Source organism: Heteronotia binoei, chromosome 5 (genome assembly GCF_032191835.1).
Source record: "Heteronotia binoei isolate CCM8104 ecotype False Entrance Well chromosome 5, APGP_CSIRO_Hbin_v1, whole genome shotgun sequence".
Taxonomy (NCBI): domain Eukaryota; kingdom Metazoa; phylum Chordata; class Lepidosauria; order Squamata; family Gekkonidae; genus Heteronotia; species Heteronotia binoei.
In genome coordinates, this window is record NC_083227.1 from 101,505,073 (window position 1) to 101,709,726 (window position 204,654).

Here is a 204,654-nt window from a genome sequence, read left to right on the forward strand (position 1 = left end):
CTGGTAGCCTGATTCCCAACTCAACACTACCACTACCCCAGCTCAGGTATAGAACCTCCATCTTTGTTCAATTAAGTTTCAACTGACTCTGCTGCAACCACCCAGCCATGGCCTTCAGTCCCTTGGTCAGATTCTCCATGACAGAGTCTGGACAGCCGTCCATCAACAGACAGAGCTAAGTGTCATCCACATATTGGTGAAAACCCAGCCCAAACCCCTGGACTAGGTGGGCGAGGGGGCACATGTTAAACAACACTGGCGAAAGGATCACCTCCTGTGGCACTCCACATTCAAGTGTGGGGTGATCCTATCACCAAGAGCCACCTTCTGTCCCTGGCCATGGAGGAAAACCATTGTAGGGCAGTCTCCTGAACTCCTATGTCAGCATTAATTGGATTTGTCTGTGTCATTTATAAAGTTCATATCTCTGGTACCTGGCATTGCATTTTATGACAGATGTGGCCCAGACCAACAAAGTAACTTTTGTTAGATCTGACCCTCATAATGACCAAGCTTGACACCTCTGGTTTAGTGCCTTAAATCAGGTATGTCCAACAGGTAGATTGTGATCTACCAGTAGATCGTGGAGGGGTCAGAGGTAGATCACCAGCCCCACTTGGTCTCATGGTTTGCTAGACAGGTGTTTGGGTTTTTTTGATAATTGTTTGGTGTGGTGGTATTTTATTATTGGTGCCAGTATGATGAATTCTTATTTTTACTTTTAGAACTACATGTGTGGTTTTGGCATCATCCAGAGGTCTTCAGTTCCTGTTGATCTTTAATACTTTGGGACAGTGACAGTTTTGGACCAGATTCAGCCAGTGTTAACTTAGCACCCCAGTATAACGAAGATGAGTGTTCCAAAGAAGAGCAAAACTTACCACTTTCATGATGAATGGGAAATGGACTACTTCTTCATCATGGTGAAGGACAAGTGTTGTTGTCTACTTTGTAACTTCGCTGTATCCTTGCCCAAAAAGGGTAATCTACACAATCTCTGCATAGCAATAAGTTTGATGCTGATTTTCCACCCAAAAGCGAAATTCGTAAACTGAAGCTCAAAGAACTTAAATCTAAATTGGCTGCACAGCAACAGTTGATGGCAAAGCCAAGGTCACATTCGGTCAATGCAACCATGGCATCCTTCAAGGTCAGCAACCTGATCACAAAGAAATGCAAACCTTTCAATGAAGGAGAATTTGTAAAAGATTATTTTCTTGAAGCAGCAGACAATCTTTTTGAAGGATTTAAGAATAAGAAAGAGATCATAGCTGCTGTTCAAGATGTACAATTGTCAAGAAACACCATCGTGCGGTGAACAGAAAAGATGCGTGGAGACACAACTGAACAATTGTTGGAGAATGTTTCAGTTTGTGTTGCTTTCTCACTCCAACTGGATGAATCTACAGACATAAGAGACATAGCCCAGTTACTAGTCTTTATCTGGATTTATTTATTTATTTATTTTTATTTTATTTATCTAAGATTTATATCCCGCCCTTCCCACTAGGTGGCTCAGGGCGGCTTACAACATATAAAGCTAACATGGAATCTAAAATTAAACATTAAAATTAACATTTCATAATTTACAGTTAAAAATCTAAACAATTGTTATATACATACACATTAAACTCAGACGGCGGTCCTACAGCTACACTCATCGGTTACAAGTTCAGTATTTGATGTTCAGTCTTCGATATTCAGTACTCAGTGCTGATTAGTTGTGGGCCAGCCGGAAGAGGGATGTCTTACAGGCCCTGCGGAATTGAGTAAGATCCCGCAGGGCCCTTACCTCTTCCGGCAGCTGGTTCCACCAAGATGGAGCCATTACGGAGAAGGCCCGGTCTCTTGTAACTTTCAAGCGGGCTTCCTTTGGCCTGGGGACAACCAGGAGGTTTTGGGTTCCTGATCTTAGTGCTCGCTGGGGAACGTATGGTTTTTGAAGACTTCAATGTTAAAGAAGAACTACTTGGAATGATTTCTTTAAAAGGGAGAACTACCAGTCAGGAAATATTCAGTTCTTTTCATTCTTTTGTGACAAAGTGTAATCTTCCATTGCATAAACTTGTTCCCATCACTACTGATGGAGCAAGAACAATGACAGGTAAGGTTAATGGTTTCATAGGTCTCTGTAGACAGCATGACGACTTTCCAGAATTCCTTTCTTACCATTGCATCATTCACCAGCAAGTTTTGGCAAGCAAGAGACTCAGTACAAAGACTGCCATGGACATCACTTTCAAAACTGTAAATTCAGTTCATAGAAGATCACTTCAGAGACAGCTTTTCAATCTTACTCTTGATGAAGGGGCAGTGGAAATCATTTTGCACATAGATATAAGGTGGCTAAGTAGGCACAAATTTCTGCAAAGATTTCGTGATTTGCTGAATGAAATAAGAAGGTTTTTGAAGGAGAGGGGAGATGACAAAGCAGAGTTGGAAGATGAGGAGTGGTTATGTGATCTGGCATTTCTTGCTGACTTTACAGGCGAACTAAGTGATATGAACTACAAGGTAAAAACAAATGCATTGGCAAGATGATGAGTTCAGTTTCATCCTACAAGAGCAAATTTGAGCTCATGATGACTGACCTTGCGAACAACACTTTTGATCATTTTCCTAATACGCAGGATCATCTGGGACAATATCCAAATTTTGTTTTTCAGAATGAGAAGTATGTGACAGAAATCTGCTCTGTTATCCAGGAATTCGAAAAAAGATTCTGTGACTTCCAAAGAATTGGAAAAGTTGTGGAGTACTTGTCATATCCATTCGAAGCAGATATGGACATTAAAGAAACTGCAGCTACTATCAGTAAAAATTACTCATTGAACAAGGCATCTCTTGAAAACGAAATAGTAACCCTTAAAAATGGCATTTTTCTCAAGACCCATGCTGAGCAAGAATCGTTTTGGAAGCTAATGCCTAGATACAAATTTCCCAACTTGAGAAGATGCAGTGAAGCTGTACACTCCTGTTTCAGTTCAACTTATTTGTGTGAATCTGCATTTTCCCATCTGAAAATGACAAAGAATACACAGCGTTCCAACATGACAGATGAACATCTCCAGGATTCCCTGAGACTGGCCCTCACGCAATATTCACCCAACTTCAAAAAGCTGGTGGATGAAATGCAGGCTCAGACATCTCACTAATTAGCAAAAGCGAAGTTTTAAAGATTGTGCAAGATCAGCCTGGATCAATACATGACCTACATTTAACACAAATTACTCAATAAAAGTTAAAGAAAGATATTAAGGCAGTTAAAGAAAGTTATAACAATAAAAATTTAAGAAAAACTGTTCGCCGTTCTTTCTGGATCTTCGTCTCTCTGTTTTGCTTATTTTGCTTATCAGTAAATGACAGTTGCATTGTAAATGGCAGGGGCGGGGGCGGTGGAACCCAACTCTGGTGGGTTAAAATCTAATTCGAAACTAATTTGAAACTTAATTTTCATGGTGGTAGATCACCAGCACTTTTGTCTGGAAAAAATAGATCACGACCTGTTCGAAGTTGGACATGCCTGCCTTAAATGACAAAAACAGCACTTGGAAATGGGCCTGATGGAAATTAGCATAACACTGGGAACATCTAGTCCCTATGATGAGTTCCAAGTAGAAATTTGCAAGATGCTTCTGAATCCGATGTATTTTTGTGAGATTTAATCTGGATATTATCAAGGTGTGAATTACCGTGGCTAGATCAGCTCTTTCCAGAGGTAAAACACTCCTAACTTGGACACCTCTGCAACCTATCTTTTGAACAGCTTGGCTGAGTCCAGAAATACCCTCAGACTGAGAAACCATTCCTTTAGGGAGAGTGCAACCTTTCCCACAACAAGTTTAAACCTAATCTTAGAGTGGCTTTACTTCCGACCAACACTTCTGTCTTGGTAGATTAAGTTTCCATTTATTATCCCACATCCAGCGCTTTGCTTCAAGACTGCCAACTCCCTGGAATCAGGCTCAAAGGAGAAATTGAGTTGTCTGCATGTTGATGACACTGTACAAGTCTCTGGACAGCCTCTTTGGTGGTTTCATGTAGATAGTGGTGTTGAATATGCAGCAAAAGGAATGCTTGTTGTTTATGAAGATATACACATGGGCTGTCTACACAGATGTGGTTTGCAAAACTGCATTTAAGAGACAGAAGTCATTCTCTGCACTTGCAACTGATTTGAGAACATAATCTATTACAGGTTCATATCATGACTTATTAAGAACTGTAGTTAATTATCTATTCACTTAGGCTGTTAAATCAATATTCAGGCCAGCTTCATGAATGTCATTGAATGTCTCTTGGAAGGAGGTTTACAAGCTCATTGAAGCTGATGTTGCCTTATCAAGATTGGTGCAAACAGGAAAATGGCAAAGCCATGATAAAATCTGACTCGTGAAAAAAACATAAGAAAACATGCCAAGTATGGAGAGCTGGTTTGTTTAAACAATGAAATGTACAAGCTAGTCAAGTTCAATTTAACTGAGGACAGTAAAGTTTATTTATTTGCATGTGAAGACTTAGCAGATATATAATGCAAGTTAGTTACAGGGGGTAGTCACATTGGTCTGCAGTGGAACAATTAGATTCTAGTCCAGTGGCACCTTAGAGATCAGCAAGACTTTCAGGGAATAAGCTTTTGAGAGTCAAAGCTCCCTATAGTGCAGGGACAGGCAAACTTGCTTAATGTAAAAGCTGCATAGAATAAACATCAAATGTTTGAGAGCTGCAAGCTATGAATGTCAGATGCTGACAGCCACAAGAGGGAGGGAGGAAAATAGATGGGGAGGGAGAGGTAGAAAGAAAGCAACTTTAACTTTAAATGTATTCTCCAAACCACCAGCTAACTTGGCTTGGAGAAATTATTTAAAGAGACAAATGCCTTCTCCAAACCGACTAACATGGTGGCAGGGACTTCGAGAGACACACAATAAGTGTGAAAGAACCATATGTGGCTCCTGAGTCACAGTTTGGACACCTCTGCTGTAGTGCAAGGCAGTTATTCTGTGGGGGGTTTTGCATGGTTTCCCCTATTATAGAATTTTTATTTCAATTTGTAAACATTTTGTTGTGCAGAATTCTAGTCTCAAATACTTTATGCAAGTCTCTGCTTCTCAGTTGTTTGCTCACAGATATGACTATTCACTATAAGTGATGCACTCTTTTTGTCTTGATTGGGCTGAGTCTATTTTATCTCCACTAACTCTCTTGCAGAGTGACCAAGGTTCACTCTGCAGGAACATTCATGGCATAAGAAATGAAGTTACTGCTGAAGTAAGACTGCTGTGCTACTCCAGACAGTTAAAAGGATTTTATTCTCTGTCTTCCTTATATATGTTCCTTTTGTGAAGTGCCTTACTATGGCTTTGTAACATTAGAGAATTTCATTCTTTGTTTGAAGGTGCCTAGTCATCCTAATTCCTTAACAATCTCTCTCTCTCCCTCTAAAATGTGATGGAAAGACTACATTCATCTCCCGAATGTTCTAGTACTCCTTAAGAATCTACAAGAAAGTTGTTACAAATGTGTCCTAAAAAACTGGAAAATGGCAGCCCTGTAAGGAAAATTCCTCATTTTATTTCTGCCATACATATATTAAAATAAAGATTATGTTTATTACTTGGTAGAATGATGTCACTTGGAACTGGCATTAAATTAATATTGTTATGAAAGAAATCAACCCAGAGCTCAAAAATCTGTTAAGAACAACTAATTAGAACCTTGTTGCTTCAGTGTAAATGAAACAAAGAGTGTCTTCATTTCAACATGTCAAATGGTTCATCTGAAAGCCCTGGAGGGTCAGTAAGAATGCTGAGGTGACTGTTGGAGGGTCAGAATAATATCAGCTGCTGAAGACAATGATTGTGCTGGGCCAGTTGCTCCTCCCTCTGAATTGCTTATTCTGCAGCACAGGCACTGCCTGTACTCTGCTGCTCATACACTGTACGTGCAGCGACGACTTAACAGCATCCTTATATCTCCAGTGCACACAGTAACCATTTTGAACCACTCCACATGCTCATTAAATAAGTAGCAACACAGCAGCCACGTCTGCATGCATGACCGCTGCTGCAGCTCTTGGGGCAGGGAGGGGAACGTGTCCTCTTCTTTCCTCTCTGTATTTCCAAAGTCCAAATTCAAGAGAAGGGAGAAAAAACCTAATCTGTTGTAACCACAGCCAAATCTCTTGTTGCATTTCAGTATTCTGGCCTAGGAGTAAATAAATAGGCTATTAAAGTAAGATTCTTGCAGCTTGATGCTATCTATGCCGCATTACACTACGCATGGCTTTGTTATATAATGCTGCTGCTCATAGCAATAAACCAGCAAGCTATCAGAATGCTTAAACAACTTCAGTGACAGAGAAATAGGTGCCAGTGGAGGAAACCATCATTGGTAATTGAGCTTTTTGGCAAAAGTTTCACGAGGTTATGCAATGAGATTATAATTAAGAGCTGCTTATCTTTGTTTCTCATTACCAAAAGTGTTCTTTTGATGCAACATTGGTCGGGGCCAAGATGAAATCCACTGGCTGGGCCAGGATCATGGACAGCTGCACCCAAATCCAGATGGGGAGTGCGTGTTTCCAAGCTGTGGTGTCCTAAGATCAGTTACTGGGCAGCAGTAGTCTGATTCTTCTCTTGATCAGGCAAAAGCAGATTAGTATTTGCCTAGCATTTATACTAAGCTTGCTTAATCCAGGGATAGCCTTATTTATTTATTTAGAAAATTTATGTGCTGTATCTCCAGAGACTTGCTCAAGACAGCTCACAAAGTAAAGTGGGGGGGGGGGGGGGATAAAAACAGCATACAATCATTGAACGTAACAAAACATGAAAAATCCAGCCAAAAGCATGAAAACAGCACAAAACATTTAGCAGTCTAAAATGATCCTCATAAAACAGTTCTCAGGCCGGAAGCAGACTGTAAAAATCATTTTAAAATAGCAACAATTTTAAGATATTAATCCCTTAATTAAAAGCCTGGGGAAAGATACATGCTTTAGCTCGCTGCCTTAAAGACAACAGCACTAAGTGAGCCTCAAGTGGGTGAGGATTCCACAGGCAAGCTGCCACTGCTGGAAAAGCCCTGTCTCTAGTCACCATCCACCTCACCTCTGCAGGTTAGGGCACAGAGGGCAGGAATGGTGAAGAGGATCAAAACTGGTGGCCTGAACTTCATACTGTCTGTTCATTTGCCAGACTTGATACAGCTCCTCCTGTATCTGAAGACTATTTGGAGGTCTTAGCACATCATTCATGGTAGCCTGTCTGCATGAGTCGCCACTTCAGGCTACCAGGTTCCTAATTTAGTACCTACAGCCCCTGAGAGTGCGATATAAGTAACTTTTTTCAAATGTGAGACTCCGATACTACAATTCTAAGCAGAGTTACTCCAATCTAAGAATACTGAAATCAGTGGGATTAGACTGGAGTGCCTCTGTGGAGGACTATACTGTATATAGCATGACAACACCAGAAAGTGAAGAACAGATTTTTCTGAACTTTCTCTGCTTTTGGGTGCTCTTGAGTATTCTGATTCTGTCAGAAGACATCTGCTGACTTCACAGCTGAAGAGAAGCAGATCTTTCCTCAATATAATATTGCAAGTGTTTAACTATCGCTAGATTTCCCAGAGGGCTATCCCTGCCAGCATGTGGTTGCTTGCAGAAAGCTGTCAAAAAGCCAAATTTTTGTTTCCCAAAGTAGCATGTATTACCTGCGGTCAAATGGAATCACATACTTTCATACAGCGAAGGGGATTGATGCATGGCACACTGCTGAAAGGAAGCTTTCAGGAGAGAGGTGGAGATGCTCCAATCAGAGAACAAGCTTGGATGGAGAAATGCATGCTTTGCTGCTTCCATAAATGTCCTTTTGTTTCACTGTTCTTAAGCTGAAACAGTCAGTTCCAGCTAAGAGATGTTCCAGAGTTCTGCCTCCACTCTACATTCTCCCTGCCACACACTCCATTTTACCACCTTGACGAAAAAGTCAGCATTGCTGTTGGTGTATTGGAACGTTCACTTTTTTTAAGTGCTCCAAAGTGGGTTTCAACTGGGAATACTTGTTTAGATTAACTGGACATGTTTCATTTATTTTGATGGTTGGTTGTGCTTTTTTTTTTTGCCAAAGTGGAAAGGAAACAAGAATTTATATGTGGGACAATAGATGCATGCACAGACAGGAAGACGGTGGTGGGCTGGCTTGTGGAGAGACACGGGGTGTTTCAGGGGGTAAAAACATCCTGTTCTCTGGCTGCTGAAAAGCTCCACCCTTCCTTTCTGTGCTTTCTGAGCTTTTTCACATACTTCAATATTGAATAAGACAATAATCTCCCCTTCACTAACAAATAAAGTCAAGTTGCTCCTTTTCATAGTGAATGCTGATATTCTTAAAATATAAAAATGTCTGAATTACTCTTAGAAAGCTTTTAACCTGAGGAGGCTGGCTCACAGTTCTCAACTGAACTTCTCCAAGCTGAAGCCATCTTTCTAATTTCAAACTTTAACAAATAATTTTTATAAAGGAGAAAAAAAATCCTAATAATTTTAGGTGCCAATAATAGTTTTCCACTTTTATGTGTACTTTTCTGTTGTTTGACACTTATTGGAAAGTTTTGGGAAGTAGTGAGTATGGGTTTCCTTTGCAAGAGGAAATATAGGAGCAGGCTATTTTGGCAGAACTATTTGGGAAATGGAAGGCAAACTGAAATTGTGGGCCAGTCTTCATAATAACTTCATAATGTTAGAAATATACAGGTAGAGCAGGCATTGAGAGAATGCAGAAGCAAGTGCATGAAATCCTAAACCAACTCTCCAGCCAAACGGCGCGGGGGGGGGGGGGTTGGTGGAGGAGAGAACTACTATCTTTTCTGCTCTCCTTGCACATACTGAGACTGTCCAGACCAAATGCTGCCCCCAAAGTGGCTATGGATTGCATTCCCAGTACTTGGAATCATCCTCTGCCTTGTAGTAGCCATTTTTTACTGACTGCTGACAAATATTGGTTCACTAGCCATGCATATTTGTACAAGACCAACATACATGTAGGGAAAGTGGGAGCAGAATGCTTACTCTGCCACTGCTCATGAACCTGTCCCCAATAGCCCAGGTGTCTCCTCTGCAAATTTGCCCAAATGAATGGTCTACTTAGAATGTTCTCAAACTTTCCATAGGGGTGGAGTTTGCAAGCATACAGGTTGTATATGTGTTCATGCTACACCCACATATGTCAAACAAATAAATGCACACAAAAAGAGATACACATTCGTGGGTGTGGGGTCAGTGTTCTTACTCATGCTTTACCAGGACACAGAAGCCCTGTTCACGAGTTACAGTGAGCATACACACACCTGACATGTATGTGCATACATCTGTTTTTAAGAAAGAGCCCTTGTATGTTCATTTTACAAATGGAACCAGGGAGCAATACCGGATAAATATGAGAATTAGTCAGTGCACATATAAAGAAAAATCAAGTGAACACTGTACAAATATTGAATGTGAATTAACTGCTGTGAACAGGGCTATACCGATATTGTACATTGCAGCCCTCTTCCAACCACCTTAGATTTGATTACCACCAGCCCCTGCCCTGACACTGCTTCAGTGGAGATAATGAAGGTGGCAGCTTCACTCAGGTTGTAACAGACAATCAACTGTAGGTTGACTGCCCTCCAGCTGATTGCCAGCCACTGTCCTGAAGCCACCTGACTTGCCACAATCTTGCCCACGCCACGTCCCTAATATCTCTAAGACTGCCCCAATAAAGTGACACTTTCATTGCATGGGGAGTTGGGATTTGGAATGTGCATACACTTCAGTTTGCCATGACTAATTTGTTCCATTGGTTTCAGCAGGACTTATTTCCATCATACTGGGAAATATATTAAAAATTTAAAGTGGCTTGTACGTCATTCACTGTAGTAACTTCCCTAGCTTAGCTGTCAAGATACAGGGAGCAAATAAATAGGAAGAAAAGGTCACTTAGTAGCCTCAGAACCTGTTGTTATTTTGAGATAAACCAGCTGGCAAGACATGCATACCAGGTAGCATTAGATGATTTAAGCAATATCTACCCGAAATGAAGAAAAGATGTAGATTTTCAATCAGATACTATGACATGAGAGGGAAACTGCATATTAAAAAGCCTTACCAAGGATTTCAGAATAGAGTGTATTGAATAAATACATTTAAATGACACATTAGATTTTTTTCACAGTAACTTACTAAACACAGGCTTCTAAGTATGCCACACAATAGTATGTGCATGACTAGCTTTATACTATTATTATGCAATCTAAGGAATTTGTTGATTTGTCAGTGAGATGTTATCAGCATTACAGAAGGATTCTTAGCAGAGGAACTATACATGCATAGACATTTTATCAATTCAATGACCCCCCCGCCCCCGCCTGCCAGTCCTCAGAGCAGAAGTCCCACTGACTTCCATCACTGCATCACTGGCACTAAGGATATAGTTCTTATTGCTCACTTATATAATGAGGTGGCAGACACCTGAGGTGATAGAATGAACTGTATCACATCTGGCTACAGGCAAAGGGTCATGGAGAATCACACAGCGCAATGCTTGCCTAGATTAAGAACTTCCTGCAAAATGAAAAGCAGCACAGCAAGCTACAATGTGAGTACAGAATCTTTCTCTCTGCAGAGCTGGTATTCCATTTGAATGCATTTGCTTTTTTGTCATAGGAATTTTTTGTCATTGTTCAAAACCGGAATTAACTACCTGCAGTCTTCTGGTACAATTTGTTCTACTACTTCATTTCCCGGCACATGTGGCCCCCTGAACTAGCTGCAGATATGTATAACCTGGACGTTGTATAGCCTGATTTCGTCAGATCTCAGAAGCTAAGCAGGGTCAGCCTTGGCCAGTATTTGGATGGGAGACTAAAGGGAGGGACGGTGGCTCAGTGGTAGAGCATCTGCTTGGGAAGCAGAAGGTCCCAGGTTCAATCCCTGGCATCTCCAAAAAAGGGTCCAGGCAAATAGGTGTGAAAAACCTCAGCTCGAGACCCTGGAGAGCCGCTGCCAGTCTGAGAAGACAATACTGACTTTGATGGACCAAGTGTCTGATTCAGTATAAGGCAGCTTCATATGTTCATAAGTCATTATGCAGAGGCAGGCAATGGCAAGCCACTTCTGAAGGTTGAAAACACCATGAGGTCGCCATAAGTCAACTGCAATTTGACAGCATTTTCCACCACAAATGTATGACCAGTGCCTAGCAGGTATGGCATAGCCTTCTTGCTCTAAATCCTCCTCGCCACACCATATAGAAGAAAACCTGCATCAGCTGACTGTTGCTAACTGGAGTGGGAATCTTAAATCACACTCTCCATTGTGCTAGTGCTATGATTCTACTCTTTAAACTAGGATTTCGATTCCATCTATTTCCATAGTAGCTTTGAGCTTTTGTCACATTATCTCACTCTTCCTCCCAGATGTTATATATGGTTCTTCCCCTCTCAATTTGATGACAGCTACCTTGTGAAGCAATGAGGCTAGGAGTGGTCAGTTAGCTTAAGATCATCCAGTTAGCTGCATGATTCAATGGGGATGTGACGTTGCATCTCCTCAGACCCTCTAAGCCAGGGGTGACCAAACCACAGCTCGGGAGCCACATGTGGCTCTTTCACACATATTGTGTGGCTCTCAGAGGCTGAGGAGGAACTTAGTGTAGGCTTACTCTCAAGTAACTGTGCATAGTATTGGGACCTCAGTCAGCATCTGAGCACTGTCCCATAGGTAGGTGATTATTTCTGCCATGTATGAAGCAGGGAAGGAGGGGGAAATAGGCAGGCTTGCAAACTCTTCTCCACTACAGAGGTCACTCAGAAACCTGGAGTGGGGAAAGAGAGCACAAGAGCCTTGGGAGAAAAGCAAGCATGTAGGGGACACACACGCAGGATTTCCATCCTTCCCTGGGCAGATGGAGTGACCCAAATGTAGCTACTGCCAAGAAGGGCAACAAGACTGAAAGCAGTGGGTGAGGGATGGAATGAGAGAGAAAGTGCCAATGGTAGCCCTTGGCTCAGCAATTGACAATGGTGCTGGGATGGGGGTGGGAGGGTGATAGCTGCCCTCACCCAGGCCCATAGCTACGAGGGAGCCTGTGGGGGCACAGCCCCCTGACTGCTAGGCAGGGCCACCTGATTTGGGACCCCTAACCAGCCTCCAGTGCCTCAGCTGCATCCTTCTCCATTCTATCCTCGTCATACACCATTGCTTCTGCCTGCTTAGGGGCCGGAAGAAATCTCTGACCCCTCAGCAAGCAGAAACAACGGGGCACTTTTGGAGCCTAGAACTGAAACTTAAGCTCCCTGCTGCTTCTGCTTGCTTAGGGGCTGGAAGAAATCTCTGATCCCTCAGCAAGCAGAAGCAAGGGGGCACTTTCAGCCCCCAGGACTGAAAGTTAAGCTCCCTGTTGCTTCTGCTTGATATGGGGCTGGACCAAATCTCTGACCCCTCAGCAAGCAGAAACAACGGAGCACTTTCAGTGCCCAGGACTGAAAGTTAAGCTCCCTGTTGCTTCTGCTTGCCTAGGGTCTGGAAAAAATCTCTGACCCCCCAGCAAGCAGAAACAACGGGGCACTTTCAGCGCCCAGGACTGAAAGTTAAGCTCCATGTTGGGCTGACATTGGGCTAGAGGGCTCCTGCAAGAAGAGGCCATTCTGGCCCTCAAGTGGGGCGGCGGGGGTAGGGGGCGGATGGCTCCATTGCAGACAGGGCAGGGTAGGGTAGGCTGGTGCACACAAGTGGAGGTTCTGGCTGCAGTCCGGGGCTGGGGATTAGTGGAGAGGTGATGTTCGCCTGCAGGGGTTTTCTGGCCTGGTCTCACTGGCCACCCAAGCGAGGGTGAGAGCTGTGCTTGGGCAGCCTCTGCTTGCCCTCCGACAGGAAGAAATCCAAATTGGAGGTCTTGTAGTCCCAGAAGTCAGTTGCGACTTAGTGGTGACTTCCACCCCCCCCCCCCGCCCCTTGTCCCGCTAGGCTTGCCTAGCTGGATCATGCTACTGGTAAGGGCAGGAGACGGTGCAGCACATATCTAAACCTCTGAGTGGCTCCCCACCAGAGCTGCTGGAAGAGGGGTGGAAAGGGATCACCTTGGGGCAGCTGTGGGGATGGGGAAGGCTGTATGGCAGCGAGCTGGCAGCTTTCCTCCTCAGCAGTGGTAGGAGAGAAGGTCATGGAGGTTGGGGCCACTATGTGCCCCCTGAAAAAAATCAGGGGCCCCCGATTCTTCAAATCCTGGCTACAGGGCGCCCCTCACCCCTCCTCTGCACCAGATTGGCTAAAGGCAGGCCCTGCAGCCTAGCTGAGTGAGCTGAGGCACTGATAGAAGAGGCTTGCCTCCCTTCACTGGCTGGCCAGCCAGTGCAGGCCTGGTAGACAGGGTCTGTCGCTGGCCAAGCACCATTGTTCCCTGACAGGTTTGTGGTCCTGCTGAGTGCAGGGGAACTGCTGTTTCCCTCTCCTGCATCGGGCTTTTGAAGTAAGCGGGTTAGCTAGCTAGTTTCCTGCAACATTCCATGAGACTGCATAAGTAGCAGTAATCATAATGTACCTTGGTTTGCCTGATAACACTTTGCACCTTCTCTCAGGTGCCCCTCCATCCCCATTAGGCTGTCCCACTGGAAGGAGATATGGAATTAAAGAGGATTGCACAGGGTTCCCCCTTAGTTTCATAACTCTTGTAGGAGCTGTATTTACTAATTGTGGTGTCAAGACAAAGAAAGATGCATAATGATGCAAATGGTGGTGAGGGATTTATATGGTACATGTGTATTTCTTTTTGCCACTGGTGCCAAAAACCAATTCACTAACCTTTTCCTATGCTGGTCTTATGGTAACTGTTATTCCTAGCTTTTGTTTTTACAAATGTCTGCTTGGTCATGTTGTAAAGTACATACATATGTATTTAATTGTTCTCTGCAAAGAATGTATTAAGAGGGGAGTTTTTAGCATTTCTTTTCTTTTTTATTATTATAGTCTTTTTATTTTTTCCAAAAACCAAATACACAAAAGAAATACAAACAAAAAACCCAAAACCAAACAACGTAACAATATAAATTAGGATGTAGAATGCAGCTCCCATACATAACTATTCAATAATACACACACCCGTATATCTTTTTCACAATTATTTTTAACCCCTCTTCACTCAACATACTACCTTACTAACCTTTTAACCAGCTTCATTCTCTAAAGAAATCCACATATGATTATTTACATTTGCATATCCAGTCATAGGGCAGTGACCCATTCCGTAGTTTATATTAATTCTATTCTGTTCACAGTATATTTGGCAGAAAATCTATCACTCTCTCTTTCTTTCTCTCCCCCCTTCCTCCTTTTTCTTTGTCTTTCTTTCTTTTTTGGAGGATTCAGATCATTTGTATAAGCTAAAATTAATTTTGACCTTCTCTTCCTCACCAGCCATGGAATTTCTCTTAAGACCTTAATCTTTTGTTCAGTAATTTTTAATGACTGATCTGTTAAGATTTTCCAACGTGCCTCCTTACCTATTTTTCTGTTAGAGGTACTATAAACTTCCCTCTGAGAAGAATACTTTCTATTGTGGGCTGAATTACCCTTATATGAATCCTCTATTTCTTCCTCTATATCCAAGGACTCCATTTCCATTACTACTGCCAATGCATCACTTGATATTTGTGATAAATCTTCTTGTTTTTATTCTAGAACCTCTTGAGGTCCCAATTTATAAATTACCTGTTCCATCTCAGGACTAACTAACCTTTCTTCTTCTATCTCTTGAGTTATCTTATCCACCTCCAATATTTGATTAGCAACCTACATTTTAATAAAGAGGTTTTAGAGACTGAGGGTGTTTTTACACTGGCAGTTTGCGATGCCCTATCTCCACATTGTAAACTCACCTTTTACATTACATAATATTCTCATAATTGTTTCGCATCATTGCTTCCCGAGGCATTTACATTTGTTTAAGTGAGATGGGTTGCGACGACGCCACAAAAGCGTTTTTCCCAAGACTACTTTTGGTCTGCTCTTTTCTCTATGGGCGTTTCAAACTTGTATTGTAAAAGTTTTCCTGCATTTTAAAAGATTCCTCCAAAAGCCACCACAAGGTGCAGTAATTTGCATAATTGACAGCACTTGAAATTTTTACATATCATTGCTTGCCTCATCTAGTGATTTAAATTTGTATTGTTTTTGCAGTGCTGACATGATTTCCAAGCAATCATATACACTTAACTAAGCACTGGTAATCTGGCTGCCCTCTGATCAGAGACCCCCCCCCCCAATTGAAACGTTTGAATGTAAGAGGAAAATAATTAAAGCAGAACAGTGGCAGGCAATTTGAAGACTCTAAAACTCTGGATCAAACTGAATGTAAAAACACCCTGAGTTAAGCTCAGAATTTCTTCCTTAGTTCCTATTATTTGTTCCTGTAGGCCGTCCATTTTGATTTCAACCCACCCATCTGTTCTGCTAGATTTACCTGCATCTGATTCAGTACTGTTCTAAAATAGCTTTGCATATTGTTTTGTAGTTCTTCAATCGTGTCTGAGATATTGTGGGCCCCATTGATTTTGGGGCACCTAAAGAGGCTGCTGACTTGACTGACATACTCATTATTTTAAATAATGATGGGACCTTTCACACCATTACCTTTCACACCTTTCTTTCTGTTCTTTCCTTTTGATCACACACTCTTCCTTTCACACAACCTATACACACATTGCACACACATGCACAGTCACACCCAATCACTTCAATCTCTCCAGCAAAGTCCTTTGCATTTTCTTCCCTTCTTGTCTTCCTCCCCCCTTTTATCTTCTTGTCTTCTCTTCTTCTTGTCTTCCTGTCTTCTAAACCCTTCTTCCCTTCCACTCCACCACTCTATGTCTCCTCTACACACAAAGGCACGTAGTCTCTGTTATTGTGTTCTGTACTTTTAAGGCTCTGTTGGTCTCTCTCGCTAGTTCTCGGCATTGTGCTTTACACACTGTTCAAAACAGCACAACAACAAGCAACAGCCACTTGCTGCTTGCCACAGCCGTCTTCCCGCTAAACTCCTGGTTAGCTTACATTCCTCAAAGTCTATATGCGCGGTTCCTTCTTCTCCGACTGCTGGCTCTTCAATTCACCTGTCTTCATTTAGAAGCTTTCATTACGGATCACTCCGCCTCTTGCTCTTTAATCACACCTCATTCTTTGCCTCCCTTTCTGCCACTCCTTGTCCTTTCTCTCGCCACTCGCCACCTCTTTACTTCAAATACTCTTTATTGGTTTGCCCCATTCTTGGCATCATATTTCTCTACTTCTTAGGGCTTTTCTTGACTTTTGTGCTACCGTTCTTTGTTAGTTCACCTTTCACGGTAACGCGGCTAACTCACTGTAATGGTGTCTGCCTCATCTCGGGCATCAGTGATTAGAAGTCATAGACAACTCAGCAAGTACACACCTCAGTGAAGTTTCTGCACTTCATTTAACTCCCCTTGCTTCAGAAGCCCCCATGACAGGGGTTGCTTTGGGTCTCGAAAACCCCCAAAAACATGCGGTTTGCCCCCCCCTCGTCTCTGCAGGAGCTCTGCAAAGCACATCAGCCCTCTGTCGCATCGAAACCGGAACCAATAATGTATTAAGAGTTTTGACAAGAATGTGTAACTTCTGTTCATGTCTTGCGGCTCTCAAACATCTATGTGGCTCTTATGTTAAGCAAGTTTGGCCATCCCTGCTGTAAGCCATACAACTACCTTGGATATGAGGAACCATTATATCTCATTTTGCATAACATTTTGCATACCAAACTGCAGTGGTGCAAAATGCAGTGGCATGTGTCCTCACTGGGACACCTCAAAGAGGACCTATACAACCAGTGCTCTGTCGGCTGCATTAGCTTCCAGTTGAATACTGAATCAAGTTCAAGGTAATGGTGTTAACCTTTAAAGTTGTACACAGTCTGGGACCCATGCATCTGCAGGACCATCTCACCCAATATGTTCCTCGAAGAGCCTTACGTTCTATAGACAAACATCAGCTGGTGGTTCCCGGCCCAAAGCTTAGCTTAAACCAGAGTCAGAGCATTTTTAGCTCTGGCTCCAGCCTGGTGGAACACTCTCCCAAGTGAGATCAGAGTCCTGTTTTGCAGGGCCTGCAAAATGAAGATGTTTTGCCAGGCCTATGGTTGAGGTGGCAGATACCTAAGAACATCAGCCTCCCCTGCTCCACCTAATATCATTTACTCACTGGTTGTGGCTGGCCCACTTGATCAGGTTTGGGATCCTATTGAGCACCCATACAGATAGTTAATTCAGGGATTTATGAATTATATTGATCAACACCTTGTTATAGCATGTTTTAATTACTTTGTGCTATGTTTTAATGGTTTTAATTATTGCATAATAATTTTTATAATAATTGTTATAGTCCATCCAGAGTCCTGTTGTGCAGAGGAGGGCAGACTAGAAATCCAATTATAAATAAATAAACTGCAAAGCACACTTTTTAAATGATCTTTTACCCAGCAAGGCAACATAGGGCAGCCCCTCATAAGCCAGCCAGCTCCCCTCTCCTACCCTGGCAATTCCTCACTTATACACTGCTTTTGTGCTGAACATGCTGCGTGCCCATCAGAACTCCTGGTTCAACTGCCTGCTCTTGCCCCAGACCCCTGAAAGTAGCTCAGTCCTTGCTTGTGCAGGAAAGAGACAAGCAGCAGCAGCATGGGCCTTGGAGGCTGTTGCTTTAGATTGTAAAAGGCCCTCCAATATGCTGGGCACTTCATGATACATCCCAGTAGGTAGTCGTGTTGGTCTGAAGCAATAAAACAAAGCAGTAGACAAGTTCACCTTTAAGACCAACTAAGTTTTATTCAGAATGTAAGCTTTTGTATGCTCTTAAGCAGACTTCATCAGACAAATGGGAATGGAAGCAGCAATTCGTAATATAAATGGGCAGTGTGGAATCATGGGAATGTTTTTAGCAGATTAAAAGAATTACAAATAGGGCTCTGTGTTTGTAACACTAACAGACACAGATCCCTATTTGTGATTATTTTAATCTGCTAAAAACATTCCCATGATTCCATACTGCCCACTTATATTACGAATTCTTGCTTCCATTCCCATTTGTCTGATGAGGTCTGCTTAAGAGCATACGAAAGCTTACATTCTGAATAAAACTTAGTTGGTCTTAAAGGTGCACTTGTCTACTGCTTTGACTTAATGATACAATTAGTGCAGAGGCAACATAGGATAGGAAGGGTGACCATTCACTGGTTTCTTAGGAAAGCCTGCTTCACACTTGCCTTGTTTGTATAGGATCCAGAACTACACCAGTGTGTGAAATGTAGCAACTCTGCTGCTTTATGCAACTCACACCAGCACATATCCACACCTATGTTAAATCAGCAGCCCAAGAGTCTACAGTGGTGCAGGGAAGAATGACAGAATGGGCTTCTCCCATGTGGTTCAGGGTTTCTTCTTACGGTATCCCAGCAGCACCACAAGAAACACTTTCATCAGCCCAATAGCCCCAACAGCACTACTGGAACTTTCTCAAAGAGAGACCTGCAGATACTTAAACAGAATTGAGGACTGCTCAAAATGCTTATGTCAGTCCACAGCCTAAAATGGTGGCTGCACACTGCAAAGGAATAAGCACATTATCTCCAAGAATTATCTCCACATTAATGAGAAAGAAAGACCAAAGCTTCTCTAGATGTTGTTATCTAACGTACTTAAGGCCTGCAGAGTAAAGAGTAAATTAGACACTTTTTAGTCACTTAAAATAATTAGCTCCACTAATCAGTTTCTGCTAAATATGTTCTTCACAGTCTTGGAAGAACATTTAGCACATTTCCACAAAAGTCCGTGTGTTCATTTTTACTGAAGAGATTGCAACTTGTTATCATTAATGAAGAAAAAGAGAATAAAAATGCCAGATGAGCATATGTAGTTAAAAAAAATAGGGGGAAAGTTTGCTGAGAGGAAATATATACAATATCAAGGAAATGCAAATCTCTTTAAATTGACATAAATATAAATTCAATCTTAATCTGTGGTCATAAATAAATGTTTAGCCCAATATTAGCTATATCATAGTTAGACGCAATGTTCATTGTGTTCACATGAGTTCTTAAAATTGTAAGCTTAACTGAAAGAAAATCTCATTGAAATCAGCTTGAAGAAAATGAATTTAAAAATGACATACCAATGAAAAACTAGCAACACATCACTTTGAAATAATAACACTTGTTCACAATGTCCTACATAATTACGATTTGCAAGTCCACCCCCGTTATCAACTTTTCAGCTACAATTATGCAAAATACTTTTTTCCCAATTACAATATTTTGAATCAAAGATGATGAGACGAGATCTTTACAGTGTTACACCTCTAACACTTAAATTCCATATTTTTAAATTAATAGATTTTCATTTGTGAATTATCTGTTTTTGTCTTTTTTTTAAAAAATGTCTTCTCAGAAATGCCTTTTCTTAAGCAAGATCTGAAGAATCGGTTTAAGGGATAGCATGCACACTGTAGCCCAATTCCATGCATGTTTACTCGGATGTAAATTGCACTTAGTTTGTTGAGCTCCGTCCAAGGGAAGTGGGTGCACAGCGCTGCAACCTTAGAAACTTACGTCAACATTCCAAGATGCTTCATGTACTACAAAGCACATGAAAAGACCACCCTCTAGTGGTCTGACAAGGCATTTCTCTTTCTGAAGTTGCTTATCGGTCTTTTTTTATTTCCAGGCAAAGAATTTCACTGAATGCAGACTGCAGCTCGCTTTGGGCTTCTTTTTGCGCTAAGAAGGCAGCCGACTCGGAAGGAGATTATTCCTAAATTAATGTAAGGCAGAACCTTGTTCCTTCTTCAGTAGGAATTCCTTATCTTTGGTTTGTGCAAGAATAGGAGGTGCCCCAAGCGGAAACCCTGCCTATTATTATTTTTCCATCAAAAGGATTTTATACACAGTTTCAAATCAGCAATAAAATCGATAGAATCCTCTGGCTAAATCTTGGGGTCATGACTGTCGGGAGACCTGCGGGTTTCTTCCGCAGGGTTTCTAAAGTCATCTCCAGCCCAACAAAGTCCTCCGTTACATTTGCCAAGCGCTCAGTTGGTCAGAATTTACAGCGTCACCCGAGGAAATCATCGGGCCGTTCGACCTAATCCCCGCCTGCTTGGAAGGGCGCAGCTGCTCGGATCCGATCCACACAGCGACCATTTGTGTTGAATTTAGCTGTCGCCTTCGCTTTCCACACGCGTCCTTCCTGTCTGGAGATCTCGCAGTGTTTGGTCTATACACATTTCTTGGCGCATCCCTTTGGTTCCGTCCGAGACCGACGGCGGCGGTTTGTCGAGTTCCATATCACTTTTCTGCACGCTGACCGCTTCATTTCCGTCCGCTATCAACTGGTGTCTGCAATGCAAGGAATAACCCGAGCAGCGTTCCAGAGACATTTAGATCCTGGCACACATCAAGAAACAGGACCTTGCCGTGGATGGAACGGGTTAAACACAACAACCAAACCGAGTGTAGTAGATGTGCGCAAAGAGGTCTACAGTAAACAGCTCTAGAGCCTATTCGGAAACCCGGCGTGGTGGTGCATGGCGATGCCTTGCTCGGGAAAGCAGCGATCGCCGTGCAGAGAGGGTTTTGGAAATGATCTCGCTTGCCCCACCCCAAATCGAGGTTATTTTCTTGCAAAGATCCAGTTGGCTCCTGGCTAAATTCAGCGATGCGCGCTGCCTGCCTGCCTCCCTCTCCCCCCCCCCCCGCCCGCTCCTGTCGCCTTTAAGCTGCGTGGAACTCACTGGCTTTTATTACTCTTCTCTGATTGCACAGGCGCGTGGTCATGAGGTTCTCAGTGTTGCACAATCCCTTTCCTTTCTTTCCCCATCTATTTTTTTAAAATAAATTAATTTAAGCTTGGAGTGTTTTTATTTAGGCCGCCTTGGAAATGCTTAACAGCTGCAGCCGCCTCTTTTGCCGCCATCCCCTCCCGTCTGAATGCACTTGGGCCGCGTTTCCGTCCTACATCTTTTGCACGAGGGGGAGGAGGGGAAGAGAAGAACGAGGGCCGGCGAGGGAGGGTGGAGTGGGCTGCGGGATCCCGTCCAGATCGCAGGGAAGCTGCATCAGCAAAGTGGAGGGAGGGTCTGGAGTTTTCTGTCGGGTGACCCACGACGCACTCCGCTCCGGGAGGGAGGGGGGGTGCGGTGAAGAGAGGAAGTCGGAGTTCTTTTAGAAAATCAAGTTGGAGGTGCGGGGGGGAGGGGGCATGGCTCGAACTCGAAGCCTCTTCAGCCGAGATCTCTATTGCACTTTAGGCGGCCTCGTCCTGGCCTTAGCCTGTTATTCTTGCAAGTAAACAGGCTCAAGTTGTTAGTGGCTTTCCAAGGATGGCAAGGCCAGCGCGTTGGATGGCGAGCCGAACGCGTGCCTGCCTCTCCCCAAGCGGCCTCGCTCCCGATTCATTCCAACACATTGAGGGCGGTGTGCTTCCCTCCCCCCCTCCCGGGTTCCTTCCCTTCCCCTCCCCGCCGCCGCATATCCTCATCGCCCGCCACGGTGGAGTCGAGCGGCAGAGCACCCTCCCCAATTGCGCGCGTAAGAAGAACTTGAGGCAGGTGCGCGCCCCGCGGTAACTCCTCGGGGAAAGGGTGGCGCTGCGACGGGCGGGGGCGCGCGCCGCCTCCCCGCGCCGGAGGGGCAAGTTTGATTGTTGCCGCGGTCCTGCGGGAGCTGAGCGCGAGGCCAGCGCCAGGTGCCCGTCCCCAGCCGGCGCCAGGGCTCAGCGTGTCCGAGCGCGAGGGAGTGTGTGCGAGCGCCCAAAAAGCCAGGAGCGAGGGGAGGGGACGGGGAAGAGCGACGGCGGGCGCATGCGCTCGGGCCGACCGTGCCATATTGGAATGAGGCGGTGAGCGGAGCGCCGGCGAGCCTTGCCCGAGCCCCGGCAGCGGCGCAGGGCTGGAAAAACTCCCCGCAGGTAAGGCGGGCACGAGATGGGTGCCCCTCTAGGTAGGGTGACGCCCAGGGCAGCTGCTGGGCGCGTTTTGCCGCCTGCCCGTCCGCCGGAGAGGGTTTTTTTCGGCTCCTGAAGTTTGATGCGGGAGACGGCGAGGGAGGGCGGCAGCAGTGGAAGCAGCAGCAGCAGCCAGCCAGGCAGGCGGAGCGCGGCGCTAGGGGAGGGGGCGAGAGCGAGCGGCGAGCGCTTCGTTCAGATGTACAAGCGGGAGTCGCCGCGGCTGCAGCAGCAGCAATGCCAACTCCGCGCGCAGTTGGCGCTCCTCGCGCAAGTCCCCGCGGGCTAAGAAAGGCGCGCGCCACAGTGGGGCAGCTGGCGGGCCGAGAGGGGACGCTGCCGGGTTGTCTTTGCGGTGTCGCCGCACCTACGCTGGGCTGCGGTTATGAAAAGTTTCCGAGCGTGGGGTGCAGAGGCCGCTCTCCCCTCCCCCCCTCGTTGTACGTCTGCGAAAGACTGAGCCCCCCCTCCCCCCTTATTCGCTTTGGTTTCCAGAAGTGAGCGGCCAGCACTTTCTCTTTCTGACTTAGGAGTGGGCAGGTCAGAAGAAAAAGTCATTTCAAGGTTCCCCTGGAAAGTTCTCGTGAACTTCTGTGGCCATGTGTTTGGGGCTTTCTGAATGTGGCGGAGGCTTGGCAAATCCCCCCCCCCCAAAAAAAACAACAACAACAACAACAACAAAACCCTGCTTCATTTCAAAAGAAGAGGCCTCCTGCCAACTCGGCTGTTCTCCTGCCCCGGAGAAATGGCGGGGGGGGGGAGTAATCTTTAAACCTACGCTGCCGGGACTCCATCGCGCGCGCACCCTGGCATTCTAATGTGCGACTCAGTTTTGCCATCGGTCTGGACTGGTAATGCTGGCCCCCAGCCTATTGGAAGGGCGTCTCATAGGAGCTTGACACATAAATGCCCCCCCCCCTCTTTTTTCTGGTGGTGAGGGCTAAGGCCCGCATCTGCTGCCCACTGTTGTTCTTTTTTTATAGTGTTACAGTTAACTGAAACCCAGCCCTTTTTCACCCATCTTACAAATGCTGCTGTTGCCTTTTCCAGTGTAGAGCTTTTGCTTTCATTTAAAAAACAACAACTCTGCACTTGTATGCTTTGCTGTATTGTAGCAGTGGTCACCTTGACTTTTCTTTCTCCCCATTCTGTGGAAGAATCTCAGGGCTTTTTTTTTTTGCTTTGGGAGTTCATCTGCTCTTGGAGGAGAGGATATACCTGAAACTGTAAATACTGAACTTGGGATACTACAGTTTGTTGCAGGATAAGCTATACTTGAGTTCAGATGGGGGGGGCATAAGGTTATGGCAGCAGAAGTTCTTGTAAAGAGAAAATAGAAATCCTTGTTTTTATCAGGCAGTTAGTGATCAATGCATATAAAAACAGAAAAGAAGATTTTTTGCATGAGGTTTGGGAAGTCCTCCATTTAGATGTGATTCTGTGCATTGTATTAATGGCTGCTGTAAACAAGTAAAGCTATGCCTGTGAATGAATGGGAGGAAGAGTCTAGAACTGAGATGTATTTGGTTCAAGGAGTAAGTGTCAGGCAGTTAATCAGTTCTTTAAAAGCAGTGCTGTTACTAGGTCTCTCCTAGTCTGTGTAATAGGCCAGAGCGATGTCTGTTTAATGGTCCCATGTGGGTTTTAGTGGAAATTATTTTATCTGCTTTGGAGAAATTTGTTGTCATCGTAAAAGGTGTTTCAAAGTCTGCAGTACTCAAGGCTGATAACTTTGTCTCTACCTTATCCACTTGGTTAACACACCTGATGAAAATATCATTTGACATAGTAGTCTATGGGGTTCTTTGTGCAGTCAGTTCTTTCACAAGACAGGCTGCCACCATCAGCAGGAGGGTTTACCACAGCAGACATTTTGGTAATATACAGTATGTAAGATGTAAAAGTCAGACGTGTGTATCAAAATTGATATGTCCTGTCCAACAGATTATCAAAATAAAGCTCTTATGCAACAGGTTGAAGTTATTTGATGATTATCTGGTGGACAGGCTTGTGTGAGAGAAGTGTAAGCCTTGTGACTGTACAGAAAACCTCAATTCTAAGTATATTTTCTGAAAAGGAACATTTATTTCAGTAGGTCATCTCTGCACCTGGCCATTGGCTGTGCTCTAGTTACTTCTATTGGGCAGTAGTCGCATCAAAACACTTTCCCCCCTCTATCAGAAGCATGTGTGGTGAGCAGTGTTCCCTATGCTGCAGTCTTGTGAGCAAAAATTATACTGGTGAGCTACTGGTATTAAAGTTGTGAGCTACTGCATAAATTATTGTGCTCTGAGATCATCCTTCCTGAGCTAAGACAAAAAATGTGTGAACTGAAGGCTAAAAATCTGTAAGCTATCTCGCGCTAACTCAGTTTAGAGGAAACACTCATGGTGAGTTGTTTTCTAAAAGCTGAGTAAAGTTGGAGTGCAGTGGCTTTTAAAAGTGGATAAAAACTCAGAAAATTTACTCCAATATTTCGTGTGTCAGAGCTCCCTTAATCAGGTGCATAAGAGTATAATTATCGGGTCAATTTATATGCACAGCAAAAATGACAGTGAGGAAACTGTTACGAAAAGAGACCAGTTCAAAATATGATGCAAACCACAGAGTAATCAGTTCTCTCAGCATGGGTGTGAGACACTTCCAATTGTTTGATAGGCCAAGTGTAAAACTAGTGCAGGATGAAATGAGATAAGAAGGTACAGTAGGAAGTTATAGAATTCTAGCTGGAGTAAATGCCCTCTGAAAGGCGTGACATCTAAAAGATGCAAGATATTAACATCCATAGTGAGTCAGGACTACAAGTCCCTATTAAGCAGGAAGGGAGGTAAATTCTAATTCAGTTTTTTTTTTTGCATTGGATCCACCCTTTAAAGTTTCTTTATAAGTGACCTGTAGCTTTCTGGCCAGCAGTGGTATGCCCTGGGAGATTAAAATGTTTCCCACAGGTGTCCCGATTATTGTCAGATTCAATTTTGTTAGTCTTTAAGATACCACTGTACTCATGTTTTATTTTAGCATGGCTGTTTATCTGGAGCAGAGATTCCCAAACTTATTTGGCTTAACGCCCCCTTTTCAGAAAAAAAATTACTCAGCGCCCCTCTGGAAGTCTATCTTCAAGAAGTGGACTAAAAGATGCAGTGACATATTTGCACACAGGGTAAACAAAGATGGTGTAAAGAAGAAACTTTGAAGCTTGAAATTCTAAAATTATTTTATAAAATCAACCATAGTAATATTTGCATTCACAGTTATTTGACAGGAGAAGAACTAGATGTGCCCAGCTAAATTGGTTGTTTTGTACCAATGATTGGTTGCACAGTTCTAGCACTTTGACAGCCAGTCAGGGATATAAGTGGATTAATAAAATATCAAAACTCAAGAAGAGGAACAGAAGATCAGTGCTGGCGGTAGGGGTTCCACCACCCTAGGCATGCCCCCCCCCCCGTGCTCCAAAGGGAGGGATATTCTTCGCACACTGGTGATGACATCATCGCACCAGCCAGCAGGCAAGCCAAGATCCCTGGGCGGTGCACACAAGTGCTGCTGCACCGCCAGTTTTCTTCACAGGGCAAATGTCTGTGCTTGTCAGAGGCTTCAAAGGAAGCCTCCAAAGAGTGCCCCATTTTACTGCTGCCCGCTGCATTTGGGTTGAAAGCTGCTGGGTGGGCTGCACCTTCCCATTGCACTCATCAGCTCTGACGTGCAATGGGAAGGCACTGCCTCCCAGCCGCTTTCAACTTGAAAGCAGCAGGCATCTGTAAAATGGGGCTCTCTTTGGGGGCTTCCTTGGAAGCCTCCAACCAGCACAGGCAACATTTGCCCTGAGAAGAAAAGCAGGTGCAGCAGCGCCACCCGGGGCTCTCGGCTGGCCTGTTGGCTGGCAAGATTGTGCCACATGGGAAGTGGTTGCCTACCCTGCCCACTCCCATGCACTGCCCCTGCAGAAAACACTCTGGTGTCTGGGGCATTGCAGTTGGCTAAAATCAACAGAAGCAACCACCTGGTAACCAGAGGACTGTAAGAAGCTTGATGCTCTGCAGAAAACTTTGTGAGGAGAAAGCTGCAGGTTGGAACTCTTCAGAGAAGTTTGTGCAATTGCCTCAGTTCTTCCACTGTCCTGACTTGAACTGTATTGCTGAGAGAGACTGCAAGCAACCTTGAGAAGCTGCTAGCTGTAGCAAGTATTGGCTAGGATAGGTAGTAAGGTTTTTTGTTTCTGTGTTTTCTTGTTTGTCTGTACTCTACTTTTTTTATTCTGACTTGTAAATAAACTGCATTCTTCTTGTATTTTAAGTGGAAGGAGTTCTGGTCCTCATTACTAGTCTAATTGGGTGAATTTGCACTAAGTAGCAGACAAAAAGGAACTCTTATTTTTGTTAATGGGAATTTTTCTCTAAATTAGAAATTCTGGATACCTCCCAGAAATGTGATGTTTTGACACCTACCACCCTCTCCTCTCCTCTCCTCTCCTCTCCTCTTCTTCCTTTATGCTTCCACCGCCCCCTTATTTTTATTCACCGCCCCCCAATTGCACCCAAGGCTACTACCACCCCCCTGGATCGTTCCAGCGCCCCCCAGGGGGCAATATCGCCCACTTTGGGAAACACTGATCTGGAGTTAAGGAACAGACTGGTCCAGTTTGTTGCAACTATTCTGGTATGAAGTTTGCTGATCTGGTTGCCTTTGTAGGGCTGTATCATATGTTCCATGAATGTATACCCCCATTCCCTGGAGTGGTTGAGACATATTTCATTGCATATATACACACTGTATATGAACATGGAATCCAAAACCAGTCTTAGATGCATAGTACGCATACATAAAGTGGTACCCTTGAGACCCTGGAGAGCCGCTGCCAGTCTGAGAAGACAATACTGACTTTGATGGACCAAGGGTCTGATTCAGTATAAGGCAGCTTCATATGTTCATATGTACAGAACAAAGTTTGAGTCCAGTGTCACCTTTTAAGACCAACGAAATTTAATTCTGGCTTTAAGCTTTTGTGTGCGTGCATATTTTGTCAGAACACTTCGTCTGATGAACTGCAAGCATACAAAAGAGTTGGGAGTGAGCAGTGAAGTGGCCAAATTTGCGGATGACACTAAATTGTTCAGGGTGGTGAGAACCAGAGAGGATTGTGAGGAACTCCAAAGGGATCTGTTGAGGCTGGGTGAGTGGGCGTCAACGTGGCAGATGCGGTTCAATGTGGCCAAGTGCAAAGTAATGCACATTGGGGCCAAGAATCCCAGCTACAAATACAAGTTGATGGGGTGTGAACTGGCAGAGACTGACCAAGAGAGAGATCTTGGGGTCGTGGTAGATAACTCACTGAAAATGTCAAGACAGTGTGCGTTTGCAATAAAAAAGGCCAATGCCATGCTGGGAATTATTAGGAAGGGAATTGAAAACAAATCAGCCAGTATCATAATGCCCCTGTATAAATCGATGGTGCGGTCTCATTTGGAGTACTGTGTGCAGTTCTGGTCGCCGCACCTCAAAAAGGATATTATAGCATTGGAGAAAGTTCAGAAAAGGGCAACTAGAATGATTAAAGGGCTGGAACACCTTCCCTATGAAGAAAGGTTGAAACGCTTAGGGCTCTTTAGCTTGGAGAAACGTCGACTGAGGGGTGACATGATAGAGGTTTACAAGATAATGCATGGGATGGAGAAAGTAGAGAAAGAAGTACTTTTCTCCCTTTCTCACAATACGAGAACTCGTGGGCATTCGATGAAATTGCTGAGCAGACAGGTTAAAACGGATAAAAGGAAGTACTTCTTCACCCAAAGGGTGATTAACATGTGGAATTCACTGCCACAGGAGGTGGTGGCGGCCACAAGCATGGCCACCTTCAAGAGGGGGTTAGATAAAAATATGGAGCAGAGGTCCATCAGTGGCTATTAGCCACAGTGTGTATGTGTGTGTGTGTGTGTGTGTGTATATATATATATATATATATTTGGCCGCTGTGTGATACAGAATGTTGGACTGGATGGGCCATTGGCCTGATCTAACATGGCTTCTCTTATGTTCTTAAAAGCTTATGCCCAGAAATAAACTTTGTTGGCCTTAAAGGTGCCACTGGACTCAAACTTTGCACTCTTGCTTCAGACCAACGCGGCTGTCCGCATGAATCCATAGATTGATATAGACACCTTTAACTGCTTTGGATATACTCATGCACCTTCACTCTAAAAAGGTTACATAGAAGTTGTCCATTCGTTGAGAGAACCTTTCACTCCATACTGTGCTTAGGCTAGGGATATAATAAGAGGAAAGTTTAGACTGTTTCTTTTGGCAGGGCTGAGTCATTAATTATAGTCTGTATTTGCAGGGGCTAAAAGAGAGGCTATAATCAAGCTGAGATTCCAACAACTTTGTTTTCTTGTACTCCTGCATTATAGTTAAAGCCCATTAAAGTAAAGTGTAGCTCCTTGGCAATATGAGCCTTAGGCCTCTTCCTACATGACTGAAAGTACCATAAGACCAGACTTAGAATCAATTCAAACATAAAGAAATAGCTGTGGTACAGCCCTTCCTCAATTGTACCACTTTAGACTACAGTGGAGGAATCAAATGCTTTCCATTTTTATTAAACGCAAACACTCCTCCAGGCTCTCTGCATATGGTAAGTTTCATGCTGGGAGAAGGCTTTTAAATTTGGCCTCTGTGTTTTTTAATTTGTCAGGGGCACTTTCCTCTTGGCAATGCAATAAACTGGGAAAGGTATCATACATTGTTTCCTGGAGATTTGGATTTGCATTGAGTAGGATGTCATATGAAAGTATAGGTGCATGACTGAATTTAGAATTGATTTCTGCTTGCAGGACTGCCTTGACGTGAATGGCCGAGGCATATCTTGGAAGCTATGCAAGATCGGCTCTGGTTAGTACTTGGATAGGAGACCACCAAGAAAGTCCACAGTCACTACACAGAGTTGAGCAATGGCAACCCACCTGTTTGCCTCTTGTTTTGAAAACTCCACGGCGGGTCTTCGTTAGTTGGCTGTGACTTGGTGATACTTTACATACACACATATATCTTCTCTGCATGACTCTTTGAGATTGCCTGAGATGTGGTGACTCCTCACCTCCAGAAAGGGCTGTTCCATATGCCACTTTTAAACCATTACTTGCTACAGTTTAGCTATGTAGTACTAGTGCCTTGAACACAGACATAATGAGCAGTCTTTTTTTAATGACTCTGAATTTTAGCGTTTTGTTTGCAGGACAACATTTTAAAATATGTAGTGCTCAAACAGTTTAATCAATACATCTCTGTTGTATTCCTCATTGTTACTCTTGTGTTCATGTTATATCTTATGATAGTTGTTGGAACTGAAGCTGAAGATAAGGTCTTTATCTTTGCTTCTCAGCATTTCTGAGAACAACAGAACAATGATTTTGCAGTGATGAACAAAACAGCTTCTGTTCTGTTGGAAGGCTGCATTCAGATGTCATACCAAGCTGCAGTAGAAGTATTACCAGGCATGAACCCCGTTTGTTATGCTCACACGAGCTCCTAACACCCCCATTGCCTGGAGCTTGACAGACCACTTTTCAGCTTGATCAAGCTCCAAATCCTGATGCTCAATTGCAGGTGCCTCTGAAAAATACAGTTTGTTTTCTCCACACAAGCTTTGTTTCAATCCTGCTCTGTGGAGTGTAAACAAACTGAGACACCTGCATTCAGACATCATGGTGAATTGGAGTTTGGTTAAGCCAGGAAGTGTTTAATCAAGCCCCACCATGCTAGAAGAGAAGGAAGGTGAGGGAGAGCCAGAGGTGGGTGTGAGCACAGTCCCAAACTATGTTGATGCCCAATTGGAGTTTAATTGTAACTTGTTCCAGGGTATGAATGCAGACAAAGTGAAATTAGTGATGAGTAAAGTCCTTCCCATTCAGTTTGGCATTCATTTTCAGGGAGAATGCATGGGGAAATTTTTTTTTCTGGGCTTTCTTTTTCAAAGCAAAAATTATACTTTTTCAAAGCAAGTTATATTATACCAGCTTTTCCACTTAATCTCGTATGATTCCCTTCTTCACCACAGACCCAGTCCCACCTTGCTTTTGTCAGTATTATTTACCGGTACTTACTTTCTTTAAATCATACCTTTCTCCCCCATGGGGACCAAAAGTGGCTTATATAATTATCCTCTCCTTTGTTTTATCCTCACAACAACCCTATGAGGTAGGTCAGGCACAGAGTGTGCGATTGGCCCATGGTCACCCAAGAAGCTTCCATGTGGGGAATTCGAATTCTCAGATCCTAGTCCACCATTTTAACCACTACACCTCAAAAGCAGCCCCTCTTCCTTCTTTCATGGTGAAAGTCTCATAGGATGTAAAACATCCTGTTATTTTTATACTTGGACATTATTTACTTTTAAAACTTGATTTATTTTTAAATTTTTCCCTTGTATTCTAGAATATTCTGTACTCCAATGCTATTGTACTCTAATGGCAAAATTTAAAGGGGGGGGACTTCCACAGCTCTATTTATGTAGAATACACTTTAGTTTTTAAGAACGCATCAGAAATTCACTCTTTCCTGGAAAAAATAAACTTTCTCCCTGTGCATATGTAAGGATTTTCCCACTCTTGTACAACAGTACAGCAGCATTCCACTGTAAAGATTTTTTTTTTTAAGTTTAAAAGATCCCCTACTTCCTGTGAAGGGGACTGCAGAATCTGTGCATGAGCACCTACAAAGCATTTTTATCTGCCCAAGCCAGGAATACCATTTGGGCAAATTTTGCTCCGTTCACGACACAATCTGGATAAATTCATACTTTGAGTCAGGTAATAACAAACTTGGGTATTATTGTGAACTGAAGTGGAGAGGGCAGTTCCAAACTTAATCTTGGTAGATCTTTTCCACCTATAAATCAGTGGTCCCCAACCTTTTTGGCACCAGGGACTGGTTTTGTGGAAGACAATTTTTCCATGGACCAGGGGGCAATGGTTTTGGATGATACAATTGTGCACTTTATTTCTGTTAGTTTGGTGTGGTTAAGTGTGCGGACTCTTATCTGGGAGAACCGGGTTTGATTCTCCACTTCTCCACTTGCAGCTGCTGTAATGGCGTTGGGTCAGCCATACCTCTTGCAGAGTTGTCCTTGAAAGGGCAACTTCTGGGGAGAGCTCTATCAGCCCCCACCCCCACCTCACAGGATGTCTGTTGTGGGGGAAGAAGGTAAAGGAGATTGTGAGCCAGTCTGAGTCAGAATTCGGAGTGGAGGGTTGGATATAAATCCAATGTCGTCTTATTATTACTACATTGTAATATATAATGAAATAATTATACAACTCACAACCCGGTTGCTAACAGACCATGGACTGGTACTGGTCCATGCCCTGGGGGTTGGGGACCCTGAGTTAAAAGGTATAAAATAACTGAGTTTATTCACACCGATAAAGTGAACACTGTTGGAGAGCCAGCATGATATAGTGGTTAAGTGGTGGCCTCTAATTTGGAGAACAGGGTTTGATTCCTCACTCCTTCCCATGAAGCCTGCTGGGTGACCCTGGGCCAGGCATAGTTATCTCAGAAGTCTTGCAACCTCATCTACCTTACAAAATGCCTGTTGTGGGGAGAGGAAGGGAAGGTGGTTGTAAGCTGCTTTGAGACTCCTTGGGGTAGAGAAAATCAGGGTAAAAAAGCCAGGTATTATTATTTTGTGACAAAACTACTCTAGGAATTGAAGGGCTTTGAAGCTGAGACACTGGATTTCTCCATGGGGTGGGGAGAGCCTGCTTAAAATGCTAAGGTTAGTGAACAGGGCCATCCAACTTAGTAATTGATATCACACTTTCTTTCCTTTCACAGTTCATTTGGATCCTAATGCTCTTTGATTCCATACTGAACAATTGTCTACATAGCTCTGGTGCGTGGGAAAGATAACTAAAGAGTAAGGGAAGCATGGGCTTAGCTGTCACTTGCAAAACGTTTTGATGCTTGTGTGTGTTGTATTTTCATAGCTCCTTGCGTTTAGTATTCTCAAAGCTTTGTACATAGCTAATTTTCATAACTCTTGCTTCCCTCACAGGTATAGCTGTGTTTTGGAGAATGCTATAGCAATTCCACGGCAGATCTGGGAATACGATTTTCTTTAACCTTAGTTCTTCAGTACTGTACCAGACTTTTGTTGTAGGCTGCAAGGGAGGCACACTGTGTTGATTTCATTGACAAATACCTTATGCGGTGATCCACTGTCATGGATAGTTAGTATTACCTTGTAAGAGGAATAAGAATCTCTAGCTCATGGGAACATTATTTTCATAGGCTGTGTTCACAAAGGGAAGATTATATAAATTCAAGAAACCATTTTCAGTGCATGCGCCTGAATGCTAGGATGCTGTTGTGTATTTTGACCTTCCTAAAGACTGGTCTTGATAGATCAGATGTTTTTGTAACTGTTCTATCTTCTGGTCAGCCTGTATATTTGTATTGTCTTTCTGATTCTTGGGTATTGCCAGCACAGCCTCCATTTATGAGTAGTTCCTTGGAAAGATGTTAAAACTACTTCATATGTTTCCTTGTCAAATGAAAAAAGGGTTGTATTGTGAAAGTCTGCAAGGTCCTTGGATTGTGTTTACTACAGCATGTACCAACTCCCTTAGGCCCTGAAGGTAATTATACTAGCACAAAGTCCCCTGTCTGAATCTGACTGTTTCTTTGCTGGAGCCCTTCTTTTTTTTTTCCACCTGCCTCTAAGGTGTTTTGTGCATGTAGTGGGAAGTCTCTCTTGCACAAGGGCAGGCAAAAAGGTTTTCAGAGCAGGTGTTGGTTGTACATAACACTGTTGGTGCTGACGTGTTGAATACCATGTAGCTTCAGAGCTTACTCAGTTGCAAGTAGCATAGCACTAGCTGAAGGGTTTCCTTTACCAAGAGATGAGAGCAAATAGAAGATTGTAATATCTCTCAATTTAGTTCTAGCAAAAACTTTGATAAATACAGCAGCCAAATTAACAGAGTAGTTCATACTGCCTGTTTAGGCCTATGGAATCTGAGGGCTGCTGTAATTTACGTATGTATTCCCCTCTCCCTGCAAGTGATACAAGAAATTAGGAAATGAGGTTTTGCTATTTCTTTCAGATACATTTTGGTTTCTGGACTCTTTACTTCAGGTCTTGACAAAGATAAGTGCTTAGGACATGCAGTAGTTTTTCAATTTTGTCTATTCTACAGTTCTGACTCGCAATATATGAGTGTGCTGATTGGTCTTTATAGATTATAAATTGTAGGAGAAGTTCACTGTTGTCTTTTGTGAAATCAAATTATGTGAGCAATTAAGGATTATTATTTTTTTAGCAGCAGACCCAGTACTAAAAGCATGGATTGTGTTCAAATATTGTGCAGATGAAGAATGCATATAATGTTAAGGCAGTATAAGAGCTGAATGTTTGCAGCTGAGTTAAGAACCACTAAGGTCCACTGGATGTGATATATTGGCCAATATTTTAAAAAGATACAGATTTGAATCCCTGTGTGATACAGACATTCTAGGCAACTTTGGGCAGCTCACCATCTTTCATTTTCAATTTTTTAGATGCAGGTTTTTCATATGTATGTTAGAAGAATGAAAAAGATCTGCAGTACGATCCTGTACCATGTTATTCCAGTCTAAGACCACTGATTTATCTGGGTATGGGCTGGAGTAACTCTGCATTATGAGTCTGAAAATCTAAACGTGCTCATGGGGAAGGAATACTATTGAAGGATTTTATTAAGAAGCCTATTTTAGGGAAGGAAGGCTGCAATCCTAAATTCGTGAAGTTGAAAATAAACTTTAATTAAATTAAATTAGGGCATTCATACATCGAATATATAAATTGAAATGTATAAATTTTCATATTCAAAGGTACACCATGCATGCACAAGTGTTATAAGATAGCATTGGGGTTCTTTTTCTTCCATCAACAGAACTGCTCAGTGTAATTGGCAGCTGGGAATGCAAACAACTCCTATAGTGAGATTGACAGGTTAAGATTACATTGATTAGACTGTTAAAACATAATCCTGCATACACTTGCATTTCAGTAGGTCCAGGGTTATTCACTTAAATCTACCACATGCTGCTCCTGCTCAGCCTCCATTTATTCTAGCAGAACTTGTTCATGGGTTCTCTATACTGAAACAAATGGAGGCTGAACAGCAGTGGCATCCAGTGGGTTGATTCCTTAATTAGTAATGGTCAGCACTAGACTAAGCTTGGCAGTTTATTGTGGTGGAATGGATCATTGCTATTCCTTTGCACTCTAGGTCACCCTTGACAACGGTTAGCTGGTACTGAAGATTAATAGTTGGTGCTTGTTCACTTAATCTGTTTTCATTCATTTGCTGTTAATCTTTAGGACACTCCTTTTCCTTTATGGAGCTGAATAAACCATTTTTCATTAGCAAAATCAGTTTCAAGGAATTACCCATAATAGCAAATAGCTGAAACTGATGGTATCTCAAAATGATGTGGCTATTAAAAATGCTTTGATACTCTTTTTGTGTTTGGGTGATAAAAGATAGAGGAGATGAATTCTTGATGTTCTAATGAAACACTGTACAATGCTGAACAAGCCTTAACTAGTATCTTGGAGAACTGGAGGCGCAGGTGCTCAGATTCTCTCAGGATTGATCTTTTAGCATCCTTTTCCAGCATCACAGACCAAAGTAATACAGCATCTATAGTGTTCTCTTAGGGAATTCTCTAGAAAGAGATAAGTTTTTCAGCAATCAGAATTACTCAGAATTATCTAACTTTATTATTAAATAATGTATGTCCTGTCTCTCTGAAACCAGGAATCCACTGTAGCATATGAGGTTGCCTGACGTATGTAGCTGCAGCAAAATGAATTCTGGGCCCTGGTTCAGATGTAAACTGTGGTTTGCTGTTGTGTGAAGGAGCTTAAGATACCCGTTGGCTTCTGTACATGGCCAGCTGATAGAAACATGAAGGGACCATGAGTCATATAGTCCATCTCCCTACACAATGCAGGAGATTGACAACTACCTTCCACTCCCCCCCATTCCCGCAATGTCCCCTTGCTTTGTGCCCAGAGGAAGGCAAAAAACCCCTCCAAGATTCCTGACCAATCTGGCCTGGAGGGAAATTCCTTCTTGACCCAAAAATGGCAATTGGCTTTACTTTGGTCATGTAAGAAAGGGCCACAAGAGCCAAGCACTGGCTCATCCTTTCCTTTTTGTTGTCTGACTCTTTGCAGCCCCACGGACCAAGCCACACCAGACCTTCCTGTATTCTACCATCCTCCGAAATCTGCTCGAATTCATGTTAGTTATATCAGTAACGCTGTCCAGCCATCTCATCTCAGGGTCTTCTCCAGTGAGTGCTCCCTTCTCATGTGGTGGCCAAAGTATTTGAACTTCAGCTTCAGCATCTGACCTTCCAGGGAACACTCAGGGTTGATGTCCCTTAGGACTGACTGATTTGATCTTCTTGCAGTCCAAGGGACTCTCAAGAGACTTCTCCAGCACCACAATTCGAAAGCATTCTTCTGCGCTCGGCCTCCTCTAATGATCTGCCTAAATTCACAGAATCAGATCTTTTTTTACAATACTACTGCCAAGACAAGTCTTCCCCATCCTATAACTATGTGTTTGATTATTCTACCTAGATGCAGAACTGTACATTTATCTCTGAAATTAATTTTGTTAGCTTCTGCCCAGTTTTTCAGTCTGTCAGGATCATATTGTCTTCTGTTTGTATTAGCTACCCCCTCCCAATTTAGTGTCATCTGCAGATTTAATGAGCATCCCCTCTGTTCCTTCATCCAAGTCATGTATAAAGATGTTGAACAACACTGGACCCAGGGCATATCCCTGAGGCACTTTGCTTGTCACTCCTGTCCAAGAGGACGAGGAGCCAATTAACAAGCACTTGTTGGGTATTATCTGTCAACCAGTTACAAATCCATGCTAAACAGTAACAGTATCCAACCACATTTTATCATAGTTTGATGATACTGACTGGTTCACATTTCTCCTGCAGGCTGGTTTTCCTAGTCAGGATTAAACCGTTGTTCAGAATTCCAGTTTACAGGGAAAGTGCAAGTTTGTGAACTGTGGCTTGCTGTGAAAATAGTAATAACTCAATAGCTGTGCAAGCATTTGAGGGGAGAGCACATGAGCCCAAATATCACTGTTTGCTTATATACTGCAGGTTGCTGTTCCTCATTGACTGTCCACATTCAGTATCTTCTGTGTATCAGGGGGAAAAATCTTTTATGCTATTGGGATAGATCCCCCCCTCCCCAATTTGAACACATCAGTTGGTCTGTTTGTGTTGAAATCTCTCAGAAGATTGAGCAGCCTCAATGCACCAATCATCTCAACAGTTCAGCTGGGACATAAAATGGTAGGGTTTGGTGCCTTCAGAAGGTAATAATAAACCCCCCACAACAATGATGTGTTTCTGACACACCTGCTAATTGGAGTAACTGCATCAGAGCAAAACATCCAGTAGATGTATCATCCTCTCTGTGGGGCAGTTAGTTATTCATGGTTGACAGTTCTGCCCTTGTCTTAAATACTTATATTTGAGCTTGTGTCGAATCTCTATATCTGTGTAATCTCAGTGCAAGGAGTTTGTTGTATAAGTGTGAATATGACAAGGGCTTCGTTGGCGTTCTTATGGAATATGATGATTGCTGGAGTGAGGTGTTCTTTGTGTGTTCGCACATGAATGTATTGTGTAAACACCTCCTGGGGAGGTCAACACTACTTATCTTTGTAGTCTAATATGCAAACTTTTAGTGCTACAGTAATAGAAATGCAAGTGTAAAGTAAAACACACACACACACACGAGAGTTTTCCAAGTTTAACTGAGTTGAGGAACAAATCTTTGATAGAAAAATAGTTATAATCTGGCTCTTTTATCCCCCGTGGAAATAATTTGGATCCATTACTTCTATTGGAGGCCTTTCTTACAGTAAAGGAATGACTCTGCAGTTTATGGTACTTAAACCTGAATTGTTGGTATAAGATGTTTAATATATTTGCAGAAAAACACTTTGCCTGATACCATATAATTTATAAAATAAGTATTTATAACATGAGTGACAACTTAAACATGCTTAGTTTGCTCAGCTTTAGAGATTACTATCTAGCAACATTATATAAGTCTCAGTAGAAAAATCATCGTAATCAGCAGAGCATTCCCTTAGAGTTAACTAGATTTGGCAATCAAGAACCACCAGAAAGGTTACAGATAATTGCCTAGAAAATAATGAAGCTAAGTAGTAGTGAATAAATAACTCCTTGCCTGCCATTTACTGTTCAGTTGGGTAGGGGCCACTTGTTCCTATTCCTGTCACATAATTAGTAATTGCACTGAAGAGGGAGAGCTGGGTAAAGATTTTGGACTCCTACTCGAAGTCCTCTTTAGTAGCACAGGTAGTGTATGCATACATGTGCCATGTTGGGTAGGGGGAGTGCATGGTTTTACTGATCATGAGTGTGTGAGGTGTGTGCTAGCTATGATTGTGCTCTTTATAATTTGCCCTTAAATACAGCTACCTAGAAAGTTAACCTTTGGCCATGTAGCCCATGCCCTTTCCAGTATAAAATGATGTCTCTTTTGGGCCTGAGAGCAATTGCGAAATTGATGGCATTCTTCTTGCACATATGCAGTAACACTAAGCAAAATCAGGTTTGAAGTCTGATTTCAGGATACAAAGAAACACTCCCAGTTCTATACCCTGAAACTCTGGTTGGTCTATAAAGTACTACTGGACTTGAATCTAAGTGTTCTACTGCTAATAGTTATGGATTTAGGATTGTTTTTCTAACAGTAGCTTGAAACTGAAGAGAACTTTCAAAACAGGTTATGATTTATCTTGAGGTGAATTATTTAAAGAAAATAAGCATTTTCTGAACTGGTGCATGCTTTGTGGGTCAGCTTAAGTAGGCTTTTGGATCTCCCTTCTAATTTATTAGAAGTTCCCGGAAAAAGAGTTGGCAGTTATTAGGCAGAACAGTCCTTTTCCATGGAATGGAAAATGTCCAGATGCTTACATACATATAACAATAATAAAAAGAATGACACTCCAGATTATCAGCCAGCTGACTGTTACTTGACCAAAGTAAAATATTCCATGAATCCAAGAATGCCACTGCATTGTAATCATTTAGTAGCATTATCTTTTAAAACAGGCTTTGATGATTGCTGATATTTTGTTTTATGTTTGTTCTGTGTAATTTTAATTTTTGTGTGTGTGTGTGACTGTAGGGTAACTGTGGTGTTCCAAAGAAAAAGGCAACAAGTACAATTATTCGGTGAATTGTTCACATTTATAGAAATTTTAAAGTAGCTAAAAGTTACAAACTGAATGAATTTTTAGGTTTTTAAGAAGTTAATTGCATTGATTCATGCTGATTACAAAAAATGAAGCTAGCTAATGTTTATTGCTGAGATCAAATGAATTCATTATTCTTTTTTTTTTTTTACTATTGAGGAGATGCTGCTGATAAGTTCCCTGATTGGTAGCTCTGCAAGGGGTCATCCACCAGAGCCAGGTGAGATACTCCACCTCCAAAGGGCTCCTTCTCTGCCATTGTTAAGCCTGGGGAGGGGGTTTGTTCCTGTCTGATGGCTGCCACAACAGGAGGCCAGTCAGTTGCATGATGAACAAGAATATCAGGGCTAGCCCATTTCTCCAGATGTTTAAATCCTGCCTGCCTCACAGCTGAGTGGCAGGGTGGGGAAGGGGGAGTGGATAGCACTGGACTGTTTTCCAGCTTTGTGTCAATCTGCAGGCAGCAGAGGGAGGCGCAATCATTGCCTTGAAAACCCTGCTTGCTTTACACCTCTTCAACAGGGATGGAAGAATGTGAGCCAGTGGTCCTGGGCAGCTCCTTCCCCCAATAGGAAGTGGAACAGAGGCTGGGCCAGGGCATTCAGGCCCTATGGGAATGCCCTGGAATTTGGCTTCCCCATATTAGCAGGCAGCTGCTTATGTGCAATCTTTAAAAGCTAGGGTGGGGAGGCCAATGAGGAGAAGCTGGTAACTCCCACCTTATGTGAGAGTCCGCAAAGTGGGTCAGGAGGACTTCAAAGGACACTAACCACCTACCTCAGTTTCCAGGCCTGGCTGCAGTACAGCAAGCAGCACAGTGGTAGAAGGGAACATGCCCCTTTCTGACATTAACCAATTTTTTTGGTGTGTGTGCACGTACACACATGGCTGGAAATCATGGCTAGCTTCTGGCGACCCCTAGTGGGGCTTGGATGTTTCAGAGAGGTGGCTTGCTTGCCTGCCTCTGTGTCCTGGCCCAGGTATTCCTTGGAGGTCTCCCATCAAAGTACTTGTCAGGGTTGGTCCTGCTGAGCTTCCAAGATCTGATGAGGTTAGGCTTGCCTAGGATATCCAGATCAGGGCATTAATAATAATAATAATAATAATAATAATAATAATAATAATAATAATAATAATAACTTATTTATATCCCGCCCTCCCCGCCTAGGCAGGCTCAGGGCGGCTAACAACAAGTTTGATAAAATTATACAATATATAATAAGTTTAAAAACAGCATTTAAATTATACAATAATTTAAAACAACAATATACAATAATTTAAAACAACAATATTAACCAAATATTTTTTACCAAATGTACAGCCCTAAATATAATATAGTATATGACCTTGTTTGTTAAACATAGAGGGTAATTTGCTTTTCCCCACATTTCACTCATGCTCTCATTCCTTCTCTTCCCCCTACAACTACTGTCATTCTTTTCTGGCCGCCCCACTCATCTGCCTGAGCACATTGCCTTCCAGAGTTCATGGTGGGGGGCTCTTTGCCTGCTTGCTCCCCAGCCTCCTCTCCATTACTATCTATAGCTCTCGCTTTCCTTACCCCACACTGTTGTTTGGCTATTGCTGCAGCTGCTGTGCACTCCCCCATCCTACCTGCACTGTTGCTGCCATGCCCCCTCCCTGGGCCTCTCCTGCCCTCTGCCTCTCTGTCCCTGGGGGCTGCTGTACTGCAGCTGCCTCATCTTTGTGGGGCAGTCTTTTCTGAGTCTGTACTTCTTCCCAGTGACTTCCTCTGTCACCAGCCTCCTTTCACGTGGTTGGTGGCTGTGTTTTGACACCCTGAAGTTCTTTCCAGTTCAGCCATCTTTTCTTCCATCTGGGCTGTCAAAAGTGCCCTGCAGGGCCACTTGGATGGACACAGCGACAGTGGGATGGCGGTAGCAGCAGTAATATTGGTTCTTGCCCCCACCCACAGCACCACTGCTGAAGAAACAGCAACAGCAAGCCTGTAGGCATTAGCAGCAACAATTCCTTTTTCTCCCCTTACCCTCAGTGGTGTTGCTTGAGTTATGTGAATGGCATTTCTGCACAAGTGCAGACAAAAGTTATCTGTTTTTAGCTTCTGTAGCACCCCACTTCTCTCTCTCTCCCCCTCCCCTCCCCCCAGTTTCAGATTTTTCTGCAAGCCTTGGGGGTCTGCCAAGTTTTCAGGAAACTTCTTTCAGTGGATTTCCACATTGAGGCCCACTTCATTATTAGAATGTAAAATATGAATTAAAAATTCAGTGGGAAATCACCTTTTTAAAAAAGAAGAAAAATTACCCTGCCTCTTACTGGAAGAAGCACACTTTATAGGACTCAGATTTTTCTTGAGTCCAAACTTGGGGTGTTTTGGATATATGCAACTGCATGAACACCACGTTTTTCAGCTCCCCCCTTTGCTCTACTGTCCCTTGTACTTAGGCCCATAGCCAGGAAATATTCAGCGGTGCGGGGCACTGGGGAAAGTGGTTGGGCACAAAATGATGTCATTAAAAATTGAAATAAAATAGCGGAGAAACAGCAGCCCTGCATCTGATCTGTGTTAGTTGCTGCTCATGGAAAAGGAAGGAGAAGAGGCCCCCGCTGGGCTAGCCCCAGGGCTGGGCGCATCTCTGTATGGTAGCCAGCCCAGCAGGGCAGGCTCAGGCATGTGGCAGCAGTGTCACTCCACCCCGTCCCCTCCTGTCCTGTCACTTGTAGGGACCCAAGGCTGTCTGCCGAAGGGCTTAGCGGGCTTCCCCTCAGGGCTGTCTTGATGGGGGTGTGTGACTGCCCAGTGCTTGGTCATTTCCTGCTTGCTCCCACAATAGTTATTTGCTAAGCCTCAGCAGCCTGGACTGGTCAGCCTATTCCCATCCCCTGCTCACTCACCCCTGTGGGGCAGGCAGGCTTGGCGCACGCGTAGCAAAACAGATGCTCAGAGCACTCCCGCTGCCCAACCCTGCTCCAGCTCCCTCTGGCCATATGAGCAGTCGCATCAGAGGTCAGAGCCTGGCCCTGCTTACCCATCCACTTGGAGCAACCCCTGGGGCTGGAGCAACCATGCGCCATGGCTCAAACAACAGCCGGCCCCAGGGAGCCTGGGCTGGATGGGAAGTTGTGGGGCATTGGCAGGAAGTTCGGGGGGCTGAGACCCCAGGGGCCCCACTGTAGCTATGGGTCTGCTTGTGTTCCTTGATCCCTCTGGAGAAGATCTGACAGAATAGCAGTATATAAGGCAGGAGGGGGAAATTAGTAAATCTTTCATAGGTGGGTGTTTTTCTCTGAATCCCACCTGATTTTGTTTAAATATTTGTCTCTTGCCTTTCCTTGTGGATCATGGTTGCATAAAATCCTAAATACAACATAAAATCCTAAATAACTCTCTTCCTTCTAATAGATACCTGCGTATTGTATCCAATTTAAGCCCTGGCAAATTGAATAACATCCTACACTTTTCTAGAGATGGTGTCCTCTTCATCTCCTCAGGGAGCCCATTCCACAGAATGGGAACTACAGCAGAAAAGGTATAGAATCAGTCTCAGCACAAGTACAGTGCACATGTCAGTTATATATGATTCAGACATACAATGAAATTAACAAGTTGAAGCTTTGCATTTTCACTCTTCTGCCCTTGCCCTTCTTGATTGTCTGATTAATTGTAGCCCAGATTTTCTGTGACATCTGAAACAGGTAAACCAGAATCAGAACCCACTTCAAACCATGGGTTCTACCTCAGAGGCGCAGGACATCTTGGGTCTGGGTGTTTCCCACCATCCAATCAAGGAGGCAGGAATTTTCTAAGCTTTTCCTCTTCCTGTGGATTGAGAACACCCCCTGCTCAGTTCCTTTCCTGCCTCAACAGGGAGAGCAGCTTTTTGGGATAGGTCCCTATCCTTCAGCTTATTTCTTGCTCTATTTAGAGATACAAAACCTCATCTTCCTATTCTCTATTTTCTGTTCTATTCCTCTTATTTCCTCATCTAACTAACAAAAAAAACCCCTGCCTTTTTTCTTTTATCCTCCTCTTCTCTTCTGGAACCTTTTGCTCCCCCCCCCCCTTTTTTCCCTTGAGGGGGATTTTTGTCATGGCGGCTTTAGAGCCTTTGGGAATAGTCGTGGTGAGAAGAGGACATCATGACGAGTCGTATAAGGGACAACTTCCTCTAAGACGGTCCGGCGCCCAGTCCAGGGCTGTGGAAGAAGGACCTTCTGGGGCCGGCATGACCACCTGGCTTGCTGCGCACCCCCGCAGCGTGTCCTCTAAGGACAATTTGCACAGGTGCGGGAGAAAGCAGCGCTGGTCCTCTCCAGCTGCAGACGACTTACCCCGCCCCCATTCCTTGCCCTGGAACGGTGGCGATCTTGGAGGCCCGATTTTGGCGGGAATCAGCAGCAGCCAGTGGCGTAACTTCCCAGGCCCACCTAACAACACGGCTGCCAACCTCCAGTCAGGAGACAAAGATCGTCTGACAAAATTTTTCCAGTCCCTGAGTTCTTTGAGAGACAGTTAAAGATGGAATGGGCGAAGCCAAACTCCAACAGGCAGTTCCCCAATTTTGTCAAAAAACTATACACTTTGCCATCATTTGCTAATGAAATGTTGCAGGTCGCCCTGATAGATGGTCCAGTGGCAGCTCTGCAGTCGCGGGGCTTATTGGCAGAGGATGGCCACGGAACAGTATGTAACAACTGGGACAAGAAGATAGACCTTGCCCTGAAAAGAAACCATGAGGCCACAGCCATGGCAATAAAGGCTTCAGCCATCAACTCCATAATGGCCAGAGCAGCCATAGTGTGGATCAGACGCCTCACTCAGTTGCTACTGGAAGCCAGCAAGAAAGTACTTGAAAGAACCAACAGACTCCTCAGAGCATCTGAATTCTCTGCAGATGCATCTCTGGACACCCTAACCTTTTGCTCCAGGGCAACGGCGGCATCGACAATGGCCAGGAGGGGCATCTGGCTTCGAGCCTGGTCAGCAGACCTACATTCTAAGAACAGTGGCATCCTATCCATTCCAGGGTGAAAAGCTCTTTGGAGATGTGCTGGAAAAAATCCTGGTAGAAACCAGGGATAAGAAGAAAGCCATGCTTAAAAACATCTGTTGTTCGGACAGGCGGAGCTTTGGACCCCAATCCTTTCGTTCTTCATCATCATCCAGACCTAGGCAAGACTCAAGGAAGTCATCCTGGGGACAATCAAGGCAGTCCTTTCGTAAGTCCTTTGCCAATTCCAGAAGCAACAATCGGACAGGACAGACAAGGATAGAGACGCAAAATCTACCAAGGCATGACTGGGACGCCCTTCCAGTAGGGGCCCGCCTACTGCAGTTTTGTTTAATATGGGTGGACTCCAAAGTTAATTCCTGGACTTTAGAAATTATTTCAAAAGGCTATGCCATAGAATTCAAAGTGCCTTCAAGATATACATCAGACAATGGAATGCCTCCAGCAGCACAGCTTCCTGCTCAATCTGAAGAAGAGCCACATACAACCAACTCAGCGGTTAGAACACCTGGGCATGATGATAGACACCTGAGCAAATGCCCTCTATCTCCCAGAGGAAAAGGTTCGGAAGACCAAAAACTTGGTACAGTCAGCCAAACAGATTCATCTCCACTGCTGACTTTGGGAAAGTTGATGGGGGTTCTCATCTCCAATCTCAACGCTGTCCAAAGGGGACACTTTCACACCAGACCGCTTCAACACCTGTTACGCCCCTTTCAATAGCAGATAATGGAAAAGCACAATCACATGATTCCAGTGCCATTAGTGGTCTGAGAAAGTCTGCAATGGTGGACCATCGACTCCAGTCTCCACCAGGGGAAGATATATTACTTAGAGAAGGAACTGCAACTCTTCTCCGATGCGAGCCTACACGGTTGGGGGGCGACCCTCCTCAAGAGACCAACACAAGGTCTGTCATCTCCAAGAGAAAGCAAACTCCCAATAGACATTCTGGAACTGAGGGCAGTCAGACTAGCCCTCATGCACTTCAAGGAACAACTACTACATCAACATGTCCTTGTCCGTACTGACAATGTGGCGGCAAAGGCATAACTCAACCATCAAGGAGGGTCCAAGTCACAGGCCCTTCACAAGGAAGCAGTGCTCCTCTTCCACTGGGTGGAGCAGCATCTGAGCTCGATCAGAGCAGAGCACATCAAGGGCTCCAGCAACATCAAGGCGGATTGGCTTAGTTGGGAACACATCCAACTGGGGGAGTGGTCCCTGAACAGAAAGCTATTCCTTCAAGCAGTGGAACACTTCATTCCACCCGTGGTGGACCTGTTTGCATCTCCCCAGAATCACCAGTTGCCACAGTTCTTCACCAGATACTTCCATCAACGGGCAGAAGGCACAGGTGCTCTCACATCCAAGTGGCCTCCAGGTCTACTCTACGCCTTTCCTCCAATCCCCCTGATTGCCAGGACCCTCAGGATAATCAGGCAGCAGAAGGCAGAGGTTCTAATAGTAGCACCCTGGTGGCCACGTTGTCTGTGGTTTTCCTCACTACATTGCATGGCAGTAGAAGATCCGCTTCATCTACCAGTATGGCCAGACACTCTGCTACAAGGCCCAATCTGACATCCTCTTCCAGAATGGTTGCAGCTGACTGTGTTGGAAGTTGAGCGGCGTGCACTCCTGACCCAAGGTTACTCGCCTGCAGTGACTGACACTATATTAGCCTCTACCATCAGAATACACAACACATCGTGGAAGGCCTTCCACAGGTGGTGTAGAAGAAAAGGGGTCGATCAGTTACATCCTTGTCTACAATCAGTACTCCAGTTCCTACAGGATGGACTAGAATCAGGCTTGAAGCCAGCTACACTGTGAAGACAAGTAGCAGCCTTGGCCTCCATGATTCAGGAAATTGAAGGGGTGAGTCCTGCTATGCACCCCCATGTTCGCAGTTGCCTTCAGGGGGCCATGCTACATTCCCCACCACAGGTGCATAGATTTCCTACATGGCGACTTCATCCAGTGTTAACAGCATTGACCAAGTCTTCCTTCGAACCTCTTGAGGTGGTTTCTCTGAAGTGGCTTTGCATGAAAGTGATTTTCCTAGTCGCTGTGACTTCAGCTAGAAGAATCTCTGAATTGTGAGTACTATCTCTGAATTGTGAGCACTATCAGTGAAACGCGAAGACAAGGTGGTGCTGCATACGGACCCCACCTTCCAACCAAAGGTCTCCTTAAGATTCCACCAGTCACAGGAGATATCTCTCCCTTCTTTCTGTCCAAACCTGAGTCATCCCAGGGAGCGCACCTGGCACACACTAGATGTCCATCAGGCACTAAAATTTTACATTTCCTAGACAGAGTCCCTTTTGTAAAACAGATGCCATGTTCATCAACATTGCACCTCCAAATTTAGGCTTATGCATGTCCAAATCAGCTATAAGCTATGTCATCAGATTCTGCATTGCAGAGGCGTACAGGGCGCAGAACTTAACAGTTCCCCAGGGGATCACTGCACACTCAGTTCACAGTGCTGCTACCAACGTGGCATTTAATAAGTGCTACAGTGGAAGAAGTCTGCAAGGCGATCACCTGGTCCTCTGTCTTCACATTTGTCTGCCATTACAAAGTTTAACCTGTATGCCTCAGCAGATGCTGCCTTCGGGAGGAAAGTACTACAACATGTAGTCTCTGATTAGGGTGATTCTACCCTGTATGTCTCTACTGCTCTGGAAGAACCCAAGAAGTCCTCCACTTCTGAGGGAGAATGACCCTTGGCACTTACCATGAGGGGTCCTTCTCCTCTGAGGAAAGGAGGACATCTTGCCCTCCCTCTATCGCCCTATCCTGCTTGCTTCTGAGTCTTTCCTTCTCTGCTCTGTGTACCTTCTAATTCCTACCTATGCCTCATAGAGCTTAGACCAATGGTAGTATTATAGCCTTTTTCGCTAGTTAGGCTTTTTGTTATAGTTATCGTTCAGTGTTTTTTCTTTCCAGTAGTTACAGTTGTTGTTTTCAGAGCTACTTTATACTGCTTCTCGGAGTCACCCGAACTGAGCAGGGGGTGTTTCCAATCCACAGGAAGAGGAAGAGCTTAGAAAATTCCTGCCTCCCTGATTGGATGGTGGTAAATACCCAGACCCAAGATGTCCTCCTTTCCTTTGAGGAGAAGGACCCCTCACGGTAAGTGCCAAGGGTCGTTCTGAATTGGAGGGGGATTTATATGTGACTGTGAACTTGGAAGAAATGGAGGAAGAAATCTCTGCCCCCCAACAGGAACATGCCAGCTGAGAATACATTCCCAGCAGTGAAACTGAGGTTTGCTATGGTGTCTGGTGAGCATATGAGCTATGCTAGCACATAGTTTCTGGAGTGCAGTACTTCACTGTTCATAAAAAGGTGCCCTGGTCTTGGTACAACATGCATGATGCTAACTAACTTTGCAGTTCCCACACCATATTTGATTTCTGCACATTTTTGAATACCCCACCTTGTCTTGTGCTGTTCAGCTACATCTACATTACTTTGATGTACCAGCCACGCTTCTGACCAATGGTGTAGGTGTAATTACAGGGCCGCATAGCTGTACTGGTGAAAGGTCATGCCAGTTGATATTGTGCTGGCACAAGGTGTTATGGATATGATTCTGGCCTAATCCATGTTCCTTGATGGAGATCTAGTTCATGTTTGTACCTGGTGTTCCCTGAAAATACTGCTGAACTCTTATATGTCATAATTATTCATTGATTTCCACTATTAAATCATAAAGTTAGAGATTAAACTGTGAGAAATATAAAGCAACAGAATCTGTTATTGGAAGAGAACTTGTAAGGTAATTATATAAATGTGTGAGGACTAATGTTTTCTTTTTTGCGCTTAAGGCAGGTATTGCATTTATATTTGGTACCAGATTGGGGTTGTGTAGGGGGGAGTCTGTGGGAGAATGAGAGTTGGGTCTGGTGAAGGAAAATGGTCTTCCACAGAATGACAAATGGGCTAAAAATGTGCACATGAAGGGATAACTAAGATTACACCTGCTGGCTCCCCCTTTGAACTGTATATATTTGTAGCAACTTTTGCACAGAGGCCTAAATGTCTCATTTCAGGCCATGTAAAAATGGAGGATATATAGACTGTGATTCCTAGAACGCTACCACAAGACAGTCTGACTTCAGTGAGTCTGCAGGAGAAAAAAAAATGCAGAGTTGCAGTTCATCCACTCTCTGTGCATATGGAAATTTATTTTAATAGGGCTCTAGGGAGGAGTCAAGTGGGATGCTGCAAGGCTCTGTCTTGGGCCTGATAGATCAGAAAGCCAGGCTGAAACTCATAAAATGAAATTCAGCAGAGACAAATGCAAAGGTCTGCATTAGGCAAAAAGAAAACACAGGTATAGGATGCAGGATACTGGCTTAACAGTAGAGAAAAGGATCTCATGATTGAAGTTAATCATAAGCTGAGCAAGCAAGTTTCTCAGTAGAAGGAGCCCTGCTTAAGTTAGAGGAGGGCTTCTTAGGCTGGAGGAAGGCTTCCAGCTTATCCGAAAAGTGGCTGGATCCATCGCAATGACCACGTCATGAGAAGTAGTAGTTTCATTCTATTCTGCACTGGTCCAGCTTCATCAGCTGTGTTATGTCCACTTCTAGCTCAACATGAAGAATGATGGACATAAACTGGGAAAGGTTCAGTGGAGAGCAGCCCTGATGGGCTGCATTTTTTAAAGGCTTAGAAGCTGGCACTTTATTTCCAGATTTCCTGTGCTGTGCAGGGTTGAACTAAATGTCCCAAATGACTTTACCCAACTCTTTGCCTCTATCATGTCATGAAACACCGTCCCCAACCCAATCTCACCCTTTTGGTTTGGCATGAGAAGGAAGAGGGTAAAGTTTTTTTTAAAAAAATATGATTCTTTATGTTAGTTTTGATGCAGCTATATTATCTTTGTAGGTATGTATCGTAATCCACCCCTGACTCTTTGAGAGCTCTTTTAAAAATCTGAGATAATTTGGAACATTCTTCAATAATATGTTATACGTTATTTTTACAGGGAAAGCTAAGGTATATCACTTTCATAAAAAGGTAAAAGAGACCTAGTTTTAGACTACAGATCCAGGCATCATAAATCCCATTACATTAAATTTATATATTTTGGCAAACATTTACTGGTGCTTTTGCAGTATGCAAGTGGCCCCATAGCGCAGAGTGGTAAAGCAGCAGTACTGTGGTCTGAACTCTCTGCTCACGACCTGAGTTCGATTCCGGCGGAAGCTGGATTCAGGTAGCTGGCCCAAGGTTGACTCAGCCTTCCATTACTGTGTCCCACAGTAAATGCTGCCAAAAGGTTTGCAGTAGCTGTTGGTATGGATATGATTTGTTATTGTTAGATTCTCTTGTCCTTCACTTCCAACAGTCATTACCTTAAATTTGGTGTGTACAAATTATTCATTCAGCCATTACCTTAAATTTGGTATGTTCAGGCAAAGGAATATTACTTCAGTGACATGCACTGTACTTGTGTGGAAATTCGAAAGCTGAGTGAACTGAAACAAGTGTTTTATTGTTCACTTGAGATCAGAAGTCTTCTGTGGTTGTGCTTGGATATTAGAGGGCACTTATCATATTTAGAAAGCTGGTTTCTATAAAAAGTTGTAGTCATACTCATCCAGGTTTGTTAAGTCGGTTACCATGAAGGCAGTGATTCAATGGACTGGGAAATTTAATCATACAGAATGAGTAAGTTGGGTAGGATTAGGTTATTACAGATATCACCAGTTGCTCCATATTAGACTATGCTGCTGGTACTGCCCATATTTTTGGAAATAGACTTCTGATCATTCTCCAAAATGTTGCCCTGTGAGGTATTATACTTAAAAGTAATTATACTTGAAAATAACAGGGTCCAAGTCTCCTGATAGCTGCTTCATCTCAAAAAATGAATGTCCAAATTTGAATCCAAGGGATCTAAGAGTATCATTAGCATCCATGCAGTATGTTCAAATCCTTGGCACAAGTGTTACAACCTAATCTGTGTTTATTGCTTCTGTCTGAGCTGCAGCTGTGAGGGAAAATACTGCTCAGTTCCTTTTTTTCTTTTTTGGGCAAAACTGCTGCAGGCAGAAAAATCAAATGTTTTATCACAGAGTAGAATAGAACTTGTTCTTAGTCACTCCAGAGTTGTCTTTTTATTCCCAGGTCAAAAGTTTTGTTTTTGTGTTAAATGTGTGGTACTGTTTTTTGTAATGCCTTGCCCTAGGCATGTAGACCACTGCTTCAAGTAGAATCACTTGAAGACCTACTTGTTTAGCTTTCTTTTGCCTTGTGTTCCACCTTACTTTTCATGTGCTGGACTCCTAAACTAGGAAGCCCAGTCTTTTTTTCTTTGCTGTGCAGAACTTAATTGATAAGATACTTCATTAATGTAATACTTGTATTTTGTTTTTCCAGTTGTAGAGAATGGTAGTTGGCCCCCAAAGAGCTTTGGCACAGCTGCTGTTTACCCAAGCTGACCTTTTATGTCGGGCTTTTCCTGATCCCAAGTTGATCTAAAAACAAGGATGGCCAATAGGGAGTTTGTAAGTCAGGAATGACTTTTATCTGAATCTCAAACAATTTGGAAAAGTGAATGTATCATTAATGTATTGCCTTTTACTGAAAATTGAAAGTCACATTTTGTAAGGCCTAGGAAAGGAATCATTATGAAGCTACAAGCTGAATTAAATATGCCCGATTATACTTATCTGGGTAGCAGATTTTGAGGAGGTGGTTTATTATTTAAATATTATTGTTTAAATAATAAATATTGATGTAATTTAGAAGGAATGGAAAGCTAGTATTTTGTAGCATAAAGTAGTGGCCATTAGCAAGCCAGTGCATTTGCCTGTTGATATTAACTTCCTTGCCCTGTAGAAAGTTTGTGCGGAATGTAGAAGGGTGGGATGAGTTCCCAGTTTACATATGACAACCTAGATTACACTAAAACGCATCATAGTATGTACTCTCTTACAGAAAATGGACCCCAGTGTTTTTTTAAGCAATATACTTGCCCGGTGAAAAGACAAATAGGATGTATGGAAATAATTTTGTGGAGTTAATAGCATTTGAAATAAGGGATTTCTGTTTGGTCCTGAAAAAGCTGAACTTTGGAAAATGATGGGAGGTGTTCTTGAAATGCTCCAGAAGTCTTGCTTATTCTACATAGCAGAAGTCAAGATACCAAAACAATTTACCAAAGTAAGGAAAATCTTTGCACAGCATACATCTGAGTTTTAATGCTGAAACTAAGTATTGAGAAGTGAGCAAAGTCACAGGTATTATAGAAAGCTGCAGTAGGGGTAGGACTTCCATTGAAAGCTAGTAGATACCACTGAGTCATCAACTGTCCGTGCTGTTATACAACTAGAGAAAAGGGATGGGTAACTGAGAGTTGTACTTTGGGTAAAGAAAGAGTCTGCTGGAGGGAGGGAATTCAACATTAGAACAAAATTTTAGTATGGCTACAAAAGGAGAGTATGCCATGATCATATAAGCAAATAGATCTAGCATTCATAAATGCTGAAGTTCCTCAAAACGATTGTCCTGAGGGTTTTCCGTGCTATACTGTACACCACCTCCACCAATCAATTCCCCACCAGTTGCTGTGTGGGTGCATTTTGACCCATGGCTCCCTCCAACTTCTCCTGTGTCCCCCTGATCTCTAAAAAACAAGACCAGGAAGACATGGGATATTGGAGGGAGCCATGGTTCAAAATGCGGCTGCACAGCAATTGATGGGGAATTGATTGGTTGATCTGGGGAAAGCAGAATCCTGGGGTTGGAGCAACTGGTATTGTGGAACCAGTATAGGTTGGATACTATGGAACATTTCTACATGTTCACCAGTCCTTATGCAAGCAGGAGTGCTAAAAATTACCCCTGGTTTCTCTTTGTGCTAAGTGAAAATTATTGTGTCTCTACTAAATTTGGGGGGGGGGGGGTATTTGTGAATTTCCTGCATTGTGCAGGGGGTTGGACTAAGGTTTGGTTACTATAACATGCCACCCTTGAAAACAATTTGGAAATTACTGTTTGGAGTTTTGGGGAGTGGAGGTAAGCATCACACAGCACTAATTGTGTAACCAAAAGTTATGTCATGCATCATTGTAACGCTCTAGTAACAGTTTTACTACAGAGATTTTGGGGATTCTTAGAGCATTGCAGCAACACATAATGATGTAATATCAGTATGACTGCAATGTTCCCCCTCCATTTTTTCCACTAGGCAACAGTGGGTAGCCAGTGATGGTGAGATAGTGGGAGACCTGGTCCCATTTCTATCAGTGGGACCATGTTTGTTCTATTCTGAGGTTTCTTCAATGGCTGCCAGTCTGTTTCCACATCCAATTCAAGGTGTTGGTCATTTTTAAAGCCCTTCGTGACCTGGCACTCAAGAGTCTTGAAAGATTACCTTTCCCTTCCATTTTCTCACACAGTAGTTTCATTCTTCCCAGCATGGTCTACCATCAGTGCTTCCACTCCCTATCTAGGTTACACTCAACAATACTTTGGGCTCAAGCCTTTTCAGTGACTGCCTTATGTGTCTGACATGACTTTTTGGAAAGTGCTTCAAGAAAGCTTTTGGGCATCCTGAGCTGGGGTGAATTCCTCTGCTGGTGGAGGCATAAAGTGTTTTAGACAGTTCTTTCTCATGTTTATATATCTCTGTTGTTTTAATGTTTTATCAAATTGTTTTCATGCTGTTTTTACCCGCCTTGTGTTCCAAGATGTTCAGGAGAAAGTCAGGCATATAAATATTTTAAATAAATAAATATCTTTTCTGTGTGTGCAAGATATCACACAAGATATTTCTTCAGATAGAATTACAGAAGCAAATTAAGTAAAATCATGGAAGCCATCTGTTGTACATTTCATTGCTTGATACACACCTTGTTATTTTGTCAGGCTTACATTGAAGTGCTGTATCTTGGTGCTGCCCCTGCTCTATTTACTTGCATAAGTGGAACCATGCTAAGTAAATTTTTGTTTCTGCTCATGTATTACTAGATCCAACCTATTATTCTTCACCAGACTGACATTAGAAAACATAAGGGACAAAATGGGGGTTAAACTGGAAGTCTAAACATCCACATCTTTGAGATCAGATGGATAGTGTGGTGTAGTGGTTAAATGCATGGACTCTAATCTGGGAGAACTAGGTTTGAGTCCCCACTCCTTAATCTGCATCTGCTGGTATGACCTAGGGTCAGTTGTAACTCTGAGTTGTTCCTCTCAAGAGCAGCTCTCAGACAGCTCTCTCAGCCCCACCTACCTCACAGGGTATCTGTTTTGGGGGAGGGGAAGGAGATTGTAAGCTGCTTTGAGACTCCAAGTGAAGGGAGGGGTATAGATCTAACTTCCTCCTCCTCCTTCCTCTTCCTCCTCCCTGCCCATATCTTAACGAATGACTCATGCTTCCACTATTCCTCCCACTGCCTTACCTTCCTACTGAGGGTACTGGATTGATACTACTAACAACCATCTCTCTAGTACTCCTCAGGCAATTCCCAAGGAGAGTTCAACAAATTTTAAAAGCTGGTAAGAAATCTTAAAATGTAGAGCAAACTTTAAAAGCTATGCACAGGTGCAGCTGTAGAGTGCCATATTTCACAAATCCAGTGTTTCATAGATCCATATTTCACAGATCTTCTTCGTGGTCTCTGTGCTTCACACTCATGGGATAGTGCGCCTGCGCCGATCCCCGCATCGGTATCTGAAAAGCCCGGGATTTTTCCGTGCTCGGCGCCAATGGGCATGCGCAGGCGTCCCAATGCGCATGCTCACCGGCGCCAGCACGGGGATCCCGCCAGTTCCTTTCTGACCGCTGCGCTGAGAGGTTTACCTTTCTGTTTCCCCGGTCGGTGAGAATTCTTGGCCTTGCCTTTTTTTCTCGCTTTAGCCCGTTTATTGTTACTAGTTAGTTAGTTAGTAGTTTGATAGTTTAGTTAGTGTTAGTGTTTTAAAAAAAAGCGTTTTTTTGTTTGTCTGGCGGACTGCCCCTTGGGGTATTTCGCCCTCGCTTTCCCCCGTTTTTCTCAGACCGCTCTGAGTAATTTTACGTGCGGCTTCTTTCTATGGAAAGTCGCTGGGGGTTTTTCAAGCGCTGCCGTGCTTGTGGGAAGAAGATCGCCCCTCCAGACGGCCATTCCCTGTGCCTGCTGTGCCTGGGAGAAGTGCACCGAGTAGAGACTTGCCCGCACTGTCTCCGCTTCTCGAAGCAGACGAGAAAAAATCGTGCGGCTCGGTTATCGGCGGCGTTAACCGAATCGGCGCTCCGACCTCATCGACCGATGGAGTCATCGGTACCGAAATCGACCGACACCCCGGCACAGGAGCTTGCATCGGCCGATGCTGCTTTGACACTGACTTTGACCGAACTGCCGGAAGAGCGTGGCTCCACAAAACGTTCCCGCGAGGGCTCGGTGGATACACCCGCTAAGAAGCGCCGAGAGGACTCGGGGACCTGAGCTCCTAAGAAGGCGAAATCAAAGGAGAAGCGGAAGCGACCCCGCACTCCTTCCCCGTTGGTCAGTGCATCGACTTCGGCGGCCCCTAAGCTGCCTAAGAAGATCATGGCCTCTCCACGCCGAAGCCCTGCGATTCAGCAACGCCTATTGGCGTCGGAGCAGGAGCCGGAGATCGACCTGACTCAACGCTCATCATCTTCCGGGTCCCATCGACGGTCGGCCAGCGAATCGACCTCGGAGGTGGAGGCGTCGGCACCGATAGTCCCACCAGTCCAGTTCAGGCCCCGGGACAGGCGTGAGCCGGAACACTTCTATGCACCTCAATGCTTCCCGATACCACATGGGAGCAACGCAGGTGGCAACCTCCCTACTCCCGATACGAATCCTGTCGTTGGTACCCTGAGGACTACCAGGACTGGGAGCGAGCATCGCAATTCTCCTCCATGTCGAGGGTATCGCACCGATCCCGGAAGGCGTCGGCGTCGGTCCCCCCGGATCGACAGTTAGTCCCGGTCGAAACGGTACGAAGATCACCGGTCCAGCTTCCACCGCGAGAGTCGACCCCGATTCTCTCGGGGCACTCCGCCCATCAAGACTCCTCGTCATCGGAGTCGGACAATGAAGCCCAGGACTTAGAACCTTCACTGGTCTCCCAGACGGCTGAGGATCTTCCGATTTCGCCTTCGGAAGATTTGAAGTCTTATGGGGACCTAGTGAAATGCGTTGCTGCCACCCTCAGACTGCCTGTGACCCAGCCAGAACCCGTAGTGGACGACAACGTGTTCGATATCATGCAGAAGAACACGTCCACTGCGGTCGCCCTGCCGGTCACCAAGGTGCTCCTTCAAGTTATCAAGGAACCTTGGAGTAAGCCTTCCTCGACTCCTGTATCATCCAAACGGCTGGACCATATGTACAGGGTCCAGGAGACGGGGGCTGAATTTTTATTCACCCACCCACGGCCTAACTCGGTGGTAGTCTCTTCTTCCTCAAAGGCTAGGAAGGTCCACTCCTCTCCGCCTGACAAAGAAGGGAGGAAGATTGACGGAATGGGCCGCAAGGTCTATTCAGCGGGGGCGCTCGGCATCAAGGTATCTAACTATGCCGCCTGCATGGCTAGGTACCAATATGCCGTGTTGGAACAACTTTCCCCGTTTCTCTCTTCTCTAAGTGAAGATAAGAGGGCTGCTGCAACCAAGCTGCAGAAAGAAGGTCTCGCTGTGGCCAGACAACAACTGACTGCGGCGAAACATATGGTGGAGGCTTCAGCTAAGCAAATCAGCACTGCAGTCTGCATTCGGCGACACTCCTGGCTCAGGTCTACGGCACTCCACCAAGATACAAAAACCTTCATTGAAGATCTGCCTTTTGAGGGTGACGGGCTCTTCAGCACCACAACTGACACGGCGCTGCAAGAGTTCGACAAGAGTGTCAAGACTTCTAAAAACTTGGGCGTCCAATCTACCCCCAAGGCTTCCAGATCCAAGCAGTGGCCTAAGCCCTGGACCAAGAAGCCCAGCAAAGGTTCTCCCCCGAGCAATGGCGTCCTCGACCTGCACAGCCGGAACGACCCTCTTACTCTGGTAACGGCAGGAACCGTTACGGGGCCCAATCCTCCAACAAGTCTAAGGGGACTCGTCCCCAGAAGCAGGGGGTTTGACTTCCCGCAAGCATGCGTCATCGCCCCCACTGTTGGCTCATCCATCCGCCTACGCCCTTTCCTGCCTGCCTGGGAGTTGATCTCCACAGACAGGTGGGCTCTGTCCATCGTAAAAGAGTTTGTTCAGACCCCGAATCAGTCCGTGGTAGTTACCACTCCCCCTTCCCCACCTCTGCTGGCGGAGGTGACCAACCTCCTACAGAAACAAGCCATAGAGGTAGTTCCACCAGAGGCCAGGACAGGAGGCTTCTACTCCCGTTACTTCCTGGTCCCCAAACGGGACGGGGGCCTGAGGCCTATCATGGACCTCCGGAGTCTGAACAAATTTATTCTGTACCAGAAGTTCAGAATGGCTACACTGCAAACAATCCTGCCTCTCATCAATCAGGGAGACTGGATGGCGACCCTGGACCTCAAGGATGCCTACTTTCATGTCAGCATTCACCCTGCGTTCAGACGTTTCCTAAGGTTTGCAGTGGGTGCTTGGCACTTCCAGTTCAGGGCCCTGCCTTTTGGACTGTCTACTGCTCCTCGGGTGTTCACGAAGCTGATGAGTGTGGTGGCTGCCCACCTTCGTCTTCAGGGAGTCGTTGTCTTCCCATACATCGACGACTGGCTTCTTGTGGCAAGGTCGAGGGAGAGCTTAACAGCACATATTGCCATCACTCTGCATCTTCTCGACACCTTGGGATTGCAGGTCAACCTGGAGAAATCCCATCTTACTTCATCAAAGACAGTTCAATTCATAGGGGCTCTGTTGGACACAGATCAACACCGAGCATTCCTTCCTTCGCAGAGAGCAAAGGACATCATCAGTCTGGTACAGCTACTTCAAAGGCGGCAGTGGGGCACGGCCCAGCAGCTCCAGCGGATGCTGGGGCTGATGGCTGCGACGACAAGCGTGCTACGTTTCGCAAGATTACGAATGAGGGGACTACAGCTATGGTTCTTGCGCCATTTTCGCCCTCTCATAGACTCACCTCGAAAGAGGTTCACCATCCCACCTGGGACTCTCCAGTCACTGCAATGGTGGGGATCAGAGAGCAACATCTGCCAAGGGGCTCCCTTCCATCTTCCAACCCCCAATGTGACTATCGCTACCGATGCTTCCCTGTGGGGGTGGGGAGCGCACCTGGAGGATCTATGTGTGGGAGGTCAATGGCCACCGAAACTGAGTCGGTGCCACATAAACTACCTAGAACTGCTGGCGGTTCACTTTGCCCTTCGCTCTTTCCGTCCACTGTTAGCGGGGAGGACTGTGGCACTGCTTACGGACAATACCACGGCCCTGTGCTATATAAACAGACAGGGAGGGACAGTGTCTCGCAGGTTGTGCTCGCTGGCGATGGATCTCTGGACGGAGTGCCTCCAAGGGGACATTTTTGTGAAGGCAACACATCTGCCGGGGGTCCTCAACATACGGGCAGACTCTCTCAGCAGGGGTGCTGCTTCCCCACACGAATGGGAACTGCAATGGCGATTCCTAGAGCCGGTGTTCCAGCTCTGGGGGTACCCACAGCTAGATGTCTTTGCCACGGCGGAGAACAAGAAGTGCCCCTTGTTCTGTGCCAGGGGAGGTGTAGATCCAGCCTCGTTGGGAGACGGACTCCTACTTCCGTGGGGGGGTTGGTTCCTTTATATGTTCCCACCCCTACCTCTGCTGACGAGGGTAGTCCACAAGCTAGTGCAGGAGAGGCCGCGTTGCATCCTGGTGACTCCTTGGTGGCCCCGTCAGAGCTGGTTCTCGATCCTGCTCCATCAGTCGAAGGGGGTCTTCTACCACTTCCCGGCAGACCTGTTGTCGGCCCAGGGTGGGCACGTACTCCACCACAACGTGCCTCACCTGAAATTGACAGCGTGGTTCATCGACCACTAGGTTTTTCCACTAGGGTCCAGCAAGTCCTCCAAAGCAGCAGGAAACCTTCCACTCGTGCCTCTTACGAGAGGAAGTGGAAGAAATTTAGTAACTTTGTGGCTGCCTCTCCTAGGCCGCCTGCCTCTGTTGGGCTTTCGGCAATTTTTGAGTTTCTTTTAGCCTTGGTGGATGAGGGGCTGGTATTCTCCTCCATCAAGGTTTATTTGGCAGCTATCTCTGCTTTCCATGGTTCAGTAGAGGGTTACTCTGTTTTCGCTCACCCTCATTCCAAGAGGTTCATGAAGGGTCTGTTTCGCCTTCACCCTCCTTCTAGATCCCCCCCACAGTTGTGGGACTTGACTCTGGTTCTGGACAAGTTGACTCGTCGTCCTTTTGAACCTATGGCAACATGTTCCTTACAACTTTTGTCTTGGAAGACTGCATTTTTGGTTGCCATTACCTCAGCACGTCGTGCGGGGGAGCTCACGGCGATGCGCTGTGACTACCCCTACCTTGTCTTTAGGGAATCAGGGGTCTCCCTGGCTCCGGACATCACTTTTCTCCCCAAGGTGGTTTCTCAGTTCCACCTTAACTTAGAAGTTTCGTTACCCACGTTTTACCCTAGCCCTTCCTCGGATGAGGAACGCACGTTGCATGCGTTAGATGTTAAGCGTGCCCTCCTGTTTTATTTAAATCGTTCACGGGGTTTCCGTAAGGACAATCAACTTTTTGTCTCCTACTCTGCCCCTAAGTTAGGTTCCAAGATTTCGTCTCAGAGACTTTCCAAGTGGCTTACTGAGAAGATTAAACTTTATTTGTTGGCAAAGAAGCCTTTACCTGGACCTATTCGTGGACACTCCACAAGGGCAATGGCCACGTCGGTGGCATTCCTGAAGGGTGTGTCCCTTTCCGATGTCTGCAAGGCGGCTACCTGGTCTTCTCCGCATGCCTTCATGAAGCACTACGCGCTGGATGTGCATGCTCAGCAGAGGACTCGGTTGGGAACTGCGGTGCTGCAAGCTGTTTCTTCAGGTTGACCGTCTTCCCGCCTCCAGGTATGCTTTGCTTGCTAGTCTCCCATGAGTGTGAAGCACAGAGACCACGAAGAAGATAGACAGGTTGCTTACCTGTAACTGTAGATCTTCGAGTGGTCATCTGTGCATTCACACTACCCGCCCTCCTTCCCCACTGCTGACGGTCTCCCTCCAGTAAGGGGCTTCCAGCGTTCAGGAAGGAACTGGCAGGATCCCCGCGCTGACGCCGGTGAGCATGCGCATTGGGACGCCTGCGCATGCCCATTGGCGCCGAGCGCGGAAAAATCCCGGGCTTTTCAGATACCGATGCGGGGATCGGCGCAGGCGCACTATCCCATGAGTGTGAATGCACAGATGACCACTCGAAGATCTACAGTTACAGGTAAGCAACCTGTCTTTCTCAGCGTAAATTGAGAAATTTACTGAGTTGTATGTAATCCAGTTTGGAAAATGTATTCAGTATATGTACCTTCCTCTTCCAAATGTTGTATTTGGTTCTTTGTTCTTCTGCGTATACCATTTTTACTATAGCAGCATAGGTCATTTGACTAGTTTAAAAAGATTAACAGTAAAATCCTAAAGAGACTTACTCCAGTCTAAGCCCATTAAAATGTATAGGCTTAGACTGGTGTAACTCTCTTTAGGATTGTGCTGTAAGTCAATTACCAGTCTAATGTTTATCACTTTTTAAAGAGAGATTTATGTCATTAGAACTAGGTTTCATTTTTTTTAATTGGGAAATTAAAACAAAACACAACAGCAGCTATTAAGAAACAAGCCAGTTCTTCCTGTTTGGGGATAATTGCAGTTATAGCAGGTAGCACAGCAGGCATTAGTTTTTTCCAAGGTGGGGTTGCTTCTGAAACTCAGGGCTTCCACTAGGGCCCACTGCTGCTGCCTCCCCCCCTCCCCGCCTTCAGGCCCTTCTCCCCTGCTGCAAGATCTCCCACCACCAATACTTCTGGCTGCAGCACTGTGGGTGGTGACAGGAAGGATGACTTACAGGTGAGTGAGCTGGCAGGGAAGGATGTGCAGGCAGGCAGTTGGGGAGGGCTGGATGGGTAGGAAGAAGGGGCTTTCCAGTGTTTTGCACTGAGTGTCACATGTATGACTATCTGTCCACAGGACAGAAGTCTTGGGTGTGTGCTCAATGCAAGGAGCTCCTGGTACTCAAGGAACGAGTTCGAACCCTTGAGGCTGAGGTGACTGACCTGGAGAAGCAGAGACAGTCTGTTAGGCACTCGGAGAAGACTCTTGGGGACGTAGTAGATGAGCCCCACTCTGAACGTGGCAGCCCCATTGCTGCCAGGGAACATGAGGGCCGAGAGGGAACAGGGCACCGTGCTGAGGATAAGGGGAATGCACCCTCAGTTTGTTAGGCACTGGGATGCTTTCTGGAACAAGCAGGAGCTGTACAAAAGAGACAGTCTCCACTTGTCCCCAGATGGAACCAATCTGCTGGCGCTTAAAATCAAAAAGGTGGCAGAGCAGTTTTAAACTAAATCTTGGGGGAAAGCCGACAGGAGATGAAATGTCTCTGGTTTGGGAGGACTCATCTCAAAGAGATGAAGGGTTAGCTGTTACTTTTTTACTGGGTAATGGATCAGAGTTGTCCACTGAGATGGTGACAAACAGTATGGAGTGTCTGCCAAAGTCGCAAGGCAGCAGGAGGAAGGTGGAGGGCCTAACTTGCCTGGGAAATTATAGATGTTTTTATACAAATGCTAGAAGTGTTCGAAGTAAAATTGGTGAGTTGGAATGTTTAGTGTTGAGGAAAAACACAGACATTGTGGGAATTACAGAAACTTGGTGGAATGAGGAGAATCAGTGGGACACGGTGATTCCTGGATATGTTATATCGGAAGGATAGGGAGGGAAGGGTTGGAGGTGGGGTGGCTCTGTATGTCAGAGAGGGTATACAGTCCAGTAAGACTGAGGTCAAAAAATTAGATTCCCTTCTAGAAATGCTTTGGGTCAAAACAGAGGGCCCAAAAGGAAATTTAACTATGGGAGCTTGTTATCACCCACCAAATCAAAAGATAGAGGATGATTATAATATGATGGAAGGATTAAAGATAGCGACTAAACGTAAAAACTGTGTCGTAATAGGTGATTTTAACTACCCGCAGATTGATTGGGTCAATATGTGTTCAGGTCGAGAGAAAGAGATTGAGTTTCTAGATGCTCTCAATGACTGTGCTACGGAGCAGATGGTCACAGAACCTACCAGGGGTGGGGTGATCCTGGATTTGGTCCTAAGTAATGCCCAAGACTTGGTGAGAGATGTAAAAATGATCGCACAGCTTGGGAGCAGTGACCATAACGTTATTGATTTCACCATTTGTATAAAAAGGGAGTTGCCCCAAAAGACCAGCACAACCACATTTAACTTTAAAAGGGGTAAATTCTCTGAGATGAGGAGGCATGTGAAGAGGAAACTGAAAGGAAAGGTAAATACAGTTAAAACCCTTGGGGAAGCTTGGAGGCTATTTAAAACTACAATCCTAGAAGCTCAGATAAAATATATACCAGGAGTTAGGAAAGGCACAAACAGGTATAAGAAAAGGCCTGCATGGTTAACAAACAAAGTAATGGAAGCTGTAAAAGGTAAGAAGGACTCCTTTAAGCTGTGGAAAGCTGGTCCAAGTGAGATTAATAAAAGGGGACACAGACTGTGGCAAATCAAATGCAAGACTGTGATCAGGCAGGCAAAAAGGGACTATGAGGAGCATATTGCAAAAAACATAAAGACCAACCATAAAATTTTCTTCAAATATATTAGAAGCAGGAAACCAGCCAGGGAGGCAGTTGGGCCCTTGGATGGCCAAGGGGTAAAAGGATTACTGAAGGAAGATAGGGAAATGGCTGAGAAGCTGAATGCATTTTTTGCCTCCATCTTCACTGTGGAAGATGAGAAGTGTTTGCCTGCTCCAGAACCACTAATTTTGGAAGGGGTGTTGAAAGACCTGAGTCAAATTGAGGTGACAGGAGAGGAGGTCCTACAACTGATTGATGAATTAAAAACTAATAAGTCACCAGGTCCGGATGGCATACATCCAAGAGGTCTGAAAGAACTCAAAGTTGAACTTGTGGATCTCCTGACAAAAATATGTAATCTTTCATTGAAATCTGTCTCCATTCCTGAGGACTGGAAGGTTGCAAATTCAATGAAATTGCTGAGCAGTCAGGTTAAAAGGGATAAAAGGAAGTACTTCTTCTCCCAAAGGGTGATTAACTTGTGGAATTCACTGCCACAGGAGGTGGTGGCGGCTACAAGCATAGCCAGCTTTAAGAGAGATTTGGATAAAAATATGGAGCAGAGGTCCATCAGTGGCTATTAGTCACAGTATGTGTGTGTGTGTGTGTACGTATATTTGGCTACTTTGTGACACAGAGTGTTGGACTGGATGGGCCATTGGCCTGATCGAACATGGCTTCTCTTATGCTCTATGTTCAAATGATACCCCCATCTTTAAAAAGGGTTCCAGAGGAGATCCGGGAAATTACAAGCCAGTCAGTCTGACTTCAGTATCGGGAAAGTTGGTAGAAATCATTATCAAGGACAGAATGAGTGGGCACATTGATGATTGAGTTATTGAGGAATACTCAGCATGGGTTCTGTAAGGGAAGATCTTGCCTCACTAACTTGTTACAGTTCTTTGAGGGGGTCAACAAACATGTGGACAAAGGGGACCCAGTAGATGTTTACCTTGACTTCCAGAAAGCTTTTGATAAAGTTCCTAATCAAAGGCTCCTTAGTAAGCTCGAGAGTCAAGGAGTAAAAGGACAGGTCCTCTTGTGGATCAAAAACTGGCTAATTAATACGAAGCAGAGAGTGAGTATAAATGGGCAGTCTTCACAGTGGAGGACGGTAAGCAGTGTGGTGCCGCAGGGTACTGGGTCCCATGCTCTTTAACTTGTTCATTAATGATCTGGAGTTTAGAGTAGGCAGAGAGTTAATTAATAGGAAGCAGAGAGTGAGTATAAATGGGCAGTCTTCGCAGTGGAGGACGGTAAGCAGTGGAGTGCCGCAGGGCTCGGTACTGGGTCCCATGCTCTTTAACTTGTTCATAAATGATTTGGAGTTGGGAGTAAGAAGTGGCCAAGTTTGCAGATGACCCTAAATTGTTCAGGGTGTTGAGAACCAGAGAGGATTGTGAGGTGCTCCAAAGGGATCTGTTGAGGCTGGGTGAGTGGGTGTCAACATGGCAGATGAGGTTCAATGTGGCCAAGTGCAAAGTAATGCACATTGGGGCCAAGAATCCCAGCTACAAATACAAGTTGATGGGTTGTGAACTGGCAGAGACTGACCAAGAGAGAGATCTTGGGGTCGTGGTAGATAACTTACTGAAAATGTCAAGACAGTGTGCGATTGCAATAAAAAAGGCCAACGCCATGCTGGGAACTAGTAGGAAGGGAATTAAAAACAAATTATCCAGTATCATAATGCCCTTGTATAAATCGATGGTGCGGTCTCATTTGGAATACTGTGTACAATTCTGGTCACTGCACCTCAAAAAGGATAGTATAGCATTGGAAAAAGTGCAGAAAAGGGCAACTAGAATGATTAAAGATTTGGAACACTTTCCCTATGAAGAAAGGTTAAAACGCTTGGGGCTCTTTAACTTAGAGAAACGTTGACTGCGGGGTGACATGATAGAGGTTTACAAGATTAAGCATGGTATGGAGAAAGTAGAGAAAGAAGTACTTTTCTCCCTTTCTCACAATACAAGAACTCATGGGCATTCAATGAAATTGCTGAGCAGTCAGGTTAGAACGGATAAAAGGAAGTACTTCTTCACCCAAAGGGTGATTAACATGTGGAATTCACTGCCACAGGAGGTGGTGGCGGCTACAAGCATAGCCAGCTTTAAAAGGGGATTGGATAAAAATATGGAGCAGAGGTCCATCAGTGACTATTAGCCACAGTATATGTGTGTGTGTGTACACACACACACACATATTGGCCACTGTGTGACACAGAGTGTTGGACTGGATGTGCCATTGGCCTGATCCAACATGGCTTCTCTTATGTTCTTATGAGCAGGGGGTGTGGTGCCAGGCAGCAAACAGAGACTGAGCCTTCTGCCCAGGGTTCCCATATACTTTCTGCTTGGGGCCTCCCAAAACCTGGAACTGGTCCTGGCAGATAGCCATTGGGCAAAGCTTCGCTTCTAACTAGTATAGGCAATGGGGATATCAACCTCCACTACTGTTCTTGCTATTAAATAACACTGTCTTGAAATAAGTACAGAAAATAAGCTACCTGCTAACTGTTTTTCTATCAGATTATTTGACAATATTTGTTTTTAGTCAAATAATATACAGTTGACAATATTGGATAATTAGCTGCCTAACATGCCAACCATAATTCTTCTGTCAGTAGTTTTAAACTTTTATGCCCCCAACAGATGAATTCCCTCTATATAATGTGGACATTGTATATTGTCACATGGAAATGGTTGTCCTTTAATGTAAACAGAATTTGGATAATAGTGGGAAAGTGTATAGTTTTTTTCTTTCATGAGAAATGACACAGTTATAGTATTTCCTGGCATGTTTTAAAAATCATTATTGTGAATATACTCTGGAGCATCAAAATCAGAAAACTTGAGTAGTTTTTACAGAGTGCTGCTGTCTCTCCTGGAGTTACTGCTACTGAATTTACTCAAATAGAACATGACTGAATTTAAGATGACCCCCTTAATATATATATATATATATATATATATATATATATATATATATATATATATATATATATATATATATATATATATATATATATATTTAGTCAAGTAGCAGGCATCCTGTGGTAACTCAATAGGCTTTTCAAGGCAAGAAATGTTCAGAGGAGGTTGACTTGCCTGGCAAACCTGGACTTCCTTGGTGGTCTCTCATCCAAGTACTAACCAGGGCTGACCCTGCTTAGCTTCGAGGATCTGACAAAATCAGGCTAGCCTGGACTATCCAGGTCAGAACGGGGGGGAAAATACACACAAAAATATTATTGGTCAAACCTAGTTCTCCCAGATTAGAGTCCATGCATTGGTCATAACTGTAACTTGCCCTGATCTAGATAGCCCAAGGCTAGCCTGACCTCATCAGATCTCAGAGGCTAAGAGGGGCAGCTCTGGATCTTCTTCGTGGTCTCTGTGCATCACACTGATGGGATTAAGCACCAGCATCGATCTCGATCTGTGAACTCAAAAGCTGCAGATTTCCGCGATCACGTCTCAGTGCGCATGCCCAGAAGCCCCACTGCGCAAGCCCACTGAGGCAGGAGCGAACATCCTGCCAGTTCTCTTCTGACTACCGCTCAGATCAGTTGATCATTTCTTCACTCCGGTCGGTGAACTTATTTCTACTATTTTGGCTATAACTTTCTGGATTTCTACTAGATCGCTCTAATTTATTGTCTATTATTATTCTTCGTTTCCGGGATTGTCTCCACTTTCTGTGGGAATGCGGGAGGAAAGAACTTTCCCACCCTTTTCCCTCCTCCCCTCCTCTCTTCCCCCCCAGACCATTTGCATGGAAAGACACTGGAGATTTTTCAAACGGTGTACCAAGTGCGGGAGTAAAATCGCTCCACCGGACGGCCACACACTGTGCCTACTGTGCCTTGGAGAACTTCACAGAACTGACTCGTGCACGCACTGTGCTAAATTCTCCAAGCAAAGCAAGAAAAACAGAGCGGCCCTGATGGAACAGACACTGTCCCCACGAAGAATGTCTTTGTTGACATCGACAGACCAGCCCGACCAACCGACCCCGACCACCGGATCAGCGGCCTCGAAGATGGTCGATACCGATCATTCCCTCTCCAACGCCAACCACCCTGGTAGACGAGCGGGCTTGGCTGCTAGGTTGGAGTTCTCTACGCCTGCAGAAAGGCATAAGGAGGATAAGGGGTCTCGGAGAAGAAGAAGAAGAAAATGGAAAAGCTGAAACAGAGCAAACCCGTTTCTCCATCATCTCCGACGTCACCATCAGACACGACAGCACCGATTATTCCTCCATTGAAGCTCTTCGCTTCACCAGGTCATCAGCCAAGCCCTCCGATACTTGCCTCAATGTCCACCCAGCTCGCTATGTCTTTAGACTCTGATCGTGACATCGATCTGACACAGTGCTCCGGGACCGAGGGTAGCCCCTCCAATCCGCTACACACAGTGACTGAAACTCCTCGATGTCCTCCTTCCCGAGGTCGACCGCAGGAATCGCAGAGAAATCGATCTCTACATAGCCGCTCCCCTAGATACAGAGCAAGAGACAACTCGCCATCTTACCGCATGCCACCACAGATCCCATGGGATCAACATCAATGGCAATATTTATACGGGACATACCCGATGCAATTGGCTTTCCCTTGTTCCCTCCACGTCAAATGGACTGGGACCAATATTCGGAAGCCTCCTGTCGATCCCGAACTTCCTACAAATGGCCAAGACAAGGTCCGTCTGTTTCGCTATCTAGACCATCCGACACCAATCCGAATCGACAGTTCAGAGATTCCGCACGTCAAGGCTCTAAGATTACACCCAAGATTACAACACCAGACCCCATATTGGCACCGACGCCACACCTTTCGGAGCATTCTGACTCCCCTGAGGGCTCTCCAAGATCCGAGGAAGGATCGATTCCGGAAGCATCTTCCTCACAGGAAGAACCTTCTCCCCCTCAGAAAATAACAGAGGAACAACCTATTCCCCCTTCAGAGGATCTGAAGTCATATGGAGACCTCATCAAGCGTATGGCACAATCTCTGTCCCTACCTACGGTCCAACCACAACCCATCATTATTGACACCATCTTTGACATAGTTCATGGACCTCTACAGCAGTAGCCTTACCATTAACCACTGTTATGCTTCAGGCTGCCAAATCCTCTTGGGAAAAACCAGCTTCTACCCCCGTCTCATCACGTAGACTGGATCACATGTACCGGATTCAAGAATCCAGTGCAGACTTCCTCTTCTTCCACCCCAAACCCAACTCTGTGGTGGTTTCTTCATCATCTAAAGCGAGGAAGACCCACGCTCCCCCCCCCCCGGTAAAGAAGGAAAGAAACTGGACAATCTAGGAAGGCGTTTCTATTCTGCGGGGTTACTGGGCATCAAAATTGCCAACTGCTCAGCATGCATGGGGCGTTACCAATACGCTCTTTGGGAGCAACTCTCCAACATACTGCCTAGCCTCCTGGAACAAAGCAGGGCTGCAATTAAGAAGATCCAAAAGGAGAGTATGACGTTAGCCAAGCAACAATTGAATTCGTCTAAACATTCTGGTGACATTTGGCCATTAATCTGAGACGACACTCTTGGCTTCGATCTACAGCCCTACAATCTGACACACAGGCCTACGTAGAAGACTCTTCAGATCTTCTTCGTGGTCTCTGTGCATCACACCGATGGGAGAAGGCGCCTGCGCCGATCACGATCGGTAAACTTCAAAGCTGCGGATTTCCGCGCCTCCGTCCCAGCGCGCATGCCCAGACGCCCCACTGCGCATGCCCACCGGGATGGGGAGCGGACATCCCGCCAGTTCTCTTCTGACCGCCGCGCTGATCAGTCGATCCATAGGCTACGGTCGGTGAACTTCGTTCTGATTTTTTCAATAGCTGTAGATATTAGTGTAGTTAGTGTTAGTATAGTGTAGTTAGTTAGAATAGTTAGGATTGTTTTTTTCGGGGGTGTGGGGCGTGTGTTTTTTCCCTCCACCCGCCGGGTGGCCCCCCCCCCCGTTTTTTCTTCCCTTCCCGCCTTTGGCCTCGCATGGAAAGGCGGTGGGGTTTTTTCCGCCGGTGTTCCAAGTGCGGTAGTAAAATCGCACCACCCGACGGACATTCGTTGTGTTTATGGTGTTTAGGGGAGCACCACAAGCCAGACTCTTGCGGACATTGTGCCCGTTTTTCTAAACAGACGAGGAGGAATAGGGCTGCAAGACTGGCTGCAGCGCTGATGGAGCAGGCGCTTACCCCTAAGAAAATGGCGGAGGAGCAGGCCGCCGCGCCCGTCGAACCATCGACATCGAAAACGGTCGACGCCGATCGAGCTCCAACCGACGCCGATTGCCCACCAAAGCGCTCGGGCTCGGCTTCCGCAGAGGATGCCTCTGTGCCTGCCAAACGGCTCAAGGATGACGCTGGAGAGCACACGGAAAAGACTAAGAAGGCTAAGAAGGCCGATAAGGCCAAACATTCTAAGCCTCCACTGCAGATTTCTCCGGAATCGCCCCCGGCACCGACACGGCTCGTCCCTCCGCTGAAGCTCTTCGCGTCGCCGGTGCATCGGCAAAGCCCCCAGATCTCGTCAATGTCTACCCAGCTCGTCATATCGGACTCGGATTCCGAGATCGAATCGGCGCAACCTCTCAAACCCGACAAAAGTCCGACAGGCCGTCTCACACCAGGCCCAAGGACCCCTCGCCCCCGAAGCCCACTGCGGGATCGATGGGACACCGGTCGGGATCGACCCCTCGACATTCGTTCTCCACACCGTGAGGACACTCAAGATCGACCTGTGACTCATGTGCCTTGGGACCAGTGCCAATGGCAGTACCTGTATGGAGCGTACTCCATGCCGCCACCCTTCCCATGGATCCCCCTCAAACAACCAGAGTGGGACCAGCGGTCGGAAACATCGTATCGCTCTCGGACGTCCTACCATACCCCGAAGCGATCGGCATCGGCACCGGTCTCGGTACCGAAATCACCCGAGGTCGAACAACGCCCCAAGCTTGCTCCTGAGCTCGTTACCAAACCGGCGGCACCAGTGTCGCCACCGGTGCGAAACCCTTCGGAGCCTTCGGACTCGGCATCCCCACGGTCCCACCGAGAATCGTCCCCGGAGGAGATGGAAGATTCCTCCCCTGAGGTGCCTTCCCCGCCGGACAAAACTTCGGACGAGCACCCCATTTCCCCATCAGAGGACTTAAAATCTTACGGGGATTTGGTCAGACGAATGGCGCAGTCTTTGTCCCTCACCACGGAACAGCCGCAACCGGTGGTCACAGACAGTGTTTTCGACATTGTCCGGAGGGACACATCAACGGCGGTGGCACTCCCGCTCACAAATGTCATGCTGCAGACAGCGAAGTCCTCCTGGGACAAGCCGGCCTCTGCCCCAGTGTCTTCACGACGTCTGGATCATATGTATAGAATCCAAGAGAGCACAGCAGAGTTCCTTTACACCCATCCGAGGCCTAATTCCGTGGTTGTGTCTTCCTCGTCAAAAGCTAAGAAGACGCACTCCACCCCCCCCCCCCCGATAAGGAGGGTCGGAAGCTGGATGCTATGGGCCGACGGCTTTATTCGACGGGCTCCCTTGGCGTAAAAATAGCCAACTATTTGGCGTGCATGGGCAGGTACCAGTATGCCCTGTGGGACCAGGTCTCTACAATTCTCCATACCCTTCCGGATCAGAGTAGAAGTGCTCTGAAGAAGCTTCAGAAGGAGGGAATGCTATTGGCGAAGCAACAACTAAACGCGGCCAAACATTCTGGGGACACTTGTGCCAAGGCATTGACGGCGGCCATTTCACTGCGGCGCCACTCCTGGTTATGGTCCACTGCGCTCCAGCCAGACACACAGGCTTTTATTGAGGGACCTCCCTTTTGATGGGTCGGGTCTCTTCAGCTCCACCACTGACTCTGTACTCCAAGAGTTGGATAAGAGCATGAAGACATCCAGGAACTTGGGGGTGTCCACCTCTCATCCTCAAAAACGCCAATGGAAACCGTGGCCCAAGAAGCCATATTCCAAGTCACCGGAACAGTCCTGGCGTACGAAGCCGTCCCCCACTTTTCCTCGCCAGCAGTATCAGGCTAAACCCAAGTACTCACCGTCCTCGACCCAGTCGACCAGACAGAAGGGATCTAAACAACAGAAGCAGGGCCTTTGACTGCCTCCCGGCCCCATGCCTATCCACGGCTGTGGATCCTACCCGCCTTTTCCCTTTTTTGTCAGCATGGTCCCGCATTACTTCGGACCTCTGGGTCTTATCAGTTATCCAACACGGGTACGGGATAGAGTTCATTTGTCTTCCCCGGACCCCGCATTTTGTTTATACCCCACCTTCCCCGTCCCTCCAGGAAGAGGTGCAATCTCTCCTCTGCAAACGGGCTATCGAAGTGGTCCCTCTGGGCCAGCGGGGCCGTGGTTTTTACTCCCGTTACTTTACTGTTCCCAAGAAGGACGGGGGGTTACGGCCGATCATGGACCTCCGGGCCCTAAACCTCTTCGTTCGATGCGACAGGTTCCGCATGGTGTCCCTGCAGCACATCATGCCGCTTCTCAGTTGTGGCGACTGGATGGCGACATTGGATCTGAAGGATGCATATTTCCACGTTTCCATCCTTCCGAGTCACCGGCAGTTCCTGCGCTTCGCCATAGGGGAGGACCATTTCCAATATCGGGCCCTACCCTTTGGCCTGTGTACAGCCCCAAGAGTCTTCACCAAGACTATGGTGGTCGTGGCGGCCTACCTGCGGCTGCAGGGGGTAACGGTGTTTCCGTACATCGACGATTGGCTGCTGGTGGCGGACTCCAGGGAGCTCCTCCTGCAGCACATCGACGTCACTGTGACTCTCTTGGCGAACCTGGGCCTGCAGGTCAATTGGGGAAAGTCTCACCTCTGCCCTTCCCAGAAGGTGCAATTCATAGGGGCGATCCTGGACACTACGATCTGCAGAGCTTTTCTCCCTCCGAATCGGGCGGACGCCATTGTGCGAATGGTCCACGCAGTACGTCAGCACCCTACCTTGTCAGCTCGGCAGGTCCAGCGACTGCTGGGACTCATGGCGGCCACTACGTCTGTCATCGCTTTAGCGAGGCTCCGCATGCGCCCGCTACAACTATGGTTCCTGAGAGCCTTCCGGTGCAACGTTGATCCCCTCTCTCAACTACTGCACGTCCCCTCGGAGGTGGTAGCCTCCCTGGACTGCTGGGGACTGAAGTGTTGGCTGAGGGAGGGCGTCCCCTTCCAGAGGCGGGCCCCGACGGTAACGATTACGACGGACGCATCCCTCTGGGGGTGGGGGGCACACACTCAGGGTCTTTGCGTTGGGGCCCCCTGGACGGACCATCATCTTCACCGGCACATCAACTTCTTGGAGTTGCTGGCCATATACCACGCTCTCCAGTCCTTCCAGACGCTGATTCGGGGCAACTCGGTGGCCATTCTAACAGACAATACAACGGCCATGGCATATGTCAACAGACAGGGGGGCACGGTCTCCCGCAGCCTCTGTTTGCTTGCCGCGGCCATCTGGGAGTTCTGCGAGACCATGGGGGTTTTGATTGCCGCGACCCATCTTCCCGGGGAGCTGAATGTGCGGGCGGACTTCCTCAGCCGAGGGGGGGCCTCCCTGCACGAATGGGAGCTCAACTGGGAGTTCTTGAGTCCAGTGTTCCGGCATTGGGGGATTCCCCAATTGGACGTGTTTGCAACGCAAGACAACAAAAAGTGCGAACTGTTTTGCAGCAGGGGGGGAGCGGACCCCGGGTCTCTGGGGGACGGACTCCTGGTTCCATGGAGCCACCTCAGTGTTTATCTTTTCCCCCCGATTCCTCTGATAACCAGGGTGGTGCACAAAATTCTGCGGGACAGACCGGTGGGAATCCTGGTCACCCCTTGGTGGCCGAGGCAGCAGTGGTTCCCGATAGTTCTGCGCCTCGCCAATGGGGAGCTTCATCATTTTCCGCAGGCCCCGGACCTCCTGCTTTCCCATCAGGGCTGGGTCCTGCACCACGATGTGCCGCACTTGAAATTGACGGCGTGGCGCCTCAGCGCTCGCAGTTATCGGACCGGGCGCGCTTCGTCCTGTTGAACTGCAGAAAGTCTTCTACTAGGCAGTCCTATGCCTATAAGTGGGCGAGGTTTGTCCGGTTCGCTGAGGACGCTGGGACTGAGCCTCGCGGGGCAGGCTTGCCTGTCATCTTTGACTTTATCTTGTCCTTGTTGGACGGGGGCCTGACGGTGTCTTCCGTCCGAGTCTACTTGGCGGCTGTTTCCTCGGAGCATTCCCGGGTAGAGGGGTATTCCGTCTTTGCTCATCCGGACACGAAGAAGTTCCTTAAAGGGATTACCCGGCTGTACCCTACCATCAAGGTTCCGGCGCCGGCTTGGGACCTTATTTTGGTGTTAAAAGCCTTAACGGCGAAGCCATTTGAACCGATGGCCACATGCCCCCCTCATCTTTTAGCCTGGAAGACAGCCTTTCTGGTGGTGATCACGTCCGCCAGGAGGGTGGGCGAGCTGGCGGCTCTCCGGTGTGATGACCCTTATTTGCGCTTTACCCCGGAGGGGGTGGTGCTTCGGCCTGATATAACTTTTCTGCCAAAGGTGCTCTCGCCTTTTCATTTGAATGCTGATCTGTGCCTGCCGGTGTTTTTTCCTAACCCAGCGTCGGACTCTGAGCGTCGGTTACACGCTCTGGACGTCAAGCGGGCGCTGTCCTTCTACCTTCATCGCACGAAGGGCTCCCGGAAGGACCCTCGACTATTTGTGTCCTACGCGTCCGCATCGCGAGGACGGAGGATTTCGTCTCAACGGCTGTCGGGATGGATTACTGGGACCATTCGTCTCTGTTACCTCCTCCACAAGACGCCGCTTCCAGGACCAGTCCGGGCCCATTCCACGCGGGCTGTGGCGACCTCGACGGCCTTTATGAGAGGGGTCCCTCTTCCAGACATCTGCAAGGCCGCCACGTGGGCCTCGGCGCATACCTTTGTTTCGCATTATGCGCTGGACCTGAGGAGGCGTCAGGATTCTTCGGTGGGCCGCGCTGTGTTGCAGTCTGTCTCTTCCTGATGGACCGCCGCTCCCTCCTCCAGGTAGGACCTTGGCTTGCTAGTCTCCCATCGGTGTGATGCACAGAGACCACGAAGAAGATAAACAGGTTTCCTACCTGTAACTGATGATCTTCGAGTGGTCATCTGTGCAGTCACACTACCCGCCCTCCTTCCCCTCTGCTGTCGGTCCATCTGTGGGCTAACGCAGCGGTCAGAAGGAACTGGCGGGATGTCCGCTCCCCGTCCCGGTGGGCATGCGCAGTGGGGCGTCTGGGCATGCGCGCTGGGACGGAGGCGCGGAAATCCGCAGCTTTGAAGTTTACCGATCGTGATCGGTGAAGGCGCCTTCTCCCATCGGTGTGACTGCACAGATGACCACTCGAAGATCATCAGTTACAGGTAGGAAACCTGTTTTTCTAACACCGATTCCATTTTACAAGAAATGGATAAAAGTATTTGAACCTCCAAAAACCTCGGAGTTCCCCCTTCATCGTGCTCCCAGAACAAGCGTCCATGGTCTAAACCATGCAACAAGAAACCTTACTCAAAACCGCCTATGGATCAACCGTGGTATCCCAAAGCTGCAACAACTTTCTCCAAGCCACCTTATGGCTCCAAAACCAAATATTCTCCTACATTCTCCCAGTCATCACGCCAGAAGGGCCCTAGACAGCCTAAACAGGGGCTTTGACTGCCTTTTCCTATCCACCCCTTCCTACCCATCTTCTTTGGACCATACCTGCCTTTCTCCCTTTTTCCAGGCATGGTCCAAAATAACTCCAGATCAATGGGTCCTGTCCATAATCCGTCGGGGTTATGTGATCGAATTTCTTCAAAACCCACCCACTCCGACCTTCATCTCCACCACCCTTTCACACACATTACGGGAAGAGGTTCAAGCACTTCTCCTCAAACAAGCCATAAAACAGGTTCCCACAAACCAAATGGGACTCAGTTTCTATTCTTGCTATTTCACTGTCCCAAAATGGGACGGAGGTCTTCGGCCAGTCATGGACCTTCGAGCCCTTAACCTGTTCATCACTTACCACAAATTCAGAATGACCACTCTACCCAACATCCTTCCCCTTCTCAATTGAGGGGATTGGATGGCCACTCTGGATTTACAAGATGCTTACTACCACATCAGCATCCACCCATCCCACAGGAAATACCTACGATTCACCATTGGAACAGCCCATTACCAATACCGAGCCTTACCATTCAGAATCTCTACAGCCCCCAGAGTTTTCACGAAGACGATGGTGGTCATCGCAGCCCATTTGAGACTACAAGATATTACACTATTCCCATACATAGACGATTCGCTTCTTGTTGCGGAGTCCAAAGCTCGCCTCTTGTAACACATTGCCATCACGCTCACTCTTCTACAAGAGCTAGGACTGTGAATCAACCAAAAGAAATCCCATCTCCAACCCTCCCAGAGGGTACAGTTTATAGGAGCCATAATAGACATTCTTTCCTGCAAGGCCTTCCTACCACCAAAGTGCGCAGATGACTTTGTGGCTCTTATACAAGTCTTCCTTCCCAATCCTACAGTTACAGCTCATCAGGTTCAATGTCTCCTGGGCCTCATGGCGACACCACTTCAATTCTTGTTTTTGCCAGACTTCACATGAGGATCCTGCAATTGTGGTTCCTCAGGCACTTCAGATGCAACCTCAACTCCCCATCACGTCGGATGATCATTCCCCCGGAAGTACCATCTTCCCTCTCTTGGTGGCAACAACGTCGTCATCTGCTGGAGGGAGCACCTTTCCACAAGCCGCCCCCATCAGTCACTGTAACTTTCGATGCTTCCCTATGGGGCTGGGGAGCACACATGAATGGCCTTTGTGTGAGGGACAAGTGGCCCGAACACCACGCGCATCACCACATAAACTTTTTTGAACTGTTGGCAATTCACCATGCCATCTATTCTTTTCAGCCATTACTCATGGACAAAACGGTAGCCATTATGACGGACAACACGACCGCTATGTCCTATATAAACAGACAAGGGGGCACAGTCTCGCGCAAACTGTGTTTACTAGCTCTGAACATATGGGAGACTTGCAGAGCAATGGGCTCCACGTTGATGGCAAGGCATCTCCCCAGGGACCAGAATGTCCATGCAGATTTCCTCAGCCGAGGGGGAGCATCCCTCCATGAATGGGAACTCAACTGGGAATTCCTACAGCCCATTTTCCTAGTTTGGGGAACTCCCGAGATAGACGTGTTCGCCACTTGTAGCAACAGGAAATGCAAACTTTTCTGCTGCAGGGGAGGGGGGACCCCCTGTCCATGGGGGACGGTCTTCTTTTTCCATGGCATCGGCATCATGTTTACCTGTTTCCCCCCATCCCCTTGATTACCAAAGTGGTGCAGAAGATATTGAGGGAGCGGCCAAGGGGAATCCTCATCACTCCTTGGTGGCCCAGACAACATTGGCTCTCCCTGGTCCTTCGCCTGTCCAAGGGAATTTTCCGTCAACTTCCTCCGGCCAGGAATCTCCTCCTAGTGCATCACGATGTGCCTCATTTGAAATTGACGGCATGGTGCCTGTAGTGACTCAGTTATCAGACAGGGCTCAATACATCCTCCTGAACAGCAGAAAACCATCTACTCGCAAGTCGTACGCTTATAAATGGTCGCAATCTGTGCAGTTTGCTTCTGCCGTTTCCCTCGACCCACCTGCAGCAGGTTTACCCGCCATATTCGATTTTTTTCTTTCTCTTCTGGACAACGGGTTATCCGTCTCATCTCTACGAGTGTACCTAGCTGCCATCTTGGCCAACCACTCCTAGATCGATGGACATTCTGTCTTCACCCCTCCTGATACAAAGAAATTTCTCAGGGGCCTTACTAAGCTGTATCCTCCTACCGGACAACCTACCCCGGCATGGGACCTCCCTTTGGTTCTCCACACACTCTCCAGGAAGCCTTTCGAGCCCATGGCGACTTGTCCTCTCCAACTTTTGTCGTGGAAGGCGGCCTTCTTGGTGGCAATTACGTCCACAAGAAGAGTGGGTGAGCTTGTAGCGCTAAGTTGTGATGCCCCATATCTGCATTTCACTGATGAAGGGGTCTTGCTTCATCCAGATACCACCTTCCTCCCCAAGGTGATTTCCACCTTTCATTTAAATACTGAAATTTACCTGCCTGAATATTTTCCAAACCCAGCTACTGAGTCTGAAAGGAGACTACATGCCTTGGACGTTAAACGAGCATTATCTTTCTACCTTCATTGGTCAAATCCTTCTCAGAAGGATCCTAGACTTTTTATTTCCTATGCTCCCACATCCTTGGGGCAACGGATCTCGTCCCAAAGACTCTCTAAATGGATAACTGAGACCATAAGACTCTGCTATCTATACAGGCCCATTCTACTCGGGCCATGGCTACATCCACGGCTTTCATGAAGGGTGTTCCGCTCCGGAACGTTTGCAAGGCTGCCACCTGGTCCTCCCCGCATACCTTTGTGAAGCACTATGCGCTGGACTTACATCTGCACCAGTACACGTCGGTGGGCCATGCTGTCCTACAGTCTCTTACCTGCTGATGGACCGTTGCACCCTCCTCTAGGTAGGCTTGAGGCTTGCTAATCTCCCATCAGTGTGATGCACAGAGACCATGAAGAAGATAAACAGGTTGCTTACCTGTAACTGGTGATCTTTGAGTGGTCATCTGTGCAGTCACACTACCCACCCTCCTTCCCCTCTGCTGCCAGTCCATCTTTGGGATCAATTGCAGTGGTCAGAAGGAACTGGCGGGATGTCCGCTGCTGCCTCAGTGGGCATGCGCAGTGGGGCTTCTGGGCATGCGCAGTGAGACGTGATCGCGGAAATCTGCAGTTTTTGAGTTTACCGATCGAGATCAGCACTGGTGCCTAATCCTATCAGTGTGACTGCACAGATGACTACTCAACCATTGGTTGTAAGCTGCCTCAAGTTTGTGGAGAGGTGGTATAAAATATTTAAATTTTACTCAGAGTAGGCATAAAATACCATAGAGTAAGCACTATGAAAGCACAGCCAGGGTGTTGGAAGGAATAGATTTTGGTGAGTTGCCTTCAGTTTATTTTTCATATATATTTGTGTGTGTGCATGCATACCCTGACAGAAGGTTATATTACTGGGAAAAGCTCCCAAAGTAGTGGAGAGAAGGAATTTGAAAGGAGATATTTTCCTAAATGCTACAGGTTGGATCCTGTGACTGTGTTCTTTCAAGGGAGAAAGACTTCTTTTGACCCCTTGGAGTTGTAATGGATAGCTTAATGAAAATGTCAACCCAGCATTCCACAGTGGTGAAAAAGCCAAATTCTGTGCTGGGGATTATTAGGAAGAAGATGAAAATAAGACAGCTAATATTTAAAAGGCCCCTCTGTAGATCTATAGTGTGACTTCATTTGAAATATAGTATGCAGTTCAAATAACTGCATCTCCAAAAGGACATTGTAGATCTGGGAAAAGTACAGAACAGGACAACCAAGATGATTAGTGGGCTGGACCAATGTTCCTGTGGGAAAGAGTGAAGAGTCTGGGACTATTCAATTTAGAACAACAATAGGAAAGAGAAGGTAGAGGTTTATAAAATTATGCAGGCGATATTGGGTGTGTTCACACTACACAAAATTATATGTTATGCAACTGGGTTTTTACTGTGTAAGAATAGCAAAAATCCAGTTGCAAAATGCATTATTTAGTGCAGTGTGAATGCACCAAGAGAAAGTGGAGAAAGTTTTTTTTGTCCCTCTCTCCAAATATTAAAACTCAAAGATGTCCAATGAAGCTAATGGGCATTAGATCAGGACAAAAGGAAATGCATTTTTACACAATGATTGATTGAAATGTGGAATTTGCTGCCAGAGGATGTAGTGATGGCCACAGGCATAGATGGCTTTAAAGTGGGATTAGACAGGTCCATGGAGGATAGGTCTGTCAGTAGCTACCTGCCATGGTAACTAAAGGAAACCTCCACATTAGGAGGCAGAAAATTGCTGAATATCAGTGCCAGGTGGCAACATTAGGGAAGGCTTCAGCCTCTTCTGTGCTTTTTTGTTGGACCTCCAAAGGAACCTGGCCAACAGTCTGGTCCAGCAGGGCTCTTACATTCTTGCTGTGGCAAGTGGTTACCTTTTTTTTACAGATATCTTCTGATCCAGCAAGCAAAATGTGGGGTCACAAAATAGTATCTGTCTTTAAGGTTTATGTAAACTATGCATAGTAATATCAAATTCCATAGTTTCCCCTAGTTTACATTGAATTATACTGCAAACAGGCCTGTCTGTACTAGAATATACAGTATTAATTGGGAGTTAGTCCTGTGAGTAGTCACCTTCCATTTATTCTAATTTCCATTATGTAGATAATCTGTTATTGGTTGGGTGGGTGCCTGCCTCTGTTTTGTCATGGTACCCTAGAAGAAGAAGATGGCAGATTTATACCCCGCCCTTCTCTCTGAATCAGAGTTTCAGAGCGGCTTACAATCTTCTTTATTGCCTTCCCTCACAGACACCCTATGAGGTGGGTGGGGCTGAGAGGGCTCTCACAGCAGCTGCCCTTTCAAGGACAACTCCTGCGATAGCTATGGCTAGCCCAAGGCCATCCCAGCAGCTGCAAGTGGAGGAGTGGGGAATCAAACCCGGTTCTCTCCTCACACTTAACCACTACACCAAACTGGCTCTCGAGACCCTAGACTGTTACCTTCAGTTGATAAATGCTGTCAAATTTGTGATAGGAGAACAATCTTGTTTCCTTCCATTCCTGGTCACTGAGATCCTTCAGAATAGTTAAAAATACATCCATTGTGCTACCTTAATTTCCTAGTTAAAAAAAAAAAAAAGGTAAAGGTAGTCTGTGCAAGCACCAGTCATTTCTGACTCTGGGGTGACGTTGCTTTCACAACATTTTCACAGCAGACTTTTTACGGGATGGGTTGCCATTGCCTTCCCCAGTCATCTACACTTTCCCCCCAGTAAGCTGGGTACTCATTTTACCAACCTTGGAAGGATGAAAGGCTGAGTCAACCTGGAGCTGGCTACCTGAACCCAGTTTTTGCCGGGATCGAACTCAGGTCGTGAGCAGAGCTTAGGACTGCAATACTGCAGCTTTACCACTCTGTGCCACGGGGCTCTTAATTTCCTAGTATGCCTTAATAAATTGTAGAAAAGAAGAAGAGTCCAGCGGCACCTTAAAGACTTGATTTGTTTCATCCCTCCTGCTATCTGTTTGACCAGACTGTTTTATACTGTCTATTTTGTTAAGCACCTGTGAAATTAGTCACTATTGGTAGGCTTGAACAGATTAAGGAACATGGTTATGTGGTTTTACTGTTATTAGATTGTGAATTGTAAATTGTTTTATTGAAAGCTTTTTATGATTGTTGATGTTAATATATATATTTCATGTTACCTGCCCTGAACCTGCTTTGGTGAGATGGATGGGATATAAATCCCAATATTAAATTAACAACATTTGTGATGGGGTATGAGTTTGTGTTCTTTTCTACTTCTACAGACAGACTAACATGGCTGCGCATCTTAATATATTAATCTCTTGACAATGAACTCAGCTTTATGTTCAGATTCCAGTGAATAGAATTGAGATACTGTACAATAGCAGTACTTGAAAAGCTCCTTGATGGCTTTATGTTGTTTTGGTTTGGTTATATTAGGTGCCAGAGGCTAAGTTCATCCTTTCTTTTGGTTTGGTCTTTCTTCTGGACCAAGAGAATACATTTTCAATTTATTATGATAGGAATATGGCACTGATTTTATTATCACATGGTTGCAGTGTTTGTAACCTGACACTTTGTTAGGGATTGTGAATCTTTCACAATTGCTATCTAAGCTCACACTCTGTCAGCATACATGTATTTAAAGTCTTGTTTACATGATAAAGAAAATAAATAATCTTACGGTATTTGAAGCAGTTGGTTCAAGTCAATGAATAACCCGAGTGTACATCACTATAGAATCCTAGGGAAGCAGTCAGTCTTTCTTTATTTTTAAGCATTTATAATCCCCATCCCCCCTCAAGGCTTGTAACGGATAAAAAACTGTATAAATTACCCGAGTTTAAAAGACTGTCAGACCTTGGAACAGGCAACAGAAACTTGATTCGTATAATCCATAGAGATCCCTGCCTCTAAGAATCAGCAGATTACAGAAACCATTAGGAGACTCCTGTTGGCTCTCTTAAACTCTTTCTGGAACCCTTGCAGAGATACAACCAGAGAGAGAGAACCAGTTTGGTGTAGTGGTTAAGTGTGCAGTCTCTTATCTGGGAGAACCAGGTTTGATTCCCCACTCCTCCACTTGCACCTGCTGGAATGGCCTTGGGTCTGCCATAGCTCTGGCAGAGGTTGTCCTTGAAAGGGCAGCTGCTGTGAGAGCCCTCTCCAGCCCCACCCACCTCACAGGGTGTTTGTTGTGGGGGAGGAAGGTAAAGGAGATTGTGAGCCACTCTGAGACTCTTCGGAGTGGAGGGCGGGATATAAACCAATATCTTCTTCTTTTTCTATACAACAGAGATGCATAATTTCTGGTTTCTTCTGGAAAATTGTTCCGCAAGGCTGGATCTGTTACAGATAGAGCCTCACAAGGGGTCAACAATGGAACACAAGATTTTGGGAAACTTTTCAAGGTTTTGGGATAATCAGCGGATGTTGCTGTATTGCATACAGTTGCCGCATGAACCACCTATCTGATTCTGTGTTTTATTTAAAATCTCATTGTATTTCTGTTGAGTTGCCTGTAACCCATTATTTGAATGATGTTTTTTAAAGAAGCTGATATATTACAATATACAGTGTAATAAAGGGTGATGGAATTGCAGGGGAGGAGTACCACCCATGTTGCAGCTGCTGGGTCCAGCAGTGAATGAAGAGTGCCTCTACAGTCCCTCTTGTAGCAAGTTGAGCTGGCATAGGAGCAGTGCGCTTTGGGATGGGAAAATTTGTTGAGCTGGCCCTGGGTTGTAGCTAATAGTGCTGAAAGGTAGTAGGCAACTATTTATTTATTCATTTAGAGCTCTCCAAAGCTGGGCTCTGTTTTTCCCCATCTCCCCCTCCCCCAGTGACTGTTATCTTTTCCCCTGTGTAAAGGACCAAGTTTGTTGTCAGTTGGACTCTGTGTCCCCTCCATTTCCAGACAGGTCCCCCATTTTTCACCACTTGTTTCCTGTGGTGCAGAATAAACTGCTCAGATTTGCAATAAAGCAGTCCCCCACCTAGACTGCCAAAGAACAGGAAGTAAAGCATACAAATTCCGCGATCTTGCATCTGAAGTACTCTAGTTTATTAATTGGTGTGATTGGGAGCAGCTCCAACTTTGTCGTATTGAGCTGCAGCTTTATTTCTTGGCTCTTGCACATCTAAAAGGTTCCAGTTCTAAAGCAGTTCTGTAGCTGTTAGCTTTAGTTTTATAGACCAGAAGACTTCTTTTAGTCACAACTTTAAACAAACCATAGTCTGTCACTCAAATCCACTTAATGCTTCAGCAATACTTCATTTTTCAATTATGTTTTCCCAGACTTAATGCACATACTTTACAAATAGCCATGCATAAAGCCTTGGTTTGTAAAAAAACAAAATAAAAACCATTATCTTTTAAAGTTTCTTGTGCAGTTGATCATGTTAGCATGTGTCACTTTCTGTGTAAACTTGCAGTGGGAAAGATGATTGTTTATTAGCTTTGTTGTTGTTGTTTCTTAAGTAACAGGTTTGGTTTAACTGAAACAGAGACTTCTGGCATTTCTGACAGATCAACTCTGCAGAACATCACCAGAAATATGCAAGTGACTTTTCTTAGTCTGCATGCTGAGAATCACTCATTCGGTGCCTGGGCAAGCAAGTGGATAGTTGACAAGCAACATGTACACACAATGTGCAAGAGATTAGAACTTCATAGGAAAAATATCCTTTTAGTCCTGTTTCCTTGGCAATCTCTCCTGGACTACACACTGAGGAGAATCTGGCAATTTCTATTGCTTTGAGAGCCCTGCTAAGCAGGGAAGGATGAGAAGTTCTTCCTGGGGAATGGGAGTTGGTGAGAGTTCATTTGTTAGCAGGCTCAGGATCATTGCATATTAGATCTGTGCTTTGGTTCCCTTGAAGATCGAATAGGCCACCTTATAGTCTATCAATAAGGATTGCAAAAGGCATTCAGCACTAGAGGGGCTCCATTGTTTACCATTCTGAATTTTTAAATTACTGACTAAAGTAGTATAAAAGGAAGTAAATGTCACTTGTCTGGATTTTGTGGGTCAATTAAAGAGCATTAGGGAAAAGCCAGTGTTTCATACATGCACAGTCTAATTTCTGTCTGGCTAATTCCATAGTAATTGTCTTCATATCATTTTCAAGTTTGCCATCTGTAATATCCAAATGCCTTAAGTTATTGCTACTACTCTCTTAACTTTTGTGGTATATATTACTTATTCATTCACTTTATTTCTTACAGCATATCGCCCTTTTCCTCATGGTTCAAGGCAGCAACTCTTGAAACTGTTTGTGTGAAGGAACAGGATATGCGGAGCACTTCTATAGGTACCATGTTAATCACACAAACAAGCCAAGAAGGGGGTTAGATAAAAATATGGAGCAGTGGTCCATCAGTGGCTATTAGCCACAGTGTGTACATATATGTGTGTGTGTGTGTGTATTTATATATAAATTTTTGGCCACTGTGTGATACAGAGTGTTGGACTGGATGGGCTGTTGGCCTGATCCAACATGGCTTCTCTTATGTTCTTAAGAAGCTTCTTTAACCTGTGGATAGTTACAAAAAATGTTTCAGAGTAAATGCACCATTCCCTAGCTGGGTGGCACAATTTTTGGTAAGACCATTTGGTTGAAGTAGCAAGGAATCCACACACATCTTAAGATGTGCTTTGTAAGATTGTTATATGGTTTACAGAATTTCCCTTGCCGTGTTCTGTGATGAGTTTTGATCTATAGAATTGATTCTGCTTTGGTTTCAACGGGGGGTTTCCTTCTTTTTCCAGGATGATTTTTATATACAGCTGTCGAACACTCTTGCTTGACTACATGTGAATAACCATATTCTGACATTGAATGCTCATTGTTAGTGTGCAACAAGTGCTGTTAACTTCTCTTAGGAAAATAGTAGTGTAGTGTTGGTAGCAATTTCTGTAGTGTCCCTTTTTAAAATCGCTATCATTTCCAAGGACTTGGGGTGGCATAGAAAACAAAACTGCTGACACTTGAACAATATAGAACTTAAAAGCTACAATTGACACCAGTAAACATACAGTTTCTAACTCTCTGCAAAATCCTCCTTGTGCTCCAGGAGGAAAGTAGAGGATCATTTTATCTATACTATTCAATAAAGTAGATATACCTTATATGCATGTTCACCAACACAAAGCACAGATCCTTAGTTACTTGATAGGAATTGTAGGGAGATGGGGAAGGGAAAGATGTGATGGGACAGTTTCTGTCCAAGTTTAGTATGCAAGTAAGTAAGAGCCCCGTAGTGCAGAGTGTTAAAGCTGCAGTACTGCAGTCCTAAGCTCTGCTCATGACCTGAGTTCGATCCCTGGCAGAAGCTGGGTTTTCAGGTAGCTGGCTCCAGGTTGACTCAGCCTTCCAAGCTTCCGAGGTCGGTAAAATGAGTACCCAGCTTGCTGGGGGGAAAGTGTAGATGGCTGGGGAAGGCAATGGCAAACCACCCCATAAAAAGTCTGCCATGAAAACGTTGTGAAAGCAACATCACCCTAGAATCGGAAACGACTGGTGCTTGCACAGGGGACCTTTCCTTTCCAAGCAACACCAAAATGTTTTTATGGAACTGGATAATTGCTGCATTGTTGTCTTCTTGGGAAGTAGCACTTTTAAAATCTCAAACAGAGGTCTCTGTTAGCCAAAATGTTTTTATTTGGAGATTATGGGGGTTGCAACTGGGGCCCTTGTGCTTGCAAATCATGAGCTATCTGCTGGAGCTGGAGACAAGGGGAAATGATCTTTGATTGGTTTATCTGCAATAGGCAGAACATCTTACCAGCCATCCTCAGATTTTATTGCACTCAGTCATATTCTGCCAGTACATATTCTCATTTTGTCTGCATAGTTATTCTCAGCATCACTTTTTAAAAAGCCTATATTGAGAGCATTTGCATAGCCAATAACACAAATTTTACTTTCTTCTTTCTTCCCTTTAGTATTGGCTAGTCATTCTTCTGAAGCATCAGCCATCATTATTCTTCTTCCTTGTCATATTGTTCATGTTATATCATAATTGAAACATTTTTTTCAGGGCTCCTGTATGTTGGAATGCCATACTTTTTGCTTTTCAATTGCATAATGGAATTTGACAGTAAAAGTACAGTGAACCTATTGGAGACTAAACAGGAAAGGTCATGTAGCTCCTTTGTTCATAGGCGTCTATAGAACATGGCTGGACTGAATTTTAAATATAGTTAATTCTTTGATTTCTGTAGCCTACATCACCCTCTACTGGAGGAACTATATTTAACTGAACAAAGTTTGAGTCTAGTGGCACCTTCAAGACCAACAAAATTTTATTCAAGATGTAAGCTTTCACATGCAAGCAGATAATAAATTCAGCTTTTTGGAAAGACTAATGCAGGATTGCCAAACTTGGTGAGTCTTAAAGAGTTTTGAAAATAGGGAGTGGAGACCACTACAGAATAGCTGCCATGTGGGTAGGGGTCAGTCACAAAATTGCTTCAATGGCATGCTGGGTCCTGACAAACAGATTGGAGGTTGCAAGCTAAGAATCCTTCTAGGATGGAAACTGGAGTTTCTAGATTGGTTCTGCCTGCAGACACAAAGGACTCCTCCTGGGCTTTCCAAAGAGCATCCTGTTGCAATGAGATGAAAGAAAGTCAGGGAACAGCTATGTGTTTTAGAGGAGAAGCAAATGGGCACCAGGAAACCCATCAGCAGACACCATGGTGTCTATAGGCAGCACATAGGGAATCACTGACCATTATATATTATTTTTGCAGAATGATTCAGATTCCAGTTTGACTTTATAACTTTGATTCATTTTCAGAAGCACGTCACGGAAAATCTTATGACCATCTGCATATCTGAAACTGAAATGATTTGTGTTGGGTTGCACAGTGAAAGCATCTAGTGGCTGCTGATTTCCTACCCCATCTTAGTGTAGATTTTGGATATGTTTCAGCATGATCCTGATAGTGTTTCAGCAGTGCAGGCTTGATTAGTATGAACATGGTTGCTTCATTTGCATGAAGATGGGTCATTCCCATAGTAATCTTTTGTGCATGTATTTTGCAAAGAGGAGCAAGCAAACAGCAAAGAACAAAAGAAAAATGTAGTTCAAAAAGAATGAGAAATGCATCAGGTTGTAATGATATAAACATATTGCAGAACAAACTGTGGAAAATCTTTGTATTTAGCAGTTACAAGCCATTCTATACTACCTAATATAGAGCATTATCAACAGAACTTTCAAGCATGTTGGTACCCTGTAAAAGAATTTCTTTCTAACTCTGATATCCTTCCAAAATCCATATTATAGAGAGTTATTCATCTGAATATTCTTGATTGTTTAGATATTCCGATTGTACAATGTGTAAGCTTAAATACCATTGAAGTAATTAATATTTTTATTTTTCTGTATTTGTGAATAGAAAATTCAATAAAAAACATGAACATAGCCATTGGTCTATGCTAGCACCCTGCTGCTTCTGTAGCTCTGATTTGGCTAGAAGCAGGAGGAACTAGATCATAAGGAACATATCTGTAAAACCTAGAAGGGTATGGTGTGGAATGACACCAGTATGCAGACTAATAATCTAGTGGTTGTGTGATCCTACACTGTATTTTTTGAAAATCTCTAACATATGATCATATACAGTAGCTAGTGCATAATTGGCTAGCTATATGATTCTAATTGCATGGGTATATGTATGTATATATATATATATATATATATATATATATATATATATATATATATATATATATATATATATATATATATATATATATATATATATATATATATATATATATATATATATGTATATATATTTGTATATATTTGTATATATATATATTTTACTTGTGAACCCATATATATATATATGGGTTCACAAGTAAAATTGCACTATCATTGACTGGATGTCATGCATCTCTACCCTTAGCCGCCTTCTGGGAGGCGGAGGAACAGCTGGTAACATAAAACTGTAATAGTATACTTTATTCTTTTGACTAGTTTCACTACTTAGTTTTTAAAAACATTTGTATGATTGAGTGGAGAAAGAGAAATGCACATTATGTATTTGCTTTCTTTTGTGTTGAAGAGGCATGAAACTGCAAATCAAAATTCTGATGAAGAATGAAGTGTACAGTGAGGGGGGCAATATTCAAAATGCCTAATTTGAATATTGTGATAACTGCTATATCATTGTGTATCTTCCACATATGCTCAGAGTGATACAAGTTTATAGCCTTTTCTAATCAGCTGTTGTTGTTAGGCATCTGTAAATAAAGGGCAAAGCTTTGTCAACCAAATGAAAAGAATGATCTCTCTGGGAAAAATAATTGGCACTTCTGAGAACAGCTTGGAAGATACTAGATATAATAAAAGATCTTTGTGAGTAGTTTTCTGCCTTTTGAAGGATCCCTCAGTAAATACTGCTTTTGTTTTGTTTTAATGGAAAGGAAAGGTCCCCTGTGCAAGCACCAGTCATTTCCAACTCTGGGGTGACATTGCTTTCACAACAATTTCACGGCAGACTTTTTACGTGGTGGTTTGCCATTGCCTTCCCCAGTCATCTACAGTTTCCCCCCAACAAGCTGGGTACTCATTTTACCGACCTTGGAAGGATGGAAGGCTGAGTCAACCTCGAGCCGGCTACCTGAAAACCCAGCTTCTGCCAGGGATCGAACTCAGGTCATGAGCAGAGCTTAGGACTGCAGTACTGCAGCTTTAACACTCTGCACCACGGGGCTCTTTTTTTGTTTTAATGAAGTCACTAAAAAGTGATTTTTTTAAAACTCTTAGTTTGGTGTGATACTGGTTCTAAATATACCCTTATATGGTAAGAATTCATGTTTAAGCATGTTCAGCCTTATACTGCAGAAGATAGGGTTTGCCATATTGAGACAAAGAATAAAAGATTAGATTAGATAGAAGTTTGCTTCCTCTACAAAATAGGGCTTTATGTTTACTTATTTTACAGAAGTACTTAAAAATGGCTCTAATATTGACAAAATTGACAAAATCTTTCTAAATACCTGGATGTCCCCTAGCTGTTCCTAGCTTATTTTCTAAAATTCCATAATCCTGCAGAGTTGAGGGTCTGTTAAAATCACCACATGTCCTAGAATTACAGTCCCTTGTGTATGCTTCTGTGCTCTCTCTCTCGGCTTGACTTCGCGAACGAAGATTTAAGAAGGGTGCAGTAGTCCACGTCTGCTGCAGGCTGCTAGGTAGGCCTAAAAGGAAGTCCCCATCTTGGAGACTTGTTCTTGGCTAAACTTAATATCCTCCATTTGCGTAATTTATTCATGTAAACAAATGTTCCAGTCTTTTCAAGATGAGGAGGCTCAGTGATTTCCAGCAGTGTATATAGATCTCCTGTGTAAAACTATTCTCTTTCTGTATCATTTCAAATGTACTGTCTGCCAATTCAGATTTTTTCCCCCATTACTACGCAGCAGTCATGTACACGTTACCGAGTGTATTCTACGAGTATCTTGAGTTGGTAGGCAGTGACCTTGAGATGGTTGAAAGTTGTGATGAAAAATATATATAACAACTAAGTTAACAATGCAAGATAGAGGGAGCCCTACAGTTTTACAATCAAAACATATTGTCCATGAAATTTCATAAACTGCAGGGAAAATGTATAGGCCACTGTTCAGTAATTGAGTTTCAGAAATTTTGGTGGTACCACTTTGCTGCCAGATACCCCCTGGAGAGCCTTACACTCCATGGATCAACATCTGCTGGTAATCCCTGACCCAAAAGAAGTCCACTTAGCCTCAACCGGGAAAGGGGCATTCTCTGTCCTGGCCCCTACTTGGTGGAACAAGCTCCCATTGGAGATTAGGGCCCTGCAGAGTCTGTTGCAATTCCGCAGGGCCTGTAAGACAGAGCTGTTCCACCAGGCATTCAGCTGAGGCGGTGGACATTTTGTTATTCTGTGGCCTCCCTGCTAGCAGGGACCCTGATGAAATAACTCTGTTGACCCATTTATCTTACACCAGCTGGGGGATGTATGGTAGAAGTGGAGGTAACTGATACCACTAACTGCATAATTGACGTTTGTTTTTAGACTGTTATATTGTATGTTGTTTTATTATATATGATTTTAACCTTGTATTATTGTTGTAACCTGTACAGAGCCCATTTGGGAAAGGGCAGGCTATAAATTGAAAATAATAAATAAATAAAATAATATTAAACTAGAGATGCCAGTCCACAGGTAGGGATCTCCCAATTTTGAGGGGCTCCTTTCTGCCACTGGCCATCAGGGAAGCCCTGCCCCCGGGGCGGCCGCCAGCAGCCACCCCTCACCCTCCCCTCCTGCCAAATTTAAAGGGCCCTCCAACTCATTGGTGAGAGCATGTGGCCTGCTGATCAGCTGGAGGGCCCTTTAAATCTTGCAGAAGAGGGGCAGTCACCAGCCCCACACCTGACTTCCAAGCAGCAAATTCACCACTGGATTTCAGGCGCTCAAGACCCTTGTTTCTTCCAAATAGCATTTAAAGGGTCCAAGAAGCAAGGGGCAGGGTGAGTGTCTGAACTCCAGCAGTGAATTTGCTGCTTGTAGTTCAGGCATCTGGGGTGCTGGTCCCCAGTGTGATGTCACTTCTCCCACTCCAAGAACAGTCCCCAAAGGTCCCTCACTGGAGAGGAGGAAGGACCTATATTAAACTGGGTTCACATTCTTGGGAACAATGCGATTATAATCATACGACAGACCAAATATCTTTCAAATGTTTTGTTCCTTTTCTTCAATGTTGCTTCTGCTTCCATTTGCTGTTTAAATCAACAAGGCCTTTCAAATTTTGAAGGAGCTATCTGTTGCTGACCTTTTACAATGTCAGTCCCCTCACCTACTTTAGATCCTGTTATAATTTACTTGCAAGATATTGACTGCAATCTTCCTACCTTTGCAGTTTTGATTTTTAAATAATTGTGTTTCTGTTGAAATACAGTATTGTATTGACCTGGAACCTATCTTGTATAAAATGTGTGTCTGTTTGATCATAAATACAGCAACCATTGTTCGTTCGCAGTTACCATCTCCATTAAGCCTTGAATGAACATCTCCTCTTTAACACTTCTGTCACAAGAGGTTTGTCTAATGCTTGTTCGCCCTGAATTCATTTTAGCTGTGACTAAAAAAATTGCCCATCTAATGAGTTCTTGGTGATTTTCCCCTCCAAATCACTTTTGTAGTGTTGCAGCATTTCATAGCAACAGGGTACCTGAATGGTACCTTAGTATGAATAAATAGTAGAATAAGATGAGGACATAATTTGGAGAACATTTTCTGTACAGGAACATCAATTCGAAATAAACAGTAAAACTACAGAAATGGGCTATAAATGTGCTCAGTATATCCTCCTCCCTCAACATTGTATTTTATGTGTTCAAAAACCAGGAGTGCTGCAGGTTAGTATTTGAACACCTAAATGTTATTTTCAAAAGAGTATAGCTCTCAACAGAAGTAGCTATAATAATCTGAAATTAGATTTCACTATTTGAAGTATATACAATTTTTCACAGATTTTGTCCTCAGGTGTGATTAAATAAAAATAGATCAGGGTGGGATTTTGAAACTGGTATACTGAACATGCATAAAGCATGAGTCATGGTAGACTTTTCTTCTGAAAGATGAAACTTGTGTGTGTTCACACTACGCTAAATAATGGGTGTTGCAATTGGATTTTTGCTATTCTTACACAGTAAAAATCCAGTTGCGAAACACATTATTTAACATAGTGTGAATGCATCCCTAGTTTCTATACTGGTATGCTAGTCAGTCATATTCCTCCATTTGTACTTACTTTATTTATTTTTATGGTATTTTTCCCAAAAGGACCTACCGTACTTCAGTTAAATGTTCACATTTTTTAAAATGTTCTTTTGAAAAATTGGTGAGATGTAAAGTGAGTTTGTGACATTATAGGTATTTTCTAGTCAGCACACTGCATTCCTGCTATGAATTTAGATCTTGTTTTTCCTGACCTTGATCATTGAGAAAAAATGGTTTATTTGAAAAGAATATAGCATGTATGCTTAGAGTGGCTATACCACTCAAATAGCATTACATCTGTATGCGCCTTGAATTTGGGTTTGTGCTTCTCATCTGTCAGTTGTACCATGTGCTTGGCACTTGGCTGCTAGATGACTTTGGATTTCTTTTGAAATATGGATGGATATGATTTTGAAGGGCTTCATGAACACCATACCTTTAATATGGTCTGGGAAACAGTTCAAGCATATGAAGAAGTAGATTTCAGGAAGTGGGAAGATCAGGGTCACGCAAACCAGAGTGACTTCATTCTTTTCACTGGAGAAAGGTAGGTTAAGGACCTTAAATAAATAAAAGGCATGGCAAGGGGAACTTCCTAAAAGGAAAAGAATGCTACTGTCATCAGTAGTATGCATTTTATCAATTTTGTCTGTTTATTCTCTCCGCCTACCCCCCACAGGATTGAGGAGAGTTTGCAATAATGGAGGTAACCACAGCAAAAAGCATACCGGTTGCTTATCTGAAAAGATTAAAAAGAAAAACAGCTTTCAGCCTTAGTAAAAAAGACAGTTTGAGAACACTTTCGTCACTGGCATCTCCTCCACTGGGCTCCTTGGTGAGTTCCCACTGAGAGATCTGGGTGTCAGGGGCATCCTCAGGCGATGGGAGGAGGGTGATTGGGCACCTGGGCTCTCTTGGTTAGCTGGGCAATGAACAGGGGCATCATTTGTTGAAGTGACACCTAGCTGTGACCCGTTTACCAGCTTTCTTGTGCGGTTGCTTTAAACTTAAAAGGGACTGCACAAGAAAGCCCAAAAAAGATGGGCTACTGGGAGTGTACTGGCCACTCAGCTGGTTTTGTGGCTTTCTGAAAACCCCATGACATGGAGGCAGGCAATGGCAAACCACCTATGAACATCTCTTGCTCTGAAAACCCTGTGGAGTTGCCATAAGTCAGCTGTGACTTTGATGGCAAAAAAAAGTGCTATAATGAGTATGATGGCAATATAAACCATTTAACAGACAGTTCTCCAATATTTTAAAGTTTATTTCCAAATATGTGGCTAGTTCTGACTGTGAGACTTGTTCTGTCCAAATAATATACTTTTTTTGTTTCCTACAGAATTTGTGTGTTCTATTACCAGCCCTTTCCCCCTACCACTTGGGTGTAAAAACTAAGGTGGTATAGGGTATAGCACTCTCTCTCGTAGTGACAATATTTGTACTTTTGCTTATAGGAAATGAAGACGCTTGTAAATATTCCAGTTAGTTCAGTTTTAGATGCTGAGTTACAAATGGTGTGTTTTATGTTGTTGAAGTTTGATAAGAAAATAACCATTTCACATATCCCCTATTTCTGTGTGTGTGTTTTTAAAAAAATACCCCTCCCTTGGCTTTCCAGCAATTTTACAGCTTTATGTAAGGCAAATAGTTTCTGCTAATTATGCTAATATATATTTTCTGCAGCAACTGTGTGCTCAGAAGGAATGTAACACAGAGCTGAATAGTTGTAAATTTGTCAGTTGTGGTGCAATATTTTGTGCTGATATGGAGTGTCTGGGGTTTTTTTAAGTATTTTTTGTTCCTTTTAAGAACTATCCCCTGCACCGGTTTGTCTTTTTACTACTTTTAGGGTTGCAAACTTTTCAGCCACTTTTAGACTTGTGCTTTTGACAGTTTCTTACTGTGCTTGCATTCACAAATGATAATGTTAAAATTTCCATTCTATGAAAAGGTTCTTCTTTTGCACCAAGTTGCTGTTTAAAAGCATACGAGCAGACCAAGCCAGTCTTTTTCTGAATAGGTGACAACCCTATTTATATTATCAAATTTTTATTATAGTGCTTTCAAGAACCTGGGACTTTCATGCAATGTCATTTTCAATATCATTTTAAAGAGGGTGTGAAAAATTGTACCACCATCTGAACAGATAAGTCATCCAAGAAGCTATGTTTTTTAGGATAGTCTATATTGGGTGCATCTTTATTTCCATATTATAAATAAACAAAGTTTAAATTAAAAATCCCAAGGATTTCTTCCCAGATAAAACTCAGTTGATAGCCCAGGCCCATTTACTAGCCCAGGCCCATTTACTAACATTCTTTTCCCAAATAGCAAATGGCTGTTCATACTCTCTCCCCCACTGGACTTCTTATCAACTGTCACAGAACATTTCTGGCTCCTCCTTTCTTGGCAATTCTAACATCACAAGTACATGAGCCAATCAGCATTCTTGAATCTTGCTGACCTGTCACCATTCTGTTGATTAATCTGTGTTATATTGGCCTGAAAGAGGGGCTGGACTGGTATGTGGTATATGAAGAGTCATTTGTCTTTTGATGAGACTTGGAGTTGGTAGGTTTATTCAAGACATCGTTGATAGAGAAGCTTTAAAAGGCAGTTTTTTGTTTTGTTGTTGTTAGTCTTCTATATAAAATATTTGCCACTCTACCCCAGCAGCAACTGTTTTTCATCTTGAGGGGTAAACTAGGAATCTGTGCATCTGTTGGGCCTGGATAGAGGTGTGGTGGGAAGGAGAACCTTAAAATTGACAACTAGCGATGTTTTGGTGTGGTTAGTATAGCATATACAGGTGTAGCAGCTGGATGTATGGAGATAGAGGGACACAAGACCTGCAGTTTTCACAAGAGCTGCTATCCTACCCCATTTCCTTGACAGCTTAATCCTCTATGTTACTCAGAAGTAAGCTTCACTGGGTACAATAGGACTTACTCTCAGGTACATATGAACATATGAAGCTGCCTTATACTGAATCAGACCCTTGGTCCATCAAAGTCAGTATTGTCTTCTCAGACTGGCAGCGGCTCTCCAGGGTCTCAAGCTGAAGTTTTTCACACCTATTTGCCTGGACCCTTTTTTGGAGATGCTGGGGATTGAACCTGGGACCTTCTACTTCCCAAGCAGATTCTCTACCACCGAGCCACCGTCCCTCCCCAAATGTACATAACATTTAACCTTAGGAATAAGCCCCATTGAACTGAGTGGAGCTCACTTCTATACAAAATACATATCTTCTGTAAGCACAAGTAATATTGCAAAAGCAGAAAATCTTCTTTTGAGTCAGTGTCTTGTCTGTTCATATTTAGCATGCATAGTAGTGTTGCCAAAGGGTGTCCCAACTGGTCCCAGGCAGAGCCAGATTGACCTAAAGAACCACACTGACTTATTGAGTGATCTGTTTACTTGGGTCCCAGATAGTTCACAACAATTACAGTACTTTCTCATCCAGCACCACCATAGAAAAGAACCACACTGTGCTTCTGATTCTGTGTTATCTAGCAGAGGAGTTTTTAAACTGAAGTCAGACTTGCTGTAGTTTTCCTACTAAAATTTTAAAAAGTTTCTCCAGATATTTTCGCTGACCCCCTCCCCTTGCAGCTACCTCTTTTTGTGGTTCCTGGGGGTCCTCCATACCCCAGAAACAGCATTTGTTGCAGCTGAGGAGAGGAGAAAGTTGTCCTTCCATGCATGGAAATTTTAGAAGTCAGCTCTTTATGTGGAATGAATTTCTCCAAGAAGAAAAATAAATGCTTCTCATTTGAAGTGCTGCATTTTTACAAGTATATTCTGCAAGTATATTGCAGAAACAGAAAAGGAGGTGTATCATTCTCCTCTTTGCAGTCAGGTGGAGAGAGTGCTTTTAACTCTGTGTAATGATGAGTCCAGACTCATATTCATTACAAAACACAAAATAAACACTTAGGATAAAAATTGTTTGATTTCATTAACACAGTAGGGGGTTCAGAGGGTGTAGCGAATTTACAGGTGGTATTATGGTGGGATCAGTCTTTGCAGCTAGCCAGTACAAAATAATTGGCTAGTAAGCCGATACAGAAAATTTCAGCTTTATACTGGTAAATTATTCTGCCAGCATCTACTAAAATATAAAATTATTCTGGACATTTGTTGGCAAAAAGGCTATGGCTTTAATATGACCAGGCAAATGTCCTGGTGCCAATTTTCAGTGGTTTGCATACATTATATTAGGTTGTTTTAGAGTTGTGATGTTCATAGGTTTAGCTTTGTCTCTCCTCTTGCTCATTATATATGAGGCAATTGAATGAAGTTGTGCACCAGCTTAAAGTAGCTGCAATATCTTCTGTTGTGTGTGCACTCTCCTTTGACACCCTTTCTGTCCCTACTATTAGCATTTAACAGTGATAGAAGATCAGATGTGGATTAGTTGCTGGAAACTCAATCCAGGAAAGATTGAAGTTGTGATCAGTCAGCATAGCTCTCTTTGTGTTTCTTGAGGCACTGTTCTGTCTCCAGATGTCTGCTGCATCTTGTGGCAAAAAAAAAAAAAAAAATCCCCATTAATTTTTTTCCAGTCTCTTTACTTACTCCATTCTCTTGCCTAGGAGTCAACTTCTCTAAATAATTCAGTGAGTCAAAAGAGCTCCCAAATGATAGTCTGACTTTAAAATATCACATCTATAAACAAGTATAGTTCTTTTTACTAGTGTGTTGTATTTAATTTTGTGAAAGCAGTGTTCAGATAAGGACATAGACAGGTGATTCAGTAGAACAAATTCAAATTGTTTGGGGAATAGATACCACAATAAGAATTACTGCCATTTTAAATTGCAGGCTTCTTTCCATACTGTCATCCCATCTCAGTTTAAGTAGCCATTTTTTTCTGGTTAGCAGCTTTTGTGTGTTAACATTTAGTGCACACACACACACATAATAGTGCTGAGATTTACCAGTCTTGTAAATTTTGTATTTTCAAAACCAAAACTAAGTAATGAGTAAACTCCATTTTCCACTGTCCAGGGAACGTTCAAAATATTTTATAACTTTCCAACTTGAAATTATGTTCGCATTCAGCATCTTGTATCGCTGAAAGAAGTACATGAAGTAAAATTATTTAGGATGAAGTATTATGACAGGGATTTTATGTTTATATTGTTGTATTTAGTGCCCTGGATTTTGATGAATACATGAAGTTGTAATTTTTTTGCAAGGGATTAAGTTATTTGCTGTCATAGGGGCTGAATCTATAAGATATACAATATAGTTTACTTTAGCTTTTGTTTTGAGGGGAGAACACATCCCTAATGTTCGGAAACAATTTCTTTCTCACTCAGAGGAGGGGACGATCTTGTAGCTTGGTTGCCACCTGAGTAGATGGAAACTCCTTTGTGAGACCAGTGTTTCTTTGAATTGGATCCAGCAATCCATCAGACAAAGGGAGATTTCCCACGTGTTCCTCTCCTCCACAGCAATCATTTCTGACATTGGGAAAGTTTATTACTGGGGTCATGGGATCCATGTGGACTAATATAATTACACTGTTTAGAAAATTGTAGCAGGGATAGAAAAAGGGACAAGCTCACACTTTCTGCCTCTTTCATCTGTGGAGCTGATAGAAGAAGAGTAAAGTGATTATTTAAGTTAAATAAGTATTTTTGGGCTGTTTTTCTCCCTGGAAGGATCCAAAGCAGCTTACAAAAAAGGTGCAAAATAAACAAACTGCCACCATACAAATCTGCACAAAGATATCTGGGATGGTGCAGGTTTGCCAAGTTGAGGACAGGTCCCAGGCTGCTCTTAGACTCACACCCAAGGGCTTATGTTCATGGCTCCACTCAGCAAGAGTGGGGAAGTCAGCCTAGGTGGGATTCAGCTGCTGCTAGCTTTATGTCAGCAAGACAGCAGGATCTTTCTCACTTTTCACTTTAACTTTCACATGGGCTAGGAGGTCTTGCAACCCCAGGAATAACTTTTTGTGGGATCAGAAAGGACTGTGTGGCAGGAGGGGGATATCCACAATCTTTGTGTCTGAATGACTGGAACCAATCCTTTGACAGTGAAAGTATTAACACCTTTCCAGGAACGATCTAGAACTCACTATGAATTCCTCTAGGCTGAAGCTTCTGCCTGTTATAATTGGTTAATTGGCAATCAAGTTGTTACCCAATAAGAGTTATGCACATTGACATGAATGCTAAATAAATATTTGGTATTTTTAACCTGTCTTGGCATATACAGTCAGTTTTATTGGGATTAATTATCATTCAGTAAACTCTTGTCACAGCATGATATTCTTTCATGAAGAAACCTATAATTCCATTCACTTGTTTGTGATCATAGTAGCACATAAACAGGTGACAAGACGACATTCTTGTTGGCAATGAGGCTTAGAACTAAACTAAAACATCCAACTGATTTTTGGGCACTTGCAAATCCTGTCTAGTTTTCATTAATTACCTATTGAGTAGGGATAGGTTAATTTTTATGATTACTGAAGTATTTACTTCACTTATTTACCCTCTGATCAGCTTAATATACAAATCTTTGGGGCAAGTTTCCTGAAATGTGAATTTAGTTATCACTGAGTAGGTTGACAGTTAGGTAGTTAAATTATTGCAGAGGAAAAGTTCAAGGCAAACTGATATCCTGCTCCTACAGATAAATGTAGTTGAAGTGATGCAAATTGCTGTTTGTATCTAGGATTTCAGACTTGTTTGGACTTCAAGGTATTAGTGTAATATTTTTAGGCTCAAGCATTGCTGCAGCAGATGGGAAACAATTTTGGACTGCCACAGTGCAATCCTAAGCAAACTTAACTCCCTATTGACCTCATTGACTTGGTAGACTTAGAAGGGTGTAACTCTATTTAGGATAGTGCTGCCAGTCATGAGTATCTGCAGGGGGGAAATCCTAATTTTTTTGATATTTTTTTTAAATGTACTGTGATATACATATTTTCAACTAGTCAGCAAGAGTTCTAGAGTAACTGCCTTGCCCCCCTTCTCCCATTATTTCTGTGGATTCCCTGTAAGATAGAAGTTCAGTGGCTTCTTGAAGACTATAACAGAGCTTATTCCAGCAGGAGTTGTTTCATGCCCTGCCAGTCAACAGCATCCAACTTTTTCGATTGTTTACTGTGCATTTGAATGCCTATGCTTAAGTGCTTGAATGACCACTCCTGGAATTATTTTACAGTTGTTCTTGACTCAGCATAGTTACAACCACATGGCCTCCTGTTCCTTTGCTGTACAAGCACTTGTGCATACGCTGCTGCATGACACAGCTGTCAGTGTATTGTACTGCTGTGAAAGCAGCTGTATGTTAAGGCTTGTTAGTTTTTCAGTGTTACTATTGAACACATGAACATTTCTATTCATTGTAAAATGACAGTTTGTCACTCTGAAGTCTGGCAGAGAGAAGCTACCTATTGAGTGGTGTAGTTTGGGTGACATTTCAGAAAAATCTGATTAGAAAATGGCTGAGTTACAGAAGTATTTTTTATTGTTTTACGTTGGAAAGTCACATTTTGGTGCTGATTTGTTTTTTAATTGGCATGTCCAAAATATATCTTCTGCTTCACTTCTTCCCCTTCTCTGTTTAAAATGTCCAAATTTTGCAGGGATCTTGCCTTAACTGTTCTGGTGAAAATCTGTTGTAGCATTGCGTATTTTGTGTGTGAAGTGCTATCAAGTTGCAACTGACTTATAGTGATCCTAGATAGCGAATTTCAAGGCAAGTGATTAAACAGAGTTGGGTTTGCCGCTGCCTTCCTCTACAAAATTGTCCTTGGTGGTCTGCCATCCAAGTACCAACCCATCTTTTCTTCCAAGATTAGGCTATATGATGCCATCCCAGCATTGAGCATTACAGGATTTTAAAATTCCCATTTAAACTGTTTGTTGAAATAAAGGCATATTGTGAGTGCTTAGGAGGTTATGGTTCTCTATAGAATATTTTTTAAAAATGTGTTTCAGTGTGCAAGTAGTTAGCTTTGAAGGGCTTTTTTTACACTAGTTTTATTTTGAGCAAGAGAGATATTCTATTGTACTTCCAATGGAAAAGGCAAAGATTTTAAAAATGAAGCTTTGCCACACTTACGATGTAACGGGCTAATGTCATTCAGTGATTTCCCTTTTGGAAAAAAGCAAGGAAGTTAGAGATGAGTTAAGGTGTTTTACAAATTCATCTTAATTTCCATGTTAGATGAGCTGCACATATTCTATACAGTTTGGCACTGTGATTGCTTACAATTTAGCTCAGATGCAACTACACTTTCCCTTGACTATCCTCCCACCCATACTGACTTTGATGCATCCTTTATGGTCATTATACCTCATTGATTTTGAAATGTAACCAAATTCTGTTGAAAGGTTTTATAAAGCAGTGACTGACCTTGTGTTCTGTTCTGCATTACTAGCTTGCAGAGTTAGACTCCTTCATCCAGTTCTAGGTACTGATTTGCAGTACAGTAGTGTAAAAATTAGCCTGCTATTCATGTGCCCAGTTATTATTTTGCCCTTTCATTTAACAGAGAGGAAAATAAGCTTCGCTCTCTGAGGCAGAGGACCTCTTGATGGGTGTTTCCCACAATCCACTGAGGAGGCAGGAATGACTTTTTTCTCCTTTCTATTTGCTGTGGGAGTCACCTGCCCTTCAGTTCTGTTCCTGCATCACCAGGGAGAGCAGTTCAGAGTAGGCTGTTCTACATCCACTCTAATCTTCATTGTGGTCTCTGTGCAGTCACACACATGGGTTTTCCGTCTGGAACGAACCCGACCTCGGAGAATTTAAAGCTAGCCTAGGCGTTTATTTTGGCGCGCATTCCCTCTCGTCCTGGGGAGCAGACATCCACTGGCATGCCTGGAGCGAGGGAGAGGTGCTCCACCCAGTTTCTTTCTAACGGCTGCTCAGAATAGTCTCACCTCGTTGCGTCTCCTCAACTTTGTCTAGCCTTGTTTTGCCTTCTCTAAAATCCTGCTTCTACGACGTCTTCTTCAACTTTGACTGGTATCGTAAAAAAAAAAACACTTTATCTTCTTCAGCTATCATTCTGTCTCCTCCCCCCCCCCAGGCGTATGGAAGGGAAGGATCCTAAAACGACTTTCAAAAAGTGTACTCAGTGTGGGACCAAAATTCCCTCAACAGATGGACACTCTTTGTGCTTATTTTGTTTGGGGGAGGCCCACAGAACCAATACCTGCACCCATTGTAGCCAATTCGGGAAGCAGGCCAGGAAAAATCGTGTTGCTAGACTGAAGAGCCATCTCTTAGAGTCTTTGCTGCGGCCTGTGATGTCCCATGCTTCTGGGTCCCAAAACTCGCCACCTTCCCTAACTTCCTTTCTACCAATGCTACCCGTTCACCTGGAGGAATAAAGGAGGCTTGAGACAAGCCTGCATCGGTACCACCTACGTCCAAGAGGATTAAATCCTTATATAAGATACATGCACCGGATTCAAAATTTTTATTTAATCACCCTGCACCCAATTCTATGATTGTGCACTCCTCTTCAAAATCAAAGCAAACACATTATCCTGTCCCACCTGAGAAAGAGGGAAAGAAGCTGGACACCTTGGGAAGAAAACTTTACTCCCTCTCGACTGCCACTTCCAAGATCCATAATTATTTGGCTTACTTTTTGGTGTATACCTTTAATCTAACATCTCAACTCAATACGCTGGTTCCGTCTTTACCTGACTCTGCACAGAAGCAAGCATCACAAATTCTACAAGAGCTCTCTCCCAAGTAAGCAAACAACTTGGTCTGCCACACTATTGCTTGTTCTTCTAGAACCATGGCCACCTCCATCGATTTACGCCGGCACGCCTGGCTCCGCTCTTCATCGTTGCAGCCCAACATTAAATTCAAAATTGAAGACTTCCCCTTTGATGGCCAAGGTCTTTTTAATGCGACTACTGACAACATTCTGACTACTGTCGATGACTGCAGGAAGAGAGCTAGGAGATTAGGAGTCAGTCAGCAACAGCCTCAACCCAACAGACAAAGAGGCTGGAAACCATCCTCCCCGTTCACCTAGACAAGCTGACTACTGGAAGCGCAAAGCTCCACCAGCTAAACAACCATTCCATCAGCGATCTCGACCACAGACTACAAAGAAGATGACTCCTACTCCAAAACAGTCTCTTTGACTTTCTCGTACCACCTCCATCTCTACCACACCGTCTCAATACAACAAGACTGCTTCCCTTTTACCCCATGTGGGAATCCATAACATCAGATTCCTGGGTCCTGGCGATCATCCACAGGGGTTACACCATAGAGTTCGATTTGCCCCCGAGACACCATCGCTTCATACGTACCCCTCCTTAACCTACTTCTCCAGGAAGAGATCACTGGCTGGCTGGCCAAGGCAGCCATAGAACCAGTCCGACCGCAATTCCATCGCACAAGGTTCTATTCTCAATACTTCCTGGTTCCAAAGAAAGATGGAGGACAACGTCCAATACTGGACCTCCGCAAACTCAACCACCATATCCGATACAAAAAATTCTGCATGATTACCCTGCAGTCTGTTCTCCCATTGATCCCCAAAGATGCTTGGATGGCGCTCATAGACCTTCAAGACAGCTATTTCCACCTTACCATCAACCATTGCCACAGAAGATTCTTGAGATTTGCTGTCAAGAACCAACATTATCAGTTCCGCGCCTTTCCCTTTGGTCTTTTGACTGCACTAAGGGTCTTCACGAAGTGTATGGCGGTGGTGGCAGCGACGCTTCGCCAACGAAAAATCTCCATATATCCCTACATAGACGACTAGCTCATTGTGGCACAATTCCAAGAGCAACTTCAACAGGACATTTCCACTACTCTAGCCCTTCTGTCCTCACTGGGCTTTAAAGTCAACCTGCTAAAATCCAACCTTGTCCCAACACAAGACATCCAATTCATAGGCGCACGTCTATCAACGGTATCCCACAAGGCCTACCTCCCTGCAGACAGGGTTCACCATATCCAGTCTCTGGCCACTACCATCATATCTCATCCTACCCAGACAGCTCTTATCTTTCAGATCATGCTGGGTCTTATGGCGGCCACAACTTCTGTCCTCTGCTACACAAGACTCCGCATGAGACCTCTGCAATTATGGTTCGTACGGACATTCCATCCGCATCGACAACACCAAAGGACTTTACTAATCGTTCCACATCACATCCTTCCAGCACTGGAATGGTGGACAATAGGACATCACCTTCTGGCGGGGATGCCATTCATAAGAGCACCTCCATCAGCCATTGTCATGACAGATGCCTCAAGGTGGGGTTGGGGAGCGCACTTAGGCACACTAACGGTACAAGGGCAGTGAACAGCTTACGAGAAATCCCTCCATATCAACTGCCTGGAGCTATTAGCGGTCCACAGAGCACTCAAGTCATTCCTACCATCCCTTCACTGTCTACACATCCAGGTCACCTCAGACAATGTGGCAACCGTGTTTTATATCAACCGGCAGGGGGGCACTGCATCTGTCCGCCTATGCAAATGAGCTTTAGCCCTATGGCATTGGAGCATTGCTCACAACATATATCTAACAGCTGTTCATTTGCCGGGAATCCAAAATACTCAAGCATACACTAAGTCGCGACCTAGTGAACGATCACGAATGGACCCTCAAACGATGCTACCTCCAACCAGTTTTCAGGATGTTTGGAGTTCTGGTCATAGATGTTTTTGCTTCCCTGGACAGTGCCCAATACCCACACTTCTATACCCGTGGCCCTCCATCAACTCAGTCTGCGGGAGATGCCTTCCTCCATCAGTGGGTGGGACCGCTACACTATCTGTTTCCACCCATTCCACTGATAACAAGAACACTTCAGAAAATTAAATTGGATCCAACCAACTGTATTCTAGTCACCCCCTGGTGGCCCTGCCAACCATGGTTCACCACACACCTTCTCTCCAACAGTGTATTTCATCACTTTCCTCAAACTCGGGACCTCATTTCGCAACAAGCCGGCAAGGTCCTACATCACGATCCGGGACTTCTGCGACTGACTGCCTGGAGAATCAGTTTCTAGAATTTCCTGCAGAAGTCCAATATGTTCTATTAAATGCCAGAAAACTGTCCACTAGGAAATCTTACTCTCAGAAGTGGAAGCGTTTTGCAGAGTATGCTATTCAATGCAATTTCCTCCCTACATCGTCCTCTATAGCTCAGATCCTGTCATACACCTTGTCTCTTTCTCACTCAGGCCTAGCCTACTCCTCTTTAAAGGTTCACCTGGCCGCTATTTCAGCCCTTCACCCACATATTGAAGGACGCACTGTTTTTTCTCATCCTGATGCAAAAGCCTTCCTAAAGAACATTCTGTATCTGCGACCCCCAATTCGTCAGCTACAACCTACGTGGAGTTTATCTCTTGTTCTGAGCCAACTTATGAAACCCTCTTTTGAGCCCATGGCATCCATTCCACTGCACCTCTTATCGTGGAAGACGGCATTACTAGTGGCACTTACGTCTGATAGAAGAGTTAGCGATGTTTGTGCTTTTTGGACAGCCCCCCCCCCCCTTACACTGTCTTCCACCATGACAGAGTGGTTCTACGTCCTGACCCTACTTTCCTACCGAAAGTTGTCTCACCTTACCATCTGGGAAAGTCGACCACTCTACCCTCCTTTTTTCAAAAACCTACTGACGCGGGCCAACGAACTTTACGCAATCTTGGTTTAAAACAATTTTATTGGTAACATATGGTAATAAATCTATATCTTACATCTTTAAAAAAACTTCTTTTATCTACCCCATATATTACTTTCTACCCACCCCTCCCCCCGTTACTTGACCCCCACCAGTGTTATTTACTTAAAATGCAAATATTTAAAGGTACCCTTAACTATTAAAACAAAAATTTATATTCTTCTTCTTTTTAAAACTTAATCATTATCAAAGATTGTCCAATGTCCTTTTATTTTCCACTCTTTTTCTACATATCTTGTAAACTTTTTCCATTCCGTATTAAACACTTCTAAATCATAGTCTCTTAATATTCTTGTTAATTTGTCCATTTCACTCCATGTCATAATTTTTATAATCCAATCCCATTTCTCTGGTATTTTTTCTTGCTTCCACAACTGCGCATACAATGTCCTAGCGGCTGAGAGCAAGTACCAGATTAAAGTTCTATCTTCTTTTGGAAATTTTTCCATTTGTAGTCCCAACAGAAAAGTCTCTGCAACCCTGTTAAACTCATATCCCAAGATCTTAGAAATCTCTTGCTGAATCATCTGCCAAAACATTTTAGCTCTTTCACAAGTCCACCACATATGGTAGAAAGAACCTTCATGCTTTTTACATTTCCAACATCTGTCTGGCATCTTATTATTCATCTTTGCCATTTTTGTAGGAGTTATATACCATCTATACATCATCTTAAAACAGTTTTCTTTAATACTTTTGACATGTTGAAAGTTTCATAGAGTTCTTCCACAAATATTCCCAAGTTTCCATCTGTATTTCTTTATTTACATTAATTGCCCATTTAATCATTGCGATTTCACTACTTCATCTTCTGTAGACCATTGTAGAAGTAATTTATATATTTTTGAAATTAATTTATCATTGTCTCCAAGCAGAACATTTTCCAATTGTTTGCTCTTTCCTTATTCCTTCAGTTTTAATATCATTCTCCACCAAGCTCTTTATTTGTTGCATTTGAAACCAATCATATTTATGATTCAACTCTTCAGCAGTTTTCTGTTCTATTTTGCCACTTTGTATTTTTAATAATTGATTATATGACAACCACTTTTCTTCGCCTATCTCTGACACTATCCATAACGGTCTTCTCTCATCTCCATATTTCTTGTATTTAATCCATGTATTTAGCAAATTATTTGTTATATAATGGTGAGAGAAAAAACCGTCCATCTTTTTTTTCCATAATACAAATACGTGTGCCAGCCAAATTTATTTCCGTGACCTTCCAACACTAAAAGTTTTTTGTTTAACAACATTATCCATTCTTTCATCCACACTAAACAAACTGCTTCCTGATATAATTTTAAATTCGGCAGTTGAAACCCACCTCTTTCTTTTGCATCTGTCAAAATTTTCATTTTAATCCTTGGTTTCTTCCCAGCCCACACAAATTCTGAGATTTTCCTTCGCCATTTATCAAATTGTTTGCCATCCTTCACAATCAGAATAGTTTGAAACAAATACATTATTCTTGATAAGATATTCATTTTGATTGCAGCTATTCTACCCAACAATGACAAATTAAGCTTATTCCATTTTAACATATCTTCATCCATTTTACGCCAAAACTTTTCATACATATTTTTAAACAGATCAATATTCTTCATTGTTATCTCCACCCCTAGGTATTTTACCTTAGAGGTGACTTCACAACTTGTTAGTCTCTGTAATTCTTGTTGCTTGTTCATCCGCATATTTTTACACAGAATTTTTTATTTTTCTCTATTAATACAAAGTCCTGCCAACTCCCCATACTCTTGTATTTTAGCTAGCAGCAAAGGTGTAACTTGTATGGGGTTTTCATTTATAAACATTATATCATCAGCAAAAGCTGTATATTTGTAAGTAAATCCTTTTATTCTTAATCCTTCTATTTCTTTTTCTTCTTGGATCTGCATCAATAATATTTCAAGAGTCATTATAGACAACAATGGTGAAAGAGGACAGCCTTGTCTAGTACCTTTGCTAATTTTCATATCTTCTGTAAGATCTGTGTTTATACACAACCTTGCACTTTGTTCAGAATATATTGATTTTATCATTCTTATAAAGTTTTCACCCAGCTCCTTTTTTTCCATTACTGCAAACATAAAGTCCCAATTTAAATTATCAAATGATTTCTCTGCATCTGCAAAGAATAATGCTGCTTTTTTTTCTGGATGTCTTTCATAATATTCTACAATATTTACAACAGTTCTAATATTGTCTCTTATTTGTCTTTTGGGAAGAAACCCTGCTTGATCTTCCTTTATAAAGTTTATCATATGTTGTTTAAGCCGTTCTGTCAAGATTCTTGTAAATATTTTTTAGTCACTATTTAATAGAGAAATTGGTCTATAATTTTTTACGTTCGTGACATCTCTATCTTCCTTAGGTATCAACGAAATAACAGCTTCTTTCCATGTGTTATGTACTTTCCCTTTTATTCTTATCGTATTCATCAACTTCTGCAATTTTGGTATTAACTCAAAGTTTTAAAATATTTAGCTGTATATCCATCAGGCCCAGCTGCTTTTCCATTCTTCATTGCGTTAATTGCTGCTTCAATTTCTATTTTTTCAATTGGATCATTCAAAACTTTTCGCATATTTTCAGTTAAGGGCTCTATTTTTATCTTTTGTAAATACTCATCCATCTTCTCTTTCTTTATTTTAACACCTTTAAACAATTTGGCATAATACTTAAAAATTCTCTTTTTATTCCCTCTTGAGTAACCACTTCTCTTCCATCTACCACAATTCTGTTAATAATTCTATTCTCTTTTTCTTCAATTGCCAAGCCAAATACTTTCCCGGTTTATTTGCTCCCTCAAAGGATTTCTGCTGAAGTCTTTTCAAACTCCATTCCACTTCTTTATTTAACAAATGTCTCAATTGAGTTTGTAATATTGTAATTTCCCTTAAAATTTTCTTTTTCCCTGGCCTTTTTCTCAACTCCCCTTCCTTTTTCTTTATTTCATTTTGAATGTCCAACAGCTGTTTTTCTTTTACTCTCTTATATTTATTATTCAAAGTATTCAACATTCCTCTCATTACTGCTTTCTAGGCATCCCAGACCGTCTGAAAGTCAATATCCTCTTTGTCATTCACTTGGAAAAAAGCTTTAGTTTCATTTTCTACATATGTCACTGTTTCTTTATTCTGGCAAATCTTCATTCAATATCCATCTTCTCACCTTTTTGGACAATTTTGTAATCCACATTATTGGGTTATGATCAGCACCAATTTTAGGTAAAATCTTTATTTTCCTTGTTATAAGACCTAAATCTTTAGTTCCCCACAACATGTCAATTCTAGAAAAAGTTTTGTGTCTTGCAGAAAAGAAAGTATAGTCCCGAGCTTCAGGGTTAAATTCCCTCCATATATCTTCCAGATTTTCTTGTTTAACCAGTTACTATTATTTTTTTCCCTCCTGACCTGTCCAATGAGTTCTTAACTGTTCCATTAAAATCTCCCATTATAAAAACTTGGTCATAGGTAAATTCATCAAGCTGTTGTATAATGTCTTTAAAAAAAAACATCCTTTGCACCATTAGGCACATAGAGTCCCAATAACAACGGTTTTTTTCCGTCTAATATTGTCTCTACTGCTGCAAATCTTCCATCTTTATCTATAAATACTAATTTTGGCTCCAATTCTTGTTTAATATAAAAAAAACCACTCCCCTTTTCTTCTGTTCAGCCAGTGAAAAAAATTCCACTCCCAATTGTATGTTCCATAAAAATTATAATTCTTTTGTTCGATATGCACTTCTTGCAAACAAATTATATTACAGTTTTGTTTCTTAATCCAATGAAATGTTGCCCTTTTTTTGTGGAGAATTTAGTCCATTTACATTCCAAGACAATAATTTGTAATCCATCATGGTGCAAATTCTTTATTTTCTTCAAAAAAATCTACGCATATCCTGTGCATTTGTAATTGTGATTCTTTCCCCCTGTAGTTCAAAGCGCAAGCCTTCAGGTATTATCCATCTAAACCTCATTCCATTGTCTCTCAATTTTTCTGTCAACTTTTTATATGTTCTTCTATCATTTATCACTTGCCTTGGCAGCTCCTTCATGATTCTCACTCTACTGCCTCCCACTATCAGTGTCTTTTCAAAGTTTTTACTCATGATCCTTCCCACCATTTCATTTGTCGTATATCTTACGACAACATCTCTTGGTAAGTTATTTTTCTTGGCATAAAGTGAGTTCACTCTATACATATAGTCATACATGTTTTTAGTCTCTTCAGGGTCTTCCTCTAAAAATTGTGCAAATATTTTTATTATATATTCTTTTAAATCACCATCCTCCTTCTCAGGTACTCCTCTCAGACGTATCTGAGTCTCCTTCAATTTGCAGTCATGGATTGTCACTTTTTCTTGCATTTTCAAAAAGGTGGAATCATATACTTTCATTCTGCCTTCTACCTCCTGAACTTTATTAGATGTTTCCTCAGTTTTCTTTCTGAGATCTTCCATATCTTTTTTAATTTCTGCAATAATTTCTTTTTTCGATTCATTTATCATCTCTCTCACCCCTTTCATCATTCTGGCCTCCATTGCCTTTACTTGGTCCTGCATTTTTTCCAATGAAGTAGCCCTTGTACAGGGCTGCTTGTGTTCAGACATTTAAAAAACAAAGAAAATTTGGACCTCTCCAATTTCCAATTTGACTATCAGATTCAAAAGAGTAGGACTTGCCCTTTATAACAAGCCCAATTTCGCCATCCTCGGAGCTCCCAAAGTCAAGATATTTATTTTTAAAGTTTTTAAAGCTTCCAAAATGGCGGTTGCGACTTTTTACTGCTCCTTACAATTTTTTTCCCTTTTAAAAACATCTGAGGTCCACAGAAATAATATGACCAATAGTATTTAACTTCTTACCCTCTTCTCAGTTAACTCCAATAACTTTTAATGTCCCGAATTCTTTAAAAACATTGTTTTTATTTTGACCTCCTAGCAGTGGCCGCCGATGTTTCTCACTGGTAGTAAATTCCTAGAGTAGGTTTTCCTTCTGCTGCTTCCTGCTTTTGTTTCCACGAAGTCTCATTCACACTGGTAAGGAGATCTCACAATACTTGACGTACTTCTTGTCTTGCTTTAATGTGCTGCAGGTCTGTGACGATGGTGCTCTTTTTTCAAAACCGCAAGTAGACTAAACAATAAATTCCTTTCCACTATTTAGCACTTTTTAACACTGTCTTTTATATTTATAAAGTCCAAATTTCACCTCTTCCTCCCCTCTTGTTCCAAACTTTCTAGATTTTCCTTTCCCACCTTTTAAATTTATTCCATTAAGCTGTAAATAGTTCTGGAATGAAAGATAGTAATTTGTACCTTCTCTTCCAATTATCCAAGTTCCCACCAGTCTTGCAAAGCTTTAGATGTTTAGCAATGTCTAAGGAGGTTAGGATCCTGTCGAGCTTATGTCAAATAAATGACTCTGAAAACTTCTGCAGATGATGAAAATGGAACTCTTCCCAGAGACCCCTCAAAGGTGCCCCCCGGGACTCCTTTTAGCCAAGGTAAATCTCCTCAGTTTCCTGTGCATATCGTGGACTAATCTCTGACTGAGAAAAGTAGGCAGTAGGCATTAAATTGCCTTCCACTACCCCGAACAGAAGTTCCAGCCTGCTCCCGTTACGAGAAGCAGCTCAGCTTGACATTTTCCTCCCCCGGAAGTCCGAACTTTACACAATCTTGACGTACGTTGGGCCCTCGCTTACTGTATTGAAAGGACACGTCCTTTCCGTAAGGATCCTAGACTTTTTGTAGCCTACGGAACTCTTAAGCAAGGACACAAAATCTCTATCCAGAGATTTTCAAAGTGGGTTGTGGCTACTATTGCTTTATGCTACCAACTAGCTAAACAGCCCATACCCAAACACTTGCGAGCTCATTCCACTCGAGCTCTTTCCACATCATCGGCCTTCTGTAAGGGCATACCAATGGAAGACATCTGTGCCGCTGCGGTCTGGTCTTCTACATTGATATTCGCCACACACTATGCCTTAGACGTTCGTGCTCAGCGAGACGTATCCTTCGGACAGGCTGTACTTCGTTCTATTTTTGATTGAAACCTACAGTCTCTTCTCCTGTAAGTACAATACTTTTATGCTTATATGCATGCTTAACATATGTTTTTCCGTTTCAGAACCAGCACCCGCCTCCGTGCACTTCAACTTAACAGTCACCCATGTGTGGGACTGCACAGAGACCACGGTGAAGATAAACAGGTTGCTTACCTGTAACTGATGATCTTCGAGTGGTCATCTGTGCAGTCACACACGCCCACCCAGTCTTCACCGCTGCTGGTCTATACTCTACTTTATTATGAAATTTCTCTATACAGCAGCTAGAAGAAACTGGGTGGGTGGAGCGCCCCCCCCTCGCTCCAGGCATGCGCAGTAGATGCCTGCTCTCTAGGACAAGAGGGAATGTGCGCCAAAATAAACCTAGGCTAGCTTTAAATTCTCCGAGGTCAGGTTCATTCCAGATGGAAAACCCATGTGTGTAACTGCACAGATGACCACTTGAAGATCATCAGTTACAAGTAAGCAACCTGGTTTTTTCCCCCTTAAATTCCTATTCTCTTCCTTTATTTCTTAACTTTCTCTAACTGCTCCTGTTCACTTAACCTCCACTCTTTCTAACCCAGTCACTCCCCAATTCTGGGTAAAAGCGAGCAAAGACCAGAGAATGAAGGCCAACCCCCTAGCTGCCATTTTATAACAACAGGCTTACATAGTGCATCTATTTGGCCACTGGAGCCATGGAGCAAAGAAAGGGTAGCAATGACTTCCTCTCTGAAGAGGAATTAGAGACTCCTCTTACAGTGGGAGGAAGTGAAGCCTCTGTGCAGGTGGACAAAAACCCAAGTAGGCTTACCATCTCCTAAAAGTAGTGAAAAGGCATGAAAAACTGCCATCTGCAGAAGGCAACTATAGTAATGGCCTGCCCAAGCCTCCTGACTTCAAGTGGTGGCCATTTTGTGCACACAAACCCTGACTGTGAAGAGCGCTCTGCCTCCATAAGCCACTATGTTGATGTGGGAGCTGCTCGGAATGAAGGGCAGGTGCTATTAAAGCACCCAATGAACTGGCAGCCACCCAGAAAGATGACATGTCAGGGCGACGAAGTAGGAATGTACATGGGTACAAAATATGGCTATTTTAAAAGTAATTTCATTACAGAGATCTCCAAGAAGGAGAGAAATATAAAAATGGTTGGCTCTACCTGGGTACTTGGATATAATGGGAATAATGTATACATTTCAAATGTTCTGATAAAATTGACAGTATAAAAGGATATGCTCACTTGTTTCCACCATACCAGAATGGCATGGACAGAGATGCTTTTCATATGGAATACGGGCATATCTCCTTTCAAGCAGGGCAGATGGAAGGACATGTAGTCAGGCAAGAGTAAAGCTCTGTGATGTTTCAGGAATTCCAACATATAGAAGTATGTAGATGTAGCAAAGTTTTGATTGCGATTCCCCACTGCCAAGATGAGATGGGCTTGAGTTCTATCCAATTGAAGGGAGGTGTCCCAAAGTCTCTGCTTAACTGTTGTTTTAGTTCCATGATAACCAAGATGCAAGAGAGTCATACTAGAGAAATCTAGGTGTTGGCGTTTGTCCATTTCAGAAAGGAGATGCTACTATCAATCACTGAGTCTTTGCAACCAGAAGAGTACCTCACTTCAATAGACCTGACGAGGCTTACCTCTACATTTCAATATTTCAGGGTCACTGGCAATAACTTTGTTTCTATGTGGAAGAGAACCATCTTCAGTTCAGAGCTCTGCCTTTGGTCTATCTACAGGTTTTCTCAAAAGTGCTAATCAATCCATTTGTAAAGTTGAGAGAACAAGGAGTACACATCCACCCTTAGCTGGACAACCTTGAGTCACAAGTCAACGTAAGACACAAAGAAAAACCATTCAGTGTTTACAAGCCCACAGGTTCCTGATAAATCTACACAAAAGCTTCCTAGAACCTACACAGAGATTGGAACACCTAGGTGTGCTCATAAACACTACAACTGACTGTCTTTTTCTCACAGACAAAAACGGTGAAGAAGACAAAAGATATAGCTATTTCAGTAATTCAAAGCAGGTCCTCATTGCTAATGATACAGTGTTGATGGGACTCTTAATTTCAAACATAGATGTGATTCAGTGGGGTAGATTTCATTCTAAACTCCTTCAACAGTTTCTGAGACCCTTCCAAGCTCAGATCTTAAGAAAAGAAGATTTATCAATCCATATTCCACTGAGGCTTTGGTTCCAGCTTCATCTAGTGGACAAGAACCTCCAGAGCAAGAAATATTGGATCCCAGAAGCAAATGTTTACACATGCCAGCCTATCTGGATGGGGGGCAACGCTGGACAGGATACCAGTACAGGTTCAATGGATACTAGCAGTTGACCTGCTAGAGCTTCAAGCCATCTGCCTAGCTCTTCTCCATTTTGGAAACAAAATAGCTCAATCATTTGTTTTGAAAAGGACTGACAACATAGCAGCAAAGACTTACGTCAACAAACAGTGGGGGCTCTAGATCTACAACGCTTCACAAGGAAGCGACGAGGATCCTAATGTGGGCAGACAAGAACCTGCCATCTATCAGAGTAGAGCACATCAAGAGAACTGCGAATATCCCAGTGGACTTGCTCAGATGACAAACAATCCAAGAGGGAGAATGGTTCCTTTGGCACTATACTGATGGATCTCTTTTCATCTTCAACAAACCATTAGATGGAATGATACTTCACAGGTTCCATCACCCTCTGGCTGGGGGAACAGATGCCTTAACATTGAGCTGGCTGAGAGGTCTACTGTATGTATTCCCACCAATCCCAATACTACCAAAACTCATCACGAAGTTCACAGAACAACAGGCAGAGATCATTCTAGTGGCTCCCTTTTGGCTTCAATGTCCATTGTTTTTGGCAGTACTCTATATGTCAACAGATCCCCTGCTAAGACTCCTTGTATCAGCAGACATGCATCCCACTCCAGCATCCCAAACTAGCATGGTTAAATTTGATTGCTTGGAGATAAAGCGGAATAACTGCCTCCACTTAGGAGACAAGTCATAGTATTTCGCCAAGCGCATCAGTCTATCAAGACATCCACACATTTGTCATTTTATCAAGGGAGCATCTCTTAAAGATCCTCCACAGATGTCTAGATTTCCAACCCAGAAAGTACATACAGTACTATCAGTCATCACCAAATCACCATTTGAACCAATTAGAGAGCTCTCACTGATGTGGCTGGGAATGAAAACTCTATTCCTGGTAGCCATCACATCTGCGAGAAGAGTGTCAGAGCTCGGAGCACTTTCCTTCAAACCTGAGTTATGTATCTTTCACGAAGACAAAGTAATATCGAGAGCAGACCCAACTTTCCTGCCAAAGGTGAACTCCATGGTCCATAGATCCCAAGAAATTGACCTTCCATCCTTCTGTCCAAACCCCAGTCACCCAAGGACATGGCATACCTTGGATGTCAGAAGAGCACTAAAGATGTTCATATGTAGGACAGAACACATCAGAAAAAGAGATAAATTGTTCATTTACTTCTCCCTACCAAACATGGGAGACAGAATGTCAAAATCAGCCAGTAGCGTGTCTCTCAAGGCTTGTATCACAGAAGCATACAAGCTTCACAAGCTGGATGTACTGAATGGAATTATGGTTCATTCAGTGAGAAGTGCAGCAACCAGTACAGCCACTGGTAAAACGAACACAGTGAAAGAAGTATGCAAGGCGACAACATGGTCATGCATCTAGACTTTTATATGCTGCTACAAGATTAACTCCTTCAATTCAGCCAAACCTACATTCAGCAGAAGAGTGCTTCAGCATATATTGGACGCAGAAGACAGTGACCCAGCCAGAAAGTGAGGACACTGCTATGGAAGGTCCTACCAAGATGCCTTCTATCTCAGAGGGAGAGCAGACCATTGGATACTTACCGTGAAGGCTGCTTCTCTGAGAAAAGGGGGCATCTTGTCCCTCCCTAGTTATTGCCAACCAACTAATCAGCCAACCAATCAACCAGTTATCTGCAGGATCCTTACCTGCCTTAATGGTTCTACACTTATCTGTTCTTATTTATTTTTTCACTGATGTTAGACAGAGGTCCTTTGCTTGGGTCGCCGTGGTCTGGGAGGGGAAATTCCCCTTCCAGCTCTTGACGGTGTGCCACTGACAATGGCGCACAGGGTCAAGAGCTTGGGGGTACTACTTGAGCCTGCCTTAACTATGGAGGCCCAGGTTGCAGCCACTGCTAAGTCCGCATTTTTTCATCTTAGGTGGGCGAGGCAGTTGGCTCCCTTCCTGGAGCAGGACGATCTGGCAACAGTGATCCATGCAACAGTCACCTTAAGGTTGGATTACTGTCATGCCCTCTACATGGGGCTGCTCCTGTGCTGAACCCGGAAGTTGCAGCTAGTGCAGGACGCCGTCGCTCAGCTGTTATTAGGGCTCCCTAGACGGGAGCACATTCAGCCGGGCCTCTGAGGACTGCACTGACTGCCAATAATATACCGAGTCCGGTACAAGGTGCTGGTTATTACCTTTAAAGCCCTATGTGGCCTAGGACCTGCCTACCTTAGGGACCGTCTCTTCCCATATGTCCTCCAGAGAGTACTGCGATCTGGCTCTCAAAATCTGCTTGTAGTCCCCGGGCCAAAGGAGGCCCACTTGAAGTCAACCAGGGACAGGGCCTTCTCAATCACAGCCCCTTGCTGGTGGAACCAGTTACCGGAAGAGGTCAGGGCCCTGCGGGATATTGGACAGTTCCGCAGGGCCTGTAAGACAGTCCTCTTCCGGTTGGCTTATAACTGACCGGCACCAAAATACTGAAGGAAGTCTATAGATAGCACACTGTTGGATTGATGTATTGTTATTAATGTTTTAATTATGTAAATTGCTATTGTATTTTTGTATTTTAATGCTATTGTATTTTAATTCTGAATTTTATTGTTAGAACTTTTATGCTGTGAGCTGCCCTGAGCCCGCTTTGGTGGGGTAGGGTGGGATATAAATAAAATAAAATAAATAAAATACATTAATATTATATCTAGTTATATAGAGTTTAGAGGAGATTGGCTGCTCTTGGAGTTCCCAGAACTGAAGGGTGGGAGAAAAAACTCATCCCTGCCTCTTTAAGTGGATGGTAGGAATCACCCACCAAGATGTCCTCCTTTCCTCAGAGGAAAAGTACTCTTCACAGTCTCAAAGCAGCTTCCAATCTCCTTCCCTTCCTCTCCCCATAACAGTCACCTTGTGAGGTAGGTGGGGTTGAGAGAGTTTTGAGAGAATTGTTCTGGGGAGCTGAGGTCACCCAGCAGCCTAACCGTGGAGCAGAGGGGAATCAAACCCAGTTCTCCAGATTAGAGGGTACTGCTCCTAACCACTACATCATGCTGGCTCTCAAGGCAATGGCAAACCATCTTTGTTTCTCGTTTGCCTTCAGAGCCCCTTCTTGGGGTCACCTTAAGTCACCTGTGACTTGATGGCACCTACACACATACAGTTGGGTACACTGTGTATTTAAGTGAAGCAACAGCATATGATAGTCATGCTGTGTAAACATGGGTGCTTCTTAGTTAATGGTGCAAAAACAGGCAAGTGAATAGGTACATGATGTGCTGCCCAAATCCTGTGTGTGTTTGTTTAAATGTAGGTCCCAAATCCTGTGTGTGTTTGTTTAAATGTAGGGCTAATTTCCAAGAAATCCAAGAAAGCATGTGTTGGACCATGGTCTTAGCTGGAAGTTTTGGGAAGGGTGAACCATTCAGTGACACTAGTTGATCCTGATGTCTTAAAAGATCTTGCTAAATTAAAATCACAGTGAGCAAACTGTGAAATGTTATGGCCTGCTAGCATTTGGTTCACTCAGCAGCTGTAGCCCAGTTACAGAAGGATGTAATGTATCGTACAACACAATAAAATAAGGTTACTTCTGTACATCAAGGACGTTCCAATTGTTCTTAAATTTTTTATTTAAGCTATAATAATATTTCACAGGTAAAGAATGTCTCAGATATATGGTACTTCTTGCAAAAGCACAGGGTATAATTGTTAATATTCTATATGTGCAATATAAAGCAGGATAATTTAAACTGGTGGGAAGGGGAAGAGAATGATAAAGGAATAATTAACTTTTTAAAAACCCTGCATCACAATAATACTGCTGCAATATTCCCAAATTGTGTTAAAGTAATACATTTTCTTGAAGTGAAATGGGTAGTTAGCCAAATATTTGCCATTGTTTTCTCTTGGACCTTTTTTATGGAAGGTGATCGCAGTCAGCTTTGAACATTTGGGTTGCAAGTAAAAACAAACATGGTTGTATTTTTCTTGACAGTTTTTGTCTGACTATCCTGGAAGCATATAGAAACAAAGACAGTGGAGACCAGATGAGTTCAAAGCAGTGACTGAGGTGGCTCCAGCAACTTTTACAGCTACCAAGGAATATTGCCAGATTGCTGTGGAGATGAATGGAGAACAGCAGCAGGAGACAGGTATTGTAGTTACAGAACGCTGGGTTTCAACAAGTATCTTCTCTGCTGTTAATACATTCTGGACAGAATTTGGCATGAATAAACCACTGCTAAAATTGTAGGTAAAGTAAAATGTACTGCATATGTATGCAGGACTGTGGTGTTCCTCTTCATGTATATTTATTCCACAAGGGTGCTTACATAACATGTAAACTCTATATGCATACAACCTCAAAAAAGACCTCCCCCCCCCCCCGCCCAAAAAAACCCCCTACCATTACATAGCAGTGAATCTGAACACGTTTAGCCCAACCAGTCAGTTGGCTAGATAAATATTGTGAAGGAAAGAATGTCACTTTGTAAATTGTTTGTCACAACTGCCATTAGATTTTAATTATTATTATTTTGGTTTATTTCTGTTTGTGTGTTTGTTTGTTTTTTTAAATTGTAAGATAAGAGCCAAAGACAAGATCTAGTCAGTGAATTATTCACATGTAAACAATATCCAATATTAAGAGTTCTTAACTCGTTGCAATTTTGATATCTTTTTATTCTTATGAGGTTAGTGGTTTTAAAATACTTGACCATCTCTTTGACTGGTCAAGTTGACTAAACCATTTTGACCAATCAGATGGACAGCCATTTTCTGATTGTTTTTGTTGTTCAGTTGCACAGTCAAGTCCGATTCTTTGCAACCCCATGGACAAAGTCACGCCAGGCTCTCCTATCTTAAGAACATAAGAGAAGCCATGTTGGATCAGGCCAACGGCCCATCAAGTCCAACACTCTGTGTCACACAGTGGCCAAAAATTTTATATACACACATACACTGTGGCTAATAGCCACTGATGGACCTGTGCTCCGTATTTTTATCTAAACCCTTCTTGAAGGTGGCTATACTTGTGGCCGCCACCACCTCCTGTGGCAGTGAATTCCACATGTTAATCACCCTTTGGGTGAAGAAGTACTTCCTTTTATCCGTTTTAACCTGGCTGCTCAGCAATTTCATCGAATGCCCACGAATTCTTGTATTGTGAGAAAGGGAGAAAAGTACTTCTTTCTCTACTTTCTCCATCCCATGCATTATCTTGTAAACCTCTATCATGTCACCCCGCAGTCGACGTTTCTCCAAGCTAAAGAGTCCCAAGCGTTTCAACCTTTCTTCATAGGGAAAGTGCTCCAGCCCTTTAATCATTCTAGTTGCCCTTCTCTGGACTTTCTCCAATGCTATAATATCCTTTTTGAGGTGCGGCGACCAGAACTGCACACAGTACTCCAAATGAGACCGCACCATCGATTTATACAGGGGCATTATGATACTGGCTGATTTGTTTTCAATTCCCTTCCTAATAATTCCCAGCATGGCGTTGGCCTTTTTTATTGCAAACGCACACATCCTCTGAAGTCTGCTCAAATTTGTGTTAGTTACATCAGTACATCAGTAATGCTGTCAGTACATCAGTATTGCTGTCCAGCCATCTCATCTTTTGCTGTCCCCTTCTTCTTTTGCCTTCTGTCTTTCCCAGCATCAGGGTCTTCTCCAGTGAGTGCTCACTTCTCATTTGGTGGCCAAAGTATTTGAGCTTCAACTTCAGCATCTGACCTTCCAGGGAACAGTCAGGGTTCATTTCACTTAGATGAACTCATATTCTCATTCTAAGGAGGAAGGCATCTTGGAATGGGTAACTCCCATCTATTGCTCAGGGAGGCAGGATTAAACTTTTTAGCTTCCTGTCTCCTAGGTGGGAGTCTCCCAGGATCAGTTTGCTTTCTACTTCATTAGGGTGTCCACCTTTGGAGCTTAGCTCTTTTTAAAAATTGATTTTCAATCAGATTTCATACCTGAGGGAGAGCTTCCTAATCTCTTGAACCTGGCCTGTCCTGTCTTTCTCTTTGCACCTTCTTTCACACCTCTTCTTGGCTCTGCTGCTTCTTTTGTCTTCGCAATTTTTTCTCTGCTCCCCCTCTCTTTCCTTGGAGTAGCATGGAAGAGAATGGCCCAGTGGCAAGCCTTGAAGACTCTGGGGAGAAGTAATGGAGACCCTCTCCTTCTTTCTGTCTCTTGTGAAGAAAGCTCTGTCACTCAGGGCCGACCCTGCCACTAGGCAAACTAGGGCTCTGGCCTTCTGGGGGAGCCAAATTGGGTGCCCCCAGGGGTGGAATTCTAGCAGGAGCTCCTTTGCATATTAGGCCACCCCTAATGTAGCCAATCCTCTAAGAGCTTACAAAAAAGAGCCTTATAAGCTCTTGGAGGATTAGCTACATCAGGGGTGGCCTAATATGCAAAGGCGCTCCTGCTAGAATTCCACCCCTGGGTGCCCCCATGTGACTCAGTGATGTTATCGGGGGGGGGGGCACTGCAAGTTAGCCTTGCCTAGGGTGCCAGGCAGTCTAGGGCTGGCCCTGCCATCACTGTCTAGCCCAGAACCACTTAAGAAAAGCACCAGAAAAAGGCATAAAAATGGCTCCTCAGGTGAAAATGGCTCTCTCAGCTGCCAGTTCAGCCCTTGGAGGCTGCAATGGTATACCAGCCTCCTTTGTTAGACGCCCCCTGGATCCCTTGGCTGCCAGTTCAACCCCTGAAGGGCTATGATGGCATGCCAGGCTTCTCCATTAGACCCTCCACTGATTCAGAAGGACTCCTTGACCACAACAGTGGGTCTTTAGGGGATAAGGTGCTGTCTCTGCCCCTGTCTGAGGTTGTGAGCAGGTGGGATCTTTGCTTGGCTGAGATTATGGAATCTTTAAAGAGAGCCATGAGGGAGGAGCTGCAAGACATGCAAGAGCTCTGCCCTCCCACCCAGGGATCCAAGCATTCCAACTCACGGTCCCCTTCACCTGCCTACAAGCAAGGCTTTAGGTGTAAGAGGGGCATGCTTCATGTTATTGGGATCCTAGCTCTCAGTGGTCCACCAAAGCAGCCCACAAGTCTCTTCCTCCACTGCCACCCTTGTCAGGGTCCAGGGCAGCCCATCATCACAGTCAGAATCAAAGAGATAGGTGGGAGTTTCTCTCAGAAATTGCTGATCACCCCAAAACTTTATGCCTTGTGTTCTCATGCTATATATAGTATTCTTGCAGGATTCCTTAGTAGATGCTCTGATAGTAGGACAGAAAAGCAGACTATGCACTGCAGTAGTGTTATGAGGCCAGTGCAATGATCATTGGGGCAGCAGCTAACTCCACCTTCATCTCTAGAGTAGCCATTTTGTGGGCCCTAAAGCTGGGTCCAACTCACTCACAGCGACAACCAAAGGGAAATAGAGGGCATTAACCACGTTCTCAAGGTGGTCACCTTCCTGGCAGATATCTACCTCCAGACATTGACCTTTCATCCTGCTCCATGGTGGCTACTAGATGGCCAGGTGCAGTCTATGGCTTCAGATCCATATTGAAAGCCCATAGTAATAGCCTACTCTAGGGTGGAAGCCCGTTTGGCGAATGTCTTTACAAAATCCTGATGGAAACTGGAAATAATAAGAGGGCCATTCCCAAGAGTCTGCAGAGGGACAATAGGAAATCCTTTCGTTCCTGTTACACCTTGATTTGGATTAGACTAGATCAAAGGAGGGCTGAGTGATCAAGTACCTGAAGCCCCTTTTAAGAGGCCCCCATGCCAGTACATCATCCCGCCTTCAGTTCTACAGGTACAATAAACCTGATACTGCAATTATACTTATAGCTAGACAGTCATCTTGCATACGCATAAACATGAAAATGGACAATCATCTATGATCAACTACCATATCTAATTCATACCTTCACTACCATACTATACTACAATAAATTATTTATTACAATTGTCAGTCAGAGCTTACTTGCTTGCATAAGACTTATTTATATATGCTCTTAAGTTTTTGCTTCTGTTTAATTTTATTCTATCTTTTCCTCAGTACTTCACGTCTAACATTTCATTGTTAAAAACATATATTGCCTAAAATGTTAATTTTGCCTTTGCACCCTCTATTCTTTCATTCCATCAGTTCTGGACATTTTCCCGCCCTCCATTTTGTCACAGATGTCACTCTTGCAGCCATTACCATATATTTAAATAATTCACTGTGTATTGTTGTACTTGGTAAAATGTTTAATAATATATTTTTAGTGTCCATCTCAAACTTAAGTTTTAATATCTTTTATGTTTCTTCATGGATCTTTATTCAATATTGTCTTGATTTCTTACACGTCCATCCCGTGTAATAAAACGTTGATGCAGTTTCTTTGGGCATTATGTACCATATAAAAAACATTTTATACCAATTCCCCCTTAATATTTGAAACTGAGTAAATTTGATTTCTTTAGTCATATGTTTGCCCACTAGATCATAGAAATATTGTCTCCAATTTTTTCATCCATATAACCATACAGTAACTTGCTCTGTTTCTGTTTCATATTGCAATAGCATTTTATAAAAATTTTCCTAAGAAATGTTTTAATTCTCCTGTGATTAATTGTTCAAATGCTGTTTTCTCTCTTTAATGGCCTCCCTCCATCTTTTGCTATTTTTTTTTTTAAAAAAAAATTGGATACCATTTGATAATGTATCAGCTACTGGATTCTCTTTCCTTCATTTTGAATTTCTTGCCAGAATTTAATTTTTCTTTGTCTCATCATAAAGTCATAGGTTATATGAAGTGGCTCTGCCTTGCTCCTTGACCTTTTGGGCACACCCGGATGGTTAATAGGGAACAAGGCACTGCAAACTTTGTGCTTGCCCATGGAAAAATGCTGAGGACAGTAAACATAGTTATCTGATCTCTGCTCTCGAGCACATCACATGCCTTGACCAAACCTGTGTCTCAGAATGCATCCTGCAACTTTTCAGACCATGAGTCTCTCTGGTTAGGCAGCATCACTGCTCAGCTGTCCAACCCAAGTCATATGAACATCAAAGGAAAAGACAATGGACATCAACATCTTGGAACTCACAGCTGTCAGGAAAGCAATCACCTTCATCTGGGCAGACATTAAGGACTGGCGTGTACTCATCAGAATGGGTAATTTTTCAGCCAAGGCCCATATCAAGTGGGGAGAAGGGGCTCCAGGTCTGATTCATCCTTTATCTGAGTGGAGAAACTTCTATTGTCCACTCAGCAGAACACATCCAGGAACTCCTGAACATTCAAGCAGACTTGCTGAGCAGACAGATCATTGACAAAAACAAATGGTCCAGCAAATGGAAAATCATCCTACTAATTGCAGCTCAGTTTAGAATTCCAGAAGTAAATCTGTTTGCCTCTGCATCCAGTCATCAAGTACAGATATTTTTCTTCCCCATCTCCCTCAATCAGAATGAGTGGGTGGTCTAATGTTTCCATAACCCAAGGACCTACTGTGTGCCCCTCCACCCCTCCCAGTGATCCCATGCTCTATGGAAGATATGTCAGGAGCAGATGGAGGTAACCTTTCTGGCTCTAGATTGGCCCCAAAGGACTTGGTTTCCATCTTTGTTGGAACTCTCCCCCTGGGAGATTTACTTGAACCCAGACATACTACAGCAGGGGCTGATTTGGCACCCAAATCCAGAGTGGCTGCACCTGACCACATTGCTTTTGAAAGGAATGGGCTCCTGGAACTTTGACTACTCAGAGGTTGCAAAGACCATCATGGCTTCCCAGGAGGGCTTTCACAAGATGCATTAACAATACTACATAGTAAAGAACCTTCTTGAGGTAGTGCCAGTACAAGCATGTCAAACCCCTTGACCCTGGCCCAGGCCATTAGTTGGCCCTTCTTCAGAGGGTGTTCATCCAAAAAAATGTACATCCACAATTGGTTGCCAGGTAGCACCTATTGCCACAATATTACCTTATGTAGCTGGCATCCTTTAACTAGACATCCTCGTATCTTCTGCTTTCTCTATGGGGGTCACACAGATCAATTCTACTGTGGTCCACAGATTGCCTTCATGAAGAGTGTATATAGTTCTTTAGCTCTGACTAATCTTCCTTGTGAGTTCTTAAGGAAGGTTTCCCCTAAAATGACTGAGCTCAAAACCCCTCTTTCCCACTGTAGTGATTTCAGCTAGAAGGGTGTAGAAACTAGGAGCCATGTCAGCCAGAAAAGGCCTTTGGTCTTCCACAAGGACACAGTGGTGCTCAGGCCAGATCCCACCTTTGTCTCTTCCAGAGGGCCTTCAAAATCTATACCCACTGTACAGAATCCATCAGAAAGACGCTCTTTTCATTTCATTAACTGCTCAAATAAGAGAAGATGATGTCCAGATCAGCCATCAGATACACAATTCATCAGTGCATCTCCCATGCCTACAAGGCAAGCAGCATTTTGGTTCCAGCAGGGATCACAGTTCACTCAGTGAGAAGTGCAGCCAGTACTGTAGCCTTCAATCATCAAGCCACAGTGGAGGGAAATATGCAAGGTGGCAACATGGTCTTCAGTCATGATCTTTGTCAAACACTACAGACTTAATTCCTTTTTCTCAGTTACCTGTGGGTGTAAACTGCTGCAGGATATGGTGGAAGATTGCCAGTTCCCACTTGTTAGGGACACACCACTATTGGAAGTCCCATTCCAGGTTGCCCTCCTCCTCAGATTCAGCATCTTCAGTTCAGTATCTAAAAAGGTAAAGGTAGTCCCCTGTGCAAGCACCAGTCATTTCTGACTCTGGGTGATGTCGCATCACAACATTTTCATGACAGACTTTTTTATGGGGTGGTTTGCCATTGCCTTCCTCAGTCATCTACACTTTACTTCCAACAAGCTGGGTACTCATTTTACCAACCTCAGAGAAGGATGGAAAGCTGAGTCAACCTTGATCTGGCTACCTGAACCCAGCTTCTGCCGGGATCAAACTCGGGTCATGAGCAGAACTTGGACTACAGTACTGCAGCTTTACCACCCTGTACCACAGGGCTCTATATCTAAAATGTAACTGCAGGTTATTGCAGCGTCACATTTCCTGGCCTAAAACATGTTGATCCATTTTGAGCATAAATAGTCTTTTATTTCAGATGATAAATATGCTGAAAAAGAATCCACACAACAATGTGTTTAATGTGAATGATGGAATCTACTGTGAAGAGAGACACAAAGCATTAAAATATTTTCATTAATGTTGAATAACTTTTATTTTGTCCACTTCACTTCCTGTGAAAAGGAAGAGTTCATCCTTAAATGGTTAAGCAAGCCATGCTATGCATTCTGCTGTCTAATAACAAGCCCCACCCAGTATTTATTTGTCATGTATTACCTGTAGTAAGGTGCATCTTAGTTTCTTGCTATAGTTTTATCTGATGCTCATCTGGACATATACATATGTGACAGAGCAATATAACAAATGTAGCCACTGGGACTAGAAAACTGTATGAAGAAATTAAATAAGTTAACTTGGTTTTATATTAGTCACATCTCCTAAGAACAGTGAAACATCGTTTTCTAATAATATGTTTCTCCCACATTTTGGTTATTTTGAATGTTCAGTCTTTTTTTCTGGAACAACAAAATCCTGTCATAGAATCTGACCTTCTACTTTTAGTGATTCTTTAATATTTGGGGCACTACATATTTAAGCCTCTCTCAGTCATTTGAGCTTGAAGAAATGTTTTATCTTTAAATGAGAGTTGGGTTTTGTAAGTGTGTACAAGAACCTACTCTGCCCTTATCTTTCTATATGAAGGTATATAGATTGAAATGAAATAGTTGCTGTTGAGAATATTTCTGTTTATCATCTTTTGTCCATTTGGAGGTTATGGTGCTCATAACTATTTATTTTCCCCCTGATTTTTGTCAAAATGTTTGTGTAAGACCTTTTTGATTAGGCAGCATCTGGAAGTTGAGGATAAGGAAGGGTGACTTTTTAAGCATGACATTTTAAATTGTCTTTGTTTAAAAATACATTAATTGCAAAAATTCTACCCCCTCTTCCAGGTTTTGTTTGCTAAGTGACTGTGGATTGGTTATGTTGTAAAGCTAATAAACTGTCTAAAATATCGCCCATCTTCTCATAAAAACACTCCAGGCACTATATAAGTATAGAATTTGAGTGACAGAGAAGAATACAACCCTTCATAAAAACAATAAGTGAATTGAAATTATAACTGGAGCATCTGGAATATGAGGATCTGGGCTAGATAAAACTGCCCAAGGCCTCAACTGTGAAGCCTAGCTGGGAAGTTACTTTATTGAAGTTAAAACCCTCACATGCAGCCTTGGAAAGTAAAAAGCACAATCAGGCACAGTGAGCTATATTTCTATTTATTTAAGGATTGATTTGCTGTGGCATCAGGACCATACTGGTTACAGACATATGCTGCAAGTCAACTGTGAATGGGAAGGATTAGGAGTTCTGAGTACCTGACTCAGAAACGACTCTGCAGCATCTGCCCTCTCTGTCTTCACATTAACATTCCTACTTCTTATGTCCATTTTGTTGTTTTCTCATGCTGTTTGCAGATGAAACTGCTGTCAGTTTTCTGTTTCTTTGTTTTGCTTGTTTTTTCACAGTCTTCTGATCTGTATAACAATGGAGATGCACATTGTGTCTCTTTAAATAGGCTTCCCTGAAGAAATGCCCTTGGGTGCCAAGCATACTGAAGCCGCATTGAGACTTGCAAGATCCACATTTCTGCCAGCTGACCGACAGTATCGGCTCAGGTGGCATAGAGGTGGTTCAGGCATTATGCAGGACTGTGGTTTGGATCCAGCAGATTTATGCAGATGAAAGGTGGAGCATTTTTGCCAGTTTCCTCCCACTCATGCTATTTATTGGGGGGAACCACCCCCTCCCAGAGACAGTATTTTGACAGCATTTGGGGCTGCAATGGGAGGCGGAGACAAGGTAGTCATACTCCCCAGTAGAAAACACTTCGTAAATGATAATATCTGGTGGAGCCAAACCTTTGCTTGACAGTACAAGAATATGTCTGGAGCTTGCATACTCTATTCCGCTTGCATACTGTGATTCATGAAGTTATGTCCCCATTAGCACAAATCATAGCTTGTTGTGAAATGCACACTGGCAAAGTATGGTTTGTGCTTTCTAAGGCAAGATACTAACTACTGCAGATCCTCTAGAGCAGGGATGGCCAACGGTAGCTCTCCAGATGTTTTTTTGCCTACAACTCCCATCAGCCCCAGCCATTGGCCATGCTGGCTGGGGCTGATGGGAGTTGTAGGCAAAAAACATCTGGAGAGCTACCATTGGCCACCCGTGCTCTAGAGACCTAGGTTCGCAGAAATTTCATGGAGGTGATTTTTGTGGCCTTCCCCTGACCTACTTCATTCGTCTGTGCCCTTTCTTCAAGGCTGCTCCTGAGAGTCTGGGATGTGGCACAGGCGACTACAGCTAGGAGGGAATTGGCAGCTTTCACACACATTTCTTGGGATTAGGGACAATTTCTGATAGTATTGTCTCCTGACTGCAGCCATGTGCCTGCAGCCTCCTACACTATTCCTGAGTCTGCCTGATTATCAGGAGTGTTGGGAGTGGGAGGGGGAAGGTAAAGTCAGCAAAACTCCCTTTTGTGAACTTTATCTATTTGCAGCTGTATAGGATCCAACCCATGGATTGTAATTCTGATTTGCTTGGAAAGCCAAGCTGTAGTTTGTCAGTTTGAATGGAATAAAGAACTGTGGGTTGTGCTGAGGCAGAAGTAATTGATAAAACTGCTATGAGGGGAGAAGGGAGTACAAAACCATTGTTGCCAAACCATGACTAAACATGGTGTATAAAATCCAGAGTACTAATCAGCATCTGTAGTGTAAAACTGCTTGTGGTTGGTGGCACTCTTAAAAAATTCCTCCCCCCTCAGCACTACTGCATATTTCTGTGTTGGGAGGGGGGTAATCTCACCAAATCACTGATACAGATTAACTATTTGGTTTCTTAATGTACTGACTCCCTATAGGGTCTCCATGATTATTCTGAAGGAAATGTAGAAAAATTCCTTCACATCCAAGGGATTTAAAAGGACAGAAACAGTGGATCGTCTTAAATTAGATAAATGATACAGTGGTTTTGGTTTATTGTAGATGCAGGATCTGGTGTGGAAGAAGCTGAATTTAATTGGGATGAGTATTTGGAAGATACAGGAGCGGTTGCAGCACCCCACGGTTCATTTAAGCATGTAAGTAAGCATTTGATCATAGTCGTTTGCCTCTGTTTTAACATCTTTTGAGCTGTACGGAGCCATATTGTCAGGAAGCTCTATTGACTTCAAACACTTCAGAACCCTAACTCTGGTAGGAGGGGACACCTCTTGTTCTGAACTTTAGTGTCATCAAAGATGCCAATAGGAGGCAGCATTAGGGGAGAGCATTTATGTCGGCCTTGCAAGAGATCTTTGTGTTCCTACTGATGCTAGAGACAGACCCAGATAACTGTTAGCTTTGAAATATGAAAGAGTGGCCAATTCATTTTTCCCCTTGTCCCAGTATGCTTTGATGCAACCAAAAATCTTTTGCTCTGGTTGTAAACTTAATTAGTTAGAGCTTTTCAGATCACCACTTTTAAGGTTGTCATGTATTTTGTATGGGGCTTTCATCTTGCACTTTATCAGCAGCGTCTTGTTCTGCCCCCCTCCCCCTTTTTGAGTTTAGTATCTAGCCTAAGGGGCTGTGAAGCAAAGCTAGCTTGCGACTTTGTGACTTTCTTAGTCCTAATAAAGGTATTATGTTACTGTTGCTGCTTACATTAGTGGTTAGTATAGCTCCAGGGTTTCCATGGTAATACATTGATTTTAATAATGTAGCAAAGTGTAGTGATGTTGCCAAAATTCATAATTACGAGTCTGGAATATAAATTTTCCTAGCTCATGATGCTTGGATACATCTCAAATTGAAAGTCACTACTTTGAGAAATTCTTCTATAGCTTAGAACGTAGAGTGAGATTCTGAACATATATATATATATATATATTTTTTTTTTCTTTCAGTTTATCTCTTTTTGACCTAGGCACTAGTTTGGCATAGTGAATTTCAGGTTTTGAGTAGTCATACCCAGGAAGCTCCGAAGCTTTCAGAAATAGAAGCTGGGCCATCCCTGAGCTTCTCTGACTGTACTATAGGAATTCCCACCTAGTATTGTGGAAGTTTTTTATTATATATTCTATTTCCTAGCCTTTGTTTTCTGAACAAATTAGTTTATCAAAAATATTCTTCCCACAAGCCTCAGTCTTAAAATGAGGTCGATGGTTATAGCTCTGCTGATATGCACTGTGGTGTGTTCATTGCACACCAAGTAGATGGGCCTTGGTAGAAGAATTACTGGGATTACAGAGGAAGCTGAGATGGAATTAGGATTGGCGGTGGGGAGGGGAGGGACTTCAGAGGGGTAGAATGCCAAAGATTCCATCTTCCAAAGTGGCCATTTTCTCCAGGTGAATTTATCTCTGTCATTTGGAGTTGTAATAGTGAGACATCTCCAGCCACGACCTTGGAGGCTGGCAGTCCTTGATGGAATGGATGTTGGAAACTGGTTGGCATATCTTATTGTATTTGAAATAGTAATATTTGGGCAGTTTATTATACTAACTTTAAAAAAAAAGCTGTATCCAGCACTGAGGTACTGGGACGTATTAGGGCTTTAAAAAATGAAAGTGGGTAAAGTTCTTGTGGAGATGTACTAGTAATTTTCCTCAGCTAAACTGCTGTTTCAAGGATTTAAGCAAATTTTAGTGAATTAGAACATTCTTTTTGTGTGCTCACAAATTATTCAGTATCTATTTCTGCACTTGTCTATTGTATTCTTACAGAAGTAAAGATTCCCTTTTGGATAAATCAGTGCTTTTTGTTGCTTTGTGTAAACTACACTTTGCATGTAATTATCTAGAGGATTTTTATACATATAAATGCTGACACAGATCTGAAATCATATTTCAGGTGCCTGGTTACCTGGGATTTTTTTCAGCTATACCACAGTTTCACAGTGGACACCCTAGCATAGGGAAACATAAATAGGTAAAAAGCTGAGAACAGATTTGTCCTATTGCAGGCTTGCCAGGCTACCATAAGAGGGTGCTGTTTGTTCACAAGAGAAAAATTTTATAAGTCAGCTCAATTACAGTACTGTTCCAGGCTTACTTGCTTATACCATGTAAGATAAGTTCTCTCTCCTGTCTTTCTTTTCTGTAATAGTATTTCATCAGGTCCTTTATTAGTGCTTTTTAAATTAAAGTATACTATTTTTTAGTGAGAGAACGGTGAAGTTTTTGTGACAAGCTTTGTTGATTTTACAATATTGTATTTATCTCTATCAATGATCAGAATTAGAATACTTTGGAGGCCAGTGAGGATTTGCAAAGGGGAAATGATAGATTTGGAAATAGCACCCCCACCCCCTGCACTCTGGGACTAGATAAGTAGTTTCTTGCTATCGTATCAACTTGCTCCATATCTGAAGCACTTCCTGTGCTTCAAGAGATAGGAAGGGTAAAAATGCCCTCCTGTCATGCTTTAGCACTCAGAAGAAGTGCTTTCTATCCAGTCCTACCAATTGAAATTACTCATATCTTCCTCTACCCCAGCAGGCTCTTTTAAGGTATCCCTAATTGATTATAGTATCTGAGAATGGGGAGGAGGGGCCAAAATAATTGGGGGGCAATAGTGGTGTGGCATGCTTTCTACCCAACACTAATATCAGCACCTCCCTTCTATACATTGTAGAGTGCTATAAACAAATCAGAGGCTTTCATACCTTTAGGGACACCTTTGGGGTTATGGGAAGATATGGTTGATTAAGATCAGAGAAAAAAAATTTATTCCAATAAGATTACCGCCGCCGCCCCCCCCCCTCCAATCAAATATATCTTTAATTTCAGTGTCAAAGCCCTTTGGAGTTTATAATATCCTGTATTTGGGGAAAGGGAAACACATACCTCTTGTGACCCTTATTCACAAGTAGAGAATGTTCACATTAGTAATACCCCACCGCCAAACAAACAAATGTGGTGGATGGTTATGTAAATATGATTGGCCTAGTTAATGTCATCTGAAGGTTGGTAATAAATAGTGTGATGACATTCCAAATAATTCTTTTTTTAGCTTTTTGTAGCACGTAATCTTTTTAAATGGTTACAAATCGAATGTTGTAATCTGGTTTAATATGCATGATATTGTGGATTGGTTACAATTTTTTACACACTGGTCTCTTTTATGAGGAAAGGAGCTGTTTTTTCCCTTTTTCTAGACTCCTTTGCTTCCTATAAAATGTCTGAGCAAAATACTTGTGGGCTGTTGCCATGGATGGCTGCTGACTTCACTGGTTTTTTGAGGCATGGCTGTGTAATTGGTGGAGGCAGAAAAAGTGATAAGCAGTGATCTATTATGTTTGCTAGATTGGGGCTGTATTCTGGAGTTCTGTGCTGCAGCTATAGTAATTACATCATACTAGAAATAGGTTTGAAACTGCTGGCTTTTAATGCTCCACATTAATCCCCACTCACTTTTAACTTCTTTTTTACTTTGTCTCGGAAAGTATAGTCTATTACAGATCCTTTCTTCTACTCAATTTTTTTATGGAGTTCGCTTTTGTTTGCCAGTTTATAAGAACTTTCCTTTGCATCCTCATTGCTTATCCTTCTGAGTTGTCATTTAGTGTTTTCTGATAACATTTATTTACCTAAGCGAGTTGCCTGAATTTGCTTAAATCAGCTGTTCTGGAATAAACTATCTGGATTCTGCAGTTACTATTGTTTCCTCACAGTTATATCCAAATTCAAATGTTTTATAGTCTGTTGTGAATTGATTCGATATTGATTGCAGTTGGATCCAGAGGTTCTAAGTCCTAGTTCCTGTTAATCCTTTTAAAAACTAAAGTTGTTTGTTTATTATGTTAGATTTATTATGTTGTTATGTTAGATTTATGCTCAGGGCTCTGAGTGATGTACATCATTATGATTCAAGCCTGGTATTTTAAACTTTATATTGCTGTACTATCAGATGCTCAGATTGTAACCAGAGTTCCGTTTTCTTAGGTGGATACTAGCCTACAAAATGGCTTTGCACCTGGCATGAAATTGGAGGTTGCTGTTAAGCCTGACCCAGATACATACTGGGTAGCCACCATCATTACCACTTGTGGGCAGTTACTGCTTCTACGATATGATGGTTATGGAGAGGACCGCAAAGCTGACTTCTGGTGTGACATCATGACAGCTGACCTGCATTCAATTGGCTGGTGTGAACAGAACAAAAAGGCTCTCAGAGTGCCTGAAGGTAAAAGCCTACCACAGGAATAACAGAAGCCCATGAAACAACTTTTTGGTAAACCTTTTGCCACTTGATTGAATCTGACCATATTAAGGGTTGTGGCAGAATTTTTTATCTTCAGTTCCTCATAAACCTCATTCGTGCTTCCACAAATGCCACTTTGCTGCAATATCTCAGTACCTTTTGTCAATTTCCACCTACCATCCAGCACTGGACTCTAGAAATGTGGATGTTTGTTTTGCTCAAAAATATTAACTGCAGTTTATTGTTGCTAAACAGTGCAAATATTGCTAACCTGTTCAGGGAACAGTTACATGAGCTCTGCTGTTGACCTTCATTAGAAAAAATATAACTTGGTCTTTTTGTTGCATTATTAGAATAAAACTTATTTTTCTTCTTTATTTTAGGCATCAAGGACAAAATTTCTAACCAGGAAGAGTTTCTGCAGCAGTCTCTGAAAGGAGCTTGCAGTGCTCCTGCCAACCTTCTAGAAGGGGTAAATGTTTTACACACACAACTGGCAGCAGTAAAGAAACTTTATTCATATTATTCTTCACTATTTTCATTGTGTAATACAAAAGATATAATAGAGCAGGTATAAGAAATGAAGAAAATCACAACAAATTAAGAAAATGCAACCTTTCTGCAGCACAAAAAGTCCTAGAGACTTTTTAAAAAAAACCTGGAAAGTTAGAGGAGCTAGTAGATTGTGGTGGAGTAACTCATTGCAGTGTTGTTGTGCTATAGCAGTCTAGCAATCACCAATTTAAAAAAAAGCTTTCCAGGGGTATTTGAGGGTGGGATAGCTGTTAGGGGCTGAAGTAAGGAAAATGGAGCCAATGGCAGGACCCACAGAAAGGTTCACTACTCCACCTACTTTGGCTGCAGTCTTTCAAAAAAATATCATATCAAGCCAGATTTGAAAAAGATGGCAACAAAGCAGAGGAAAACCTAGACAGTGGATTATCATGGGATGATGTCACGTGGATGCTCCAATTTGGATGCAAAACTCTGTGTGGAATCTGCTGTTGATGAAGGTGTTTTGGTAGGTTGTGGCAATACACAAATACAGAAGGAAGGGAAATTTCAATCTTGGTGTGATTGAATGAATAGTTAAGTACAAGATGCCACATTTTACAAAGTAGATATAAAGCTCCATGAGAATAGGTCCTCCATAATTGTGACTAAATTATTTTATCCCCTTATAAGGAAAATAGATTAAGATTTTTAATGGCTGCTGTAGCTCACTTGTCTTAGCAATTGACTGGGGAAAAGTCCCTTAAAAAGAAAACATGGAAACAGTTGCAGATTCTTAATGCAATATAAACCATCACTTTGACTGAACTTCTTTCAGCCCATTGAATTGGAAGATGCAGTACTGTGAATCATGAAAAAGGAAATGCTTCCTTGCTGCAAATTTTATGTTGTTATAATTCCCGCTGTTCTGGTTTAGTTGATCTCGTAGTCATAGTAGAGACTTGCAGAGGTGAAAAATGATCAGTAAAATCAGTTTTTCCATCTTGGTCATTAATTTGTCAGTTTTTTTTTTTTTAAAAGTGGTCAGTAAAGTCAGTATTTCTTTGTTTCATGAATGCAATGTGTGTGGGATTTTCCTTTCATTGCTGCATTTTGGGGGAAATATGATGACTTCCCAGTGAGAAGACAAATTTCTTTCAGTTCAACTCAAGGATGCATTTTGATCAATGAAAGGGCCAGCATGTCAGCGAGAACTTTGAATACCCACCCGATGGTTAAGGAAACTTTATATCATGTATATGAAAACAAGATATACCATGTTAATATCATACAAATGGGAAGAGCAGCTCATGTTCATACAAGTAATATTGTGATGAACAGCATGCCATTAAAGAGGAGGAGCAAAAGGAAAAGGCAGGGGAGTTAGAAAGGTTTAAGATAGACAGCAAAAAGGATAGTATACAAGAGAAGGAAGCAAAACCGAAAAGGCCAAGACAAGAACAGAATGAGAAGAGAATAATTGTTTAAACATTGCTAACTGAAAAAGCTGAGACAAGAACAGAGACTGCCTACACATTTGGTTGCATCATTTAGAATGTTTGAAGGAGACTGCTGAGAAAAAGGATATGGTGGAATTCAACATGGTGCCGCTCATGCTAGAAGTAGTGGAGAAAGCAATAGAAGAAGAGAACAAGAGAAAAATTCTTGTGGATGCAGTGCAGAAAACTGTTAAGAAACAAAAGAGTTTGTCAATAATGGCTTTTTGTAGCAAAAAAGTCAAAGATAAAAGCAAAGATAGGTTTTTAATGATTATTTTTGTTCTCGTAGTGATTATTTTATGTACGATTTTAATCTGTTTTGCTATTTTGTTATCTACAGTGTCTTTTTTGCGTTAAATTTTGTACAATAATGAAAATATTGTTTTGTCTTCACAAAAATATTTTTTTCAATAAAAAAGTGTGTGATGGCTGACTATGAGGCTGGTGCAGGCCAGATAATAATTTTTAATGGAATCCTAATTTTACTTTTAAAATGCTAATGTATTGATAGGTTGAAATTAAATTGTTCTATAATTTCTCAGTATTTTGCCACGTTTTCTGGAATGTTGGTCAGTGAAATCAGTAATTTCAACCCTTTGACTAGCTTTCATAGAATTCTGCAAGAACAATGGAAATGAATATTTGTCTTAATGTCACTTGAGTCCTGGTGAATAGACACTGAGTATTTTTCCCCCCTGCAGCTCCATAGAGGGAAGAATCCCTTGGACTTAATTGCCCCTGGTTCAAGACTAGAATGTCAGCACTTGAAGGATTCCCTGGGAGCTTGGATAGTCAGTGTAATAGAAAATATTGGTGGAAGGCTTAAACTGCGTTATGAAGGACTTGAAGATTTGGATCAGTATGACTTGTGGATGTTCTACTTGGATCCCTTTCTCCATCCTGTGGGTTGGTCAACTCAGCAGGGTTACATCCTTGAACCTCCATTAGGTACAAAACAAAATTTTCAGCCAAACTTTAGGACTGCAAGTTTTAAAGAAAAGAGTTTGTTTTACATTTATATACATATTTTATATTTACTTATTTGCATTTACATTTAGTTTTTTAAAAATGGAGCCTAATTTCTGTGCACACTTTTAGGCTTGCTAACAGGACTTGCTAGGAACAAATAATAGATTAACATGCTTCAAAACCTGGGGCATATTGACATCCAAGTGAAGGATTTCAGGGATTAGGTGTTCACTAATGTGCTTTAATGCACATTAACTATCTGGGGCGCAGATATCTTCAGGACTGCCTTTCCCAGTATATTCCTCAAAGAGCATTGTGCTCAGCTGATAAGAACTTGCTTGCAGTTCCAACCTGAGAGATATCCGGCTGTCCTCGACCAGGGCCTGTCCCCAACCTGGTAGAACTCCCTGCCAAGTAATATCCATGCCCTGTGGGACTTGTTACAGTTCTGCAGAGCTTCTAAGGCAGACATGTTCCATCAGGCATTTGGTTGAGGACAGGGATGCCATCCACCCGGCTGGCACTCTCCGCTCTCCCCCCCGCAAGGTGGTGGCAGTTAGAACTTGATTACCATCTGTTTGAATTGTGTTGCTGTTATGAATTTTATTGGAATGCTTATTTATAGTTTTTAAACTTTTGCTTAGCGCTTGTTATTTTAGTTCATTGTACGCCACCCTGAGCCCTATTTAGGGAATGGGCAGTATATAAATTGAATATAATAAATAACACAGAATGCTAAACTATGAGAAAAAATGGTGGGCAGAGAAGTAGTGTTTCTCTGAACAATGAAAAGGGCTAACTGCCTCTATTTTTGGAAGCCTTAAATAGCAATTTTGTGGCATCGGTCCCAAGGACCCCCCGGTCCAGTCAAAAAGTTATGTACTGTGCTGGCATCATGAAGTTTAGGACACCAAATGAAATGCAAGTGAGGCTAACTCATGGTGCCCACTTCATGTCATTGCTGTGAGAATGGAGACAAGTTGGTATTCTTCATCCTTTTCTTTCCCCCTGAATAACTTAGAAGAGAGTGGCACATTCTGAGAACACTTGGAGTTTGTATGTTAAAGGCTGAATCTGCAACTTTACATAGACAGTGCACTAGAGATCCTTCTTTAGGACTCTTTACAGTAATTTTTGTTGTTGCTTCTTCTAACCCTTACCTGATTCCTGCAACTATTACCTTGAATTTAATTCTTAATTTTTCTTGATCTTAAAAATCTGGCAAAATGAAAAATACAGTATGCACGCAGTTTTAAAGTCATCCAAAATGTTACTAGTGAGAATTAACTATGAGGAAATTCACACATTTATGTCTTGGTATGCATAACAATAATGTGTAGCTTTGATAACTGTTTGCAGCCATTGATTTAGCTATGGTCCAAGAGTGGAGTAATTAATTATTTTTCAATAAGTGCTGTGTTTTCCATGTTAACATAACCAGCAAGATAGGTTTGATTATTGAGGGGGCTGTCTTTACTCACAAAGAGTGGCCCCGTGGCGCAGAGTGGTAAAGCAGCAGTACTGTGATCTCCTCACAACCTGAGTTCGATTCCGGCGGAAGATGGATTCAGGTAGCCGGCCCAAGGTTGACTCAGCCTTCCATCCTTCCGAGGTCGGTAAAATGAGTACCCAGCTTGCTGGGGGGAAAGCGTAAAAGACTGGGGAAGGCAATGGCAAACCACCCCGTAAAAAGTTTGCCATGAAAACGTTGTGAAAGCAATGTCACCCCAGAGTCGGAAACGACTGGTGCTTGCACAGGGGACCTTTTCTTTCCTTTTCCTTTACTCACAAACATCCTGTTCTTTCATTAAAGCTTTTAGGCACTTGAAGACTGAGGCAGAATGGCAGGAGATTCTAGCAAAGGTAAAACAGGAAGAAGAAGAATCTTTGGTGCCTACTGATTTATTCAAGGTATGACACCTGATACCTCTCAATAGAGTACTGTAAAATGGATTGTTTGGAGTGAGCTCTTACAACAAATTATACAGTTAAATAAGTACAAAAAAATAATAACAGAGAACAAGTCATGTAGGTCCATTTTAAGTAGTGTTTTAGCCCATTGAATCTCAAAGGCTCTGGGCAGGTATCTATCTGAAATATATATTAAACAAGAAGAAACTTGTGGGAGTGTGGTTTCCATTCACCCACCCTTTGCTTCCTCCTCTCTCCCCCTACTTCTCTCAGTCTCTCATTCTTTTTCCTTCCCACCATCTTTTCTAACTCTTTCTCCCCCATACTTGTCACTTTTTCTCTCTTTCTGCCTCCCCCACCCCGTCACCCTTCCAGACAACCAGCAGCTTCCCCCCACCCACAGCAACAGTGGTTCTCCTGGTTGCTCGCCTGCTTCCTCACCCTACAACCTCCTGCCTGCTTCCCCTCACAACAACAATGGCAGCAGCTGTCACGACTACCTGCTCACCCGCTCAACAACTCCCACACACAGACAGCAATGATGGGAGCTCTCCCAGCTGACTATCAGTTCTGCTTCACATACAGCATCAGTGGCTTGCTGCCTCACAGCTGGCAGCTTTGATCCCTTGTGATGGCAGCCTTCTTGTTTGCCCACCCAGCAGCTTATCCCCCCACAACAGCAGCTCATCTACAACCTGCATGCAGCTTCCCAACTTCAACAGCAATGAAGCCAGCAGCTCCCATCCCTGCAGTTTCACAGTCTTGGTGCAAATAAAGCTCATTGGGTGGGGGGGGGGTGTCTATTTTTAAAAATGTTTCCAGATATTTCTGCAAAGTTGGGGGGAGGAGTCCCCCAAGTTAGCATAACCTTCTGTCTTTTACTTTGCGGCCCCAATCTGTGGATTTAGATAACTGCAGAGGAGACCAAACTTCACTGTTAGATTATATGGTAATTTTAATATCAATGAGGCAGAAAAACATTAATATTGTCACCTACTCGTGCCAAATTTGAGACTACATAATAGTCTTAACAACACTTCAGAAGATTCATTGCCCTTAAGGAGGTATAATAACCACCAAGAATGCTTTTCTTCCATACAATACAATTGTAAGCAGAGTTACACCCTTGTAGATCCATTGAAGTCAGCGTGCTTAGGAGGAGTAGTTTTAGTTAGGATTTTACTGTTAGTGTGCTAACTTGCCTGCGTGTTTTATATTCAGAGAGCACTCTTGGTGAGTCAAATGAGTAGATCTGGGACACAGTAAAGGAGGATGTCCTGCCGCAGTTTATTTAGACTTGATATAATCCAGGGGATGGCAGACTTGATTCTTCTGAAGGTAAACAGAAGCTGCCAGTCACAAAATGGCAGCTGGACAGGTAGAGCCAGTCACAAAATAGTGACTTTTACAAAAATTACAGCACTTCAGAGAAGGTCTGCAGTATTCTGGTAGGAAAGCCTTTCCTCTGCTGTTTTTCCCGAAGCACACCTCCACTACCAGTACCATAAATTGTAATTTGCTGGCAGAAGTAAAATGTGCACTTAGCTATGTTTTCCCTGGAAAAGACAAATAATAGCTTTGCAGAGGGAGATAGTTAACAGCATGCTGTTTCCCCATCTAGAACAAAGGTGCTTGTACAGTTGGGAAAAGGTTCTGGTGCTTGCTTTCCTGGAGGCAGACAAGCATTTCTTCAGGTTTCTGCTGCCTTTAATGTGTACTTCAAGACTGGAAAGCTCTGCCCTGACCTGGATAGTTCAAGCAAGCCTGATCTCAACAAATCTTGGAAGCTAAGCTGGGTTGATTGTGGTTACTGCTTGGATGGGAGACTGTCCTTGAAACACCCAGCCAGGAGGCAGGGGCAGGTTTATTCAGCCACCTCCCCCAAAAAGTCACCAGAGGTCAACATGACTTCTAGGTGCAGACATACACACACACACATAATAAAAATGCAAAAAAAAAAGGGGAAAGCTCTAGATTCTAAAAAAGCATTGTGTTCTGTCCTGTTCTGTTGAGATGAAACAAGAATGTGATGTCTTGTTTAGTAAGAGAGCAAATGCTGTCAGAGATTTGGGGTAAACTGACAGTGTAATCCTAAACAGTTACACACTTAAATCCATTGACATCATTGGGCTTATAAAAGTGTAACTCTGTTTAGAATTACATGTTTAAATCAGGGGTGCCAAACGTACAGCCCACAGGATGGATCCAGCCCCTGCAGGGCTTATATCCTTCCAAGCTTAGCCTTCCTTCCCTCCATTGTTTGAGGGCTCCTCCTTTGGCTGGAAGGGAGGGGGAAGCAAAAAGTGTGAAAGAGCTTCATCCAGAAGATAGAACAAAGTCTGAGTCATGTGACTCCTTTAAGACCAGCAACATTTTATTTCAGGTATATGCTTTCCTATACTTCTTCAGAGGGAGGGAGGGTGTGTAGATGGATTTTTCTGACAAGCACAGCTTACATTGAGATCACCGTGCTCTGTTGTTTTCTTTGAGACTTGATGTCTGTCTGCCTCTCACACTCACACACACGTGTATGTGTGTTAAAAGGAAGGGGCATTTTGGGATAAGGGGAAAGGAGAATTAAAAGGAAATTATTTTGGCTTATTCTGAAAACTTTTTTTTTAGGTTAGATTTCTCTGTGCCTATCTGGGATTTATTTTCTTTAAAAAGGACCCTGATTAGGAATTAGAACACTTATATTGACTTCCATTGTTTAATAATCAAATTCCATTGGATTCCATTGTTTAATAATGGAAGTAGTTGGCTAATTATTTAAAAATATATTTATGGTTCAATACATTCCAGTTCAACACATCTCTCCCCTCCCACCTCACTGGTTGCCTTTCTTCACTCCCCTTTTACTTTTTGAACAGTATCATTATCATCACTAGCACTTGAGTGGATTTTTCCAAGTCTGAAATCAGCACATTGTTTCATTTGGAGAGATCCCCCTCTCCAGTTTAAACAAATTAAGAAGAACAAAAGAAACCTAACGGTACAGCTTGCAAGCTTTATTAATGGAAAGGAGCAAGAGTCCAATAACACTTAACAAAATTTGTGTCTGGCATGAACTTTCATGAGTCTGTTCACTTCTTCAGATGCAGCAGCAACTAGAATGATTACAGGTTTGGAACACTTTCCCTATGAAGAAAGGTTAAAATGCTTGGGGCTCTTTAGCTTGGAGAAACGTCGACTGAGGGGTGACATGATAGAGGTTTACAAGATTATGCATGGGGTGGAGAAGGTAGAGAAAGAAGTACTTTTCTCCCTTTCTCACAATATAAGAACTCATGGGCATTCAATGAAATTGCTGAGCAGTCGGGTTAGAATGGATAAAAGGAGGTACTTCACCAAAGGGTGATTAACATGTGGAATTCACTGCCACAGGAGGTGGTGGCGGCTACAAGCATAGCCAGCTTCAAGAGGGGGTTAGATAAAAATATGGAGCAGAGGTCCATCAATGGCTATTAGCCACTCTGTGCGTGTGTGTGTTTGTGTGTATAAATTTTTGGCCACTGTGTGATACAAAGTGTTGGACTGGATAGGCCATTAGCCTGATCCAACATGGCTTCTCTTATGTTCTTATGGTCCTTATATCTTGGAGAATGGAGTGATTTCAGATGCCAAACAACAATAGCAGATGTAATAAGACAGGAAACCTAGGTCACAATTCAGCTCCAGAGGATGCATTGAGCTTCATTATCAGCTGCAATTTAGCAGTCTCTCTAATCTCACTTTGAAATTCCTTTGTAAGAGAACTGCGACTCTTAGGTCAACAATGTCCTGGAAGGTTAAATGTTCTGCCACTGGTTTTTTAAGTGTTGTGGTTTCTAATGTAATTCTTCACATCCTCCTGTACTGAATCCTCCTGGACTGAACTGAGACCTAGGTTTTCTGTCTCGTTACCGATACTGGTATCTCCATACCTACTCTTCCTCTGTGTATCACACCTATCCAATCAAGGCCGCTATTGTCATTCACCTGCTATTGCCATTCAGCATCTGAAATCTCCTATATAAAGTTTATATCTCTGATACCTCATGTCAAATTTTATGGTACACATGGCCCAGCCCAACAAAGTGACCTTTATCCAGCCCTCCTAACAAACAAGTTTGACTCCTCTGGTTTAAATATTCCCATGTGAACTAGTCAATCTCTTATTGAAATGTGAAATGCCAAGGGGCTGTATTTGTGGTTGTACCAGCAGTCAATGTTCTGAGAGTCCCCTTTTTAAAATTATGAACAACTTTAACTGAAAACAGGGATACATTTAGGTAATTGAGGTTGTCAGCTGGCCTGGAGAGGGAAAAAAGTCCCTTTAATAGAAGCGTAATTGGATGTTATTTACTGGGTGGTGTTATTTATATCCCTGCCATGAAAAGGTTCCACTTGCCCATTTCCACACATTAACTCTTTATTAAAAGGACAATTGACAACCCTCTAGTGAATCTGAGGACTAATTAATATTTTCATGTCATTTTTAGGACAAACCTGTTGTTGGCATTCACTCATTTTCTGTGAATATGAAGTTAGAAGCTGTTGATCCAGAAGCACCTTTTATAATCTCACCTGCTACTGTTACAAAGGTACTAGTAGGGAAGAGTTGTGGTCCATCTGGGAACAGAAAGTGAGGGTAGGGATTTGTGCATGACTGCGGATAACCAAAGGCAAAGTTACAGTAATCAAGATGAGAGATTGCTGGCGCAAGCTTTAAAATTTGCACTGAGGTCATAGGGTCATACTTTTGCAATGATATAAAGAACTGACGTTAACTTGCATGAGACTGAATATAAGAAGCCAAAGAGAGAAAAATCTCTGCTGAAGTTTAGTGTTTGTTCTCCAACTTGTGTGTTGGTGATGTCAGTGCAGAGTATATGAGGGAAAGGAGGGAGGAAACACACTGAGTTTGAGATAGTAATGAGACGTTCAAGGAAAAATATCACAAAGGCAATTGGTGTTGTGGGACTAGATGAAAGGAGAAAGATAAGGGTTAGAGAGTGAGATGAAGTTGGGTATCATTACTGTATGTGCTGAACTGGAAGCCATGGCATTTGATAGTTACCTAGAGATAAAGTGTAGAGAGTAAAAAAGAGGGCCAGACAGGTTTTTGGGGGACCCCAGCAAGCAGAGAGAATCATAGGAAGACCTTCTCCCTGTGGAAATACTGGATAAAGTTAGTGTGGTATTCAACTCATCAAGTTGAGATGGGAGGGGAAGAAAGGATTAGAAGAGGAAGGAAGGAGAGCTGGAGGAGCAGAAAATTATAGTAGAGGATACAATTTTCAGTTTCATCATTGCAGAATGAGGTAGAGTTTTAAGCAAAGAGTAAGAGGAACAAAGCATTCAGGTAGGCTTTAGCGGTCATCAGTGGTAGAAAAGGGGCACTGAGGATTCCTAGAACTGATGCAGATTGAGGGAATAGTGTAGTTTTGCTAAGCCTGGTTATACAGTAGATGAGAAGGAGGAAAGGATGACTTTTCAGTTCTTTTCCCCCTCTTCCAGAGGAGTTCTGTACAAGAGCATGAACAAAGATAACTATGGAGGAAGTGAGTTAGGCCTGGGATGAATGCTGTAGGAAGATGGGACAAATGTTGAGACTTAAAGAAGGGATTATTTGAAGGCAGAAGCTTCAGGGTCTCAGAAACTGTCAAGAAAGAAGAGGGCACCATTCACCATAATTTAAATTATATCCAAACATATCTACATCTTTTTAAAAATAAAACTTTTGTGTAGATGTAATCCTGATAGTGTGTGTGTGAAAACAATGCACACTTTTTATGTCGTTGGCTCAGCAATAAGCCATTGCAGCAGCTGCCAGATCTTCTTCGTGATCTCTGTGCTTCACACTCATGGGATGAAGTGCCAGTGCCAATCCTTGATCGGTAACTCCAAAGTCCAGGATTTTTCGCAGCCCGACCCCGGTAGGCATACATGACAGCCCCAGTGTGCATGCCCACCCAGTGGGCGCAAATATCCCGCCAGTTCCTTCTTTACCGCCACGTCGGATAGACAAGTTCATCATCACTCTGGTCGGTAGTTACTTACCTTTTCCTTCTCCGGGTTTCTCTTTGTTTTTTCCTTTGTTCTTTGTTTCCTGTTATTGAAAAAAAGAGAGAGAGAGACTGTTAGTTCTTTCGGGGTTTTCCCTCCACTACCACCCTTCTCCCACCATCCTTATCTATGGAAAAGTGTTGGGGGTTTTTCAAACGGTGCTTAAGTGCAGGAGCAAAATTCCTCCAGACGGACATTCTCTTTGTTTGCTGTGCCTTGGGGAAGGTCACTGGGTGGAATCCTGTCATTACTGCTCGAAATTTTCTAAGCAGACGAGAAAAAACCGAGCTGCAAGGCTTTCGGCGGCGCTGTTAAAATTGGCTCTCGCACCGCAGATATTGACGTCAGCATCGACCAGCGCTTCGATGGCCATCCCGGCATCGACATCGGTTCCGGCCTCGTTATAGAGCCAACCGACTCAACTACTCCAGGGAGCCGATCGCTTCCACAAATGTGCGGGCTCAGCATCCCAGTCAGAACCATCGACCCCAGCCAAGAAGGCCAGAGGGGTCCAGGACTCTTGCTCCACTGAGCCCAGGAAACATAAGAAGGAGAAGAAGAGGTTCCAAGATCAGACCCCTTCTCCACCACCGAAGGACCTGGCGATTGTTTCGGGGGAGCCTCCGGAAAAAATCCTTGCTTCACCGATTCGATCGAAGAGCCCTTCGAGTCCGACAGATGTTCTGCACACCTCCCTTTCCAGCTCTGACCAGGTTGACCCTACAGAACGGTCAGCAGACTCGAAGGAGGGCGACGATCCTAGTTCGGCATCGGACTTAGAAGTTTTGCAGCCGAGGGACCGTTTGACACCGAAGATGCCCTTGATGCTCCAGCCTGAGCGGTTTGGGAAGACTTCGGACCCTTTTCGATGTCCGCATCCTCTGCCCAACTGGGACCCACGACCGTGGGCTTATCCATTTGGGGGCTATCCCTATCATTCACCATATCCTTGGTACCCTCCTTAGAACCCAGACTGGGATCAGCGTTCTGAGGCCTTGCACCACTCCAGAGTCTCGGCACATTCTCCACTGGGTTGCAGAAATTCATTGATGCCGACTTCAACCCCGAAGTCGGTCAGGAAGCCAGCACATTCCAGTGGTCCTAACGTCGAGCAAACCTCCTTGACTAGGATTTCCTTAGATGCCTCAGGCTTACCATCTGCGGAGAGTTCCTCTTCCTCGCCATCGTCCTCCGATGACGATGAGGAGGAGAAATCGGACCATCAGCAGGAAGGGTCATCACCAGAATCCAGGATAGCTGAGGATCTTCCAGTCTCTTCTTCCGAGAATTTGAAGTCCTATGGGGAGCTAATTAAAAGAATGGCAAACTCCTTGTCTCTGCCAGTGGTCCAGCCTCAACCGGTCATCGATGACACAGTCTTTGACATGCAGAAGGACACTTCGACAGCTGTAACCCTTCCCATTACTAAGGTCATCTTGCAAGCCATTAAAGATCTTTGGTCCAAGCCTGCCTCAACCCCTATCTCTTCCAAACGTATGGATCACATGTACCGAATCCAGGAACAGGGCACAGAGTTTCTTTTTAACCATCCACGCCCCAACTCTGTGGTGGTATTGTCCTTGTCCAAGGCTAAGAAGACCCATGCCTCACCTCCAGATAAAGAGGGAAAGAGGATTAATACTTTTGGCACGTGCTTTTTTTCTGCGGGCACGCTTGGAATTAAAATTTCTAACTACTCTGCCTGCGGTAGGGATGGTGGCTCAGTGGTAGAGCATCTGCTTGGTAAGCAGAAGGTCCCAGGTTCAATCCCCAGCATCTCCAACTAAAAGGGTCCAGGCAAATAGGTGTGAACAATTCTGTTCCAGAGGAGGGATGGACCCAGCGTCTCTAGGGGACGGTCTTCTACTTCCATGGGCGAACAAGTTCCTCTACCTGTTTCCACCCTTGCCCCTTCTCACCAGAGTGCTTCACAAATTGGCCCAGGAGCATCCGGAGTACAGCCTAATTGCTCTGTGGTGGCCGAGACAGAGCTGGTTTCCTGTTCTCCTAGCTATGGCGGGGGGGGGGGGTGTCACCACAAGTTTCTGTTGGAACCGGACCTTCTTTTGGCTCAAGGAGGTCGCCTGTTTCACCACGACATCCCTCATCTCAAACTGATGGCTTGGAAGGTCAGCTTCTAGAATTCTCTGACAGAGTGAAACGTGATGTTGAACAGTAGAAAGCTGTCAACTCGCTGCTCCTATGCGGGAAAGTGTTCTAAGTTCCTGTCCTTTCTGGGGGACAAGGGTATCAGTGCATATACTGCTGGTCTTGAGCTTGTGTTTGAGTTCTTACTGACTCTTGTTGATGCTGGGCTTAATCATTCCTCGATTCGAGTATATCTGGCTGCCATCTCGGCTCATCACGACCCTGTGGATGGTGCGTTGGTTTTCACACACTAGCATACAAAACGTTTTTTGAAGGGTCTTCTACGGCTTCACACGCTGTCTAACGTTCCTCCTCCTGCTTGGGATCTGCCGTTGGTCCTGGAACGGCTCTCGAGGCAGCCTTTTGAACCCTTGGCTACCTGCTCACTGCCTTCTTAGTGACCGTCACTACGGTGAGTTAGTGGCTCTGCGGTGTGATGCTCCATACATCTCTTTTCAGGACAATGAGGTATCCTTGGCCCCGGACATCTTGTTCCTCCCTAAAGTGGTGTCTAGTTTCCACCTCAATTTGGAAGTGTTTCTGCCTACATTTTACCCTTCTCCTTCTGCAGAAGAAAGATGTCTGCACACCCTGGATGTTAAGAGGGCATTATTGTTTTTTGTGCATCGCACCAAGCTGTTTCGAAAGGATCCCAATCTATTTGTCTCCTATGCGCCCCCTAGGTTGGGTTTCAAGATCTCTGCCCAGAGGCTTTCTAAGTGGATCATGGAAGCCATTAAACTCTGCTACCTGTTGGCTAAGCGTCCCTTGCCAGAGCCACTCCGTGCGCATTCCACTAGGGCTATGGCTACGTCCACAGTGTTTCTGAAGGGTGTTTCCTTGGCAGACATCTGTTTGGCTGCAACCTGGGCATTTCCTCATGTCTTCATGCGACATTATGCCCTGGATGTCCGGAAGCGTTGCAGATCACAGCTGGGTACGCTGGTCCTTCAAGCCGCTACTTCTGCATAACCGCCAGCTCCCTCCTCCAGGTAAGCCTAGCTTGCTAATCTCCCATGAGTATGAAGCACAGTGACCACGAAGAAGATAAACAGGTTTCCTTCCTGTAACTGATGATCTTCGAGTGGTCATCTGTGCATTCACACTACCTGCCCTCCTTTTCCCTCTGTTGCCGGTCATGGTTCTCTTGATAGGTGGCGGCAGGAAGGAACTGGTGGGATATTCGCGCCCACCAGGTGGGCATGCGCACTGGGGCTGTCGTGCATGCCTACTGGGGTCAGGCTGCAAAAAATCCCGGACTTTGGAGTTACTAATCGGGGATTGGCGCTGGCGCTTCATCCCATGTGTGTGAATGCACAGATGGCCACTCGAAGATCATCAGTTACAGGTAGGAAACCTGTTTTTCTGTCATCAATAATGTCAACCCCTTTTCATTGCCTAACTAAAATTCTCTTTATCTTATCTGGTGTTACCTTGCTGTGTCTTACTATTTCCAAGGTGCCATGTCATTGTTTTGACATTAAAAAGCATATCTATTGGTGAGATTTGTTCTGTTACCACTATCCTACCTTCTGTCTTGTACTTTCCTTCTCCATCTTCTGATCAGCTACAGACTTAATGCAATCCTTCTCTGGCCTCAGTCTGATCAGCTCCATCAGTTAATTATTGTAATTGTCTTGATTTCTTAAAAGAAAAGGTATGTTATCTGGTGTAGATGGAGTTCATAGAATCATTAGTGTGTCTCTGTAAGGTTCTGATATAGAGTGCCTACTCTTTATTTTTTGCTAATTAGATATTATCTACTTTGATAATATTGCTTTTAAATTGAGGATTTTTAAATTAATTATTACTAATTATTTCTATTTGTGTAGGAAGATTTTGACTCCTGAATCTTTCTTTGCAGACTCCAGATTTTGTATTCAGCTTAAACTTTTAATACTGTAAATTCTTAAGGTTTTCTGTGTTTGTGTTTCAATATATGGTGTTGCCCTTTGATCTGGCAATGGCGGGGTATTTTCTAAATGTATGGCCCCAGTAGTAGCTTATTTACAGCTATAAGGTTGCCATATTTTCCTTATCTGGATGGCTGGCTAGTAGTTGCTGACACCAAAGACCAGTTAATGACACACTATTCTCTGGTTTTGCAAACTTGCCAAAGGTTGAGATTGTTGATTAATTGAGCAAAACCACAGTTCTATCTCAAAGAGCCTACTTTATAGGAGCTAAGTTGGATTCTATAGTAGGTAAAGATTTTTTGCCCTCTGATAGAATACAAGCCATTCTCCATTTTGCTGGTCAGTTTAGAGCCAACCAGTTCCAACCAGTTCCAGTCAGTTGAAAAATCCTTCATTTTGGGGGCTGTATGTTGTCAACCACATAAATTCTGCCCCTTGCCAGTCTGTATTTGAGACCCTTACAACTCTGGGTTTTGTCTGTATATAGGATGGAGTTACAATCCCACTGTCAGCAGTTTTGTATTCCCAGGCAAGTTATCTGGTCTTTGGTCTGATGGTGTTCTGATAATGTATATAGGGGCATGTCCTTTGGGGCTCCAGAATATGATGTAGTTCTTACCACAGATGCCTCACCTCTAGGTAGTTCTTACCACAGATGCCTCACCTCAAAACTTGTGATCTGGACCCATGCCCCTCCTGGCTAATTAAGGCCTGCCAGGAGGAATTAAGATATCCTATACGGGATATTATAAATCGATCCCTTTCAGAAGGCGTTTTTCCAACACCCCTGAAAGAGGCATTGGTCCGCCCTCTCCTGAAAAAACCGTCATCAGACCCGGCCGAATTGGCACACTACCGGCCGGTCTCAAACTTGCCCTTTTTGGGCAAAATTATCGAGAGGGCTGTGGCGGTGCAGTTACAGGAATTTCTGGAGGACACTTCCGTCCTAGACCCATGCCAGTCCGGCTTCCGCCCGGGCCATGGGACGGAAACAGTCCTGGTCGCCCTCATGGATGACCTCCGACGACAACTGGATCGAGGCGGCTCGGCGGTATTGCTGTTGCTAGACCTATCGGCTGCGTTCGATATGGTCGACCATCAGCTGCTGACCCGCCGCCTCGCCGACGCAGGAATTCGGGGGCTAGCCTTACAGTGGCTCTCCTCCTTTCTTGATGGTCGGGGACAAAGGGTGGCAATTGGGGGGGAGCTGTCTCAGAGATACCCACTTCATTGTGGTGTGCCTCAGGGGGCAGTTCTCTCCCCGATGTTGTTTAACATCTTTATGCGCCCCCTTGCCCAGATTGCACGGAGGTATGGGCTGGGTTGTCATCAATACGCAGATGACACCCAGCTCTATCTATTGATGGACGGCCGGGCTGGCGATGTCCCTACAAATTTGGACCGGGCATTACAAGCCGTGGCTGACTGGCTCAGGCTGAGCGGGCTGAAGTTGAATCCGGCGAAGACTGAGGTCCTTTGCGTGGGCCGCGGCGGACCGGGAGGGGAGATCACTTTACCGGCCTTTGACGGTGCGCCACTGGTACCAGTGCGCAAAGTCAAGAGCCTGGGAGTGCTACTGGAATCCTCTTTATCAATGGAGGCCCAGGTAGCCGCCACTGCTAGATCCGCCTTCTTTCACCTTAAGAGGGCGAGGCAGTTGGCTCCCTTCTTGGAGCGCACCGACCTAGCAACTGTGATCCACGCAACGGTCACTTCGAGATTGGACTACTGCAATGCCCTCTACATGGGGCTGCCCCTATACCGAACACGGAGACTTCAGGTAGTCCAGAACGCGGCGGCCAGGCTACTGGAGGGACTACCACGGTGGGAACCTGCGCGGCCTGGGCTGCGGGATCTGCATTGGCTGCCGGTTGTCTACCGTGTTCGCTATAAGGTGCTGGTCATCACCTTTAAAGCCCTATATGGCCGAGGACCTGCCTACCTAAAGGACCGCCTCTCCCCATATGTGCCCCAGAGAGCGCTGAGATCCGGTTCTCAGAACTTACTAACAATCCCTGGGCCAAGAGAAGCTAGGTTGAAGGCTACCAGGGAGCAGGCCTTCTCGGTGATAGCCCCTCGTTGGTGGAACGACCTTCCTGAGATGGTGCGAGCCCTGCGGGACCTGAACCAGTTCCGCAGGGCTTGCAAAACATTTCTTTTCCAGCTGGCTTTTGAGATAGAACTTGATTAATCCAACGAATGGACATCTAGCCATCTTGCGTACATTATGATACAGTATTTTAGCACCATTTTATATATTTTAACTATTTTAAATAATTTATTTGTGACTGATATATTTAAAACTGTTTATGTTGTTTTATGTGAATCATGGGATCCCCATGTCTGTTAGCCGCCCTGGGCCCGCCTGGCGGGGAGGGCGGGATATAAAAATGAAATATTATTATTATTATTATTATTATAGGTTGAGGAGCTCATTGCAGTGGTTCTTCTACATGAGACAAGTAGACAGAGGATGAGAAACAGTGTCATATTAATTTATTGAAGTTACCTTTGCCCCTCTAGGGATCCCTTAGTTCCTCAGTGGTCTCTCACACTAGTTTTAACCCAATATATGCACAAGCCTTTCAGGCCCATCACAGCATACTCAGTTATTTTCTTTGAAAGTCTGTTTTGTAGTGGCAGTCACGTCTGCCAGGAGGGTCAGTGAACTGGCAGCCTTACAGGTGGAACCCCCATTTTTGAAAATCTTCCCTGAGAGGGTAATACTTCAGCCCAGTCTAGGTTCCTTCCTGTGGTGATGTCTAGGTTCCACTTATCCCAAGAGAATATTTTACCAGTTTTCTTCCTCACACCAAGTTCAGATAATGACTGCTCATTGCAAACTGCTCATTGAATGTTAGAAGGACTTTATTGCTTTATGTGAAAAGGACTAAAGAATTCCACAAAGATACAATGCTGTTTGGATGTTTTGATGGTCCTAATAGAGGGAAAAGGGCTTCCTCTCAGTCATTGTCCTGATGGATTGTTTCAACCATCAGACAGTGTTTATAGTTTAGCAGGTGTACAATGTCCCTTAGAAGGTTTTGCACATTCTACTGAGGCTGGGGCTTCCTCTACAGCCTTCCTTGATGTCATTTCTCTGAGGTACATCGAGCTGTAATTTGGTCATCTGTACTTTCGCTCTGGCATGCTGTCCCCTTTGCAGGCTTTTAGCTGTAAAAATCTCTATGGCTGGCCTGCTCATGTGCAGTCCCCACATGTGCCTGCACAGAAGGTACTCAATGAACAACCATTACACGTAAGTGCAACATTGTTTTCTGCCTCTTCCGTCATCAGCAATTTCACTGCCTTCAACCTCATTTGCCTGCTTGTCTGTACAGCTCCTGGGATCCTGAGAACAAACCTTCAGAAAGGGCTATGATGGGGCGGTGGGGAGATCCAAAGAACCTAGTTTCTGTGAGTTGCTGGGTCTAACCCCCCACTATAGCAAATTCATTTTGCTCTCATATAAAAATGTTGTCATGTCTCTGTTTTTTTCCTTGCAGGTATTCGATGATAAATATTTCATGATAGAAATAGATGATTTGCGACCAGAGCATACCACAAGAAAGTCTTATATCTGTCATGTCAACAGTGCTGGTATTTTTCCTGTGCAGTGGAGTCTAAAGAATGGCTTACATCTCAGCCCTCCACCTGGTATGCACATGCAATCCTTCTTACTCATACCAGCTCATCTCTTTAAAATAGTCTGCTCTATACATGAAAATGCTCTATTCCACAGAATAAAAACACTACCTTACTTGGCCGATTGCACATACTATACACAAACGTGTATAACATTGCTAATCTGTATATTTCTCATAGTACATAAGCAAGTGTGTATATGTAAGGATAATATCATTATAGCCCTATCCAATTACAGGGTATGTAGAGTGGAACCAGGAATAAGTAGTCTGACCCCTAAAAAGGTAAAAATAGTCCCCTCTAAAAGCACCAGTCGTTTCTGAGTCTGGGGTGACGTTGCTTTCACAATGTTTTCATGGCAGACTTTATGGGGTGGTTTGCCATTGCCTTCCCCAGTCGTCTACACTCCCCCCCCCAGCAAGCTTACTAGAATGTGACGTTGGCATCCCCACATCTATAAAGTGCATGCACACAGACTCTATCCCCATAATGGGGAACATTTGAAAAAGCAGTGTTCCCAAGCAGAGGGACTGAACGTCTGCACATACTGTTTATATGCATGTGGGGGCAGAACCAGCATGCTCATTTCTATTCCCGCCTCTGCATACATTCTTTTTACCCTACATTTTTCATTTGAAGAGGGCTTTTGTGTAGTTGTAGGTTTCTTAAAACCTGGTTTGAAAAAAAAGTGTTAGTATGTCCAGAGGACCTGTATATATAATACTTAGGTACAATTTGAGTGAAATTGTGCTCATTTATTCATAGGCTATCCTGGGCAAGACTTTGACTGGGCAGACTATCTCAAGCAATGTGGAGCTGAGGCTGCTTCCCAGAGCTGTTTTCCCTTGGTGAGCATTCAACACCTAATGATTGTTTCTGCTGTATAATAGGATTTTGGTCTTGTTGTTTTTGTTTTGTTTTTAATTTGATTACTCCATTATTATTCTAGTGGTTTGTATCTTGACTTTTTACAGTGTGGTTTCTGGGTTTTTTAACTGATTTTAAGTTCAATTACAGCCTTGTTAGTGTGTGCTGGCAAAGTGCTATTGAAGCATTCAGCTGGGGGAAAAGACTATAACTACTGACTTTTACCAGTTGGTAGAATCCTGGTTTCCTCCCACCATGATTTTTTTTTTAAAAAAAGAAGCTTTTACGGGTGGCTGGATTATATGCAGCAAACAGATAACTAGTGAGCTAATAGGAGGAGCTGGAGCCAATGTATATACCTACTGAAAAATGCTTTCCTAGAATACATTTTCTGTGAGGTGGATTGAATCAAATGGGGCTTGTGCTTGAGGATACATACTTGCTCATGGGGATGGACACAGAAGGATTGTTGTGGGAGTACATGGTATTATATTAAGTGCTATGGGGAACTCAGTTTTAATCCTGCTGCCAAATGATTGCGGAAGAGTGATGTGTCCAGTGTGCTAAGGACTCTAGTGCAGGGTTTCCCAAACTTTCCCCCTTCGTGACCCTGTTATTTTTACACTTCTCCTTCGTGGCACACTAAAATTTGGGGGTGGAGCCAGGAGACTTTGGGGGTGGAGCCGGGAGACAGGAAATGATGTACAAAAGCCTAAAACTTGTAATATTTTGTTTAGGAAAGGTAAGAGAATAGTGGGATTTTGCAATGCAATTTTAAAAATTAAACATCAAGAAAAAGCACAAGAATCACACAGCAGAAAACTAAAAATATAAAATGCTCTCAGCCTGGGAACACATGAAATGGCAGGGCGTTCCAAGCTTCTCTCCCCGCCCTTAAAGGAAGGAAAAAAGGAAAGAAAGAAAGGGAAAAAGAAAGATATGCCACCGCTGGGAAAGAAAGAAAGATGGCAGCGCTGGGGAAACATGAAATAGCAGAGCATTTCAAGCTTCTTCCTCGCCTCCCACCCCCTCTCTACTCAGATTAGCAATGGCAAGGAAGGAAGGAAACAGGGGGAAAGACTGACATAAAGAGAGAGAGAGAGGAAGACAGGGGAAAAGACTGACTGACAGAAAGAGAGAGAGAAAGAAAGAGAGAGAGAGAGAAAGAAAGAAAGAAAGAAAGAAAGAAAGAAAGAAAGAAAGAAAGAAAGAAAGAAAGAAAGAAATGGCAGCGCTGGGGAAACATGAAATAGCAGGGCATTTCAAGCTTCTACCCCCACCCTCCCACCCTGCTCTACTCAGATTAGTATGGCAAGGAAGGAAGGAGACTGGGGAAAAAACTGATAGAGAGAAGGAGAGAGAGGAAGGGGAGTGGAAAATAAAGCAAATAGGGGGAAAGACTGATAGAATGAATGAATGAAAGAGAGGGAAGGAAGGAAGGAGGGTAAGAGAGTTGGAAACAAATAGAGAAAGAAAAAAGAAAGAGAAAGGAAATAGGACAGAAGAAAAAGGGAGGGAAGGAGTAAAAGAAAGGAGGGACAAAAGAAAAAAAAAGAAAAATGGAAAAAAACAGAATGGGAGCAACTTTTTAAACAGCTGACTCTGGCCAGGGGGAACTCAGGCCAAGTTCGCCCCCCCACAGCATCACACCGGCCCCCACGCCTCCTCCTCCCTCCCTTCCCCAGCCCAGGTCAATTTTGGGCTGTGTAAAGCCCTCCGGCCCTCTCCCCCGCCGACCACCTCATCAGTTGGGGAAAACGGCATGCTCTGAGCACTGACTCACCCACCACTCAGGCAGGCTGGCGGCAGATGGAAGGTACAGCGTCCAAAAAGGGCGCCGTGACTGTTTCCGCCCCCACACTTCCTGGATGGAAGTGTGGGGGCGGGAAAAGTCGCTGGCCTGCCGGAGCGGCAAGTCAGCGCTCAGAGCATGCCATTTTTCCCCACTGACGAGGTGGTTGGCAGGGGAGGGGGATGAAGGGCTTTACACAGCCCAAAATTGACCTGGGGGGGGGGAGGCACAGGGGCCGGCGCGATGCCACGGGGGGGACGTTGGCAGGAGGCCTCTTGACCTGGGATTGAGGCCTGAGTGCCCCGGTGCCAGGTCGCAACCCTGCCATTGGGAAACGCCACTCTAGTGCAAAAAGACTCAATTTGTTCATACACTGGTATTCATTCATTAGTACATAAGAGAAGCCATGTTGGATCAGGCCAATGGCCCATCCAGTCCAACACTCTGTCACACAGTGGTCAAAAATCCAGGTGCCATCAGGAGGTCCATCAGTGGGGCCAGGACACTAGAAAGCCCGCACATTGTTGTCCCTCCCAAGTACCAAGAATACAGAGTATCACTGCCCCAGGCAGAGTTCCAACAATACGCTGTGGCTAATAGCCACTGAGAGACCTCTGCTCCATATGTTTATCCAATCCACTCTTGAAGCTTACTATGCTTGTAGCCGCTGCCACCTCCTGTGACAGTGAATTCCATGTGTTAATCACCCCAAAGGGGTGCTCACCACAAAGGACTGCTCACCCTTTGGGGTTTTAACCTGACTGCTCAGCAATTTCATTGAATGTCCACGAGTTCTCGTATTGTGAGAAAGGGAGAAAAGTACTTCTTTCTCTACCTTCTGTATCCAATGCATGGAGAAAACTAGATGTCAAGGAGTGTTCTAGCCTAGCCTTCTCATCAGGCTAGATTTCTTGGGTGTAAGAATTTCAAACTGTTTTATTTGGTCTATTGTATGCCAAAGCTTATTTATTGCGGATGTATGAAATACGTGAAACCACAGACAATGAAACAAAGAACTGGACCAAAGTGTCAGTTACAACAATGAGTGATTTGTTTTTTTACAGAAATGACTTCAGAAAAGGTTATAGAGTAAACCCAACCATTTTGTAACTACTTTACAAAGAAGTGGTGCTGCCCAAAGTTTTTAAAGTTTAGCAGTTGCTCTTGGTCCTACTTCCCCATTAAAGATAGATGAGATAATAAACCTGTGGCTGGACTGGCATTTCAGACTGCAGCGGAGGGCTCATATCGTGGAGTCTTCCCCCCCCCCCCATCAAGAATATATTCTTACAACATTCTTTATTAGAATCATTTGACCAATCATATAACACATTTACACTTAAAAATTCAAGGCATACAATAGACCAAATAAAACAGTTTGAAATTCTTACACCCAAGAAATCTAACCTGTTGGGAAGAAGGCTAGACTAGAACCCTTCTCTTTGACATCTAGTTTTCTCCATGCAAGGAACTATTTTCACCAGGATCCTTTCAGCCAGGCAAACTGTCTGGAGCACATCTGTTCACAGAACAAGGAAGAATTGCCATCCACCTGCAGTGTTTGTAGCACATAGAACTCCTCTGTGAAGTGGTTCCTTCAAGGAGAAAGCTAGGAAAGCCCTGAGGTGTGCCTGCAAGGAAACTGTATCAGACTTTAGGGTTCTTTTGTAGGTGCCATTCTTTTAGTCTGACATAGGTGTCATTTTTTTAGTTTGAGGGTAATCTATGAGAAACAGGTTGCCTTTACACCTATAGTACATCTTCACTTTATGCATGGTGTATCATTTTGTCTGTTTTCAATTTTAACTATTGACCTGTCCATTTTCAGCACAGTATCTCATACATTCTGTTGAAAACATATCTATCTTTTGTCATACCATATGGTGGCATAGTTGAAATTCTCTTTTAGATCACACATGTTGATAAGTACTGCCAGGGCTTTTTTTGTAGCAGGAACTCCTTTGCATATTAGGCTACACCCCCCTGATGTAGCCAATCCTCCAAGAGCTTACAGTTGACCTGTAAGAAGAGCTCTGTAAGCTCTTGGAGGATTGTCTACATCAGGCAGTAACCTAATATGCAAAGGAGTTCCTGCTACAAAAAAAGCCCTAGGTACTGCTATTGAAATTTAGATCTTAATCCTTAGTTATTCTCTAAAATTCTCTTAGCACATATACTACTCATTCTGACCATTTCTCTGTTAGTATTTGAATATGAAATTTTTATTTTCAAGAAAAAAAGAGGGAAAGGGGGAAATGGAAATAGAAAAGTAATAATACATCTGTAAAGAAAAATAGAGTACATTCTGCATGTTGCTGTAGAATTCAAATAAAAGAAAATTTCATCATACTGATACACGCTTAGCCTCTCATCACAGTAGTCATATAGAATTATATTGTAAGTTCCCATTTAGGTTATCAATTTAGCTTGTATTTCAATCATATAAATTGAAGACTATTAACCACAGTTCACACCAAAGCAATTTAAGTGTCTAGCCATACATATAACTTCTCCCAGTATTCTCTTGCTTCTTCCTTGGATTTCCCAGCAAGCAGTAGCAATAAATAGTCCATCTCTGCTGCTTCCAATATTTTCCCGATCAGTTCCTGTTTCGTGGGTAGATCTTCTTCGTGGTCTCTGTGCATTCACACATATGGGTATTCCGCAGGACTTACCCTGACCTCGGAGAGTTCAAAGCAATCTTGATCGTAGATCTGGCGCGCCTCCCCTTCGTCCCAGGGAGGAGCCACCTTGTGCGCATGCCTGGGAAGGGGAGGTGCTTAGCCACTCAGTTTCTTCCTTACCGCCGACCGGATCGCACCTACCTCGTTGATTCTCCAACTTCTTCATTGCAATCTCCTCTCTCAACCTTCGATCTCTCATCCTACAAACACCGTTCCCCAGTCTTCTCCTATCGTATTTAAAAAAAAAAAAAAAAAACCTCTTTACTGCTACTTCGATCTTTCCCCGTCCCCCCCCCCCACCCCCGGGCGGATGGAAGGAAGGGACAAAATAACTTTTAAACGCTGCATTCGCTGCGCGGCAAAGATCCCATCGTCAGACGGTCACTCCCTGTGCCTCTTCTGCCTTGGAGAGTCCCACCGCACTGACTCCTGCGAGCACTGCAGCCAATTTGGAAAACAGGCCCGCAAAAACCGCGCCGCGAGGCTTAGGAGCCATCTTATGGAAACCTCCCTCAGACCAACTACGTCCCACGCGGCGCAAAAACAACCTCCACCATCTTCCCCGCCTCTCACGGGAATGGCGCAGCCGGCAGCTTCCGTGGCTCAAGGTCCCTGCAAGCCTAAGTCCGGTAAGCACACTGCAAAATCTGATGAGGCCAGTAAGCGCCGCCGCTCCGACTCCGCTCATGCGGACCCGACGAGCAAGACGACGAAAAAGCCGAAAACGAGACACAGATCATCCGACCCTCCGGCGCAAACCACGGGGTCGACCCCCGCCACGAGTTCGAGCACGGCGAAGCCCACGGCACCGAACCCGGTCACGAATCCTAGTTCGAACCCGAAGACACCACTGAAGTCCACCTCGACACCGTCCATCACGCCGCTGGAGATCGTGCGTATCTCTTCCAAGTCCCCGTCGATACCGAACTCTCCACCAGACCAGATACTCGACGTCGACTCACCCATTTCCGTCCGAAGCCAACGCCATACACTCGACCCGAGAGCCTTCCAAGACGTGCAGCGCCAACCACTGCAAGCCCACTCTCTACTCAGAGAACCCTCGACTCCGAAAACGATTCCACGGCCTCCAACTCCAAGATCTCGCAGTCGCCAACGGGCTCACAGTCATCGAAGAGAAAGATATCATTACTACTCCCCATCGAGGTCCAGATCCCCGTCCCCTCGGTACCGAAGAAGGCACCGAAGATCTCCCTCCTTCGATAGATACCACTCGGAACCGAGAGTCCACCCCTACCGTGACTCCCCTCGGTACCGAGACCTCACCGAGAGACCGGACCGGACCCGATACCACGAGGTGTCCCCGCGCCGACACCACCACGACTACGAGGCACCCCCTCGGTACCGTGACGAACAGGCACTCCCTCGGTACCGTGACGAACAGGCACTTCCTCGGTACCGTGACGAACACGCTCACCTCGACCTCGAGCAGAAACCACGATCGCCGACAGCATCCACCTCGGCCATCCCCACCAAACAGCCTACACCCGTGCAACCCCAGCCTGACCTCCAACACGGAACCGATGACGAATCCGAGGCAGAACTCTCGGACTCGACCCATTCTTCCGCCTCAGATCTACAATCCCCGGCTTCAGACATAGCCAAGCCAGCGGATTTATCTCCATCAGAAGGCCCCAGATCCTACCTGGACCTCATCTCAAATATGGCAAATTCACTGAACCTAAAACTCAATACCGACGCACCCAGGGTCTCGGACGTCGTGTATGACCTCGTACACGCAGACCTCCCATCCAGCTCTTCTCTCCCTATGCTCCCCGTCCTTCTCGAGACACTCAAAGAAGCGTGGGACAAACCAGCATCGGTACCGCCAACCTCCAAGCGAGTCGAAGCCCTCTACAAGATCCACGCACCGGAGTCGAAGTTCTTATTTAGCCACCCGGCGCCGAACTCGATCATAGTACACTCTTCCTCGAAGTCGAAGCAAACTAGACACCCAGCGCCCCCCGAGAGGGAGGGCAAAAAGCTCGACACTATCGGGAGGAAGATATACGCACTCACCACGGCCACATCTAAAATACACAACTACATGGCGTGCTTTTCCGCCTATGCATACAACCTGACTAACTACCTAAACACACTAGTTCCATCCCTACCCGAGGCATCCCAGAAATCAGCAACCCATGCCTTGCAAGAACTGGCCAGGGTGAGTAAGCAGCAGATCAACACGGCACGGCACGCCGAGCAGTGCTCCTCCAAAACCCTCGCCTCAGCCATAGCCCTATGCAGACACGCGTGGCTGAGATCTTCATCCCTCCAACCCGACATCAAATACAAGGTTGAGGACCTACCATTCGATGGGCTTGGCCTATTCAACGCGACTACGGATGACATCTTCACGTCTGTAGATGATGGCAGAAAGAGGGCGAAGAGATTGGGGGTCTCCCAATACCAGCCTCAACTCAGCAAACAGAGACACTGGAAACCAAGCTACTACAAGGGTACTAGATCCCCAAGGCAACAGGAGCCATGGAGACGGAAGCCTCCACAATCCAAACAGCCCTTCCAACACAGGCCACGCTCGCAAACAACCAAGAAAACAGCTACCTCCAAACCGCCACTGTGACCACCCCATCCTGAGACGTCCAGCCACCCCCCTTCAGCCAGACCACCACCCAGACACGCGACTTATTCCATTCTACCCAGCATGGAGGGCCATAACGTCGGACTCCTGGGTCCTCGCCATCATACAAAGGGGCTATCTAATAGAATTCAACTCCACCCCGAAACATCACAGATTCCTCATCACACCACCTTCCGCACCTCTGCAGGCAGAGATCACGTCTTTGCTGGACAAAGGCGCGATAGAACCAGTCCCAACACAGTACCATCGGACCGGGTTCTACTCTCGTTACTTCCTAGTACCAAAGAAGGACGGAGGACTCCGCCCCATCCTCGACCTCCGCAAACTCAACCTTCACATCACCTACAAGAAATTCCGTATGATCACCCTCCAGTCGATCCTACCACTCATTCCAGAACGGTCCTGGATGGCGTCCATAGACCTGCAGGATGCCTACTTTCATATTACTATCAATCAGCATCACAGAAGATTCCTCAGGTTCGCCATCGGGGACCAGCACTTTCAGTTCCGTTCCCTCCCATTCGGCCTCTCAACAGCCCCGAGAGTCTTCACCAAGTGCATGGCAGTGGTAGCCGCATCACTACGCCAGCAAAAGATATCTATCTACCCGTATATCGACGACTGGCTGATCGTCGCCCACTCAAAAGAACAACTCCAACTGGACGTCTCCACTACCCTCTCTCTTCTGGCCACTCTCGGTCTCCAAGTCAACTTATCGAAGTCCAAGCTAACTCCTACCCAGACAATTCAATTCATAGGAGCGGAAATATCCACAGTCGCCCAAAAAGCGTACTTACCACTGGACAGAGCACGCAGCATTCAGTCCCTAGCCACCACTATTATAGGCCAACGCTCCCAACCAGCACTCACCTTCCAGAGAATGCTGGGCCTGATGGCAGCGACCACCGCGGTCCTAGGCTTCGCAAAGTTACACATGCGACCCCTGCAAATGTGGTTCGTCAGGGCTTTCCGCCCCCACACGCAGCACCAATCCACAGTACTGACTCTCCCATCCCACATCACTACATCTCTCAGATGGTGGACGATGGAACATCACCTCCGCACGGGCATGCCGTTCAAACAGACACCCCCGTCAGTGACCGTCACCACAGACGCCTCCAAGTGGGGATGGGGAGCCCACTTGGGACCCTTAACGGTGCAGGGCCAATGGTCGGACTACGAGCGCTCCCTACACATCAACTGCCTAGAGCTACTCGCAGTCCACAAAGCCCTAAAATCCTTCCTCCCGTCACTACACAACCGTCATGTACAAGTCGCCTCCGACAATATTGCCACGGTTTTTTATATCAACAGGCAGGGAGGCACCGCCTCCGTCAGACTATGCAAGAAAGCCATAGCACTATGGCATTGGAGCACCAGCCACGGCATGTTCCTCACGGTAGTTCACCTACCAGGAATCGAGAACAAGCAGGCGGATGCCCTGAGCCGCCACTCAACCAACAACCACGAGTGGTCCATCAACCGCCAGTACATAAGACAGATCTTCAGGATCTTCGGCACCCCGAACATAGATGTATTTGCAGCACCATCAAATGCCCAGTGCACCCGTTTCTACATGAGAGGGCCTCCATCTCAACTTTCCAAGGGGGACGCTTTCCTCCAATCCTGGAAGGGAACACTCCACTACCTCTTCCCTCCAATACCACTCATCACCAGAGTCCTACAGAAAATACAAACGGACCGCACAAACTGCATCCTAATAACTCCATGGTGGCCACGTCAACCCTGGTTTACCACTGTGCTGCTCCTGTCCAACAACACATTCCTCCAACTCCCGCAAGCGCAGGACCTCCTCTCCCAACAACACGGCAAGGTCCTACATCACAACCCAGCGTCACTCAAACTGACAGCCTGGAGGATCAATTTTTAGATTTCCCCCCTGAGGTCCGCCAAGTTTTAGTGAACTCCAGGAAGCCATCCACCAGAAAATCCTACTCACTCAAGTGGAAGCGCTTCGTTCACTACGCCTCACAACACAACTTCAACCCCACAAGTGCTAGCATCCCTCAAGTTCTATCCTACACCCTAGCACTCTCCAAATCAGGACTCTCCTACTCCTCCCTGAAGGTACACCTCGCAGCCATCTCCGCCTTCCACCCCCGCATCGAAGGCGTGACAGTTTTTTCTCACCAGGCCACCAAGGCCTTCCTCAAAGGCATCATTCGCCTGCACCCCCCAATCCGACGACTCCAACCCACATGGAGCCTTTCCCTCGTCCTAAGCCAGCTCATGAGACCACCCTTCGAGCCAATGGCTTCTATTCCCTTGAACCTACTCTCTTGGAAGACAGCACTACTCATAGCGCTCACCTCGGGCAAGAGGGCCAGCGACATCTGCGCACTCAGGGCAGACCCTCCATATACCATCTTTTATGCCGACAGAGTGGTCCTCCGCCCTGACCCGTCCTTCCTACCAAAAGTCATCTCTCCCTTCCACCTTGGAAAAGCCTCCACCATACCGGCCTTCTTCCAACACCCTACGGACGCAGGCCAGAGAGCACTACACAACCTAGACGCCCGGAGGGCTCTAGCCTTTTACATAGACAGGACTCGGGAATTCCGTAAGGATCCCAGACTCTTTGTCGCTTACGCTACCCGCAACAAGGGCAGCAGGATATCTACCCAGAGACTCTCCAAGTGGCTCGTGGCCACCATCGAACTCTGCTACCAATTGGCGAAACAGCCAATCCCACAGCACATACGAGCTCACTCCACCAGAGCCGTCGCTACCTCGTCAGCTTTCCTGAGGGGCGTTCCAATAGAGGACATCTGTGCCGCTGCGGTCTGGTCCTCTCCATCCACCTTCGCCTCGCACTACGCTCTCGACGTTCGTGCCCGGCGTGACTCGTCCTTCGGACAGGCTGTGCTACGCTCCATCTTCAACTAACTGCCGGTGAGTACCGCTCCCACTATGTTTCCAATCTAACTACACATATTCTTCCAGATCCAGCACCCTCCTCCGAGGGAAATAGCTCGCTAATCACCCATATGTGTGAATGCACAGAGACCACGAAGAAGATGGACAGGTTTCTTACCTGTAACTGGTGATCTTCGAGTGGTCATCTGTGCAGTCACACAGACCCACCCAGCCTTCCCCGCTGCTGGACACTCATCTAGCTTAAGAACTCTTCCACCTGTCCGGCGGCGGGAAGAAACTGAGTGGCTAAGCACCTCCCCTTCCCAGGCATGCGCACAAGGTGGCTCCTCCCTGGGACGAAGGGGAGGCGCGCCAGATCTACGATCAAGATTGCTTTGAACTCTCCGAGGTCAGGGTAAGTCCTGCGGAATACCCATATGTGTGACTGCACAGATGACCACTCGAAGATCACCAGTTACAGGTAAGAAACCTGTCCTTCTTGGAGCTTCCATTTCTGAGCAGAGCAAGCAAAATCCTAGCTGCAGTATTAATATGTGCCATTAAATGTCTTGTCTCTTTCGTATAATCACTAGGATACATATCCAATAAAAACAGTTCTGGTTTAAGAGGAATCTGCATCTTCAACATTTTCTGCAATAGTTCATGTAACATCTTCCAATAGTCTTTTGCCTTCTCACAAGTCCACCACATATGATCCAACAAACCCACCTGTTTTGTACATTTCCAACATTTGTTAGTCATATTAGAATACATTTTAGAAAGCTTTTGAGAAGTTACATACCATCTGTAAAACATCTTATACAAATTTCCTTAAAAGATACTGATTTGGTTAATTTAATATTGGATTTCCAAAGTGTTTCCCATTCATCTAGCATAATACTACGCTCTATATTCTTAGCCCATTGTACCATACAGTCCTTCACAATCTCATCTTGCATCTTCATCTGTAGTAGATAAGAGTATATTTTCGAGATCAGTTTTTCCTGAGGACCCAGGAAAATTTTATCGAACGGATATTGATCAACATTAAACCCCCTACTATCTTATCTTTAACATATCTGAACGCTATTTGTGTTCTGAGCCACCAACTCATATTAATGTTCTTATTCTCTAGTTCTTCCTTGTTTTTCAATTGATTATCTTATTACAGTATTTCCTCATATTTATAACATTGTTCTGGTTTTAAAAGATTTGGTGGTGTAAATGCTTCAACCAGACATACCCATCTCGGAATTCTTTTATAGATTTTCAGTTTTAACCATATCCGTGTATAATAGAGAGATTTCCATAGCCAGTAGGTTTTAAAATAAGAATGTCCTTCTAGTCTTTGGTACCACAAATATGCATGCCAGCCCTCAATAAATTCATGGCCCACCATAGACAACTGTCTTCTATCTTGCAGTAAGACCCAATTTCTTAGCCATGTCAATACCGAGGCCCTATAATACAGTTGCCAATCTGGGAGTCCCAGACCTGCTCTTTCTTTACAGTCTTGTAGAGCTTTTAGTTTAATTCTTGGCTTTTTTTCTGCCAGATATATTCAGATACCATCTTGTTCAACTTGAAAAAAAGCATTAGTTAGGAGTACCGGAATAGTTTGAAATAAAAATAACAATCTTGGCAATATATTCATTTTTATTGAAGCTATTCATCCCATTAATGATATATTCAAGTCCTGCCGTTTTTCCAAGTCTCTTTTAATCTTTTTAAGCAGTTTGTCATAATTATCCATCTTTAAAGCACTACATTTGTTTGAAATATAAATACCCAAATATTTCACTTTTTTCTCATAAGAAAATCTGGACTTTTCTTGACAAGATTGAATTTGTTCTGTTGACATATTTTTGGCCAAAAATTTTGTTTTGAACCAGCTGCTCCCAAAAGTGGCTGCCTAAAGCTCTCTGGTTTTGCTTCTTGCAGCTGAATTCTGACCATGGTTTTAAGGAGAACATGAAACTAGAAGCTGTGGATCCACAAGACCCAGAAGAAATTTGTGTTGCTACAGTTACAAAGGTGAAGGATTCCTATCTCTGGCTACAGCTAGAAAGTAAGTTGTCACAGGAGGACAGAATTTTTACATTTGGCTTGCCTTTTTCAGAGACATGTTATCACAACTGCCTAGTTTGAGCTGTCATAAATCACTTGCAAGCTGCACATCCTGAAAAATATGTGGAATTGAATATAAATGAACACATGTGCTTAGACTATGTTTTCTGTCACTGTTGTTGTTAAAGCCTATGCAAAAACCATTGAATATTTGGATCCTGCCCAAGAAAAATGTTTCTGACTCCTCCACCCACAGCTGAAAATGTTTCCCCATATGCTGCTTCTGAGAACAGATGACCCTAAGGAACAACACGAGGGGGGCATTTGGGGTTACAGTGGGAGGAGGTGAGAGAGTCAAGCTCTGTGTGCAGAAATCCTTCCATTCATGTATATGCTGTAAGCCAATTGGGATTGGACACACATCAGAACATAGAGCCAACATCATGTTCTTTATGTGTATGTCTGTACATATACACACAGCTGCAGTTGAAGTGTATTTAAAGGGACCACAAGCCCTTTAAATGGAAAAGTAATTTAAAAAATCAATTCCAGACAATGAAAAAACAAACAGATACAAAGAACATGTTAAATTGGCTGTATGTTTTGATGTGTGTCCTATCCCAATAATCAGTTGATTTGGGTAGCCTGTAACCTTTTGCTCTTTATTTTAACAGGCTCTAAACTGTCAGCCCGTGAGTGCATTGTGAGTGTAGAATCTATGAATATATTTCCAGTAGGTTGGTGTGAAACTAATGGATATCAGCTCAGACCTCCTCGCAGAGGAATAGGTATGAATCATATGATCACTTTAATGGGATGGGATGGGATGGAATATATTATGGAACTTATCATGCTTCAGAGTACTATGAGTATATGCTAGTAAGCCAATGTTAGTACTGATAGTGATAAAAATAAGCCCTACATAACACAAGAACAAATGTGGCAAGGTGTGGCAGTCTGGTTTGCAAGATATTTTCAATTAATACTTGGTAGTCTAGAATTCCATAAAACTAATGCTGAGCTGAGTTTGCCATCTGATTTGGAATCTGCTTGGGTGTTCTTGAAAAGCTCTGGAAAAAAGGTCACCATTGGGGTGTGCATTCAGCTAAACTGAGCTTAAAAAATTCCCCCAAAATATATCAGTATTTCCAGATACTTTTTCAGCCAATTAGCAAGCGGCTATTTACATGGTTATATGAAAATATTCAGGATTTTTCATGTTGACCAGATAGCTGCAGTTGAAGTGTATTTAAAGGGACCACAAGCCCTTTAAATGCCTTCTGGATTCACTCATAGGCTCCTGGGTTTGCTGGGAGAACCAGACTGCAGGAGAAAGCAAACATGGGATCTTCTGTGTGGCGGCACAATCCCTTCCCCTGCAGCCTGAATCGGACTGCAGGAGAAAGCAAGCCCAGGATCTAGATCTATATCTATATATATATCTATATATATATATATATATATATATATATATATATATATATATATATATATATATATATATATATATATATATATATATATATATACATACATACACACACACACACATTTGCCACTTGGAGAAGGTGTCCAGAGAAGGTGTCTTTTTGAACACCTACTCCAAGAGGCATGCAAACTTCTGCCTGGAAAAGGTGTCCAAGGAGCCAGAAAATTCAGCAATCCTGATTATTTCCCGAATCCAAATGTCATACCACTATAGGGATTCAGGAGTATCAGGAAATAATGATATTTTCCAGGTTCAATATACTTGAACCCCAAAAATACTGAGGTTGGGCTTTTTTAGTGGATATCCCTTGTCACCATTCCCCTTGAGTCTACTTAAAGCTCATAATATAACATGTATTCTGACAGTGCTATGCTCATGCACCTATTGACAATGCTGTTAGAATTACAGTTTTCAATTTCACCCTCCTCTCTCTTCCGAGAGAACATGGGTGCAAGATAGTATTTTGGAACTGGACAGGAGTGGCAAAAATACTGATGAAGAGCATTTAGCCAAATGAGAAAAGGTTCACAAACAAAAGGCTATTTAGTCAGTTGCTGCAAAATTTCAGAGAGTTTCAAGAGAGTTCATAGACTGGAAGGGAATTGACATTAAATGGAGTGTTTAAGCTTGGGCAGCCTGACATCGTGATTAACAAGTTTTGACAATAAGGAGTTAAGAGAGAACTTTCTGCATTCACACTTGCAAAAAGGTTCTTGCTTTGTGGTCCAAATGATTTCATTACAAACAGAATTACAGTGACAGCTTCATCGGGAATAAGGATCCAATATAAAAACTCTTGTGCATGTTCCTACAAGCCTAGCCTGTTCATTCTGCAAACTGTATTCTAAAACAAAGAATGAATTCAGAGTGCTGCAAATTATACAGATTGGTATTTCAGACCAGTTGAAATAATTTATCTCTATATCACTAATAGTAAAATCAGTAGTAAATTGCACCTTTTGAGGGGATTTACTAGAATTTGTGTGTTTCATCTTCACACCTTTGGGAACTGTTGTCAAGCCTCTTAGTGTAAATCACACAAATATGAAAGATATTTATTGCCTTTTCATTCAAGTCCTAGATTTTATTCACTGCTCAGAGGCAATCATGCAAAAGATATATCTTTATAACAAAAAGGAGCTTTCCCTTCTCTTTTAAAAGATATGGCTGAAAAAATAGTTGATATTCCAAGTGGTAGTAAAAACCTTACCAAAAGGTGTTTTCAGCAATATCAAAAGTAAAAACAAAACTTTAAGAAGACTGTTTGGCTCAGTTCAGCTGTAATAACTAAGAATCCACAGCATTTGGTGTGTAATGTATAAACATGTGCACTTAGACTATAACTAGTATTGTTGCACATTTTTAAAGCTATGTTGGGGGTTATAAGGTGAGAAGAATAAAATCTTGTACAAGATTTGAAACTGGAGCAGGGAGGGATTCTCAGTTCATCTAGTGTTACGAAATGTCTACTATTCTGGGCAGTTCTGAACATGCCTGTGATCCAAGTAGCAAAGTAAAGGCTGTGGTTTACTTTTTTTTCTTTCTTTTTTTGGGGGGGGGGGGGGTGTAGAAAATTGTGAAATAAAAGCTGTATTAAATTGTTATTACTCATCTTGATTTACAGTGAACAAGGAGAAGAAAATTGCAGTGGTCCAACCAGAAAAACAGTAAGCATTAAACTTATCATTCATTGATGATGACACATTTTTAAAAACCTTGAAATCACCATAGGTTTACTAGAGTTCAGTTACATTTAAAGTGCTTCCATGTTCTGTTCTGGGTCTCAGACAGAAGCCAGGCTGTTCAGAACATCCCCATGACATTGTCCGCCATTGGTTCTCTGCCTGTTACTTTGTGTCATTTCCCAGGGTTTGCTCCAGTGTTTCCAGAATGTGCTTTGCTCTGATGTTTCTGGAAACATGGGAGCCAAAATGAATTTTCCAACAATGTGGGTATGAATGTCCAGATTTCATAATCTCTCTGCTCTCATCCAATGCCATTTCCTCACCATCATTACCTCCAGTGGGCTTTTTACTAGGTTTTAAAAAAATCAGTATATATTACTATGATGCCTTAATAATATACCCAGTGCAAAAAAAAAAAAATTAAGGCTGGCAAAAGCCCTCTGCTGGGGCAAGGCAGACACAAGGAGATTGGAAGGAAAGATCAGAGAATTGTCCCATGCAAACTCTCCTTTGCTACTTTGATTGCCATGGTGTGGCAGTGAGTCCACAATGGGAAATGAACCTCATGTGGTGGAAGCATCCTGAGGTTGAAAAAACACATTTGATGCACTGGCAAGAGAAAGCTGAATTTTTCTTCTTCTGGAGAACAGGAGAGATACCATGGACTCTGAGGTTTTCTATATATGTATAGTTTTTCTGGATCATGTCTGTTCTTTCAAGGTTTGATGTGTAGGCTATGTGCAGGCCTCAGATTCAGCAGGACCTCACAGGAGTGTAGCTCCTGAACCTTTCTGATGTTTCCCGCTCTTCCTCCCCACCTACCTTATCCATTGAATAGTAGATGCAGCTGCATAACAATCCCTGGATTAGGAAAGCAGGCAGAAGTCTGGAGACGCCTGAGCCACCCTTTCTCCACTTCTTATGTGTTCTTGGGTGGCGGGTGGCTTGCTGGCTTTTTGAGTGATAGATAGATAGACAGACAGACAGACAGACAGATAATTTTTATTTGTATCCCGCCCTCCCCGCCGGAGCAGGCTCAGGGCGGCTAACAGCATTATATAAAAACAAAGTTACATCCAGCATTCAAAATTCTGACAAGTTTAAAATCAATCAATCAATTAAATTAAATTAATAAAAGTGCTATTGCTATTCGTTCTTTTGTGGTGGCGGTTATCCTTAGCAGCTTCTTTCTTCAGCAAAGGCCAGTCGGAAGAGGAAGGTCTTGCAGGCCCTGCGGAATTGTTCAAGGTCCCGCAGGGCCCGCATTTCCTCTGGGAGTTGGTTCCATAGGCTCGGGGCTACAGAGGAGAAGGCCCGGTTGCGGGTGCATTGCAGCTTCACCTCTCTTGGTCCGGGGGTGGTCAGCAAGTTTTTTCCAGTTGACCTCAGTGCTCTCTGGGGTTCATATGGGGAGAGACGGTCCCTAAGGTAGACAGGTCCTCGACCATATAGGGCTTTAAAGGTAATGACCAGCACTTTGTAACGAACCCGGTATATAACTGGCAGCCAGTGCAGCTCGCGCAGCCCAGGCTGTATGTGCTCCCATTTAGGGAGCCCCAGCAACAGTCTGGCCGCTGCGTTCTGCACCAGCTGCAGCTTCCGGGTTCGGTACAGAGGCAGCCCCATGTAGAGGGCATTACAGTAATCCAGCCTCGAGGTGACCGTTGCGTGAAGTACCGTTGCCAGATCTTGGCGCTCTAGGAAGGGAGCCAACTGCCTTGCCCGCCTTAGGTGGAAAAAGGCTGACTTGGCAGTGGCTGCAATCTGAGCCTCCATTGATAATGAAGGCTCCAGTAAGACTCCCAGACTCCTAACCCGGTGCGCCGCTTTCAACGGCGCCCCGTCGAAGACCGGAAGAAGTATTTCCCCTTCCCGGGCGCCCCGACCCAGGCAAAGGACTTCTGTCTTCGCTGGATTCAATTTCAATGAGTGGGGGAGGGGGAGGCCCAGGAGAGCCCCAGGAAAGCGATGCCTGCTTGGACTGGCTGGATCTCTAGCCAGTCCAAGCAGGCCTCACTCACCCAGGGGTCTCCTTTCTTGCATCGCTTTTGGCTGAGGGGGATGTGGCATATGCTAATGAGTTATGCAAATGAGCTCCACCACCTATTTTTTTTTTTTACAAAATTACCCCTGAGCATGTAAAGAAAGAACAGATGGACTGTATTAGGTGAAAACCATGGAGGGTTAACCGTCTTTAGGGAGTCAGCATGGCTTAGTAATTAAGAGCTGCAGACTCTGATCTGGAGATCCAGGTTTGATTCCCCAATCCTCCACATGAAGCTTGCTGGGTGACCTTGGACCAGTCACAGTTCTCTCAGAACTCTCAGCCTCATCTGTCCCACAAGGTTCCTGTTGTGGGGAGAGGAAGGGAAGGAGATGGTGAACTTCTTTGAGACTCCTTAAAGAAGAGTAAAAACCAACTCTTCTTCTTTTGAAGTACAGTTGTGTTGTTTAAATTACCTGCTGTTTTCAGATGACTTTGTCTAAACCCAAGGGTGTCAAACATATGGCCCGGGGACCGAATCAGGCCCCCGAGCAACAGGCTGTCATCTGTTTCGCTTCTCTCTCTCACTCTTTCTCTCTCTCACTCACTTCCTTCTGTATCACAGCTTGCTTTGCCAGGGTTACTCAGTCACACAGAAGCTACAGAGCAAAGCCTCTATTTTCTCCATTGGCTGAGGCTCCTCCCTTGGGGAGGAAGGATGGGAGAGATAGCTTGCTTTGCCAGGTTCTCTCACTTGCACAGCAGAGCTACTGAGCCAAGCCTCTCTTCCTTCTATTGACTTAGGCTCCTCCCCCTCCTGGTCCTCTAGGGAAGGAAGGAAAGAGCCAGAGCTTTTCTGGATTGCACAGGAGAGATACAAAGAAAGCACCTTTAAGATCAATGAGTGCTAATGTTTTAAACATTTTTAAGGGTTTTTTAAAAAATATTTAATTGTGTTTGTGCCCTTCATGAAGTTTATATCTCTACTACCTGGCATTACATTTTATGACGTGCATGGCCCAGCCCAACAAGGTCTCATTTATGTCAGCTCTAGCCCTCATAACAAATGAGTTCAACACCCCTGGTCTAAACTGTGTGATATTATTCTGGCTGCATTGCTAAACACATTTGCATATAAATGTATGTCTTTGTTACCTCCTATGTGTTTTGATTGAAATGCAAGTACCTGGTTTTTTGGCCGCTCTGTGACAGAGTGCTGGACTGGATGGGCCAACATGGCTTGTCTTTATGTTCTTATCTTCTTACCTGGAGCACAACATGTTTTGTGAGAGCTTATAAAAAGCCATTAATCTACACCAGTTCTTGCAGCAACCATTGCAGGCTTTGGCCTTACTATTTGTAGGGTGCTTTTAATTTGGGTTTCGGGGGTGGCCTATCATTGCTTCCCCTTGCTCTCATTTCTCAGACCACCTGTGATTGTTCCTTGGATTTGCTGATTTGTTTACTAGGTATGTGTGCTAGATATTCAAGTCAGAAGCTTCAAAAAAGATGTAGGAAAAGTCAAAAGCCACTAGTGTAAACAATGCCATCTCCTTTTCTCTCTGTTTCCTTCTTTGTCAGAATATTGTCTTCAAGGACTATCCATGAGGGACTAAAGAGCCAGGAACTGAACTCAGCTGACACAGGTAAGAAATGTGTGTTTTGTGTTTCTAAAAAAAGGTGTATATTACAGCCCATTTGTCTGTCTCTTAGAGGTAAAGGATAGATCTGGAATCTTATCTAGGGGTACATTAATTTTTCACATTACAAAGTACTGTTCATTGTAAAGGAACGAGACTTTCTTTATAATGGTGAAAAATGAGGCATCAGTAGATGAAAATAGTTGAAATATTTTTCTTTGGAACTCCATTCTTACCACTGAGTTTAAATTTTCAAAATAATAGTGTGGTAGTTCCAGACCAAATATATATATATATATGCAAATGAGTTATGCAAATATATAAATCCAGTTCTACCACTTCCTAAGGTTTCAAGTTGCTGAGTAGGTTGTTCCCTAATAAGCACTCACGGCTTGTACTTTGAACTTTTTCAATTCACATTGAGGTATTGCTTTCTGCTTTGGAGATAACTGTGGCAACTCTATAAATAAGAGTGTTTGACAGTAGAATTCCATTTGTGCCAGATGGGGAAATCTAATTTGCTAAACTGTTCAGTGAATGAATGTTGAATAAATACAACTGCTGGTAAAATAGCTACACCAATCTATCTGCACTTCCTAAGAGCTTATTGCATGGCTTACAATGCAGCAAAAAAGTGTGTACGAGGCACTGCCTAATGGAAGCTTTGCATAAATGGGAACTACTCATTTTGGGATTTAATTGGTTTTTAAATGGGGGAGCATGATGTCAATGTAATCTTGTCTCTCTATATGCAAGTTATAAGCCTCTGGATTTGAGAGTTTGAAGAGAAGCTTACTGATCCAACTGTTGATGTATCCATTTCTATAACTATCTTGCATTTTAGAAGATACTGGCTTATTTTGCAAATGGGAACAATATATAATAACTGCAAGCCTTGCTTCAACATTAAAACATATATGTAGCAGTGGGAGAACTGGTTTACAAAGCAGAGATGAAATTACCAATATTCAAGATCAGGCATGTATAGCTTCTAAACCACCAAGCCAAAAATGGGCTGGTTCCACACTGTGATGGGGCTCTCCCTGGGTGCTTTCTCATGACAGCTCCTTGCAGGTGGATTTTGCAATTCTTACACAGTAAAAATCTATTTTCAGAGTGCATTATGTAGCATGTGTGAATGCATCCACAGTGATGCAGCATCCACATGGCATATTTCTTTGCCATAGACTTCCCTGTGCTACCAGATGGTTTGGGTAAAATTGCATTGGTAATTGTCAGTTACCATTTAAGAACCACGCCCCCCCTCTAAAAGGTGGGTGGAGGATGCAGTGGTGGCAGGGAAAGGGGCACCAATATTAGCAGTACTGGGAAAACTCTACACCAGGGGTGGCCAAACTGGCTCTTTCACACATATTATGTGGTTCTCAAAACCCCCACTAACCTGTTGGCCATCTTGGAGAAGGCATTTGTCTCTTTAAATCACTTCTGCAAGCCAAGCCATCCAGTGGCTTGGAAAATGCATTTAAAGTTAATGTTGCTTTCTTTCCACCTCTCCCTCCCTTCCCCCATCTATTTGCTTTCTTACCACCCTTCCTTCCTTTCTGTCTTGTGGCTCTCAAACATCCGACAGTCACGCCTTACGGCTCTCAAACATCTGGCGTTTATTCTGTGTGGCTCTTATGTTAAGCAAGTTTGGTCACCCCTGCTCTACTCTATCCCATCTACATGGTATTCCTGTGGTACTTTGACTTTGATCTTTCAAAAAAAAAAAGTAGTAGCAAAGCAGACTTAAGAATGATTGCAGCAAACTGGGGAAAGCTAGAATGTTCACAAGTATACTGTGATGCCATGTGGGAGCACTAAAAAGAGCCCGGCTGTGCTTTCAAATCCATGCTGGATCAGAACATCCATGTGGATGTGACAGTAATTCACCAGCAATGTATTATCGTCGCTGTAATATGGATTTGAATTCCTATGTGTATGACTGCTGTGTGTTACTTTCCCTTACAGTTGCTACTATTTCAAAGTGTTTGGATACACAGGGTATTCTGATTTTTTTTTTTTTTTTTACTTTTCCAGTTGTAACTAATGGCAAATACTGCTGTCCAAAGATCTACTTCAATCATCGCTGCTTCTCAGGGCCATACCTTAATAAAGGTAGAATTGCAGAACTGCCACAGTCTGTGGGACCTGGGAATTGTGTACTTGTTCTTAAAGAGGTGAGAGCATTAGGAAAACGCACTTATATGTTTGAAGCACTATTAGTAACATTGCTCTGTGTAACATTGCTTATCTGTGTAACAATGGACGAGAAGTGAATCAATACAGTCTTCAGGGTAAGTACAAAAATGTGTATTAACTTGTGATACAATGACCTAGCTTGCCTGCACTAGGTTAAAGGATGGTAAAAAATTAAGATTAGGTGGGAGTAGCAGAAACAAATTGCTTGCTATATTCTCAGCCTATGGATCCTAAAACAAAAATAACCTCCTTGACTGCATTTGAGAAAGGTTTTGCCTGAAATGGATTTCTGAGGAAAACATCATATGGCAAAGAATTCGGTTCATTCAATTTGGATTAATTCAGAAAATCCCTTATAGTCAAATAAGGATTACATAATATTCAATTTTCCTTCACAGGTGTCCATTGCGTGCAGCATCTTCATTTTTGCTATCACAGACACACAGCTGCATGATTTACCATGTGTTTAAGTGGAGAAATACATAAAATATGTTTCCGTGTTTTCTAGGTGGAAGTAGTAATTTTGTGGGAGAATAATCATGTGTGAAGCAACTCTTAGTTATGCCAGCCAGTGTTTATGGCATAAGCATAATCCATTTTGCCTAAATCACATTGTCAACTCAAGCCTTGACATTCCAAGAACATCCTTTAAAAAATATATTGATGATTTTATTTAGCAAGAAGCAGTAACCACAAATTGGGAGGCCCTCAAATTTTCTCAGAACAAAAAGAGCAGCAACATATGATTAAGTTTACATGTGATAAATTCTACCACGTAATCCGCGCACTTCATTCCCAAAATGGGTTGGTGATGGTCACATCATATATGCAAAACTTTACTATAGAAACTCAAAACAGACAGATCTGTTTTCCTCTTGTCTCATTGTGTACCCAGTATTTCTTCTCCTGCCTTTGTTGTATTCTGCCAAAGATCCAGTTGAGGTCCCATTCTTACTGAGGCTGTAAACCTATCTCTGATTAACTATGTCTATCTAAATTTCAATTTGAGGCGCCAATGTTGAATATTTCCCCATACCCCCCCTAAAAAAAAACCCCTCCATGTAAAAAGGGCGACTTCTTTCTGGCATTCTGTTTTTTTTAGGGAGTATTTTTCCCTTAAGGAGCATGTAGACATATGAGCCTACACCTGCAGTTTGAAGTGATACAGGTTTATAGGTAAAGGGAGAACTAAGTTCCTGAATAGAAGCCCGGGCCCTGTTCACACAGCATGTTGAGTCTGTGTTAAACTGACCCGGTTCTGTTCCCAATATCTTTGTTCCGGAAATTATCGATCAGACTGCTGTACTGCAGTTTGAATCACTCCACAGTGAAACCGTCTTCTGCCGTCCATATGACGACACCATGCAGTTCTTTATGCGCATAGGTTAAACCATTATGTGGTTATACACATATCGCTAAGTAATAAAAAAGAATGGCGACCATAAACCGGATGTCTGAGGCTCCTTTTGCCTCTGGGACAGCCTTCAGACATCCGGAAGTTGGTTAATATCGCAGCAGAACTATCCAGACTGAGAAAACTATGAGGTGAAACCAGAGAACTCAAAAAGCACTGCAGAGGAGCAGGTAACAAAATAATCTGGTTCTGAGAAGGATTGTGGGGGGGGGGGGGCTACCACGAGTTAATACCGGGAGCGAGTTGTTGCTGTCTGATCAGCCACTTTAAATCCGGAAGGAAACAGCAGCGACATCTGATTATACTGTGCGTCTGAACAGGGCCCCAGTGTATTTTCTGTCAGGTCCCAAACTTGAAACCATTCTATGAAAATATTTAGTTGCTTTTTAGAAATACTTAAGCAAAGCAATAGTAGTTTTCCTGGCAGTCACAGCTCTTGTTTACAACACAAGGGATATGTTGATAAATAGAAAAGGGAGTGAGAGAGCTCATATGCCCCACAGCATGCTTTTGACTCTAAGAAAGCTAAAAAAAATGAAGAGGGCAGTTTGATTGATCTCTGGAACTAATAATAAGTGGTAGAGATTAATGTCTCATGCTTCAGTTGCATGGGCTTTATATTTTAAGTTTATTAAAGAGATGTGCTGGGTTAGTGAGGAGTTAGATCTCTTGAGAGTCGTGACGAGTTTGTTCACCAATGGTAGGTAAAATGCCTGGTCCACTCTAAAAGTTGCAGACCTGCTATAATCTTGATTGTATCAGTAACATACATGTGCTTTGTATGCTTTGGTAATCACTTTTGAATGTAGAAAAGTTTTTTTTAAAAAATCAACTAATTCAAAATACTGCTTTGTGTTGTGTTCCCCTCTATCCCCAAGGAGCAAGAAATCCAGGAAAAGAAAAAAAAATAGATGTGTTCTTTTTGTACTATGTATTTTGTTTACATATATATGCAAAAAGACCATATTGGAAGCAAATGCACTCTGCTATTTCAGATTCCATAGGCAATCACATAGCCTGGGGTAAGCAGCACCTGGCACATGTGGAATGTTGTGGCACACCAGGCTGTCCTGCTCAGCATAGAGGGCCTGTTTTGCATCCAGGCAGCACTAGCCCCTGGGGTGCTGGCTGTGCCTCTCGGGAGGCTAGCATAGGAGAAAGGGACAACATGGTTTATGCCCATCATCACCTCCTGAACCCGTACATCTATTAACTTGGTCAGAGGTGAGCCACTCATACATCAGCAGTGCTGCTATGGCTCAGATTGTTCCCGGTGCATCTGGGCAAGTACCCTCTCTTCTCTCCACCCCCTTTGTTTGCCAGCACACTCAGACTCTTCACAGGTAGATTATATCTTTTTTGCCACTGAGACCAAAAAGGTCGCCTATTCATGGTATCGTTTAAAAATATAAATGGCAATAAAGGTGCACGGTATGGTTGCGTATTCATCCTGTAGACCACTGCAGCTTGCCAGGCTGCTTCCAAGTTTTAGCTGATACCAAATAAACTCTTACTTTCTTCCTCCTTTGTCGAGTTCAAATTCAGATGCTAAGAACATCTGAACAAACTGAATGTGTTCAGTTTTGGGCACCACATTTTAAGAAGGATATAGACAATCTGGAATGGGTCCAGAGGAGGGCAACGAAGATGGTGAGGGGTCTGGAGACCATGTCCTATGAGGAAAGGTTGAAAGAGCTGGGCATGTTTAGCCTGGAGAGGAGGCAGCTGAGAGGTGATATGATCACCATCTTCAAGTACTTGAAGGGCTGTCATATAGAGGATGGTGTGCAATTGTTTTCTGTGGCCCCAAAAGGTAGGACCAGAACCAGTGGGTTGAAATTAAATCAAAAGAGTTTCTGGCTCAACATCAGGAAGAACTTCCTGACCATTAGAGCGATTCCTCAGTGGAACAGGCTTCCTCGGGAGGTGGTGGGCTCTCCTTCCTTGGAGGTTTTTAAACAGAGGCTAGATGGCCATCTGACAGCAATGAAGATCCTGTGAATTTAGGGGGAGGTGTTTGTGAGTTTCCTGCATTGTGCAGGCGGTTGGACTAGATGACCCTAGAGGTCCCTTCCAATTCTATGATTCTACACCTCCAACCTTCTCTATAGTTGACAAATGTCTTCCGCCCAGACTTTCTTGTAATTGTATTCTAGAGGTTGAAAGATGATTCTTGGCTCTCTGTTTATACTTTGGTCTGCTTTGACTACTCATAGATGAAAGATTCACACTGACTGTTCTCCCTCATTCTGCAAAGGACCAACTAGTATAATGAAATTACGGACCACAAGTCTGTGCGTAGTGTGTGTACATATGCATGCAGCTTCTCATCTAACTATATCCATTGGCTGTGTTGTTGTTGTGGTATTCAGATTTCTGTAGGGCTTCTGATTTATTCACTGTGTGACAGAAATACCCAGGTGGTGTAATAGAAGATAATTTACACCTGTCTCTAAACAGTATAGTATCAGAAACTGCCCAGGGCAGAAAATTAGATGTGATGAGTCAAGTAAGTTGATGTGTTATGACAAATCCATAATCCTCTGAGAACATTTTAGATTATTGTAACTACCTCTGGGAATTTCCATTGTGTGTTAAATACCACTGGTTATTCTTCATAGTGGCAGCTTTGTCAACTGCAGTCTTATAACCATGAAGTGGAAATGCAAAACTTTTTATAAGAGATCTTTTTGAAATGTTTCTAGAGATCATCATTCTGACCAATTTGCTCATTAAAATCCTGTGTTTATGCTTGTATGGTTTTTTCACTTCCTGGAGTAAACCAAATGAGGCATTTTTCATCTTCAAAGAGCATTTTGATGCAGGCCAATATTGTCATTTGAAAGTAAGTTATGTCTGAGCTGTTTACCGAACCTTCTGGTTTTTCAGAATCCTAGTTCCTTTCTATTGTGGACTAACTAGGTGGATTTGCCTTTTATCCCAGATGTGACTAGATTTCTATAAAGGTGCCATTATACTGGTCATCTTATATTTTATTATTCCCAACCATCATTTTGCTTGTGTATTTTATTTCTTGTACAGGTGAAGTACTTTTCAAACATAATCATTCTCTAAGAAGAGCAATGGTAAAAGCAATTGCATTGTTTTGATAATGAAGGCTCTTTTTGGAACACCAGGTGCTGTCTATAGTATCAGATAAGCCGAGAGAGAGAGAGAGAGAGGTTGATGTCCAGGTGCTGTAGCTTCCAGCTCTGTCCTCCCATCAGCAGTAGTAACCGGTGTTCAGGCACAAAGTGGGGAGCAGTCTTCCTAAGTGTATGATTAATTCTGGGGGGGAAACCAGAATTAATCAATGAAATTGTATTAAGTCATGTTAAAATGCATTTCTTCCTGAGCAAGTTATTTAATGTTTCTCTCTATCACTACATTTTTTCAGGTTCTCTCTCTCTTGATCAACGCTGCTTATAAACCCAGCCGTGTTCTTAGGGAAATACAATTGGATGAGGAGGCTTCATGGCATGGATATGGAGAAACCCTGAAAGCAAAGTAATTGGAAGTTTTTAAAGTTGCATGGATTCTGTAACATTTTAATAGATTAATTATAATCCAGGAGCCCACTTAATAATATTTGTTATTATTATTGCTACAGGTATAAAGGCAAGAGCTATCGTGCCACAGTGGAAGTTGTGAGAACAGCTGATCGAGTGGCAGAATTCTGTAGGCAGACCTGTATCAAACTGGAGTGTTGTCCAAATCTCTTTGGGCCCCAAATGGTGCTAGACAAGTGTTCAGAGAACTGCTCAGTTCTGACAAAAACCAAATACAGTAAGTAACAGTACTGCTATTTGCAAAAAACATTTTTCAGGAATTTCAGTGTTCTTAAAGCTCTTGGAATTATCTCCCTTAGTTTATTTGTTCAGAATATGCCAGGATCATATTAGTAATCCATGTTGACCTAGTGTCCATTCCATAGCCATCCAAAGAGGTCATGTAAAGTTAAGACTAGCAGCAGAGTGCTTGCGAAGAATAATTGTCCTTACCTATTATTTCATAAGGGCTGTTTTAATCTCTTTGTTGGGATCCATTATTTGCTTCAAAGGAATGTGTGTATCAGCATTCTTTGTGGAAAAGAATGGAGCAGTTGAGATTGACATCCAGTTTCTTTATAATTGATTATAAACATTTCTCCACTGTGAAAGATAAATGCTTCATTGGTTACCCCTTGCTAGATCTCAGGCCATTTCTGCTAGCAGACAACCTTTGTTGCTATACTAACTTTCCCCATGCTCAAACTCTTACTCTCTTTGTTTTCTTATCCTCTCCCCATCTTTTCATTGTGGCTCCTACACAGTCCTCTCCTGCTATCTTTATGCTTAACAAACTGGACCCATAACAGGCAGTTTCATTCCTCCCTTTTATCATTTCCAAAAGGAACTGTAGCTTTAACTATTGTATGCCTGGTGCTAGTATTGACATCAAAATGGTTGGCTCCCCCCAAGTATGTCTATGCTAGTGAACTGATTGTCCCACTACTAAATATATCCTGTGCTATTGATCATCATTTTTAAGGTGGATACCCAAGCAGTATCTTCTAAACACACTATCTTCTAAATATCAAATGACTTGGACTTACAAATAGCCAAATAATTCCTATTTGTAACAAGAATCTCTTAAGTCTCTTATTGCTGTGGACTAAAATACAATGATGGCTCTTGAAAGTTTCATGGCAAGATTTTATTTTTTTTTTATTCCTTTAGCCCATTACTATGGGAAGAGAAGAAACAAAAGGATTGGCCGGCCACCAGGTATCCACAGCAACATAGAAGCAAGCATGAAGAAGGCAAGCAAAAAAAGAAAGAAACGGAAAAACTTTTTTGTTCATAAGAAGAAAAGATCTTCTACCTCTGTGGATAACACACCAGCTGGCTCACCCCAAGTATGCCATCATAAGAGTAATTGTAATGCATCCTCTCCTGGATAGGTATGCTGATGTCAGATTATGTTTTCTGTACTGTTTCAGGGCAGTGGGGGTGAAGAAGATGATGACCAGGATGAAGTAGATGAAGAATCCCTAACAGAGGACAGCGGCTCGGATCACCAAGACGAACTGCTTGAAGAATCTGAAGTGTCAGAGAAGAAATCACAATCCTCCTCACCAACACAGAGTGAGCGGTCACATATTGTGGCTCAAGACCGGGACAAACGGAAAAGAAAGCTACGTACTTTTTCTTTCTCAGATGATGAAAATAAGCCTCCCTCACCAAAGGTATGTCTGGCATTCAAAGAGTTCTTAGGAGGGGATTGGTTATTCAGCCATTGGTGTTCGTAGAATTCTAGGCCCAATTTTCATTTAATCATGAAATGGCAGTATGCTCTTACATACTTAAAGCATGTTTAATACTGAAAGCAAAAAGTACAAAATAATTTCTCCTTTCAAGGAAAAATTATTAACACTTTTCAAGGGTGTCCTTTGAAACAAAATAACAGCATTAGGGTTTGTAGAATCTTTCAGGCTCAAGTGCCTTCCAGATGTTTCGTTCTCAGCTGTGGAGAACATCCTCAGTGGCGTTGCAGCCGGAGCAGGCGCTCTGACCTTCTTGGCTGCTGTGCATTGAGTGGGGCCAGGGCTGCTGGAGAGCTGCTATTTATAGGCTGGAGGGGGTGTGATGAAAGGGCAATTGGTTTGTGGATGTGCCCATTGTTTGGTGGGGCTTCCTGGAAGGGTAGTGATAAGGAAACTGGCTGTTGAATGTGACCATTGTTCTGTGTTAATTGCTGGGAGGGTTGGAAGGGGTGTGAAGATAAGGAAGATGGTTGTTGACTGTGCTGATTTGCCTGCATTCTGCTCACATGTTGGGGCTTTGCTTGTGGTACTCCCCATCAAAATAGTACTTCATTTGTGGCACAGTTTTGAGCTGCAATAACGAGATACACATCTTTGTTACACTTGTGAACTCCAAGATTCTTTGGAATACTGTACTGGAGTACACAGACAACAATTCTTGGCTCAGTGTAATCAGTGTGCGCATCTTCCAGCTGTAAAAACAACTAGCACCAGGAATTCATGGTATGGGGCACACTAACTGGTATGGAGTTCCATTAAGGAAGTTTGTGGAGAAAAGAACAGAGCATATGTAATATTTTTGCTTTTTGTTTGGGACTTGTGGAACAGGAAATCAAGATAGAAGTTGGTGAAAAGCTGCAGCTGGATAGCAACCCTTTGGAATGGAGTGTAGCTGACGTTGTGCGATTCCTCAAATCCACAGACTGTGCTCCATTAGCTAGAATATTTCTGGATCAGGTAATATGCTGTGTTTCATTAATGGTAATTGCCAATTAATGAAACTAAGTTATCTTGCCATAAAGAAAGGGAATGGCATCTATCCCAATGATTTTCTATTATTGCAAAATAGCTGCGTTTATGATCCCTTCATTTATGATCAATGAATAATACATTGCTCAATGTTTTGTAAGATTTCAGTTGCATAGCAAATTTACCAATTTTCAGTGCATCATGATGGATACATTTCATGTTCAGTGTGGAACTGTACTTCGCTTTTTTTAAAAAAAATGCTGTGAACTTGTGGTTGAAACCAGAACTAAGAAGCAGAAAGAAAACAAAATTCTGACTCTCATTTTGTTTCTTGGCAGGAAATAGATGGGCAGGCACTTCTCCTACTTACTCTTCCCACTGTTCAGGAGTGCATGGACTTGAAGCTTGGCCCAGCCATTAAACTTTGCCATCACATTGAAAGAGTCAAATTTGCCTTCTACCAGCAGTTTGCTAACTAAAAGGAGGGCAGCAAGTTGAACCTGAATTTTTGAAGCACAAGTGCAGTCTCCTGCTCTTCCTTCAGCAGGGGAAGCCAAGGAAGATCCCATGGAAACTGCTCATAAACTGGCATTTGCAGCCTTGCACTTTGAAAGAAGGAAAAAAGACTCCTGGGGCAAAATATTAATGCAATCCTAGCTGTCTTCACAAATGCTGCTCGTTCTGTCCATCAGAGCCTTTTCTTCTAAGAAATAAAGGTGGTTTAAGGTCTCTCCTCTGAAGGGAGAAATATTATTTTCTCATTATGGTCTGGAAAGAGCCAAACTGACAGCATGTGCAAGGGAATGAAATTTGGTGGAAATCTCCCTTTCCTTAAATTCACAGAACTGTCTCTATTTTCTTTGTATTAAGATGATACTTTAAAAGGAAAACTTGGTGTCAAGGTAAGTGGGGTGGCCAAAAACCTGAAAACAAATAAGTACAGTCAAGTTTTATTTGTTTGCAATCTTATTTTAGAGCTTGCTTTCTACCTCTGCAACCTGAAAGCGCTACAAGGAAAATACATTCTTTTAGAAAGGTCGTATATGGCTATGCAACAGGTGTTTTGCAGAAGCGATGATACCGATTGTTTCTCATGACAGAGGCTCTGTGCTTTTAATAGGCATTGTTTTCCCTGTTGTGGAGAAGTTCATGCTTGTTGGAGTTTCTACCTGTCACACTGCTGTTAAAGGCATAAAGTTAGAAATTTATATGTTTGTGTATGGTTCTGCTTTCAATTAAACAGCTGCAGAGGAACAGTAACATCTTCATTAATGCAATTTGTTCTCCTTGAAAAGATTTTAACAATATGCTGTTTTTGTAGGGAAAATCAAATTATAATGGGGATGTTTTCTCTCTTGTAATAATTTGTTTGAAAACTGACCTTGCATATGTTGAGGAGAGATAAATACAAAAGTAGAGCTCATACCAGTTCTCAAATATTATGAGTTTCTCCAGATAATTGTAGTTGTTTCATAAAAGCATGGAGAGAATGGTTTTCCCTCTTCTCGTTAAGTATATAATGGAACATTATTTCTTATGTCCTTTTGTGGCATAGTTCATGCAGTACATATAACTATGGGTAAGCACTGGGAGATGGGGTTCCATGTTTCTCCACATAACTTCTGCGGCTTAATGTAGAGAAATCAACAGTATGTTTTCAGTTTCATGTGGTGATGATTAATATCCATTGAACAGTTCCCTGCCATTGCAAAAACTCTTGGTTGCTACATAACTAGTGAAGAAATACAGGCTTGAATTCTGCAGAGTGGTTCAAAAGGATCCAGGTTTTTGCATTTTTTCTGTGTTGAGATATCCTTTCTGCCCATTATATGTGTGTTAAATGTGAAGCATATTTGGTCACTTTGATCTCTAGATATCTGGGATTTACAGGATGAAACTTGCTGTATTTATGGGGATGGTCTGGGGATATAAATGAATGTTTCTGTTTAGGAAGAAGATTCTTAAAGGGACATTCCTTTAAAAGAACCTTCCTATCTGTATGAGATCCTAGAATGCGGCTGCTGAATGATTCTCCAGAGCTTTCATACTTTGGGTCTCAATCAAAGTAGATTTAATACATGGAATGCTATGTGAATTATCTCATAAGCTGAGTTTGCAGCTGTATTTGTATACTGAAATTCATACTACTCATCTGGCCATTTTATTATGAGAAATGCACTTTGTGTCTGAACACCTCTATTTGGCATAGGGAAAAAATTAATTTCCCCATCATTCAACCTCAGTGTATCTTTTGCTGTGATAAATGGGCAGCTGTTGGATATCTTTTGACAAAAATAATCCTAAAGGAAATCATACGAATTTAATATAATACAAATTTTTATGTCTAAGGTTTTTCAGGGTTTTTTTAAGTAAAAATTTCATACTTCGTGCATTGCTGTAAATAAGTCACCTGTCTGATGCCAGTGGAGTAGTTGCTGGCTATCCAGGCTATATTTTTAAGCTGATTTTTCTGTCTTGCTTTAGCAGTTTGGTCCCAGTGGGATCCATTTAGGGAGTTTCAAAAACAGAGATGCTTTCCATTGTTACTTTTAGTAAGTCATTTCTATGCAACACACGGGTACTTGGATTTCTTGAGGCAGTTTGTGTGGACTGGAGTGTAAAGGGTTTGACACAATCTACAAAGCATTCACTTCCTTAAATAGTTCTGAAATATTCTCATACTTCAGTAAAAATGTGACTTCATCTACAAAATCCTTCATCTCTTTTCATTTATTGCCCAAATAGTTTCAATTGGAGTCTTATCTGACTTAGTACTGATATGACATTTAAAAGGCTCTTGTGCTATTGTAGAAGAGTAGGGTAAAGTCTGCAAAGTTAGATAACAATAGTATATTTTTACTATGTCAATGATATTCTCACTCTGAGAGAGTGGCTGCAAACCCCATTGGCTTTAAGGTCTGCAATATACCTTTCCCAAAGTAGAGAGCAGGGAAAGGTAAACATAATTTTCATGTCTCCATGGGCTAGCAGTTACACCAAGACCTACATTGAGATAAATAATTATGTACTGCTAACTTAGATGTGGGCAATAAAACAGGTTTTCCTCATGACTGGCTCTTTGGAAAACTGCAGTTTTTGTGAGAAACTAGAAGAAATACTAGGATGTAAACATTGCGCCATATTAAAACATATAGAGCGTCTCACACTAATAAAAACAGAGATGGTCCTGAACTCAGTGAGTATAGATGCCTCTTCTATAATGCTTAGAAAATTTTCAGACAATAGGAAAGAAAGAAAGATGTCACTAATATGTGGTACTTGTACCAAATTCTGCATTTGAAGAGATGGGGCTTATGGAGACAATTTGACAATGTTAGAATTTCTATGTCTGTCACATTTAAATCCTAGTATGATGATTGAGCCATCAAGGGGAACTTTATTGTCCCCCATCCCATAAATGCTTTGTAAGAAGATAGAATTAGTCAGTAACTAAATTGATAGCAATATATTGTATCATTTGAATCTAGCACATCTTTTTCATGCAGTGTGCAGAGATTTTGTATGCATTACTCGCCAAAGGCTAATGAGCTCAAAGGAGTTCAATAGTACATTAGAAGTAGAATATTTCGTAAATATGCCAAATTGTGAAGTTTAACTCCAGATCAGGCAGTGCACATACTTGCCTCTGCCTCTCTGTAAATATTGTGAAGTTTTATTAATTTCATACAAAATGTGTTGCCAAATGTCAGTCTACCAAGAATGAAGATCAATGTTTTAAACAAAGCAAATCTTAGCAATGTTCAGCTTTGTCTAAGATTGTTGCCTACTGTGAAAATTTGTAAAATACCAAGATTTGCTAAGCACAAAGGAATCGCCTTTGCCTGAAAACCTCATAAGTGTAAGCTTGCTTGCTAGGTACTTGTGCTGACATTTTAACTTTTACCAACTCATTCATACGTGACCTTGTTTTCAAGGGAACATTGTGGGGGGAAGGCTGGATGGATTTTGAGCAGTGATGTTAACTGTATGCGTGCAGTAATCTCTCCCTCACACATACACAACCTTGCTCTTTTTATGGCAGATAGGTTGTTTAGTGAACACTGCTAATGGCAATTGCTTTCTATATCCTATCTGAAAAGTAACAAAACTAGGGAGAGACTGTTAGTACAATGGCCATTTTAGCTACCTGCTCATCAGAAACTGCAGACAGTCCTTGCACTGCAATCTATTAGATCAATCAAATACCAGCAATAAGGAGCTGAACAATGAAGGCAGCAAGTTGCCTCTTCCAGACCCCAAGAGTCATAGCATCAAATGCATAGAAGTACTGGCCAGCTGGGATTTGAGTGACCGGGTAGAACCAGGGCTTTTTTTGTAGCAGGGACTCTTTCATATTAGGACATACACCACTGATGTAGCCAATCCTCCTGGAACTTAGAGTAGGCCCTGTACTAAGAGCCCTGTAAACTTCTGGAGCATTGGCTACATCAGGTGTGTGTGGCGTAATATGCGAAGGAGTTTCTGCTATTTAAAAAGCCCTGGGTAGAACTAATTAAAAATACAAGTTTTAGTAAAGAATTTGTCCCTTTAGCCATAACTTGGAAAATCTCCTGGGACAATTGCTTTGGATATATGTGTTGAGGCTTCGTGTCTGTCATCATCTGTCACTGTCCTGTTTTACCACTGCCTAGCAAACACATGTGTACACCCATTCTTTCCATCCTCCTCTAAACCAATTATGTTGATGTTTACAGACAATCAGAAATCTCTCGGAAGAGCTCCTAGGGCAGGTACTGCCAGCATATATGTAGATCTGTTGTAATAGCTCATTGGACATGCACTTTCCCCTGCTTTGTTCTTTTTATTTTTAAAAAAGAATTTTAAAATGTATATTGTGTTGCTCTTCCTGCTTGCTGAATTTTTCCTTGATTTTAATTTATATACACACACACACACACACATACATATATATATATATATATATATATATATATATGCGTGCATTAAGGGTAAAATATAAAAACTGAAAAATATGCACATGAAAATATGCTCTTTTGCTGGATAGGCGTATCAGTTGAAGGGTTTTAAAATATAAAAATTTTAGATTATTTTGCTTGTTTCTTTTTCTGTAAAAGAATGTACATAATTTTGTGGTACTTCATTACCGTTTTAAGTGGTTGTAAGAAAATTAAAAACACTTAAATTGCTGCTGGTTTCTTTTTTTATCAATAAGCTGAATATTGTTCAGTGTCTTTGGGAAAGAATGGACTGCCATAGTCACACATAACAAGCACTTGGGGTCCCAAAGAAGGGAAGTCCGAAGTATTTTACAATTGTCTCCTTTTTAGCAACGCACTATACAATAAAATCTCTTCATTTTAAATCCCTCAGACAGGTATGTTTGTAGACTTCCAGTGCCCAAACTTTTGGTTGCAAATTAATCTCTCAGGGTTACTATTCTACCTTGATTTTTCAGAACCACATGTACTTAGTTTCATCTGAAGGCAGCTATAAATTGTAGCAGAAAAGCTTAAAGTTGAAGCTTCTTCCAGCTGTAAAACTTCACACTGGCTTCCAGATGACTTTTTTTGTTAAAAATTGGAGGTTGTGAAATGGTGTGAAAACATTACTGTGCTTATCATCGTGCCCAGGCCTCAGATTCAGCAGGAGCTCACAGGAGCAGAGCTCCTGAACCTTTCTGAGGGTTCCCCCTATTCCTCCCCACCTACCTTGTCCATTGAATAGTAGGTACAGCTGCATAATAATACCTTGATTAGGAGAGCAGGCAGCCAGCCAGCTCCCATGAGCTTTGCCACACCCCCAGGAGTCCTCATTAACTCTTGAAGAGGCCCACGCCACCCTTTTTCCACTTCTTATGTGATTTTGGGCAGCCGGTAGCATGCTGGCCTTTTGACTGGGGGGGGGGAGTGCAGCCCAGGAGAGCCCCAGGTGAGTGAGGCCTGCTTGGGCTGGCTGGATCTCTAGCCAGCCCAAGCATGCCTCGCTCACCAGGGGTCTCCTTTCTTGCATCAGGTTGCTTTTGACTGACGAGGGAAGGCATATGCTAATGAGCTCCACCTCCTATTTTTCTACAAAACGACCCCTGATCATGCCTAACAATGCCATCCTAAACAGAATTAACTCTACGAAGCCAATGACTTCAAAGGATTGCATTGCTAATCTCTTTCATTGATTTCTCTAATGGAACTGTAAAGTAAAAATCTGATGGCAATGCTGATCTTCATTCAGATCAGCTGATATTTATGCTTGCAGATATTAAAGCTGTTTCCAGTCTGGCTAAAATGTTTATATATTTGTACTAACTTGTGTCCCAAACAAACAAGAGCTTTTATTACATTGGTTTTTAAAATCTTTGAAGTAGAGGCAATCCCATATCTGTCTCACAGTCTTGTATTATATCCTGAGAGTTTCTAATACTAATACTGAAATTCCTAGTGACAACTGTTGTTTCAGTCAAATATAATTTTCTTAAATATGTTTCAAAATATGCTGCACTTATATTTAATATCTGATCAAACATGAAGATAATGTGTGGGTTTTCTGAAATGTTAAATTCTAATTTGTTACTCTCTAGCTTCAAGTAGAATTAAACAGAATTATTGTCTTATTATTGTTCACTAAGCACCAACAAGCTAAAAATGCAGACCCTGAATAAAATGTTAAGGAATCCTGTGTATGTTTAACCTGCATTCAGTAGATCTCATTCCCAGTTAACTTTACATGGGATTGTAATGCCCTGATTTGGATAGCCCAGGCAAGCCCAATCTCATCAGATCTTGGAAGCTAAGAAGGGTCCGCCCTGGCTAGCATTTGGATGGGAGGACTCCAAGGTATACCAGGGTTTTAACATGGAGGCAAGCAATGGGAAACCACCTCTGAACATCTCTTGCCTTGAAAACCCTATGGGATCACCATAAGTCAGCTGTGACTTTGACAGCACTTTCTGTCAAAGTCACAGGATTATAACAGCAAGTTATATATATGACTAGCCAGTTTGGTGTAGTGGTTAAGTGTGCAGACTCTTATCTGGGAGAACCGAATTTGATTCCCCACTCTTCCACTTGCAGCTGCTGGAATGGCCTTGGGTCAGCCATAGCTCTCATAGGAATTATCCTTGAAAGGGCAGTGGCTGTAAGAGCTCTCTCAGGCCCACCTACTTCACAGGGTGTCTGTCGTGTGGGGGGGGGGAGTTAAAGGAAACTGTGACTGCTCTGAGTATAGGGCAGGATATGAATCCAATTTCTTTTTCATCATCTTCATTTGCCCTCAGTTGGGAGGCAACTTCTCACTACTCTGCCCTATCCCCTTTAGTAGAGTTATGGCAGCAATATCCTTTTAAAATTCTAAACTTGAGGATCAGGATGCTGAAAACTGCTACTTTCACAGATTCCACTTCTCAGCATCTGTAAGTGGATGCTTATCCACAGGGCTAGAAAATTCTGGAATGGTGATTTATTGCTTCAGGATTCTGCAATCCTACTGGGCAATAGCCCATTTGCTTTGTTATTTGGTTTCTTATAGGGTAGCACTCTTTGCATTAGCAGCTAGAAAAGTCAGAGCAAAGATGGTTTTTAGGAATGCATCTCATTGGGATGTAATGCATTGACACAATAATATAGTAATGATTGAAAATGGAATCCTACAAATATAGAATTCTACAATTCTATATTTTAATTTAAGGTATTTTAGACATTTTAGATTTTGTATAACTGAATGTGTTTTTTATGATATCAGGCATGTAATTTCATTCTTTTTCTTTTAATTGTAATGGCCAGTGGCCATATACAGTACAATAAACTATCAACTATCATTGTTATTGGCAAGGTGATGGAACTAGGGAGTGTGCTTTTCTTTCCTGGGCCTGCCATCATGTTTATAGGGGCTAAAGTCCTGTAGACTTAGAAGCTCTGTTCTGCTTTTATAGTGTTTTCATCATGTTCATTGGGGTTGGTCACTTTTCCGTCAAAGAATATGATTATGTGTGGTTTTAAATTGATAGTTCATCACAGTTACTATGAAGTCTGGTTCTCTGTGCTAGTAGGTTGTGCCTCCAGTAAGTCCTAAAAGAAACATTGAACCATCTTGAGTACAAAGATCATGACATGACTTCTTTACCCGATGAATGATTAAAATGCGGAATTTGCTACCAGAAGATGTAGTGATGTTTAATGACATAGCTTTAAAGGGGAGTTAGATTCATGGAAGATAGGTCTGCCAGTGGCTACTAGCCTTGGTAACTAAAGGGGGCCGCCACGTTCTGAGGCAGTAAGCATTTGAATACCAGTGCTAGGATATGCAGCATCAGGGGGTAAAGGCCTTGGCCTCTATGCTCTGTTATATGATCTCTAGAGGAATTGATTGGCTACTGTGTGAGACAGGATGCTGGATTAGATGGACTACTGGTCTAAACCAGTAGACCTTGTGATAGAAGGCTGCCCTGCCTCTGAAGGGGAAAACATACTCATTTGAGCCTGTGGGAGTGCTACTCCAGCATCCTGTCAACTTTGAGAAAAGGGGGATGAAATGTTGGGAGGGAAAGACAGTAGGAGTGGCAGTTTTCTGGCTCAGGAAAAGAGCACACAGGGAAGGGTAGCTGCTGGTTTGTGTGGAATGATGGTTTGCCTCTTCTTCTGACAGAGAGTAAAGTACCCAGTTGGTAGGCCTGGCTCTGGCAATGAGCAGACTATGTACCATTTAGTCTCAGGAAAAGGCAGGATGGTGTGGGTGATATCCTGTGTATGTATTAGGATCCAACCTAGTGGCTAATTGGTAAAAAAAAAAAAAAAACTATTTATGCTGGACAGTATTAAAATTAAATTACTGTCTAAATTAATGTGCCTCAGCCAGGTTTCTCTTTTGCCTGTCTGAAGACTTGTGTTGTTGAGCTGTTCCTTGAAACCTAGTTGTAAATAAATAAATCATCTTTGTTAATATATAATTCCTGCTTCAGTGACCTCCATATTCTACTTGTGCGACACAAAAATCACCTCAAGAAGTGAATCCAAAGCCTATACACTTGTTACCTTTAGAACACCTAGTAACTGACTGGAAGTTTTATAGTCCCTTCAGTTGATAGAAAGAGTCTGTTGCAGAGCTGTCACGTTCATTTTTGTATGCAGGAAAATGTCCCTTAGTGAATACAAACATTCTAATTAACATGGAAGTGATTCCATGATTTATTCTCTGGCCTGGAAACAAATGCCTCTGAATGCTGCAAATGGGTGTTGATACAGTTTACACTATACATTAAAATGTATGTCTTCATGTATTATTTCGTAATTCTGCCACTCAAAATGCCCAAGACTGTGGGTTGATTTCCAGATTCCTGATACAGAATCACCTGGAAAGATTTTGTCTTGTATCATACAGCAAGACAAATATTAGTTCACACATGTATGTGTGTTTACTGAGTTGCAAAACAGCAGATGTCTCATCATCAAAGTGCAAAGATCAATGTAATTCTGATGGGTGTTCCATTCACCATTACAGCTATCATTCATGGTGGGAAGCAGCTACTTGCAGACATAAAAAGTTGTTTCAGAAGGAAAGAATGATTCCAGTTGTAATTGTTCAACAGTTAGTGTATAATCACATGTGCCTAGGTTATATAGCCTGTTGTATGCTTGTGTCTCACTTCTAACAAAATCCTTCAGATTGTAGCATGTATCTAAGGCACTAAAATGGATTGTTTTCCAAGTGCAGAAAACAGGGTGAGGTGTCAAGTTTGTGATTCTATAGCGGCTACAGTAATACTAGGAGCCAGTGTTTGTACAGCAAAGCCTGGGGAAATTCCAGGATTCATAAACCCACTTAAGTCCTGGGTTCATTTTGGTGGGAGTATTGCCATGGCAGAACTCTACATTTGCTACTGAATTCAAGAGTTTGGTTACATCCTTATCCTTAATGTAGACAATCTCTTAATAGCTTGTCAGACTATTAATATTTGCTAATAAAGACTTGTTCAGAAATATGCCAATAGCTGTATGTTTTGTCCAGTCACTTTATGCTAATAATGTGGCAGGGTCCTTATAGAATCATCGAGTTGGAAGGGACCTCCAGGGTCATCTAGTCCAGCCCCCTGCACAATGCAGGAAACTCACAAATACCTCCTAAATTCACAGGATCCGCATTGCTGTCAGATGGCCATCCAGCCTGTTTAAAAACCTCCAAAGGAGAGCCCACCATCTCCCAAGGAAGCCTGTTCCACTGAAGAACTGCTCTGTCAGGAAGTTCTTCCTAATGCTGGAAACTCTTGATTTAATTTCAACCCATTGGTTCTGGTCCTACCTTCTGGAGCCACAGAAAACAATTTTGCACCATCTTCTATATAACAGACCTTCAAGTATGTCATATCACCTCTCAACTGCCTCCTCTCCACGCTAAACATGCCCAACTCCTTCCACCTTTCCTCATAGGACTTGGTCTCCAGACCCCTCACCATCTTTGTTGCTCTCCTCTGGACCCATTACAGCTTGTCTATATCCTTAAAATGTGGTGCCCAAAACTGAACACAATACTACAGGTGTAGCCAATGGCTGGGGCTGATGGGAGTTGTAGGCAAAAAACATCTGGAGAGCTACCATTGGCCACCCCTGCCCTATCCTATAACCATTTCCTACCTAGATGCAGAACTTTACATTTATCTCTGTTAAAATGCATTTTATTGGTTTCAGCCCAGTTTTTCAGCCTGTCAGTATCATCCTGGATTCTATTTCTGTCTTCTACTGTATTTGCAACCCCTCCCAATTTAGTATCAGCAAATTTAATAAGCATTCCCTCTATTCCTTCATCCAAATCATTTATAAAGATGTTGAACAAAACAGGTCCCAGGACAGATCCTTGAGGCACTCCACTTGTCACTCATCTCCAAGAGGATGAGGAACCATTCACAAAGCACTCTTTGGGTGTGATCTGTCAACCAGTTACAGATCCACCTAACAGTAACAGGATCCAAACCACATTTTACCAACTTGTCAACAAGGATAAGTATGTGGAACTTTATCAAAAGCCTTACTGAAATCAAGATAAACGATGTCTACAGCATTCCCCTGATCCAGCAAGGTAGTCACTTTCTCAAAAAAAGAGATCAGGTTAGTCTGACATGACTTGTTTTTGAGGAACCCATGCTGGCTCTTAGTAATCACAGCCATCCTTTCTAAATGTTCCAGGACTGATGATTTGTTCTAAAACTTTTCCAGGTATAGATGTTAAACTGACAGGTTGGTAGTTACCTGGATGTTCCTTTTTCCCCTTCTTGAAGATGGGGACAACATTTGCCCACCTCCAATCTTCTGGCACCTCACTTGTTCTCCAAGAATTCTCAAAAATAATGTCCAGAGGTTCAGAAATTATATCTGCAAGCTCTTTTAGTACTCTTGGATGCAGTTCATCTAGCCCTGAGGACTTCGTTTTATTTAAAGAAACTAGGTGTTTATGTACTACCCCTATGCTGATCCTAGGTTGGAACTCCATACCCTCATTATATGTTCTGTTTTTGCCATGCTGAGTGCACTGTTTCCCTTAGAAGACAAGACTGAGAAAAAGTAAGAATTGAGCAATTCTGCCCTCTCTTCATCACCTGTCACCATTTCACTTTCCTGCCCTCACAACAGGCCTACCATGTCGTTGGTCTTTTTTTCACCCTGAACGTAAGAAAAGAACCCTTTTTTGGTTTTAGCATCTTTGGCTAGGCTAAGCTCATACTGAGGTTTAGCTTTCCTAACTCTTTCTCTACAAGAACTGGTGATTTGTTTATATTCATCCTTGGTTATAAGGCCATCTTTCCATTTCCTAAATGAGTCTCATTATTTCTCAAGTCTTTAGAGAGTTGTTTATGGAGCTACCTCGGCTTCTTTAGGCTTTTTCCGTTTTTTTTCTTCTCATAAAAATTGTCTGTGATTGTGTTTTCAATATTTTGCTTTTAAGAAACTCCCACTCTCTTGAACCCCCTTCTCAAGTATTTGTGACCATGGGATTTTACCCAGCATAGTTCGAAGTTTGTCAAAGTTTGCCTATCTGAAGTCCAAACTATATGTCTTGACTACATACAGCTTTTCCCTTCTGTAAGACTGTAAATTCCAAAATCACATGGTCACTACTGCCCAGGGTGCCCACTATTTCACTTATTTCCGGGGTGGGGAGAGGACTGCTGCTGTGCAGGCTGTTTCGGTGGCCACCAGGTTGACTGTCACTGTTTTTGACTGCCATTGTTTTGCTATTGTCTGGGACTGTTGCTGCTTCCACAACTGCTGCTCAGCTACGAGCGCCATCTGGTGGCTGCCTAGATTGTTGCTGGTATTACCATCTACTACAGGGTTTCCCAAACTTTTTCCCTCAGTGGCCCAGTTCCTTCCCCATGGTCCAGGCGGAGGAGGATCAGGGAGCGATATAGAGACTGCGCCAGCCAGGAGCTTTCCCCCACCCTCTCTGATGTTTCTGAACCTCAGAGAGGGACGAGGGAGGGCTTCTGCCCAGCGCACAGTGTCTAGCACGCTCTGAGTGCTACAGGTAGCAGCGTGGGGGGCAGGGGCTGGAATGTGGCACGGCGTGCAGTGCCAAAGATAAATAGAGAGGGGAGTGGGCTGACGGGCCACCCCTGGTGACCCAGTATTGAGGCTTCCATGGCCTGGTACCAGGTCACGACCCTGCAAATGGGAAACGCTGATCTACTGCATTCTTCGACTTGAGATCATCTGAAGACAATAGAACTTTGGCACTGTGACACTTTAAAAGATCATTGTAAATTGCATTTTATCTTGTTTAATGTGAAGGAACAGCTGTCTAATTGTAATTTTGTAGGAACTGAAATTATTTTTGCTCATTAGCTGCTAAATTGTGGATTGCTAGCTAATTAATTTGGGTAGTTTATTAAATTAAGTGGGGAGGATTTTAGGTATTGATTGGAGGATTTGTGGCAAATTACCGTAATTGGATGCAATGAGTTGTGCTAGGTGGGGATTATAATTAATTGTGCTTTTAGAACTGATTGTTAGCTGATTAGTATAGTGGTTAGGGAGTGACTAGGATTTACAAATTAATTAACTATTGGATTTAATTATATTAGCAGGAATGTATGGATGGGGGTTTGGGAGGGTAATTACTGATTAGTTAGGAGATAGAGGATTGTATTATTTAGACGATACAAGGTGTAGGCTGTGTCTTTCTGAACTGATCTGAGGCTGTTGGTGGAGATCATTGGGGATGACCAGCTTGGGGATCCCAGTACTCCTGGGGAGGGGAAGATATGATGGTGGGAATAGACATTGTAATAAAAGAAGGGAGCAGAGATATGGAGAAGCTCAGCCTTCTCCTAGTCTGTGTCCCATCCCAATGGTAACAGGTAGTGGGGCCAGGTTGAATTACTCGCCTTTGTCATTGGTGTTATGTAATGCCAGGTCCATAAATAATAAAACCTCAGTCCTTCATGACTTCCTGCTTGAGCAGGATATGGACCTGGCTTGCATGACTGAGACCTTGGTGCACGACGGGGAGACAGTGACTCTCTCCCAGGTTGCCCCCTCAGGATACTCAGTCTTTCACCAATCACAGACTAGCGGGGGGGGGGGGAGGGATGGCTCTATTCATATGGAAGGCTTACTCCTTTCTGGCGCTCCCATCACCAAAGATTGCCGGCATTGAATGTGTTCGCCTGGCGTGGGATGTTGGGAATGGATTGGCGGTTTGGCTGGTGTACCATCCGCCTAACGCACCGGCCAGCGCCTTACCGTCCCTGATGGAGGCTGTGACAGGCTGGGCATTGGAACACCCAAGGCTTTTGATTCTGGGTGATTTCAATGGCCATGCCGATGACCTGGCCTTCATTCAGGCAACGGACCTAGTGTCATCCATGGCGACACTGGAACTCTCCCAAGTTGTTATAACACCCACTCACCAGGTGGGGCACATGCTGGATCTGATAAAGATGGGGGGTTGTAGTGGACTGGGTTGCTGCAGAAGTGGTGCCATGGTCGGACCACTATGCCCTAAAGGCCCGTGTGGATGTCCCACCTCAAGCCTGTTTAGGTGGCGAGCATATTTTAGCTCACCCGCAGAGTCTGATGGACCCTGAGCGGTTCCAAATGGCTCTTTGGGTTCCCTGGCCCCCTGGCGATTCTCTAGATGACCTGGTAGAGTCGTGGCATGATCAACTCTCCAGGACCATTGATGAGATCACACCATGGCAACCTCTGCAATGCCATTCTAAGCTTGCACTGTGGTATACCCTGGAGCTGCGGCTGATGAAATGGGGGCTCAGATGACTAGAGAGGCAGTGGCGGCGGACTCGAGACAAAGCAACCAGAACATCTTATCGTTTATGAGGTCCTATGAGATGGCAGTCAAAGCCACAAAGAAAGCTTTCTTTGCAGCCAAGATTGCATCTGCGACATCGCACCTGGCACAATTATTTAGGGTAATTCGATCGCTTACAATACTGCCACAAGGCAGGCAGTCCAAATTGTAGAGAATTGGATATCGGCTGTGAGGCTTTTGCGAATTTTTTCACAGACAAGATCTTGTCGCTCCGTCACGATCTTCCCGCTACAGTTGAAACAGTATGTGAACTCGAGGTTCCATGCCTGTCTTCCAGTCCAGCTTTGGAGTATGGAGGAAGTTGACAGAATACTCTCCACTGTACATCCAACAACATGTGATTTGGACGCATGCTGATCCTGGCTGATTTAAGTGTGTCAGGGAGAGTTCTGATATCCTATATGGGATATCGTAAATAGATCTCTCTCGGAAGGGCTTTTTCCAACATCTCTTAAAGAGGCGGTGGTCCACCCTCTCCTAAAGTCCACCCTAGACCCGGCCGAATTGGCACACTATCGACCAGTCTCAAATTTACCCTTTAGGGGGGGAAATTATTGAGAGGGCAGTAGCGCTACAGTTACAGAGTTTTCTGGAGGACACTTCCATTCTAGACTCCCATCTGTCCGGCTTCCGCCCAGTCAATGGGATGGAGACACTTCTGGTCGCCCTAGTGGATGACCTCCAGCAGCATCTGGATCGAGGCGGCTCAGCGGTACTAATGCTGTTCCACCGTATCGAATGCAGCCAATAGGTCTACCATCAGCAGCTAGCCCACCGCCTCACAGACGCAGGGATTCAGGGGCTAGCCTTACAGTGGCTTTCTTCTTTCCTATGCAGTTGGGGACAAAGAGTGTCCATTGGGGGAGAGTCGTCCTGGAGACACCCGCTTAACTGTGGTGTGCCTTGGGGCAGTTCTATTCCCAATGTTGTTTAACATCTACATGCGACCCCTTGCCCAGATTGTCTGGAGGTATGGGCTGGGTTGCCATCAGTACACTGATGACACCCAGCTCTATCTACTTATCGATGGCCAACCTAACAATGTCCCAGAAATCAGGCGTTGAAAGCCGTGGCTGGTTGACTTAAGCTGAGCCGATTGAAACTGAACCTGATGAAGACAGAGGTCTTTTGCCTGAGTCGCGGCAGCCTGGGCAGGGAAATCCCCCTACCAACTTTTGACGGGGCACCACTGACAATAGCGTTCAAGGTCAGAAGCTTGGGGGTGCTATTGGAGGCTTCCCTGACGATGGAGGCCCAGATAGCAACTGTGAAATCCGCCTTCTTTCATCTTAGGCGGGCGAAACAGTTGGTTCCTTTCCTTGGCCGTGACGACCTGGCAACTGTGATTCATGCAACAGTCACCTCGAGATTGGACTACTGTAATGCCCTCTACTTGGGGCTGCCTTTGTCGCGAACCCAGACACTTCAGCTAGTGCAGAATGCGGCTGCTAGGCTGCTAATGGGGTGGCCCAAATGGGAGCACATACAGCCAGCGCTGCAGGAACTGCACTGGCTACCAATAGTGTACTGGATTTGTTACAAGGTGCTGGTTATTACCTTTAAAGCCCTATATGGCCAAGGACCTGTTTACCTGAGGGACCTTCTATCCCCACACATTTCCCCAGAGAGTATTAATCTGGATCTCAACATCTCCTAGTGATCCCCAGGCTGAAAGAGGCAAGACTGTCGACCACCAGGGATCGGGCCTTTTCAGTGGCAACCCCCTCCTGGTAGAATCAATTGCCGGAAGTGGTTAGGGCCTTGTGGGACCTTGCTCAGTTCTGCAAGGCCTGTAAGACCGCTCTCTTCCGGCAAGCCTTCAGTCGACTATAGGAGAATACTGGAACTGTTGTCCTGAGAATATGAGTAACATCTGATTTGTTAGCACCAACTGTAGATTGTTTTAACTTGTACTGTTTAATGGTTGTATTAATTTTATGACTGGAATCATAATTTACTATGATTTGATGTAAGCCGCGCTGAGCCCCCCTCGGCGGGGAGGGGAAGGTATAATTTGAATTAAAATGAACATAAACATTAACCAATTCTTCCTTGTTGGTGAGAATAAATCCAAAATAGCAGATCCCCTTGTTTCCTTCTTCACTTTCTGGAAAAGGAAGTTGTCAGCAAGACAAACCAGGAATTTATTTGACCGTTCATTTTTACCAGAGTTGAACTTCCAACAGATGTCTGGGTAATTGAAATCTCCCATGATCACTGTGTCCCTTCTCTTGGAGAACTTTGTAATCTGTTGAAGGAGTATCTCATCCAAGTCCTCTGCCTGGCTTGGTGGTCTATAGCTTACCCCCACCATAATATCACTGTTATTTCTTACTCCTTTTATTTTTACCCAGAGACTCTCAACTGAGCTGCCATGCTTAGATTCATGTATTTCCTCACAAGTATATGCTCCTTCACATATAATGCTACAACACCCTTTCTTGTCTTTCTCTTTTAAATAAGTTGTACCCTTGGATCCTAATATTCCAATTGTGAGTGTCATCCCACCATATTTCAGTAAGGCCTATGTCATAGTCACCTTCCTGTATTAAGACTTCCAGTTCTTCCAGTTTGTTTCCCATACTCTGAGCATTAGTGTAGAGACCTCAGAATCCATGTTTTATGCATCCTGGGGGTTTTGTTTCTGTACATTCCTGCAATGTTATCTATCGTATGCACCACTCTCTGCTCAGCTTTAGTGTTGTTATCTCCAGTTATTGACATCCTACGAGGCAAGTGTTGGATGCCTTTAATTGGTTTCCCATTTTTTTTTCATAAAGCTATTAACAAACTCAGCACACTAGCTTTCCAGTTTGCCAGCACTCTACTCTGTGTATGTAGGCATTAAACCCCATGTCATCATGATCCCTATTTTGGATACATATCTTTTCTTGGCTTACAATAGAAGCTCTTAGTTGGGTTTACCTTTGGCCTTACATACTGTAATCAGGGGTGTCAAACATAAGGCCTGGCCTTTCATGGGCTCTTATCTGGCCCACAAACAACTGGTGTGAAGGAGAGAACAGGAGGCTGTTCAAGGGAGGGGGGCTAGTGGGGTGGACCCACTCTGATTATGGCTTTAGCATGGCAGAACAACCTTGTCTACAGCAGTCAAGCAGAACCACTTCGTTTCAGTGGCAGCCTCACTGGTAAGTTGGGAGCCACTGCAGCCACATTCTTGCCTGCTTGGGGTTCCAAGGTGAGGTCGCACACATCCCTGGCATGCAGCTTTGGAGTTACTGTCAAAGATGGCCATGATGATCAGTATTTGCATATGGGTGCTTGCAGAAAATCCTCTGCTAGGGCCTGCTGATAGCCAGCAACACCATATTTGTGCCTGTGAGTTTTCATTGCTCAGGAAAACCTGTGCTTTGATGGATTCAATCTCTTATGCCAAAATTATGAGTTTCCATCAAGCACAGGCTTTCATGAGCAATGAAAACTCAAAAGGTAGACAAAAGTCTGTAGGTAAACACCAGTATTTTAATCCATCCATTAATAGATGGCAGCTCAGGATGTCACTAATTTATGCTGGTGTGTGGGCAGGGCTGGCTCTGCCACTAGGCAAAAAAGGGAATTGCCTAGGATGCCAGCCTTTGGGAGGCACCAAATTGGATGCACATTTTCCACATAATTCATCTGTTTTTGAAAATTGGCTATTGGGGGAGGGGGGGTGTCATGACCCAAATGGGGGTGCCACCTGATGCTGCCACCACTCTGGATTTATGGTCCCTTGGGAAGGCCCAGAGTACCCTCCCAAGCCCAACCAAAAATGCCCTTTAGCCGAGAAACACGGGCGTTTTGACCAGGCAGAGAACATTAAGAAGATAAAGGTTAATTAATACAGGGATGGGTATTTAAACAAGGCAAGGTGCTTAATAGATATAACAGTGGATAAAGGAAAAAGAAAATAAACCCTAACGCGGCTACCTGTACTTGTTCTTGGAACCCTGAAGTCAAAGTCTTGCATTTTCTTTCCCATTAAGCGGGTAACAGGTTTCCCAGAACCTTCTCTAGGAATTGCTCGCATGAGTCCCACCACCCATCCAACCTTATGTGGTTGAGCTGCCAATGCAGCATTTGCCTCCTCCTGGCAAGAATAAGTCATGAAACCAAAGCCACGAGAACATTTCGTCTGTGGATCTCTCACCACCACAAAGTCAGTGAATGTGCCCCAGGGTTCAAAATATTCCCTCAAACTATCATCGGTAGTCTTAAAACTCAGGCCACCAACAAACAGTTTCCTCAACTGCTTTGGTTCCTTAGAATGGTGTCCCTGTGAAAATCTTCTGTTCTTCCTCTGGATTGGCCTCATTTTCTGACACTGAAACACAAATTTAGCCAAATCTTCCCCTACACGGCCACCTTCCACAGTCCACTCCAGCCTTCATAGCTGATCAGTAGCTGGGCCACAGGGAGCATGATCCCTTCTGCTTCATGCAGACGCCTCGCCCGCCTCTTTTCTCCTGGGAGTAGGTACTTTGGATCAACTAGAGAGCGATGCACAGGAATCAGGAGGGAACCAGTATCCCGCCAGGCAGCGACTTCATGGCCATCCACCATGGCCTCCTTCTGGTGGTACTGGGGAATATATTCCAGATCAAATTTAGGAGGAGCAGCTTGGTAGGTTTCTGGCATCATGTGGTGCATGCTGGTCCCATCCTTAGGACACTGATTCCAGATATGACCCAGCTGGTTGCAGGCAAAGCACCGTGGTACTTTCTTTTCTGCCTTGGGTGACTTCACATCAGCACTTGAGGAAACAGTTTGCTGTTGTTGGGGCAACTCCCCTTTTTCTTCAGGCTGCTTCCTGGGCCAGGGAGGGGACTTAGGAGACTCCTTCTTAGGCCAGTCTGTCAGTGCGTGGGAAGTTCTTCGAGCAGAGCACCCTGATAAATTCAGCCCCAGCTGCAGTTCTAATGAAGACAAACTTAAACAAAGCCGGTTCAACAGATATATTTGGGTTTAGGCAAAATGCAATAGTCCAATCAGTCCAATGGTCAGGTCACATATATTCAGTCCAGCCAGTTCAGCAGTACAAAAACACAATCCAGAAGAGTAGTCACACATACCAGTCCACAAGTCAATACAGTTATCCAGTCCAACAGAGTAACAAGCCACGTTCCAAATCCTCTCCACACCTCTCCTCCAATATCCTCTCATTCACCCACAAGATACAGAGAGTGTGGCCTCTGTTGTTATACTTCAGCTAGCCAATCACATTTCTTAATTAGCTAAATAGCTACACATGTTCCTCACATGCTTCTCATTTAGCTGTATAGTAGGAGCTACATAATGCTTACTCAGCTTTATGGCCCCTTAAAGTGCCATATGCTGTCATCCTCCCCCTATGTGACGACATAGACTATACAGTTACATACATATACAGTTGACATTTTACTCAGTATGACATTACTGCATTCCCATTCATTTCAATCCTAACGCCAGACAGCTCTCTTTGTGTTTCATATGAGTTTGTACCTTGGTAAATACGTCTGCAACATTCTCATTAGTTGCACAGTACTCCAGGTTTATCAGCTTTTCTTCTAGACACTGTTTAACATTGTGAAAACGTACGTCTGTATGCTTTGACCTCCCCTTGACACCAAGAGTAGTTGCTAACTGGATGGCAGCTTGGTTGTCCTCCCTTACAGATATAGGGTTTACATGATGTATTCCAAGGTCTAACAACAGTTGCTTAAACCATATAAGCTCCGTACATACAGTGCTCAAAGCTGCATATTCCGCCTCACAAGTTGATAGAGCCACGTACTTCTAATTGACCGCCAACCGACTAGGGTTCCACCCAGAAAAATGGCTATCCCTGTGGTAGACTGCCTAGTCTCAGGGTCATTTGCAAAGCTAGCATCTGCATAAGCAAGCATATTAAGTTCTCCAACAGGAGTGATAAACAAACTTACATCCATCGTCTGTTTTAAATACCTTAAAATATGCTTAGCAGCCAACCAATGTTTTTGCCTCGGTTCTTTCACTGCTCTTGCTAACAGATTTGTTGCCATTGCTATGTCCGGTCTGGACCAATTAGCTAGATATAGCAAGCTTCCAATCAGGGATTGGTATATCTCTTGATCGATAAGTGGACTCTGTTCACTGTCTGAATCATTACCTGGGAACATAGGACTTTGTACCCCCTTGCATTGCTCCATTTTGAATTGTCTTAGCAATTGGGATATTTTTGCCCTTTGTGATACTCTGTATCCACCAGTTACTTTTTCAATTGTTAGGCCAACATACTGTTTAATCTCGCCTAGATCTCTTACAGTGAATTTGGACCTTAGAGCTTCAATGGTTGCATCCATTACCTTGGTAGATTTGCATATCACCGCCAAATCATCTACAAAAATTAAGATGATGCATTGTTGCTCCCCCTTCCCCTTTGTAAACACGCAGGGGTCTGCAACTCCTTGTTTATATCCAAACAATTTCAGGTTATCAATCAAATGCTGGTTCCATTCGTACCCAGACTGTTTTAAACCATACAGTGATTTCTTTAACAACCAACATGTATTCTCATCATCACCAGAGGCACCTGGTGGCTTTTTCATATACACACAGTGTTTTAGTGGAGCATGCAAATAGGCTGTCTTAACATCAAGATGCCTAACATAACAGATGCCTAACATAACAGCTAAAGCACAATAGAGTGAGTTAGCCTTAAGGGTTGGTGCAAACGTCTCATTGTAATCTTGCCCCCCTTGTGAGAATCCCTGAGCTACAAGCCTGGCCTTGTACTGGGTAGTACCATCGGTGCCAGATTTGAGCTTATACACCCATCTACAACCTATTAGTCTCTGACCGGGTGGTAGAGTTGTCTCTTCATAGACGCTCAGATTAGACAGGGACTCAAGTTCTGATTTCATTGCAGCATGCCATCCAGACTGTTCCTCCTTTGACAAATGCTGTATTCCCTCAAAGCTAGAGGGCTCTGCAAGCACGGCACATGCCTGCCCTGGACTGTAGCAATCCGGTGGCCTCGTCTCACGAGTAGATCTCCGTAGCACCGGTTCTGCAGACTCCTCAAACGCCAGCTGTTGTGCTGCCTTCTGCTGCTGGGAAACACCAACTCCTGGAGATGCAGGGGTTAACGGCTCCTCTTTGACTCTTCCGTTGCTAAGCGACGGGCTCCTCCTCTGGCTCCTGGGAACGAGCTGTGAATCTTGCTTCTCGGCTGTCAGCAGGATCACAGATGAGGATATGCGCTGCCAGCCCACGGAAAGCTCGAGAAATTTAGCTGAACAGCTAGTTGTAATCTTCTTCTCACCAGCACGGCAGAACCTGTAAGCTTTATGATTGTTATTATAACCCATAAACAATAATTTAACTGCCTTGTCTTTACCCTTCCGTCTAAGCTCCTTTGGGATGTGGACATAAGCAGGGATCCCAAAGATTTTCACATGCTCGATGGAGGGTTTCTTGCCATACCAGGCTTCAGCAGGAATCTTTCCTGTAGCAGAGGACCAAGACAAATTTAACACGTGAGATGCACACATAATGCTCTCTCCCCAGTAACTCATGGGCAAGCCACTATCTTTCAATATGCACATAGCCATGTTGTAGAGAGTCTGGTTTCTGCGTTCACAGAAAGCATTGTGCTGTGGCCGATAAGGAGCAGTACATTTTCGTTCAATGCCATATCTCCTGCACAAAGAATTCATTCTTTCATTACAAAACTCAGTCCCATTGTCAGATATAATAGATTTAGGAACCTTGCCTGTCTTGCGATGCACGAAGCGAAGCCAGTTGTGGAATGCCTGGTATGTTTCCGTCTTAGACCTAAGAAGGAAGCAGAAACCATACCGGGAAAAATGGTCTTCAATGCATAGACAGAATTTCGCCCCGCCCAGGCTTTGCGTTGGGAAAGGGCCGATAAGGTCGAGAAACACTAAATCAAGTATCTCGTTTGTTTGGAACTTGCTAGGAGATATTGTAGAAGTAGCCTTGGACTTCACCGCCTTGCATACTTCACACTCCATAAAACATCCGCATGGTTTGGGGGTAATTCCAGCAGCTTGAGGAGTCTTCTTCACCGCCTGGAAATTAATATGCCCAAGTCTGCGATGCCATAGGTGAATACATTCATCATGTGGTGGTTCGTTCATACTCACAGTCTGCACTGTCCTCTCTGTCTCAAGGAAATATAAATCACCTTTCCTCTTGGCCCTTGCAGATATCCCATCTGCACATATGTTGCAGTCTGCAGCTGTAAAAGAAACTTTAAAGTGCTGACCAGTCAAGGCTGATACTGAAAGCAAATTATAGTTGAGGCTTGGCACATTAACCATGTGTAACTTCCTCCCAAGGCTTGGGACATTGACAATTCCACTCCCTGCAACGCTGGCATATACACCATCGGCGAGCTTCACACACTGACCTTGTGTGGGGGTGAATGTTTCAAAAAGCCTCTTATCTCTGGCTATGTTCACAGTCGCCCCACTGTCAATCAGGAATTGTTGATTACTGCAGGAGGAATCATTTATTATGACATTAATACACCCACCTCCTGGAGTAGTAGCCGGAGAATGTTTCTTCTTATTAAGGGCACACTGTCGCCTTAAATGTTTGGTGCTTCCACATGTGTAACACCTGCGCACAGCATATGCCTTAGCTGCAGCTGGTTTGAAGTCTGCCCCTTTAAGGACCTCCCGGGCAGTATCATTTGTTGAATGGGCTGGAGCCTCCCGGAATTGGGCGGTGTCCCTCCTTCTCATCGCCTCATTCAGCAGCTGGTGGGAAACATTTGACACGGTGAGGTCAGTTCTTGGCACCACATCTAAGTTAGCCACAAACTGATCATAGCTCTGGTCTAATGAGCAGAGGATTATGTAGGCTTGCTGCAGGGAAGAAAAAGTTACCTCCTTTTCCTGCAGCTGGTGTAAATTGCGCTTCATGTACTCCAGGTGAGTTAGCATATCTCCAACTGCCTCAAGACATGCACTTAGGAGCTTCTTCATAAGGAAAATGTGGGACCCGACACTCTCTCTCACATATAGAGCCTTTAGAGTGTCCCAACACGATTTGGCACTGTTGGACTCCTTGACATAGATTAGCTGTGAGTCTTCCAAGGTTAAGCCAATTAAGGAGAATGCCTTATCATCATCTCTCCGATGTTTGGCTATTACATCTGCATCAACAACAGCATGCAACACAGTTAAGTCTGGTGGATTAGCCACAGACTCCCACAAACCTTGGAACTTTAACAGCATTGTAACCTTCTCGGACCAAGTACTGTAATTCTCTCCGTTGAGCCTCGTTATCAGGAAGCCGGAGACTTGAACGCTGGACTCCATCTTCTGACCTGCACAGATACAAATTGCCACACCCAAAACTCCGTTTGTCTTACTCACGAGTAGAACGCTGGAAACGCTGCAATAGACAGAGCTTACTCCCCCGCAGACCACGCTGGGCCCATAACCGATGTCAGTGCGTGGGAAGTTCTTCGAGTAGAGCACCCTGATAAATTCAGCCCCAGCTGCAGTTCTAATGAAGACAAACTTAAACAAAGCCGGTTCAACAGATATATTTGGGTTTAGGCAAAATGCAATAGTCAAAGTCAGTCCAATGGTCAGGTCAAATATATTCAGTCCAGCCAGTTCAGCAGTACAAAAACACAATCCAGAAGAGTAGTCACACATACCAGTCCACCAGTCAATACAGTTATCCAGTCCAACAGAGTAACAAGCCACATTCCAAATCCTCTCCACACCTCTCTTCCAATATCCTCTCATTCACCCACAAGATACAGAGAGTGTGGCCTCTGTTGTTATACTTCAGCTAGCCAATCACATTTCTTAATTAGCTAACTAGCTACACATGTTCCTCACATGCTTCTCATTTAGCTGTATAGTAGGAGTTACATAATGCTTACTCAGCTTTATGGCCCCTTAAAGTGCCATATGCTGTCACAGTCCCAATAGGAGTCATACCTCTGCCCTCCGTAGGCTTCAGCCAGTCGTTAGGCCCACTGTCCTGCTTCCCGGAGAGTGGAAGGGTTCTTGTCCATCAGAGGACGCCTAATATGCTCTGAAAGAAGAGTCAAGAATCTGTCGATGCACATCAGGGCCTTGATGTCATCCATGGTCTTGGCCTCCGCAACCTCTACCCATAAGTCATAAGCTCATCCCAGCCTATACATAAGCTGTGGGTAGGGCTCTTTACCCTCCAGCCTGATCTCCCTAAAGTGCTTCCGGGCCCCTTCTTTGGTGAACCCCACTCTCTCACGCACTCTTTGTTTGAAGAGTTTGTAATTGGTCCTCTCTTCACCTACCATCTGGCCAGACACGGAAGCCAGGACTCCGCACAGCTGTGGTCTCAGCTCCTCTATGTACTGTTCTTCAAGTACCTTATAGTCTATTCAGACCTGTTTAAAGTTCTGCAGGAAGGCCTCAATGTCATCCCCTTCCTTGTAGAGAGGATATTCTTTTCCTATCCCCTTGGACAGCAGCGTCTGGAGGAAGTGAAGGTGGTTCTTTTCCCAACTTGGCCATTTCAAGCTCATGTGCCATCCTCATTCTCTCCAGCTCTCTCTGTGCTACCTTGTCTCTTTCTCTTCTGCTTGAATTCTGGCCATCTGTAGTTGGTGTTCTCTCTCCATCTGTCTCTCTTCCAGCTCCCTCTTGGCTGCATTCACTCTCCTCTTTCTCAAGTTTCATCTGCTTAATTTGCAGCTGGAGACGCAAGACCTCTTCACTTGGGGTCACCATTCCTCCATCTGATGCCTTCTCCTCAGACATCTGACCAACAACTCCTGCTCAGCTCTTGCTTCTAAGCACAGGGATGTCCTCTGACTTCTGTCTCCCAGAACGGAGGAACATGCACTGCCTAACTCTACCCTCTCTGTTCAGTTGACCCGATAGCTAGAAATAAATAAAATCCCTTTACCACACTGTTATTAGACCTTTTCTTGGTCTTACCAGCACCTTAAAAAAATGTGGCTTCCTTAAGCCAGACAACAGAGAGAGAAAAATTCAGAAAAAATAGTTCAATTATGCTGTGCCTCTCCAGGTCAAATCTGGCACATCCCACCACTAAAAGTCATCATGTCATGACCCAGATGGGGGTGCCACCTGATGCTGCCACCACTCTGGATTTATGGTCCCTTGGGAAGGCCCAGAGTACCCTCCCAAGCCCAACCAAAAATGCCCCTTTTAGCCAAGAAACACAGGCATGATGACCAGGCAGAGAATATTAAAAAGATAAAGGTTTATTAATACAGCGATGGGTATTTAAACAAGGCAAGGTGCTTAATAGATATAACAGTGGATAAAGGAAAAAGAAAATAAACCCTAAAGCGGCTACCTATACTTCTCCTAGCCTCTTAGGCGTCAGGGCCCACAGCCCTTTTCCCCAGGCCGACTGCCTGTGACTCACTCTACCTTCTGAGTGAGAGATCCTTCTCTCAGCCACAGACTGTCCTCCCAGCCTGACTGTGAGAGAAAAGAATACAGTTCCACAGCCCACAAACTTTATGTAGCAATTCCCTCACACAATCCCTGGACACTGATTGGTTACAGTGGGTGCCAAGCATTGTGGGGATTGTAGGCTGTGTCTGCTTTCTACTCCCACACTGGTCTTTAGGCCCAGGCCTTCCTAGGCCTTGTCTCCCAGTTCTGCACAGATCATGACACGGGGTCTGCCAGAAGTTAGCCTTGCCTAGGGTGCCAGATAGTCTAGGGCCAGCCCTGTGTGTAGGCAATAAGGACTGCTGATTGGCAGCAGCTGGACTCTCTTTACTCTTCCAAACTGGTAAAAATTTCAGTTCAGCTTATTCAAGGAAAATGTCCATAAAGCTCATCCGAAAGAATGTTTTGAATCAGTAATCCATAGTACAGTAAAGACAGATTGCCAGAACAGGAATTAGCAGGGAAGCTTTGGGTTCAGCATATCTACTTGCAAGGAAAAAAGAAGTAGAATTTTGACTTGTGTCTCAATTCCAGATATGCACTGTGTCTGCTGTCAGGGGATCCTGAGATTTTATCATGAAGCTCTGTCAAAGGGAGTGCATCAAAACAAGCCAACAAGAAAAGCCTTCAACTGATGAAAACCATAAAATGGAATAATTACTATAAGCAGGGGTAATTTTGTAGAATAGGTGGTGGAGCTCATCCAGGGATTGTTATGCAGCTGCACCTACTATTCAATGGAGAAGGTAGGTAGGTGGGGAGGAAGAGGGGGGACCCCCCAGAAAGATTCAGGAACTGTGCTCCTGTGAGCTCGTGCTGAATTCAAGGCCTGACTATAGGTAAATGGAGATGAACGCCCGAAGCCCCAAAACCATAAGAGAATAAACATGTTTAGCATCAACTAAAGGGTACTACTAATCAAGTTCTGCAAGCTTCCCAATCACAAGAATGCAACTTTTCTTTAAAACCATTGCTATTAATTTAGAGAAAACCCCATATCAGCAATTTTTCATCTACAAACTGCTTCCAAAATAATAAAAGGATCTTCTCAAAGCCACAGCAGCAGTGCCAACAAAAAACCTTGACAGGGGTTAGCTTGAATCTGTAGTAAAGATTTTATTTATTTATAGTCCACCTTTCTCACTGAGATTCAAGGTGGATTACAAAATTTAGCAATGCAATATGAACAATATTAGATGCATAATAAATATTGTAATATAGGAGCCCCGTGGTGCAGATGGGTAAAGCTACAGTACTGCAGCCCAAGCTCTCTGCTCATGACCTGAGTTCGATTTTGGTGGAAGCTGGGTTCAGGTAGCTGGCTCAAGATTGACTCAGCCTTCCATCCTTCCAAGGTTGGTAAAATGAGTACCCAGCTTTTAAGAAACTCCCACCCTCTTGAAAGGGGGAAGTATACATGACTGGGGAAGGTAATGGCAAACCACCCCATAAAAAGTCTGCCTTGAAAACGTCATGATGTGACGTCACCACAGAGTCAGAAATGACTGGTGCTTGCACAGGGGATTACCTTTACCTTTTTACCTTTAATATTGGATTACAAGTTTAAAAAAACAATGCTTCAGAAATAGTGTAAGACATTCCATAAAAAATGTAATTTTCATTCAGAAAATTGGGGGGAAATTGTTTCAGTTAGGCCTGATGCTGCTGAAGCAAAGAATTATGCATGTGTGTATAAAGTGCCATCAAGTCGCAGCCAACTTATGACAACTCCGTAGGGTTTACCCTGTGTTACCTATGCATGAAATCAGCATCTTGGTTAAAAACTGTGCTAAAAGCTGAATTTTGGTGCTTAGGGAGACTGAGAGCATGATGTCTGCAAGGGCTACAGATCTCTGGTGAGCATCACAATGAGATCAAGCTTCACTCACTGGATGATGGGAATTATTGTGACTATCAACATTTGAGACAAGCATTTGGTCATCATTAGTTTCCAATGTTTTATTTATACACTGTACTTTTCAGCTTTAAAAGTTCTCACAGTGACTTGCAAAAATGCATTAAATAGCATTACTTTTTAACAGTCCCTAGGGAAATGCTGTTAGTATATGTGCGGGAATCAGACCACTGCTGACAGCACAAGATCTAAATGACAGTAGATGATCTGGCAGGGGCATTTGGCAGACTG

The 204,654-nt window shown here is 43.6% G+C and overlaps 1 protein-coding gene across 1 annotated transcript; it reads left to right on the forward strand.

The window, feature by feature from the left end:
- Positions 1–21,765: 21,765 nt before the first annotated feature.
- Positions 21,766–179,508, forward strand: SFMBT1 (Scm like with four mbt domains 1). Its single transcript, XM_060239926.1, has 21 exons — positions 21,766–22,011; positions 114,247–114,403; positions 124,374–124,468; positions 128,315–128,555; positions 128,957–129,045; positions 131,266–131,512; positions 133,347–133,444; positions 137,926–138,027; positions 147,063–147,213; positions 147,967–148,049; positions 159,983–160,109; positions 160,783–160,896; positions 163,222–163,264; positions 166,848–166,912; positions 168,947–169,086; positions 173,920–174,029; positions 174,133–174,308; positions 175,241–175,419; positions 175,504–175,749; positions 176,656–176,784; positions 177,135–179,508. The coding sequence occupies exons 2-21, from the start codon at positions 114,376–114,378 to the stop codon at positions 177,273–177,275; spliced, it is 2,604 nt and encodes an 867-aa protein (XP_060095909.1). The 5' UTR covers positions 21,766–22,011; positions 114,247–114,375; the 3' UTR covers positions 177,276–179,508.
- Positions 179,509–204,654: the final 25,146 nt, after the last annotated feature.

Coding starts and splice junctions, on each gene's coding strand:
- SFMBT1 (XM_060239926.1), top strand. CDS start 114,376: ATGAATGGAGAACAGCAGCAGGAGACAG. Junction 114,404..124,373: donor AGAACAGCAGCAGGAGACAG/GTATTGTAGTTA, acceptor GGTTTATTGTAG/ATGCAGGATCTGGTGTGGAA. Junction 166,913..168,946: donor ACTGAACTCAGCTGACACAG/GTAAGAAATGTG, acceptor TTACTTTTCCAG/TTGTAACTAATGGCAAATAC.